The sequence below is a fragment of the Geotrypetes seraphini genome, chromosome 3 (assembly GCF_902459505.1).
Source record: "Geotrypetes seraphini chromosome 3, aGeoSer1.1, whole genome shotgun sequence".
In the NCBI taxonomy this organism is placed as follows: Eukaryota; Metazoa; Chordata; class Amphibia; order Gymnophiona; family Dermophiidae; genus Geotrypetes; species Geotrypetes seraphini.
This window is the reverse complement of record NC_047086.1, coordinates 223,506,379-223,786,615: the sequence shown is the minus strand read 5'-3', so window position 1 is coordinate 223,786,615 and position 280,237 is coordinate 223,506,379. Positions and strand designations below refer to the sequence as shown.

At 44.4% G+C, this 280,237-nt stretch overlaps 2 protein-coding genes across 3 annotated transcripts; both read left to right on the top strand.

Moving 5' to 3' along the window:
* The first annotated feature begins 52,289 nt into the window (after nt 1-52,289).
* Nucleotides 52,290-194,519, top strand: ACVR1B (activin A receptor type 1B). Of its 2 annotated transcripts, none has more exons than XM_033938064.1 (9): nt 52,290-52,627; nt 104,430-104,669; nt 121,754-122,002; nt 145,534-145,764; nt 146,549-146,716; nt 147,159-147,315; nt 148,867-148,991; nt 187,271-187,401; nt 191,587-194,519. In XM_033938064.1, exons 1-9 carry the CDS (start codon nt 52,297-52,299, stop codon nt 191,719-191,721), a joined length of 1,767 nt encoding a protein of 588 aa, XP_033793955.1. In that variant the 5' UTR covers nt 52,290-52,296; the 3' UTR covers nt 191,722-194,519. The 2 variants fall into 2 exon arrangements, with proteins under 2 accessions (XP_033793955.1, XP_033793956.1); XM_033938065.1 differs by lacking the exon at nt 52,290-52,627 and adding an exon at nt 52,965-52,984.
* Nucleotides 194,520-231,437: 36,918 nt separating this feature from the next.
* TAMALIN (trafficking regulator and scaffold protein tamalin) lies at nt 231,438-261,283 on the top strand. Its single transcript, XM_033939351.1, has 8 exons — nt 231,438-231,592; nt 244,109-244,158; nt 245,305-245,359; nt 252,000-252,102; nt 253,425-253,518; nt 255,917-255,983; nt 256,074-256,140; nt 258,340-261,283. Exons 1-8 carry the CDS (start codon nt 231,461-231,463, stop codon nt 258,753-258,755), a joined length of 984 nt encoding a protein of 327 aa, XP_033795242.1. The 5' UTR covers nt 231,438-231,460; the 3' UTR covers nt 258,756-261,283.
* Nucleotides 261,284-280,237: the final 18,954 nt, after the last annotated feature.

Here is a 280,237-nt window from a genome sequence, read left to right as displayed (position 1 = left end):
GATAGATGTAGTGCAAAAAGTGAAGGAGAAGAAAGAAACAGCAAATGCATAAGGAGGCCTTGGACAGAGTTAAAAGAGCCCAGAGGGAACAAGATGATCAAAAAATAAAATCGCCAGATAAAGGTAGGAAAAATGTTTTTTATTTTCAGTTTACTGATTGAAATATGTCAGTTTTGAAATTTTATATCTGTTGTTTTTATATTTTGGACTGTTCAGGAGAAATGCATTTCTTTCTATTTCTCTTGTGGTGTACTATGTGCGAAGTCTTGGCCTAGCACCCCCTGCTCTCCAGTGATGTATTTAGAGTACCAGTGAGGGAGTACCCCTCACATACCCTCCTCCTCAGCTCAACCCTAATAGGTTGGGCACCTGCTTCTGCCAGAGGAATCCCTCCCAAAGGACTGAGGGTAACTATCTCTCAATGCACACCGGACCCTCATACTCAAAGGGAATCCCTGAGGCTGCCCTAGGGCTTCTATGAAGCAACCATCCACATAACACCATTCCTTACGCATCCACACACAAACTGGGCAAAGTAACCACAGCAACCATTGGGCCCCATCACACCAGTCTCTCTCTCCCACCCCCTTCCTTCATTGCAGCATCTCTTGTATCTCTTCAACCCTGGGTCCAGCACGGCTATTCTTCCCTTCCCCACATTTCCTGGCTCCAGTGTCTTTCCCCTTTTTTCCCCCTTCCAGGTTCCAATGTCCCATTTGCGTGGGCCCATTGAGCACGTTCAGTACCGGCTTGACGTGAATAACCCCCCTTTCCCTGAAGCAGCCAGAAAGCGTAACGCTCTGGCCATCATTGGTTGGTGCGGGTATTCAGAAGCCCATATGCACCGCAAAGATAAGTTCATTTAAACACCTTTATTTGAACAGTTTAACAGTAACTGCCTTGCAAATATTTAACCACTTGCTAACAGTTCGTTGGGTGAACACCTTGATGTGCTAGTGACCTTAATACGATTAGCATTAACAGCATGAATAGTTAAAGTTATTTGGGTTTCCCAACATTTGTTTTCATCATTAATTGTGAACACGAGTCACGGAGGTTTTTGTGCCTCTCGAGTTAGAGAAGGGTTCCTCCATAACGGGCTTCTGAGGCTTTTCCACCTTTGGCTATACATTGTTTGCTGTCTATTATTCTTCTATCTCTGTAGTTAGCAACTTATATTTTTGAGAGAACCCCATTATATACCTTTCTACAATCAGAATATTGACAATTTAAACCTACTCTTTTCAGCTACAGTGGCAAAGTAACACTCAGAATTTAGGAAGTTGGTTGGTTGGGCTGAGAACTTTTCAGCAACCCCTGATTTTATTATTAGTTTTCTTTGGATGATCTCCTATGTCCTTTTTATTCTACCCCCTGTGGGATTTTTCTTTTCTTTTTGTGATCTAAGAAAGATGTTAAGTTTCCTTGTATAATTTTACTCCCATTTACTGTTTCTGTATTTATAAGGTAACTAGTTTTGTAGGCCTTTACATTAACAGGTGTTAGCAGCCCTTCTTCCTTACATTTTTCTCCCCCCTGTCCAGCAACACCCCCCCCTTCTCTGCTCCCACTGTCTAGCAGTAGGCCTTTTCCCTTACTTTTCCCTCCCCCCTGTCTAGCAGCACCCCTTCACTGCTCCCCCTGTTCAGCAGTAGCCCATCTCCATTGGTTTTACCTCCCCCCTGTCCAGCAGCACCTCTTCCCTGCCTCCCTTGTCCAGCAGTAGCCATTATCCCTTCCTTTTACCTTCCCCCCTGTCCAGCACCACCATTTGTTCAAAATTCCAGCAGTCTCTCCCTATCAACGGGCCCTCTCCTCCTCTTCCCGTTGCCTGGGTGCCTGCAGCGGCACCTTATGTGGAGCTATCTCCAACGCTCACACTCTCTCCCTGTCCTCCTGCTCCAGGGTGCTTGATTTCCCCTGATTTCTAGTCCTTCGCTTCCTGTTTGTTTCTGTGGGCAGCGGGGTTTTTTTTTTTTGGTGTAGGCCGGCATTGCTTATTTTTTTTTCGTTGAGGCCGGCTTCCAACCCACTAAAACCGCCGCGTGTACCGCGCGCCGCAAACAGCCGCATGTGCCGCAAATAGAATAGGGCTACAAAAGCACACATCATGATGGCAGGGATCATGGCTCCTAAGTGCGCATGCGCGCATGGAGGGGCATAATCGAAAGGGACGTCTAAGTCTGTTTACGTCCATTTCGCAAGTCGTCCAAAGTCAAAAAGAGCCTAAGTCCCATTTTCGAAAGAGACGTCCAACGTCTTTTGACTTTCGAAAATCGTCCAATTATACGTCCTGAAGATCTGATCGTCCAATCGCTAAAACGTCGATCTTTAAAGCACATTTTCGTCCAACTGTCCATCCAAGTCCAAAACGTCTAGAACAAGCCCTGTTGGACGTGGGAGGGGCCTGCAAAGTGATGGACAGAACACCCAGACAGGGCACCTAAATAGTGGGGTACCTTACAGGGCACTGCTGTGAACTTCACAAACAGGGTGCCATGGCTTCTCCTCACTACAGCTCCCTTATAGTGACGGTGAGCCCCCCAAACCACCTCCAGAATCCCCTAGACCCACTTATCTACCACCCCAATAGCCCTTATGGCTGCAGGAACCACTTATATGCCAGTAAAAAAGGGTTTTGGGGGTGTATAGGGCAGTGCACATGTTTAAGTATCAATGCAGTGATTACAGGGGCTTATGGGCATGGGTCCTCCTCTTTATGGGTCCCTAACCCACCCCCAAGACGACTTAAGCTGCCTCTGTGCTGGACAACTAGGCTTTCCTATGCCAGGCGACCAAGTGATGATGGTCTGGAGGCTGAATTTTAAAGTTGTTATTAAAATTTTTATGGGGGGGGGGGGGTCGGTGACCACTGGGGTAGTGTGTGGGGGTCTGTTTTATGTTTAATGAGTTTAGGTGGGTTTTTGTGACTTAGACCATGTTTCAAATAGTCTAAGTCACAACGTCCAAGTTCCGTCGATCGTGGGCTTTATCAATTTTGGTTATACATGCTGTACGACTAAGTCTAAGCCGGCCCACGTCCCGCCCAACTCCCGCCCTCGACACGTCTCCCGAAACGCCCCGTTTAGCTTTGGACGTTGAGCGGCACTATGAGGGCCTAAGTCGTTTAGAAATACGTCCAAATCCCGGTTTGATTATCGGCGCTTGGACGTTTTTGAGAAATGTTCGTCCAAGTGCCGACTTAAGCCGGTTTTTGGAAGTTTTTCTCTTTCGATTATGAGCCCCATAGGGTTTTATTATAGAGGATATATAAGGTTCCTCTGGTCTTTTTTATTTTTCTTAGGAAACACTTCTGTTTTTCTGGCACAAGTGTTTTTGACTTGTGATGTATGATGTAAAATGATAAATAAAAAATACCCAAGATTGGTTTATGTTATGATTACTTTTTCATACTGTATACTTAAGTTGATATTATCAGAGATGCATGTTTTCTTTAGATTCTTATTGTAATCCGCACTAAGCCTTATGGTAAGTTGTGGAATAAAAGTTCCAAATATTGTATCGTACTTTTCAGCATGATAGATACTGATGCCTCTTATGGATTTCACTAGCAATAGGATGAAGGAGACAGATCAGCAATATAACTTTGTGCCCTAAACTAGCTTCCTTAAATTGGAAAGCCATGAGTCCTTTTTCTGCAGTGTTATAAAACAACTTGGTCCTGGAGTATGCTTTGCCAGTCAGGTTTTCAGAATATCCACAATTAATATACATGAGACTGATTTGCATGCGCCACCTCCATTATATGCAAATCTCTTTCATGCATATCCATTGTGGATATCCTGAAAACCTTAAGGGCAAGTGGGTACTCCAGGACCGACTTAGGAAACAGTCATAAAATAGCCAGATGGCACCAAGGTATCTTAATCTGGGGAAGATGTTGCTATAGCAACCATGCAAGCCTGCTCATAACGTAGTCCTACTGGACCAGCCATCTTTTGCCAGCAAGTCAGTCAGTATGTTTTCCTTCACTAAGGGTGCCTTTTTCCCGTGGCCTTTTGGTCAAGACTGTGGAGTTCTTTGAATGTTCTCATTTTATTCTTTTGCAAAGCTCACAGTAATGAATTTTTTGCAGTGTAATCATCTGTGGATTTGAAGTTATTAGCTACCCACCAAGGCAATAATGCAACAACACTTCTGAATACATAATCAGAATCTAACAATTTGTATTTCACGATGTTAACTCTTATAAACAAGCAACAAAAGGCAGCCAACTCACACCATTATGCTGACACAGCTCCACAGGAATACTGCTTCTGAATAATCATTCAAACATTTGAATCATGTTGCACAATTGCAGATCCTGCCAAATGTTGACTCCCTCCCTCCCTCCACCCCCACACTAACTGCTCCTATCAGTACATAACGGGATGTGCTGTTTATTGCCAGTCCTTAGACAACTGTATGACTGAGAGCACCGGGTGAGGAATGACACCTGTAAGGCTTTACCTCAAGCAGGATTTCTCCATCCTGTGTTTAGAGTTGTTTCAGTAGTTTAAATTTGACACACACACATGCATATGATATAAACACATACAGACACACATATATGCATGAACGGAGGGAGTGAAAACAATTCCATGCATTCCCCACCACCCTCTTTACCTGCTACCAATCATCGTTGCCTGATGGGCTGTTTCCGTGATTCAGATGTATATTTCATGTTTTGTTGTTGTAGAGGGTCACAGAAAAAATAGTTAATGTCTTATTAAAGAAATGATAATTTTCTATGAGGTAAAACTCTTTATAGATAATAAATCTTTCCTTTTGGCTAAGTCTTAATAATAATATTGTCATTTATAGCTAAAGAGACATATGATCAAGAAACTGTTTTAGTTTACTTTTGTGATTATGATAAACATACCGAGGGCCTCAAAATAGTACCTGGCGGGCCGCATGTGGCCCCCGGGCTGTGAGTTTGAGACCACTGACCTATATGAAGGTCACATCAGAGATTCTGATGTGAAAATTAATAATTACTAAACCGTATAGCTTTCTTATACCTTCATATAGGTCAGTGGTCTCAAACTCACGGCCCGGGGGCCACATGCGGCCCGCCAGGTACTATTTTGAGGCCCTCGGTATGTTTATTATAATCACAAAAGTAAACTAAAACAGTTTCTTGATCATATGTCTCTTTAGCTATAAATGACAATATTATTATTAAGACTTAGCCAAAAGGAAAGATTTATAAACTATAAAGAGTTTTACCTCATAGAAAATTATCATTTCTTTAATAAGACATTAACTATTTTTTCTGAGACCCTCTAAGTACCTACAAATCCAAAATGTGGCCCTGCACAGGGTTTGAGTTTGAGACCACTGATATAGGTGGTTTAGGGCTTTTATTATGTATTAAGTTTTTCCCATATTAGTTTTGAGTGCTTCTTTGCAGGGTTTAGTGTTACTTTGCAAAGTGTCTAACGCCATTTGAAAGCAGGTGGCCTTTGTCACCCAAGATAAAAAGCTCGTGACTTGTGGTCCTTCCTTACATTCTGCAGAGCCACCACACAAGCAGATTGTCTGCTTTTATCAAAGTATTTGGCAGTGGAAGGAGTCTTTGCTGATCCTAAGGTGATAATCACGATTTGAATATTTTTTATGTGGTGAGTTGTAATGGGGCTAGCTCCACTGTTGGGGAATATGGAACTTGTCAGTGGTGTAGCGAGGGAGGTTAGAAACATAGAAACATAGAAAAAGACTTCCGGTGACGTCACAGACCAAGATGGAGGGTTAGAGACATTGCTCTGACTCTCCACTCCGTAGCAGCGTACCTTTCCCGTGGGGAGAGCTGAAATTTGCGAGTGAGCGAGTCGCAGGGAGAGCGTGCAGCCTAGCGCGTTTCCAGGATGCCGTCAAAAAAAAGAACTGAGACCGGCAGAGCGTCGGAGCGCGGAGGAGAGCAGGGAGGCCTCAGACACGTGCGGGGGACCTCCGGCATGTCCGCGCGCGAGTCGGGAGACAGCGCGTCGGAAGATGACTCGGAGCGCGGTGCCTCCCCGCGGCTACGGCGTGCTGGAACGGCGGCGGCGGTTACAAGAGCCGATCTGCAAATGTGGGCCACAGAGATCAAAGAGGAGGTGGCAGCAGTTAAAGGAAAAATAAAAGAGGCAGTGAAAGAGATCCGGCAGGATTTTGCTGACTTGCTGGGCAGAGTGGAAGACACTGAAAAGAGATTGGGGGAGCAGGAGGAGACGGTACAAGGACTCACTACCCAGGTGAAAACAGTCCAAAAGGATCTGCTGGATTGCTGTGCTCAAGTGGAGGATCTGGAGAATAGGTCCCGACGGAACAATGTCCGGATCCGGGGAGTTCCAGAAACAGCGGAGTATGGTGATGCTGCGGCTGTGGTGCAGGAGCTTAGCCGGTTTCTGCTGGCCGAGGATGGGGTATCTGACACTGCTCCTGGGGGCCTGAGAGTGGATAGGGCGCACCGCACACTGGGTCCGAAGTCTGGAGATTACCCGAGAGATATTATAGCCTGCATCCACCACTTCCCAGATAAGAATCGTCTGGTGAAGAAAGCTAGAGACATGGGTGTTATATCCTGGAAGAACTTGAAAGTGGAGATATTCCAGGATCTCTCGGCCATCACTTTGCAGAAGAGGAGAGAGTTTCGACCGTTGCTGGAGGTGCTGAAGCAGAACAACTTACGCTATCGCTGGCTGTTCCCATTCGGCCTGCTGGTTACTTTTAATGGGGTGCATAAGCGTGCGACGACGGTGGCGGAGCTGCAAGCGATACTTCTGAAGGAGGGCCTGGTGCAGATGGGAGATTCCGTTTTGAGCAAATTATCGGCGCAGAAGTTGGAGCGGTATCAGTGGAAAGCGGTGCCCCAGAGACGGAGAGGACGACAGAGCTCTCGACTTGAGGGGGAGGCAACCGAGCTGGGCGCAGCTGCGGCCCCAGACACCTGAGTGGACGGCTGAGGGTGTTCGTGTTCACCCGCTGCAGGGTTCTGGACCTTGGTGCTGATCCAGTGCTGACTTTGGGAGTGTGCCTGAGAGTATATGGTTAAGGGGATGGGGAGCGATTGCAGGGGGGCTAGGGTGTGGGAGAGGTTTGGATGTGAGGACGGGAGGTACATTAAAGGTGGCATGGGGGGGTGGTGAAGTCACTTGAAGTCTTGGAAGGAGTGGGGAGAGAGGGAGTGTGGGTCTGGTGGGGAGGGGGGTGGGGAAGATTGGGGAGGAGGGGAGAGGATGGGGGGGGTGGGGGGAATGGGGGGAGGGGAGATTGGGCCACGGAGGGGGATGGTAGGGGGAGGGGTGTTGGGTGTGTTGCTGTTAGTTGAGGATGGGGGGGGATAAGGTTCTTAGATTGGGAAGTTTGAATGTTAAGGGGCTTAACATGCCACGTAAACGGCAACTGTTGTTGAAAGAAGTTAAGCGCCTATGTTTTGATATTTGTTTTGTTCAAGAAACTCATTTTGTAAAAGCTGGAGAAAAACTTGTACAGTTCCGGGAATATCCAGTGAGGGTTTGGGCATCTAATAGGGTGGAGCGGAAAAAAGCGGGGGTGGGGATTCTGTTCTCCCACAAGTTGAAGGTGGTCCCAGAAGGGGAATGGAGAGATGAGGGAGGGAGATGGCTTATCTGGACTGGTAGGGTTGATGGCATTCGGGTAACGCTGGTTAATTTGTATGCACCTAACTCTCAACAGGGCCACTTTTTTGACCTTCTCCTGCCCAAAATTTTAGCGGTCAAGGTGGGGCACTTGGTGGTGGGGGGAGATTTTAATTTGGTTCTTAATCAGGAATGGGATTCCACGGGCAAGGGGAGTGACAGACTTAAGAGTGATAGAAAAGTTCTGAAGAGATTTCTGGAAGTCCTTAATGTGGAGGATGGGTGGCGGGTGCAACATTGGATGGGTAGGGACTACACTTTCTATTCTCCTGTACATGAGGTGTACACTCGCATTGATTTGATATGTGTGGATAAAGGGTGGGGGGGTAAGGTGTTAGACACCAAGATTGATACCATTGGCTGGTCTGACCATGCCCCGCTATGGATGGATCTGAACTGGGGAGGACCTCGGGGGGGAGATACGTACTGGAGATTAAATGATACCCTGTTGGGTGATCCGAAAATTGTGCAGAAGTTAGAAACGGGGATCTATGATTTTCTAGAGTTTAATAATGTGGATCAGTTCTCCCCCGTGACAATCTGGGAAAGTTTGAAAGGGGTGTTAAGGGGGGAATTGATCTCTATAGCTGCCTATAAGAAGAAGTCTCGGCAGAAGGAGGAATTGCAGCTCCGGGAAACACTCCGCACTTTGGTGGATCAACACAAGAGGGGTCAGGGGGGCCCGCAGCTGAGGCTTCGGCTTCAGGAAACCCGAATGGCCCTTGGGAAGTTAGAAGATGAGGTGATTAAATTTAATCTTGAGAAGTTGAGGCTTAAATATTTTGAATCGGGAAACCGGGCTAGTAAACTTTTGGCTCATAGGGTCAAAGTGCAACAATCTAGGAGTAATATTTTGGCTATTAAGGAGAGGGATGGCACGGTTATTACTGAGGAGGTAGGCATACAAAGGCGGTTTCGGGAGTTCTATCAGGAACTTTATACTCCAGAGCTGGAGGGTTCCGTGGAGGAGAGCCAAGCCTATTTAAGAGATTTGGGACTGCCCACTCTATCTGGGTCGGATGCGCTGGGGCTGGAAGGTGATATTACGGTGGATGAGGTATTGCGTGTTATTAGACAATTGAAGCCGGGAAAGTCTCCGGGCCTGGACGGGTTTACAGGGCTGTTTTACAAAAAACTATCTCCCTTGGTTGCGCCTTTACTAACTAGATTATTTAATTCCCTGAAAGAGGGAGAGCGCTTGCCTTTCTATATGCGTTTGGCAGGGATCACGATACTGCCTAAACCAGGGAAAGATGCGTCTTTGTGTGGCAGCTATCGCCCTATCTCTCTGTTAGGCATTGATACCAAAATCTTGGCCCGTATTTTGGCTGATAGGATGGCAACCTATATGCCGGACTTGATTCACCCGGACCAGGTGGGGTTCATTGGGGGGCGCCAGGCGGCTGATGGTATTCGGCGGGTGCTGAACTTGGTGTGGGCGGCTCGTAGATCAAGAACGTCTTGGGTGGCGGTGGCGGTGGATGCCGAAAAGGCGTTCGACCGGGTGGATTGGACGTTTATGGAGGCTGTCCTACGCCAGATGGGATTCGGGTCACGCTTTATTTCTTGGATTCTTACGCTTTATCACACCCCGATGGCTTGCGTCAAAGTTAATGGGGTCTATTCCAAGCCCTTCGAGTTACATCGAGGGACGAGACAAGGGTGCCCACTCTCTCCCCTGCTGTTTGCTCTGGTGATCGAGCCTTTGGCTCAAAGCATACGTCTGTCCCGGCATGTGAAGGGGGTGCAGGTGCAGGGGGTTGAGCATAAACTGTCCCTTTTTGCGGATGATATTTTGGCCATAGTGGAGGGGTCGGAGAGTTCACTTCTGGCTCTACGAGACCTGATGCGGGATTATGGGCGGATCTCCGGCTTCAAGGCTAATATGTCTAAGACGGAGATCTTGAACATTTCGGTACCCGAGGTGGAGGCCCTGGAACTGCAACATAGGGTCCCCTTCCGCTGGGTGAAAGGCCCCATTAAATATCTGGGGATTTTGCTGGGGGTGGATTGGGATACCCTGTTCCGCCTTAATTATCTTCCTCTGGGAGCGGCAATGTGACAAGACCTTGATAGATGGGACCCTCTGTGCCTTTCTTGGATGGGTAGAATGGAGGTGATACGTATGATGGTCCTGCCCAGATTTCTCTATCTATTTCAAGTTCTTCCTGTTGAAGTCCCTAAAGCCTATTTTATTCGTTGGCATAGGTCACTTTTACAATTTATCTGGAGGGGTAGACGTCCCCGGGTTGCGAGATATGCAATGTTCAAATTTAAGGAGGAGGGAGGCATGGGGATACCCAATTTGGAATTGTACTACCGGGCGGCACAGCTTAGGGCGGTTGTAGATTGGCATGCGATTCCGGCCAAATTGTGGGTTCAGGTGGAACAGGGTCTCATGGGGGGCCCTAGGGGCATAACGACGCTGTCTTATTTACCGTGGGTGGGCTTAAGGGAGAAGGAAATTGTTAATCTTTCTAATCCTTTTATAAGATGGACGCTGCGGGTCTGGATGGGGGCTAGTAGGAAACTGGTGGGTAGGGTGCGGGGATTACATTTTTTGCCTATTAGGTATGCGGAGGACTTCACTCCGGGTAGGGAGGGGGGAGTCTTTTGCAGGTGGGAGCGAGGCGGGTTGAGGCGTTTTGGCCAGCTGTTGGAAGGGGAGAGCATTCGTGGGTTTCCTGAGGTGCAAGCTTCTTTCCACCTGGAGCAGCGTGATTTATTCCCCTATCTTCAGGTGAAGGATTATATTATGCGATTCAAGATGGGGGACCTCCCCGATTATAAGCGCTCGAGGTTTGAGCTCCTGTTGGGGGACCCAGTGCGTCGGGGCTGCATTTCGCATCTATACCGCATATTGCATGCAGACCCTGGTCAACAGACATCTTATATGCGGGCTTGGGAGGAGGATTTGGGGCTCACCTATACGACAGAGGAATGGGAACAAATAGCACTGCGAATACACCACGTGGCGGTGGCTCCACAACTGGTAGAAAATGCTCTTAAGCTTCTTGTGCGCTGGTATGTTACTCCTGTGATGCTTGCAAAGATGGGCACCTCATGTACAGGGGAATGCTGGAGAGGGTGTGGTCTGAGGGGTACGTTCTTCCATATGTGGTGGGAGTGCCCTCACATCTTGGAGTACTGGACTCAGGTGTTCCATTATGTGGGGCGCCTCTTGCAATGTAATTTGCCATATAGAGCGGAAACAGCTCTGTTGGGGGTACTCCCAGGGGAAGTGGAGGAAACGCAGGACAAGATGGCACGTCTGGCTTTTACAGCGGCTAGGCTAATACTAGCCTCTCTTTGGAAAAGCCCCACGCTACCCACGGTGGAGATGATGAGAGTGAAACTGGGCTGGGTATGTGAGAAATTTCGCCTTTCAGCTCTACTTACCCGCCAGAGGCGACAGTTCAAGGATCTGTGGGGTAGGTTCCTGGAGGTGGAGGGTAATTCTGAGATTCCTGCAAGGGAGGCTTAGATTGCTTACTCCCGTATGGGGATCTCCTTTATTTCCTGGGCTTTTGTCCCGCTCCTTCTCCTTTATGGAGCGTATTGAGTAGTGGGGGGGGATCTTGATGCTTCCTGGGGAGGGGTCAATTAGCTGGCTCTTTGGGGGGGGCTGGAGGGGGGGTCTTGGAAGGGGGGGGATGGGGGTTTGGTTGTGGGGGGGAGGGGTGTTTCATATTGTACACACTGTATACCTGCTTATTGTTTTTCTTTTATGGTTATGCCACACTGTGGTACTTGTTGTAATAGTGGATACAGTGATTAAATAAAGAATTACAAAAAAAAAGAAACATAGAAAAAAGCAGCAGAAAAGGGCTATAGCCCACCAAGTCTGCCCATTCCAAGTATCCCCCCCCTGAATTTACTCCCTTAAAGATCCCACATGAGTATCCCATTTTTTCTTAAAATCCGTCACGCTGCTGGCCGTTATCACCTGGAGTGGGAGTCTGTTCCAATGATCCACCACTCTTTCGGTGAAGAAGTACTTCCTGGAGTCGCCATGAAACTTCCCTCCCCTGATTTTCAGCGGGTGCCCTCTGGTGGTTGAGGGTCCTATGAGCCAGAAGATATCATCTTCTAACTCAATGCGTCCCGTGATGTACTTATACGTTTCAATCATATCTCCCCGTTCTCTTCTTTCATCAAGTGAGCACAGCCGCAATTTCTTTAGTCTTTCTTCATACGTGAGATCCTTGAGCCCCATGACCATCCTGGTGGCCGTTCGCTGAACCGACTCGATCCTCAGTAAGTCCTTTCGGTAGTGTGGTCTCCAAAACTGAACACAGTACTCCAAGTGGGGTCTCACCATGGCTCTGTACAACGGCATCATGACTTCAGGTCTCCTGCTGACGAAACTTCTGCGGATACACCCCATCATTTGTCTTGCCCTGGAGGAAGCCTTCTCCACTTGATTGGCAACCTTCATAGAAACATAGAAACATAGAATATGACGGCAGAAAAGGGCCCACGGCCCAACAAGTCTGCCCACTCAAATAACCCTCCCCTCTAAGTTCCTCTTTGAAGTGAGCCCACGTGTTGATCCCATTTGATCTTAAAATCAGTCACGTTACTGGCCTCAACTACCTGAAGTGGAAGATTATTCCAACGGTCGACCACTCTTTTGGTGAAGAAGTACTTCCTAGTGTCACCATGGAATCTCCCGCCTCTGATTTTCAGCGGATGCCCCCTTGTCTCCGTAGGGCCTGTAAGGAAGAAGATATCTTCTTCCACCTCAATGCGGCCAGTAACGTATTTGAATGTCTCTATCATGTCACCCCTCTCTCTGCGTTCCTCGAGAGAGTAAAGGTGCAACTTACCTAGTCGTTCTTCATAAGGGACATCCTTGAGCCCTGAGACCATCTTGATGGCCAATCGTTGAACCGATTCCATTCTTAGCACATCCTTCCGATAGTGTGGCCTCCAAAACTGTACACAGTACTCCAGATGTGGTCTCACCATGGACCTGTACAGCGGCATCACCACCTTGGGCCTTCGGCTGACAAAGCTTCTCCGGATGCAACCTAGCATTTGTCTAACTTTAGATGAGGCTTTCTCCACCTGATTGGCTGCCTTCATATCATCACTAATGATTACTCCCAGGTCTCGTTCTGCCACAGTTCTGGTCAAGGTCTCACCATTCAGAGTGTAGGTTCTGCACGGGTTTCTGCCACCAAAGTGCATTATCTTACACTTTTTGGCATTGAAATTCAGCTGCCAAAGAGTAGACCAGTGTTCCAGAACAAGTATGTCCTGTGTCATAGCGTCAGGCATGGTATCTCCGCTCACTATGTTGTACAATTTAGCATCATCGGCAAATAATGCAATTTTTCCCCGAAGTCCCTGAGGCAGATCTTGTATGAAGATATTAAATAGGATTGGGCCCAGGACCGAGCCCTGCGGTACTCCACTGTGCACTTCCGACTTTTCAGAGGGGGTACCATTTACCACCACCCTCTGATGTCTACCACTGAGCCAATCTTTAAGCCATGCAGTTAATATTCCTCCTAGCCCCAATGAACTCATTTTGTTCAAAAGTCTACGGTGTGGGACGCTGTCAAAAGCCTTGCTGAAGTCCAGATACAATACATCCAGGGACTCTCCTTTATCCAGTTCTTTTGTTACCCCGTCAAAGAAGCAGATCAAGTTGGATTGGCAGGATCTCCCCTTAGTAAATCCATGCTGGTGTGGATCCCTCAGTCTCTCGTCATCCATAAACGTGTCTAATTTGTGTTTAATCAATGTTTCCATAAGCTTGCACACTATTGACGTGAGACTTACCGGTCTGTAATTTGCAGTGTCTAACCTGCATCCCTTTTTGTGGAGCGGAATGACGTTAGCTGTTTTCCAGTCTTTTTTTTTTTTTTTTAATTATTTATTTATCAAATTTTTACATATTATAAATCAAGTATCCACTTGTACAGAAAGTTGAAGAAAAGCAGGAAAATAATACTCAAAAGTAAAATACATGGTAATCAAGTAAAATAAAATAAAATTTTTAGCTTAAATTCAGCTCAAGTCCTCAAAATTAGATCCAAGAAGGATAAGGCGGACTTAGTAACAAATACTAACAACTATCAATTCAAATATTAGGAAAACAAGATCCCTTGGCTGAGGAAGGATATCATTATTCAAATGCACTTCACTTTGATTTTGATTTTCCTTCATCCAGCCGAGTTCCTACCAAAAAGGCTGTCAACTGGAATGGTTCAAAGAATACATATTTCTTCATATGGTATTGTATTACACATTTACAAGGGTGTCGAAGAAAAAAAGTCCCACCAAGAGATATAACTCCTGGTTTCAACAAAAGAAACTCTCGTCTTCTTCTCTGGGTTTCCTGTGCCAAGTCTGGAAACATTAATATTTTTTGTCCAAGAAATTCTTTCATTTTGTTTCTAAAGAACAATCTAAGCAACCAGTTTTTATCTGGGGCAAGAGCCACAGTAAGAAGCAATGTTGCCGGAGATGCAAGCTCTCTATCCGAAAGTTCCAAAATTGCTGAAACATTAATTGGTTGATTATTCTCCTGTTGTTTAGATGGTGATTTAATAGGTTTCGTTGGTAGGTAATATACTTGAGTAAGTGGTGGTAATGTATCCTCTGGAATACCCAAAATCTCCAACATATAATGTTTCAACATATCCCTAGGCGTCACCGAGGGTATCTTAGGAAAGTTAATCAGTCGGAGATTATTATTACGCGAAAAATTCTCCAAAGTTTCCAATTTTCTACGCATATTTGTATTATCTTTTATTATTACTTCATTAAGCTGTTTTGATGCTTTTAATTCCTGTTGTATATTCTCAATAGAATTATTAGATTCACCAATTTCAACTTTTATATTTTTTATCTCAGTTTCTTGAAGAGTAATTTTATTTTCCAGCTGCAAAAGCTGGGGCTTGACAGACTTGGCTAGGTCAGCCACCAAATCCCAAATTGAATCCAGTGTTACTTCTCTGGGTTTTTCAATAACATATGAAGAATTAAAAGTTTGAATAGTCTCACCAGTTTTCAGCTGTTCCTGGTAATCCTTCTGCTGGCCTGAAGTAGTCCCTGATGTTTCCAATTCCTCATTATTCTTTGGACTCACCTGAAAACTCAGGGAGTCCATTTCCACGCTCCCCTCACTGTTCTCCCTGGCCTCCGAGGGTAGATGCCTGCCTTCTACCGGCAGCTCCTCCTCTCGTGGGGAGCTGGTAACCTGAGGAGGTGGGGGAGGTGCCCTAGCGTCGGGGCTCAGCGTAGTCTCCAGCCCCAAGGAGATCGCCTCATTCCCGCCCCTCTGAGGCGTCTCCAGCGGGGGCACCGACGCTGCCGGGACATCCTGCATCCGACGCAGGAGTTCTTCTATGTTGCCAAACGAGGGGACCGCCGAGCGCCGCGAGGCTCCAGCGGCGCTGCGGCCTCTCCTCTTCGGCATTCTAAGTAAGTAACTCTTTCCTTTCTGAAAAGTTTTCAGAAAATCTCCGGCGTGCTGCTCAGCGTCCGGGACCGTCGGCCATCTTGGATCGCAATACCGCTCCAGCTGTTTTCCAGTCTTGTGGAACTTTTCCCGTGCCCAGGGAAAGATTGAAGAGCGCGGCTAATGGTTCTGCCAGGACATCTCTCAATTCCCTAAGCACTCTGGGGTGCAAATTATCTGGTCCCATGGCTTTATACACTTTGAGCCTTGACAATTCTTGGTAAATGCTGCTGGTGGAAAATTCAAAATTCCTGAACAGGTCTTCTGAGCTCTCTCTTGTTTGCAGCTGTGGGCCGGATCCTGGTGCCTCACAGGTAAATACTGAGCAGAAGTATTTGTTCAGCAGGTCGGCTTTATCGGGGTCCGATTCTGCAAAGTTGCCGTCAGGTTTCCTTAGGCGCACTATCCCGTCTGTATTCCTCTTTCTATCACTAACATACCTGAAGAAGGATTTATCCCCTTTTTTAATATTCCTAGCTAAATCTTCTTCCATCCTGAGTTTGGCGTATCTGACCGCCGTTTTGACAGTTCTAGATTTTTCTAGATAAGCTTCTTTATCTTCTGGTCGATGTGATAGTTTGTGGGATACAAATGCTCTTTTCTTCTGTTTTATGAGTTCTGAGATCTCTGCAGAGAACCATTGGAGTTTGTTATTTCTCCGCCGTTTACTCACAGACCTTATAAAAAGGTTGGTTGCTTCCTGTAGGGTAGATTTCAAAGCTGACCACATGACCTCCACATCATCTGTTGTGTCTTGGGTTTGCAGCGCCTCATAAACAAAATTTCCCATGCTCTCGAAGTCAGTGCCCTTAAAGTTAAGGACCTTCGTTGACGTGTTCGACCTCGTGGATCCCTTCCTGAGGTGAAACCACACCATTTTGTGGTCGCTGGAGGCCAACGCCTCGCCTACCGAAACCTCTGCGATGCTATCTCCATTGGTGAGTATCAGGTCGAGAATCGCCTGATCCCTGGTGGGCTCCAGAACCTCTGTTTGAGTCTTGCCCCCCATATAGATGTCAGCAGCTTTCTGCTGCTGCTGGTTGTGGCTGAAACCTTGTTCCAGTTTACATCTGGCATGTTGAAATCTCCTAACAGTACAGTGTCTCCACGCAGAGTGAAGGTTTCAATGTCTTCAATTAATTCTTTGTCTATGTCGTCCTGGTGTCTAGGAGGCCTGTATACAATGCCCAGATATAGGCATTTGCCACTTCCCCTGGCAAGGTTCACCCAGAGGGACTCCCCTGTATACCTGACACCTGTGATTCTGGTAACTTTGATTTCTTCCTTGATATATAGTGCCACTCCTCCTCCGTTCTTACCTTCTCTGTCTCTGCGGAGTAAGCTATAACCTGGTATAGCCATATCCCATCCATGGGAATCTATGAACCAAGTTTCAGATATTGCCACCACATCTAGGTTAGCACTCCTTATTTCCATCTCCAATTCCAATATTTTATTTCCTAAACTGCGGGCATTGATGTACATAGCCTTCCATACTTCATGTATGCCCGGTCTGTGCGAAGATTTTCCCGCTTGACTCAGTATTCCCTTTAATTCCCTGTTTGAGTCAGTTCGTCCCTTCTGAGTAGGTGTGTCCCCTGCGGTAGTGACTGCGGAGTAAGTACTTACCTCAGACTCAGTAATGGAGTATTTACTTACCATATCAGGATGGTTACTTACCTTACCAGGATGAGAAAGGGTTCCCTCCCCCAACTCACCTAGTTTAAAGCCCTTTGGAGTAGGTGAGCCAATCGTCTACCGAAGACATTCTTCCCTCTTCTGGTTAGGTGGAGCCCATCCGAACCCTGTAGTCCCTGTAGTGCCTCTCCGTGGTCTACAGGGTTCGGATGGGCTCGGATGTCCTCGCTAATGATCACCCCTAGATCGCGTTCCGCCGTGGTCCTGATCAAGGTCTCACCATTTTTTATTTTTTTTATTTTTTTTTTTATTTATTTGTTTATAAAATTTTACAATATTTCCAAGCATATACATCTTGAGATCAAACAACATATTAAACTAAAAATCCAAAATTAATATGTACTATAAGGAAATACTAACCTAGTTGATCTCACACTAGTCCTCAATATTATTGGATCCACAATTAAGAGTAGAACATATATAATTCATAATATTTAAATAAGAAAATCCTTATCTAACTTAAGTGCAGAGAACTAACTTTCCATGGACGTTGTTATTCCTTTTTCAAGACGTTTCATTGAGAGAAAACTAATCAATTGAGATGGCTCTGTAAATATATACTTCAATGACGAATATCTAACTATACATTTACATGGATATCTCAAAAAGAAAATACCCCCTATTTGCATCACTCCAGGCTTTAAAATTAAAAATTCTTTCCTTCTTTTTTGAGTCTCTCTAGAGACATCAGGGAAAATCTGAATATGCTGCCCCAGGAAGTCTTTGGACCTATTTTTAAAGAAAAGTTTTAATATCCAATCTTTGTCTGGAGCCAGAGCAACAGACAACAATAAAGTAGCTGGAACAGCCAAATCTCTGTCTGACTGTTCCAGCATTGCCGAAATGTCCAATGACTTCTCCCGGGGTTCCTCAATCTTTCCTTCTTCTTTAAGATGGGGCTTGGCAGGTAGGTAATACACTCTTGTAAGAGGAGGTAAGGAGTTTTCAGGAATTTCCAAAATTTCCATAAAATATCTTTTCACCATTTCTCTAGGAGAAGTTGACAGGATCTTTGGAAAATTTATAAATCTCAAATTATTTATTCGACCATTATTCTCCTGCACTTCCAACTTCCTCCTGAGTAGTATATTATCTTTAACCAACATATCTTGATTCTGTTTCAATAACATTAGCTCCTTATTTGTATTTTGTGTCTCTGTTTTAAATTGTGACATGTCCTGCTTTATAACTTTTATTTCTTCCTTTTGTTCTTTTAATTCTTTATCCAAACTTTTTATTTGAGGATTTAAGGAATTTCCCAAATTCACTACCAAGTCCCATAATGCTTCGAGTGTGACTGTAGGAGGTTTTGTAGGTGAAAAAGGTTGTAATGGTGTAGTATCTAAATGTTCTGAAATTAGCTTTACCTCAGTGACGTCTTGTGTTCCCCCAACCTCTGTTGTCCCAGTCGCAAGTCCTTGCAGAGAGATCATCCCACTCTGCGTTGTCATATTCAGCGAGCCCTCCATACTAGCCTCTGTGGACAAAGAAAAAACCACCTCCTCAGGTGGGTTCTGGTCCCGTGGGGAGCTAGCAGCTTGCGGTGTAGGTTGGAGGGGTGGCGTCCTAACGTCGGGGCTAAGAGTGATATCATGCTCAGGGGAACCCACCGCACTACTCTCCGGCGGTATCCCCAATGAGCTAGCACCCGACTCTTCTTGTTCCCGTTGTAGGCGTCGGAGAAAATCATTGATAGTGACCACTGGGGTTAAGGGTCGCCGGGAGGCTCCTCCGGTGTTCCTTCCTTGTCTTTTAGGCATTTTTAAGAAGAAACAAACTTCAACGACGTCTTCACTAATATAGACATGGAATAAACATCTTAGATCCAACAATAGGGAGCAGAATCCGAGCCGGGTCTAAATGTCCCAAATAAAGTTGCCCACTACCGTCTCCTGGACTCCACGCGGCCGCGCGGCTGCGGCCGCAACCGCAGCTGCGGCTACCTTTAACGCTGTTGGAGACGGACCCAATGACGTCAGGGGTCCGTCTCTGTGAATGCCTGACTGCGCCGCTGAACAGGAATGGAAGCCGCCGCTGTTGATGGAATCCAGGACCAGCAACGGATCACCCCACAGCTCTCCTCCAGTCCGGTAACTGCTCCGGTCTCACCATTTAGTACATAAGTTCTACGCGGGTTTCTTTTGCCCAGGTGCATTACCTTGCATTTTTTAGCATTGAAGCCTAGCTGCCAAGTATTTGACCATTGTTCCAGTAGCAGTAGGTCGTGTGTCATATTATCAGGTAATAAGCATCTGCCTACTATGTTGCAAAGTTTGGCGGCGTCGGCGAACAGTGATACCCTTCCTCTAAGTCCAGGGCGATGGCACTCTGAATTGATGTGCCGTGCCCCCCCCAAACTCCACACTGCTTGTTCGCTGGTGCAAGCAACAGCTTCCACCTGCTGCTCATGCCGGTCTCAGCTCCCTTCTAATATCACGTCCTGGTCCTGCAACCGTGAAGTGACATCAGCAGGGAGCCGAGGCCAGCACAAGCAGCAAGTGGAAGATGCTACTTGCACCAGCAAATGTTTAAGGAGGTTCACATGGGGGCGGAGAGGAGAGAGGTGTCGGCACCCCCTCCCATGAAGACAGTGCTGAGGGTGGTCCACCCCACCCCCAGAATCTCAACATAAATCCTGCTCCAGTTCTGTATCACAAACTCCAGTGATATAATAAGAGGGTTATTACATCAGTGGAGTTTGTGATACAGAACTGGAGCAGGATTTTTTTGAGATTCTGTCCAATGCTGTAGCGAATTCAGACTTCACTCTCATACAGAAGAATTTGTTGAATGATGGTATTAATTATAATGGTGCTTTTACTGGGAAACTGAAACTGGTTAGAGGAGATAGGGTTTCTTAATATAGAGAAACATAGAGTATGATGGCAGAAAAGGGCCGACGGCCCAACAAGTCTGTCCACTCAAGAACCCTCCCTCCTTCGAGAATCGATCTTTTAAGCATTCCTCTGGAGCGACCCCACCTGTCTGTCCCATCGTCCCTTGAAGTCGAGCGTGGTACTGGCCTCGACTACCTGACATGGAAGACCATTCCATCAATCAATTACCCTTTTGGTGAAGAAATACTTCCTGGTGTCCCCATGAAATCTTCCTGAGTTTTAGCGGATGCCCTCTTGTCACCTTGGGACCCCTAAGACAAAGATTTCTTCCTCCACATCAATGCGGCCCGTGATGTATTTGAATGTTTCTATCATGTCCCCCCTTTCTCTGCGCTCTTCGAGAGAATATAAGCGCAGCCTGCTCAAACGTTCTTCATATGGGAGATTTTTTAGTCCTGAGACCATCCTAGTGGCTATTTGCTGAATCGACTCCATTCTAAACTAAACTAAACCTTAAGTTTATATAACGCATCCTCTCCACGGAAGTGGAGCTCAGCACAGTTTACAAGAACTTAAAATATAAGAAGAGAAAGGAAAAGGTTTACATGAGCTTATATATAGAATGGAAGAGTAAGGGGGAAAATAGAATTACATGTTAGAGAAGAGCCAAGTTTTCAGTTGCTTGCAGAATAGTTGGAGAGAGCCCAGGTTCTGCAACGGGATAGTAAGGTCGTTCCAGAGACCTGTGATTTTGAAGAGAAGAGATTTTGTCAGTTTACCTGTAGAGAGGGGAAGGATAGTTTATATCTTTGGGCAGGTCTGGAGGAGTCAGGACTCGATGAGTTAAAGGATAGTGGGATTAGGGGAGGAAGGATGCCGTGAATGATCTTAAAAGCCAGGCAGGAGCATTTGAAATGGATTCTGGAAATCATTGGGAGCCAGTGAAGATTGGACAGGAGTGGGGAAACATGGTCAGATTTGCGTTTTGCAAAGATCAAGAGGAAGAACTAGGCTGAAAATGAGAATAAGCGTTGCTTCTGGGATATCCGGCTTTGACTCTCTGCCTGGTAGGATTGCTGTGATTTAGGTTTATTTTGTTTAGTTATTGTGGTTTTTTACTTGTTTTTATGTTGGTGTTCTGTATATTCTCATTTTCAGCCTAGTTCTTCCTCTTGACAAAGATACCATCGAAATACAGCCTGTGTCGAGGAAGGGTGAGAAGATTGGTTGCCTTTCCGGTTCTTATTCTGTGCTTGGAAAATATTGTGGATTATTTATTGAGCCTGTTTTTGCACCTTATTGAGATATTTGATTTTGCACTATATCGAGATACTGTTGTTCGTTCGAGGTGCATTTGCACCTGCACTTCAGCACTTTATCCTGTTTTGGATTTGGATTTAATTTGGATTTGGATTTGCTTCCCCTGACTCTTGGATGGCCTGGGTGTTCACCCATTGCCTTGGCTCTACTGTTTTTAAGCTAAGTGACTTTTTGAATATCTATCTTATGAACAGCTGTCTTGGTATTTGCACTTATTTATGACTTTTAGCTTATTGTTTGTCTAGTTTTTCTATATGTATGGGCTCTGATGAAACTTTGATGATATGAATGATCAATAAAATGTTTAAATTATTTATAAATTAGATTATTGTATTGCAGTATATCAATTTTGTATTTGATTATAATGAGAATGTTTTTCCTATAGAGGATTCTTTATTTTGATCATATTTGTTATTGTTGAATCCTGTTTTGTTTTTGAAAATGTTTTCTCTTAGTTTTGTTTTGATTAAAATTTAGTTGTCAAGTACTAGACCATTGTTCTAGTAAAAGTAGGTCCTGCTCCATAGTGCCAGGCATGGTTGTGCTATCAGGTTCTGCTGCTCTGCCCACAATGTTGCATAGTTTAGCGTCATCGGTGAATAATGTAATTTTACCTCGAAGTCCCTGAGGTTGGTCCCTTACAAAGATATTGAATAGTATCAGGCCCAAAACCGAGCCCTGTGGTACTCCACTGGTCACTTCCGACGTTTTTGAGGGAATACCATTTACCATTACCCTTTGAAGTCTACCGCTAAGCTAGTCTTCTACCCATGCAGTCAGTGTTTCTCCTAGGACCATCGCGTTCATCTTGTTCAATAATCTACGGTGTGGGACACTATCAAAAGCCTTACTGAAGTCCAAGTACACGATGTCCAGGGACTCTCCCCCATCCAGTTTTTTTGTTACCCAGTCAAAGAAGTTTATCAGATTGGATTGATAAGACATTCCCTTCGTAAAGCCATGCTGGTGGGGATCCCTTAGTCCTTCGTCATCCAGAATCGTGTCCAATCTGTTTTTGATCAACGTTTTCATAAGTTTCCATACTATTGATGTGAGACTCACTAGCCTGTAATTTTCGGCCTCTGACCTGCATCCCTTTTTGTGGAGCGGAATAACGTTGGCAGTTTTCCAGTCCAAGGGAACTTTTCCCTTGGTTAGGGAAAGATTAAAAAGCTCAGCCAATGGTTCTGCCAGAACATCTCTCAATTCCCGAAGTACTCTGGGGTTTAGATTATCCAGGCCCATGGCTTTGTTCACCTTTAGCTTTGATAGTTCGTGGTAGACATTGCCCGCAGTAAATGCAAAGTCCCGGAATATCCTCCGAGCACCTTTTTGTCTGTGGCTGAGGTCCGGTCCTGGCGCTTCGCAGGTGAAGACTGAGCAGAAGTAGCTATTGAGTAGTTCTGCTTTGTCCGCGTCCGAGCCAATGAAGTTGCCATCAGGTTTCTTTCAGCGCACAATACCACTTGAGTTCTTCCTGTCGCTAACGTACTTAAAAAAGGATTTATCCCCCTTTTTAACCTGTCTTGCTAAATTTTCTTCCATCCAGAGTTTGGCCTCCCTGACTGCCGTTTTAACATTTCTAGATTTCGCCAGATAGGTTTCTTTAGCTTCCGGCTGTTGCGATTGTTTGTAGGTTCAAATGCTTTTTTCTTTTGCTTTACTAGTTCTGAGATCTCCGCTGAGAACCACTTCGGTCTATTTTTTCTGTGCCGTTTGCTCACAGTTTTTATGTATATGTTGGTTGCTTCTTGCAGGGTTGATTTCAGAGCCGACCATAGTACCTCCACACTGTCCGTCGTGCTCTGGTTTTGCAGTGCTTTGTAGACATAGTCCCCTATACACTGAAAGTTAGTCCCTTTAAAATTTAGGACCTTAGTTGATGTATTTGACCTAGTGATTCCTTTCTTCAGGTGGAACCACACCATATTGTGGTTGCTGGAGGCCAAAGCTTCTCCTAGTGACACCTCTGTGACACTGTCCCCGTTGTTGAGCAGCAGGTCCAGGATTGCCTGATCCCTGGTGGGTTCTAGTACCATCTGTTTGAGGCGTGGTCCTCGTATGGAGGATAGTAGCCTCTTGCTGTCACTGGTTGTAGCTGAAAGTTTATTCCAGTCCACATCGGGCATATTGAAGTCTCCCAACAGCACTGTTTCTTCTCGCAGTGTGATGGTCTCAGTGTCTTCAATTAGTTCTTGGTCCGCATCGTCCTTTTGTCTTGATGGTCTGTACACAACACCAAGATACAGGCATTTGTTATTGCCCCTGGCAAGGTTCACCCAGAGGGATTCTCCCGTATACTTGATTCCTGTGATTTTAGTAACTTTGATGTCTTCTCTAATGTATAGAGCTATTCCTCCCCCTGATTTGCCCTCTCTGTCGTGATGGAGTAAGTTATATCCTGGTATGACCCTATCCCATCCGTGGGACTCCAAGAACCATGTTTCTGATATCGCCACCACATCAAGGTCAGCGTTTCTCATTTCTGTTTCCAGTTCCAGAATTTTATTGCCCAAGCTACGGGCATTAGCATACATGGCTGTCCATTCTTTCTGCTTGTATGGAGTGTTTTCTGCCCGAGATAGTTTGTCTCCTTCAATCTTGCCTTTGTCGCTCTTAGTATTGCCTCTGCCCCCTTCATTATTCACGCAATTTCTTACCCCAGACTCCAGGGTGGAGTCTCTGTCTCTTCCTCTGTCTCCTTCTTTGTTGGCGCGATTACTTACCTCAGATTCCAGATTAATTGTATAGAAGGCATTGGTGTCGTGTATTACTAATTAAAAGGTGGGGCAAAAGAGATATGATGTACAGAAATGTCATTTTGGTTTACCTCCCCATATAGGTAGCTTGCCACACTGTTGCCACCACAAATATTTCTATCTAGAGCAGTGGCGTAATAAGGGAGAGGGCGGAGGTGGTCCACCCCGGGCACTGTCTTGATACCCTCCTTTCCACCCCACCCCACCCCCGCTCCTTCCCTGCCCTCCCACTGCTGCCTGTGTGCACGGCTTCCCTTCACCCGTACCTCTGCAACATTTCTGGTGCAAGCAGCAACCCCCAGCCTGCTGTCACGCCAGCAAATGTTCTTCCTCTGATGTCACTTCCTGGACCTGTGCCCAGGAAGTGACATCAGAGGAAGAGCTGATGCTGGCACAACAGCAGCTTGGGGGCTGCTGCTCATGCCAGGAACATTACAGAGGTATGAGGGAAGGAAAGTGGCACGTGCGCAATAGGAGGAGCGGGGAAGGAGTGTGTGGAGATGGGTGGGTAGATTTTGGAGGGGCGCCTCTCACCTTTGCTATACCACTGATCTAGAGACACCACTGCCCCATTAAGCCTTACAATCTAAGTTTGTTCCTGAGGCATTGGAAGGTTAAGTGGCTTGCCCAAGATCATAGGAAGGAGCAGAAGGCTTTGATCTGGGCTTCTCTGGTTGTCAGCTCAGGGATCCAATCACTAAGCTACTCCTCCACTTCAGTCAAGTACAAGTAGATATTTAGGGGGAAGTTATCAATGTGCAGGAAAGATCAAGCTTTTACGGCACCTTGATTTACCATGGAAGTTGACAACCTATGGCATCTCTGTACCACAGGTTGCAGTCTCCTATAGCAAAGGACTAATGCTGCCTGAGAGCCACCTTGCACACAGCAGTAGCCCACTGGCCCAGGTACATTGGGGCCACCAAACTGCAGCCACATCTTAAAGGGGTCATAGTGCTGCTCCACCAGCCTCCCAGCAACATTTCTACCATCCCCTGATCACATCCCCCACCGGGTAGCACCTGCATAATTCCCCCATCATAATCTGAGCCCTGATCAGAAACCCACCTGCAATCACAAACCCTTCTCATTCACACACCTTCAATCACAACCCCCCCCAAAGGACCCTTCCCCCCATCACCCCCAAGGGTTTACCAGCCCACGGGCAAAAGCAATCCTCACTTGCGCGGTCTAATCTAATCTAAGGCTTGGCTTTATATACCGAGTCATCATTCTAAGAAAGCTCTACTCGGTTTACAATAATTTACTTAACAGATAAAAACCATAAAAAATAGAGGCTGAATTTCAGAAAAATTAATTTTCAAAATGGTAGGCCTAGCAGGAACTTTGTGGTACTACTGCTAGAGGTCATGTTTCCTTGAGAGCTCCTGCCCCCTCCTCTCCAACCACATTAAATTGTGAATTAGGTTGCATCGAGTGATAATTTTGTTTACCCAGTCCTGCTGTTGTAGTAAACTCATTCATGATGACTTCAAAATTAATGGACTTTGCAGAGATGGTGCACTCAGTGCCCTGGTTTCCCAACCCAGGCATTGCCACCTATGTTTATCATATGGCTCCAGAAAAAGGAGGAAAGATTGAGACATCTGGGTTTTAGTTCCATTGCTTTCAAGGATAGTAAAACCAAGATGTCTCAGTCTGTCCTACTTACTTCCATTGCTTTCAATGAAAGTAAAACCTGGATGTCTCAAACCGCCCTCCTTTTTCTGGAGCTATATGGTAACCCTACCGCCACCTGACTCAGAAGCTGAGTTCTAAATGGAAGTAAGAGGAGGATCCTGGGACTGTTTAAGTAACTTCCATCAGGAGCTTAAAACCATGCACTTGGAAATTGTGGAAGAGATTGAGTCCATCCATCTAGATCTGCATGAACTGGGTAAGCAAGTGGAGGATGTAAAGACTAAGGCCCTGATTCTGCAAAGTGCGTCCCGATTGTAGGCAGCTGTAGGCGTCCTACAGCTATCTAATCAGTCAATCGGGAGGCAGGTTTTCTTAAAAAATGCTCCCCAAGCAGGCCGCCTATATTAAAGGTACCTCTGGGAGCCTAGGGAGGCCCACAAGCCCGTCTAAGCTATCCTCCATTTTGTTCCTTTGGTTAGGGGGAACTTTCTGGCTTTGGAGAGTTTTACAGCAGAGTTTCTCAACTTCTTCAAGGCAAGTACCCCTAAGCCTAGCAAATATCAACCGAGTACCCCCGCTCAAGCTCCACCCCTGACTCCACCCCATAATAATAGTACTACACTTCCCCCTCCCCATTCACGGTTCCTGCACTCGCGGTTTCATATAATCACGATTTTTTTCTGGGGAGGGGGAAAATAATAAAACCCAGTCTTCATGTAAAAAAATCCATCTTTTTTTCCTCCCTGCCACCTTCCCGGCCTTACCTGGTGGTCTAGAGGGCTTTCGGGGCAGGAGCGATCTTCCTACGTTCCTGCCCCATGCAGATCGCCATGAGGGAATGGATGCTGGGAGTTCCCGTAGTCTCTCGAGACTACGTCGGGAACTCCCTACAACCATTTCCTGATGGCGATCTGCACGGGGCAGGAGCGTAGGAAGATCGCTCCTGCCCCAAAAGCCCTCTAGACCACAGTTCTTCAACCGCCGGTCCGTGGACCGGTGCTGGTCCGCAAAAAAATCTTGCCAGTCCGCGAAGGATTCAGACCCCGCCGCAGCAAAAGGTGCCGGCGTCAACTGACGTGCAACTTCCTGTTGCCGTCGCTATGCCGGCACTCCTGCCTGCCACCACCGACTTCTCCGCACCCCCAGAAAAGCAGCGGCAGGTCTGTGTGCTTTTAACTTCGGCACACAGCTGCTCCTGGACAAGGGAGGGGAAGAGGCTACTGCTGGCAGGGGAGAAGGGAAAGGGAAGAGAGTTACTGTTGGATAAGGGGAGGAAGAAAGGGAGAAGATACTGCTGGACAGGGGAGGAGGAACATTGGAAGGAAACAGCTGGCAGGGAAATTAGAGGAGGGGAAGGAGTCAGGATAGAATGTAGAGATCAGATGAGGGAAAGGGGAGAGACAGAGGAATGACAAGGTAGAGAGAGATTGATGCTGGGAAGGGGGGTCAGATGAAAAATAAGGAAAGAGGGACAAAGATGCTAGATCTGGTGTAGGAGAGAGGGGCATAGAAAGAACGCAGATACCATATGGGAGGGGGAGGAGTAGAGGGCAGACAGTGGATGGAAGAGGCAGATGCTGGATTGAAGAGAGTGAAAAGACGATGAAAGCAGAAACCAGAGACGACAAAAGGTAGAAAAAAATAATTTTATTTCTATCTTGTGATTAGAATATATCAGATTTAAAATATGTATCCTGCTAGAGCTGATGTTAGACATAACTGGGGAGTGCAAAGCCCAGGCAGTGCGTCTTTAGCTTCCAGCTGGCTTAGGGCTCTCTCTGACCAGGAGGCAGTTGCCCTAGTTGCACTCCCCCTAACACCATTCCTGCCATATGTGACTGCGGTATTCTGTTAGCATGATATTTGTGTAGCATTCTGTAATAATTTGGCTTATTCAGTTTTCTTGATAGTAGAGGGGATATATGTGAAGGGGAGGGGAGACGGGGGTTTTGTTGATCTTTGCCCTGTATTATTTATATTTATAAAATGACAATTGTACAGAATATTGTTTCTCTTTATACTTTAATAAAATATGTTCAATATAAAATCATAACTATTTGAGGCTTGTGTGGATGGGATCAGATGGTTAACGGGACCGAGCTCGCGGAGACGGGGCGGCAATGGGGTTTTTAAAAATTTCAGTCTTATTAGTTTGCCGGTCCACGAAATAATTATTTTATTTCCGCCGGTCCATAGGTGTAAAAAGGTTGAAGAACACTGCTCTAGACCACCAGGTAAGGCCGGGAAGGCGGCAGGGAGGTGGGGGTGGGTCAGAGCCGGATAATCATGGTTTTTCGGCATTCGCGGTCTGGCTCTGCCCTTATCCCCCGCGAATGACGAGGGAGAAGTGTAATTGTAATGCAATTTCTTCCATCCATTTTTTATATATACACAATATAATCTTATTAATACATAATGGTAACCACAAAATTTAAAAAACAAAAAGCACACTGTACGTAGAGAAAATGTTAATTATCATTTATATTCAGTTTTTTTCAAAGAGGTCAACACAGATGACTTTAGAGTATGCAATGTCACCTCACTAACAACTATAGAAAAATAGACAAATATAATGCAAAATATAGAGAGCAAATATAAATTTTCAAAACTGACACATTTTGATCACTAAATTGAAAATAAAATAATTTTCCTACCTTTGTTGTCTAGTGATTTCATGAGTCTGGTTGCACTTCCTTCTGACTGTGCATCCAATATTTCTTCCTTTCTGCCTCCTGCATGCTTCCTCTCTTCAAGACCTCATTTCAATCCCCAACCAGCATCTCTCTCTGTCACTCTGAGTCCAACTTTTCTTTCTCTCTCTGCCCCATTGGCAACAAGTCTCCCTCTCTCTCTCTCTCTCACTGTCCATCTGTCTTGAGAGATCCAGGCATTTCTCCTACCCCTTCTCTACTACCACATTCAACATTTCTCCCTCTCTCATCTCCCAGATCATGTGCAGCATTTATCACCACTGGCCACCAGCCTCATGCCCATTTCTCCTTCTATCACCTCTCTCCAACACCATGCCACATCTCTCCCTCCATCATTATGTCCAACATACCTCCCCCTTGCATCCCCTTCAATCTGTCCCTCTGGTCCCTCTCCATCAACATATCCAACATTTCTCCCTCTCATCCTATTCCCCATGCATCTCTACCTCACTCCTCTCTCTCTCTTCATGCCCAATCTTCCTTTCTTCCTTTCTCCATGTGCACCATCTCTCACTCATACTCATGCCCAACAATTCTCCCTTTCTATTCCCTCCGCCATGTCCCAAATTAGTGCCCCTTTCTCTCTCCATTCTGTGTTCCATGTTCATGCCCCCTTTTCTTTCTGTGTAGTTTGTGCCCATTCCCCCCCCCCCCCACTGCCTTCCAGCCTTTGTCCCATAATTAAGTTTCACTACCGGGGATCCCTGCCTCCCCCAAAGCCGACCCTCCACAGAAGCTACCAGGGCTCCCTCTCCAACTGCCTGCCTCTCTGTCTGCCGGCCCGCTGCACTACCCCCCCTCCCACTGCCTTAAGCCATCCCTGTTACATTGGCAGAGCCAGACTCACTCCATCCTCTCCCAGCAGCAACTCCATGCAGGGTCAGCACATGCAGCCATTTTCATGGAACGTCAGAGAAGGGGTGGGAACGCAGCAGAGGGAATGTGCTACGGAGGCCAACGGCAGCCTGCTAGGATTGCTACAGCTGACCAGCGATCCTCTGCAGGCTGCTTTGAAGGTGAGATCGAGAAGCTGGAGGACACTAGAAAGAAGGGGGAAAACATGCAGGCCTTTGGGGACAAGCCCTGGTGTAAAAGTACACAGAGAGAGATAAAAGGAGGGAGGGAAGGAGGGGTCAAAAGAGATGTGCATATGTTTGACTGAGGGTGGGGGAGGGGGAAGAAATAATGGTTCTAAAAACAAGAGAGGGAGATAGATGGTGGACAATGGAATTAAATTAAGGAACAGAAAGGGAGAGAAGTTGGACACAAGGGATGGAATGGAGGGGGGTAGAGATACTGGATAGGAAGGTAGTTGGGAAGAGAAAGGGAGAGATGGATGAAAGGGTAGTTGAGAAAAGGAGAGATGGTGGATCTGGGAATGGTGGGGGTCTATCGCTGCAGCTGCGGGAATGGAGATGAAAAAAAGGAAAGATGCCAGACCTCCGGAGGAAGGAAGAGAAATGGAAGGGGAGGACAAAGATGGAAGATAGATGGTTAACATGGAGAAAGAAGGAAATGACAAATGGGCAGGAGACCCTGGCAAGTGAGTTATCAGAAGACAACCAGAGCCTGGGACAAATATAATTTGAATAATGACCAGACAACAAAAGGTAGAAAAAATAATTTTACTTTCTGTTTTGTGATTACAGTATGTCAGATTTAAAATGTGTATCCTGCCAGAGCTGGTGTTAGACAGCAAGCATGAACTAGGACCTAAAAGAGAGAGGAAAAAATCATTTTTATTTATTTTGTTTGCAGCATGATATGAAAATATAATTCTGCTTGGAGTTAAAATATGTAACATGATATTATTTTATGATTTAAAGTACAGTATATTAATTTGATGGACTTAAAATAAAAATGATTTTAACTTGGATTCTGAAAGACTGAATAATCTGTTCAGAAAAGTGTTAAATACACCTATTCAGGGATGACAAAAACATGGCCAGGGTGGATACCAGTGCTAAACAGAACTCTACTACACCATAATAGAAGGTGTATCAGTGGAACAGGATATAGGCCAGTATCTTTTCACACCAAATTCAACTATGCCTACTCAGCCATTTTAAGCCACTCAGACACAGATAAGAAACTCTTCACACCACATTCAACAATACTCTGTATTGGGACACCATTTTAAGCCACTCAAACACAAATTCAATCAGATGACATCATCTACCTAGCAAAAGAGGGAATTGAAGGACTGGACTGCTCTATGATTGGATGTGATGCCAGCCTTGGGGATGGGACTATTGCTTGGGACTCTTGTATCATGGGACCAGTTTTCAATCCAGCCACATCTATAAAGCCAGACTCAGGCTCCGCCTTCTCGCTCTTTTCTTTGGATCACAGCACTGGACGAGGCTGGACTCTTTCTCATCGACCATGTGTTTAGATCTCCAACTAGGCCATGTGATTTCTTCTCCATTATAAGGACTTTTCTACCAGCAATTGTGAGTAAATTAATAATTCTGCTTTACCAAAATCTTGTCTTGTGTGGTACTATTTTCCCTGCTTAATGATCCTGTCTGTTATTTGTTCTAGTGGCCTGTTTATATCATTAATTCTGCTCTAAAAGAAATAAATTTTCAGTTTGCTTATAAATGTTCTGAGTCTTAGGGCTCCTTTTACAAAGCTGCACTAGTGAGGTTAACGCACGTGACTTTTCGTCACGCGCTAACCCCCGCGCTGACCAAAAACTACCACCTGCTCAAGAAGAAGCGGTAGCTGCTAGCGTGTCCGGCAGTTTAGTGCACGCTATTACGCGTGTTAAACCGCTAGCACGTCTTTGTAAAAGGAGCCCTTAGTTCTTGAATAAATATTCACATATATTATACTTAATATATATTACAGAGCTAAGTTAGAAACAGGCAGAGCTATATTCTTTCCCCATATTAATATTTCTTTATAAATTATATTCCTCTTTGAGAGTGATATAGTTTATTGGTGGAGTTTCATCCTAATAAATCTCTCCATTTAATAATAATCTTATAACATGTTTATATCACAGAGCCCTCCAATACTTTACCCAACCTCCAAAATATCCAGCGTTCCCCTCCGTAGAATTACAAATTGTTAAACATACTCTCATATATTTCAAATGTAACAAAATGTGGCCTCAGGTACACCTCCTCCACCCTTAGTAGTGTTCAATATCGGTGGGAATACCGGTGTTTTCATTCCTCATTGGCTCACATTCTTTTTTGCAGCAACAAGAACGAGCACGCTTTGGGCCCAATACTATTCAATATCTTTGTAAGGGACCTGCATCATGGACTTTGAGGTAAAATTACATTATTCACTGATGACGCCAAACTATGCAACATTGTGGGCAGCGCAGCAAACCTGATAGTGCAATCATGCCCGGCACTATGGAGCAGGACCAGTACTTGGCAACTAAATTTTAATGCCAAAAAATGTAAGGTAATGCACCTTGGTAGCAGAAATCCATGCAGAACATACATCCTGAATGGTGAAATCCTAACCAGAACTGTAGCAGAACAGGACTTGGGAGTAATCATCCTGGAAGATATGAAAGCTACGAATCAGGTGGAGAAAGCTACAGCAAAAGCTAGACAAATGCTGGGCTGCATCAGAAGGAGCTTTATCAGTCGAAAGCCTGAAGTTATACTGCCATTGTACAGATCAATGGTGAGACTTCACCTGGAGTACTGTGTTCAGTTTTGGAGGCCACATTATCAAAAGGATGTGAAGAGAATGGAGTCGATTCAGTGAATGGCCACTAGGATGGTCTCAGGACTAAAAAATCTCCCATATGAAGAACGTTTGAGCAGGCTGCGCTTATATTCTCTTGAAGAGCGCAGAGAAAGGGGGAACATGATAGAAACATTCAAATACATCACGGGCCGCATTGATGTGGAGGAAGAAATCTTTTGTCTACGGGTCCCACGGCGACAAGAGGGCATCCGCTAAAACTCAGGGAGGGAAGATTTCATGGGGACACCAGGAAGTATTTCTTCACCAAAAGGGTAATGATAGATGGAATGGTCTTCCACATCAGGTAATCGAGGCCAGTACCCTGCTCGACTTCAAGGGATGATGGGACAGACATGTAGGTTCGCTCCAGAGGAATGCTTAAAAGATCGATTCTCGAAGGAGGGAGGGTTCTTGAGTGGGCAGACTTGTTGGCAGCTTGAGTGGGCAGCTCATCGGCCCTTTTCTGCCATCATACTCTATGTTTCAAGCTCAACACTGAGCTGCTTTTTGACCGGCTCCTGCAAATTCTCGCAATTCGCAGAGTCTGACAGGGGGGTAGTGAGGGAAGGGGGCTGGGTGTAGGGCTGGAAAGGGGGCTGGCTGTAGTGCCTGACAGGGAAGGGGGCTGAGTACAGAGCCTGGCCTAGAGAAGCTGGGTGCAGGGTGTAGGGAGTTAGGAAAGCAGGGAGGACAGATGCTCAGGGGGTTAGGAAGATAGATACAGCACATACTGGGAGAGGGTTGGGAAGGACAAATGCATGGGTGGAGGTGGGGTTAGGAAAGGAGGAAAAGAGAGATGCTGCACAGGTGCAGTAGTGGGAAGGGAGAGAAAGAAATCCTGCCAGTAGGGAAGGGAAAGGAATGGAGAATTGTTGGACATAGGTATGTGGCATGAGAGGGAAAGAGAGATGATGTATATGGGGAAAGGAAGGAAGAATTGTTGGACATGATAGTGGTGGAGAGAAGGAAGGGAGAAATGTTACACTGGGAGGGAGGAGAGATGACCCAAAGAAGGGAGAGATGTCAGACCACTGGAATGGGAAGGAGAGAGAGAGAGATGCCAGCCCACAGAATTGAAGGGAAGGAGGGGAGAGATGCCAGACGTCAGAAAGAAGAGGAGAGAGATGTTAGATCTCGGGAAGAGGGAGGGACTGAGAAAGAGATATCAGACCATGGGAGAGGAAAGAGATTCCAGGCTATGGGAAGGAGAGGAGAAAGATGCCAGACTATATGAGGGGGGAAGGGGGAAGACGGAGATGTCTGACTATAGGAGAGGGATGAGATGGTGCATAGGGATGGAGGGAAAGGGGAGACAGAGGGAGGAGATGGTGCAGAACAATGGGTGCGGCAGAGATAAGAAGAAATGCTTCTTATGAATAGATTGGAGTAGGTAAAAAGAGGGAGGAGAAGGTACACACGGATAGATGGGAAGGGAAGGCATGGAAAAGTAGATTTTGAGAAGAAAGCAGAAAAATGGAAGAAAGTTAAATGTTAAAAGTTAAATTCTAAAGATGGATATATGGCAGAAAGTGAAAGAAAGAAAAACAGCAAATGGATAAGGTGGCCCTGGATACACAGTTAAGAGCACAGACAGAAGGAAGTGCAGCCAGAGGCTGGGAAAAGAAGGTTTGAAAACCAAAATCACCAGGTAGGGGAAATGATTTTATTTTCAATTTAGTGATTTAATTGTGTCAGTTTTCAGAAATTACATCTGCTGCCTATATTTTGTACTGTTAAGGAAGAGGGTTGTATTGCATGTAGAGTCTTGAATCTTAGGGTTTCGTTAATATATAATAGTACTTTTAGTTTGTGGCCCTGTATTTGCAGAGGGGTTATCTGTATTCTGGTAGGAATGAATGTTGAAAAGCATACATACTTTACAGTGTGCTTTGCGTAATTTAATTTTGTGGTTAACCATTATATATTGTTAATAAGATTATATTGTGTGTGTATATATGAAAAATGAATGGAAAAAATGGTATTACAATTAATACTATTATGGGACGGGTCTGGGGCAGAGCTTGCGGGCCCTCCCCCAAACAAAAAAAAAAGCGTTCCGCTGCCTATGTGCAGCGCTAAAGTCATAGAAGATAGCCCCTGCTCGAAAGAGCTTACAGTCTAAATACTTGCCTTACCATTTTTGCCAAGTTGTGTCATGCTGTGTCAGCCATGCTTCTTAATACTATGTTTACCATGCTATGTTCTGCTATACTATGCTTGCCATACTGTCTCACCATACCATGTTTATCACGTTATGTTTTACTTTGATTGTTAACTATGTTTGCCATCTCCATCAGACAATATTTGCCAGGCTATCTTCTACCACATTGAAAATGTGGTGCAGGGGTTATAGCTGCAGCCTCAGCACCCTGGGGTTGTGGGTTCAGGCCCACGCTACTCCTTGTGACCCTGGGCAGATCGCTTGGTCCCCCATTGCCCCAGATTGTGAGCCCACTGGGACAGACAGGGGAAAAATGCTTAAATGCCTGAACAAATTTATGTAAACCGTTCCGAACTCCTCTGGGAGAATGGTATAGAAAACGGAATAAATAAATAAATACGTTTCATGGCTCCACATAATTCTCTTCTTGGTTGGGCTGAGAACTTTTCAGCGGCCCCCTCATACGGTGCTTAAATTTTGCAGCCCTGTTGTCAGCCCTCTGAGAACAGAACAATACCTACTCTATCTGAATGTAACTTGCCTGCAGCTACAACAAAATGAGGTATGAGCTATGAGCTAAATGCATAATTCCTTCTCTTCACACAACGAGATGTACATAGAGTATCCAGGAATTTCCCCCCCTCATAGTCTGGGATAACAGGCTTGAGGTTGAAAACTCACAATGGCTGACTATGTAGAAGAAAGACATTCAAACTGAAGAGATGTCAAGCACTGGAGTTCAGCTCCAATGATGATTTTCATCAGCATAAATACAAACCCAGCTTACAGAACAAAGCCTTCCTTCTCTGCCTGGAGCCCTAACATCTGCCAGGGAACAAGTTGAAGCAGCTCCCCTGCAGTCTGGTTTCTGTTAGAACAACCTTGCAGGCAGCCCTCACCTCCTCTTTTTAGCTCTGAATGTGTTTTGGCTCCCCAGTTATGTTCATTCAGTATGCTCATTTTGGGTGCACTACAGATTTATGGGGGGAAATGGGTGACGGGTCAAAAGCTTGGAAGGACAAAGGCGCGCCGACAACCGAGCGTGGACAACTGAGCACAGGGCTTGATTGCGCCGAAGAAAACCCGTATTTTAAAGGGCTCTGACGGGAGGTGTGGGGGGAAACCCCCCACTCTACTTAATAGGGATCGCGCTGCCTCACGCTGCCATGTTGGGGGGGGGGGTGTAACCCCCCACATTAAACTGAAAACTTAACTTTTTCCCTAAAAAACAGGGAAAAAGTTAAGTTTCCAATATAATGAGGGGGGTTACAACTCCCCAAACCCCCCACAACGCCAGCGCGGTCTCTATTAAATAAAGTGGAGGGGGGGTTCCCCATCAACACCCCCCGTCGGAGCCCTTTAAAATACGGTTTTTCTTTGGCGCGATGAAATCCAAACATTCTGGACTCTTCATTATTTTTTCAGTGGAGAATTCAGTTCTATAGATTAAGTGGCTTTCTTCATATTTAAATATGTTTATTCATTTGGAAAATCTAAATGTGGCATTCATGTTTTATTACTTTATATTATAGGAGTCTGGGCAAACTTTGAGGTATACCCTGCAGCAGGGTGTCCTTCATCTTCAGATTCACACCCTCTCACAATTTCAAGGTGAAGGACACCATGCTGCAGTGTATACCTCAAAGTTTTCCTGACTGCCAAGTAAAATGTCTAATCCATGGTATACAGCTGAACTACATCATCTAATAAAACAACTTCGAGGTCTTGAAAGAAAATGGCACCATACTAAATCCCAAATAAATCTTCAAAATTTTAAAGAAAAGGCAGCCATATATAAAACTAAAACCAATCAGGCAAAAAATAAATTTTACTCAGAAAAAATTCATAAAGCAAGAAACTCTGCTACCTTATTCAACATTTTAAAATCTATTACATCACATAATACAAGAAATATTACACCCCAGATATCTTCTTTGAAAGCACAAGACATTGCCGATGCATTTAACCAGAAAATCAATAACATCCGAATTATATTTCTTCCCAACACAGTTAAAAGTCCTTCAAGCAAACATCATAGTGAGCACCTTCCAACAGCTAAATGCTCAAATTTCAGACTTCTTAACGATATCAAAGCACTTTTTTCTCAAATAAATTTAAATAACTCTGGCTCCGAAATCTTTCCTCCATTTTATATAAAAAAAAATTTCCATCTCCTCGGCCCCTTCATTCACTCGATCGTCTCAAAAAGCCTGCATACTGCATCAGTTCCTGCTCTTTGGAAAACCTCTATTATCATTCCACTACTTAAAGACCATAAAATCAGTAAAAATGACCCTTCAAACTACCGTCCAATTGCAAATATCCCCTTCTTAGCTAAACTGACTGAAAAATTGATATTTAACCAGGTATCCGACTTCATTGAATCAACCAATGTCATGCACCCCAATCAAACAGGTTTTCGCAAATATCATAATACGGAACATTCGCTGATCGGCTTAACGAATAATATCCATTATTTCCTGGACCATCATAAATCTGTTGCTCTTTTTTCCTTAGATATTTCTGCTGCATTTGATCTCCTTCTTAATCGTCTTGAATCGATTGGCATTTGTGACCAAGTCCTTAATTGGTTCACATCCTATCTCACTAATCGCATCTCTCTCGTTAAGTTTAATAATGAGTACTCCAATGCATACTCTACGTCTTTTGGGATTCCTCAAAGATCTATTTTATCACCTCTCTTGTTTAACATTTTTCTTTCGCCACTATTGAATCTCTGCCAGTCTGTTGGCTTTACTTCTTTTTCTTATGCAGATGACATTCAATTAATTCACCCTCTTAACCCTGAAAATCACGAAGACATTACGTCACTAAATAAAAAACTTGAATTAGTTCAAAACTGGCTCAACTCAAACAAATTAGCGTTAAACATAAATAAAACAAAGGCAATGATTTTCACCTGGAAAAATGATATCGGTCTGAAGTCGTCATTCATCCTTAATAATACCCCAATAGAAATCGTTCCCAAATTAAAAATTTTTATAATCGATGATAAATTAGTATTCCAAGACCATATCAATAACATAGTTAAAACATGCTTTTATAAACTACGCTTAATACGATCTATTGCCAAATTTCTTGAGCCCAAATCGCGCAACATTTTGATTCATTCACTAGTAATAGCTAAAATGGATTATTGTAATTCTTTACTACTTAACATTACTCAAAAAGAAAAACGACGTCTGTAAATTATCCAAAATACTGCTATTAAACTGATCTATAACGCTAGAAAATATGATCATGTTACACCATTATTTCTTGACGCTCACTGGCTCCCTATTAGCTATCGCATATTGTTTAAGATTATGTTGCTTATATTTAAAACTTTGGCTTACAACGAACCCCAGTTTATATCAAGAATGCTAATTCCCCACAGCTCTGCGCGTACACTCAGATCATCTTTTCAAAATCTATTAGTTGTTCCTTCTCTAAAAATAATAGGTACACGAAGATCAGACATGTTTTCTGTAATCGGTCCCCAATGGTGGAACTCTCTGCCTCAACACATCAAAAACGAAAAAGATATCCCTTCTTTTAAAAAATCCTTGAAAACACACCTTTTTAAAGATGCTTTTAACATTTAAACCTTTTTCGACTTTTATGATATTTTTTTAAACTACCCTGTTTCCTTTTGTTTTTTCCCTTATTTGTCTTTCTCGATATAACAGATGTATCTTTTTACCCTCCTCCCCTTCCAACTAATGTTTGTCCTGTCTCAATCTCAATGTTCATGTATTTTGTATTTTTTAATTCTATCCTATTTTATAATTATGTACATCGCTTTGTAAACAGATTCAGCGATTCATCAAATATTTAATAAACCTTGAAACCTTGTTACTGTCTCAGAAAAGACTGCTGAAAATCTGTGTTAAAAATATATTGTACGTGGGGTTGATATTCAAAGCAATTTAACCAGGCAGGAGAGGCTCCTGGCTGGTTAAATCGCTTGTGTGGCAGTAGCATAGCCACACCTGTTCATTTGAGCAGGCCCACAATTATGTTGGGTGAGCCTTCTCAAACTACCGTTGCCGCCACAACACATACTTTAACCTGCATCTTGCCTCCTCTCCTTCTGCCCCTGGATCTGGCATTTGCTGCCACCTTCTCCTGCCTGTAGCCCGGCAACTCCCCCTTCAGGTGTACTTCAGTTCCTTAGCAACAGCAGCAACAACACGCATCCACTACTTGTATTGGGCCCATAGGCTTCCCTCTGCCAAGTCCCACCAGATATAAAACAGTGACATCACAGAAGGTGGGGTGCAGCAGAGGAGTCTGCAGAGTTGACATAGGTGACAGATGCACGTCGCTGCCCCCACCTGCAAGGGTGATGACGTAGACCAGGAAGAGGGAGGTTTAGAGAGAAGGGGAAGTTGATGGGCAAGCAGGGCAAATGTTGGATCCAGATGTGGGAGAGAGGGGAGAATTCAGGGTAAGGAAAATAGTCTCTTAATTCAAAGGTTGATGACTTACAGGGCCCAAGATACTGTCCATGGCTGCTAACTGCAATGCCCCAAATGCAGGTTGCACAAACTCTGTTTGGGTAACCAGATCTGGCCCCAGCCAGATCCAAGAACAGAGCTCACAAGTAGAGAGCTACGCGGGGACAAAGATTCTTCCCTGTCCCCTCACTGTCCCTGCATTTTCAACCCTGCCCAAAGATTTTCAAGATGGCTGCTGAGACTTCATAGGGCAGCCTTGGGAAGGGTGTCCTGGGTCCCCATTGCTGCGGTATTATGAAAGTGGTTCCCATTCCTGCAGATCTAACATAGAATGTTCTACCGCTACTGCGGTAATACCAGCCAAAATGGTTCACTATTTCCCATTACCTGTAAGGCAGGGGTGTCAAACTCAAATACACAGTGGGCCAAAATTAAAAACTTGGACAAAGTCATGGGTCAAACAAAACAAGTGCCATGGTTCGGCAAAAGAAACTAAAAGAGTGTAAACATTAAAAAGTGGCCAAAGAAGCATCGTGGGCACATAATAAACTAAAACCCAACAAAAAATATAATATAAATAGTGAAAAATAAATAACAACAAAACCTTGTGTGTGGAAAGGTTTAAAAATGTATAAATAAAAAGTCTGCTACAAAGCATGAAAAAGTATAGCTGTCCTGCACTAACAAACTTCGCAGTGTGGCAATAGACTATAGAAAACATAAAAACCATCAGCTAATATTTTATGGGAACTTAAGATAACTTAAAATAGCTATGTGCATGTTAAAAATAAAAAGGAAGAATGAAATAATGTCATGGTGGCACTTATCTAGTAGAGACAATCTGTAGCGCTCTGACCTGAGCAAACCGAAAGTAAAGTGAGTGGGAAGGAAGGAAGGAAGGAAAGGAGAAGAGAGAGATGCCAGAGCATAGGGAAAGGGATGGGGCAGGTGGCCCAGTGGATTTGTGTGCGTAGGGGCCCTTGACTAATTAATCTTGCCCTGGCTGGTGGAGGAGCATCCATGTACCGTATGCTGCAGCGCACACTAGGGAGGGGTGGGAGCCTTGAGCTTGGGAACCACTGTGATCCAGGAAATAGGTAGAAAGTCCCTGCCGGAGCCTGAATTTAATGAAGGTACAAAGCGCAGTTGCATGGAGTCTGTGGAGCCCACGATAGCCTAGTCGGAGATTTTACAGTGTCCATTTATCTCCCCTACACAAGGCGTTTCCCCCAAATTTGTAAATCTCATGTGGAGAGCATTTTTAATGGGGCCAGGATGTGCGGCGCAGGCAGAATATGCTGCTGTTCCTCCAGGGAGCGTCGTTGCTTCTTGTGATTTCTCCACAGATAAACAAGTTGGCCCACAATTCCAGCAACCACTCGGAGCCTAACTGTCAGGATTGGAGATCAAGCTCCATGCCTCTTTGATCTCAGGGCTCGGAGACAATCCTGGAGGAATCCGATTCTCTATTTGAGTCTAGCAGCCAAGATGCCTCTCTGGCACTCGACCATGGGGATGATCCTTTAGTCCGTCAGCTATTCAAGTCAGTCTCTGTCCACCATTTTATAGTGGATGAGATTAAAGAACTGAAGCTACAGGCACAGCCTTCCACTTCCCAGTGCATGGTCATGCAATTCCCAGTGCATGCAAACAATTCAGATCATTCTTACATCAAATGTGTCTATCTAAAAACCCTGATGAAGCCGCACGATAGCGGCGAAACGGGTCCCGTCGGATAAGATAAGATACACAGAGATATAACGGCATAAAAAACCCTGCCGTTTCTTTATCTTTTTGAACTTAAAAAGATAAGTGCCATTTTTGGCTTATATTTTGTTCCATTCGGCTGACTATTATATCAGTCTTTTGAATGATATTATAATCTATAGTTTACAACTGCTATTTGCATAAGCTAGAAAAAACAATAGCGAGCTAACTGCACTGGTCACTTTAAAGCTTGTTTAATTGTTAGTCATCAACATAGAAACTGTACATGAGCCAGTTAAAGCACTAGCCAAATCTAAAAAATATTGAATGTGAGCTAGTGATTATTCACTATACTAGTCCTTTGAACGACATCGTTATCAGTATAGTTAAGAAATATTGAATGTGAACGAGCTTACTGCACTAGTCACTTTAAAGCTTGTCCAATTGTATAGTCATCAATATAGTAAATGTATATGAGCCAGTTAAAGTACTAGTTACTTTCACGTTGAAATCTTTGCACAGTTTATAGCACATTAGATGGTTAGTTATTGCACTAAAGCACTAGTCACTTTAAATATGAGCCAGCTAAAACATCAGCCACTTTAAAGTCAATACTTTTAACATAAGTTAGCTAAAGCATTAGTCACTTTAAAGTTAAAAATTGAGCTAGTCACTTTATGCACAGTTTTTTTAAAATTTAACTTTTTTTTATAAAAATTAAGATGTAGGGTGGTTCAGCTTCAATAATTATGTTGATGTATTAAGTCAAATCATCACATAATATCAGTGAAGGTTTTTATGATCAATGAAAGATATCCACGCCACTATTCCATGTTGGATGATATTATTATGATCCTAGGAGTGGCAATTCTGAGATCTTTTCCTTCATTTTGATAATTATGATCTAATGATCAGACTAACATCATTTATATTATTGCTCTTTTGATTAACTTTTTTGTGGATCTTATTATTAATAGTTAATCTTTTCTCTTTTTGTATTACTTATTAAACAGGGCAGCCTAGATCGACTGCAGCTAATGCAGAATACAGTGGCCAAACTTATCTTTGGAAAGAGAAAGTACGATCATGTGTCCCTGTTGTTGAGAAAGCTTCATTGGCTCCCAGTTTGTTATAGGATACAGTTTAAGTGTGCATATGTCGTTTTTAAATTCCTTTATGGAATATTTGATCCTTCATTCCCTCTATGCTGGAATGCTATTAGATTCTGTCATTCAAGGATTACAACAATTTATAAATTTAATGTTCCGGGAAACTTAGCAAAACTTTTCATTTAAATTGGTGGAAATTTGGAATAAATTGCCAGACTCTTTAAGACTGTTAGATCAGTTACAGCAATTTCAGAAAGATCTAAAAACTTGGTTGTTTACGCAATAGTTATTCAGACCAGTTCCTCCAACTATTTAAATATCTATCTAATCCTAACTAATAATACTCTTTCCATTCAATCTACTAGATGTTATCTTATTTTTTAATTAATTGTAAACCGAATCAAGCTCCTTTGGGAAATGATTTGGTATATAAATTGAAGACTAGATTAGATTAGATAATGAATTTGATGGGCTTCTGCCAAACACTCAAAAGTGAAGCACTTCTTAATTCGAAGAGAAGAACCAAGAAGCTTAGGGTTGGACACGTTGGTTCAGCCCTGGTCTAGCTAAGGGCTTCTTTATGCCTTCCTACCTTGGCCCATGGTGGGCTGGGTTCTCCACAGGATTGTGACTCATCCAGGACTCGTGATATTAGTAGCCCCGGACTGGCCTTGTTGACCTTAGATCTAGTACATCTTCAGCAGGACAGGAGCCTCAAGCTCCCTCTTCATCACAAGCTCCACAGTCAAGGGCCAGTCCCCATAGAGAATCCAGAGCACTTTAGTCTTACGGCATGGCTCTTGAGTGCATGACTCTAGTTCAGATTGCAACAGTGTTTGCTGTCCTTCCAAGCGGCATTATGGAATAAGGATTTGAATCACCTAATTATGTCGGCTGATTCTTATTAACAATTTCGACATGCTTTAAAAACGCATCTCTTCACAGAATCTTTTGGAAATTAGGTATGTTTCATTATTCATTTCCATCTTTTGTATTTACAATCTATTGTGAACCACATAGAACTTAGTGGTAATTGCAGTATAGAAGTGAGTTTTTATATTATGTTCAGTGTCTATAAAACTATGTGCCACATCACAGTGATGTGCCCCAAAGAGATTCTGGGTGTGACATGAGAGATTCCAGAATTTTACTTTATTTTTAAAAAATTCCCTTCATAAATATACACTAGAATAGATTACATGTGCATTGCGTACACAAGAGTCTGTCAATGTTACGAGCATCTGCGTGTGTAAAGATACAACCGCCCAGACAAGCATCATTTTTTGACATGATTGATCCTTGAAAACTTATGGCAAATAATTTTAGTTTCATTTTTTATGCAGTACTTATCCTAACTTGAGCAACAAAGCAATTAAGGCTTCGCTACTGTTTGGATCGTCTTATCTTTACAAACTTAGATTTTCAGCTCTGACAGAAATCAAATCGAAAAAAAAGAGAATGACTGCAGATAGTGGATGACGATATGTGTGCCTGTTTGTTGACTATCGAGCCATGTTTTGAGTTAATTTGTACTTAAAAGCAAGCACATCCATCGCATTGATTAACAAGTCTATTCTATCTATTTTAGTTTTACCATTACAATTATCCATACATAGCTTAAAGAACTTTAAATAAATAACTCTCAGATTTAATATTTTGTTGGTTTTGCAATTTTATAATTTCAATTATAATGTGCTGCGAAAAACATTTGTTCCATTTAGTATGCCAGAGCTTAAAAAAAGTTTGAGACACACTAACCTGGTTAATAAGGGCTACTTAGACGTGGTGATCACCACTCTCCTCTGGGCTAAAAAGCCTTCTACTATGGCGGTATATGGCAAAGCTTGGAAGGTGTGAAAAAGACCAGGTGGAATCACTGTGGGCTCCCATTCCAATTATCCTTGCCTTTCTGCAAACAGGTCTAGAAAAATGACTTGCAGCAGCTTCCCTCAAGGTGAAAGTGGCAGGCCTTTCATGCTTCTTGGTGCAAAGTGGTAAAGTTTCATTGACAGCTCAACCAGATGTAATTAGATTCCTAAGAGGTGTGCTCTGATTGATGCCTCCGCTAAGGCATCCTTTTCCGTCATGGAATCAACACCATTCTACAGGGTCTCACTAAATCCCATATGAACCACTCAAAGATGAATCCCTTTTGGACCTCATGGTCAAGACAGTGTTCCTTGTGGCGATCGTCTCGGCAAGGCATATATCTGAATTGCAAGCTCTCTCTTGTAGAGAGCCCTTTCTCAGGATTACAAAGGTGGGTGTAGCTCTCCATTCTGCTCCTTCTTTTCTTCTGAAAGTTGCATTAGATTTTCACGTCAACCAGGAGGTTCATCTGCCTGTTTTTCAACCCAAAGGGATAGGACAAGCAGGATAGGATATTGCAGAAACTGGATGTGCGAAGAGGTTGACTTCATAGCTTGGAAAAGACCAATGACTTTCATCTTTCCAACCGTATGTTTGTGATAACCAGCCACTCCAGGCACAGTAGACCAGTGTCCAAGGCCTCTATAGCCAGATGGATTTGCAAGGCCATTCCGTCGACATACATCACCTGTGGCAAGCAGCTGTTGGTTTCTCTCAAGATGCACTCGACCAAGAGTATTGCATTTTCATGGGCAGAGTCTCAGGCAGTTCCTCCCACAGAGATATATAAAGCAGCTACTACTTGGTCTACTCTTCATACCTTTACAAGGTTTTACAGAGTGGACGTGGTGGCTCAAGAGGATGCTGCATTTGGGTCTTCGGTCTTGCAGGCAGGCTCTTCTGTCCCATCCTAGACATCAGCTATTGCTTTGGTATGTCACCTAACATAAGGACTCCTGAGTAGATGTAACAGGATGAAAGATTAGGTTTTCATCTGGATAATCTTTTTTTCTGTTAATTTTCTCCAGAGTCCATACAGCCCACCCTCAGTATATACTATTTTGCCTGCTTTCTGCTTCAGATATTTTTAGATTCCAGGCCTGCAGTTCTTTTCCTGTCAGTCAGATGACTAAGCTTAAAAAAAGAAATCCTGTATATGTAAGAGAATAGCTCAGCCTCTGGCCTCTTTGATGTCAGTGCTTGTTACATACAGCAGGTTTGTTCACTATTGCTGCTATGTTTTAAATTCCTGTTGATAATTGTTCTTCTTTTTCTACGTTGCAGAGCAACATCTCTTTCTTTGTGTTCCAGTGGAGATCAATTGCTTTGGAAAAAACTGAAGGGGCCACTACACTCCACTGGCAAAATGGGAGGTGCTGAAAGTTGTGAGTGACACACTTCTGCAAAACCCGGTTCACGGGAGTGGATTAAATACCTAATGTATGGACTTCTGAGAAAATTAACAGAAAAAAGATTAACCAAGTAAGAACCTAATCTTTAACTACCCCTTATCTGCTGAAGACAAATATTGACAAGAATTCTAATAAATAAAGGTTTATTTGGAAAGATGATAATTAGTCTGAATACTGAATAATAAAAAAGATTCATAAGCAATTTCTTATACATATAAATGCAGAACCCCACAAACAAATATATATTCTCTAATTCCCAAAGCAATAATCACTGGTTCCTGGCACTTACTGGTGAAATCTGAGGTGAAGCTCTGCATTCTAGATCAGAGCCAGAGGACTCTGCTTTATACATACTAATAGGTGTTCATGTCTCTACTTGATAGGTTTAAGGAAAGGTGTTTTCAGTCACGTACCACCATGGAAAGTCTTAACTCTCTGTGAATCCTTAACTCACTGTTTCTCTTCTTTCTACAAAAGCATAAACTTATTCCCAACACTCTTGGGCTGCAAGGATCATAAAATTTAGAGCCAGCCAAGAAGTCTCCTGGTGGAGACACCCCTTAACTACAGTGTTTCCCCGAAAATAAGACAGTGTCATATTAATTTTGGGTCCAAAAAACGCACTAGGGCTTATTTTTGGGGGATGTCTTATTTTTGTCATGTATAATAATCATCTCTCCCTTCTTCTCCTCCACCCTATTTCTTCCTCTTTCCTTTCTCCCCCACCCCCATGTGCAGCATCTTTCATCCCCTCTCACCCATCCCCTTGTGCAGCCTCTTTCTATCCCTCCCTCCCATCCCCCTGTGCAGAAGAACCCCACCGACCCTTCCACCGTGAGACTGACATACATTTGCTCTGAGGCCTCCTAAAACAGCAGGAATGGGGGTTGCTGAATTTATGAGTCCAATTTTTTTCAGCAAATCAAGCAGCACTAGTGTCAGGGATGGAGTCGGGGACATTCGGGGTGGGGGGGAGGGCTTCGGTGGTTGATCTTAACTAGGGCTTATTTTTGGGGTAGGGCTTATATTAGGAGCATCTTTAAAGATTATGCTTGTGCTTATTTTCAAGATAGGTTTTATTTTCGTGGAAACAGGGTAGTTTACCTAGTGGTTCTTAAGAGGGGTGCTGAAAAGTTGAGAATGACATGGGGACTAATTTTTCCCCGTCCCTGAAGGAACTCCATTTCCCTGTGAGTTTTGTTGCTGTCCTTGTCCCTGCCCCATTCCTGTAAGCTCTGCTTGTCGCTTTAAAAGATTTCTGGATAGAACTCTTGCATTTCGGGCAGGCAGATTGAATGACTGGTTGGGTAATATTACTATGCGTGCTCCATCTTATTTTACTTTTAGAAAATTAATAAAAACACAGTTGTTTGATCAATTTGTAACCTGATTCACTGTTTTTAATATTTTATCCTTTTATCTTGTATGTATTTCTGATGATTTGTATTGTATTTTTTTCACTGATTGCCCAGTACTTCTCATTGTAAACCGCCTCGAACTATTATGGCTTTGGCGGTATACAAGAATAAATTATTATTATTACCTTAACCACACAAGCCTCAAACACTTATGATTTTAATGTGTTTGAGGCTTGTGCAAATGAGGACAGAGCTTGCAGGATTGGGGCAGGGACAGAAAAAGAACTCGCTGGGACGGGATGGGAAAATGAGTTCCTGTGGAGACGGGGAAAAATTTGTCCCCGTGTCATTCTCTACTGAAAAGTTCTCAGCCCAACTAAGAAGAGGATGTGCTTCAATCAATGATTTGAAACAATGTCAAAAACATAGAATTTTGTTTCTGCAAATTGGCGCTTAACGAAATAAGATAACACTCTTTTCAGCTATAGTGGCATAATATCAATCAGAAATTAGGAAATTGTTGGTTGGTTGGGCTGAGAACTTTTCAGCACCCCCTCATATTAAGAGAGGCCCTTAAACAGATATATATATGTGTAGGACGTCCAAAGTTAAGATTGCAACCCACAATTCAAGATTAGTTTCTTTCACTTAAACAAAATGGCAGTGCACATGGTAAAATTATGACAACCCTCCAAACATGCATGAATGCACCCCATCTTTGGAACCTTAGAAAATAACTGCATACTTGAGAAATAACTCTCCAACAGATTACCATAATTAGTATTGAGTTAGCACAGAAAGCAGGAAACTTGTAAAAATATCTCTCTCCTTAGATAATATACTCTATTTATAACAACCAACTATAATTTTATTAGTATAAGATAAACTTTTCCCCCAAATACTATAGCCTGAGCGGACACCCAGTACTGTTGTAAGTTACATACTTCATATAAACACCATACACCACAACTCTGTCCACTCTCTTATGCAAACAAGCAAAGAGAAGATCTTGGCTTATGACAGTAATAAAACAAAAAAGAAAAGAGAGATGTCCTTCCACCAAACAATATTTATTCTTTAAAATGTGTACTGTCCCTAGTACACATTTTAAATAATATTGTTTGGTGGACAAACATCTCTCTTGCCACTCTCTTAAGCAGCCAATGGTTTCTCTGCTGCCCTCTGCTGAGTCTGCTTGGTACAGCTGCTGCTGGAATGTAGCACACACAAGACAGATATCTTCAACAGAAAAACACAATGCTGCAATTCTTCAGAAAGTGTCTGCTTTGGAGCCTGGAACCTTCAGAGACTGCACCACTTGAAATAGGTTTTCTCAGAGTATTTCCTCCAGTAAGGATCCTGGTCACCGAATGGTGCTTGGGTTTTCTAGCCCTATATCCACCACCATCACTGAGAGCCAGATTCTCAAAAGTCACCGTGTAGGCGTGTATTTAACGATGGCGCTAAACCATAGTTAAATGCATGGATTCTACCGCCCAATTATTAAAACGGCTCACCGTGGTCTTTTCCATGCTTTCTAGCAGCCTCTCATTGTACTATGCAAATGTAGTACAATGAGGTCATTAATATTAAAACTGTAGTCTAACAAGGTGATTAATATTAAAATGACCTCTCCAGGCAATTCTCAAAAAGGAACGCTCCTCCATTTACGAGGAATCAGGGCTGATATTTACCAGCAAGTTCTGAGCTGTCGTAGCCTTACTTTCCTATCAGTGCCTGAGCACTGATTAGCTCAGACACTAACGAAAATCAAGCAGCTCAGATCCGCCACCAGCCCCAATTCTTCATAAAAGTAGCCTATAAAAAGCCTGGTGGACTAGTGCCCCTCTGTCATTGCCCCCTCCCCCACCCAATGCAAAAGATCAGCAGGAGGGATGCCCACTCCCTTCTGCCGTAGGCTTTTTTTTTAAATGGGTGCAGCTGTTGTTTGTGCACAGCACACACACAAGCATTGCATCTCTGAAAAAAGCACCCCTCATGACAGCAAGCTTCCCCCCTTCTGACAGCCCCACACCACACAAGCCTGGTGGTTTAGTGGACCGTCTCCTTGGTGCTCACCGACAGCAAGCTTCCCCCTCTCCCGACAGCCTCCCACAACCCCATCACACAAGCCTGTGGTCTAATGGACTGTCCCCCCCAACTCCCCATACTTTTTTTAGAAGACTGGCAGAAGGGATGCTCACTCCTTCTTGCTAGCAGGCCCGTCTCTTCAAAACGGCAGGCTTTCCTCTTCCCAGTCCATCCTGGGATTTACCAGAGAGGGACTTAAGGCCCTGATTGGCCTAGGTGCCTAAGTCTCTTCCTATGGGAGGGGCCTTAGGAACCTGGGCCAATTAGGTCCTTAGGCCGCTCTCTCTCAGTGCATCCCAATAGTATCAGTAAAAAGCCTTCAATATTGATACAGGTGGTGGGGCATTTTCGATAAGACATCTAATTCTAATTTGGACATTTTGGGGGAAAAAATATCCAAAAATCCAGTAGAGAAAATGTCCATTCTCAAAAGGGCTAGACATCTTTCTTTTATTGTTGAGAATGACCTACGTAGACGTTTTGGTCCGTTAGTACAACTATCTTTTTTGGCCATTCTCAAATATAAAAACGTCCACATGAAAAATGCACAAAAGCAAGTTTTTCAGACATACCCAGCTACCTTGTCTGAAAGGCCATCAGCTGATCGTGGCAGGGAAATCCCCATCATATGAACCGGTTTCAGTGCAGTCCTGCTGGCTCAGCAGATTGTGGATTCCCGTGCCAGGATCAGCTGAATCAGCAGGAAGAAAATAAAATTGTTTCTCTCTCCCTCACAACCACCAATCCCTTACACCCCTCCCCTGACATCCCCCCCAACATCTCCAGATTCCCTGACATCCCCCATCTCCAGACTTCTGGACAGCCTCCCTGACATCCCCAGACTCCCCTCTCCCCAACAACCCCTGACACCCCATATCTTCCACTGACAAATCAGGAGGGAAACCCACTCCCTCCTGTCTATAGGGATATGTGCTCAGAATGACGGGCCATCCCCCTCCCAATGCATCTTGGGATGCAGTGGGAGGGGCCTAAGGCCCTGATTGGCTCAAAATGACTTTTAGGCACTGGTTGGTATAGTTGTCAATCAACTGCTAGTCACTAATTCTTAGTGGTGCTTAGACACGCTTAAGCGTCGCTAGGAATCCCTATGGTAGTCATTGGTATATTCCAGAGAAACAGGAGATACTAAACTTCCCAAAAGCTTGGAAAGTAGAAATCAAACAGCGAAGTAGACTCTGGTGCTTAATGTCCTTTATTATGTACCAAGACTCGACATGATTGTGTTTCGGCCCCAAATGGGCCTGCCTCAGGAGTCTATATAGTAGAATGATGGAAGGTCTACGATTTTACCAAGTTCATCAGAAATCAATCTTACAAAACCTAAAAAATGGCTCTGAGTGCTGGCATGGCAATCCTAAACAGAAAGCTTGGCTGCCCACAATCAATTTCCTCCAAAACTGCAAGGACATTGAGCACCAGAGTCTACTTCGCTGTTTGATTTCTACTAGTCACCGGTATATTAGCATAATAAGGAGGGATAGAGGATATCCTTCAAGTGAGCCATGGAAGTTTGGCTAAAAAGTTAATGTAAGCCTTTTTAGGTGAAATCGGGATTCCGATTGGGTGATTTATGGTGGCACGAAGATGTATTCACTGATATTGGAGCAAGTCTAAGCAGTACTGAAAATAAATGTCGCAATTTTTGCTGAGAGGAGGAACAATTTAATTACAGGAGATAAGTGCACTCTTTAATCTTCTCTTGTCAGTTTTTGGAATTAATATTTGATGAATATACTCTAATTAATAATAATAAATGTATTTTTGTATAAGGCCATCCCAAAAGTATGATGATTGAAAATAGTGCTTATTCTTGATTGAGAAATGAGCACGAACACAAAGTTTCTGACCACTACACCATAAAATTGAAAATTATGTGATAATAGTGGAAAGTATAAAAATAAATATAAACAGGATGAAGTTTAAAGTTTTTGAAAAAGTGTCCTGGCAATGTGCTATTATGCTACATTTATCTGGGACTATATTATTTATTTTAATCCACTTTATTTAATGACTGGTATATTAGGCCAGGATTTACCTGGCCTTATTTATTGATGCCTAGCTACAACGTCTTGCAATGCCTAAGTAAACCATGCCTATTCTTCACCTCTAACCGTGCCTACTTTTCAGGTAATCGTCATTAGGCATCATGCGGTATTCTGTGTGAAACCTAAATTGATTATTAAAATATTTTTTTTTTAATTAATTTTTAATGGCGTGGTCAATTACCACACCATTAAAACCAATTAAAAAACAATTTTGCTCTGCAGGGAATTAAATTAGGCATCCATGATTAGGGTGCTCTTTATTGAATTAGGCCCTTAGTGACCACCGCCGGCTCAATTGTGCCTTGATATTCACCGCTCACGCCTATCTGGGTACCAGCTCTGAAAGCACAGTTACTTACCGTAACAGGTGTTATCCAGGGACAGCAGGCAGATATTCTCTACATGTGGGTGACATCACCGATGGAGCCCCCTAGCCGACGTTTTCGCAAGCAGACTTGCTTGAAGACCTTCAGGCTTGCGATTGGCCCGCGCCTGCCCCTCCTAGGGCATGCGTCTCCTCAGCGTATCCTCAGTTCAGATAGCAAACAAAGAAGCCAACCACGGGGAGGTGGATGGGTTGCGAGAATATCTGCCTGCTGTCCGTGGATAACACCTGTTACGGTAAGTAACTGTGCTTTATCCCAGGACAAGCAGGTAGCATATTCTCTACATGTGGGTGACCTCCAAGCTAACTATAACGGGATGGAGGGAGAGTTGGCAATTCAGGAGAACAGATTTTGCAAAACAGACTGGCCAAAGTGGCCATCACGCCTGGAGAAAGCATCCAGACAGTAATGCGAGGTGAACGTATGAACCGAGGACCAAGTGGCAGCTTTACAGATTTCCTCGATGGGAGTCGAGCGGAGGAAAGCAATAGACACCGCCATCGCTCTGACCTTGTGGCCCGTGACTCGACCCGGCAGGGAGAGACCAGCCTGAGTGTAACAGAAAGAGATACAAGCGGCCAACCAGTTAGAAATGGTCTGCTTAGAGACAGAGCAACCCAAGCGATTAGGATCGAAAGAGAGGAACAGCTGGGGAGCCAAACGGTGAGGAGCGGTGCGCTTCAAGTAGAAGGCCAGCGCACGCTTACAATCAAGAGAATGCAGAGCCACCTCACCAGGGTGAGAATGGGGCTTTGGAAAAAACACAGGAAGAACAATGGATTGGTTGATGTGAAAATCAGAAACAATCTTGGGCAAGCACTTAGGATGGTACGGAGGACCACCTTATCATGATGGAAGACAGTGAAAGGGGGGTCTGCTACCAAGGCTTGAAGCTCACTGACCCGATGGGCAGATGTGAGAGCAATAAGAAACACAACCTTCCAAGTAAGATACTTCAAGTGAGCCTGCGTTAGCGGCTTGAACGGGGATTTCATCAATTGAGCAAGGACCACATTATGGTCCCAAATCACCGTAGGAGGTTTGAAGGGAGGATGAATGTGGAAAAGTCCTTTCATGAAGCGGGAAACCACAGGATGAACAGAGATAGGCTTCCCGTCAATCAGCTGATGAAAAGCAGCAATGGCACTAAGGTGGACTCGAACAGAAGAGGACTGGAGTCCAGCGCCAGACAAGTGTAACAGATAATCCAGGACAGCAGACAAGGAGGCAGAAACCAACCAAACAAGCCGCGGTGCAAGAGGGCAACGAGATTGCGCGAAGCAAGGGAGCAGTGCTTCTGGCTCCACAGAAAACATTGAACTGAGGACACGCTGAGGAGACGCATGCCCTAGGCAGGGCGGGAGGGGCATGTGCGCAGGCACGGGCCAATCGCAAGCCTGAAGGTCTTCGAGCAAGTCTGCTTGCGAAAACGTCAGCTAGGGGACTCCGTCGGTGACGTCACCCACATGTAGAGAATATGCTGCCTGCTTGTCCTGGGATAATATCCAGGTACTGTAGTCTTTTTGCTGTCTTAAGTTCAACAGAGTTATCTGGTAGGCATTGAATATCAGCAGTGCCCAGTAATCCAGTGTCATAATGGACTCCTCCGCTTTTCTGCAGCATTACCTCTTATGTGCCACAAAGAATCTGGGGGATCACCTAGTAACTAGTTAGTGGGAAATAATTAGGTAGAAGTCAAAGTGCAGAAGCACTAGCGTTCCAAGCCTCTCTTCAAATAAACCCCGCCTCCTCAGACCAATAAACATAGAAATCCATTGGCTGAGCCGCGAAAGATTGACAGAGCTCGTCCCTTAACGATCTTTTCCATTGGCTAATGAGTACGACATGATCGTCCAGACAGTCTAGGGACTTTTATGGGCGGGGCGGCAAGGAGGGTTGCTGCTGTGGTGGTTGAGCCCTGCACGCTCCGTCAGTGGGCAGGTTGGGGAGCGAGGCTTGAGGGACACCTTCGCTCCTGCGTTGTGGTGGAACGTGAGGGGTGCATACGTGCTCGCTCCCGCGTCAGCGGTGGGACTGGAGGGAAGGGGGTAGTGGCAGGGAACGTGCTCACTCCCGCGGTACGTGCGTCTGGCTGGCTGGCTGGCTCGACGGTTGTTGCCATGGCGGAGATTCGGGCCTCCCTCTCCGGCTTTCTCCTGCTCTCTCTACTGATGTTGCCGAGTACCGGGCAACAGCCGAGCCGAGGTGAGTAAGCGGCGACGAAGTGTGAGGGCGTCGTTAGAGGCTATGGCAGTGAAAGGGTGAGGAAGCCCAGCGCTGTCCCGTCCGACTGCCTCCAATATGGCGAGTGCCGGAGTCGGAGAGAAGGGTGGGGGGTAACCGAGAGCGAAAGTGGCGGCCAGTTGGGGCTGTGGGGGGCGCCCTAGCGCAGCTGACTGGGTTTCTGGCAGTTGTTTCCCTCTCGGCTCTGACCTCTCGCACGGGCACGAGGTCACCTGTGCTGGGAGCTGCGCCGGTCGCACGCTCCGGCCGTCTTGTTTACATCGCTCCCCAGCCATATGCGAGATTTCTACGTTAGCAATTGACATTCCAGCTACTTTGGTGAGGCTGTTCATAATTTTTCATTCTTTTTTTTTTTTTTTCTCAATAAATTTTATTGCATTTAAAAAAAGTTAATAACAAAAGTACATAAAATATAAACAAAGCAATATTTAACAATTAGAAACCTATAATAATAAGTCAAGCTGATACATAATTTTTCATTCTTTTTTTTTCTCTCAATAGATTTTATTGCATTTTTAAAAAGTTAATAACAAAAGTACATAAAATATAAACAAAGCAATATTTAACAGTTAGAAACCTATAATAATAAGTCAAGCTGATACATAATTTTTCATTCTTTTTTTTTTTCTCAATAAATTTTATTGCATTTAAAAAAAGTTAATAACAAAAGTACATAAAATATAAACAAAGCAATATTTAACAGTTAGAAACCTATAATAATAAGTCAAGCTGATACATAATTTTTCATTCTTTTTTTTTCTCTCAATAGATTTTATTGCATTTTAAAAAAGTTAATAACAAAAGTACATAAAATATAAACAAAGCAATATTTAACAATTAGAAATCTATAATAATAAGTCAAGCTGATACATATTTTTTAATTCTAATGTCGCCGTTGTTTTGTATGTATATGTGTGTGTGTGTGGGCGCGCGCGTCTCCCTGAGTTCACTTTTTTGACATTAAGAGCTGTAGTCTTTGTTTGCATGTGATGTTTTGATGAGAATCGGAGTAGTACCGAGTATCCAGGGGGTAAAGAAAGCTTTCACAAATCATAGAGACAGACTAAAACAGGGAGAGAGTTTGTAATGACTGGCTTTAGCTTTAACTGCCTATTATAAAACATCCTTTGCTAAAGGTGTGCAAAAATAATTAAGTGGTCTGTTATCGTTATTTGTAATGACACATTTAAATTTAATAACATTTCATGAAGCATTGGGGCAGCCTGTTAAAACTATAAAGATAAAGGGTAAGATGTTGTCTGGCGTGGCATCATGAAGCAGGTCCTAGCCTGGGCTGTTCCTTAATTGTGAACACTTATGTTGCTATTTGTAAAGTGCTGCATTGAACACCCTGGATTTATGGTACTCTTTATTAAATGGTTGTTATGATGGAGAGTACTGGAAGCTGTCTTGGTCCTTGAGAAAACAGGCATGTTTTTAGTCTGCATGCAATCTATTTTATTAGTCTAGGATAGGGGTAGGCAATTCCGGTCCTCGAGAGCCACAGACAAGGCCAGGTTATCAGGATATCCACAATGAATATGTATGAGATGGATTTGCATGCACTGCTTCCTTGAGATATCCTGAAAACCTGACCTTGTCTGTGGCTCTCGAGGACCGGAATTGCCTATCCCTGGCTAGGGTGAGAATAATTTAATCTGTGTTGTATGACCATTATTGGAGGGCTCTAACTTAATTCAGAGACTGAAATCGTTTTGCCCTTCTAGTAATTTGATTTGCATTTCATGACAGGTACTAGACACCAAAAAAATGACTGTAGTTTATATGAATATTATCTCTGCTCTGTGGCTGTTGGGTTGTTACAAATAAGTTGTATGGCACATATTTTACGCACTAGTGCCAAATACATTTTTTAATTTTGTTGTTTTTTCTTATACACCATTGTGCTTCCAACTCATTTGGAATCAGCCTTCTTTGGGAGTGTTATCATGTTCGTTCATTTGTAGCTATCCGTGCACTTTCTTCTATTCCATATTATTGCCCCTCCTCCCCCAACCATTGCAGCAAAGGTCCTAAAGGCCACAGAATAAGACACAAGAATATGGACTTTATTATTATTTATTGATTTGATATACCACCTTTACCAATTAAGAACCTAAGCAGTGAACATAATTACTAAAAACAAACCTCAGAAAGGAAAGGAGCGACAATATCAAAAGAAAAGTTCAGAGATAACACTCATACAATCATTTAATCTTTAAAAAGTCACTAAAAACAAACAATTAATATTTCAGTCTGCCTCTCCAGGGGATCCATCCCTGCCTTCAACCAGGTTTATTCAGTTGGGGGAAAAGTATTTAATAGTTTTGAAATGGGGAAAAGATTGTTACGTTCTGATGACATCAGCTAGAGCATTTCAAAGAGTTGGGGGTCAAGAAATAGAATGCTGAATAGCTAGTAGATTCTAAGGCCCATGTGCACAAAAATTGTTGTTAAAATCCTTTGGGTCAATGGGCCGATAAATTGTCCAATTTGAAAACAGCGATCGATGTTCAAATGACTTTGCATGCAAATGAGTTTCTTGCAGGTTTACTGTAATCCCATTCAATCATTTGTTGGAAAAGTGTCTTTGACGCATGCAAAGAGTTGGCAGGGGAAGCCCCGAAGCAGACTCCTGCCGCTCAGCTGTTTGGGGCAGCAAAACATATCTTTTTTTTTTTTTTTTAATGGGCACAATATCTGTCCTCATTTAAAAAAATAAAAAGGCAGTCTGCTCCCACCCCCAACAATGACACCTGAAAAGAAAAGATAGGGAGGAAGGATGCCTACTTCTTCCCTTGGAAACCTGGACCACCCCCACACTCTCCCTTCCCCGAGAATATCGTCAGCAGGAGGGATGCCGACTCTCTTGCATTGGCCATCTGAGCCCCCCCCCCTGTGTTCAGACATCAGTAAGAGGGATGCCCACTCCCTCCTGCCTCGGCCAGTTGGACCTACCCATGCCCCTGACCCATCCCCATTCCCATAACTTATACAGAAGACAGCAAGAAGGATCCCAGTCCCTCCTGCTGGCAGGCTCACCTCTTCAAAATGTGGGCATCCCTCCTGTTTACAATCTTTGTAGGTGAGGGGTTTGAGAGGGGGCTCCAGGTGCCCATGGTGTTTATAGTGGGGGGGGGGGCGTTCCGAGTAGCTGCACTCTTCAAAGCATGAGGGGATTTCCAGGTGGCTGCGGACTTCGTAGGGGGTCAGGAGCATGGGAGAGTCCGGGTGGCCGAGGCAGGAAGGAGTGGGCATCCTTCCTGCCGACAATTTTCATAGGGGAAGGGGTGTCGGGTTTCCATGGCAGGAAGGAGTGGGCATCCCTCCAGCCAATCTTCTCAGGGGGGGAGGGGGGGTCTGTGGCTGAGGCAAGAAGGGTGCTCATAATATGTGCCTTTAACACACGCTTATATGGCAGACCTGTCAGTAATTTGGGGTCATTAGAAGTTGGTGCTAGATTATGTGCCTTCCTAAGCAATGTTAGGGTATCGGTCAGAGTGCTCGTTTTAATATTAATGACCTTGTTTTAGTACTAATGAGCTCATTTGCATATCCAAGTCAGAAGCTGTAACAAATGCATAGAAAAGCCCGCGCTGAGCCATTGTGTGCATCAGTCGGTAAATTACTTCAACACTAAACCAGTTCAAACTGGTTGAGCAATGATCTTTAAATGCACTGCAGATCTAGTATCCCATCTCTCCCTCCCACCTGCAAGACTAGCACCCATATCCCCTCCCTTCTCCTCTTCACACCTGCAGGTCTAACATCCTATTTCCCTCTCCTTCCCCCCCCCCCGGCAGGTCTAGCATCCATGTCCCCTCTCATCTTCTTTCCTCCCTCCCCCCTGTAGGTCTGTCATCCATGTCTCCTCCCCCCTTGCAGTCTAGCAACTTCTACATTCCATTGATCCCTCAAACACCAATGACATTCAAGAAATTAATACCAAACTCGACAAAATCAGTTCATGGCTCCGAACCAATAGATCATCTCTCAATATAGCCAAATCTCAAGGAATACAATTTCCTGTTAAAAACAATGAAACTCTAAAAGGACCAATATGTATTGAATCCTGTCCCATCCAAATTGAACCCAAAATCAAATTACTAGGAATTATCCTAGACAAAGATCTCACCGGTCATGACCAAATCAGTTCATTGACTCAAAAATGCTTTTACAAACTTCGACTAATTAGCTGCATAACTTCTGTTCTTGAACCCTCCTCTTTTCAAACCTTAATCCAGTCCCTGATTCTTGCATATTGATTATTGCAACTCATTATTGTATTTATCGCTCCATAGGACACACCTGACCATAAGACGCACCCTAGATTTAGAGGAGGAAAACATGAAAAAAAACCAAACATTCTGAACCAAATTCTCCCTGCTAGATTTTGCCCCTCTGGTGGTCTAGTAATAGGCAGGGACAGGGCACCGGGCGGACAGGGACTGGGTAGGCTGGCCTAGTGACAGGGAACCAGGCCTAATGGCCTAGAGGCAGGCAGGTAGGGTCCCTCCCTCCCAAACTCCCCCGTACCTTATTTTAGTTCCACCGACAGTCCAGTGGTCCTGCCCTTCTCTCCGGCTGATTCCCGAATTAGCTGCAGCAGTGTCAGAGCGGCAGAAAAGGCAGGAGCATGCTTTTCGTGTGCCTGCCTTGTCCCGCGTCACTACGTGAATGGCTGCCGTCAGTTCTTGCGTGAGAACTGACAGCAGCCATTCATGGAGCGATGCAGGACAAGGCAGGTTCGTGAATGGTGTGAGCCTGCTTTTTGCGCCACTCTGACGCTGCTGCAGCTAGTTCGGGAGTCAGCCGGAGGGAAGGACAGGACCGCCATAGGAATTAAATAAGGGGGGGGGGGGTTGGATTGGGTATTCACTCCATAAGATACATCCTTATTTCCACCCACTTTTTTGGGGGGGAAATTGTGTCTTATGGAGCCCAAAATAAGGTATATCATGGTATAACTCAAGGAAATCTGTCGATTACAACTGATCTAAAACAAACTTATGACCACTCCGCTACTCTGTAAAGCTCATTGGTTACCAGTTCCCCACCAAACAACATATAAAATCTCCTCGCCTTCACAACTAAACTCACTCACTCCCCAGCTTTCTTAGACAAATATCTCATCCCTTATGCATCCTCTCGGGCTCTGAGATCTGCTGATCAGAATCTGCTGACTGTTCCCCAATCAAAGAGCTTTTCTATACCCGAAACACCATCTTTTTCGCTACTGCCCCTGTTCTATGGAATGCTCTGCCATCATACCTCTGCCTTGAAAACTCCCTCGACAAATTCAAAATCAAACTTAAAACCTTTCTATTTCAGGACACTTACCAAAATACAAGCTAAGATCCTTTCCCCAATTACTGTACATCTAATGATGAATGAGAACCGCTTTTAAGAAGCAATTTCCCTTCCCTCCTTATACTTCCCTCTCCCCTTTTACCTCCCTTTAATTTTTTTTTTTTTTAACTCGATTTAATTTTAAATCTTTCCCTTCCCCAGTCCCTCCTGTATCAATTTTGTCTGTCTTGTGCACATATTGCTCCATTTTACTTTTATTTTAACTTAAATTTTAATGTTGTAAACCGACCAGTTACTTGTCGATGATCAGTATATCAAATTGTGAATAAACTTGCAAACTTGGATCCATGTTCCCTCCTCACTTCCCCCCCTTGCAGTCCAGCATCCATGTTCCCTCCTCCCTTCCCCCTTGCATTCCAGCATCCATGTTCCCTCCTTCCCCCCCCCCCCAAATTGTGTTCCCTCCTCCCTTCTCCCCTTGTAGTCAGTATCCATATTCCCTCCTTCCCCCATCCTCAAAATTGTGGGATAACATTCATGTCCTCATCCTCTCCCCTTCCCTTGCGCGGATCTAGCCTCTCTCTAACTGACCTCCCACCTGTGAGATCAGACATACCTATGGGCCTCCCAGTGCTGCAGCGGTGGCAGCCAGCCTGCAGCCGGCCCTACCAGGGCCTTCCCTCATCTATCTACAGGAAGTGATGCAGCAGAGGGAAGGCCTTGGTGGGGCCAGCCGTGAGCAGCCCATTCACAGTGCTGCCTTGGCCGGCTGGCTGCTACCACTGCTATTTATTTGGGAGGCCCACAGGTATGTCTGATCTTATTGGTTGGGAGGGTCAGTTGGAGGGAGGGGGAGAGGCTAGACCCGCGCAGGGGAGAAGAAGGGGGAGGGGACAGGGTCAGAGCGGAATGTTTGTTCAGAATTCTGCACAGCATATGCAGAAATCTACATGGATGGGAAATTCTGTGCTTATTCTGCACTGCACAGTTATGCCGAATTTCACCAGGCGTAACCATTCTATCAAAATTACCAAGTCCATAATAGAGGTCCCTTCTTAATAGCCAGTGTAATAAACTTGGCAAGCATGCATCACACAGTCAAATATCCATTCAGAAAACTTTGTGATTATGTTATGTGTTAAATACACTTCTGCGTTTGATCACTGTAAGCTGTATAATTCCATGCTTATACAGCTTACCTAGGAATTTCTTCCCTTGTAGTCTGAGGTAACAGGCAGGTTGGTGTGTATTTTTTTCCTACTAAGTGAATTAATCACATTCCAATAAAAGGAAGAATGAGAGATTGCCTTTGTGTTAGGTTCAGATCCTTCCCCTTAATTGAGAAGTTGTCTAAGAACATAACTCCAGCCAGCTTTTCCTGAAAAGTTGGACGTTATTCCATTTTGTCTTCTGCAAGACTTTTACTATCCATGTTGATATTCTTATTCCATAAGTAGTTAAAATCTCACAGTGGTTGGCTGTGTAGAAGAAAGGTGTTCAAACTGAAGAGATGTCGAGCACTGGAGTTCAGTTGCAGTGATGATTCTCATCAGCATAAATACAAACCCAGATTACAGAACAAAGCTTTCCTTCTCTGTCTGGAGCCCTAACATCTGCCAGAGAACAAGTTGAAGCAGCTCCCCTGCAGTCTGGTTTCTGTTAGAACAACCTTGCAGGCAGCCCTCACCTCCTCTTTTTAGCTTTGAATGTGGTTTCCCCCCTGGCTATGTTCAATATGCTTATTTGGGGTACATTACAGATTTTTGGAAAAATGTGACTTATTGGAGGGGGGTTGTGCTATATGTTAAAGAGGGAATTAAATAAAATCAAATAAACATTCTGCATGATATAGATAGCAGTGTGGAATCCATATAGATATAAATTCCATGTGTGAACGGAAGCAATATAAAGGTAGAGTTATAATTCCGTCCCCTGGGACAGAATGAGCAGACAGATGAAGAAACGTTTTCAGAGATTAGAAAAGCTGGCAAATTGGGCAACAGCATAATAATGGGTGATTTTCAATTACCCCCAACATTGACTGGATAAATGTCACATTAGGGAGTGCTAAAGAGGTACAATTCCTAGACGTCATAAATGACTTTCTTAGATCAACTGGTCAAGGAACCGACAAGAGAGGGAGCTATTTTAGATTTGGTCCTTATTGGAATGCAAAGCATAGTATAGGAGTTTACCCAGGACAAGCAGGCAGCCTATTCTCGCATATGGGTGACATCATCCACGGAGCCCGGATACGGACAGCCTCGCAAGCAGACTTGCTTGTAGAAACGTATAAGTTTCGAGTCAACCGCACCGCGCATGCGCGAGTGCCTTCCCGCCCATCACAGTGCGAGTGTTCTCAGTTTTCCATGGAGCCTAGAAGTCCGTCTTTGACACTGTGCCAAACTTTTCTAATTCATACCTTCTCTCACTGCAGTTTGTGTTACTTTTCGTCGCAAATCGCTGTGTTATTTCTTCTCTTTCAGTTAAAAAAAAAAAGACTTTATTTTTTCTTCGTTTGACTGACGGGGTAGGCTGCTTGGCCGCAGCCTGCGGGCTTCGACTTCGTTGCAGCCATTTTTCTTCCTATGTCCCGGCCAGCAACGGGCTTCAAGAAGTGTAGCCAGTACCAGTGTGCGATTTCACTCACAGACCCACACCGTTGGTGCCTCAAGTGCCTCGGACCTGACCATAATCCTAAGTCGTACGAGCGCTGTGCTACTCTTCAACCTCGGGCCCTTAAGCGTCGTCGGATTTTAGTGGAGAAACTGTTCGGGATGGACTCTTCAGTCACACCTTCGACCTAGAGCATGATCTCGGTCCCATCTACCAACGAGGGTCCTCCTGCTTCCACGACTCCAACCTTGAGCCTCATCAGACCTTCCTCGTTTGGGATGTCTCTGACCTCGAGTAAACCTGCTGTCTCTTCCCCTGAGCTTCCCTCAGGTCAGATACCTAAGCAGAAGGTTCTGGCGGTGGTCCTCAAGATTTTCAAGTCGAAGCATATCTCCACTGCCACTTTGGAGCCTCTAGCCGCAGCAAGTGGTCCGGTTTCAGATGCGGATCCGAATTTGCCGGCTTCCCTCCAGACCATGTTAGAGCAGCAGTTTGTCCAGTTACTGACCAAATTTGGGCCAATGCTGTCTTCTCTAATCCAGCTTGGGCAATCAGCAATCCCCCGCAATGTCGAGCCTCTGCCTCGAGCTGAACCTTTACACTCTATGCAAGGAGCAGAGTCTTTGCGAGTGTCTGGTCTGGCATCTATGCACTCTATGCAAGGAGCAGAGTCTTTGCAAGTGTCTGGTCTGGCCTCTATGCAAGGAGTAGATTCTTTGCGAGTGCCTCAACAGGAATCCTCACATTCCATACAAGGAGCAGAGTCTTTGGGAGTGCTTCGAGATTCCTCCATCAAACCTCTTGAGTTTCCATCTACAGCTTCTAGCCCTAAACATTCACCTGTAGCATTGCCTACTTCCATTTCTAGGGTGAAGTCTCCTCAATCCTCGAGACCTGCTTCTACACACCACTCTCGTCATCGATCGAGGCCTTCATCGATGCATCCATCCAGGCATAGGTCTTCTTCCAAAGAACAACCTTTTTTGTCTAGGCCTCATTCCAGACCTTCCAGCTCTTCCAGACCACCGACTCCTCAATCAAGGTCTCTGCGTCCAGACTTCGAGGACTCAGCTGCTTCCGTTGCCTCATCCAAGTCTCCTTATTCCTTTGATGGTCATTTCTCCAGAGAGGCTTCGCTTCCGACCCAGGCTGCCTCGGGGTCATCGAGTCCCTTTCGAGGCAAGGCTTTGGCGGATCAGCTGTCTTTCTTTGCTTTTCTTTGACAGATGGCTGATTACCTGGAACTTCAATTAGATGCTGGTTCTAAGTACTCTAAGGAGTACCTCGAGATCATGCATCTCCTTCAAACTCCTGCAGAGTCACTTAAGCTTCCTCTTCACAAGCTTTTGTCTCAGACTTTCACATGCTGCCTGGAGACTCCTTATACCATTCCTGCTGTTCCAAGCAAATTGGACTCCAGGTATAAAACTCTACATTGCAAAGGACTTGAGAATTCACAATTGTCTCACCAATCCCTTCTTTTGGAGTCCTCCTTAAAGAGATCCCATCCTTCCAGAGTATATGCTACTGTTCCTCCTGGAAGGGAGGGGAAAACTATGAACAAGCTTGGACGTCGTCTTTATCAGAATGCTATGATGTCCTCCAAAGTCCTTAATTATAATTTTAACTTAGTTACTTATCTCAAGTTCCTCATTGACCTACTTCCAAAGTTTCTCAATTTCCTGGATACACAGAAGCACTTTGAATGCCAGGAAGTTATTCCTACTCTGTCACAAATAAGATTGCATTTTCTATAATCCTCTTATGATGCCTTTGAGTTGTCAGTCAGGGCCACGGCTTTCTCTGTAGCAATGCGCCGCTTGGCCTGGTTTTGTACCATTGACATGGACCTTAATCTTCAGGACCGCCTGGCTAACATCCCTTGTGCAGGTAATGACCTCTTTGATGAATCCATAGAGGTAGCCACCAAGAAATTGTTTGAACATGAAAAATCTTTTGCTTCCATTGTCAGACCAAAGCCTAAGCCAGCTCCTGTGAAACCTTCATGCCCTCCTCCAATTTTCCAGAGGCGTTATACTCAGAGGGCGGCTCCTTACAATCGACCACCTCCTAAGAAACAGTAGCAACAGAAGCAACAGAAACCTCAGCCTTCTGCTGCACCTAAGGCTGCGCAGCCTTTTTGTCTGTTTAAAACAGAGCATAACCTCCATCGTTCTGTCTCTGTCCTCTCTTCCCCCCATAGGAGGTCGTCTCCATCATTTTTATCACCGATGGGAGACAATTACATCCGACCTCTGGGTGCTGTCAATCATCAGGGAAGGATACTCTCTTCATTTCTCTCAGGTTCCACCAGAGCTTCCTCCAAGAGAGTATCCTTCCTGTCCATCCCAGACCGCCCTTCTTCTTCAGGAAGCTCAAGCTCTGCTTCGTCTCTGTGCCATCGAACCAGTTCCTTTGGAACAGCAGAACAGGGGTTTTTACTCCCGTTACTTCCTAGTTCCAAAGAAGATGGGTGATCTGCGACCCATTCTGGATCTTAGGGCTCTCAACAAATTTTTTGTCAAAGAAAAATTTCACATGTTGTCCCTGGCGTCCCTTTACCCTCTTCTAGATCAGAACAACTGGTTTCTGGATCTCAAGGAGGCTTATACTCATACTCCCATTCATCCGGCCTCCCGTCAATATCTCAGATTTCGGGTGGGGAATTTGCATTACCAATACAGAGTGCTATCCTTTGGCCTGGCTTCATCTTTCAGAGTATTCACCAAGTGCCTGGTGGGGATAGCAGCAACTCTAAGGAACCATGGTCTTCAGGTGTCCCCCTACCTAGACGACTGGCTCATCAAGGATTCCACATCTCAGGGGGTTATTGTAGCGACCTAACGGACTACGTGGTTCCTACAAAGTTTGGGATTCGAAATCAACTTTCCCAAATCCCAACTTAAGTTCATCGGAGCTGTTCTGGACACTATCCAACTAAGAGCATTCCTTCCGCAACAACGTCTGGAGGTTCTTCTTCAACTCTGTCATGCAGTGTCTTCCCGCTCTTCAAGACACATGATGGTACTCCTAGGTCACATGGCCTCCACAGTACACATGACTCATTTTGCCAGACTTTACCTCAGAATTCCTCAGTGGACCCTGGCATCTCAGTGGATGCAGGCTTGCGACCCACTCTCGACACATTACAGTCACTCCTGCGTTGAGACAGTCTCTGCTGGTGGATGCTTTCTTCCAGTCTCTCCAGAGGCTTGCTGTTTCAAATGCCCCCCCCCCCCCATCAGAAGCTCCTCACAACAGATTACTCGACCTATGCTTGGGGGGCTCATTTTGATGGTTTCCGTACTCAAGACCAGTGGACCAGTACGGATCATCAGTGTCGCATCAATCTGTTGGAACTCAGAGCGATCTTCAATGCTTTCAAAGCTTTTCAACATCTTCTTCATGACCAGGTAGTCCTCATTCAGATGGACAACCAAGTCGCCATGTACTATGTTAACAAACAGGGGGGATGGGATCTCCCTCGCTTTGTCAAGAAGCTCTGAAGGTTTGGGACTGGGTAATTCTCCACAACACCTTCCTCAAAGCTGTCTACATCCAAGGGGCGAAAAACTGTTTGGCGGACAAATTGAGCCATCTTCTGCAATCTCACGAATGGACACTCAATTCCTCGCCTCTTCATCATATTTTTTCACAGTGTGTAATACCTCAGATAGATCTCTTTGCAGCGCCCCACAACCACAAATTTCCCCAGTTCTGCTCCAGGATATATTCTCCTCATCGCCTCGAGGCAGATGCTTTCCTATTGGAATGGACAAATCTTTTTCTATATGCATTCCCTCCATTCCCTCTCATTCTCAAGACTCTTGTCAAGTTGAAGTACGATCAACCCACCATGATTCTGATAGCTTCTTGGTGGCTGAGACAACCTTGGTACTCCCTTCTACTTCAACTCAGCAGCAGGGAGCCATACCTTCTACCGATTTTTCCGTCTCTGCTTACACAGAGTCAAGGATCTCTGTTTCATCCCAACCTGCAGTCTCTACACCTGACAGCTTGGTACCTCTCAACATAACTCCTCTTCAGTTTTCTCAACCTGTAAGAGAATTTTTAGAGGCTTCTAGAAAGCCTGCCACTAGACAATGCTACCACCAAAAATGGACTAGATTTTCTACGTGGTGCATTTCTCATGATAAGGAGCCTCAAGATTCCTCCTTATCTTCTGTTCTAGATTATCTTTTGCACTTATCCACCTCTGGCCTCAAGTCTACATCGATCCGAGTCCATCTCAGTGCAATTGCTGCTTTCTATCAGCCTATTGAAGGGAAACCCCTCTCTGCTTATTCGGTGGTTTCCAGATTCATGAAAGATCTTTTCAATGTCAAACCTCCTCTCAAACCGGGATCTCAATGTTGTTCTTGCTCAATTGATGAAGCCTCCATTTGAACCAATGTCTCATTTAAAGTATCTCACTTGGAAAGTGGTGTTTCTCATTGCCCTCACATCTGCTCGAAGAGTCAGCGAGCTGCAAGCATTAGTTGCTGATCCACCTTTCACAGTTTTCCATCATGACAAGGTGGTCCTCTATAATCCTAAATTCTTACCTAAAGTGGTTTCAGAATTTTATCTCAATCTATTGTACTTCCAGTGTTTTTTCCATGGCCTCATTCTCATCCTGGAGAATCAGCTTTTCATACTCTGGACTGTAAATATTCTTTGGCCTTCTATTTACACCGCACCAAACCACACAGAACTGCTACTCAACTTTTTGTCTCCTTCGATCCAAACAAGTTGGGACATCCAATCTCTAAGCGTACCATCTCCAACTGGATGGCTGCTTGTATCTCTTTCTGCTATGCCCAGGCTGGACTACAACTACAGAGTCGAGTCACAGCCCACAAAGTCAGAGCAATGACAGCTTCAGTGGCTTTCCTCAGATCCACACCTATTGAGGAAATCTGCAAAGCTGCTACCTGGTCCTCGGTTCATACTTTCACTTCTCACTATTGTCTGGATCTTTTCTCCAGACGGGATGACCATTTTGGCCAGACAGTATTACAAAATTTATTCTCCTAAGTTGCCAACACTCCCACCATCCCATTCTGGTTAGCTTGGAGGTCACCCATATGCGAGAATAGGCTGCCTGCTTGTCCTGGGATAAAGCACTTACCGTAACAGTTGTTATCCAGGGACAGCAGGCAGCTATTCTCACAACCCACCCACCTCCCCTGTTTGGCTTCTCTGCTAGCTATCTGAACTGAGGAGACTCGCCCTGCGCTGGGCAGGAAGGCACTCGAGCATGCACGGTGCGGATGACTCGACTCGTTTCTACAAGCAAGTCTGCTTGCGAGGCTGTCTGCATCCGGGCTCCGTGGATGGACATCACCCATATGTGAGAGTAACTGCCTGCTATCCCTGGATAACAACTGTTACGGTAAATAATTGTACTTAACTGTGGTGGGTCTGCTGGGAAACGGTGATTATAACGTGATCAAATTTGAGCTGATACATGAAGTGACATCGCAAAAGAAATCTACTGTAGAGGTATTTAATTTTACACTGGTAAACTTGACAGTGCCTCAGGAGGTATTCAGACCCATTGATGTCTTATAGTTTCTTGCTTCATTTATATGTTTGAATAATTTTATCTTGGAGTTCTTTTGACAGCCCTGTGTCCAGCAGACTGTTGCTTCAATGGAAGATGCTTGATGATCATCCAGGAATATTTTTATCAGCTCAGCTATTGTGACTGCACATTGGCACCTCTTAACTTAATTGGATTTGGATTTTAGATTTAATTACTTGCTTTTTCTAGACTACTTAAAAACAGGTATATAAAAGAAATTCCCTGTCCAAGTGGACTTAGGGCTGGATTCTCTAATATTGCCATTAAAATCCGAAGGGTCGCTTTAGTGGCCATAAAAATAAAAATTTAAAAAAGACAAGCCATTCTCAAAGAACTGCGCATGCAAATGAGGTTTGTGGAGGGTCACCAAATTTACATGACATCAATCACTGGTGTTAGCGATCGGCACTTGTGCAGAATAGTGCTTGGAAAGAGGCATTGGTAGATAGCATGAGTGGATAGCAGGAGCGGAGAACTACCATCAAACGCTATGTCATTGTATCAGTCATAGTGCTATTGGATGGAGGGGAAGAGAGGGGCGGTGTAATAATACTCCTGCTCAAGACACATGCTTTTGATAAAATCTCAGTCTCAAAATTTTAAATATGCTTTATGCGAGTGGTTAAATTTTAAATTTTCTCAAGGTATATTCACAGAGGAATTAGTGAATATTATTTTGACACCGATCCCAAAAGTTGAAAATAATAATTCACAGAGGTTTCTAACTATAGGCCAGTAGCCTCAATACTGATTTTTGCAGATTATGGAAGGTTGGGTAGCGGAACACTTACAATGCTATCTGGATAAATTTTGTTTGCTTCATAATGCACATTCCTTAGCAACAGCAGCAGATGAATCAAGAGACCAATGGGATAACACACATCTACCAACAGGTGGAGATAGAGAAACTGATTAACAGGTGGTCCTATTGGCTGGCACGCCTCCTGCATCTTCAGTATGCTCTATCTCCCAGTAGGTGATGGTTGCTATTCACCTAGCTCAGGGGTAGGGAACTCCGGTCCTCGAGAGCTGTATTCCAGTTATGTTTTCAGGATTTCCCCAATGAATATGCATTGAAAGCAGTGCATGCAAATAGATCTCATGCATATTCATTGGGAAAATCCTGAAAACCCAACTGGAATACAGCTCTCGAGGACTGGAGTTACCTACTAGAGAATGACACGGTGAAAAAATTGGTCCCCGTCACCGCCCCGTCCCCGTCTCACCATCTTCTGCACCGCCCTGTCACCGCCATTCCCTTCACCGCCCCGTCACCGCCACTGCCACCCCATTCACCGCCCCGTCACCGCCACTGCAAGCCCATTCACCGCCCCGTCACCGTCACCGCTGCATACATAAAAGCCTCAAACGGGTACGATTTTATATACTTTTCTTTATTTACGTATAAAGGAAACATTCTTTAAAACTTTAAAATTTAGTTAAATATTAGTTAATAACTATACAAAAACAAACACGACATGTACTTTAAATGCTTACAATGTTAGCCTACATGGTAAGTAGACGCGGCCGCTGTACCTAATCGCGGCAAAGATCTCCCTGCCGTGATTAGCATAGTGACCGCGGCTACGGCTGCAAGTCTCCCCTCCCCCCAGCGATCACGGCAGGAGGGCACCCAACCCCTCCTGTAGACCCCCCCCAACGGCCCTCCCGACAATCGCAGCAGAAGGGTACCCAACCCCTCCTGCCGGTCCTCCCAATGGCCTCCCCTAAGATCGCCGGCAGGAGGGTACCCAACCCCTCCTGCTGGACCCCCCCCAACGAACCCTCCCACCCCGGAACCCCCTTAGTCTTACTTTCCAAGTTGGACCGGACGGCTCCTCACACGTATGGCCAGCAGGCTTGCCTCCATCCAAATGAGGCGGGCCCGCCCCTACCCTGCCCAACCCACAGGATCCTAGGGCCTGATTGGTCTAGGCACCTAAAGCCACTCCCGCTATAGGAGGGGCCTTAGGTGCTTGGGCCAATCAGGCCCTAGGATCCTGTGGGTAGGGGAGGGGAGGGGCGGGCCCGCCTCATTTGGACGGAGGCAAGCCTGCTGGCCATACGTGTGAGGAGCCGTCCGGTCCAACTTGGAAAGTAAGACTAAGGGTGGTGTTTCGGGATGGCGGGGTTTGTTGGGGGAGGGTCCGGCAGGAGGGGTTGGGCACCCTCCTATTGGCGATATAGGGGGCCGTTGGGGGGGCCGGCAGGAGGGGTTGGATATCCTCCTGCTGCGATCGTCGGGGGGGCTGTTGGGGTAGGCAGGAGGGGATGGGTACCCTCCTGCCGCGATCGTTGGGGAGGGCTGGTTCTGTCGGCATGAAGGGCTGAGCACCTTCCTGCCGACGATCGTCGGGGGGGGGGGGGGGCGGATTCTATTGGCAGGAAGGGTTGATCTGACAAATGAGGAGCACGGTGAAACACAGGTAAATAGCGGTTCCTAGAAGGGGGTACATTGGCCTGCGGGGACAAATCTTTTCACCGTTTTTGCGGGCGGTGAAAACTTTTGTCCCCGTGTCTGCGGCGATTTGGTTTTGGAGTCTTCATAACCCGCAGCCAAACCGCAGCTCCCTGCGGGGATCGCTCCCCGTGTCATTCTCTATTACCTACCCCTGACCTAGCTCCTGGATTCTGGCTGTGATTGGGCAATTATTTTCTCCTGTTGAGGTTTCTCTTCAGTGAGACAGCAATTCTATTTCTTTTGTTAAGGTTTCTCTTCAGTGAGACAGGGGTGTCCATCTGAACGGTGCTGGCTTTAGGGGTTACACCTGGGCCCCCCCAGGTCCCTGCCTCACCCTCCCTTCAATGATAGGGGGTCTGACTGGGTCTCGATTTTTCTTTTTTCCTTTACTGTAAAAATAAAGAGACCACAGTAACTATTAGACATTTTTGCCCTCATAGTGCTGAGCAACTGGCATCTGCCGGCACTATTAACAAAGTTGTGAGTATATGTTTTATTTTAACTTTTCTGGTTTCTGAGCTACGGTTTTGGTGTGAGTCTACAGAAGGAATATGTTTTTTTTATCAGACGCTGTATTTTGTAGAGTTGTGGAAATGGTTTAGCGACTGACAAATAAATTTACTTCCTTAGCAACAGCAGCAGATGAATCCAGAGACCAGTGGGATAGCACACATCTACCAGCAGGTGGAGATAGAGCATACTGAAGATACAAGAGGCATACCAGCCAATTGGACCACCTGTTAATTAGTTTTTCTATTTCCCAGTAGGTGATGGTCGCTATTCAACTAGCTCCTGAATTTTGGCTGTGACTGGAAACTTATTTTCTCCTGTTGAGGTTTTTTCTTCACTGAGATGTCGGTTCTATTTCTCCTGTTGAGGTTTTCTCTTCAGTGAGACAGGGGTGTTCGGCTGAACAGTGCCAGCTTTAGGGGTAACACCTGGCCCCCCCCCCCAGGTCTCTGCCTCACCCTCCCTCCAATGATAGAGGGTCTGGCTTAGTCCCTATTTTTCTTCTTTCCCTTGATTAAAAAAAAAAAAAAAAAAGGGACGCCACAGTTTCTAACTTGCATTTCTGTCCTCATAGTGCTGAGCAACTGGCTTTCCTTAGCATAGCAGCAGATGAATCCAGAGACAAGTGGGATAGCTCACATCGACCAGCAGGTGGAGATAGAGAAACTGATTAACAGGTGGTCTTATAGACTGGTATTCCTCCTGTCCATTCAGTTTGCTCTATCTCCCAGCAGGGGTTTGGAGCTATCACTCTAGCTCCTGGATTCTGGCTGTGCAGGAATAAATTTCTGCGATTTTTATATTCTTCTGTTGAGACTAGTTCTTTTCAGTTAAGAAAAGGGTGTCTGGCTGAGCGGTGCCAGCTTTGGGAGCTACACCTGGGCCCCCCAGGTCCCTTCTCCACCCTCCCCTCCATTGGATTGAGGGGTTTCATTTGGCTCTGTGTTCTTTCTTCTTTCCAGTTTAAAAAAAAACAAAAAACAAAACAGGGTCAGAGCCTTTCTGTGCTGTGCTGTGCCTCCGGGTCAGCGTTCAGCCTGTAACTGCCAGCTATAACCTTTCTTCAGTTGGATGTGTGCTTGTGTTAGGTGAGTTGGATTTTGAGTTTGGTTAGACACGTGCGATTTGGGCCGTTTCGAGGGGTTAGATCGGGCGTTCTGCGTCGGTGGTTTTTTGGCGGGATTCTCCGTTTCAAAAAAAAATTCCACATGGCTGCTGAATTGGTAAAGCGGTGTTCGCGCTGTGGGAAGCGCAGGACACCGTCGGGTCTGTGCTCTGCGGGATGTGCAGACGCGCAGGCTGAGGATTCCTTATCGCAGCTGGGTGAAGGGGAGTTCTCCAGCGCTGAGGAGGCGTGCTCGAGCTCCTCTTCCCGCGCGGTCGTTGCGCTTCCTGGATGTGCGCTGGATTGTGCTGCATTATTTTGGGGTGACTAACGACTTTCGTCGGTCGGATCACCTGTTCGTGTTGTTCGCGGGCAAAAACAAGGGTATGGCTGCGTCTAAGGCTTCCATTGCTCGTTGGGTCAAGGAAACGATTGCTTCGGCTTATTTGCTAGTGGGGAAGCAGTTACCGGAGCAACTTCGTGCTCATTCGACTTGAGCGTTGGCTACGTCTTGGGCGGAGTCCGGAGGTCTTTCTTTGGAGGAGATTTGCCGTGCGGCTACTTGGTCTTCTGGGAATACCTTTTCTAAACATTACCGATTGGATGTGGCGGCCCGTGCAGAGGCTAGTTTTGATGCTTCGGTTATTGCGGAGGCGGCGTTAGCTTCCCACCCGGTTTGAGTTTTGCTTTGCTACATCCCACTTGTCTCTGGATTCATCTGCTGCTATGCTAAGGAAGGAAAAATTATGTTCTTACCTGTTAATTTTCTTTCCTTTAGAAGCAGCAGATGAATCCAGAGCCCCACCCTTTCTGTGAACGATCTGTCTGTGTTTTGTGTGGCGTTGTTCAGTTGGGTTATGGTTGGTAGTTCTGTTCTTTAGTTTACTTGTTGAAGTTCAATACTGGAAAGAAGTTTTTTGATTGCTCATTCTTATATCTCTGGATGCTTGGGCAAGGAGCATAACTGAATGGACAGGAGGAATACCAGTCTATAAGACCACCTGTTAATCAGTTTTTCTATCTCCACCTGCTGGTCGATGTGAGCTATCCCACTTGTCTCTGGATTCATCTGCTGCTTCTAAAGGAAAGAAAATTAACAGGTAAGAACATAATTTTTCCTTTACCGGCATCTACCGGCACTTACAAGCCCTGACAACAGTTTGTGAGTATGCAACTTTTGGTTTGCGGGTGCTTCAGTCGCGGTTGTGTGTTTGTTAGGGACCTTTTGGAGTCCTGTATGGTGATAATTTTATTTAGCCTGCTGTGACTTTTAGAGCAATAGAGGTTGTGAAGCCGTGTTTGAGTGCTGGTAACCTCCAACCTCTTTTTGGCATGGGAATTAACAGTTGCTCGGGGCCCTCCGGGTTTGAGATTGGGCAAGCAGTTGGAGTGGCTAGGCTTTTGCCTCGCACTGGAGGCGCACGCTTTTTACATGGCACTGTTGGCGGCAATTCTGAGTTAGTGATGGAATGGCGTCGGAGGAGCTAGGCCTTTCCTGCTCGCAGAAGGCACGCACGCGTGTTGTATTGTACGGGCGGTAGCTTCGTGGCCGTCGCGGCTTTCACATTGACTTTGGAGGATCTTGAGTTTTCCGCTTATAGAAGTCACGTGCGAGCGTGTTCTCGTCTACTAGCAATACATCTCCACAGCGGTCATAGTTTTTTCCCCAGAGATGGATTTACTTTTTTTCTGCTATGGCTACTGTGTGCTCGGAGACAACACTGTTGCCAAGATTGGGGCAGGGTTTGCTGATATCGCTTCAGGTGGTTTAGCTACATTCGTGTCTCCACAGTTTAAGTGTGGTGGGAACCCTTATATTCTGTCTTGGGGCGTTTGTTGAAGGGAGATTTCTTCTGTACTCTGCTGCCCAGGCTTGTTTCTGGTCTGGGGCAGCGGAAGGCAAATCACCACAGAGGGTACTCAGTGGCAGGAGAGTACTCTGTTTTCAGTGCTGGTATCTCCTCCTCTATCCCAGGGTTCCTGTAAGGTGGGGATATATAGCTTACTGGTAAGGATATATATAGATTGGCCTGTTTTGTTCTTATTAGTGCATCTCTGCAGCGTTGCATTCGGCTGGTTGCGCTTGAGAATTGAGTGGAGGATTTCCTGCCGGCTGAGCAAGATAACTTGGCAGACCTTCTACTCTTCCTGCGGGTAGGTTCGTCTTTTTTCTATTTCTGGGGCGGCAGGGCCTCCAGGTTTCAGAACATATCGAGGCTGTTGAGCAGAATTCTGAGACCACCATCTTCTCACAGCGCTGGTTAGATGCCCTCTTTTTTTATGCCTCTGCAGCGCTGCCGGTGTCTGGTATTGCTATAGAAATAATTGCTGCCCAAATGCTACAGTCTCTAGGGGCATAGTGGCTCTTCTCTTTTTCATGAGGGCACATCTGTCTTTATATAAGTCTAGGGTGCCTGGACATTCAGGTTCTGAACTTATCAAGCCAGATTCTCGGGTGACCAAGGATTGCAAACCTTATGTGGCTGTTGGCATCATCCTGGGCGTTTTATTTAGGAGTGCAAGTCTTGTCTTCTAGCCGTCAATGTGCAGCTCGTTTTCCATGGGGTGGTGAATTCAGCTCCCAGATTCTGCCTAGTGCACCTTACCTTTACGGGCAGTAGGTTCTTGGGGAAGTTTGCATGCAGTTAATATTGGATTTTGGGTTTCCGGATAACAGAGATTCCCGCACCTTAATCCTAGGAGTTCCTTTAGTGTTCTCACCATCACGGTTCTGTTTTCAGATTTTAACATGTTTCTTTCATGAATTACAACTATACTCCAGTCCGTTCCCCAACATTCTGTGTTTCACTCTGAAGGGGGTCTGGGGGTCTTGATCTCATCAGCGCTTTAGGCTTTCTCATAGAGACGGGGACACAATGATGTCAAGTCAAGAGCCTTTTGACATTATTCAAGGTGATTGCAACTTTGAATCTTCTTCTCCCATTTCTGATTCTTTCTTGGGGTCCCCGTGTATTCAGCTTCCAAAAGGTTGCGTCGCTGCGAGACCCTCTATGTGTTACTGGAACTCGAGGTAATTGTTTCAGTTCTTTCAAACTCTGGGAAGTTATTCCAGTCACTTTTTAGTTCCCCACAACAGGGCATTAGTCAGACGGGGGCTTGATTTCTTATGTGTCACTTAGTTTCTCAGACTTGGATTTTTACAAGCACAGATTGTGAGTTTATTTGCATCTTCCTCAGGGCACTGCATCAGCAGTACCTCGCTCAGCTATCCTCGAGCAGCAATATCAGTTTTGACTGATGCCAATTGGCCTAGCCATGGTTCCACGAGAATTTTAGAACATGAGGGTTGTGGTGGCGGTAATTTCTTGCAAAGAAGGTATTCAAGTACATTCTTTCTTGGTTGACTGGTTCATTTGCACTTCTTCCAGCCAGGTTAATTTCTCAAACCCAAATGGATGATTTCTTTCCTTCATTCTTTGGCTGTGCATCTTCACATTTACAAAGAACTCTCTTGTCCTGTGCCTATTATTGGAATTTCTGGCGATGCTCCTCGTCACGAAGATCTGGAATGTTTTTCTTCCCAGGGTCCAGGGTGACAGCTTAGTCTCAGGTTCGCCACCTTCTTTGAGTCATCAAGCACGAGAGTATGGGATTCTGTACAGGTTCTTTGATCCATGGTGGTGATTTCACTGCGACCTTCGCCTCATTTTCATGTGAGAGCACTGCCGCAGTCGCTTGTGTTCCGGTGGTTTTCGGTATCTCAACGCTTCATTAGTAGTATCCAGTAGGCTCCTCCAGCATCGCTGCATAATTTGGTGGCTCAGCGAGATCAATCTGTTCAAACTCTTGCACACGCTACTCCAGGGGTGCCCAACACGTCGATCGCGATTGACCAGTAGCTCAGGAAGGCAACGCGAGTCGATCGCGGAGCCCATTCCGGGCTCCGTGATAGACTCGTGTTGCCGTCCTGATCTACCTGGCCGATCAGCCTTCCTCTCCAGTGTTCTCTCTAGGGCCTTTTAGCTGGGCGGTCCGCCCAGCTGTCATCTGCTGCTGCCGCTGTTGCTGAACATTTAAAAAAAACAAAAAAAAACGGCTTGGAGATTTCAGCCCGTAGCGAACTTATGCTCCGTGGCTCTAACATGTGCGTGCTGGCTTCCCTTCTCTTCCCTCTGAAACCGGAAGTTATGTCCGGGGGGGGGGGGGGGGGGAAAGGGAAGCCAGCACGCACATGTTGAGAGCCCTGAAGCAAGCGTTCGCTACAGGTTAGTGAAGCATTTGCTCTTCTTGCTGCCGGGTCCTGCCTACTTTCTGTTTCCGCGAAGGCAGGACCCGGCAGCATTTCCCCCAACAGCTCGATCACGATGCTGGTCGGCCGAAGCAGGGAGAGGTTGGGGCGGCGTCGGCTTTCGGGCCTGTTATTGGTGGCAGTTTGGGTCCTGGTCCCTGATGGCAGTGGCTTGGGGGAGGGCAGGGAGAAAGAAAGAAAAAGGGCAGGCAGGGAGACAGAAGGAAAGAAGAGAAACAGAAAAAAAAAGAAAGGGAGGCAGAGAGAAAGAAAGGGCAGGGAGAGAGGAAGGAAAAGTTGGGGGAGGGAACGAGGTCTGGAGGAGAGGAAGCATACAGGTTAAAAGAAGGGAAGAAAGATTGGATGCACAGTCAGAAGAAGAAAGTGTAACCAGAGACTTATGAAATCACCAGACAAGGTAGGAAAAATGATTTTATTTTAAATTTAGTGATCAAAATGTGTCTGAATTTATATCTGCTGTCTATATTTTACACTAAGGTCCCCTTTTACTAAACCGCAATAGAGTTTTTTAGCGCAGGGAGCCTATGAGCGTCGAGAGCAGCGCAGCTCCCTGCGATCTAAAAACTGCTATCGTGGTTTAGTAAAAAGGGAGGGGGGTATATTTGTCTATTTTTGTATGGTTGTTACTGAGGTGATAGTGCATAGAGTCATCTGCTTTGACCTCTTTGAAAAACCCTGGAATAGGAATGATAATTAACATTTTCTATGCGTACAGTGTGCGTTGTGTTTTTTTTAAATTTTATTGTTGGTAGATCATTTTGACTTGGTCATTTTAAAAGTAGCTCGTAAGCCCAAAAAGTGTGGGCACCCCTGCGCTACTCTATCTCATTGTTTCCAAGAATACCGTCTGTTGGGTTGGAGAGCTTAGTGCCTTCAATCTTCTGCGCAGCGACTCTAGTCTCAGGAGGAGACTCGGTGATCGCTCATTCTTCTGGAGTTGTGGAAGATCAGGCTAGCGCTTCTGACGTTTCAGGCCATGCTTCAGGGATGGCCGATGAAGGTCTTTTAGGACAGTGTCACTGCAGTGGCATTTCTCAATAGCCAGGGAGGTACGCAAAGTCCTTGGTTGTCGAGCAAGGCTACAGTCCTGCATCGGTAAACGGTTCCTTTTCTTCTATCGGTGGCTCACTTTTCGGAATGGGAGAGGTATTTAGACAGGCTTATTCAGCAAAACTCTTATACATCACGGAAATTCGGAACTGTCAGCTCAACTCTTCCAGCTAATTGTGTAGAGGTGCGATCTCCTAGACTTAGTCCTCCTGGCCTGGTTTCAAAATGCAAGTTTCCTCCATTCTTCATCAGATGCAGGGAGTAGGAGTCGGAGGGAGTTGATGCATTCGCTCTTTACTGGCCTCGGGGTCCTCTTCTTTAAGTGTTTCCCCTTAGCCGATAGTTGTGTGTGTGACAGGTGTGTGTGTGTGACATCTCATGGCTCGCTTTCACAACATGGTCATTCTGGTTGTTCCTGTTTTGTTACGCGGTATGCAGATCTCAGGAGTTAGGGATTCCCGGTACCTCGGGATTTCATCACCCAGGGGTCGATCAACATAAAACTTTATTCCACTTTGGTATTTAGGCCTAGCTCTTGAAAAGTCATAGCTGAACCAGAAGACTTATTCCGAATGGGTTATGTCTACTCTTCTCCAGACAACTCAGACTTCTACATCTGCGACTTGCGCTAGCATCTGGAGGGTTTTAGATTCTGGGCTAGTTCTCAGTATATTTTGCTCTTTCAGACTTCTCTGTCCTGTATTCTTGCCTTCGCCAAGAAGGGGTGGCTAAGGGTTTAACGTATGCTTCACTTCTGCTTCAAGTGGCAACCATTGCTTGTTACAGGGGCCAAATGTCTCATTTTTTTCACTTGATTCTCGGTCTGTTGTAGTTTGCTTCCTGAATAGACTACAGCATCTTTGTCCATCTGTTAAGAAATCTTGTTCGGACTCGAGTCTTAAGAGAGTTTTTGAAAGTTTACAAAGGGCTCCGTTTGAACCTTTCTCTAATGAGGCTCTTAAGTATGTCGGGTTGAAGACGGGGTTTTTTGGGGACCTACCTTTAGTTTGGCAGTTTTCTGAGTTGCAGGCCTTGTCCTGCAGGGATTCCTTTTTGGTGAATTTCAAATTCTATGCTGTCAGTTTGGACAGTACCACAGTTTCTTCCTAAGGTGGTGTCATCCTTTCTTCTTGCCACTTTCACTTTTCCTTCCTGCTTTCTGAGAGGAGGAATTGGGGGGGTCAAGCTTTTCTTCACTGCGGTTCTTAAAAGTGTGTAGACTTCTTCTACGCTATCTGTAGGTTTCTAGAGCCTACCTCTTTATATTATTCAAGGGCCGTGACAAAGGTATGACAGTGTCCAAAACCTCCAGCGCTTGAGGGGTTATGGCGGACATTCTTTCCACTTCATGACAGGGAAGCAGTTGGTGGAAGACTTTCATCACCATTCTGCCAGAGCGTTAGCTACTTCTTGGACTCAGTACCAAGGTTTTTTCCTTGGAGGAGGTTTGTCATATGGCTACTTGGTCTTCCAACTTTGCTTTATGCATTTCTGGTTAGATGTGGTGACGCGTTCAGAGACTGTTTTTAGTACTTCGGTTGTTGCAGAGGCGGCGTTTGCTTCCCACCCAGATTGAGGATTGCTTTGCTACATCCCACTGGTCTCTGGATTCATCTGCTGCTGTTACTAAGGAAGGAAAAATTATGTTCTTACCTGTTAATTTTCTTTCCTTTAGACGCAACAGATGAATCCAGAGCCCCACCCTTTCTGGATGTTTCTGTTTCGAAATTTCAGACGTTTTCTTAAGGTTGATGGTTGTGTTCTGTATTATTATCTTTGAAATTTGTTCTGGGAAAGACGTTTTTTACATGCTATGCCTATTACTGGTTCCGGATGCTTGGGCAAGGAGCAATACTGAAGATACAAGAGGCATGCCAGCCAATTGGACCACCTGTTAATCAGGTTCTCTATCTCAACCTGCTGGTAGATGTGTGCTATCCCACTGGTCTCTGGATTCATCTGCTGCGTCTAAAGGAAAGAAAATTAACAGGTAAGAACATAATTTTTCCATTTGTATGAAGTTTGTTCAGTAAATGGCTTTGAGTGTATGGATAGAGCTCCATTGATGGAACTGGTGCCTTACTGCATGTTGTAGGTGCGCGCTTGTTTTCATACTCTGGCAGCAGCTCCATAGCGGTAGTGGGATTTCTCCCTGAGGCGGATTCTTCTGGCAGTTCCCGTGGCTGGTTGGAGGTGAATATTTGGACGGCTCTGGATGTGCTTTTCACATAGCCGGTTCCTGACCAAGCGCAAGAGGTGTGCGCTTATTTTCCTAAGTTGAGGAGAACAAAGCAGCATTCATTTATTTCTCTCCAATGTTCTTTTTTTAAATTAATTAATTTATGTATTCAATTTTCTATACCGTTCTCCCAGGGGAACTCAGAACGGTTTACATGCATTTATTCAGGTACTCAAGCAGTTTTCCCTCCCTGTCCCGGCAGGCTCACAATCTATCTAACATACCTGTGGCAATGGGGGGATTAAGTGATTTGCCCAGGATCACAAGGAGCAGCATGGGTTTGAACCCACAACCTCGGGGTGCTGAGGCTGTAGCTTTAACTACTCCGCCACACTCTCCCCATTTTAAGTATTTTATGCCATGACAGTAGGAAAAATATTTTAATGGTTGGCTCCGGGTAGGTTTTTAATGCACTTTTGATAGAGCCGGCTCATTTCGGCATGAAACAGAAACGACCTTGGGTCTCCAATGCTAGCGGGAGCACCGCAGCGTTCATGGAGTTTATTTAGCAGCTGACTTGGGTCACTGTATCCTGTGGCTTCCCTGTTTTGGGGGTTCTATGCATCGGGAGTGTTTCAACAGCTTTTGCCACTGTTTTGACGATATACCTTGTGTGTGTGTTTCCCCACTCTCTCTACTTGAAAAGACTTAACTACTTTAATCGGGACTGTACTATTACACTTCACGGTGCTTAAGAAAGAGATTCTGCCCTGTGCTTAGCCACCCAATCTCGGATTTTTGCTGTTATGGGTCGGCAGAAGGCAAATTGCTGCACAGTGATGTCAATGGCATTAGAGTACTCTGTGTTTCATATGAGTATCTTCTTGTTTCTCTCGGGGTCCCTGAAGGGTGAGTCTATGGAGGTTTACTTATTCTTTGTGCCTCTGTGCAGCGCTGTGTGTGTCTGGTAGCACTAAAGCACTATGTGTGTCTGGTAGCACTATAGAATTGATTCCTGAACGTAGTACAAATAAATTACGAATCGAGGGAGTCTCTAGGGTCATAATAGCACTTCACATCTTTCTGTGGGCAGAACTATCTTTTCTATTTCTAGGGTGCTAGAGACTGCAAGTTTCAAAGCTTCTCACACAGATTTCTCAGGTCGCCATCATCTCATGGCACCTGCTAGACAGTCCCTTACTGTGGCAGGAAGAGCTATGTGGCTCTTTCTAACCAGGGACAAGTTACCTTTCCTTAGCACAGCAACAGATGAATCCAGAGACTAGTGGGATAGCTCACATCGACCAGCAGGTGGAGATAGAGAAACTGATTAACAGATGGTCTTATAGACTGGCATTCCTCCTGTCCATTCAGTTTGCTCTATCTCCCAGCAGGGGTTCGTAGCTATCAATCTAGCTCCTGGATTCTGGCTGTGCAGGAATAATTTCTGGGACTTTTCTATTCTTCTGTTAAGACTAGTTCTTTTCAGTAAGAAAGGGGTGTCTGGCTGAGCGGTGCCGGCTTTGGGAGCTACACCTGGGCCCCCCCCAGGTCCCTTCTCCACCCTCCCCTCCAGTAGATTGAGGGGTTTCATTTGGCTCTGTGTTATTTCTTCTTTCCAGTTTAAAAAAAAAAAAAGGTCAGAGCCTCCCTGTGCTGTGCCTTTGGGTCAGCTTACAGACGGAAACTGCCAGCTATAACCTTTCTGCCTCTGTGCTGAGTGTTGGTGTTAGGTGAGTTGGATTGCCGGTTTGTGTGTGACACGTGCGGTTTGGCCCGTTTCGGGTGTTAGGTTTTGTTGGACTGCGTCGGGAGTTTTTTGGCGGGCTTCTCCGGTTTAAAAAAAAAAAAAAAAAGGTGGCTGAATCTGTGAAGCGGTGTTCGCGCTGTGGGAAGCGCAGAACACCGTCAGGTCTGTGCTCTGCCGGCTGTGCAGACGCGCCGGCCGAAGATTCTTTACTGCAGCCGTGTGAAGGGGAGCCAAATGCTATGTGGCTGTTGGAATCATCCCTGAAGCTCTCTTTAGGGATGTGAGCTTTGTCTAATAACAATTAGGTTGCACATTGTTTCCCATGGGGCGGTCAATGCAACTTCTAGATTACGTCTTCACTTTAAAGGCAGTAAGTTTTTGGCTAACATTGCATGGAGTTAGTACTGTTTTCAGAATTCCAACATACTCCATCTTACATCACAAAGCTGGATTTTTTGTGGGAAAGTTCCTTTCTTCTTCCAGAATTTACAACTCTCGTCTAGCCATTCCCTGACTGTGCTCTTCATTCCGAAAGGGTCTTCACTTCCTCTGGTAACTCTTTATGCTTTCTCATGAGGGGGGAGTCACTATGATGTCATGTCAGGGGGCTTTGGGCATTTTTCAGATTCTTTCTTGGAGTCACCATGTATTGAGCTTCCAAAGGTTACGTTCATGTGAGACCCTTTTTAAGTGTTACTGGTACTCGGGGCAGTAGTTTTAGTTCTTCCGGAACTAAGGGAAGTTATTCCATTTACTTCATAGTACCTAAGATGGGGGAATTGGTCAGACGGGGCCTGAATCTCATTCTGGTAAATTAGTTTCTCAGAGTTAGACATTTCCAGAGAAAAACTGAGAATATTTACAATTTCCCTATGGACACCAAATTAGCATTAACTTTGCTTGGCTTTCATCGAGCTGTACTATCAGTTTTGGCAGATGCCATTTGGCCTAGCCACGGCTCCACGAACATTTTAGAAAATGAGGGCAGTAGTGGCGTTTTGGCGCAAACAGGAAATTCAGGTACTTTCTTTCTTAGACGACTGTTTGATTCGGATGTCTTCCAGCCAGGTCAATTTGTCAAACACAAACGGGTGATTTATTTTATTTGAACTTCTTTTCTTCAATTCTTTGGATGTGAATCTTCAAATTTCCAAAGAGCTCTTTTCTCCTGTACTAATTATTGGAATATCGGGGGCTGTTGTTCACGTAGGAGAGGAATGTGTTTCTTCCCAGAGATTGGGGCAACAGGTTACAGTCTCAGGTTTGCCTTCTTCAGTCACCAAGAACAAGAGTATGGGATTCTGAACAGGTTCTAGGATGTATGGTGGTGACTCCACTGATAACTTCGACTCACTTTCACGTGAGAACGCTACAGCAGTTGCTTTTATTTCAGTGGTTCCCGGTATCTCAAGGCTCCAATTGTAATATCTAGTAGGCTTCTCAAGCTTCGCTCAATATCATTTGGTGGCTCAGCAAGATTAATTTTTTCAAAGGCATGCCTCGGTCTTTGCTGGACTGGCTCATAGTCACCAAACATCCCAGGCTGTCGGGTTGGGGGGCTCAGTGCCTTCATTCCTCAGCGCAAGGAGTCTGGTATTAAGAGGAGACTCAATACTCGTTCATTCTTCTGGACCGAAGCATGGTCAGGCTACCGTTTCAGGAGTTTCAGACCATTCTTCTGGAATGACAATAAAGGTATTTTAGGACAGTGTTATGACGGTGGTATTTCTCTACAGCCAGGAAAGTACGTGATGTACTCAGTTGGCGAGTAAAGTAATGGTTCTACTTCAATGGGTGGAATCTCATCTTCCTCTTGTGTCAGCACATCATTTTACAGGACAAGAAAAGGGTTTAAATAGACTTTCTCACCACAAAATCTTAGCAGGGACCGTCTATTTTATGTTAAAATGTACAGCACGCCTTTCAGCGCTTTAGAAATAATAAATAGTAGTAGTAAAATCTTCAACATCCAGGAAATTGGGAACTATTTGCTTAGGCGTTCCAGCTTGTTGTGTAAAGGTGAGATCTCCTAGAACTAGACCTCATGGCCTCGTCTTGAAATTCAAAGCTTCCTAGCTTCTTCAGCAGACACAGGGAGTGGCAGTCGGAGGGGGTAGCAGCATTGCTTTTTTCTCACCTCTGGTTTCTCTTTTTTAAGTGTTTTCCCATGGCTGATGATTGGATGGATTTGCCATCTCAAGCTCGCTTTCTGGGCACAGTAATCAGAGAATCTCTGGATTGGCTGCGCCATCCTTGCTATGCGGATCTTATGAGTGTTTCGACGGCCCGAACTAGTGTGATTCCCGGTATCTCCGGATTTATTCACCTAGGGTCCGATCAACATGGATATTCGTCCTACTTTGGTATTATGACCTAGCTTTTGAAAAGTCGTAGTTGACGTGTAAGGGTTATGCGAATCAGGTTACTTTCTCTTCTCCAGGTGATACAGACGTTTTCACCTTTGGCTTATGCTACCATTTGGAGGCTTTTCCTTTCTTGGGTACTTTTCAACATTGGCACCCTTCCAGACTTCTATGTTTTATATTTTTCTTTTTTGGCATAAGCGTATTGCCAAGGGCTTAGTGTTCAGTCTCCTTCAGCTTCAAGTGGCAATCTTAGCTTGATACAAGGGCTAGGTATCTCGCTCTTCACTTACTTCTCAGCTCCATGTAGTTCAGTTCCTAAAAGGAGTACTGTATATTTGTACACCTCTTAAGAAGCCCTGTCCGGAGTACAATCTTAAGGTGCTTCTTTCAACCTTGTCTTTTGAGACTCTAAGGGCTCCTTTTACTAAGCTGCGCTAGCGGTTTTGCCATGTGCGCTAGACACTAATGCCTCCATTGAGCTGGCGTTAAATTTTCCGCATAGCATGGGGGGCAGCGCGCGCTAAAAATGCTACCGAAGCTTAGTAAAAGAAGCCCTAAAATGCTGTGATGTTGAATACGGTGTTTCTTGTGGCCATGGCTTCAGCTCGGTGGTTTTCTGAGTTGCAGACCTTGTACGGCGGGGATTCTTATTTCTGATTTACAAATTCTGGGGTGTCATGGATAGTACCACAATTTCCTTCTAAGGTGGTGTCATGCTTTCTTTTATACCTCTCTCACTTTTCCTTCCTTCTTCATGGGAGACCGCTCTCATTTTTCCTTCCTTCTTCCTGGGAGGAGGAACGGAGAAGCAAACTTTTCTTCACTGCGTTTCTTAAAAGTGCGTAGCAATCTGTAGGTTTCTAATGACTTTTAGTCATTTAGATCATCTCTTTGTATTCTTCAAGGGACACGACAAACATATGGCAGTGTCCAAAGCCTCCATCGCTTGAAAGGTCCAGGAGGACATTCTTTACGCTTACTTGATGGCAAGGAAGCAGTTGGCAGAAGAACTTCATGACCAGCTAGAGCGATGGCTAGTTCTTGGACTCAGTCCAGAGGTTTTTTCCTTGGAGGAGTTTTGTCATGCGGCTACTTGATCTTCCAAGAATACTTTTATCTCAGCATTACCGGATGGATGTGGTGGCGCATGCGGAGGCTGCGTTTAGTGCTTCGGTTGTTGTGGAGGCGGCGTTTGCTTCCCACCCAGATTGAGGATTGCTTTATGCAGATGACATTACTCTACTGCTGCATGTATAGATAGTATAGATATGATTTATGGGAGGTAATCCAACGATCAAGTAAAGATTAATAGGGAGAAAGCAAAGTTTCTTCTGTTGGCCCCAAAGTATCATCCTTGGATAAATAAGAAATTCTTAGTTGAGAATAATCTATACCAGTTTGAATCTTTTGCAAAATTATTGGTGGTTCACTTGGATAATCAACTTACAATGGATCCACAGGTTAATTATGTGGTTAAGAGCTTGTTTTCAGTATTGAGAAAACTGAGGCAAATAAGAAAGTATACTGAAACTTCAAAATTAGCATTGGCAGTACAAGCATTGATTTTATCCAAGTTAAATTATTGTAACACAGTATATGTTGTCTGTAATAAGGTACTGATTAGAAAAATGCAAATTATTCAAAATACTGCAGCAAACCTTATTTTTTCTGCTAGTAAATATGATCATGTTATTCAGTTGTTAAGATCTTTACATTGGCTACTAATAGAAGCCAGAATTAGATTTAAAGTGAGTATTTAAGATTTATCATGGTTGGGCGCCTTCCTATTTGATTCAATTAATAGTCTCATCTTTTAAGAAACCATCTTTTAATTGCAGGAATTGTCTAATGTTAAATTATCCCTTGGTTAAAGGAGTGAAATATAAGAAAATGTTTACTTCTACTTTCCAGTATCAATCGGTTGTTATATGGAATAGCATTGCATTGGAAGTGAGACAAGACTATGAACTATCTCAAATTTAGGAAGATAGTTAAGGCGATATTTTTTTGAAGAATATTTAAACTGATTTGAATTTAGGAAATATAAGGTAGAAATATATTAATTTTTAAATGATTTTTATGAAATTCCTGGATATCCTGGTCATTCAGTATATTAAATTTGTATTCCGCATAGAGCTGAGAATTTTAATGGTGCAATATAAGTATTATATTGTGCATATGCAAAGTGATGCACATTGAGAAGAATAACCCAAATCATAGTTACCAGATGTTGGGTCCACCTTTGGGGGGGGAGGTGAGCACCCAAGAAAAAGATCTGGATGCTATTATAGACCATTGGTCTTCAATGCAAGGCCCTCAAGTCAATGGCAGCTGGACAGCCCCACACATTTATCTGGAGTCCTCCTCCCCCAGCAAGATCCAATGCATACTCATTCTCCTTCCCAGCATTACTGCTCTTTGGACTGCCGACACTATGAGTGACACTATGCTGCCTTTGGTGATCCGGAAACTTTTTCTCTGCTACTGCTTCCAGGTCGCCAAAGGCATCGTGTTTACTTCATTCATGCTGTAGGCAGCCCAAAGAATAAGAGGAGTGCAGCTGGGAATGAGAACAGTGAGCAAGCACCAGCTTCCACTTTGGGGGGGGGGTTTGTACTGGGAGGATAAGAGATGCTGGACTTCAGCGATGAGAAAGAAAGATGCCAGACCTCTGGGGGAAGAATAGGGATTTCAGACCACCGGGGGGGGGGGGGGGAGAGAAGGAAGAGAGGTGCTAGATAGAGAATGACACGGTGGTTGATAGCAGCTAACCTGCCGAAATGGTGACAAAAAAAAGGTCACCGCAAGAACGTGGACAAGGCCATTCACTACCCCGTGGAGTGGTGAATGGTCTTGTCTCCGCAGTTAAAGGAGTGAGCACGAGTGATGAACGAGTGTGCAGTCCGGCAGCCCCCTCCCGCCGGCCGTGCATCTCCCTCCCTCCCTTTCCCTTACCTTCTCTTTATGGCAGTTTCTATAAGGCTATGCATTGTATTGCAGCCAGAGCCTTGAAGTTGTGTCACGTGTGACTGCTGGAAAAGTCTTCTCTGACGCAACTTCCTATTTCCGGTTGCATCGGAGGAGACTTTTCCAGCAGCCAGAGCAATGCGACTTCAAGGCTCCGGCTGCAATACAAGGCATAGCCTTATAGAAATCGCCACAAAGAGAAGGTAAGGGGAAGAGAGGGAGGGAGCTGCACGGCTAACCAGCGGGAGGGAGCTGCTGGACCGCGCAAAGGGTGCTGGGGGTGGGGGAATGGAGAGGAGAAGACGCTGAAGCAGCCTGAAGGGAACTGGGGAAGAAAGAGAGGGGAGAAGACACTGGGAAATGGGGAAGAGAGAGTAGGGAGAAGATGCTGGGAAATGGGGAAGAGAGAGTGGGGAGAAGACGCTGAAGGGAAATGGGGAAGAGAGAGTGGAGAGAAGACGCTGAAGGGAAATGGGGAAGAGAGAGTGGAGAGAAGACGCTGAAAGGAAATGGAGATGACATAGTGGGGAGAAGACGCTGAAGGGAATGGGGAAGAGAGAATGGGGAGAAGATGCAGGAAGGGAAGAAGACGAGAGATGCCAGACTATGGGGGAGCGGAGGGAAGAAGATGGGTGCCAGACCAATTGGGGGGTGGGGGGGGGTGAAGGGAGAGACACAGTAACAGAGCAAATGGAAGGCGCAGGGAGAAGACAGACAGTGGATGGAAGGAGTTGAATGAGAAGATGAGGGAAGCTGAAACCAGACAACAAAGATAGAAAAAAAATTTCTATTTATTTATTTAGCTTTAGGATAAAGTAGTATATTAATTGTTTATAAAAATTTATAAACAAAGTCCTGCCAGCTGAACATCTCTTTCTCTAGTTCAGCAGCCAGAACTTTGATTTATAAGGATGGAATAAGCTAAATATTGCAGTACTGAGGCTTGTATGGATGCTGCGGGGATGTGGGCAGGGACAGTGGTCACGGGGACAGGGACAAATTTTTTTCCCCGTGGCAGACAAGGAGATGAAAGGGAAGAGATACCAGACCACAGAAAAGGGGGGTGGGAAGGAGAAAGATATCGGACCACTGAGGAAGGGGAGAAGGATAGAGATGCCAGATCAGGGAAGGAGGAGGGAGATATTCCAGACTAGGGGAAGGGGGAAAGAAAACACAGAGAAATGCCCGACCACAAAGGGGGGAAGAGGAAAGTGAAGGAGAGGAGAGAGATGCCAGACTCTGGGAAGGAGAGGAGAAAGATCTCAGATCATAGGAGGGGGAAGGGGAAAGGGGAAGACAGATGTCAGACCATGGAAGAGGGAAAGAGGGAGGAGATGGTACACATGGGTGGCATGGAAGGGGAGAGAGGGAGAGATGGTGCACAGGGGTGGGAGGAGAATAAAAAAGAGATGGAAGAAATGCTATTGATGGATGGCAATAGGGGAGAAGAAAGAGGGAAGACATGGCACATGTGGATGGAGGGAACAGACAGAGTGCACATGGATTGATAGTAAGGGAAAGGAAGATATGGAAAAGTAAATAGATTTAAGAAGAAAGCATAAAAATGGAAGAAAATATGTCAGTTCTGAGAATTTACATCTGCTGTCTATATTTTGTACTGTTATGGAAGAAATGCATTCCTTTCTATTTTTCTGGTATTGTACTGCATAATTTGACATCTTTTGTGTATATTAGAATTTTTAGTTTATAGGCCTTTATTTGCATCTAGGGTTTATCTGTGTGACCAAGGCTAGGTGTTCTGGTAGGAATGAATGTCATGAAGTGTTATTGGTGTCATGGCCCCCAAGTAGGAAAACATTTGTTAACTCTCCTTCAGTCCTTTTGGATCCAAAACACCACTTGCTTAAAAATTAGCGAAGACTACTGTTATAGACAGTAGGCTAAAACCATCCACCCAATGTGTGGCAGCTGCCAAAAAAGTAATAAGTTGCTAGGAATTAGAAATGGGATGGTAAACAAGACTAAGAATGTTATAATACTTCTGTATTGCTTCATGATGTGACCTCACCTTGAGTATGACATTCAATTCTGGTCGCCTTATCTCAAAAAAGATAGAACTAGAAAAGATTCAAAGAAGAGTGACCAAGATGAAAAGGGGATAGAACTCCTCTTATATGAGGAAAGACTAAAGAGGTTAGGGTTCTTCAACTTGGAAAAGAGATGGCTGAGGGGATATATGATTGAAGTCTACAACAGTGTTTTTCAACCTTTTTACACCTGTGGACCGGTAGAAATAAAATAATTATTTTGTGGACCGGCAAACTACTAGGACTAAAATTTAAAAACCCCATTTTCGCCCCATCTCCTCAAGCTCAGTCACCTCTGTAACTATAGAAAAATAGACAAATATAGTGCAAAATATAAACAGCAGATATAAATTCTCAAAACTGACACATTTTGATCACTAAATTGAAAATAAAATCATTTTTCCTACCTTTGCTGTCTGGTGATTTCATGAGTCTCTGTTTGCGTTTTCTTCTGTCTGTGTATCCTTTCTTTCATTTCTTTTTTTCTGCACTCAGGCCCAAGAATTGTCCCTTTCTATTCCCTCCCTCTTTCCTTCCCATGTCTTTAGTGCCCCCAGTGCCTCCTTCCCATGTCTTTAGTGCCCCCAATGCCTCCTTCCCATGTCCTTAGTGCCCCTTCCTGTCTTTAGTGCCCCCAGTGCCTCCTTCCCATGTCCTTAGTGCCCCTTCCTGTCTTTAGTGCCCTAGTGCCTCCTTCCCATGTCTTTAGTGCCCCCAGTGCCTCCTTCCCATGTCTCTCTCACTGCCTTCCACACTTTGTCCCACCCCCAAAGCCAGCCTACCTGCCTGTCTACCTCTCTCCCTCCCTCCCTGGCCAAAGCCAGCCTGCTTGCCTGCCTACCACCTTCCCTCCCTGCCCTGCAAAAAAAAAAAAAAGCCTCCCTCCTTCCTTTCCCCTGCTCTTACCGCTCTGCCGCTGCTGCTAAAGCCGACAGGAAGTCTTCTTTCAGACGTCAATTCTTATGTCGGAGAGGATGTTCTGAGCCAGCCAGGCAGCGATTGGCTGACCCAGAACGTCCTCTCCGATGTCAGAATTGACGTCAGAAAGAAGACTTCCTGTCGACTTTAGCAGTAGCTGCAGGGCGGTAAGAGAAGGGGACCCAGGGACAGGAAATGATCGCCTGTCCCGTTGTCCCCGAGCACAGCTTCGTGATGCTGTCCCGAAGCTGTGTGTGGGGACAACAGGACAGGATGTCTGAAAACAGACCTATGGTCATTTTAATCTTGCCGGCCCTGTGCGGACCGGCAGAAATTTCCTGTGGACTGGCACCGGTCCGCGGATCGGCGGTTGAAGAACAGTGGTCTACAAAATCCTGATTGGTGTAGAACGGGAAGTGTTTTGAATTTTTTACTTCATCTAAAATTACATAGACTAGGGTGTACTCAATGACATTACAGGGAAATATGTTTAAAACTAATAGGAGGAAATATTTTCATTACTCAGAATAGTTAAACTCTGGAGTGCATTGCCAGAGGATGTGGTAAGAGCATTTAATGTAGCTGGTTTTTGTTTTTGCATATTTTCTAAAGAAAATACACAGGTTTATATCTGAAATTGAAAGACTAAACTAAACCTTAAGTTTGTATACTGCATCATCTCAACAGAAGTGGAGCTCGACACGGTTTACAGGAATTAATATAGAAAGGAACTCCAATGGAAAGAAGAAGGGCTTAGTAAAAAAAGAAAGAAAGAGGGACTTAGTATAATAGAGAGGGAGGGAGTAGTTACATTTTAGAGAAAAGCCAAGTTTTCAAATGTTTTCGGAAGTGGAGGGAGGTCGAACTCTGAAGAGGGGCAGTAAAGCTGTTCCACAGTTCGGTGATCCTGAAGAGGAGGGATGTCCCAAGTTTTCCTGTATGGGATATGCCTTTTAAAGAGGGGAAGGATAGTTTGAATTTTTGAGTGGATCTGGTGGAGTTAGGATTTGGGGAGAGCCAAGATAGTGGTCTGAGACCACTAGAGAGAGGACCAAAATGGACAGCAAAAGAGAAGAAGAATAATGGAGAAAATCTTCTCTAATAAAGGAAGAAAGTACAAAAAAAAGGAAGATTAGCTGGTATTTATATTATAAAGCGAGGATTATATTAACAAAACATGAGCTAATCTAAAGGAGAAGAAATAGCCATTGGAATTGGAATGTAACAATTCTAAAAAAAAACAACCCAAAACAACCATAGGTTGCAAGGAAGTTGTAGGAAATAAGTAGCACCCATGACTTCTGTGCAGTTCTGGTCACTGTATCTCAAAAAAAAAAAATAGTGGAATTAGAAAAATTTCAAAGAAGGGCAACCAGAATGGTTAAGGGGATAAAACTCATTGGAGGGAAGGTTTAAGAGGTTAGGGGATCTTCAGTTTTTAGAAGAATTGGCTGAGGAGAATTATATGATTGAGGTCTACAAAAACTGAGTGAAGCAGAACAGGTAAACGTGAATCGATTGTTTACGCTTTATAAAAAGAAAAGCATTTCTCGCTGACTTTACAGGCGAACTAAGTGATATGAACCTTGAACTACAAGGTAAAAACAAATGCATTGGTGAGATGAAGAGTACAGATTCATCCTACAAGAGCAAATTTGAACTAATGATGACTGACCTTGCAAACAACACTTTTGATCATTTTCCTAATATGCAGGACCACCTGGAACAATATCCAAATTTTGTTTTTCAGAACAAGAAGTATGTGACAGAAATCTGTTCTGTTATCCTGGAATTTGAAAATAGATTCTGTAGATGTGGACATTAAAGAAACTGCAGCTGCTATCAGTAAAAATTACTCATTGGACAAGCCATCTCTTGAAAACAAAATAACCCTTAAAAATGACATTTTTCTTAAGACCCGTGGTGAGCAAGAATCGTTTTGGAAGCTAGTGCCTAGAGATAAATTTCCCAACTTGAGAAGATGCAGTACATTCCTGTTTCGGTTCAACTTATTTGTGTGAATCTGCGTTTTCCCATCTGAAAATGACAGAGTACACAACGTTCCAACATAATAGATGAACATCTCCAGGATTCCTTGAGACTGGCCCTCACGCAATATTCACCCAGCTTCAAAAAGCTGGTGGATGAAATGCAGGCTGAGATGTCTCACTAATGAGCAAGAGCGAAATATTAAAGATTGTTCAAGATCAGCCTGGATCAATACTCAACCTAAATTTAACACAAATTACTCAAAAGTTAAAGTTAAGACAGTTAAAGTTATTACTCAATAAAACTTTAAAAAAATATATACTTTTCGTTTCCCTTTGCAGTTCTTACAGGATCTTCATCTCTCTGTTTTGTTTTTGCTTAACAGCTGATCACATCCAAGTAAATGACAGAAGGTTAATTAAAAATGGGGGGGGGGGGAAATCCTCCAACTTTATTGGGTTAAAATGTATTTTTTTTTTATAAATCTTTATTCATTTTCAAATATTACAAGAAGTGTATAATAATCAATCAGAAAGATTTTTAACTAATCACTTGATTGGGTTAAAATTTAATTTGAAACTTAGGGCTCTTTTTACAAAGGTGCGTTAGGGTCTTAACGCGCGGAATAGTGCACGCTAGCTGCTACCGCCTCCTTTTAAGCAGGCGGTAATTTTTTGGCTAGCATGTGCTAAAAATGCTAGTGCACCTTTGTAAAAAGAGCCCTTAATTTTCATGGAGATAGATAACAGCACTTTTGGCCGGAAAAAGTAAATCACGACCTGTTCGAGTTGGACATGCGTGCTGTAGAGTATGCCCAATTCTCTCTGTCTTGGTCCTCTGCCAAGCACCACAAGAAGAGTCCAACAGGACAAGATCTCACAAACACTGAACAACAGAGAAAGCAGTGGAAACAGACAATGAGCAATCCACAAGAGCCAGTGATATGAGTCAAAGCCTTGTTTATTTTAATCTAGGACGTACAGTAACATGGACCTGATACAATACTGTGTTTCGGCGAACATAAGCGCCTGCATCAGGGATCACTAAATTGGAATTTATAAAGCAACAGAGTACAAGGTTCAAGCGTCTTTCACAGTTGCTTGGATGCTGAGGAAGAATCAGGACTAAGACCTGCATAAATTGTAGGCGGAAGACACCCCTGAGACCCCAAAATAGATATACTTCTAAGAGAGACATTGTGCTTATGAATTCAAGCTTCTGGACATTCATATTTCTCTTTGTCAGCAAGAGACAGTCTGTGAGAGATTCACCTTTGCTCTAGTAACTGGCAGAGATCTGCTGACTGTGGCATCATTGGATAAACTCAAGCAACAGTACAGGATAAAATGTCCTACCAAAGAATTGTCAGAACTATTGACAGAACTACAATCAAGCTCAGGACAGAGGGGGCTTGCTCTCAATAATTATTGCCTTAGTATTAAGAATGCAGTGTCAGGGAAATAGAAAGGTCAGTTTTGACACTAGGTGATGTCATGCTTCAATATGGCTCCATGATAAGGGTATAGACCATATAGTCAATAGAAATGATGCATGTGACAAACCAATGGAAAGTGAGTATGTAATCTGTAACTAGGTGCTACCCTAGGCTACTGAACAAAGGTATATAAGTAGCATGCCGGCTGGCATAGCTCGGAGAGGTGGGGGGGGGGGGGGGGGGAAGAGAGAGAGTAATAGATCCGTGAAAGAAGCTTTGTGTGTATGTTATCCTTTTTTAGCCCAATGTGCTGTACTCTATTGTTTCATGTAAGTTTTCTTTTGCTTATTGCTAATAAACCTAAATTATAACAGTAATTGGATTATTGCGAGGCCAGTTCTGTTTATGATAAGATCTGCAGCCAATCTTATCAACGCATGAACCTTGTACTCTGTTGGATTGGATTTATGCATCAACAAAAAAGCCAGTTTTGCTTTGTGAATTCCAATTTACAGTGACCCCTGATGCAGGCGCTTATGTTCGCCAAAACACAGTACTGTATGTCCTGGATTAATACTGTACGTCCTGGATTAAAATAAACACGGCTTTGCCTCGTACCACTGGCTCTTGTGAATTGCTCATTGTCCTTTCCCACTGCTCTCTCTGTTGGTCCTCTGCCAGACATCTCAGCAGGTGTCTAGACACAGCATTACAATTGAAACCAGTTTTTGCTAAATATATATCTGTGTGTTTGTATGTGTGTGCACATAATATGTATGTAGATGTATAATAGTTTGTAGTATTTTAAAGTGCTGTGATGCAGTATATCAAGTAATAAACTCCTACTGGTACTATGCTATAGGATTTGGGCTAGAGAGCCCTTGGGGTAAACCAACATGTTTGAGCAAGGATGTTGTATGTTCAAATTGCTTCTTTTTTTTTTTTTTGCATTGCAACAGATGCAACAAAGTGTTCTTTGTCAAACTACTCTTGGAAATTGTTCCCCATATCGGCTCCTACTCTTCGATTTCCTATAAATTGTGTGTGTGAGAGAGGTTGTGTTTTTGGTTTGGGTTTTTTTGTTGTTGGTTTTTATTTTATTTTTTTGGGGGGGAGGGTCTGTTTAAATATTCCCTCTGTAACAAGCATGTGCATGCATATAATACTGGCAGCTTTTATGGCACCCTTTTATTGTTTTGTCTTTGCCAAAAGCTTTTGTTTTTTGTTTTTTAATTTAATATTTATTGAATTTTTCAATATATTCAAGCATATAACTTGTACAGAAAGGAAATTTAGCAAGAAATTAATACAAATGAAAACATATATCAAAGAATATCAAATATGAGCATAAATTTCTACTCAAGTCCTCAAAGAGATCCAAGAAGGGAAATAGGCGAATCAAAGAAATTATTTAAACCAGGTAATAACTAGTCGGATGAGATTAAGGCACCCTTTCTTGAACTAAGCTTTTGTTTTTTATCAAGCAAGATCGAGTCACACACACAAGCAAATACGTAGCAAACAGCTATCCTAAAATTCAGAATTTCCATGTAGAGTTCTGAGCACATGCAAACTTTTCTGCACACAGAAGTCCATTTTAGTTCTTCTGTTTTGTGTTTTCCAATATATTAAAAGGACGGAATACAAATATCTTGATTTTTGAGGGGGGGGGGTTATTTATTTATTTTATACTACTGGCATTTAACAACATTTCCATTTCATCCTTCTAGACCAGTGGTCTCAAACTCGTGGCCCAGGGGCCACATGCGGCCCGCCAGGTACTATTTTGAGGCCCTCGGTATGTTTATCATAATCACAAAAGTAAAATAAAACAGTTTCTTGATCATATGTCTCTTTAGCTATAAATTAGAATATTATTATTAAGACTTAGCCAAAAGGAAAGATTTAGAAATTATAAAGAGTTTTACCTCATGCAAAATTGTCATTCCTTTAATAAGACATTAACTATTTTTTTCTGAGGCCCTTCAAGTACCGGCAAATCCAAAATGTGACCCTGCAAAGGGTTTCAGTTTGAGACCACTGTTCTAGACCAATCCAGAGGTGTGTGACTTGGTCTCTTGAACTAGGGCTCATATGAGACCTTCTCAGTGTTCTCCCTAGCGCCTTTCAGCCGGGCGCCCCGCCCGGCTAGATTAGGTGAGCACCCGGCTGTCATCTTGGCTGCAAATTCGCCTCCGCCTGACTTTTTTTTTAAGTGCCAGAAAAAGGGTTTTCAGCTTTACTTTTTTAAACAATTTTCCTACTGCTGGTCGATTTTTACAGTCGCAGTTGGAACCAGGGGCTGCAGGCTCATTATGACCCAGTGCACAAACAGGAAGAACCCGACGTCGCGTTTACTTTTGTTCTGCAGCTTATCGCACAAGACGCTCCTGCACAAAGCGAAACCAATCGGAAAGAGGAGAGGCGGAAGCTCGCAGCTGCGTGCTTCAGTAACTGCTGCTGGCTAACGGAGGGAGAAGGTACCTAAGAGAAATGAAGTAGGTCCGAGAAATAGATTCGCTACAGGCTAAGGCGGGAGATAGGGCAGGGAGGAAAGCTTACAACTTGGTGTTCTTGCTTGCTTCGGGTCTTCCTCGCTGCCGGGTCCTGCCTACTTTCTGTTTCCATGAAGGCAGGACCCAGCAGCGAGGAAGGCCCGAAGCAAGGAAGAGCTCCAAGTTGTAAGCTTACCTCCATCGCTGACCTATCTCCTGCCTTAGCCTGTAGCGAATCTGCCGACCGAGGCGGGGGGGGGGGGAGAAGTGATGGGGGGAGAGAAATGCTGTTACTGCTGCACCCAATTAGGGGGAAGAGAAATGCTGCTGCTGCTGCACCCAATTGGGGGGGGAGGAATATCAGGGAAAGGAGAGGAGAGGAAAGAGATGCCAAAACCATAGGAGGGAGGGAAAAGAAAGGAGATACCAGACTATGGGGGGGGGGAGAAGGAGACAGATGCCAGACCAGGGGAAAGGAAGGAGGGAGAGAAAGGAAGGAGTGGAGATGCAAGATAATGGAGGGGGTAGGGGAGAGGAGTGAGATGCCAGGGCATGGGGGAGGGGAGGGAAGGGAAACTAAGGAGACAAATGCCAGACCAGAGGGAAAGGAAAGAAAGGTGCCAGAGCAAGGAAGCAGAGGGAGACATAGGAGAGGAGAGAGATTCCAGGGCATGAGGGGAGGGATGGGAAGAGTAATGCTGCCGCAACAACCAATTGGCGAGGGAGGGAGAGGAAGAGAAGTGCTGCTGCTACTGCACACAATTGGGGAGAGAGAGGGGAGAAGGAAGACCAGGGAAGGGAGAGGAGAGGAAAGAGATGCCAAGACCATAGGAGGGAGGGAAAGGAAAGGAGCTACCAGACCATGGAGGGGGGAGAGATGTCAGGGCATATGGGAGGAGGGGGAGGAGACAGATGCCAGACCAGGTGAAAGGAAGGAGAAGAGATGCCAGATAATGGAGTGGAAGGGGGAGATGGAAGGAGAGGAGAGAGATGCCAGGGCATGGGGGGAGAGAAGGGGATAGAGGTGCCAGAGCATAGGGGAAGTGGTGGAGACAAAAAAATGGAGAGGGGGTGAAGCTGAAATGGAGAGAAAGGGCACAGAAGTACAAAGGCACAAAGTACAAAGGTCACAGAGTACAAAGGAGAGAAAGGGCAAAGGATATACAGTTTATTGGGACATAGAAAGAGGGAAGATGCCATATGGAACAGAGAGAGGGCGGACACTGGATGGAAAGGGCAGAGAGGGTAGACAGTGGATGCAAGGGGGAGAGAGAGAGAGGGCAGAGGCTGGGTGGAAGGGGCAAGAGAGAGGACAGATGTTGCATGGAAGGGAGTGAGGACAAACGCTGAATAGAAAGAAGAGAGTGAATAGAAGATGATTAAAGCAGAAACAACAAAAGGTGGAAAAAAAAATTTGTTGTTGCTTTATGTAGAATCAAGTAGTATTGTAACTGTATTGATTAAAGTTTATCAATAGAAAATGGAAATAAGGCAGTTTTTTGGGGACTAAACCCCTTTCCTCAGGTCAGGACAGGATACCATAACAGCAGTATACTGTACTGTCTTGAAGAAAGATTTGGCCTCTGAAAGCTAATTACTACTAATTGAAAAATGGATTAGTCCAATAAAATGGTATTTTCTTATTTCTCTCTTCCCTGTTTTATTTATATTTGTTAATTTGTAAAGTGGTGATTGTTATGTAGCAGTTTTTTCAAATTTACATCTACTGTCTTTATATTTTGCACAGTATTAGGGTACGTGTCACTGTTTCTGTGGTGTTGCATTGTATGCAGAGTCTAGTTTATTGGCGTTTTAGTTTAACTTTTGTCTACATATTTCTATTTTTAGTTTGTGATTATTCCATATTAGGCGAGTGTGTATCTCTGTCCTGTGTGTATGAAAAGGACATGGCTTTCTGTTAGCAATGACTGTACAGGATCAATTGACTGTGCAGGATCTGGCTTGTTTAGTTTTACAATGCATGTGTTGGTGTTCTAGTGCTCACTGCAGTGTTTAAGATGTTGCCTTTTCCTAGGTGCACCCTTGTTGTGTAACTCATGGATTATTACTAAAAATAACTTTTTTTTATATAGAGGAGGGGGTTATTAAAAAATGATCAGCACTGGCTGTCATATATACTAGGTACGCCACTGGATTTAATGACCCTATGCTAACTTTACTGTTGATGTAGGTGTTGTCCGTCCCCCCACACACACTATAATGAATTAAATTAAAGCTGTATTAACATCAAACAGCTTTCAAATGACATTATAAGCAAATAAAAATAAAATATTTTTAATACATTGCTAATTATTACCTGCATTTTTACCTAAACTGTTTTGCCTAGCTCTCACTTTGATTTTTATCTGCTACTTTTTTATTTTGATGTAGTGCGATCACACAGGTCTCCTTCAAATTATGTGGAAGAGGTTTGGAAGTGGGGATCGCATCTATTTCATATCCTCAGTGAGACCTCAGGAAGGAATATAGTGATAAAAATATTATTAGAGGTGCTGTAGAGATGTTTCTTGTATGACTGGATGAGCTATATTTATCTTTTTTTTTTAGTTGTTTAAATTCATGCAGAAATAAATGGCTAGTTTGAACCTAATGATTTCATTAACGCATTTCCCTTTTTTAAACCTCTATACCAACGGTCTCAAACACGTGGCTGCGGGCCACATGCGGCCCCCAAGGGACTATTTTGCGGCCCGCGATCTGTCCTTGCCTAAAGCAGGGGTCCCCAATCTGCTTCCCTTCCCCACTGCCCTCCCCCAAGCCACCGCAATCGGGGAACAGGTCAGCGCCCGAGGTCTTAGCTCTCCCTACATATCTTCCCCAGCTCGGAGCCGACCAATTCTCGCCACCCGACGTTCAATTCTAATGTTGGGGAGGAAGTTCTGGGCCAGCCAATTGCTGCCTGGCTGGCCCAGAAGTTCCTCCCCGACGTTAGAATTGACGTTGGGTGGCGTGAATTGGTTGGCCTGCGCTGGGGAAGATATGCAGGGAGAGTTAAGACCTCGGCACTGGCCTGTTCCCCGATTGTGGCGGCGGCAGCTTGTTCCCCAATTGTGGCGGCGGCCTGTTCCCCGATTGTGGTGGCGGCAGCTTGTTCCCCGATTGCGGTGGTGGCGGCCTGTTCCCCGATTGTGGTGGCGGCAGCTTGTTCCCCGATTGCGGCGGCGGCGGCCTGTTCCCCAATGGTGGTGGCTTGGGGGAGAGCAAGGAGAAGTAAATAAAGAAAGGGAGGGGGGACAGAGAGACAGAAAGAAAGAAGGGAAACAGGACACAGACAGAAAAGGGCATGTAGAGAAAAAGGGCGGGCATGGAGAAAGAAAAAAAGAAAGAAAGGGGGCACGGAGAGAGAGAGAGACAGACATAGAAAGAATGGGGGCATGGATAGAGAGAGAAAGAAAGAAGGGGGCAGGGTGAAAGAAATAAAAAGTTGGGGGAGGGAATGAGACAGATGCCAGACCAGGGGAAAGGAAGGAAGGAGGGATGGAGAGAAAGGAAAGAAAGAGATGCAGACCATGGAAATAGGGACAGAAGAAGAGAGAGATAGAAGGGAAGGTAAGACATGGAAACATAGATTTTGAAAAGAAAGCAGAAAAATTGAATATTAAGTTAATGCCAAAGATGGATGCAAGGCAGAAAGTGAAGACAGAGAGAAAAACAGTCAAAGGACAAGAAGACCCTGGAAACATAGTTAAATGGACAGAAAAATAAAGTCGATGCACAAAAGGGAGAAAGAAAGTCCAACGTAGTCTGCAGTAAACAACAGCAACCAGAAAACAACGAACAGACTGCAGATAATGTACAAGATGCAGGCGTTGTTTATTAGTAAATGCAGTAACATATACAATCTTATAGCCAACCAAGGGACCCGACACAGTCCGTGTTTCAGATAACACGCCTTCCTCAGGGGTCCATGATGGTTAAGGTATAAAGCAAATTGCATAAAAGATAACAAACACACGCCAATCACGATCAAATGGCATTGTGTAAGACTTGCTTGACCCCATTTGATCGTGATTGGCGTGTGTTTGTTATCTTTTATGCAGTTTGCTTTATACCTTAACCATCATGGACCCCTGAGGAAGGAGTGTTATCCGAAACACGGACCGTGTCGGGTTCCTTGGTTGGCTATAAGGTTGTATATGTTACTGCATTTACTAATAAACAATGCCTACATCTTGTACATTATCTGCAGTCTGTTCGTTGTTTTCAGAAAAATAAAGTCACCAGACAACAAAGGTAGGGAAAATGATTTTATTTTCAATATAGTGATTGAAATGTGTCAGTTTTGAGAAAGGAAAGATATTAAACTTTAAATGTGAGGGCTGCAGAAAAAATAGGGTACTTGGAGGGCCGCAGAAAAATAATTAATGACAATTTTGCATAAGGTAAAACTCTTTATAGTTTATAAATCTTTCCTTTAACTGTTAAAGGGCACTCGGAGCAATTGAAAGGAGACAGGTTTAGAACAAACACTAGGAAGTTCTTTTTCACCCAGAGGGTGGTGGATACATGGAATGTGCTTCCAGAGGCTGTGGTAGACAGGAGCACTGTACAGAGCTTCAAAGAAGGTTTGGATAGGTTCCTAGAGGACAAAGGGATTGAGGGGTATAGATAGGTGTAGAGATGGGTTGTAGGGATAGGAGTAGAGGTAAGTTACAGGAACAGGAGTAGAGATAGGTTATAGAGCTAGTCAGGGACCACTGCTCAGGCAATGTGCAGAAGATAGTCAGGGACCACTGCTCAGGCAATGTGCCGCTGCGCGAGCGGACCGCTGGGCGAGATGGACCTCTGGTCTGCCTCAGCGGAGGCAACTTCTTATGTTCTTATAAAGAGTTTTACCTCATGCAAAGTTGTAATTTCTTTAATAAGACATTAACTATTTTTTCTGTGGCCCTCCAAGTACCTACAAATCCAAAATGTGGCCCCACTAAGGGTTTGAGTTTGAGACCACTGCTCTATACCATTTGAAAGAGGGCGAATATCTAATTATTCACTTCTAGAATTGGATACTTCTTAAATTTAGTAAAAATATTCTGGCACAAGTGTCAAACCTTAAAAAAAGGAAGCAATAGTGAACATTGGAAAATAATAATTAATAAAAATAGTACACATTTAGGGCTCCTTTTACAAAGGTGCGCTAGTGTTTTTATCGCACACACCGGATTAGCGTATGCTATCTGAAAAACTACCGCCTGCTTAAGAGGCGGTAGAAGCTACATGCGCGGCAATTTAGTGCACGCTATTCCGCGCATTAAGGTGCTAACGCATCTTTGTGAAAGGAGCCCTTAATTTTCCCCACCATCAAATTTCCCTGTCTCGCCCACCCCACCCAGCTACTTTTTCATGCCACCCGGCTGGAAAAAATGGTTTGGTTTTAGTGTGCGCTTAGCGCGCGGAGGAATTGAGCATTGAGTTGGTGCTAGTTTTCCCACATAGCGCAGGGGTTTGCGCGAGCTAAAAATGCTAGCGCACCTTAGTAAAAGAGGGGGTTAATTTTCCCCACTACCAAATTTCCCCATCTCGCCCCACCCGGCTACTTTTTCATGCCACCCAGCTGGAAAAAATTTCTGGGGAGAACACTGCCTTCTGTTACATACTTACCAGATTCAGTATGCTAGGTGTTCAGTCCCAACCTGCATTCCGAGAGTTGCAGAAAGCCACACACTTTTCTGAGCACATGCTCCTCCCCCTTACAGACAGAGTTAGATTCTGTTATAATTTCTGCAAGCAATCCATGCAGACGTTTTTGAATGGCTCTGCTTCTTTTTCTTTATTTTTCAGTGGCTTCGCTTTTTCTTTTTTTTTTTTTTTTTTGTGGCTTCAGTTCCTTGAGACCAATTTCCAGTGGTTCCCTGGTTGGAAGAAAGGACACAGTCCCATGAAGCTAGAATGCTGCTTCACTGAGAAACTTCAGTTGATCTGTGAAGCCAGCCTGCTATGTGCCACCTTCTTAGTCTTGGGGTCCATTTCTCTGGGAATTCGCTTGCCTTCTGACCTTGTCATGGGTTTTAAGTGCAGGCTTTATGTAATCACACCCAAGTCCTGCTCTTCTTTCATGCACAAAAGTTCTTCACCCCTGAACTGTACCATACCCTCAGGTTTTTGCAGCCCAAATGCATGACCTTGCAATTCTTAGCATTAAAATTTTGCTGCCAAATTTCAGACGATTCTTCAAGCTTCACCAGGTCATTCTTCATGTTATTTACACCATTCTAGGTGTCTATTCTTTTGCAGATTTTGGTATCATCCTCAAAGAGACAAATCTTACCCGACAGCCCTGCAGCAATATCGTTTATAAAAATGTTAAAAAGAACAGGCCCAAGAACAGAACCTTGAGGCACACCACTGGTAACATTTCTTTCCTCGGAGCTATCTCCATTGACCACTACGTACTGTCATCTTCCTCTTAACTAGTCCCTGACCCAGCCCATCATTTTGGGGCCCATCCCCTCTGAAAATCGATCGGGGTCTACCACTCCACCATCCCTATTTTCATTTGATTTCTTTGTCCCACTCCCGGATCTTCTGCCTTGAACACAGAGCAGAAATTCTTATTTTATTTATTTATATACACTTCCCCCTCCATATTCACGGGGGTTAGGGGCAGAGCCGGCCCGCGAAAATGGAAAAAAACATGAATAATATTTGGGCCGGTTCTGCCCTTATCCCCCCTTAGTTTTTATATCTTTACCCAGTAGTTTAGTTGGGAATCTCATATACATGGAACACAGACCCTATTACTACGTTGTTTTCTGCATCACTCTCTACATGTGATACATTGGACATCTCGAACCCCATTTTTCAGGCTTTTTTTAGCCCTGTAAGCTCCCCCCCCTTAAGCCTTACCTGGTGGTATAGCGGGTTTTCAGGCAGGAGCAATCTTCCCATGCTCCTGCCCCAAGCAGATCGCTCACAAGAAATGGCTGCCTTGATTCCCAACTAAACTACTAGGTAAAGATATAAACACTAAGTTCCCGAAGGGTAGAACTGAACAGGAAGTGATGTAATTTTGGGAGCAGAGGAGGAGTTTTACTCTTTGATTGCAACCAGCAAGTGGGGGTTCTCTGATGAAGCCACTGGCGAAATGCGTCAGGACCCACTGGAGTGAAACAACTTCCTTACTCCTTTATTTAAGTTAAGTCAAGTTAAGATTTTGGTACACGATAATTTATGAGCTTTATTTTTTGAAGTTTGTTCTATACCACAATGAACACTTAAGATTATCACCTTTCTTCCAAATGAAGATGGTACAATGATAGATGATTGAAAACACTTACAGGGGAGTATTCCCCGATTTGTGATTTTCTTACCGCTATACGGTTCTGAGCACCGCTTTGGTTACAAAGGTTGAAATAGGTATCACAATTCCTATTTTTTGTTTTGCTGATCATGTATTTGAGAGCCATTTTTAAAGGATTACAAATTTATTTGGTTTTTTAATAAAGATTCCTATCCTTGTACATTCCCATCTGCAGTTTCTTTCTTGTTATCAGGGTACAATTCTCAATTCTTCTTTAACTTTTCATCCAGATGTGGTACATTTCTTGAAAGGGGCAATCATCTCAGACCACCTAGTTTGTCCTTGTCTGGTCCCTTATTGAGCCTTGAAGGATCTAACCCTAAGGTGGCTTTCCTACTTGCTATTGCTTCAGCATATAGGGTTTTTGAGTTACAAGCATTACCTTGGCAGAGATCCATTTCTTCGTTTTACAGAATTGGGTGTCACAATTCATACAATTCTTTCTTTTCTTGCTAAAGTGGTGTCTGCATATCTTCTCAACAGGAATTGACGTTCGCCAAGTGTTGCTTCAATATTTACAGGCTACTAATGACTTCTGTCATTCTGACCACCTCTTTGTTCTCTTTTCATGTCCAAATCTTTGTAATGCAGCTTCTAAAGCAACTCCACTTCCCCCTCCCTATTCGCGGTTTTGACGTTCGTGGTTTCGATTATTCGCGGGTTTTTTCCCCAGGCCCCTGAGAATTGCTCATTGGCATCGAAAAAAACAGCCCCGGGACTTGGATCAGGGTGATCGGAGTCAGCGGGGGGCAATCGGAGCATGGGCCTTACCTTGTGGTCTAGCGGTGATGCGGGACAGGAGCGATCTTCCTACATTCCTGCCAGCGAGTTCCTGTTGTAGTCTCGTGAGACCACAGGAACTCAAGCATGGCTCTGCATGGGGCTGGAGTGAAGGAAGATCGCTCCTGCCCCGCGTCACCGCTAGACCACCAGGTAAGGTCCGTTGGTGGGTCAGAGCCGGCCAAAAGTTATTCATGGGCCGGTTCGGCCCCTAACCCCCGCGAATAGGGAGGGAGAAATATAGTGAAGCAAGCTATTTCTGATGCTTGCCTTCTTTCTGATACTTACCTTCTTTCTGGCAAACAGCTTCCACTTTGTGAGCCCATTCTACTCAGGCCATGGCAGCATCATGGGTGGAGTCCAGGACCTTTAGTAGAAATTTGTAGGGTGGCTACGTGGTTCTCTTTTCATACTTTTGACAGGCATTATAATTTGGATATCATGGCCAAAAAGACACTTTCTTTAGACGATCAGTTCTCTTGATGGGAGTTTCTGATTCCCACCCTGCTTGAGGATTGCTTTGTTACATCCCACAAGTTTCTGGATTCATCTTCTTCGCTTAAAGGAAAGAAAGTTATCAAGTAAGATCATTTTCCATTCATTATCTTACCTGATAACTTTATTTCTTTATTCGCAGCAGATGAATCCAGAATCCCTCCCTGTTTTTCAGCAAGTTCTGCTATCTACGGTTCTTTATTTCTTTGTTGAAGTTATTGTTGCAATTTTGTTGTTCATTGCTTCAATTGTAGAGTCAGCTTGCTTGCTCTATGAGGAAGGGGGAGTGTGATGTCTCAATACAGTACTTCTGCTTTGTTATGAGAAATACTAACTGACCAGGAATAATATTGTCCTATAACACAGAGTTCAATTCAGCACTCTCTATCTCCACCATAATCCATAAGTTTCCAGATTATCTGCTGCAATTAAAGCAGGGGTGTCAAACTCAGGTCCGCCCGCAGGGTAATTAGATTTGGCCCACCATTCCTTCCCTCTCTCCATCCCAGCTTCCCGGTCTCATCTTCAAAGCAGCCTGCAGAGGATCGTTGGTCGGCTGTAGCAAACCTAACAGGCTGCTGTCGACCTCCACAGCACGTTCCCTCTGCTGCGATCCCGTACGTCAGAGGAGGGATGGGACCACAGCAGAGGGAATGTGCTGCAGAGGCCAAGGCAGTCTGCTAGGTTCACTACAGCTGGCCGGCGATCCTCTGAAGGCTGCTTTGAAGATGAGACCAGGAAGCCGGGATGGAGGGAGGGAAGGAACGGCGAGCCAATTCTCAAAGGTGAGACCGGGAAGAAGGGGAAAACAATGCAGGCCTTCGGGGCAGTGGGGTGGGCCCTGGTGTAGAAGTACACGGAGGGAGGGAAGGAGGAGTCCGAAGAGACGTGCAAATGCCAGACTGAGGGTGGGGGGAAGGGGAAGAAATAATGGATCTAAAAACAGAGAAGAAGGAGAGAGATGGTGGACAATGGGATGGAGGGAGGGAAGGAATAGAAAGGGAGAGGAGTTGGACACAAAGGACGGTGGAGGGGATAGCGATACTGGATAGGAGGGTAGTTGGGAAGAGAAAGGAAGAGATGGTGGACCATGGGGTGGTAGGGAAGGAGAGAGAGTTGCTGGATGAAAGGGTAGTTGAGAAAAGGAGAGATGGTGGATCTGGGGATGGTGGGGGTCCGTTGCTGCAGCTGCCAGGATGCAGATGAAAAAAAGGAAAGTTGCCAGACCTCTGGGGGAGGGAAGGGAAACGGAAGGGGAGGGCACTAGAGGGATGGTTAGCACGGCAAAAGAAAAAAAAAATGACAAATGGGCAGGGGACTCTGGCAAGTGAATTATCAGAAGACAACCAGAGCCTGGGACAAACATGACTTGAATAATGATCAGACAACAAAAGGTAGAAAAAATAATTTTATTTTCTGTTTTGTGATTACAATATGTCAGATTTAAAATGTGTATCCTGCCAGAGCTGGTGTTAGACAGCAAGTGTGAACTAGGACCTAAAAGAGAGAGGAAAAGTCTTTTTAATTTATTTTGTTTATGTCAAAGCCGGCGTGGGGTTGGAGAGGTTATAACCCTTTACTTCTACTAAGACTAAGGGGTCTTTTTATTAAGCTGCGCATTAGCACACACTAAATCAGCGTATGTTAATAAAAGGACCCTTAAGTATCTTAATAAAAAATTTGGCCTGCGACTTAGCCTATGTTTTAGATTTCGGCCCCATATGTGATTGAGTTTGACACCCCTGAATTAAAGGAAGAAAACTTAGGTAAAAGAGAGCTTCTTTCCGCTGCTTTGCCAAAAGCATACTGAAACATGTCACTGGGAAAGATCCGTTTCTATACCTCCATCTTTTTGTAAGCAAGGATAACAACCCAGTAGTTCAGGATGATACAGCCAGACTAAAGGAAATGAACAGTATGGCTATACTTCACCTTGCTTTTGGTCCTCAAGAACCAGGGTTGCAAATCTTTGGACATAGAAGATAGCATATTCCTTTCTAGGAACTCTTGGCTGGAACATTATCAATTCCTGCCTTGTTTGTTTGCTTCCTGCTTTAGTTGTTATCTTTTATGAGTGCACAACTCTGGTAACCATTGAACTTGTGTCTTCACAGTTTTGACATGTGTCTGCTCAAGCTGTATCCATACGAACTTCACCTGTGAAACAGATGGTGCTTGCATGGTTTCCATCTCTAATCTCCAAGGGAAGGAGCACCACATCCGGACATGCATCCCTTCAAATGAATTGATTCCAGCTGGAAAACCCTTTTACTGCCTCAGTACAGAGGCTTTACGCAATACACATTGCTGTTACACAAATATGTGCAATAGCATCAGCATCATGGCACCAAGTGGTAAGTAGGTGCTTTCAATGTCATTCATCACAGAGAAGACCATGGAATTAAAGACAGCCCTTTGGTAGACGAGATTTTTAGATATGAATATTAATTAGTAGTGCTGGAAAAATTCTGGGCACAAAACATGCTACCCTGGGGAGAGGAGACATCTGCAGCCACTGTGACCTGGGGTTGGCTCTATTGCTGAGCCAACCTTAGAAGACCAGAGAAAGACGTAGAAGAAGCTGAGTGCTTTGGGTGAAGATTCAGAATACCTGAAAACAGGGAAAACACTTGAAAGGTGTATGCTGGATAGTGAGAGGAACACTGCTGCAAGTGGGATATAAAGAATGTACAGCGACATAGGAAAGGGTAGGAGAGTGTTCATATGCAGGGAGAGAAGCTGTAGAGGAAGCAGAGAGAATGAAAGAGCAAAGAAAAGTTTAGAAATAAAAAAGCAAGCAAGCATAAACATTAAAAATATATATTTCCTTAGCAAAGCAGCAGATGAATCCAGAGACCAGTGGGATAGCACACATCGACCAGCAGGTGGAGATAGAGAAACTGATTAACAGGTGGTCTTATAGGTTGGCATACCTCCTGTATATCTAGTATGCTCTATCTCCCAGCAGGGGTTGGTCGCTATCCATCTAGCTCCTGGATTCTGGCTGTGCCTACTGAAATTCTGAGGAATATTAATTTCTTCTGTTGAGATTTTTCTCTTCAGGTAGAAAGGGGTGACTGGCTGAGTGAGCGGTGCCAGCTTTGGGAGTTACACCTGGGCCCCCCAGGTCCCTGCTCCACCCTCCCCTCCAATGGATTGAGGGGTTTATTTTGGGCTTTTAATTTTCTTCTTTCCTGAGTTGCAAAAAAAAAAAAAAAAATAGAAAAAATAGAGCCTCACAGTGTGGAGCTGTGCTGTACTTTATTGTCAGCTTACAACTGCCAGCCGTAACTTCTCTCCTGTTGAGTCGGGTTGGAGTGTTGTGGTGAGTAGGCTGTTCTTTCTTGGGGTCTGCTGCTGCTTGAGCTTATTTCTGCCTGTATAGGGTGCGACGTTGTCTTGTTCGGGTTTTCTCCCACGTGGTGTTTTGCCTTTAAAAAAATAAAACAAAAGCGAATATCGCAAAACATGGCGGCTGAGGCAGTTAAGCGGTGTTCGCGCTGTGGGAAGCGCCGAACACCATCGGGGTTGTGTTCCGCCGGGTGTGCTGACGCTACAACCGAGGTTTTGAGTTTGCCAGCTAGCGAGTCGAGTTCCTCTTCACTCGCGGTTAGGCCTACCAAGCTGCAGTGCACGTCGGCGTCTGGGGGTATTTCGGCGGCTGTCGGTGCTTCTCGGTAGCTGGTGGAGGATGCGGTGTCTCTCCAGACAACGATGCAGGCCGGCCCGGCGGGATTTGTTCAGGGCACTTTTTCGCCGGAGTTTGTGATGTTGATGCACCGTGCCTTTTTATTGCAAAGCTCTCAGCCTGCACAATCCCTGGATTTCAACGTTTCTTTGCTCCCTTCTACCTTTACTCCTTCGTGGCAGTCTCAGGCGGCTAAACGTCGTAGACTTGCTACCATGGATGAGGGGGTCCCTGCCTCAGTCTCCCCCTTGTCTCCGACTCTGCCAGAGTCCTTGGAAGAGGGGGAGGTGACGGACTTGGAAATGGAGGAGGCGCTAGGCAGGGACATAGATGATCCTACCGCGCTCCGTCTGTTTCACAGGGAAGAACTTTCCTCGTTGATCTGTAAGGCGTTACAAGGGTTGAACATCTCATAGCTGGATTCGCTAACCCTCTTATGGCGGGAACGCGAAAGCCACCTAGAGTCTTTCCGGTTCATGAGGCCGTGCAAGAGCTTTTTGCAGTTCAATGGGACACGCCGGAGGCAGGTCTCCGGGTGACGAAAGCCATGCGGCAGTTGTACCCACTGGCTCAGAATGAGCTGGAGAAGTTTAAGCTCCCTAAGGTGGACGCGTTGGTGGTCGTGGTCACCAAGAAGACGACCTTGCCTGTTGAGGGAGGTATTGTTCTGAAGGATGTCCAGGATAGGAAGTTAGAATCTTCGCTTAAGATGTCCTTTGAAGTTGCAGCGGTTACCTTGAGGCGGCAGTGTGCAGTTCCTATGCAGCGCGGGCATGTCTTCAATGGTCTCAACAGATGGCAGATAGAATGATCGAGTCAGGATCTGCTGTTCCGTCCGAGTTGGCTGATGTGTGGGTTTAGCGTATTTGGCGGATGCCTTATATGATATTATTCGGGCTTCTGCAAAACAGATGTTGCTTTCAGTAGTTTCTCGCAGATCTTTGTGGCTCCGTAACTGGGCGGCGGATTCAGCATCCAAGCTTAGGCTCGTGAAGCTTCCTTTTAAAGGTCGGCTGTTATTTGGTGAGGATTTGGATAAGCTGGTCAAAGATTTTGGTGATACCAAAACGCAGTGGTTACTGGAAGATAGGCCTAAACCACCTTTGAAAACCTCCTCTACCCGACCTCGCTTCCGGGATGTTAAGCGATATAGACCGGGAAGACCATCATTTCAGCCGTCTTACGGTTCTTTCTACAATTCTAAACCTAGATTTCCGCAGAATTCCTTTCGTGCTGCAAAACCCCCGACTGTTCAGCCAGCCCGTGCTCCAGCAGTTCGCAATCAACAATGACGGGATCTCGGCTCCCTCCGACATGTCTTTGGGAGGATGGCTGTCTTCCTTTCTGGCAGAGTGGGACAAGGTAACGTCTGATCAGTGGGTATTGGACATTATTCGAGAAGGTTACAAATTAGAATTTTCCTATCTCGTCGCCGATTCTTTCTTGGTTTCCCCCTGCAATGGGGCAACCAAGAGAGACTCAGTACAGCTCACCCTTCAAGTGCTTCTGGATCTGGGGGCTGTGGTTCCAATTCCCCCAACAGAGGTGGGCCTCGGCAGATATTCCATTTATTTCGTGGTGCCCAGGAAGGGAGGGTCGGTCATACCAATGCTGGATCTCAAACGGGTCAACAAATTTCTCAAGGTCAGACATTTCCGTATGGAGACGGTGCGCTCAGTCATTGCAGCGGTTCAACCAGGAGAGTTCGTTACGTCCCTCGATCTCAAGGAGTCTTACTTGCATATTCCAATCTTGCCTCCGCATCAGAGATTTCTTCGGTTTGCGATCCTAGGCCAGCACTATCAGTTTCTGGCAATGCCTTTTGGTCTCGCCACGGCGCCACGCACCTTTTCGAAGGTGATGGTAGTTGTGGTGGCGTTTCTTCGCAAAGAGGGAATTTGGGTACATCCTTACTTGGACGACTGGTTGATCCGTGCATCTTCCAGGCAGGAGAGTGTGTCGGTGACCCAGAGGGTGATATCTCTTCTTTAGTCTTTGGGTTGGATCATCAACTTTCCAAAGAGTTCTCTTACCCCTTCCCAATCGTTGGAGCATCTGGTGGTGCGGTTCGACACTCGTCTGGGGAAGGTGTTTCTACCCAAGGACCGGGGAGACAAGTTGTAGTCGCAGATTCGCCTACTTCTCCGGTCGCCCAGACCAAGAGTTTGGGATTATGTGCAAGTTATAGGATCGATGGTGGCAGCTCTGGAGGTGGTGCTGTGGGCTCGCTTCCACATGAGACCGTTGCAGAAGTCTCTTCTGTCACGATGGTCCCCGGTGTCTCAGGATTACGAACGGCGTCTTCGATGGAATCCTCAAGCTTCCCTCAGCATGCATTGGTGGCTCAACGAGACCAATCCGTTCAAGGGCATACCGCTTGCGACACCGGACTGGGTCGTAGTTACGACGGATGCCAGTCTTCTGAGATGGGGGCTCAGTGCCTTCAATCCTCTGCGCAGGGAGTTTGGTCTCAGGAGGAGGCTCAGTGGTCGATCAATATGCTAGAGTTGAGGGCGATCAGGCTTGCGCTTCTAGCGTTTCAGTCCATGGTTCAGGACCAACCGACGAGAGTCTTCTCGGACAGTGTCACGGCGGTGGCGTACATAAACTGGCAGGGAGGTACCCGAAGTCCTCAATTAGCCAGCGAGGCACTGGTCCTGTTTCAATGGGTGGAAGTTCATGTTCCTCTTCTCTCGGTGGTGCACATTGCGGGTCAGGCAAATGTTCAGGCAGACTTCATCAGCAGAAATCTTCTAGATCCCAGAGAATGGGAACTCTCCGCTCAGGCGTTCGATCTGCTAGTTCAGAAGTGGGGTCTTCCGGAGATGGACCTCATGGCCTTGTCTCGCAATGCAAAACTTCCTCGGTTCTTCAGCAGATGCAGAGAGAGGGAGTCAGAGGGGATAGACGCATTGGCTCTTCCATGGCCTCCGGATTGTCTTCTTTATGTGTTTCCTCCTTGGCCGATGATAGGTCGGGTGTTGCATCGCATCTCTCTCTTTCCGGGCAGGGTGATCCTGATAGCTCCGGATTGGCCACATCGTCCTTGGTATGCGGACCTGATCTGGCTGTCGACGGGCGATCGGTTGACGTTTCCGGTGACTCCGGACTTACTCACTCAGGGTCCGATCAACTTGGAAAATCCGTCCCACTTTGATCTTACGGCCTGGCTCTTGAACGGTCGCGGCTGAGGCGTAAGGGTTTTTCATAACAGGTCATTTCCACTCTTCAAGCCAAAAACAGATCTACCTCTGCCTCATATGCTAGAGTCTGGCGGGTTTTCGAGTCTTGGTGTGTTACTCTGGGTCTTTCGCCCTTTAAGGCTTCTCTGTCTAATATTCTTTCCTTTTTGCAGGACGGCATCACCAAAGGGTTAGCCTATAATTCCCTTAAGGTTCAGGTGGCGGCCATTGCTTGTTACAGAGGCTGGGTATCTCATTTGCCCCTGGTGTCTCAACCTGATGTTGTTCGTTTCCTGAAAGGGGTGCAACATATTCGGCCACCTGTTAAGAGGATCTGTCCAAAGTGGAGCCTTAAGATTGTTCTTGGGGGGTTTCAGAAGGCCCCTTTCGAACCGTTATCTCATGCAACTCTAAAGGATGTCACGTTGAAAGCGATGTTTTTGGTTGCGATGGTGTCTGCCTGAAGGGTTTCAGAGTTGCAGGCCTTGTCATGCAGGGATCCTTTTTTGCGCATTTCGGATGCCGGAGTGTCTGTTCGGCTGGTTCCCTCGTTTCTTCCTAAGGTGGTGTCTTCCTTTCATGTGAACCAATCAGTGTTCCCTCTAAGCTGCGCTGGCTTGCGCTGGCGCACAAAATATTACATCCAGCGCACAAGTTTCACGTCACAGCGCACGGCGGGCAGGGCGGCGAGAGGAGAATCGGGCGAGTTGGCTCATAACTTGCTGGCGCCCGATATTTGTAGCGCACAGCGAAAAAAATTTTGCTCACAACACCCGCCCGCTTAGAGGGAGCACTGGAACCAATATCTCTTCCTTCCTGCTTTTCGGCGGGAGGATTGGGGGGAGCGCTTCTCTTCCTTGCGTTTCCTTGATGTGCGCAGAATTCTTCTTCATTATTTGCAGGTTACTAACGACTTTCGTCGTTCAGACCACCTCTTTGTGTTGTTTGCGGGATGCAATAGAGGTATGGCTGTGTCCAAGGCTTCCATCGCTCGTTGGGTCAAGGAGGCCATTGTTTCAGCTTACTTGATGGCCGGAAAGCGGTTGCTGGACCAGCTTCATGCACATTCCACCCGAGCGATGGCTACGTCTTGGGCCGAGCCCAGTGGTCTTTCCTTGAACGAGATTTGTCATGTGGCTACTTGGTCTTCTAAGAATACTTTTTCTAAGCATTACCGGCTGGATGTGGCCACCCCTGCGAATGCTGACTTTGGCGCTTCGGTTCTTGCGGAGGCGGCATTTGCTTCCCACCCAGTTTGAGGTGTGCTTTGCTACATCCCACTGGTCTCTGGATTCATCTGCTGCTGTGCTAAGGAAGGAAAAATTATGTTCTTACCTGTTAATTTTCTTTCCTTTAGTAGCAGCAGATGAATCCAGAGCCCCACCCTTTCTGCAGATGATCTGTCTGTTTGTTGGTTGCAAATTTCAGTTTTGTTATTGTTGGTAGTTGTATTCTGTATTTTACCCATTGCAATTGGTTGCTGGAAAGAAGTTTTTTTACACACTCAATATTTCCTATTTCCGGATGCTTGGGCAAGGAGCGATACTGGATATACAGGAGGTATGCCAACCTATAAGACCACCTGTTAATCATTTTCTCTATTTCCACCTGCTGGTCGATGTGTGCTATCCCACTGGTCTCTGGATTCATCTGCTGCTACTAAAGGAAAGAAAATTAACAGATAAGAACATAATTTTTCCATATATTTTAAGAATAGAAACTATTAAGATCAGAAAAATATAAGCATGGACAATATTTTTAAGAATGGAAGTTAAGATCAGAAAAATATGGACAATATATAGTAGAATCTCAGTTAACCGGTATTCAAATAACTAGCTCAAAAAAAGTCTCCCACCTTCCTCAGACAACGTCCAAAATGGTACTCCTGACCCAACATCCCCTCCCTCCAACCACAGAGGCATCAGCAGCAGCTACAAATCCCCTCCCTCCATTCCTGAGGACACACACACACACACACTCTCTCTCTCTCTCTCTCTCTCTCTCTCTCTCTCTCTCTCTCTCTCTCTCTCTCTCTCTCTCTCACTCTCACACACTCTCACTCTCTCTCACACACTCTCACTCTTTTGGACCTACAAGAGTCTCACACACACTCACTCTTTTGGACCTACAAGAGGGGATGGGGATGATAGAGTGAGCATCCTCCAATCCCCATGGGTGCCGGATAATTGAGATTCTACTGTATATTGTAAAGATTGTTTTAAGATACTGGGGTCTGCTAGGTAGTGCACATAAGATCTGTTCATGTCCATTTAAATTACACAGTTTGGTTGTATTCACATTGATACAAGGACTAGATATATCCTCTACAAAACTTAAGATTCCTGTTTCTTAGGTTGAAACAATTTTTATTGATGCAAACACAGCGAATACAACACCAGCACACCCCAAAGGTGCACAGTACAAATAATAATGCATCATATACAATAATAGAACAAGCATATACAATAAAAGAGTAACATCAACCAAACTCCCTCCCCTTCCTTCTCTACATAGGGCAAGTGAGATTAATGAGGGTGGAAAGGTACTCCAAAGCCCTGTACTCGTATGAACCCCAAAAATGTCACACCACCCCTTCCCACCACCTGAACCACTTATCTTATCTTTGACTAATTGCCAGAACCTTCAATACAACCCATTTCCCCTCATCAAACCTCCCCTCATCCCCCCAATGATACTCTCCACCCCACCCCACCAGTACTCACCATTACTCTCCCAACTAACTAACAAATTAGGACACCCATCTTAAAACCACACTGCAACCCTTAGGATGTAAGACTTGCACATAAGGCTCCTGTATATTCAAAAACAATATCTTTCGTTTCCTAGACCCTCTGGTATCTCGCGCCTCCCAAATGACCAACTGATGCAATTGGTTCCGCCAATGCCAATATGTCGGAGGGTCCGGAACCGTCCAGCACTGAAGAATACATTTTCTGGCCAGTAAACTCATCTTCCTACACAAAGCTCAATTCCCCCTAGGTAAATGGCCAAAAGCCTCTGGCAAATCCAAGACAAAGTGGCCCGGGGTACTGCATAAGACTCTCCCAATTAACCCTGTCATATAAGAGATTATACGTTTCCAGAAGCGCTGAATAATGGGGTAGAACCAAAAGACATGTCCCAAAGTATGACCCCTGTCCCACATTTATGACATAGTGGTGTAGGAAGACCTCCACTATAAAACATCTGTGTAAGAGTGTAACAAGCACATACGGTCATCCTATAATACGTTTCCCACAACCAAGCACACGGGGTCACCCCAGGCGTCGCCCTCAAAGTATGGGCTACATCTCAATGTCCCAGATTAATTAATAATACAACAGATGCAACTCCCGGTCTCTCTCTGAATAAGATATATACATATTATGTGACAACTCAATTCAAGTTAATATGAGTTTCTACCTGCTACCCCTTACCCACTTGTATTGCTGGTAACAGAGATGAAATTTATCCCCTTTGAAAATGCAGTCAGGCAAAGCAATAGGTGTATACATGCAGTAGAACATATAGAAGTAGTTTACACATAGTAGCTGTTGGAGATGTTATTGCAGATTATATATAGCTCTGTTGTTTTGAGCTTACAGGAACACTTTGTGAAGTACTTGGATTGCAATGTAATTTTCTGTAGGAATATTAGATTGATACATGTGGAATAGAGAATGACACGGGGGAAAAATTTATCCCTGTCGCGTCTCCATGGACTCTGTGTGATCCCATCTGCACAAGTCTTGAATAGCTATTTTTTATTAAAATCATTTTATTAAAGTATAAAAAGGAAAATGTGCTGTACAACTGTCATTTTATAAATCACAAATACAGAAAAAAGATCAACAAAACCCAACTCCCTTCACAATATCCCCTCCACTATCAGGAAAACTGAATACTACATTCATCCTAACAGAATACCTCGGTCACACACACAGGACACAAATAACAAATGCATAATAACTGATCAAAAGTGATAAACAAACCAAAATCACAAGAAGTCACACCTTCCATATAGTACAACACCAAAGAAATATAAAGATTAATTTTCTCCTTTACTTTGCAAAATATAAAGATCACACATGCCAGGGATGGTGTTAGGCCAAGGAGTGCAATTAGGGCAACTTCCCCCTGGCCAGAGAAAGCCCTAAGCCTGCTGGAAGCTGAAGATGGCATGGGCTAGTAGTGGGCTTTTGGGTCCCCTCCCAAATTTCTGCCCTGGGCCCTACTCATGTCTACACAGCACTGGCAGGATAAACATTTCAGTTCTCATATATTCTAATCACAAAATAGAAAATAAAATTATTTTGTTATCTGGTCATTTTATTTTTCAGACAATGTTGATCCTAGTCTTGAGTTTCTGTTTCCCTCTGTCATCTCTTAACTCACTCACCAGGGTCACTCACTTTGTGTCCCTGTCCCTTTTCTTCTTCTGTTTCTGATACCTCCCTGTGTCTCTCTGCTGTGTTCAGTATTTCATTCCCTATTCCCTCATTTGCTTAGTATGACATCTCCTTTTCTCATCTCTTCCCTCCAGCAGCCTCCTTTCCACAGGTGCAGCATCTCTCCCTCCAGCTCCCCCTCCTGCAGGTCCTGTAGCTCTCTACCTTCAACTCCGGTTCATGCCAGCGCGCTGACAATCCAGCTCCGACAATTCGGCGCAAGACAGAAGCGTGCGGGGGGAAAAAGTAATTTTTAAAGAGGTCCGACGGGGGGTTTGGGGTGGCAACCCCCCCACTTTATTGGTTAGTGTTCGCGCTGCTGTTGGAGGGGGGTTTGGGGGGTTGGAAACCTCCATTATAGCGAAAACAGAACTTTTTCTTATTTTTTTCGGGAAAAGTTCCGTTTTCTCTATAATGTGGGGGGATTCACCCCCCCACACCCCTCCGCAACGGCAGTGCAAACACTAACCAAACCCCCAGTCGTAGCTCTTTAAAATTACTATTTCCCCCGCGCGCTTCTGTCTTGCGCCGAATTGTTGGCGCCGAATTGTCGGCGCGCTGGCGTCTGGCATGCAGTTATCTCATCACCTTCAACTCCAGCCCTCCCCTCCATAGGTCAAGCACCTCTCACACCTTTACCTCCTGCTCCAGCCCCAACCTCAACCCCCTTCCTGGGCCAATTCCTCCATCTACTTTGCTTTACATTGCTCCCTCTCTTCATCGGGGCCAACTGCCCTATCTCCCCCATTCGCTCGTGGGTCCAGACTGCTTCTCTCCCTTCCTCTCCTGCCGCTGGCACACACCTTGCAGAGTGATCTGATCTCTATACAAGCTTGCTCAATGGTGCTCGCAGCCTTCCCTCTGCCGGGCTTCTCCTTATGATGCAACTTCCTGTCTTTGCGTAAAATGGAAGTTGTGTCATAAGGAGGAGCCCAGCAGAGGGAAGCCATGAGCACAGTTGTTAAGCAAGCCTGTGTAGAGATTGGATCGCTCTGTAAGGTGTGTGCCAGTGACAGGGAGGGAGGGGAGGTGGGCTGGAGCCGGGATCCACGAGCAAGGGGGGTAGGGGGTAGGGCCTGGAGCCACCGGACCTGTGAGGGGAGGCCTGGGGCTGCTGGACCCGCAATGGGGGGAGGGATGGTGGAATATGGGGGAGTTGTGGAGGGTGGGGTTCCCAGCAGGAGCAAAGCTGTTTACCGGCAGTGAGTAGATATAAATTCTACCCGTTCCTGCGGTTATCCCAGGACAAGCAGGCAGGTATTCTCACTAGTGGGTGATGTCATCCGACAGAGCCCCGATACGGACATCTTGCAAGCATGTCTTGCTTGAAGAAACTCAGAAGTTTCGAGATGCCCACACCGCGCATGCGCCAATGCCTTCCCGCCTGATGCTCCGGGCGTGTCTCCTCAGTTCTTTTTCTTCCGCGGAGCTGAGAAGTCTATCTTCAATTTGCGCCCATTGAATCTCTTTTTTTGCCTTCTTTTTTGCCGCGGGTTGAGTTCTTTTGGCTCTCCTGTGCATTTATTTCTTTCTTTGATTTCTTTTTCAAAAAAAAAAAAAAATTTTTCCTTCCGATACCGGGTCGGCCGCATGGCTGGGGCCCCGCGCCTTCGACCTTGCGGCGGAGCTTTTCCGGCCTATGTCCCGGCTGATCACTGGTTTTAAAAAGTGTAGCAAGTGCCAGCGCGCGATTTCGCTCACGGACCCTCATCGACGCTGCTTACAGTGTCTGGGACCGGATCACTTCCCGAAATCGTGCCGCCTTGCTCCACTCTGACGGCGAGAGCGTTTAAGCGTCGCTGTCTGCTGTGGGAGTCCATGTTCAAGATGGAAGCTTCATCGGATCCTGCAGCTTCGACATCGACAGGTGCTTCGACTCCTTCTGCGAAGCCCTCTGCCTCCCCGGCTGCTTCGGGCCTCCTGAAACCGGCGTCGTTCACACCGGTTTCGGCCCCGGCTTCGGCGCCGGTGCCTTCATCCGTCTCCTCGGAGCAGGTATCGACCCCGACAGTTCCTCCGGTGGTGCTCAAGGTGCCGAAGACTGGCAAGCAGAAGCACGTAGCACCCAAGGAGCGCGGAGACCGTGCGGAAGGGCCCCCTTTTGGTGTGGATCCCTCCATATCGGCTTCGTTGCGGTCCATCCTGGAGGCTCAGTTCGTGGAGCTCATGCAGACCATGGGGTCTCGGCTGATTGCCACCATCCAGGGTGACCTTCCAGCTTCGGCTTTGAGGGGCGGACCGCCCCCTCCTCCTCCTCCTCGCCGCACTACCTCGTTACTCGGCGAGGAGGAGCGGCGAGCAGTGTCCAGGTCCTCGAGGAGGTCCTCCGTTAACGCTGTACCTCCTTTGGAACCGATTTCTTCGAGGAGGGCCTCCCTTAGTGATATGCCTCCCTTGGAGCCCATCCCCTCGAGGAAAGCCTCGTTTAGTGACCTGCCTCCCTTGGAACCGATTACTCCGCCCCATGACTCAGTGTGGCGTCCACCTTCGGGGCCACCCAGTCCTGGGCATAGCAGGAAGCAGGACGAGTTCTTCCGAACCCCCTATCAAACCTGGGCGTCGTCGGGGGAGCCTCCGACTCTGCCCCCTCTGCGATCGACGGCATCGAGTCCAATCTGCTCCTTGGAGGCGTCTGAGCCAGTTTCTCACAGACGGGCTCGATCCTCTTCCAGGCATCGGGAGGGGCATCGATCCAGACATTCTTCGAAGCATTCCTCTCGACACTCGACCGTCTCGCCTCAGAAGAAATTGCCTCGGTTGGGGTATGCTGCTTCAACTAGGTCTCCTCCTCCGGGCCCGGAGTTCGAGGACCCCGAGGTTTTCTACTCGTCCTGTTGCTCACAGGCCTCTCTGGAGCCTGAAGCCTCTTCTTCTTCTAGTCCGTCTCGCAGACCGGCGACGGCAGACCAACTGTCCTTTTCATCGTTCCTCAGGCAGATGGCGGATGACATGGACATTACTCTCGATGCTGGGTCTCGATATTCCAAAGAGTACCTCGATACCATGCACTTGCCTCGTCCTCCGGCAGAGTCCTTGCGGCTTCCCCTGCACAAGCTCCTCGACCAGACCTTCATGCGATGCTTCGAGTCTCCTTACTCTATCCCTGCGGTCCCTGGCAAATTGGATGCGCGGTACCGCACGGTGCATCATAAAGGCTTCGAGGGTCCTCAGCTTTCTCACCAGTCCCTCCTGGTCGAATCCTCGCTCAAGCGGTCTCATCCTGGCCAGGTCTATGCTTCAGTGCCTCCGGGCCGCGAGGGCAGAACCATGGATAAGTTTGGTCGACGCATCTATCAGAATTCGATGATGGCGTCTCGAGTCCTGAATTACAATTTCCACTTTGCAGCCTACTTGGAATTTTTTCTATCTGTGCTTCGGAAGTTCACACCATACATCGAATCCCAGGCTAGGTTTGAGTTTGAGGAAGTGGTTGCTTCGCTGTCCCGACTTCGGCTTCAGTTAATGCAATCTGCCTATGATGCGTTCGAGCTCTCCGCCCGAACTGCGGCCTGCTCGGTGGCGATGCGCCGGTTGGCCTGGTTGCGGACCATTGATATGGACCCGAATCTTCAGGACCGCCTGGCAAACGTCCCGTGTGCTGGGGCGGATCTTTTTGACGAATCCATCGAGACTGTCACGAAGAAGTTGTCTGACCACGAAAAGTCCTTCCAATCTATCCTTCGGCCGAAGCCTAAGCCTCAGCAGTCTCGACCTTCTCGTCCGCCGTTGATTTATCAGAGGCGTTATCAGCCGGGGCAAACTCCTCCTGCGAGGCAACCGGCGAAGCGTCGGCCTCCCCAAAAGGGTCAGCCTAAGTCTCAATCGCCTGCTGTCCCTAAGACCACTCAGCCTTTTTGACTGTCTCGTCGAGGGCATAACCAACCTCGTTCTGCCTCCCCCTGTTTTTCCCATCGGAGGGCGCCTCCATCATTTTTATCATCGCTGGGAGGCCATAACAACCGACCTCTGGGTCCTTACTATCATCAAGGAAGGATACTCTCTTCATTTCCATCGGGTCCCTCCGGACCACCCTCCAAGAGAGTATCCTTCCAACTTGACTCAGACCGCCCTTCTTCTCCAGGAAGCTCAGGCTTTGCTCCGGCTTCGTGCCATGGAGCCGGTCCCGACGGACCAACTGAACCAGGGGTTTACTCCCGGTACTTCCTTGTTCCGAAGAAGACGGGCGACCTGCGACCCATTTTGGACCTCAGGGCCCTCAACAAATTCCTAGTCAAGGAGAGGTTTCGCATGCTGACATTTGCTTCTCTCTACCCTCTCCTCGAGCAGAACGACTGGTTATGCTCTCTGGATCTCAAGGAGGCCTACACTCACATTCCCATTCATCCGGCCTCCCGCAAGTTCCTCAGATTTCAGGTGGGACATCTACATCTGCAGTATCGAGTGCTTCCATTCGGCCTGTCCTCGTCTTGTCTCCCAGAGTCTTCACGAAGTGTCTGGTGGTGGTGGCCGCTGCACTCCGGAACAGGGGTATTCAGGTATTTCCATACCTCGACGACTGGCTCATCAAGGCCCCGTAAGCTCCAAGGGTCATTTCGGCGACCTTGACCACGATCTGCTTCCTGCAGAGCCTGGGCTTCGAGATCAATTTTCCCAAATCTCATCTGCAGCCTACCCAGTCCCTTCCCTTCATCGGGGCGGTACTGGACACCATCCTGCTTCGAGCATTCCTTCCTCCTCAGCGCATGGATGCTCTTCTTCGTCTCTGCCAGTCTGTATCTTCTCGCCAGTCCATCTCAGCGAGACACATGATGGTCCTCCTGGGCCACATGGCCTCTACAGTTCATGTGACGCCCTTTGCCAGGCTCCCTAGATCTAATAAATGTTGGCACTGTAATCTAGAAGCAGGGACTTTGATCATCTAATTTTTTATTGTCCTTGTATTAACGCCTTCTGGAAGTCAATTTGGTCTCAAATTAATTATTTTCTAGAAAATCCAGTTGCTATGTCATATGATACAATTTTGTTTGGAACAATGATGAGAGCAAAGAGTCAAATTTCAGCAAATAATAATAAATTACTAATGATTATGACAGGAATTGCCATTCAGAATATAACTAGAAATTGGAAAGATTATACAAGACTTAACTATACTTTTTGGTGGAATTCTATATGTTATATTTATAAAATGGAACGAATTCTTGCTATGCAAAAAGGAAATTATGACAAGTTTTAAAAAATTTGGGGGCAATTGATTGAATATTCGAATGATTAGACACTTTTTTTTTTATAGAAGAATAATATGATATGGGATTGGGAGGGTATAATGTGTGAGATTCAAATAAAATGTTGATATGTGTGGAAGGGAAGGGGGGAGGGGGGATAATATAAGATTTAATATTATATGAAGTATACAAGTGAATTGTATGAATATTGAATGATTATTGTATACTTGTTATGAGATATGAAAATGAATAAAGAATTGGAAAAAAAAAAAAAGAATTCCTCAGTGGACCCTAGCTTCTCAATGGACTCAAGTGTTAGACCCATTGACTCGACACATCATAGTCACTCCTGCTCTTCGGCAGTCTCTACTTTGGTGGATGACCTCTTCGAATCTATCCAGAGGTTTGCTGTTTCACACTCCTCCTCATCAGAAGGTTCTCACTACCGATTCCTCGACCTATGCCTGGGGGGCTCATCTGGATGGGCTTCGCACTCAGGGATTCTGGACCTGTGCGGACCGACTCCATCAAATCAATCTTCTGGAGCTCAGAGCCATCTTCAATGCTTTTCAAGCTTTTCAACATCTGCTTCACGACATGGTGGTCCTCATTCGCACCGACAATCAGGTCGCCATGTATTATGTCAACAAGCAAGGGGGCACGGGCTCGGCCTCCCTCTGCCAGGAAGCTCTCAGAGTCTGGGATTGGGCGTTTCGCCACAACACCTTCCTCAAAGCTGTCTACATTCAGGGGAGGGACAATGTCTTGGCGGACAAACTGAGTCGTCTTCTCCAGCCTCACGAATGGACACTCCACTCCAAGCCCCTTCATCAGATCTTTGCTCAGTGGGGAACGCCTCAGATAGACCTCTTTGCGGCTCCCCACAATTTCAAGCTGCCTCAGTTTTGCTCCAGGATCTACGCTCCTCATCGCCTCGAGGCAGATGCTTTTCTGCTGAATTGGGGGAATCGCTTTCTGTATGCATTTCCGCCATTCCCTCTCATTCAAAAGACTCTGGTCAAGCTGAAGTCCGACCATGCCACCATGATTCTGATAGCTCCTCGGTGGCCCAGGCAACCTTGGTTCTCCCTTCTACTTCAACTCAGCAGCAGGGAACCGTGCCTACTTCCAGTGTTTCCTTCACTGCTTACTCAGCATCAGGGGTCTCTGCTTCATCCCAACCTGCAGTCTCTCCACCTGACAGCTTGGTTCCTCTCAACGTAACTCCGCACCAGTTTTCCCAGGCGGTGAGGGATGTCTTGGAGGCTTCCAGGAAGCCTGCTACTTGTCAATGCTACTCCCAAAAATGGACTAGATTTTCTTCATGGTGTATTTCCAATTCTAAGGAGCCTCAGCGAGCCTCCCTATCCTCTGTTTTGGACTATCTTTTACATCTGTCTCAGTCTGGTCTCAAGTCGACATCTATACGAGTCCACCTGAGTGCTATTGCGGCTTTCCATCAGCCTCTACAAGGGAAACCTCTCTCTTCTCATCCTGTGGTTTCCAGATTTATGAAAGGACTTTTTCATGTCAATCCTCCTATCAAACCGCCTCCAGTGGTTTGGGATCTAAATGTTGTCCTTTCTCAGCTTATGAAACCTCCTTTTGAGCCTCTGAGCAAGGCTCCACTAAAGTTTCTCACTTGGAAAGTGGTTTTCTGGTGGCCCTCACATCTGCTCGCAGGGTCAGTGAGCTTCAGGCCTTGGTGGCGGACCCACCTTTCACAGTATTCCATAATGACAAGGTGGTCCTCCGTACTCACCCGAAATTCCTGCCTAAAGTGGTCTCTGAATTTCACCTCAACCAATCCATTGTGCTTCCAGTGTTCTTTCCAAAGCCTCATTCTCATCCTGGAGAATCAGCTCTTCACACTCTGGACTGTAAACGTGCTTTGGCTTTCTACTTGGATCGCACCAAACCACACAGAACTGCTCCTCAACTTTTCGTCTCCTTTGATCCAAACAAGTTGGGACGACCTGTATCGAAGCGCACCATCTCCAACTGGATGGCGGCTTGTATCTCTTTCTGCTATGCCCAGGCTGGATTACCCCTTCCCTGTAAGGTCACAGCCCATAAGGTCAGAGCAATGGCAGCCTCTGTAGCCTTCCTCAGATCGACACCGATTGAGGAGATTTGTAGGGCTGCCACTTGGTCCTCGGTTCATACGTTCACCTCTCATTATTGTCTGGATTCTTTCTCCAGACGGGATGGGCAGTTTGGCCAAACTGTGTTACAAAATTTGTTCTCCTAAGTTGCCAACTCTCCCTCCATCCCATTGAGGTTAGCTTGGAGGTCACCCACTAGTGAGAATACCTGCCTGCTTGTCCTGGGATAAAGCAATGTTACTTACCGTAACAATTGTTATCCAGGGACAGCAGGCAGCTATTCTCACGTCCCACCCACCTCCCCTGGGTTGGCTTCTCTGCTAGCTACCTGAACTGAGGAGACATGCCCGGAGCATCGGGCGGGAAGGCATTGGCGCATGCGCGGTGCGGGCATCTCGAAACTTCTGAGTTTCTTCAAGCAAGACATGCTTGCAAGATGTCCGTATCGGGGCTCTGTCGGATGACATCACCCACTAGTGAGAATAGCTGCCTGCTGTCCCTGGATAACAACTGTTACGGTAAGTAACATTGCTTTAGCAGCGGTAATGGGTCACCGTGTCATTCTCTAATGTGGAAATCATTTCTTGATGTCTGTAGTAAGGTGTGATTTGATTCCTCTATTTTGAAACCAGTTTTAAGAATTAGGGCAGTATTTTTAAGGTCTAGGAGGGAATGAAGTATGTGTGACCCATCTTGAATCATTTCATCTTCATCCATCTGAAAAGAATTTAAATGCATTCACAGTGTAGTCGTTCAATTCCATTTTAATGTTTGGGTTTTTTTTCTGCATTTTTCTTCTTTTCTAATCTTCCACAACATTGAACTGTTGAAGGCCCCATAAAGGACAAGGAGATTCCTTCTACTCTGGGCCCTGTGGTGATGGCAGCTGTAATTGCAGTACCTGTATTCCTAGTTTGTATGGTTTTGATTGCTGCACTTTTCCTGTTTCATCATCATCAGCGCATGTATCACAATCGACAAAGGCTGGATATGGAGGATCCCTCTTGTGAGATGTATATTTCCAAAGATAAAACACTCCAAGATCTGATCTATGACCTCTCAACATCAGGATCTGGCTCAGGTAGAAAGTATGCATGCATTATTTTACAAAGGCAGCAGTCAGAAAACTAATTATTGGCAGTTTTCAGATGGCTTTTAGTTTCTACTGATCATATTTTTTAACAAGAAAGACACTAATAAGATTCTGGTAGCCAACCACTTGACATTCACAATCCTGGTGTTTTTCTTGTTCTGAAATAAGAATGTTATAGATGAAATTTTAATCTGGTTTGGGCTGGCTAAGCTCTCTGTAGCTTTCTTTAATTTTCTATACGTACTATATGTTGGGGTGGGGGGGAGTAAAATGGATGAATGAATGTAAATATGGAATTAATATTCACCTTCTCATTTAAACCACACTTTGCATTGCAGCCACTGATATTCAACAATGCTTAAGCAGGCAATGCTGCTGAATGTCTGTTCTGATCACCAAAGCACTTTCCAGTGCCAGGTCAGTTATGCAGGCACTGTCCATGTTCAGTGACAGTGTCTGCATAGCTAAGCAGTCAGATAGAACCACATAAAAGGCCAGTACTATCTTTGCCTGCTTAGCTATGCGGGTGCTACTACTGAATATTAGTTGGCACCCACATAACTCTCAGGTCGTTGGCTGGCCCAGACATGACCCTGGCATTGAATATCCATGTTAGATTCGGTCCACAGCAGTCAGTAGTTTTATAACCGCTGACCTCCAAGGAATGAATATTGGGTAAAGTGTTCTGATTTCTAGGATTACCGATAACACCACTGAAGCCCCTCTCTTTTGTTGAGTCACTGGAGCAGATCTAACATTTTCTTTTGTGTTCATAGCTTCTGTGCATAATTAGTTTTTGCTAGTGTTATTAAAGCCTGAAAGAACAATGATATTTGACACTTCCATTTTCCCCATTCTAGATCGAGGGATCAGTTTTTGCATGTTAAAACAGGAGGGGGCCACACTTGAAAGGAGAGCTTAAAATCTACTCTGCAGACTTTGGCTTCCTTTCTTCCTATTTTTATATTGAAAAAGTAAACCATACTGTAAAACGACAAACAAATTGTAAAACTAGATGTGGCATATGCATGCCTGCACATGCCCCTAATGGATCCAAAGCTCATTTAGGCTCCCTGATGCTCAAAAACTTGCCATGCAAGTAAGACTGGTTGTAGCCAGTTTTACTTGAAAGTTAACACAGCCTACGATGCGCAAAAGGATTCTTGAGGGCTTTTACCAATTGCGGTAGCAGCCACTGAGAATCTTATGCAAATGCAGTACAAGGAGCTCATTAGTATTAAACATAGAAACATGACAGCAAATAAAGGCCAAATGGCCCATTCAGAGAGCACTTTGTGTATTGCACAACAAGGAATGTCCACCTCTTACCATGCATTAGGTCTGGAGCTGTCAGTGACTTCACTGATAGAAGTGGTTTGCTTTAATTTGAGCAGTTGCATGTGTGTGCCCCTTGCCTAACAGCCGTGTCTAAAACAAACATATATTTCAAAAAAGATGTCTGTATCTATGAGAAATTTGTTTTTTTCTGTTACATAGAGCATTCTGGACCCCAGTTCGTTTACAAAAGTTGGATAGCTCTAAGTCTAATAGATGTTGGCATTGTCATCTTGAAGCAGGGACTTTAGATCTTTTATTATTCTACTAGTCTTTAAGCCCGTTACATTAATGGGTGCTACAATCCCTCTCCCTAACTCTCTCTCCATGGCCCTCTTCTGTCTTCCCCCCAGCACACCCCTCCCCCCAAAGCAGCCCCCTTTCCCTCTGGCTCCCGGTATTGATCCCCTTCTTACCCTCCCCTCCATCCCGGCGTCTTCTGGCCTGCTCCTCTTCAAAGCAGCCTGCGATCGTGGTGGCCGGCTTTAGCGAACCTCGCAGGCTGCTCTCCAACTCGGTAGCACATTCCCTCTGATGCGATCCTGTGTGTCAGAGGGAGCGTGCTACTGAGGTTGGAGAGCGGCCTGCGAGGTTCTTTAAAGCCGGGCACGATCGCAGGCTGCTCTGAAGAGGATCGGCGGCGGCGAGTGAGGTGACACGGCGAGGACGCGGGCAGGCAGCGAGTGAGAGGCAGCGGTGAGTGAGGGCGTGCGGTGACGCGCCGAGGCAGGGAGAGAGCACAGTCGCGCGCCTTCAGCCTCCGCATGCGCCGTGAGGTTAGAATGTTGCCACAGAAGCACACCTCACGGCGCCACACCGCACTAATTTTCGAGAGCGCATGCGCGCTCTAGCATTTTATTATTATGGATTGTCCATTTATTTGGCTTTTTGGAAATCAATATGGGGCCAAATAAATTGTTTGTTAGAAAATCCGGTGGCATTATCCTATGATACTGTTATTTGGCATGTCAATGAGGGCTAAGAGCCAAATATCTTCAAAAAATAATAAGCTTTTACTTATTATGACAGAGGTTGCCATACAACAGATTACAAGTAATTGGAAGAATTGGAATAGATTGAACTATAGTTTCTGGTGGAATTCTTTATGTCATATAAAATGGAAAGAGTAATAGCTACACAGCAGGGGTATTTAAGAAAATTTCAGGATGTTTTGGGAGCCTTTAACAAATTATTGTAATGAATAGATTCCATTTTTCCCTTAATAGTACATGTCCAAGATGGGGGGGGTAGAATTTGATCTTTATATAATTGAAAGAAATGTTAGGAAATATTTTATTATGGGGGGCGTGGTTTGGATGCGCAGCCGAATGGAAGAGTAAATGAGCAGCTCCGTACGAACAGGATCTACAAACGGATAAATTAAGCTATAAATATTAAATTTAGCTTCCTCTATATGTAATATTGGTAGTGTAATATGGCTTCAAATAAACAACAAAAAGGAGAAATGTCGGGTTCAACTTCAAGCAACGCAAAGTGATCAAAACCAGAGCCGGTGACTCCCACGTTGGTACCGCTGCCAAAGGAAGATCGTAATGATATTTTTGCGGAACTTCGACAAATAAAAGAAATTGTTTCAAAAAATTCAAAAACCCTGCAAGAAGTCAAGGAGGAGGTAGCTAACCTTAACAAAAGGATGAAACTCATGGAGCTAAAGATGGATCAAATAGAAAAAAGAACGGAGATGAATGAAAATATAATACAGCAATGCAAAATTGACAAGAAAATAATCGAAAATCTAACGAGAGACTTGGAAGACTGTATTAATAGAGGTAAAAGGAATAATTTGAGGATTATTGGGATTCCTGAGGGAGTGGAAAAAAATGACTCAATTGCATTCTTAGAAAACTTCCTTCCTAAGATCCTGCCCCTTAAAACGAAATTTCCACTTGAATTTGAAAGGGCGCACAGAATCCCTGCAAGGAGGTCTAATCAACAACAGGGACCGCGTCCTTTAATTTTCAGACTTTTGAGACAGCAGGTGATGGAAATTATTATTATTTTTTATTTTTTTATTTGTTAATGTTTATAATTTCTTTACAAATGAGTGAGACTGCTTCCTATCTACCCGTGCAAGCTAAGTCTAAGTTTTTTCAAACATTTGAAACATTAAAGACACCATTGATTATAGAGTTTTGTTATCACAGTTAATTTCATCTCACAAGTCTTTTAAAGAATTATTTCTACCAACAAAGATGATGTGATGATAGAGCATTGAAACACTTACAGGGGTTTGTCCCCGGTCTGTGATTTCACCACCTTTTTCAAGGTTCTGTGCACCTCTATGGTTGAAAGTTTTTTCAAATATGAAGTTCTCCTTGTTTTTTAGTTGTTTAGTATATAATTTTTGCCATAACCTTTTATATTTTGGTTGTTTGAAAGAAAAAGATCATAAGTACATAAGTAGTCGCCTCCGCCGGGGCAGACCAGAGGTCCATCCAGCCCAGCGGTCCGCTCACGCGGCGGCCCATCAGGCATATTGCCTGGTCAGCGGTCCCTGACTAATTTTATTGCCTACCTCTACAGTTATCTCTAAACCTTCCACTGCTCTTATCTGTACCCCTCAATCCCTTTGTCTTCCAGGAACCTATCCAGGTCTTCCTTGAAACCCTGTACTGTGTTATTTCCTATCACGGCCTCCGGAAGGGTGTTCCATGTGTCCACCACCCTCTGTGTGAAAAAGTACTTCCTTGCGTTTGTTTTAAACCTGTCCCCCTTCAATTTCATCGAGTGACCCCTTGTTCTTGTGGTTTCTTTCAAATTGAAAAATCTGTCTTTGTCAACCTTTTCGATGCCCCTCAGGATCTTGAAGGTCTCTATCATATCTCCTCTGAGTCTCCGCTTTTCCAGGGAGAACAACCCCAGCTTCTTCAGTCTGTCAGTGTATGTAAGGTTTTCCATACCCTTAATCAGTTTAGTTGCTCTTCTCTGGACTCCCTCAAGCATTGCCATGTCCTTTTTGAGGTACGGTGACCAGTACTGTACACAGTATTCCAGATGCGGGCGCACCATAGCCCGGTACAGTGGCAGGATGACTTCCTTCGTTCTGGTCGAGATACCCTTCTTAATGATACCTAACATTTGGTTTGCTTTCCTCGAGGCTGTGGCGCATTGTGCCGACGCCTTCAATGTCGTGTCTACCATCACTCCCAAGTCTCTTTCCAGATTACTGACCCCTAGCATTGATCCCCCCATTTTGTAAGTGAACATCGGGTTCCTTCTCCCTATATGCATGACCTTGCATTTCCCAACATTGAAGCTCATTTGCCACTTTTTCGCCCATTCTTCCAATGTCGTAAGATCCCTTTGGAGATTCTCGCAGTCAACCGTGGTTTCAACCTTGCTGAATAGTTTGGTGTCATCTGCAAATTTGATGACCTCGCATTTTGTTCCCTCCTCCAGGTCGTCAATGAATATGTTAAACAGGAGCGGTCCCAGCACCGATCCTTGAGGAACCCCGCTCGTGACCCCTTGCCAGTCCGAGTAATGGCCCTTTACACCAACCCTCTGCTTCCTGTCTGCCAGCCAGTTTTTGATCCATCGGTGGACCTCCCCGTGCACCCCATGGTTCCATAGCTTCCTGAGCAACCGCTCATGTGGTACCTTATCGAAGGCTTTCTGGAAGTCTAGGTAAATTATGTCTATGGGTTCTCCTTTGTCCACCTGGTTGTTTACCCCCTCAAAGAAGTACAACAAGTTTGTGAGGCACGACCTACCCTTGCAGAACCCATGCTGGCTCGACCTTAGCTGTCCATTTTTTTCGATATGGTCACAGATGCTGTCCTTAATCAGTGCCTCCATCATCTTTCCCGGGACCGATGTGAGGCTTACCGGCCTATAGTTTCCCGGGTCGCCCCTCGAACCCTTCTTGAAGATGGGCGTGACATTAGCTATTTTCCAGTCCTCCGGGATCTCTCCAGTTTTTAGGGATAGGTTGCATATTTGCTGAAGTGTCTCTGCTATTTCGTTTCTTAATTCCTTGAGCACCCTTGGGTGAATGCTATCCGGACCTGGCGACTTGTCGCTCTTTAGCTTGTCTATCTGCCTGAGGACATCCTCCTGGCTCACCTCTAATTTGACCAGCTTGTTATCTTGATCTCCATTTTCTATTTCCTCTGGTTCCGGAATGTTGGATGTGTCCTCCCTCGTGAAGACCGACGTAAAGAAGTCATTTAACTTGTCAGCTATTTCTTTTTCCTCCCTCACTACTCCCTTTCTATCCCCATCATCCAAGGGCCCCACTTCCTCCCTCGCTGGTTGCTTCCCCTTTACGTACCTGAAGAATGATTTGAAATTTTTTGCCTCTCCCGCTAGTCTCTCTTCATATTCCCTCTTTGCTCTCCTAACCACTCGGTGGCACTCCTTCTGGCTTTCCTTGTGTTCCTTTTGGTTGGCCTGCGTTTGATCCTGTTTCCATTTTTTGAACGATGCTTTCTTGTTACTGATCGCCTTTTTTACAGCTGCCGTTATCCATGCTGGGTTCTTTATTCGATTTTTCTTGCACTCTTTTCTGAACCTGGGGACGTACAGGTTCTGTGCTTCGTGCACCGTACGCTTGAGCAGGGTCCAGGTGCTTTCTACGGACTCTACCTTCCTTGTGCTGCCGTTGAGTTTCTTCCCCACCATTTTCCTCATTGCATCATAATTCCCTTTTCTGAAGTTGAGCGCTGTTGTTGTGGTTCTTTTCACCCTGGATGATCCCAGTTCTAGTCTGCACTGGATCATGTTGTGATCGCTGTTTCCCAGTGGGTCTAATACCGCTACTTCCTTTGCAGGTCCCCCCAGTCCACTGAAGATTAGATCAAGAGTAGCTTCTCCTCGTGTAGGTTCCATGACCAGCTGTTCCAGGAAGCAGTCCCTCGTGGCTTCCAGGAATTTGGTCTCTCTCTCGCAACTTGAGTGCCCGATACTCCAGTCTATCCCAGGGTAGTTGAAGTCTCCCATCACCACCACACTTCCATTTTTGCATACCTGCCGCAGTTCCGTCTCCAGGTCCCGGTCGATTTCTTCCGATTGGCCAGGCGGACGATAGTATAGACCCAATTTGATGTCTGCTCCAGATCCTCCTGGTAGCTTAACCCATATTGATTCCAAGCCTTCCGACCTTACTGCTGTTTCCATTTTGGTTGAGGGTATGGAGTCTTTTATGTATAGCGCTATTCCTCCACCCTTCTTGTGTGTCCTGTCTCTCCTGTAAAGTTTGTACCCTGGTATGACCACATCCCATTTATTATCCTCAGCCCACCACGTTTCTGTGATTCCAATTATGTCCAGGGCTTTTTGACTGGCTATAATTTCCAGCTCTCCCATTTTGGCCCTGAGGCTCCTCGCATTTGTGTAGAGGCAATATAGGTCCTGATTTGTCGCCCGCCCTGCTATTTTCTTTCCATGGCTCGGCGCTCCCACCTGGCTTGCCTTTACTCGGTCATCCACCTCCCGTGGCGTGTCCGTTTTGCCCCCATCCAGTATCTCCTTTTTTGGATGGTCCTCTTGCTCCCATTGTTCTCTTTCAACCATGCCTGTTAGGCTCGTTTGTGCACTGGGCCCCTGCATTGCATCTGTGGGCCTTTTTTCTGAAGATTTCCACTCAGCCCTTTTGTTTAAAAGTTCCCTCCCAGTCCCTTTGTCCAAAAAGTCCCTCTCAGCCCCTTTGTCCAAGAGTTCCCACTCGGTCCCTTTGCCCAAAAGTGTCTCCTCAGTCCCTTTGTACAAAAAGTCCCTCTCAGCCCCTTTGTCCAAGAGTTCCCACTCGGTCCCTTTGCCCAAAAGTGTCCCCTCAGTCCCTTTATCCAAGAAGCCTCTCATAGTCCCTTTGCCCAAGAATTTTCTCTCAGTCCCTTTGTCCAAAAGATCCCACTCGGTCCCAAGCTCTCTTTTGCAATGTCCTTGTTCGGTATCATTTTTTGATACCAATGTCCGGTGTGTCGAGGCCAGATCGACTTCCGGCTTTCCCCTTCTCTTCAGTTTAAAGCTAGGTCTATGGCGTTTTAGAAACATATAGAAACATAGAAATAGACGGCAGATAAGGGCCAAGGCCCATCAAGTCTGCCCACCCCAGTGATCCTCACTATCTATCTTTGCGGATAGATCCCACATGTCTATCCCATCTGGCCTTAAAATCCGCCACACTGGTGGCCTCAATAACCCGAAGTGGAAGACTATTCCAGCGATCAACCACCCTTTCAGTGAAGAAGAACTTCCTAGTGTCACTGTGCAGTTTCCCGCCCTTGATTTTCCACGAATGCCCCCTTGTTGCCGCGGGACCCTTGAAGAAGAAGATGTCTTCTTCCACCTTGATGCGGCCCGTGAGATATTTGAATGTCTCGATCATGTCTCCCCTCTCTCGACGCTCCTCGAGTGAGTAGAGCTGCAAATTCCCCAACCGCTCCTCGTACGGGAGCTCCCTGAGTCCCGAGACCATCCTGGTGGCCATTCTCTGGACCGACTCCAGTCTCAGCACATCCTTGCGGTAATGCGGCCTCCAGAATTGCACACAGTACTCCAGGTGCGGTCTCACCATGGATCTATATAGTGGCATAATGACTTCAGGTTTACGGCTGATGAAACTCCTGCGTATGCAACCTATGATTTGCCTTGCTTTGGATGAAGCTTGCTCCACTTGGTTTGCCGACTTCATGTCTTCCCTGACAATCACTCCCAAGTCTCTTTCTGCTACAGTTCTTGTCAGGATCTCGCCATTTAGGGTGTAGATCTTGCATGGATTCTGGCTTCCCAGGTGCATGACTTTGCATTTTTTGGCATTGAAACTGAGTTGCCAGGACCTAGACCAGTGCTCCAGCAGAAGTAAGTCATGCACCATATCGTCTGTCATTGCTTTTTTGTCTGTTGTGCTTTTGCTCACTACATTGCACAGTTTGGCATCATCGGCAAACAATGTTATTTTACCTCGAAGCCCTTCTGTCAGGTCTCTTATATAGATGTTGAACAAGATCGGGCCTAGGACGGAGCCCTGTGGCACTCCACTTATCACCTCTGACATCTCGGAGGGAGTGCCATTCACCATCACCCTCTGAAGCCTACCTCCAAGCCAGTTCCCAACCCATTTTGTTAAAGTGTCGCCCAAACCTAAAGAACTCATCTTGTTCAGCAATCTGCGGTGTGGCACGCTATCAAATGCTTTGCTGAAATCCAGATAGACGATGTCCAGGGACTCACCAACATCCCTGGATGTTTCTTGCCAGCTGCCTCGTCCCAGCTGTGCTCAGGTGCAGTCCATCTCTCCTGTAGAGCTTGTTCTTCCCCAAGAAGGTCGTCCAGTTTCGAACAAAGTGGAATCCCTCCTCCTCGCACCATCTCCTCAGCCATCCGTTCATTTCTTGTAGTTCGCTCTGTCTTCTTGCGTCTGCTCTCGGTACTGGTAGGATCTCCGAGAAGGCTATCCTATTTGATCTCAGCTTCAGTTTCCGCCCCAGGATCCTGAACTGCTCAGTCAGTGTAGTCCGGTTGAAATTTTTCCTGCTGACGTCGTTGGTTCCAATGTGGATTACAACTGCCGTCTCCTCTGTCTCGGCTCCCTCCAGGATTCTATCAATTCTGCTGATGACGTCCGTTGTTCTTGCCCCCGGGAGACATGTCACTAGTCGGTCCTCCCTTCCTCCGGCAATGTGACTGTCCACTTCTCGCAGGATTGAGTCTCCTACTACAACAGCAGATTTCCCCTTCCTCAGATGTCTCTCTGGTCTCAGGTCCGTGTCCTCCGGGCTCTGCTGGATCTCCGCTGGTCCTTCCGCCAGGTCCTGCTGGGTACCATCATCTGCATTTTCAGACCCTACGCTAGGTCCCACTCCCATGGTGTTTGTTGGTTCCTGACCTCCAGCTGCCGGTTCCCGTCTGATACGCTGGTGGTCCTGTGCCTCTGCCATCTGCCAGGCCTCCTCTATGTACTTCTCGAGCTCTCTGACTTGTTCTGAGATGTGGCTCTCTCTGGTAGTCTCCTCCGTTTCCCCACACTGTTCCTCTATTGAGCAGAGTCCCTCCAGCTCCTGGACTCTAACCTGCAGCCTTCCGACAAACAAGATTCATGCCTTTTTTTTTTTTGGTTATTTTATTTTTCATATTTTTTTTCAATTGAAAATTAGATGATATCCCTATGTAATGATTTTGTTATGCATATGGAACTAATTTTAAATTAACTATTTCAAATGGTTTTCTTCAGAACAAAGTCTTTAGATTGTTCATGCTATATGCAAATATCTCTGATGTCTAGCAAGAAGAATGGATTTGACGTTTGAATTTGATAAATCAAAACAGTAATGATATTCTCCACCTGAAAGATAGCCTGGTTATTGTATAACCATTAGAGGGAAGTGTCCTGTCAGTGTTTAATACAGGATAAGAAACACCTCCTCTTGTGGTTACGTTGAGATATTCCTACAACTGGCGTTACACATAAAGTGTGTTTTATCCTTTCCTAATATGTTACCCCACCGCTGTCATTTAAGGATCAAAACATTGTATATGTTTTTTTCTGTGCGATCTCTTGAACTTAAATGGATGCTTCATATATCAAAGGGAATATGGGTGTCAGGTCCGTTGCAAATGACTTGATCAGATCGGAGCATTGAGAAGCAATTTTCGTTCAACTATCGGTGCCCGTGGGGATGTTAGTGATTTTGAGTTCAGGATATTAGCTCTGAACAACTGACATGATGCTTTAAGTATGGGAATAGATGTCTGACTACAGGATTCGAGGCATCGGATGGACTATGGAGAGAATGGCTACTTAGCTTAAGCAGCGAGTTTAAGAGGATCTCTGATAGTGTGGTTTCATCTACAGCAGGGCCTAGTATCTTAGAATACTAATACGTTGGGCCTGGAGTTCTAGTTCGTAAGGAATCGAGAAAGGAAGATGGAAAACTGAGTCTAATGCAATATATAATTACAGGTCTTCAGAAATTTAAGTAGATTGACTTGAATTTTTAGCCATATAGGGTAACTGCCTAGAGGAAAAATTTGATATCATCCTTTTAAAATGAATTTAAGGGAAAGGAAATTAGAATTCAAAATTTATCTGATTCTAAACAAGATTTATTTATTAAGTAGTTTATGAAGAGTCAGAAGTACCAAACTATTTTTTTTAGAATGCACGTACAAGTAATATGAACAAGTGAATGATTATAGTATTATTAATTTAAGATATGTTTTAAACTGTAATGTTAAAAATGGATATAAATTATAATTTTTAGTTTGATTATAGTGGTATAAGATTTATGGATTTCATAAGAATTTAAGATTTCTTTTTATTCCTGTGATTAATCTTAATTATAATATAACTCAGGAATTATTTAAGATCTATATTAAATATGTAATATAGGGTATATGATTTTAGATATTCATTTTCATAATAATATGTATTTTTATTATTATTTTATGTAAATGGAATTCTCCAGATTTTTCTAAAAGTATGAATTCAGTAGTTGAATTACTATTTTTACCAAAGATTCATAAATAGATTTGGATAGTTTAAGATAGTTTTATGAGATTATTTTATCCTGTTGGTGGTTTTTCATAACCTGAATCCATATGTGCGTTTCCAAGTTTTCATCATTATCCGGGGGGATGGGTAAGGGTGGATATAATGATTTGGGGTGGGAGGGTAGGAGAAGGGGTAGAGAAAGAAACAATTGAAAAGGGGAAATTTGTTTTTTTTAATTGTATAAACAGTGTAATGGTGTTTCCCTAGCAACAGCAGCAGATGAATCCAGAGACCAATGGGATAGCTCACATCTACCAGCAGGCGGAGATAGAGAAACTGATTAACAGGTGGTCCTACTGGCTGGCACTCCTCCTGTTTATCCAGTATTCTCTATCTCCCAGCAGGAAAAGGTCGCTATTCAACTAGCTCTTGAATTCTGGCTGTGACTGGAACTTTATTTTCTCCTGTTGAGGTTTCTCTTCAGTGAGACTGCCATTCTGTTTCTCCTGTTGAGATTTTCTCTTCAGTGAGACAGGGGTGTCCGGCTGAACGGTGCTGGCTTTAGGGGTTACACCTGGGCCCCCCCAGGTCCCTGCCTCACCCTCCCTCCATTGCTAGAGGGTCTGCCTGGGTCTCAATTTTTTTTCTTCTTTCCCTTCTCTGTGTAAAAAAAAAAAAAGACCACAGTTGCTACATTCTGCCATGCTTTTGCTGCAAACTGGCTTCAACCGGCCTTAACAACAAGCTTGTGAATATGTCTGGCTTTTACGGTTGTTTGAACTTCAGGTTCTGTTTGGGAGTCTTAGTACTGTGGGTTCGGTCATCGTACATTTAAGGTATGGATATTTTATTGAGGCTAAGTTTTATGACTAGAAATCCGTGGAGGGAGCCGGGACTTCCCGCCCTTTGCATGCACGCGCTTGGTTTCCTTGTTGGTTACAGCGCGGCAGTAGCGATGCGATTTCCTGCTCGTACTTGTTCTCATTGTTGGGTTTCAGTGCAGCAATAGTCCTGTTTATTCTGAGGTTCTCTTTCATCGGTGTTTGTCACGGCCATGTGCAGCTGATTGTGCAGATGCCGGTTTATAGCAGCACGCATGAGATGGGACATGTTTTTTCCGGCGTTCTTCTGGTTATTCCCCAAGTCTGATTTTCTTTCTATGCAAGCCGCGGCAGGGTAAATTTTGCGGGGCTCGAATCCGACTATGTTTCTAGGAGCGCTGATGCAGCGGCCACGTGTCAGCGAGAATCAGGCGTGCGCTTGGGTCTCCGGCGATGGCGGGAGAGATGCAGCGTTCCGGTAGTTTGTTTCCAGCTGACTTTGGTCAGGGTATACCGGGGCTTCTCTCCTTTCCGGTTCAGACAAGTTGTATGTGTTTTACCAGCTTTGGGACAAGCTTGGGCAGATTTATATGTCTATGTCTGTGTTCCTGCTGTACTCCCTTGAAGGAAGCTGCTTGTTTAATCGGACTCTGGGGTTAGCACTCAAGGGGTTTACCAGAGAGACTCTGACCTGTGCTAGGTCACCCAGTCTCGGTTTGTCTCTGGAATGGGGCGACATACGGCAACTCACGGCACAGTGAGATCAGCAGTAAGATAGTGCCCTGTATTTCACACAGGTATCTCATTGTCTCTCTTGGGGTCCCTGCAGATTGAGCCTTTGTCTGTTGGTAACTGTCCTTATTTGGGCCTCTGTGCTGAGTTGCATGTGTGAGTAGTGGCACAGGATATATATGCCTAAAGGTAGTACAAACAGTTTCCAAGTTCGGGCTGTCTCTATGGGCATAATGACACTGTGCATCTTCCTGCGGCCAGGACTCTCTTTCTCTATTTCTGAGGGGGCCTGGACTTCAGATTTCCATGCTTATCACGCTGGTTTCTCCTGTCACCATTTTCTCATGGCACATGCTAGACGGGCCCCCCGACCAGACAGGAAGGGCTGTACAGCTTCTTTTAACCAGGAGCCAGTTACCTATTCTATCAAACCCGCGGAGGATCACACGCTATGTGGCTGTTAGCCTCATCCCTGAAGCTCTCATTAGCGATGTGAGCTTTGTCTGATACCTGTAAGGATGCTGTTGTTTTCCACGGGGCGGTAGATGCAGCATCTTGATTGAGTCTAGTACGTATTCACTTTAAAGGACATACGTATTTCGCTCATGTTGCATGGGGTTAGTACTGTTTTCATGGTTCCAGTATATTCCTCTTTACATTGTGAAACTTGATTTTTCCTAGGAAAATCTTCTTGCAGATCCTACAGTCTCATCCTGCCATTCCCTGACCTTCTGCACTTCATTCTGAGGGGATCTTGACTTCTTCCAATGACTCTTCAGGCTTTCTCATGAGGGAGAAGACACTATAATGTCTGGTCAAGGGGCTGTGAAGATTTTTCAGGATGCTTGCATCTTTGCAACCTCATCAGGTTTCCAGTTCGTTCTTGGAGTCTCTATGTTTTGTGTTTCCCTTTTCAGTGTTGCTGGTCCTCAGGACAGTTCTTGTAGTTCTTCGGGAACTAAGGGACGTTGTTCCATTTACTGCATGGTGCCCGAGACGGGGGCATTGGGCAGGCTGGATCCCATTCTGCTGAATTAGTTTCTCGGGGTTACACATTTCTGAAGACAACCTGGGAGTATATTTACATTTTCTCTATGGACTCTGAATCGGCACTTGGTTTGCCTGTCTCTTCGGTTTTGGCACATGCCATTTCGCCTACCCAAGGCTTCACGAACGTTTAGGTGATGTGGGCGGTGGTACCGTTTTGGCGCTACCAGGCGATTCATCTAATTTCTTCTTGACTGCCTGCTTGATTCGGATGACTTCCAGTCGGGCCATTTGACTGACACGAAAAGGGTGGTATCTTCCTCAGTTCTTTACACGTGCATCTTTGAATTTGCACAGCGCTCTTTTCTCCTGTACTATTTATAGGTATATCGGGGTAATGTTTTTAATCATATAGGAGAGACATGTGTTTCTTTCCGGAGACTTGGGCATGGGGTCTCGGTCTCAGATTGGTATTCTTCTTCGCTTACCATGACCAAGAGTATGGGATTCTGTACAGTTTCTGGGATCCATATTGCTGACTCCACTGGGAACTTCGGCTTGCTTTCCCCTTCTTACGCTACAGCAGTCGCTTTTGTTCCGGTGGTTCCTGGTATCTCAGGGCTCCAATTATTTGGTATGTTCCTCCTGCATCGCTCTGTATGATTTGGTGGCTCAGCGCGATTTCTCTTTTCAAGGCATGCCTCGGTCTTTGCTGGACTAGCTCATGACCACCGACCATCCCGGGCTGTCGGATTGGGGGGCTCGGTGGCTTCCATCCTCAGCTCCAGGAGACTGGTCTTCAGAGGCGACTCAGTATTTGTTCATTCTTCTACTCTTGAGCAGGGTCAGGCTACCTTTCTGGAGCTTCAGATCATTCTTCCGGATTGCCGCTGAGGGTCCTTTTGGTCAGTATTAGGATGGGGGTATTTCTCTACAGCTTGGGCAGTAGGTGTTGTACTCAGTTGGCAGATGAAGTTGGTCTGCTTCAATGGGTAGACTCTCATCTTCGTCTTCTGTTGGCAGATCCTTTTATGGATCAGGATAAGAGTTTGGATAGACTTTCTCTCCGCGGAATCTGAGCATGGCCCATTTCTTGTATGTTAGTGTGTACGCTCTGGAAAGTGTGCATGTTAGTAATAGTGTAATCTTCTGCATCCTGGATATTGAGATTTGTGGCTCAGGCGTTCTAGCTCTTTTTATGGACGTGAGATCTCCTTGACCTAGACCTCATGGCCTCGTCTCTCAATTCTAAGCTTCCTAGCTTCTTCGGCGGGCCCAGAGAGTGGGAGTTAGAGGGGGTAGCTGCATGGCTCCTTTCTCGCCTCTGCCTTCTCTTTTTCAGTGTTTTCCGCTGGCTGATGATGGCTTGGATTTGCCATCTCGAGCTCGCTTTCCGGGCACAGTATTTGTAGAATCTCTGGATTGGTGGCGCCATCCTTACTATGCGGATTTGATGAGTCTTTCGACAGCCGGACTAAGAAGTTTCCTGGTATCTCCGGCTTTGCTCGCTTAGGGTCCGATCAACATGGATATTTGTACTACTTTAGTATTACGACCTAGTTTTTTGAAAAATCTTGGCTGACGTGTAAGGGTTATGCGAAGCAGGTTGTTTCTTCTCTTATCCAGGTGCTACGGACGTCTTCTCCTGTGGCTTCTGCTTCCTTTTAGAGGTTTTTCCTTTCTTGGGTGCTTCTTAACGTTTGAACTTTTTTGGCACAAGTGTATTGCCGAGGGCTTAGAGTTCAATTCCCTTCAGCTTCTAGTGCCATTCTTGGCTTGTTACAAGGGCTAGGTATATTGCTCTTCGCTTACTTCTCAGCTTCATGTAGTTCAGTTCCTAAACAGAGTGCAGTATATTCATGCACCTCTTAGAAAGCCCGGTTTGGAGTACAATCTTCATGTACTTCTTCTCAGTTTACCGAAGGCTTCATTTCATCCTTGTCTTTTGGGACTCTAAAGGGCTGTGCCGTTGAACATGGGGTTTCTTGTGGCCATGGCTTCAGCTCTGCAGTTTTCTATGTTGCAGGGGATTTCTTGTTCAACAGGGATTCCTATTTCTGATTTCCGAAATATGGGGTATCAGTTCGGATGGTACCAATATTTCTTTCTAGGGGGGTGTCATCCTTTCTTTTATGTCATGCTCGCTTTTCCTTCCTTCTTCCTGGGAGGAGAAATTGGGAGTAGTGCTTTTATTCACTGCATTTTTTGATACGTACGTAGCGTTCTCCGCGAGCTCGGTTTCTAACGACTTTTAGTTGTTTATATCTCCTTTTTGTATTCTTCAAGGGACGCCTCAAACGTATGGCGGCGTCCGAAGCCTCCATCGCTCAATGGGTCCAGTAGGACATTCTTTATGCTTGCTTGCTGGCAGGGAAGCGGGTGGCGAAAGAACTTCATGACCATTCCGCCGGAGCGATGGCTACTTTTTGGGCTCGGCCCAGAGGTCTTTTCCTTGGAGGAGATTTGTCTCGCGGCTAATTGGTCTTCCGAGAGTGCTTTCTCTCCGCATTTCTGCTTGGATGTGGGGGCACATGCGGTAGGGGCATTTTGTGCTTCGGTTGTTGCGGAGGCGGCGTTTGCTTCCCACCCAGATTGAGGATTGCTTTGCTACATCCCATTGGTCTCTGGATTCATCTGCTGCTGTTGCTAGGGAAGGAAAAATTATGTTCTTACCTGTTAATTTTCTTTCCCTTAGACGCAGCAGATGAATCCAGAGCCCCACCCTTTCTGGATATTGTCTCTTGGTTTTTTCTTTTGCAACTTTCGCAGTTTGTTATTATGGCAGGTTGTTTTCTGTATTATTGCATTTTGAGATTTGTTATGGGAAAGAAGTTTTTTACATGCTATGCCTATTGATGGTTACGGATGCTTGGGCAAGGAGCTATACTGGATAAACAGGAGGAGTACCAGCCAATAGGACCACCTGTTAATCAGTTTCTCTATCTCCGCCTGCTGGTAGATGTGAGCTATCCCATTGGTCTCTGGATTCATCTGCTGCGTCTAAGGGAAAGAAAATTAACAGGTAAGAACATAATTTTTCCTTAATCATATTACTTTACCTAATTTGAAATATTATTGTTGGATTATGTATTTGGAATTAGATGGAGATTAAAATTTTTTCATTAAATGTCAATGGTCTAAAGAAAATCCAACGTAGTCTGCAGTAAACAGCAGCAACCAGAAAACAACGAACAGACTGCAGATAATGTACAAGATGCAGGCGTTTATTAGTAAATGCAGTAACATATACAACCTTATAGCCAACCAAGGGACCCGAAACGGTCCGTGTTTCGGATAACACGCCTTCCTCAGGGGTCCATAGTGGTTAAGGTATAAAGCAAACTGCATAAAAGATAACAAACACACGCCAATCATGATCAAATGGGGTCAAGCAAGATTTTGGTATAGGTTAGGATTTATACGAATGATTCAGACATTGTATAGCTCCCCTGCTGCAAGATTGTATATTAATAATAATTTATCAGAGCGTTTTACTTTGCGGAGGGGGGTTAGGCAAGGCTGTCCATTATCTCCTTTGCTTTTTGATATTGTATTAGAACCCTTGTTATTAGCCATTCAACAAGCAAAGGAGATACAGGGTATTCCTCATACAGATTGGGAATACACAGTCTCTGCATATACAGATGATATACTGCTTTATTTGAGAAATCTAGAAATTACCATTCCATGTTTGCTAGAGTTGATAGAGAAATTTGGAAAATTTTCGGGGTATAAGAACATAAGAAACTGCCTCCGCTGAGTCAGACCAGAGGTCCATCGCGCCCAGCGGCCCGCTCCCACGGCGGCCCATCAGGCCCATTGCCTGAGCAGTGGACCTTGACTATTTTTATAACCTATCTCTACTCCTATCCCTATCCTTAATCCTTATCTGTACCCCTCAATTCCCTTGTTCTCTAGGGAACCTTCTTTGAAGCCATGTAACTTGTTCTGGCCTATCACAGCTTCTGGAAGTGCGTTCCACATATCCACCACCCTCTGGGTGAAAAAGTACTTCCTAGCGTTTGTTCTAAACCTGTCCCCTTTCAATTTCTCCGAGTGCCCCCTTGTACTTGTGCTTCCCCATAATCTGAAAAATCTGTCCCTGTCCACTTTTTCTATGCCCTTCAGGATCTTGAAGGTTTCTATCATGTCTCCTCTAAGTCTCCGCTTCTCAAGGGAGAATAGCCCCAGCTTTTTTAGCCTGTCAGTATATGAGAGGTTTTCCATACCCTTTATCAGTTTAGTTGCTCTTCTCTGGACTCCCTCGAGTACTGCCATGTCTTTCTTGAGGTGCGGTGACCAATACTGGACACAGTACTCCAGATGTGGGCGCACCATTGCGCGATAAAGTGGCAAGATGACTTCCTTCGTCTTGGCCGTGATGCCCTTCTTAATGATTCCAAGCATTTTGTTTGCTTTCCTTGAGGCTGTGGCGCATTGTGCCGATGCCTTCAGTGTTGTGTCCACTATTACTCCCAGGTCTCTTTCAAGGTTACTTACCCCCAGCAGTGATCCCCCCATTTTGTAGCTGAACATCGGGTTCTTTTTTCCTACATGCATGACCTTACACTTCCCTATGTTAAAGCTCATTTGTCACTTTTTGGCCCACTCTTCCAGTGTCGTCAGATCCTTTTGGAGATTTTCACAGTCTTCCGTTGTTTCAACCCTGCTGTATAGTTTGGTGTTGTCTGCAAATTTAATGACCTCACATTTTGTTCCCGCCTCCAGGTCATTTATAAATATACTAGTGTTTAAGCCCGTTACATTAACGGGTGCTAGAATATATGTCTGTCTGTCTGTCTTTCTTTCTGTGTCTCTCCCTGCCCCTGTCTCTTTCTTCCTTTCTTTCTGTCTCTCTCCCTGCCCCTGTCTCTTTCTTTCTTTCTGTCTCTTTCCTTCCCTCTGTCGGTCTTTTTTTCTGTCTGTCTCTCTCCATCTGGCCCCCTGTCTGTCTGTCTTTCTTTCTTTCTGTCTCTCTCCCTGCCCACTGTCTTTAGTTCTTGTGCGCTGTCTGGCTTTATCTCTCCATGGCCACCTGCCTGCCTTTCTTTGTCTTTCTCTATGGCCCCCTTCTATATCCTCCCCAAAGCAAATAAAGATTGCTCCCTGCCCCCAGCACACCCCTCTCCTCAAAGCAAAGCAAGTTCACTCCCTGGCCCCCTTTCGCTACTGAAAAGGAAACTTTAAAATAATCCATTTAAAATGATCAGATACTTGGAAACTGCAAAGAAAAGACTTAAGTAAAGTTCTGGATTTTTAAATCATAATAAAAGTCATAAAATTCTGCAGCTTCCCTGCTTTCTATCTTGAAAGTTGTTTAATGATAGAGAAATTGATAGAGAGAGAGATTTCTGCAGCTTCTCTGCTTTCTATCTCTCCCTTCCTCTCTCCACCTTTTCCCCTTCACACTTTCACTGAAATAACCTGAGTTACAGCTTCGGGAGTGGCATGCAGGCTACTTGCTAGGGGATCGGCCATTTTTGCTGCATCGGATCCGTTGATTTGGCCGGCCGACTTAGGCCTGTGAGCGTCATTGGCCTGGAGGAGCCGGTCGGGGCGGGACTTCCGTGCTGGTCGGCTGCGTGTGAGTTTAGGGGTATGGGTGATTAGTGAACATACCCGCACATCCCTGAACCTACCCAGAGACTCCCCGCACGGGAGGAATCGCCGCCATCACCACCCCCCTGAGCTGCCACTACTGCTGCATCCGTCGCCGGGCCCCGCTCCCCACGCTGCGCACCTAGGCCGTTGAGGAGGTGGCGGCGGCAACGGCAACAACAGTGGATTCCGGGAGCAGCGGCTGCCTTCCCCGCCTCCCTCACCGCCCGACTGCAGAGGCGAGATTGAGGAGCCGTCACCGACAGCCAGACTGTGAGTGCGCGGTCTGGCTAGCTCCTTTACCAAAGCCCTTCCAGCAGCAGCCCCTCTCGCATCCGTCCCCGCGTTGCAAGCCTCTCCGAAGGCCGGCTCCCACGAAAATGCTGCCCCTCTGTCCAAAGCTGCGGCCGGACGCAAGAGGAGCCGCCACCACGAAAACCCCCAGCAAGGGAGCCATTCAGAGTGCGGGGCCGTTGCAAACAGCTGGGTTCTTCGGCTTCCCCTATTATCTCCACCGCCGTAGTCTCTTTTTTAATCTGGGGTAACCGCCATGCAGAAAATGCCATTGCTGGAGAGCAGGGAGTGCCGCGTTTTAAAATTTCTCTGCCTCGCGTGTGGCCGTAGTAAGCACACTGTTGCCGGCCACGGACCTATGGATCATGGAAGCACGCAAATAGGAGTGCGCATGCGCGAGTTAGCCTTTTATTATATAGGATTGAAAAGGAGCGGTCCCAACACCGACCCCTGCGGCACCCCGCTCGTGACTCATTTCCAATCTGAAAAGTGACCCTTCACTCCAACCCTCTGTTTTCTGAAAGGTCACTATTCAGATTGGAAATGGGTCACGAGCGGGGTGCCGGAGGGGTCGGTGTTGGGACCGCTCCTTTTCAATATATTTATAAATGACCTGGAGGCGGGAACAAAATGCGAGATCATTAAATTTGCAGACGACACCAAACTATACAGCAGGGTTGAAACAACGGAAGACTGCGAAAATCTCCAAAAGGATCTGACGACACTGGAAGAGTGGGCCAAAAAGTGGCAAATGAGCTTTAACATAGGGAAGTGTAAGGTCATGCATGTAGGAAAAAAGAACCCGATGTTCAGCTACAAAATGGGGGGATCACTGCTGGGGGTAAGTAACCTTGAAAGAGACCTGGGAGTAATGGTGGACACAACACTGAAGGCATTGGCACAATGCGCCACAGCCTCAAGGAAAGCAAACAAAATGCTTGGAATCATTAAGATAAATTGGAGCAAGTCAGAAATTCTTCCACTTAATGTGCATTGTACTAAAGGCTTATTTGATTCATTCTCATTTGTATGGAAAGAAGATGGATTAAAATATTTAGGTATTAGGATTAAAAATACACTGGAAGACACAATGTAGGATAATGAAAAATTTTTTATTAAAAAAGTAACAGATGTGTGAGCAATAGAATCCTTTACATCTTTCTTGGTGGGGGAGAGTCCAAACTATTAAAATGATGATATTGCCTGTGGTATGTTATCAAATGAGTATGATACCAGTTTTTTTTTCAAGGGTCCTTTTATAAAAAGTTAAATGGTATTCTTACAAAATTTGTTTGGCTGGGTAAAATACTAGAATTGCTTTAGTATCTTTACAAAAACCAATTGCGGAGGGTGGGGTAAATTTTCCAAACTTTTATAGGTATCATCAAGCCTATATTTTACGCCAGGGTATGTATTAGGTATCCCAGAGCTCATGGAAAACATATTGATTGTATTTGGAATGGCGACTCATGTTTCCTTTTTTTTTAAATTCTTTATTCATTTTTGCATGTTACAACAAGTGTAGCAGTTAAACTCATATGAACTTAAAGATACACACTTGATTAACTCTCATATATCATTAAGTATAACATTTCATTACAAATTAATATTCTGTAATATTTTAAATATTATATAAGAAATCTAATATATAAATTATTCTTATTGAATAGAATAACTTCCCCTCCCCTCCCTCCCTACCCAATAATACATAGAAGTATCATTATTATGAAACTATTCAAATAATCATGTATTATGAAATAACAACAAGTAAAGCCCACCCATTTCCCCCCTAATCAAGTATCTTATCATGGGAAAAGTTAATCATTCATTACAAAAATATGTTAATGGTCCCCAGATTTTCTGAAATTTACTAAAATAACCTTTTTGTGTTGCTATTGTGAGTTCCATTTTGTATATATGACATACAGAATTCCACCAGAAATTGTAATTTAACCTGTCATACTTTTTCCAATTGTATGTTATTTGCTGTATTGCTACTCCAGTCAAAATAAATAAAAGTTTGTTGTTATTTGACGAAATTTGACTCCTTGCTCTCATAGTAGTTCCAAATAAAATAGTATCATATGTCAAGGCGACTCATATTTCCTATAAATTTATCTCATGTTCTCAGTGTCAAGATGCCTAGAAAATATAAAGAGAACAGAATATTGATGGATACATGGAAAACGTTGCGTTATGTTAGTAATTTAACTCCTAACCCAATACACAAATCAACAAATCAATCTTTATGGCTAAACTCCAATATTCAAATTGGCGGATTTAAAATTGTATGGAAGCATTGGATTATTGCAGGTATACGGATTTTAGGTGATGTTATTTTAAATGGTAAACTGCTTGATTTTTCACAGTTGCAACATAAATATGGTCTTAACGAATCACAAAGCTTTAAATGGTTGCAGCTGAAGCAGGCTATTCAGGAGGGGTTCCCTGAATGGAAAAACCTTAATCAATATAGTCTGGAAATCTTATGCTTTCAGGCAGATTTCTTGGGACACCAGGCCGCTCAGTGATATAAATTGTGCCCGCTCTAGACTCTGGGGATTGCTTTGGTACGTCGCTATTGTTTCAGGACCACTAGACACATTGTACTAGAAAAAAGGGTTATGTTCTTACCTTGGTAATCTTTCTTATAGATATGTCTAGTGTTCCTGAAGCTCTGCCCTGTGAATGGATTTTGCCTGCCTTAAGATCAGTCTGGATTTGAAGAATTCTCTGTCTCGGATCTGAGAGGAGAAAAAAAAAGAGAAATAATGCATTGGAAAATCCTCAAGACCATGCAGACTGGTTTAAGTCTCTGCTACAAGCTCTCTACATGAGTAGTGCTGGTTTCACAAGTTTTGAATGTTATTACTTTACATTAGTGATTTCTATTCCGCCAATGCCTTGTGGTTTAAGGCAGATTACATCAAAGTTATCAAGAATTACATTAAAAGTTTGCAGGAATAACATAAGCGATGTCATAATATTTACTTAAGAAGTACCAAAGAGTTGTCGAGATCTTAAGGTGATAAATGTTGGGTAAATTAGAAGCATTTTAGATTTTGTTGGGTAGTTAGAAGCACATTGGAGTGTATTAAGGATATAGAGAGGGTTGGAGGGGATTGGGTAGGGACTGGTCGTGCTAGATGGGTTTTATGTATTTTTTGAAGAGTATGGTTTTAATATCTTTCTTGAAGGTTTTTTAGTCTGTGGTTGATGATAACAGAATGGTGATTTGTTTGTCCAGTTTAGCTGCTTTGTAGGCTATTAGGTTGTCATATAGTTTTTTTCATTTGACATTTTTGGATGATGGGTGTATGAATAGTGAGTGGGTTCTCCTGTGCCTGGTTGAAGAGGATTGAGTTAGTCGGTTATTCCAGTAGTTTGGACTTTCTCCGTTAATAGCCTTGAAAAGTAGGCAGTAGAATTTGAAGTGTACTCTTGCTTGTATTGGAAGCCAGTGTGAGTCATGGTATGACTGTGATATGGTCATATTTTTTCAGTGAGTAGACGAGTCTCAGGGCTGTATTTTGTATTGTTTGTAATTGTTTTATCATGGTCGCTGGGCATGGGAGGTATAGTATGTTGAAGTAGTCTATTAGTCCAAGAATAAGAGATTGTACTAAAAGTAGGAATTGCTTCCTGTCGAAGAATTTTCGGACTTGTCTTAGATTTCTCATGGTCACGAACGATGCTTTTATTACGTTGTTGATTTGTGGTTGCATGGTACAGCCTCTGTCAATTATTACACCCAGAAGTTTTAGTGTGGGTTGAATTGGGTATGAGATCGAGCTTATTACTAGATTTGTTAAGGTTGGAGTTTTGTTGTTTCTAGGAGGATGAAGTTTGTTTTGTCAGGGTTAAGTTTTAATTTGTGCTCTGTCATCCATGTTGCTACTGTTATCCATGTTGCTACTATTATAATGTTGGCTACTATGTTACAGTGCAGAACAGAATTGTAGTGTCAGGGATTCCTCCCCGTTTCCCTCCTTCCAGTTATACTTTGATTGCTTTTGTACAAACGGAGGGGGCAGGAGGTGGAATTGAAAATATGATTAACAATTTTCTCTAAGCAACTTGCGAGTTGAGATACAGAACCCTATCGTTTCAGGACCACTAGACACATCTACAAGAAAAAAGATTACGTACATTTTGCATGGATTTTCTTCTAATCATTAATGTTGTTTTCATTTAGTTATATTGTTGTCAGACATTTCAAATATAATTATATTCCCATATAGATATTGAAATCGTAAAGCTATTTTAGCCCTAAATTTCAGATCTAAATTATTTTTCAGGATTGCCCCTCTTTGTTCAGAGAACTGTAGCAAGAACCATTGTCCTGCAAGAGATTATTGGCAAGGGGCGCTTTGGAGAGGTGTGGCGTGGCCGATGGCGAGGAGGTGATGTGGCAGTGAAGATATTCTCTTCGCGTGAGGAACGCTCTTGGTTTAGGGAAGCAGAGATTTATCAGACAGTCATGTTACGGCATGAAAATATTCTGGGATTCATTGCAGCAGATAATAAAGGTAAAAATGCCTACTTTGTGTTGCTTTGCTTATGGTAAGAATTTTGTTATCCTGTACAATCTTTTATTTAAGAATCAATTTGTGCTAAAGTTTTACAAAATTTGCCCTTTTCTTTGTGAAGCAGGGGTGTCTTTATCTTTACAACTGACTTTACTCATAAGTCAATTTTCAGTCCAGGGTTAAGTTCATTGACCTACTGTATGGTGAACTTATTACTCCCTCTGGGGGATTTGTACCACTGGGCACACCTTTCCTTCAGCACTGCTGCTAAGTGGAACCCTATTTGTCTGCTATACAACAGCTATAGCATTTGTCTGTGGCACTTGAGCAGGGAACATCTTTTGCCTAGGATTTAACAAAAACCATTTACTAGACAAGTAGATTTTCATATTTTCATGATAAGTATCATCTTTGGCTTCCTGTTGTAGCCCAACAGCAAATTAGAACTTCAGGCAGTGTCTGGAGGGAAGACAGTCACATTTTCAACCTTTGTTGGACCCTGAGAGACAGCAACTGGGTAGGAAGGAAAGAAGAGAGGCTTGCTGAGGTTGATAATACATAGAACGTGAGAGGGGTGGTATGTACTCAGCTGGGAAGAAACGCGCACACCATGTACAGTTACTGAGGGGAGGGAAATATGGAAAGAGTGTACCTGCTCAATGCACTTGTTCCCTGGCAAGGAGGTCTTGGAGGAATTTTTGATTCTCTGCCTTTACTCTTTGTATTCAAAAGTAGCTCTTTGATCATTGTCTGCTGTTAACCTCATGTGTGTCTTTTGCTGCAGATAATGGTACCTGGACTCAACTGTGGCTTGTCTCTGATTATCATGAGCATGGCTCACTTTTTGATTACCTCAATCGGTACACTGTAGCTATTGAGGGGATGATTAAACTAGCCTTATCTGCAGCCAGTGGGCTTGCACACCTGCATATGGAGATTGTTGGTACTCAAGGTAAGAAGGAACTATGAGGTTAACAATGATTTGAATACATTTTATGGTGGTCTTTAGATTTGTGGATTTTAAAAGCCACCTTCTTCCATCTTTACATCTTCAAGTGAAAATTGGCTAAGAGACTTCCATATATGGGATCATAAGACTGTCCTGATAATTTTTAGAACTGCTTTCATAGGATTTAATGTCTGGATAAAGCTGGCTTGTAACTATCACAATATTGTCAGGTTTCTGGAAGCTATAAATGAGCCTTGTGTTAATCTATGTAAATTAAGGGATGAGATGAAATGACTATATCAGTGATTAAATATATTGCCTAAATATTAGTATGCTTAATTCCATTCTAATACCTTTATCAATTTGTCATCATTCATACCTAACACTACTGGGAAAAAATCTCACAGCATAAAATCCCAAGCAATCAATTGATGGTCTCTTACAGGAAAACCTGGAATTGCACACAGAGATCTGAAATCTAAGAACATCCTAGTGAAGAAGAATGGCACGTGTGCTATTGCTGACCTTGGACTTGCTGTGCGTCATGATTCTGTCACAGACACTATTGATATTGCGCCAAATCAAAGGGTTGGAACTAAACGGTACGCAGGATACTTCTAGCAGGGAATCACAGTATGCAAATGAAATTCAAACTTTGGTCTAGTTTGCACCAAAAACCTATTCTGGCATGCCCCTGCCTCCTTTTCTGGCAGACTAACGGCCTCTTTTACAAAGCTGCGCTAGCGGCTCCGAAGACCATAGAGAATTAGAGGGCTTCGGGGCTGTTTCTGTGCGGCTTTGTAAAAGAGGCCATAAGTGCCAAATGGCAGTGCATCTCCAGCTTTGGGGGGTTTTGTGAATTTTACAGTTATACTAAGGAAGAGCTCAAAAAATGAAATACTTATTAGAGTTTTGATCACAGAGTAAAGACAAACAAAGAAAAATCAGAACCATGGTCCAACCCCTGTGGTGTACCCCAAGGATCGCCATTATCCCCAACACTCTTCAATCTTTACATTGCATCCCTCGACACCTGCCTAGACAAAATAGGCTTAACCTCCTATAGCTATGTAGACGACATCACCATTCTCCTTCCTTTTGATCAGCCAATGCCCACCATGACAGACACACTACACAGAACTCTAGAAACAGTGGCAACTTGGATGAAAGACCACAAACTAAAACTGAACCCAGACAAAACAAAATTCATACTTCTTGAAAAAAATAAACCCCCAACCATAACATACCTAGTAATAAACTCAATCACATACCCCATTCAACCCACTCTTAAACTTCTGGGAATGACGATAGACAGATGCAACCACAAATAAACAAAACAATACAGAAATCACGGTCATGAGAAACCTAAGACAAGTTTGAAAATTATTCGACAGAAAACAATTCCAGCTCATGGTCCAGTCCCTAGTCCTAGGTCTCCTTGACTACTGCAGCATCCTATATCTTCCCTGCAATGATGATAAAACAACTACAAACAGTACAAAACACAGCCCTGAGATTAATCTATCCACTAAGAAAACACGACCACATCACCGAGGCATACCTCGACTCACACTGGCTCCCAATTCAAGCAAGAATACTATTTAAATTCTACTGTCTATTCTTTAAATCCATAAATGGTGACAGCCCAGCCTACTTGAACAACCGCCTAATCCAAACTACCACCACAACCAGACACAGGAGAACCCAGACACCATTCACATACCCTCCAATCAGAGACATCAAATGGAAAAAACTGTATGATTGCCTTCTAGCCACACAGGCAGCAAACATAGACCACCAACTCTCCAATCTACTAATCGCGACCCCAGAATACAAAACTTTCAGAAAAGAAATAAAAACCCTGCTATTCAAGAAATCCATGAAGACTAACTAACACCATATGAAACATTTCAATCCTCTGAAGCAACCTGTTCTACTCTGTAACACCTCTGGGCATGTCCAGAAAACCTCTTCTGTAATCCACCTTGAACCGCAAGGTAATGGTGGAATACAAATCACTAATGTAATGAATTTATTACTATGGTACATTGGCAATAAGGGACAAAGACTTTCTCCCTACTGCCTGTAAGTATAGATCTTCAGAGTTACTTTCTAGGAAAGAAGCTCATTTTTTTTTTCTTTCTCCAATTCAGGTACATGGCTCCTGAAGTCTTAGATGAGACAATTAATATGAAGCACTTTGATTCCTTCAAGTGTGCAGACATCTATGCACTGGGACTGGTTTATTGGGAGATTGCTCGCCGTTGCAGTGCAGGAGGTGGGTTTATATTTACTACATCACCATCCCCCCAAAAAAATGTATTCCGTAGCATCCAGCTGTACCATTCTGTACAATTGGGTTGTATCCTTTTCCTACCAGCAGATGGCATCACCCATTTAAAGGCTGGCACGCTATGGAAAATTCTAGTATTTTCTCTACATCTAGCAGATGGTAGGCTATGTGGGTTGGCACACCTAGTCCCTGGCCTAGCTTCCAGCTGTGCAAGCTAAGACTGCACTGCCTGATAGAGCCTAATAGCCTTGCTCCCTGGTTTCCAGTTAACAGTCCTGGTAGAATTCAGAGCTCATCTCTGCAACCCCCAGTCATTGTCCATAAGCAATAAATTGGTGAGGGGCTTGTCTCAGTCTCCATGGAACCCTTGCTGCAGGAGAATGGGTCCTCATCCTCTCACACCTTTTTGCCCACCCTCCGGGCTCGCTGAAGCTTTAGATAATCCCTAGGAAGTCTTTAATTAAATCCAGCTGGACTTCCTGGTCTAATGTCATTCCTTTGTTAAGGAAATAAAGCTAGTTCAAGAAAAAAAATCAAAGCAAACAACTTGGGGAGGGGGGTAAAAGATAAAAGGGAACCCACACCTGAGAGCCAGGCGGGGGGCAACAGAAGCCTAGTGAATCCCAGGCTTCATTTGGCTTCTGGTTCATAGCACAGGCCCATGCACACTAGCCATGTAGTGGGACATACTAGCAGTGGCGTACCAAGGGGGGGGGGGTGCGGTCCGCCCCGGGTGCAGCCTTAGGGGGGGTGCACAGCCAGACAGGTCCGGAAAATCCCTGGGTTGTGATGGCACTGAGCAGCATCGGCGCCTCCCCCCCCCCCCCCGCGACGGCACTCAGCGGCATCGGCGCCCCGCGACAGCACTCAAGTTCTGCCTCCTTCTCCTGGCATCAGCAGAACTTCAGATTGGCAAAAGGTGCTCAGTCAAAAGCTTCCCCTGACTCAGCTTCCTGTTTCCGCCCAGGCAGTTCAGTCAGGGGAAGCTTTTGACTGAGCACCTGTTGCCGATCTGAAGTTCTGCTGATGCCGTGAGAAGGAGGCCGAACTTGAGTGCTGGGGGGCGCTGATGCCGCTGAGTGCCGTCGTGGGGGAGGGGAGGCGCCGATGCCGCTCAGTGCCATCGCAGCCCAGGAATTTTCCGGACCTGTCCGGCTGTGCACCCCCCCTAAGGCTGCACCTGGAGCGGACCTCCCCCCCCCCCTTGGTACACCACTGCTAGCATGTCGCGGGGCAGGGGGGCGCCGATGCCGCTGAGTGCCATCATGGAGGGGGGGGCGCCGATGCCTCTGAGTGCTGTGGGGGGGGGGGCCTTGCCGATCTTGTTGCCAAAATCGGAAAGGTGAGGGAGAAAGATGGGCCTGTGGTGGATGGAGAGATTGAGAGAAGGGGACAGATGATGGAAGTGGGGGAAAGAGAGAGAAGGGGCAGATGATGGAAGTGGGGAGAAGGGGCAGATGATGGAATTGGGGAGAAAGAAGAGGGCAGATGATGGAAGGAGGGGGGAAGAGAGAGAAGGGGCAGATGATGGAAGTGGAGAGAAGGGGGAGAAAGAAGAGGTCAGATGATGGAAGTGGGGGGAAAGAGAGAGGAGGGGCAGATGATGGAAGTGGAGAGAAGGGGGAGAGAGAAGAGGGCAGATGATAGAAGTGGGGAGAAGGGCCAGATGATGTAAGTGGGGAGAGAGAAGAGGGCAGATGATGGAAGTGGAGAGAAGGGAGAGAGAGAGAAGAGGGCAGAGGATGGAAGGAGGGGATAAATAAAAGAAGGGCACATGATGGGGGAAAAGGATTGAGTTATGGAAATACTGGAGGGGGTGAGGGAAAGAGGTGACGAGCTGTAGGTAGACAGTAAAAAAGGAAATTGATGAGAGGGTAATAAGAACGTAATTTAGATGGATACAGAAAATAAATTGAAAAGGAAAATGAGGGAAGAAAGGGATTGCAGAAGAGAGGTGTGGGAGAGGGGAGGAGAGAGATGCCAGATCAAAGGGGGTGAAAGGAGAGATGGAAGGGGGAGGCATACAGTTTCTAGAAGGGGCATAGAAGGAGAGAAGATGCCATATAGGGGCAAAGAGATGGCAGACAGTGGATGGATGGAAGAGAGTAACAAGAAGATGAGGAAAGCAGAAACCAGAGAAGACAAAGGTAGAACAAAAATTTTCTATTTATTTGTTGCTTTAGGACACATGTGTCAGTCACTGTTTCTATGGTGTTGCATTATATGCAGAGTCCAGCTTCTTGCTGGTTCAATTTAACCTTTGTCTATGTATTTCTATTTTATCCCCCCTTTTCCAAAACTGTGGAGCGTATTTTAGCGCCAGCCGTGGTGGTAGCAGCTCTGATGCTCAGAATTCTATGAGCGTCAGAGCTATTACCACCGTGGCTAAAATCCACACTACAGTTTTGTAAAAGAGGGAGGAGTTAGCTTGTGATGACATATTCCATACTAGGCGAAGGTATTTTCTGTGTTCTGTGTGTTCGAAAGACATGGTTTTCTGTTAGGATTGACGGTGTAGGATTGATCTGTACTAGTCTGGCTTGTTTAGTTTTACAATGGGTGTATTGATGTTGTACTGCTCACTCCATATGTAAGATGCTGCCTTTTCCTAGGTACTCATGTGTGACGTGTGGCTTGTTACTAAAAATCATGTTTTTTGTACAGATGGGGGGGAGTGCCCAAAAAATGATGGGCCCCGGGTGTCACATATGCTAGGTACGCCACTGCATACTAGGAGACTATATATTTTTCCCCAATTGACAGCTGAGGCTGCTCCTGCTTCAATGTCTGGACCCATGGTCCTGATGCCATTTGGGTCTGTTTTAGATCCTGCTGCAGTTTTGCTGCAGCAGAACCAATCCTAGCACCTACCTGAGAGATTTGCATATAATGGAAGTGACAGGCATGCAAATCTGCTCCATGCATATTCATTAGGGCTATCCCGAAAACCCGAGTGGCCTGGTGGTCTTCCAGGACAGGGTTGGGAACCACTGGTCTAAGGTTCTGGGTCTGTCTTCAGGCCTTGTAGTCGCCAAAGACCTTTACAAAAATTGCAACTCACAAACAGCAGTATATATAACTGGGAGGAAAAGGGTTCTCAGGAACCATAATACAGCACCTAATGACTTATAGTGCTTGTGATGACTGGTCCAATGTTCGTTCACTGATCCACAAAAAATCTCACATATTCAACAAACACACATGTATATGCTATATTTTTTTTTCCTCTTTATTCATTTTTAATCTCTCAACAAGTGTACAAATTAAACCATACCTATACATGAAAACATCACTTGTATATCTGAGAAGAATAACAACAAAAGGTATATATATAACCCTATACCCCACCCCCATCTCCATTGTTATATTACATGCAATAAATACCCCATCCCCCTCTTTATTATTTATGGTGTCCCTTCCAATAAAATAAAGTAAAGTAAATGGTGTCTAATCATCACAAAAAGATGTCATTGGCCCCCATATTTTAATAAATGTCTTATAACTGCCATTCTGTACAGCTAATGATCTTTCCATTTTGAACATATGACATAATGAGTTCCACCAAAAGTTGAAATTAAGCCTACTGCAATCCTTCCAATTATTGGTGATATGTTGAATAGCGATTCCGGTCATGATTAATAAAAGTTTATTGTTAACTGATGATATCTGACTCTTTTTTTTGTCATAGCTGTTCCAAATAGAATCGTATCATAGTGCTACATGATTTTCCAGTAAACAGTTTACTTGATCCCAGATAGACTTCCAAAAGGCTAAAATATAGGGACAATAAAATAAAAGATGATCTAAAGTCCCTATGTTAAGATTACAATGCCAGCATCTAGTTGACTTTGAACTATTCAACTTCTGTAACCTAACTGGGGTCCAAAATGCTCTATGCAATAAAAAAATCTATGTTTGTCTCATAGATGCAGACCTTGTACATCTTATCCTCCAAGACCAAATTTGTGGCCATTGAGAAGCTGAAATCTGATGCTTAATCTCAATACTCCAAATATCCCTAAGACCATTTTTAGGTATTTTTTTCCCCAAATCATTAATAGTTTTATAACACTGCGCATCCTGGTGACCCAGAAAATCTACCTGAAAGCATGAGAATTCCAAACTAAATTGAGTATTAAGACTTTGCCATTCAGGGAACCCAACCTGAATGGCCTGCTTCAATTGCAACCATCGAAAATATTGCGATTTATTAAGCCCAAATTTATGTTGCAAATGTGTAAAATCAAGCAGTTTACCATTAGAAATAACATCATCCAAGATACATATCCCTGCAATCATCCAGTGCTTCCAGATGACCCTAAAACCGCCAATTTGAATCTTGGAGTTTAGCCATATAGATTGATTTGTCAATTTATGAATTGGAACAGGTGATAAATTACTAACATATCTCAAGGTTTTCCATGTATCCATGAATATTCTGTTTTCTTTATACAATCTAGGCATTTTAGTACTAATTAAGAACATGACATAAACGCAGAGGAAACATGAGTTGCCATTCCAACCACAACCAATCTGGGCTATTATCATTGAGCTCTGGGAGGATCCAATACATACCCTGACGTAAAATATAGGCTTGATGATACCTATAAAAATTGGGAAAATTTATCCCACCCACCGCAATTGATTTTTGTAAAGATACTAAAGCGATTCTAGGAGTTTTACCCAGCCAAACAAATTTCATAAGAATACTCTTTAACTTTTTATAAAAGGACCCCTTAAAAAAAATTGGTAACATTCCCATTTGATAACAAACCACAGGCAAAATCATCATTTTAATAGTTTGGACTCTCCCCCACCAAGGCAAATATAAAGGATTTCATTGCTCACACATTTCTGTTATCTTCTGTAATAAAGATTTTTCATTTTCTTTCATTGTGTCTTCCAGCGTATTTTTTATCCAAATTCCTAAATATTTTAATCCATCTTCTTTCCATACAAAAGGAAATGAATCAAACAAACCTTTTGTACAATTCATATTGAGTGGAAGAACTTCTGATTTACTCCAGTTTATTTTATATCCTGAAAATTTTCCAAAGTTTTCAATCAATTCAAGTAAACATGGAATGATTGTTTATCCCAGGACAAGCAGGCAGCATATTCTTGACTGATGGGTGACGGCACCGACGGAGCCCCGGTACGGACAATTTTAGAGTGATTGCACTCTAAGAACTTAGAAAGTTCTAGTTAGGCCGCACCGTGCGTGCGCGAGTGCCTTCCCGCCCGACGAAGGCGCGCGGTCCCCAGTTTCTTAGTTTCCGCGGAGCTAAGAAGACGCGTGTTTCCAACGGCTGTTGGATACTCTTTTTTTTCGCCTTCCTGCTCGCGTATTTTTTCTCATGAAATTCTTCACGTTTTCTTTTTTATTTCTTTTCTTGATAAAAACTTTTTTTTTTTTAAAAAAGTCTATTTTTTTTTACTTTTTTCGGTCGGCCCCAGCGGGGCCTGTTGGCACCATTGAAGCCTCGGGCTTCGATTTTGCTACGGCCGTTTTTCCCTTCATGCCCCCTTCACCAGGTTATAAAAAGTGCCAGCAGTGTGCACGCCCTATTTCCTTATCCGACCCGCACAAGTGGTGCCTTCAGTGTTTGGGTCAGGACCATAGGGCAGAAACGTGCACCCGCTGTAGTTCTCTTCAAAAGAGAACTTTGAAGAATCGCCAAATTCAACAGCGGATTCTTTTCGGTGCCACTATGGAAGTTCCACCGGCATCGACTCCGGCAACTTCCTCCAAATCGACAGTCTCTGCACCTGACAGCTTGGTATCTCTCGGGCTGACTTCGGCTCACTCACTCCTTTCTCAGCCTGTCCGTTCTATTATTGATGCTTCCAGGAAACCGGCCACGCTTCAGTATTATCAACAGAAGTGGTCTCGATTTTCTTCCTGGTGCTTCTTACATCACCATAATCCCATGTCTAGCAGTGGGACTGGTGTTGGACTATCTTCTTTCCTTGTCTGACTCTGGTCTTAAATCTACTTCTTATCAGAGTTCATCTTAGTGCCATTACTGCCTTTCATGAGCCAGTTCATGGAAAACCCCTCTCGGCTCATCCTTTGGTTTCTGGGTTCATGAGGGGCCTTTTCAATGTGAAACCATCTCTCAAGCCCCCTCCTGTGATCTGGGATCTCAATGTGGTTCTTTCTACTTTAATGAAGCCTCCTTTTGAACCTTTGGCCACAGCACATTTCAAATTTCTTACTTGGAAAGTGGTCTTCCTGATAGCTCTCACTTCTGCCAGGAGGGTTAGTGAGTTGCATGCACTAGTGGCCGATCCACCTTTCACTGTTTTTCACCATGATAAGGTGGTTCTCCGTACACATCCAAAGTTTCTCCCTAAGGTTGTGTCTGACTTTCATCTTAATCAGTCCATTGTCCTACCTGTATTTTTCCCGAAGCCTCATTCTCATCCAGGTGAACAGGCTTTGCATACCTTGGACTGTAAACGTGCTTTGGCTTACTATCTTGAACGCACTAAACCTCACAGATCATCTCCTCAACTGTTTTTGTCCTTTGATCCTAACAAATTGGGTCATCCAGTATCTAAACGCACCCTATCCAATTGGCTTGCTGCTTGCGTTTCATTCTGTTATGTTCAGTTGGGCCTGACACTGGAAGGTTCTGTCACGGGCCACAAAGTAAGAGCTATGGCAGCGTCTGTAGCTTTCCTCCGCTCCACTTCCATTGAGGAAATCTGCAAGGATGCTACTTGGTCCTCAGTTCATACATTTACATCTCACTATTGTCTGGATGCATTCTCCAGACGGGATGGACACTTTGGCCAACCTTCCCTCCATAAAATACAGTATAAACAAATAACTGTGAACGGAAATAAGAGATACATACTTCACCGGAAAGAATTAGAATAGACATTAGGTCATGTGACTGTAGGGTTGACCATTTCTTGTTAAAAGAAATAAGAGCTGGATTTTGTTGGCAAAATAAAGTTCATATCTGTAGAGCAAACAAATCTGATTCCACCATCTGGCATAGGTAACTTGTAAGAGGTCCTTCCAAGATCCACAAATGGTTTTTAATGCAGCAATGAGGAAAGAATCAAACAATACAGCATCAAAATCATTTAAAGCAGAATTGAGAGAGGCACTTTTCTGGACAAAACACAATTGGTGACATAACAATGAGAGGAGGCTGGGCCTCCCACTTTGAGCTTAGCCCTCAAAATGAACATCTCCTTTGCTGTAGCCGGTGGAACATTTTGTTTTTTCCATCATCTTGGTCCCAGTTTCTGCTTTTGTCTACTACTAATTCTCTTTCCAGGTATCGGGAACCCCGGTTCCATCCCCGTGGGAGTCCTGTGAGCCTGGGGGATCCCCGCGGGAGTCCCGTAGACCTGGGGGATCCCTGTGGGAGTCCCGCGGGACCTGCAGGATACCCGTAATCCCCATTCCTATGCAGACCTCTATCTACCACACCTCCAGCCCTATTTGCTTTTTGTCGTCTGTGGTCCTGCTTCCAGCACATCATCTGTGAACATAGAACGGAAATATTTGTTAAACAATTCAGCCTTACCTTTATTAACTTCTACATTTTTCTCCCCTTCACCTCTGAGTCTCATAATGCCACTTTTGCACTTCTTCCTATCACTAATATATCTAAAAGAAAGTCCATATCTCCCTCTAACTCAAACTGCTTCAGTATCTATAATAAAGCATTGTAAATGATCAAATGTGGTTATAATTAATACAGTGTTCAAACATAACGTTCCTTCATCTTACCACGTCTGATGTTGGACCTATGTTCCAACATCCTAACTTAAAGCTTTGTGTTGACATACCAACATAAAGCATTTGGCAAGGATACCACTACATAAACCACATGATCTAAACTACATTTAGAAAAACAGTTAAGCTGATATTTTTTGTTGTCAACTGGATTATAAAATTATTTTCTCTGCAATATGATATCGCAAATGCTACAGGATAAACATGTCCTACTGGCAAAACAGGTGTATGTGATTTCATAGCGTCAACTCAAATTTAAGCAGGGATCAGAATTCCTTTTTAAGATTCTTCCCATGAGTAAAATCAACCCTTAATCTTTTATGGTGAAACAGAGGATTCAATTGCAGAGTCTCCCAATGGAAAACTACGTGACATAAATTTGTACAGAATCATCATCAGACCTCATAGTGTTACCTGATAACAAAATATCTCTATTATAATATTTTGTTCTTTTCTAAGCCTGTTTTAACACAAATTTAGTAACCCCTGTCTTACACACAACATTAAAAACTTACTTGTATATCGCAAATACCATTAAGTTCTATGCGGTTCACAGAGATTAGTAATATACATGAATAAACAATATCTAACTTCTGAAAGATTCCATAAAAAGATGCGTCTTTAAAGCACGTCAAAATCTCTGGCAATGCGTTCCAGAGCTTAACTATTCTCTGAGTGAAAAAATATTTCCTCCTATTGGTTTGTTTGTTTTTTTATAATTCTTTATTCATTTTCATATTTTACATGAAGTGTACAAAATATTGAGTTACAACTAATGAATACACAATATCACTTTTATATCTATTACATAATATTCTGAACAAATTTTTTTATCCCCTCTCCCACCCCCCACCCTTCAAGTACTTTCCAATCACCTTATACATATTGTATACCATATTATAACATGTTATGTAAAATTATTTTCACTACCCCCCCCTCCATGTGTGCCATAAAGAAGACAAGAAAAAGAAGAAAATTAAATCCTACTATTCATTCAGTACAATACTTTGTCAATGGCCCCCATATTTTTATAAATTTAGGATATGTCCCTCTTTGTATTGCTATTACTCTTTCCATTTTGAATATATGACAAATTGTATTCCACCAAAATGTATAATTAAGGTTACTATGATTATTCCAGTTATTGGTTATATGCTGAATGGCAACCCCTGTCATGACTAGTAAAAGCTTGTTATTTTCTGGTGAAATTTGACTTTTTTTCTCATCATCATTCCAAATAACACTGTATCATATGATATTGCTACATGATTTTCCATCAATTTATTAATTTGTTGCCAAATTGCATTCCAAAAATTTTTAATGTAGGGACAATGATACAGTAAATGATCCAACGTCCCAGGTTCCAGATTACAGTGCCAGCATTTATTGGACTTAGAACTATCTAATTTTTGCAAACGTGTAGGGGTCCAAAAAGCTCTATGTAATAAAAAGAACCAAGTTTGTCTCATAGATGCTGACACTGTACATCTCATTCTCCAAGACCAAATTAGTGGCCATTGAGATGCAGTAATTTGATGCTTAATCTCAATGCTCCAAATGTCTCTTAGACCATTTTTGGGTTTTTTATTCAAATATCCAGATATTAATTTATACCACAATGCGGCTTGATGCCCTAGGAAGTCTGCTTGGAAGCATAAGAACTCTAAACTATATTGATTATTCAATGTTTTCCATTCAGGGAACCCAACCTGAATGGCCTACTTCAATTGCAACCATTTAAAACTTTGTTTTTTACTAAGACCAAATCTATGTTGCAATTGTGAAAATTCCAGCAGTTTACCTTCCGAAATAACATCATTCAGAGATCTAATGCCTGCAATAATCTAGTCCTCGAAAAGGATTTGAGCTCCGCCAATTTTAATCTTGGAGTTTATCCATAAAGACTGATTAGTTGACTTGTTTATTGGGACAGGTGTTAATTTATTAATAAACCTCAACGTTTTCCAAGTATCCATTAATATCTTATTTTCTCTGTATCTTCTAGGCATGTTGATACTTGGAAGATGAACTAAATTTAGGGGAAACATAAGGCGCCATTCCAAATATAACCAATCCGGTGCATTATCTATCAGTTCTGGGAGGATCCAATACATACCCTGACGTAAAATATAGGCTTGATGGTACCTATAAAAATTTGGAAAATTTACCCCTCCCTCCTTAATTGATTTTTGCAAAGATACCAAAGCTATTCTATGCGTTTTACCAAGCCAAAGAAATTTCATTAAAATGCTATTAAGCTTTTTATAAAAGGACCCCTGAAAATAAATAGATATCATACTCATTTGGTAGCAAACTACAGGCAAGATCATCATTTTAATAGTTTGAACTCTCCCCCACCAAGAAAGATGTAACGGATTCCATTGCTCACATAACTCTGTAACTCTTTTCAATACAAATTTTTCATTTTCTTTTACTGTATCTTCAATTGTATTTTTAACTTGAATGCCAAGATATTTAAATCCTTCTTCTTTCCATATGAACGGAAAAGCGTCAAATAATCCTTTTACACAATGAACATTTAAAGGTATAAGTTCAGACTTACTCCAATTAATTTTATAACCTGAAAATTTGCCAAACATATCAATTAATTCCAATAGACAAGATAAGGTAGACTCTGGATTCCTCAAATAAAGTAAAATATCATCCGCATAAGCCAAAATTTTATATTCCATATCAGAATATGGAATACCCTGTATCCCCCTTGCTTGCTGTATTGCTAACAATAAGGGTTCTAATACAACATCAAATAACAAAGGAGATAAAGGACAACCTTGTCTAACTCCCCTCTGCAATTGAAAACCATCAGATATCATATTATTAATATTTAATCTTGCAATCGGGAAGCTATACAATGTTTTTACCATTTGTATAAATCCAGAACCTATACCAAACCATTCTAAAGCCTGATACATAAAATTCCATTCTACCCTATCAAACGCTTTTTCTGCATCCAAGGAAACTGTAAAAGTCGGTTCATCCATTTTTTTTGATAAATTTAACATATGAAACAATAATCTAGAGTTATTAGAGGAATGTCTTTTAGCAACGAAACCCGTCTGATGCGTGTCTATAATATGTGGGAGAGCTTTGGCTAATCTCAAAGCCAAAATTTTTGCCAAAAGTTTATTATCCACATTTATTAAAGATATAGGCCTGTAGTTTGAAACCAAAGTAGGATCTTTATTTGGTTTAGGCAAAACAATTACTATTGATTCAGCCATAGTACCTTTAATATCACCTTTTATAAGTTGTGTCTGATATAAATTTAGTAAATTTGGGGAAAGGACATTTTGAAATGTTTTATAAAATTCTACTATATAACCATCACCACCTGGAGCGGATCCAACTCTAAGAGATCTCAACGCTGTTTCTAATTCTTTTAATGATATAGGTTCATCTAAACTCCGTTTTACCGGTATATGATCAAGAACCTTAGGTCCAATAATTAAATCTAAAAAATTTTTACCATCTTTTTGCCTCTCCAAATAAGGCTCGGAAGAATACAGGTCCTTATAAAATTCTAGAAATTGCTTTAAAATTATATCCATTTGATTGGTTATTATACCATTATCATCTTTTATCCCATTAATGTTAGTTCTTCTTTTTTTTGCTTTAAGATAATTTGCCAATAATCTTCCCGCCTTATTAGAATTTCCATAATACATTGTCTGTTTGGAAAACAAGTCTCTTCTTATCATTTTTGAAGCTAATTCGTTATATTTACCTTTTGCTTTCAAAAGAGCTTGTAATACATCATGTTCCCATTTGCTTACCAATTTAGTTTCTAGTATTTTAATTTCTTTTTCTAACTCTATATACTGTTTTTTAATCTGTTTCCTAACAAAAGCCGAATATGATATAATATGACCTTTCATAGTCGCTTTAAAAGCGTCCCATACATTTTCAATAGATGTATCTTCCACTAAATTAATTTGAAAGAAATCACTACCGTATTTTCACGCATATAACGCGCGCGTTATACGCGTTTTTACCTACCGCACATACCCCTCGCGCGTTATATGCGTGAGCGCGGTATACGAAAGTTTTCAAACATAGTTCCCACCCCGCCCGACGCCCGATTCACCCCCCCCAGCAGGACCACTCGCACCCCCACCCCGAACGACCACTCGCACGCGCTCCCACCCGCATCCACGATCGGAGCAAGAGGGAGCCCAAGCCCTCTTGCCCGGCCGACTCCCCGACGTCCGATACATCCCCCCCCCCCGGCAGGACCACTCGCACCCCCACCCCGAAGGACCGCCGACTTCCCGACAATATCGGGCCAGAAGGGAGCCCAAACCCTCCTGGCCACGGCGACCCCCTAACCCCACCCCGCACTACATTACGGGCAGGAGGGATCCCAGGCCCTCCTGCCCTCGACGCAAACCCCCCTCCCCCCCAACGACCGTCCCCCCCCCCAAGAACCTCCGACCGCCCCCCCAGCCGACCCGCGACCCCCCTGGCCGACCCCCACGACCCCCCCACCCCCCTTCCCCGTACCTTTGGAAGTTGGCCGGACAGACGGGAGCCAAACCCGCCTGTCCGGCAGGCAGCCAACGAAGGAATGAGGCCGGATTGGCCCATCCGTCCTAAAGCTCCGCCTACTGGTGGGGCCTAAGGCGCGTGGGCCAATCAGAATAGGCCCTGGAGCCTTAGGTCCCACCTGGGGGCGCGGCCTGAGGCACATGGGCCCAACCCGACCATGTGCCTCAGGCCGCGCCCCCAGGTGGGACCTAAGGCTCCAGGGCCTATTCTGATTGGCCCACGCGCCTTAGGCCCCACCAGTAGGCGGAGCTTTAGGACGGATGGGCCAATCCGGCCTCATTCCTTCGTTGGCTGCCTGCCGGACAGGCGGGTTTGGCTCCCGTCTGTCCGGCCAACTACCAAAGGTACGGGGAAGGGGGGTGGGGGGGTCGTGGGGGTCGCCAGGGGGGTCGCGGGTCGGCTGGGGGAGCGGTCGGAGGTTCTTGGGGGGGGCGGTCGTTGGGGGGGAGGGGGGTTTGCGTCGAGGGCAGGAGGGCCTGGGATCCCTCCTGCCCGTAATGTAGTGCGGGGTGGGGTTAGGGGGTCGCCGTGGCCAGGAGGATTTGGGCTCCCTCCTGGCCCGATATTGTTGGGGAGTCGGCGGTCCTTCGGGGGGAGGGATGTATCGGACGTCGGGGGGGGGGGCATCAGGCTTTCAGGATGGGGACAGACCTTCAAGGGGGGACAGTGCACGGAAGTCAGGGGGGGGTGAACGGAGAGTCGGGACAGCGCAGGAGAGGCGGGGCAGTGCACGGAAGTCAGGGGGGGTGAACGGAGAGTCGGGACAGCGCACGGAAATTCAGGGCAGTGCACGGAAGTCAGGGGGGGGTGAACGGAGAGTCGGGACAGCGCACGGAGAGGCGGGGCAGTGCACGGAAGTCAGGGGGGTGAACGGAGAGTCGGGACAGCGCACGGAAATTCAGGGCAGTGCACGGAAGTCAGGGGGGGTGAACGGAGAGTCGGGACAGCGCACGGAGAGGCGGGGCAGTGCACGGAAGTCAGGGGGGGGGTGAACGGAGAGTCGGGACAGCGCACGGAGAGGCGGGGCAGTGCACGGAAGTCAGGGGGGTGAACGGAGAGTCGGGCAGCATGCGCGGTATAATCGTGAGCGCGTTATGCCAAAGTTTTTGTGCTTATCATCGTGATTTCTGCGCGCTATACACGTGTGCGCGTTTTATACGGGTGCGTGTTATTTGCGTGAAAATACGGTAATTTGTGTTTTAAAATTTTCCAAAAATTTTTCATTCACAAGCAATGCATTATCAAATCTCCAAAGAGGTCTTCTATTTTCTAATTGATCTAATTGTAAATCTATCCATACTCCCCCGCATGATCCGAAATGATAATGGGATCAATGGAAGCCTTAATCACTTGCTGCACCTTATGTGATGAAATAAAAATATAATCTATTCTTGAAAATGATTTATGAACCTGTGAACAAAATGAAAATTCCTGATCATATATCCTTCAAATCACATGATTGAACCAAATTATCTAAACCTAAAGATTTTATACTTTTACCTGGTTTTTTATCCATTAATGGATCCATTACAGCATTAAAATCTCCAGCCACCACTAAATTAGAAGTAGCCAGTGGTAACAACATACTCTGCAATTTTTTAAAGAATTCTGATTGATTCGAATTAGGGGCATATATATTGAACAACGTCAGGGCATTATTTCCCATACTTATATCAACATGTAGCCATCTTCCATGTGGGTCCGAATTTACTATCTTAAAATTGGCCATACATTTTTTATTTATAAGAACTGCTACTCCTGCTTTTTTACCCTCTGCTGGAGCAAAAAAACATTCTTTCACCCACCCACCCGTTAGTTTCTGTGATTCCTTTATATTAAGATGGGTCTCCTGCAGACAATAAACATCCACGTTTTGCTTCTTTAAAAATGATAATACCTTTTTCCTTTTGATTACATGATTCAGGCCATTGACATTAATAGAAAATATCTTAAAAGACATAATATATTTTATACTCCTTATCATAATCTTCCTCTTCCCTTCTTCCATAACTAAGATCTAAAAAACTTCTCCCCATGGCACACATTCTTACCTCCAAATTACCCAATCCCTTATTAATCTTTTCCTTAATCATCCTAGTAATATCTTTAATACCCACCTTCTTCCCACCCCTCCCCCCCCAATATAATGACTGCTTAAGGACACACATTGGACAGTAATCCCAACTTCCCCCCTCCCCCCCAGGCAACCAATATTTATTAATAACCCCTTTATCCTTTATTGAGACAAACTCACTACCTCTCCACAATATATCTAATTATATCTCTCTTCTAATCATAAAACCTTTTTTTCTTTTTTTTTCCATTTTAAAGTAATTAATTTCTCTATCTATTATTTAACCTTTAGTCACATAACCATATTTATTTCCTAACATTCCATTAATGCATTTTTATCATTTCACCAATCTCTAATTCATTCCCCCAACATTTTATTTCATTCAAGAAAATTCTATCATAGTCATATATTTAATAAAAAGTATCATTTTCCTATATCTTATATTATCTAATCCATCTTCTCCTATCCTCCTTTAAATATCCATCAGCAAATATCCATCTCTTCATATATTTCTGTTAAAAAAAAAATTCAATTTTATAAGTTTTTATCCCCTATTTGTATTTAAACATTTGTATTTCATTTTCAAAATAATTTTTTCCCCCTTTTTATATTTCCTCTTCTCCAAATTAAATCCAATCTTTTTAAAACATATTATCACAACATCAATCTTTACATTCCTTCAGCTACCAATAAATTCTTATGTATCTTTCTTTTATATTATTCATTTTCCTTTCCTTTACTTGCATTTAAATATCATATAACTTGTCCATTCTGCAATCTTTTCCTTATTGTCCTTTCATTCTTTACTTTCTCCTTTTCTGACTTATTAAATAAACTGAACTTTCATATTTATTTCTTATCTCCATCCATCCACTCTTAAAGACTTTTGACTGCCAATTGTCATTCATTTTTTTTTTTTTTATAATATCCTTTTAGTCTATCAGTCCTGCTTTCTTCTTCTTCACATCTATTTATTTTCCTATTCAGTCTTTACTTTTCCTTTTGTGTTAATTTGTCCAGTCCTTTAATCCTTCTTGTTCATTCTTTACTCCAACCATCCATCTTTCAGTCTCCTAAAAGTTCAGTCTAATAACTTCACTTTAATGTCTTTCCAGTCTATCCTTCTTTCTACTTTCTTCTTTACATTCTTTTATTTTCTTTTTCACTTGTCCATTTTTATTTCCTGTTCTTTGTTGCATATTCTTCTTTTTCCAACAAACAAAAGTCCCATAGTTCTTTATATTTAATTTTTTGTTCAATATCCACCAATCCAGTCTTAGTATTTATCCCTTCATTTCAACACCCATTGTGCTAAAATGACATAGGTTCTGATTTTGAAAGAAAGGTCTTTAGTTTTTCCGGGTCAACAAAATACAAAGATTTATCCCCACAAGATACCCTCATTTTTGCTGGGTAATATAACCCATACTTATATCCTTTTTCCTTTAATTGAGATCTCAGATCAAGGAATTTCTTCCTAATATTTGCTGTATTTTTAGCAAAGTCTGGTAAAAACCATATTTTGGATCCTTTATAGTTTAAGTTTTTATCTTTTTTGGCAGCATTTAAAATTTCTATTGCTTGCTGGTATCTTAACATCTTGAATATTAATGGTCTTGGTCTCCCTTGATTTTCCAGACTCTTTATTGGAATCCTGTGTGCCCGTTCTATTTCCAAAGGCTGTTTGAAATCCAACTGCAATAATCTAGGAATTAAATTTTCTAAAAACTGTATTGCATTTTTCCCTTCCAAATTTTCCTGTATTCCAAAAAGTTTTATATTCTTTCTTCTTCCACGGTTTTCGTAATCTTCCAGCTGACTTTTCAATTGAATTATTTCCAAACTGTCATTTTTGCATCTTTTTCCTTCACATTCTAAGCTCTCCATTTTAACTTCTAACTCTGTTTTTCTTTTATTAGCTACTTCCATTTGTCTGTGTATATTCAGGATTTCTTCCTTCAGTTCTGCCATATTACTCACAGTCTCTGTCAGCATTTGTTTGATTTGCCTCAGTTCCCCCATAACTTCAGCTTTGCTTAACTCCTCTGATACATCAGCAGGAAGCGGAACCTTACTCGGGGTAATTTGATCCTGCTTCTGCCTTTTCACAGCCCCTCCGGTTTCACTTTTACTCTGTCGGGTGCTCGCCATGCTCCCGCTGTCCTCTCCGATGTTTTCAGCCGAAAACAGTTTAAAAGGAAATCTTTATTTATTCAACGGTTGCCCAGGTAAGAGGAGCGCTGCGATCACACGACCATTTTGTGTGCGCGCTAAGCCACGCCCTCCTCCTATTGGTTTTAAAAGTATTTCCCTGTAACTTCGAGTGTCCCCTAGTCTTTGTAATTTTTGACAAAAAATCGATCTACTTGTACCTGTTTTACTCCACTCAGGATTTTGTAGACTTCAATCTTAGCTCTCCTCAGCCGTCTCTTTTCCAAACTGAAGAGCCCTAACCTCTTTAGTCTTTCCTCATACAAGATGATTTCCATCCCCTTTATCATCTTAGTCATCCTTCTTTGAACCTTTTCTAATGCCGCTATATCTTTCTTGAGATAAGGAGACCAGAATTGAACGCAATACTCTAGGTGAGTTCGCACCATGGAGCAATAAAGGGGCATTTTATATTGCTTGGTAGACTTGGTAGTCCTTATGAATGGGTTATATATCTCATTGCTACCAGCAGGTGGAGACTGAGAACAAACTTGTATATCAGTATAGCTTCCCCCTAGATATCCAGTCTATCTCACTCTCCATAGCAGGTGGTAAGGCTTTTTGGCTCCCCTCTTAGCACTGTTGGAACTTAGTTTGGACTCCTGGGTTCCCCTTTTGTGCCAGATAGAGCTTGGACGGGTTCTGTTTGGGGATCCGTCTAACCTTGGGGGTGTTAAACCTGGCGGGTCTCGTGCAAAGTCCTTTCTTCCATCTCCCCATCTTTTTGTAGAGGTGCCTCAGCAGGTGGCCTAACCCCCCTGGTTGGTCTGCCCTCCAGCTTTGAGAGCCATGGAATCTGTTCTGACTTAGAATATTAAAAAAAAAATCCTTAGGTGTGCCGGTCTGCAGTGCTCATTTCCCTGTAAAACTGCCTGTTTTTCTGTGTTTTTCTCAACTGATCAGCACTTTTTCTTTCACCTAGGGTATTTTCTGGCACAATGAGAACTGTAAAGGGAAAAAGTGCTCCAGACGCGAAGTACTCGCGGCCGGCCTGTGCAAGCGTTGTGCAGGCCGGAGCAGTGGGGCAGCCTCATTGGCAGCGGATGCTGGTGGGCAGGGCGCCCCGCTGATGGTGCCTAATGAGTCGGCTTCAGATCGCAGGGAAGCCTGGGCTTCCCCCGACGCCCACGTGGAGGGTTCCCTAGCCGCCAATGGTCAGAGAGAAAAGGATTCCCTTGCTGCCGGAACGGCTGGGGATTCCCTTTTCGCGTCGGTCGGTTCCTCAGCCTCAGCGTCAGGAAAGTCCTAGGCTTTTCAGAAAAGGCAGGCCGCAGGAGCTCTGATTTTGGCAAGTTTGGGTCCAATTTCGGCGGGAACCTCCTCTGTCGTCTCTGTTACCTCAGGTGACCTTATTCCTGTTCTGGAAATACAGGGGCAAGGTATGGCAGGGTCCCCTGCTGTGCAAGAGAGCCCCTTGGGGCCACCGGGGATCTTTTCCTCTGAATTTGTGTTGGCACTTTATAAAGCTTATGTGCTAGCAGCAGGAGGTTCCATGTCCACTCCGGGGTCTCGGGAGAGGGGTTGCCCTCGACATCTTCCCCAGTGTGGCCCCACACAGTGGCGGTTTTTCCCCCCTCTACTCCTCTCATCCAAACACCCGAGGGTCTCTTGGGATGAGGATTTTTGCACAGAAGAGCTGGATGTAATTGAGGAGGGTCTGGACCCATGGGGAGATTTCCAGGATCCTCTTGGGAGGGTTGGATTCCGCCAGCGAGGGATTCGAGCTCCCCCAGCTGGCGAAGATTCGTCCGTGGTGCACATTATTCAGCGGGAGGAGCTTCATGAACTAATTCCTCAGGTCTCCTCAGTTTTGCACTTTGAGGACACCGTGTCGGAGTCCCCGCGTATGGTGGACCCCTTGCTTAAGGGGATCCACTCTGCTTTTCGCTCTTTTCCTATGCATCAGGATATTCGGGATATTATGCTCACTCAGTGGCAAGTTCCAGAAGCTCTCTTTCGTTTTGTGCACTCTATGGCCCGCCTATATCCCATTCCAGAAGGGGATAGAGACACTCTGAAGTCACCTGTAGTGGACGCGGTGGTCTCGGCCATCTCTAAGAGGCATACCATGCCAGTTGAAGGCGGTTCGGCCTTGAAGGACCCGGAGGGGCGTAAGTTGGAGTCCCTTCTTAAACAGAGTTTTGATGTGACAGCTCTGGCGGTCCAGGCGACGATGTGTGGCAGGCTAGTGGCTCGGGTGTGTTTTCGCTGGGCTGAGCACATGCTTGACAGTAAATTTGAGGATTTGAAATTGCTCAAGAGCGAGGTGGCAAAGATTGAATTGGGTGCTTCTTATCTTTCAGATGCCATGTATGACCTCTTGCAAGCTTCTGCCTAGTCGTTAGCGTTTTATGTGGCTGGCTGCCTGCCGTACCTTGTGGCTTTACGCTTGGGTGGTGGATTCGGCGTCCAAAGCTAAATTAACAAAGTTTCCTTTTAAGGGATCTTTCTTGTTTGGTGAGGACCTGGACAGGTTGGTTCAGACTCTCACTGACTCTAAAGTTCCTCGTTTGCCTGAAGATAGGCCTCAGCCACTGGCTCAAGGTGGTGTTTCTCGTGGGTATAGGTGTGATTTCTGCCCTGGGTGCCGGGCTGCCTCTTTTCAATCGTATGGGCTCTCTAGAGGCAGGTTCTTCAAGCACATGCAGTCCTTTCCTGGGGCCCACTGGGGTGTGGGTAGCACCCCTGCTGGGTCTCCTGCCACCTGTCCTGCCCAATGACTCCTTGCCAGTGCCTATCTTGGTTCCGGTGGGCGCTAGGCTACAAGACTTATCTGAAATGGGCAGACATCACGTCCGATCAGTGGGTTCTGGAGGTAATTCGGGACGGCTATACTCTGGAGTTTGCCCCTTCCTTGCCAGACCGTTTTCTCGCTTCTCCCTCGCAGGTGGCGTGGAAGCAGTAGGCCTTTCGCCAGGCCCTTCAAAGATTATTGGATCTCGGCATGGTGGTTCCAGTTCTCCCACAGGAGTGGAGCACAGGTTGGTACTCGATTTACTTTGTGGTGCCAAAGAAGGAAGAGACCTTTCGACCCATCCTGGATTTGAAGGGGGTCTAAAGGGCTCTTCACGTGCCTTCCTTCTGCATGGAAACTCTGCGGTTGGTGATTCTGGCAGTTTAGCCTGGGGAGTTTCTGACATCTCTCGATCTGACCGAGACCTACTTACACATTCCTATTTGGGCCTCCCATCATCGCATTCTATTCCATCCCTACCTGGACAACTAGTTGATTTGAGCAAAGTCGCTCCATCAGAGCACCCGGGTCACGGTTCGGGTGGTGGAGTTTCTGCATTCACTGGGATGGGTCGGCAACCTTTCCAAGAGCCGGTTGTGTCTCTCTCAGTATCTGGAGTATCTAGGCGCGCTATTTGACACCTCCTTGGAGGCCCGGGTAAGCAAATTACAATCTCAGATTCGCCTGCTTATGGCATCCCGGTGGCCTCAGGTGCAGGATTTTCTCCAAGTATTGGGGTAAGTGGCGGCTTCCTTTGATGTAGTGAAGTGGTTACAAGCCCACATGCGTCCTCTTCAAGTATGCTCTTCTTCGAAGGTGGTCACCTCAGAGGCACAGTCTGGATCATCCTGTTTCTCTGCTGGGCTTGTCTCGGCGCAGTCTTCATTGGTGGCTCCAGACCTCCCATCTTGTGCAAGGGGTGAGTCTGGACCAGCCACAGTGGATGGTGCTGCTCATGGATGCCAGTCTTCTCAGTTGGGGAGCTCAGTGCCTAGGTCACTCAGCTCAGGGCACCTGGTCCACGGAGGAGGCTTCTTGGTCGATCAATGTCTTGGAGACCAGAGCCATCTGTCTTGTGCTGTTAGCCTTCAAGTCCTTTCTAATGGGCAAGTAAGGGTTCTGTCGGACAATGTCACAGCGGTGGCCTATGTCAGTCATCAGGAGGGCACCAGGAGCATTTTGGTGGCACAGGAGGCGGCTCTGCTCATGGTCGGGGTGGAGTCTTATCTTCAAGAACTATCAGCCTCCCACATAGCCGGAGTGGAGAATGTTCAAGTGGACTTCCTAAGTCGTCACATGCTAGATCCCGGAGAGTGGTGTCTCAGCCCAGTGGCTTTTCAGTTGATAGTGCAGTCTTGGGGTCAGCCCCTCATGGACCTGATGGCCACAAGTGTCACCGCCAAAACACCCTGCTTCATCAGTCGTCGCAAAGACAGGCTGAGGGCCTAGATGCTCTGGTTCAACCATGGCCAACGGAGGGGCTGTTGTATATGTTCCCTCTGTGGCCATTAACGGGCAGAGTTCTTCTCCGCATAATTTGACATCCGGGCCTGGTAGTTCTAGTGGCTCCGGATTGGCCCAGGCGACCGTGGTATGCGGATCTGGTGATGACGGATCCTCTGCCTCTCTTAGATGACCTAACTCAGGGTCCCATTCCAATGTTCAGTCCGGGTCCCTTCTGTCTTACGGTTTGGCTCTTGAAAGGAGTCGCCTAGGTAAGAAGGGGTATTCAGATAAGGTGATCTCAACCCTCTTGGGGTCCCAGAGGCTTTCTACCTCTTGGGCTTATGTGAGGGTTTGGGGTCTCTTTGAGGAGTGGTGTAATGCACATGCAGTGGTTTCTTTTTGCGCTTCCCTGCCTAACATCTTAGAGTTCTTTCAGGATGGCCTGGTTAGGGGACTGGCTTGGTCTTCTCTCTAGGTTCAGCTTGCGGCCTTGTCAGCCTTTCATGGGTTGTTGAAAGGTCAGCGTTTGACTGCCATTCTTGATGTGATTCGCTTTTTGCGGGCAGCCAAATTGCTTAGGCCTCCCGTCCGACCCTCTGTTCTTTCTTGGGATCTGAATCTGGTTCTGTCAGTTCTAGTGCGCCCACCTTTTGAACCGTTGGGTGACTGTTCTTTGAAGGATCTTACTCTTAAAGTGGTCTTCTTGGTGGTCATTACTTCAGCTAGATGTGTTTCTGAGCTGCAGGCTTTCTCTTGTAGGGCTCCCTTTTTGGAGCTTTCTAGGCCTTGGAGTTTTGTATGGCTCCTTTCTTGGAGTTTTCTAGGCCTGTTCCTTCCTTTCTGCTAAAGGTAGTTTCTCCTTTGCATGTCAATCAGGTTGTGGTCCTCCTGGTGTTGGGTAGCTGGGAGGACTCTTCCGAGCAGAGAGAGCTGCACAAGTTGGAAGTCAGTCGGGTCCTTCGATCTTATGTGCAGAGGATCCAAGAGATCAGGACATCAGATCGTCTTTGTCCTCCTAGCGGGTCATTGTCAGGGGGATGGCGCATCTAAGGCTACTATTGCGCGCTGGATTAAGGAGACTATTGCTTCCGCTTATCTTCTGAAGAAAAAGTCTGTTCCAGAATTTCTCAAGGCTCATTCCACTAGGGGTCAGGCAGCTTCTTGGGCTGAGTCTTCTCTAGTGCCTCCAGTGGATATTTGCAAGAGTGCAGTTTGGTCTTCTCTGCATTCCTTTGTACGACACATCCGTGTGGATATTCAAGCGTGTCAGGAACATGTTCTGGTGTCGGCCCTTCGGAGGTCCCACCCTTAATGGGTACTGATTTGGTACGTCCCATTCGTAAGGACTATACCAGTCTACCAAGCGATACAGAAGGAGAAATTGGGTTCTTACCTGCTAATTTTCTTTCTGTAAGCTTGTAGACTGGTATAGTCCCCCACCCTATCTGTCTTTGTGCAGTGATTGCGGGTTTTTGTTTTGCTCACGTGCAGATTTTGTTTTTTTCTGCGGGACCCCTGGATGAGGGAGGCAGAAAAGGAGTGGTAAAGGAGGAAAAGGAGGTAGCAGACAGATTAAACACATTCTTCTCAAAAGAGGACACGTCCAATGTGCCAGAACCGGAAAAAACCTTCAAGGGGGATCAAGAGGAAAAATTATTATCAATAGAGGTGAGCCTCGAGGATGTACTCAAACAGATAGATAGACTAAAAACTGACAAATCGCTGGGACCAGATGGAATCCACCCGAGAATACTGAAGGAGCTCAGAGACGAAATAGCAGAGTTACTACAGAAGATTTGCAACCTATCCTTGAAAACAGGGGTTGTCCCAGAGGACTTGAGGATAGCAAATGTTACACCTATCTTCAAAAAGGGATCCAGAGGTAACCCGGGGAACTACAGACCATTGAACTTGACCTCAGTTCCGGGGAAGATGGCCGAATCATTAATCAAAGACAGTATCAATGAGCATATAGAAAGAAATAATTTGATGAGAACCAGTCAGCATGGTTTCTGTAAAGGAAGATCCTGCCAAATGAACCTATTGCACTTGTTTGAGGGGATAAATGAACAATTGGACAAAGGTGACCCCATAGACAAGATATATCTGGACTTCCAAAAAGGTACCCCATGAGCGCTTACTAAGGAAACTGTGGAACCACGGGGTGGAAGGGGACGTGCACAGATGGATCTGTAATTGGCTGGCGGACAGGAAGCAGAGGGTAGGAGTAAAAGGACACTACTCTGACTGGGAAGCAGTCACGAGCGGTGTCCCGCAGGGGTCAGTGCTGGGACCACTACTGTTCAATATAGTCATTAATGACCTGGAAGTGGGGACGAAGTGCAAAGTTATAAAATTTGTGGACAACACAAAACTCTCCAGTAGGGTTAGAACTGTTGAAGAATGTAAAGAACTACAAAGGAACTTGAACAAACTGAGTGAATGGGCAAATAAATGGCAAATGTGCTTCAATGTAGAGAAATGCAAAGCCTTGCACATAGGAAAAGAAAACACGATGTTCAATTACAAGATAGGGGAGATGGTATTGGGGAAAAGCAACCTAGAAAGGGACTTGGGGGTTTTAATGGACCAATCAATGAAGTCAGGAGCACAATGCGCAGCGGCCTCAAAGAAGGCAAACAGAATGTTGGGCATTATCAAAAAAGGAATCACTACCAGAACCAAACAAGTTATCCTGCCGCTGTATCGGGCGATGGTACGCCCACATCTGGAATACTGCGTTCAATACTGGTCGCCGTACCTTAAGAAAGATATGGCGACACTCGAGAGGGTCCAGAGAAGAGCAACAAAAATGATAAAGGGCAAGGAATACCTTTCATATGCTGAGAGGCTGGAGAAACTGGGGCTCTTTTCCCTGGAAAAACGGAGACTTAGAGGGGACATGATAGAAACTTACAAGATCATAAAGGGTATAGAGAAGATAGACAGGGGCAGATTCTTCAGACTGGCGGGGGAAACAAAAACAAGAGGGCACTCAAGAAAATTGAAGGGAGACAGATTCAGAACAAATGCTAGGAAGTTCTTCTTCACTCAGAGGGTGGTGGAGCAGAGTACGATTTTGGGTTTCAAAAAGGGGTTGGACAAGTTCCTGAAGGAAAAGGGGATTGAGGGGTATAGTTAGAGGGTACTATATAGGATAAAATGTCTTAAGTAAAGGATCACTTACAGGTCACTGACCTGGGGTGCCGCCGTGGGGGCGGACTGCTGGGCACGATGGACCTATAGTCTGACTCGGCAGAGGCGATGCTTATGTTCTCATGTTATAGAATTTTTCTAGGGCCGGGGAGAAGTAAGAACAGCGGCTATGGCTCAGCTGGCGAGCTGTGGGGATATTTTCTATTCCAGAATTAAGTTCTACACATGTTCCAACTGTTGTTTATAGATGTTTGTTGTTTTTCCACTCCTGTTTGGAGTGTGTTTTACTATTTACAGTTAGTCTTTCCTAGGTTCTGCTTAGCTATTCGACAGACTGGATATCTAAGGGGAAGCTATACTGATATACAAGTTTGTTCTGTCTCCACCTGCTGGTAGCAGTGAGGTGTATAACCTATTTGTAAGGACTATACTAGTCTACAAGCTAACAGAAAATTAGCAGGTAAGAACCTAATTTCTCCTTATAACATTTTTAGTCTTGTTAACCATTCCTTTTTTAATAATTCCTAGCATCTTGTTTGCTTTTTTGGCTGACACCACATTTTGGTCAGAAGGTTTCATCATATTGTCTACGACGACACCCAGATCCTTTCTTGGGCGCTAAACCCCACTGAGAAAAATGACCATTTAACTCTAACTTCTGTTTTCAGTCCGATAACCAATCCTAATCCAGAATTGAACATTGCCTCCTTTCCCATGATTCTTTAATTTTGTCAGGAGCCTCTCATGAGGAACTTTATCAGAAGCTTTCTGAAAATCTAGATACACTACATCAACTGGAACTGGCTCACCTTTATCCACATGTTTATTTACACCTTCAAAGAAGTCAAGCAAAATGGTGAGGCACGATCTCCCTCGGCTGAACCCATGCTGACTCTGTCTCTTTAAATCTTGTCTAAGTGTTCCACAATTTTGTTTTTTATAATTGTTTTCACCATTTTGCCTAGCACTGAAGTTAGGCTTACCGGTCTGTAATTTCCCAGATCTCCCCTGGAACCCTTTTTAAAAATTAGCGTAACATTGGCCACCCTCCAGTTTTCAGGTACTACAGATGATTTTGGCGACAGATTACATATCACTAACTTCAGATCAGCAATTTCATGTTTGAGTTCTTTTAGTACCCTGGGATGTAAACCATCCAGTCCTGCCAATTTATCACTTTTTAACTTGTTGATTTGGCTTAGTACATCTTCCAGATTCACCGAGATTTCTTTCAGTTCCTCCACATCATCACTCTTGAAAACCATTTCCAGTTCAGATAAATCTCTTACATCTTCTTCCATAAAGACTGGTTTCAAATTACAGGCCTATTTCTTTAATTAATGTGGATGGAAAATTATTAGCTAAAATATTGGCAATGCGGTTGGCTAAGGCTCTCCCTTTTATCATTGATGTGCATCAAACTGGATTTGTTGCGAACAGACATTCATCTAATAATACCAGACTGGCTTTTCACACATTAAATTTAACTAAAGACATGAATGATCCAGCTTTTATGGTATCTTTAGATGCAGAGAAAGCCTTTGATAGAGAGGAATGGACATTCATGTATCAAGCATTGGATCGGTTTGGTATAGGTTCGGGATGAATGGTTAAAGAGGGAGTAGGAACCTTGATAAAGCCCTTTGAACTGCACAGGCGAAACATGTTGGTGATTGGTGATTCTACCCCCCTGAATAGCGTCATTTGCACAAGCTAAGTACTTTTAGCACATATTTATTTGAATAAGCTAAATTATTTCTAAATTATTTCTTTAAAATATTTAAAACATTATCCACACTGGATCCGATGACGAGTGGGAGCATAAAGCCCAGCACAATGAGATAGTTTGAGTGCGTGGTGGCCCGCTGAGGACCAGTAAAATTAATAAATATTACAGAATGAAGTATGGCAAAACTGTGAGATAACATCTTGCAGTTGCTTATATATCCTTTACATCTTTGTCATGTCCTTAGTATCAAGATACCTAGACTATATAAAGATAACAGAATTTTATTGGACACATGGAAAACTTTACGATTTGTCAGCAATCTAACAAATATTCCTATTAGTAAATCAACAAATCAAACCATATGGCTAAACCCCAAGATTCAAATTGGCGGATTTAAGATCATCTGGAAGCATTGGATGATTGCAGGAATAAGGACTTTAAATGATGTTATTTTAAATGGCAAACTGCTTGATTTTTCACAGTTGCAACATAAATATGGTCTTAATAAATCACAAAGTTTTAGGTGGTTGCAACTGAAGCAGGCCATTCAGGTAGGGTTCCCTGAATGGAAAAATCTGAATACGCAATATTGTCTGGAATTTCTATGCTTTCAGGCGGACTTTCTGGGACACTAGGCCGCACAGTGGTATAAAATTATAAGTGAATCTGTTAAAAAGAAACCTAAAAATAGACTCAGATATTTGGAGCATTGAGATTAGGCATCAAATTTCAGCATCTCAATGGCCACAAATTTGGTCTTGGAGGATGAGATGTACAGTGTCTGCATCTATGAGACAAACTTGTTTTTTTCTTCTGCAAAGAGCGTTTTGGACCCCAGTTAGACTATAAAAGTTAAATAGTTCAAAGTCTAATAGATACTGGCACTGTAATCTTGAAGTAGGGACTTTAGATCATCTTTTGTTTTATTGTCCCTTTATCTTAGCCTTTTGGAACTCAATTTGGGATCAAGCAAATTGTTTATTGGAAAAGCATGTGGCATTATCTTATGATACTGTACTATTTGGTATGTCAATGAGGAAAAAGAGCCAAATATCATCAAATAATAAAAAACTTTTATTGATAATGACAGGAGTCGCCATTCAGCATATCACAAGTACAGTGGTACCTTGGATTATCCCAGGACAAGCAGGCAGCATATTCTTAACGTATGGGTGACGTCACCGACGGAGCCCCGGTACGGACCTTTATAACTAGAAAGTTCTAGTTGGCCGCACCGCGCATGCGCGAGTGCCTTCCCGCCCGACGGAGGAGTGCGTGGTCTCCAGTTTCTTCGTTTCCGCGGAGCGAAGAAGACGCATGTGGTTTCAACGGCCGTTGAAAACTTCTTTTTTGCCTTCCCGCTCGCGTAATTTCTTATTTTTTCTCTTTTTCCCTTCGGGTTTCTTTATTCCCTTCTAATTTGTAAAAAAAAAAAAAAAAAACAACTTTGTTTTTTCCCTTTCTTTTTCAACCGGCCCCGGCGGGGCCTGTTGTCATCATACAAGCCTCCGTCTTTGATTTTGCGGAGGCCGTCTTTCCCTTCATGCCCCCCCAGCCGGGTTTTAAGAAGTGCCAGCGGTGTGCACGCCCGATCTCCCTTTTGGACCCACACAACTGGTGCCTGCAGTGCTTGGGTCCGGAACATCGGGCTGACACCTGCACCCGCTGTGCTACTCTCAAGAAACGCACACTTAAAAATCGACAAATCCAGCAGAATCTCCTCTTCGGCACCGGTTCTGCTATGGATCCGACCCCGGCGTCGACGGCACCGACTAAATCGGCACCGTCAACATCGACACCGCCTGATCCTTCTTCGGGGTCGATAGCGCCAGGTAAGCCGGCTAAGAAGCCTTCCACTTCCCTCGAGCGCCCTCCAGCCACAGCGGCGACACCGGTCCTTCCGGCGTCCCGCAAACCCCGTAAACGCTCCGCTCCGATCACGGTGAGTGCCTCTTCATCGGCCTCCTCATCGCCGGAGCGTAGAGCAGCACCGATGGTACCCAAGAAAACTAAAACGGTACCGGTGCCCCCATTGGAGGACCGTATCTCGGCTATCCTCCAGGACAAATTGCATGAACAGCTACAGCACCAACTTCAGGAACTGCTTCCGACCCTATTGGCACCGCTCCTTCCGGTACCGGTCCGGCCCGAGCCTCGCACCACTCCGCCGGTATCCACCCCCTCGGTACCGATGAACACTTCCATGCCGGTCTTATCGGCTCAACCTGCACTTCAGACTTGCGCTGCGGAGGACCCCTCCCGGCCCCAGGACCGACACCGGTCGTCTCGGGACCGGGATCGGCACCACTCCGCCCGGGACAGGGATCGACGCCGGTCTTCATCCCCCGGCACCGTATCCATGCGATCTGGAAAATCCCTTTCTAAAACCCGCCATACTGAGCCGGCCGTCAGGGACCCAGACTTATGGGAGCAATCCCCAATCGGTACCGAGGAGGATGCCTCTTCTACAGATGAGGAACCCTCCATGGCTGAATCCACCTCCAAGACCGAGCAATCCTCCTTCTCAAAATTCCTTCGGGAGATGTCTGCGGCTCTTTCCATACCACTTGAGTCCGACTCCAAGAAGTCCCAGGCCTTTTTAGAAGCCTTGGACTTCGACCAACCTCCCAAGGAGTTTCTCAAACTGCCCGTACATGATATCTTACGGGAAACTTTTTATAAAAATTTGGAGAATCCCCTTACAGTTCCAGGTGCCCCTAGGAAACTGGACAGTTTATACCGGGTCATCCCTATTCCGGGATTTGATAAACCCCAATTACCCCATGAGAGCCTCCTAGTAGAATCCACTCTCAAAAAATCTCATGGTTCCAGTGTTTATGCCTCCACCCCTCCTGGCAGAGAGGGAAAAACGATGGACAAATTTGGTAAACGCCTGTACCAGAATGCCATGCTGGCTAACAGAGCCAACAATTATACCTTTCATTTTTCATTTTATATGAAACACCTGGTACAACAACTTTCTGCTTTGCAAAAATATATCCCTGAGCGCAAGGTTCCATTATTTCAACAACAGATTTCCACCCTCCTTCAGCTCAGAAAATTCATGGTGCGCTCAATTTATGATTCCTTCGAGCTCACTTCCAGAGCCTCTGCACTGGCTGTAGCCATGCGTCGCCTCGCCTGGCTGAGAGTGTCTGATCTTGATGTGAACCACCAAGACCGCCTCGCCAACGCGCCCTGCCTTGGTGATGAACTTTTTGGGGAGTCTTTGGATACCACGACACAAAAACTTTCGGCTCATGAGACGAGATGGGACACCCTCATTAAGCCTAAAAAGAAGACTCCACCTGCAAGACCATACAGACCTCAGTCCTCTTACCAGCGTCGTTTTTCTGCTAGGCCACTTAATCCCCCTCAACAGCAATCTCGTTGGCCTCGCCAACAACAACAACAACACTCTCAGGCTCGCTCTCAATCTCACCAGGCGACCAAGCCTCTCCCTCAGACTAAGCCTCCTCAGCCCTTTTGACTCCTTTCTCCGGGGCATAGCCAGTCTACAACCGTCGATGCCTCTTCCTCAACCTATCGGAGGCCGCCTCACCATCTTTCTACCCCGTTGGGAGGCCATCACATCAGACCTGTGGGTTCTCAACATCATCCGTCACGGATACTCACTCAGGTTCCAGACTCTTCCTGTAGACCATCCTCCCGTAGAGTCTGCTTCTCATTCCTCCCAAACTCCTCTCCTCCTCAGGGAGGTCCAATCCCTCCTCCTTCTCAATGCCATCGAAGAAGTTCCACCAGACCAACAAGGTCAGGGATTTTACTCCCGCTACTTCCTGGTACCCAAGAAAACAGGGGATCTTCGTCCCATCCTCGACCTCAGGAACCTCAACAAGTGTTTGGTCAAGGAAAAATTCAGGATGCTCTCCCTTGCCACGCTTTATCCTCTTCTTTCTCAACACGACTGGCTATGTTCCCTGGACCTCAAAGAGGCCTACACTCACATTCCAATCCATCAGACTTCACGTCGTTACCTCCGATTTCAGATACAGAATCGCCACTATCAGTACAAGGTGCTACCCTTTGGTCTCGCATCATCACCCAGGGTGTTCACCAAGTGCCTGATTGTGGTAGCGGCCTGTCTCAGGTCCCACAACCTACAAGTGTTTCCCTACTTGGACGATTGGTTGGTGAAAGCAACTACGTCTCCGCTTGTACTGCAAGCCACTCACCACACCATCTCTTTCCTCCATCTCTTGGGATTCGAGATCAATTATCCCAAGTCACATCTGCTCCCCACGCAGTGCCTTCAGTTCATCGGAGCAGTTCTCGATACCGATCTGATGAGGGCGTTCCTTCCTGCCGACCGGCACCGGACTCTGCTTCGCCTCTGTCGACAGGTGCTCCTCCAACCATCCATCCCTGCTCGCCAGATGATGATTCTTCTGGGTCACATGGCTTCCACAGTCCATGTAGTTCCTCTGGCGCGACTCCACCTCAGGATACCTCAATGGACCCTCGCCAACCAATGGTCACAGACCACGGATCCTCTTTCTCATCCCATCTCTGTGACATCGTCTCTTCAGCAATCTCTTCAATGGTGGTTGAACTCTTCAAATCTTTCCAGGGGCCTCCTTTTTCATCCACCCCCTCATTCCATGATCATCACCACGGATGCCTCCCCCTATGCATGGGGGGCTCACATGGGAAGTCTCCGCACCCAGGGACTTTGGACCCCTCAGGAGCGTCAACATCACATAAATTTCCTGGAACTCAGAGCCATGTTTTATGCTCTCAAGGCTTTCCAGCACCTTCTCTACCCTCAGGTTCTTCTCCTGTGCACCGACAACCAGGTCGCCATGTACTACATCAACAAGCAGGGCGGCACCGGATCTCGTCTCCTTTGTCAGGAGGCCCTCCGAATCTGGACATGGGCCACAGCCCACAACCTTTACCTCAAAGCTGTCTATATCCAGGGCGAACAGAACTCCCTGGCCGACCATCTCAGCCGCATCCTTCAACCTCACGAGTGGACCCTGGACCCTCCCACTCTCCACTCCATCTTTGCGCGCTGGGGCACCCCGCAGGTGGACCTCTTTGCAGCTCCTCACAACCATCAGCTGCCCCAGTTCTGTTCCAGACTCTTCTCTCCGCATCGTCTGGCCCCGGATGCATTCCTGCTCAACTGGACGGATCAGTTCCTCTATGCCTTCCCTCCATTTCCTCTGATGTTGCGGACCCTGTTCAAACTCCGCAAAGACAGGGCCACCATGATTCTCATCGCCCCTCGGTGGCCCAGACAACACTGGTTCTCCCTCCTGCTTCAGCTCAGCTCCAGGGAGCCCATTCCTCTTCCTGTCTTTCCTACTCTGCTTACACAGCAGCATCAGTCTCTACTACATCCCAATCTGTCTTCCCTCCACCTGACAGCTTGGTTTCTCTCGGGCTGACTTCTCCGGAACACCTGTCTCAGCCTGTCCGTCGAATTTTGGATGCCTCCAGGAAACCCTCCACACTCCAATGTTACCATCAGAAGTGGACCCGGTTTTCCTCTTGGTGCCTCCTGCATCATCACAATCCCACCTCATTGGCGGTGGAGACCGTACTGGACTATTTGCTCTCTCTGTCCAATGCTGGCCTCAAGTCTACCTCAATCAGAGTCCACCTCAGTGCCATCACTGCTTTTCATGAGCCTATCCTCGGAAAACCTCTCACGGCTCATCCTTTGGTTTCCCGGTTCATGAAAGGCCTCTTCAATATCAAACCACCTCTACAGCCTCCTCCTGTCATCTGGGACCTCAATGTGGTTTTGTCAGCCCTCATGAAACCTCCCTTTGAGCCTCTTGCTACTACTTCGCTCAAATTTCTCACTTGGAAGGTGCTTTCCTCATTGCCATCACCTCTGCCAGGAGGGTCAGTGAGCTGCATGCACTGGTCGCCGATCCACCGTTCACTGTTTTTCACCATGACAAGGTGGTTCTGCGCACCCATCCGAAATTCCTCCCCAAGGTGGTTTCAGCCTTTCACCTCAATCAGTCCATCGTACTGCCTGTCTTCTTCCCAAAACCCCATTCTCATCCTGGAGAACAGGCGCTCCACACGCTGGATTGTAAGCGTGCCCTTGCTTACTACCTTGACCGTACCAGGGCTCATCGCTCCTCTCCTCAACTTTTTATATCCTTCGATCCCAACCGTCTAGGTCATCCTGTCTCTAAACGAACGCTGTCCAATTGGCTTGCGGCCTGTATTGCGTTCTGTTATGCTCGGGCCGGCCTGTCACTGGAAGGAGCTGTCTCGGCCCATAGAGTCAGAGCTATGGCTGCTTCTGTAGCTTTCCTCCGTTCCACACCTATTGAGGAAATCTGCAAGGCGGCTACTTGGTCTTCAGTTCACACATTCACTTCTCACTACTGTCTGGATGCCTTCTCCAGACGGGATGGACACTTTGGTCAATCTGTGTTAAAAAATTTATTTTCCTAATGGCCAACCATCCCTCCTCCCTCTCTGTTAGCTTAGAGGTCACCCATACGTTAAGAATATGCTGCCTGCTTGTCCTGGGATAAAGCACAGTTACTTACCGTAACAGGTGTTATCCAGGGACAGCAGGCAGATATTCTTACGACCCACCCACCTCCCCGGGTTGGCTTCTTAGCTGGCTTATCTTAACTGGAGACCACGCACTCCTCCGTCGGGCGGGAAGGCACTCGCGCATGCGCGGTGCGGCCAACTAGAACTTTCTAGTTATAAAGGTCCGTACCGGGGCTCCGTCGGTGACGTCACCCATACGTTAAGAATATCTGCCTGCTGTCCCTGGATAACACCTGTTACGGTAAGTAACTGTGCTTTACGAGCATACTCCGTTCCAGGAGCATGCTCGTAATTCAAAATGCTCGTTTATCAAAGCAAGTTTCCCCATAGGAAATAATGGAAACTCGCTTTGATAGGTTCCCACCCTCCACACCCCCAGGCCACCCCCACGAGAACCGGCTTTGCTCCCCACGAAGGCCCCCCCCCCCGTGAACCGGCACCCTCCCCCCCGCGATCCGGCACCCCCACCCCCGCCGCTATCGGGCACCCCCCGCCGCGACCTGAGGTCCCCCAACCCACCCGAACCCTCTTCTTACTTCAGTGTAGCCTCCGCACCGGCACCAGCATGTCCTGCCGGTGCCCGAAGATTTGCCTCCTGTGCTGGGCCTTGAGCATGTGCGCATGCTCAAGGCCTGAGAGTTCACGTAAAGAAGGTGAACTCTCAGGCCTTGAGCATGCGCACATGCTCAAGGCCCAGCACAGGAGGCAGATCTTCGGGCACCGGCAGGACATGCTGGTGCCGGTGCCAGTGCAGAGGTTACACTCAAGTAAGAAGAGGGTTCGGGTGGGTTGGGGGACCTCAGGTCGCAGCGGGGGGATGCCCCATGGCAGCGGGGGGTGCTGGGTCGCGGAGGGGGAGGGTGCCGGTTAGCGGGGGGGGGGGCGCTCGCAAATCGAGGCGTGCTCGGTTTCTGAGGCGCCGATTTTGCGAATGTTTTGCTTGTCTTGCAAAACACTCACAAACCGGTGCACTCGTAAACTCGTAGATTGTGAGCCTTCGGGACAGTAAGGGAATTTTTTAAGTACCTTCTTACTTCTCATTTATAATCTTAATGTATATTTTCTTCAAACCGCTTAGAACCTAACGGATGTAGCGGTATATAAGAAATAAATTACATTACATTACATTACATTACACTGTAATTGGAAAAACTAGAATAGACTCAATTATAATTTCTGGTGGAACTCATTATGTCACATATATAAAATGGAAAGAACAATAGCTATACAACAAGGGAACTATAAGAATTTTAATAAAATTTGGGACCCATTAACTTCTTATTGTAATGAGTAAATACCATTTTCTTTTTTTTTGTAATTTCTTTATTCATTTTTAAACTTACATCAAGTGTACAGTAAATATCAACCAAATATAATACAACATCACTTGAAAAATTTTCAATATCATACACCAAGAAGATTTAACCTCCACCCCCTCCCAAATTCATATACAACTAATATATACCACATAAAAATAATATCTTATGACAATCATCTATATATTCTTAATGGAAAAACAAGAAATCCCCCCCCAAATCCACATGTGTATTAAGATTGGGAAAAGTGTAACTTATTCATTACTATAATTTAATAAAGGTCCCCACACATCCTTAAATTTATTATAATGTCCTTTTTGAACAGCCAACGCTCTTTCCATTTTATACACATGACAAACTGAAGACCACCAAAAACAATAATTGAGTCTTCTACAGTCCTTCCAATTATGTGTTATTTGTTGGATGGCAACTCCTGTTAATATCAATAAAAGCTTGTTATTATTAGCAGATATTTGACATTTAGCTCTCATAGACATGCCAAATAAAATTTTCTATTGAAATATACACCGTCTAATGTAAGGAAAGGGGAGGCTTTAAATTTTATTATTCATATTGGGAAAATAATAGAGGGAATGATGGGAAGGAAGGGTGGTAATTTTATGTATTATAAGATAAAATAGAAAGAATGTCAAGTGATGTGTTTAACTATTGTTGTAAAGTTTGTACACTTGATGTAAGATTGAAACTGAATAAAGAACATTAAATAATGTTAGGAAGGGGGAGGGTTATATATTAGTATTCATATTGGAAAATAGTAGAGGGAATGATGGGAGGGGAGGGTGGTAATTTTATGTATTATAAGATAAAATAGTAAGATTGTCAAATGATATGTTTAATCTTATTGTTTTGATGTTTGTACACTTGATGCAAGATTGAAAATGAATAAAGATTTACAAAAAAAAAAAGACTGAAGCAAAGAATTCATTCAGTTTTTCCCTATGGCCTTATCCTCCCTGAGCGCCCCTTTTGTTCCTTGATTATCCAATGGTCCCACGGATTCCCTCACAGGTTTTCTGCTTTTGATGTACCTAAAAGAATTTCTCTTCATATTCTTTCTTAGCTTTCTTGATCAGTGCTTTGCATCTGACTTGCAATTGCTTGTGTGTCTTCTTATTTTCTTCATTCAGATCCTTTTCCGTTCTTTAAAGGATTTTTTTTGGCTCTAATAGCCTCTTTCACTTCGCCTTTTAACCATACCGGCTCTCGTTTCTCTTCTTTCAACCTTTGCTGTTATGTGGAATACATCTGGTCTGGGCTTCCATAAAGGTATTTTTAAATAACATCCATGCCTGGTTTACAGCTCTAACCTTTGCAACTGATCCTTTTAGCTTCTTTTAGGCCATTTTCCTCATTTTATCATAGTCGCCCTTTCGAAAATTAAATGCTTCTACAGAAGATTTCTTTTGTGACGTCACTCCCAGTATCAGTTCAGATTTGATCACGCTATGATCACTGTTTCCCAGCAGACCCGACACAGTTAACTCCTGTACTATGCCTTGCATTCTACTAAGGACCAAATCTAAAATAGCTCCCCCTCTTGTCAATTCATGGAACAATTGCTCCAAGAAGCAATCATGTATGACATCTAGGAATTTTACCTCCCTAGCATTCCCCAGTGTAGCATTTAACCAGTCAACGTTGGGGTACTTGAAATAAATTTTCAAAAGGGCAAGAACAATATTAATATTAATCAACAAATCACAACCTATACTTCCTTCTGAAGGGGTTCAAATCCCTGTCCAATGCAGATAAACATTGAAGAAAAAAAGACCTCGGTGTCTACAATGCATTGCTCAATTCAAGCAAAAGCCTGAAGTAGTCAAGCATACTGTAAACACCTTAATCATAGGCCAGAAAAAACTCCACACTGCTTTAAACATTCTGTCCACAAGACAAAAATTTGAACCCTTCTTCAGGAAAATTGGTCATACAAACATTCTCTCAACTCTACCAGTATGTCAAAATATCTCATAAAAAACAAATTGAAGTGGAGCACAATTCTTACACGCTGTAAAAGGCAGTCATGCACAGTTAATCATACCAAAAATTTGGAGCAATTCAAAAAAAGAGTCTCACAGTTCAAGTGCTGAAACAATAACCCAAACACCTCTGCACAAGGAAAGTTCAAAGATGGCCCTGCACTTAACTTTCTGGCGTGCTCCTCTTGATCCTAACAAATCTAAATCCCTCATCCCTTCACCATCGTCTCAACCATCGACTCAAGCTCTGCCTGACTCTTGGGTCCTGTGCATGGAACTGGGAGCATGCTACCCTGGAGGATCTGGATTTCAGCTGTCTATGTAAGAGCCTAAATTTGGCTCCAGAACCTCCCTCCCACATTTTCCTAAGTCGTTGATACCTACTTGTACCAAGACAGCTGGCTCCTCTCCAGCACTGTCTAAAATCCTATCTATGTGACGCATGAGGTCCGCCACCTTCACACCAGGCAGGCAAGTGACCAGGCGATCCTCACACCCCATCCACCCAGCTATCTGCATACCTAATGATCATATCACCAACTACAACAGCTGTTGTAACCCTTCCCTCCTGGGCAGAAGCCCCTGGAGACACAACCTTGGTGCAAGAGGATATTGCATCCCTTGGTGGGCAGATCCTAGCTACAGGATTATTTCCTACACCAGGGTGATGCTCTCCTTCTAGGAGACCTCTCCTCCAAGGCAGCATAGGGGTTACCAGACTGGAGGTGGGACTTCTCTACAACATCCCTGTAGATCTCCTCTATGTACTTCTGTCTCCTTCATCTCCTCCGAGTCTGCTACTCTAGCCTCAAGGGAACGTACTCATTCTCTGAGAGCTAGGAGCTTTTTGCAGCGAGTGCACACATGTAACTTCTTGCCAACCGGGAGAAAATCATACATGTGACACTCGGTGCAAAAGACTGGATAGCAACCTCTTGCTGCTGGACTGCTGTCTGCATCTTGTTATTGAGCTGATTAATTAATTAATTAACCTTATTAAGCTACTAGGAATATATTAGACTAGTATAGAGAGCTTTAGGATTTTATTATATGCTTTATTTAGTGTTTCTTTCTTAGGGTTATATTGTATGCTTATTTAGTGTTTTGATTCTTTGCAGGTAATGAAATATAAAGAGTTCTCCTGTTATCCTAATTAGAATAATTGACAATAAATTAAGACTATGAGATAGGGGAGGGTAGGAGGTAATGGAGACTATGCCAGACCCTGCTCTGCCTGCCATAAACTATCTCTAGCAGAAGGTTCAAGCTTACAAAACTGTAGAACTATAAAAGGCTACTATTATATGGAGACTAGCTAAGTAAAGTTTACTCTTTTAAGATCTAAACTGTCTATAGAAGGGAGCATACAATTGATCTTTTCTCCCCAAACCTATCAAAGCTCAGAGTAAAATAATGTATACTTACCCAAAGATATGTCTTCTACTTGTCTCCTTTCAGAAAAAGAGTGTCTTCTTTCTCTTCTCTGTGTATTTTATCAATGAAAGGTAAACAATATATCCATGCTTTTCTAAAAATTTGAAATATACAGATCTACAACCAATGGGGCAAATATTGCCCCCATTGCCACACCTGAAATTTGCAAGTAATATTGTCCATCATACAGACAAAAGTTTTCTTTCATTGCTTTGCATGACAAACTCATCGGAAAACTTTGTTGGAATCAAATGTGGTCTGATTCTTTTTCAAGAACCCAAATTTTTAAATTATGGCAGCGACCCTTATATTAATAATGTCACTGTTCAGTTTCTCTACCTATACCGGAGGAGTGTGTGGCACAGTGGATGGAGCTATGGCCTCAGCACCCTGGGGTTGTGGGTTCAAACCCCGCCGCTGCTCCTTGTGACCCTGGGCAAGTCACTTAATCCTCCATAGCCCCAGGTACGTTAGATAGATTGTGAGCCCGCTGGGACAGATAGGGAAAATGCTTGAGTACCTGATTGTAGAACCGCTTAGATAACCTTGATAGGCGGTAAATAAAAACTAATAAACTTGAAACTATACCTGCTGGTAGGAAGGAGAAACAACCTAGTCATAGAGGATGGTTTAGCAGGACTAAAGAAAAGGAAAACAGAAATGTCCCCAGTCCCAATAACATGAAAAGAACATGTTACTGTGTTTCATCGAAAATAAGACAGTGTCTTATATTCATTTGGGGCCCAAAAAAGGCACTAGGTCTTATTTTCGGGGTATGCACATGATCATCTTTCCCTCTCTCTGCTTCACCCCAATTCTTCCTCTTTCCTTTCTCTCCCCAACATGTGCAGCATCTTTCCTCCTCTCCCTCCCATCCCTCTATGCAGCAGAAGTTTGCCCAGCTTCTGTCCTTCCCTCCTTCCCATCCCTCGTGCAGCCTTGCCCAGCTTCTATCCTTCATCAGTAACACAGCAGAGTGAAATCCCCGACAGACAAGGCCAAGCAGCCTGTTTAGAGTGCTGCCAGCCCGACACTGTGTCGGTTGAAGGTAGGGCTCGCTCGTGGTCGGCGGTGTGGGAAGGATGGAGGGTCATCAGGGGTTCGGCTGCGCGGTGGGGGGGTGAGGGCGGGTTGAAGAGTTGTCAGTGAACCCCGGAACTAGGGCTTATTTTTGGGGTAGGGCTTATATTATTTTCGGGTTAGGTCTTATTTTCAGGGAAACACAGTAGCACTAATGAATTTTGACTTTCTTAGTCTTATGACTGACTTCTTTCTTTGATTTCCAAGGAGTCCATGAGGAATACCAGCTTCCTTATTATGACCTTGTGCCCTCTGACCCTTCCATCGAGGAGATGCGAAAAGTAGTTTGTGACCAGAAGCTGCGACCCAATATCCCCAACTGGTGGCAGAGCTATGAGGTATGTTATTGCATTGATTTAGGCTTTGTGTCTTTCTATAGAAAGCAATGTAGATTCTGCCCAGAACAACTATTTTGAAGCTTGCTTACTAAATTCAACCTCTGCTTTTGCTAGTATGTGTCAGTTAATATTCAGGCATGATGAATTACCTTCTGCTCCCTTTCTATTTGGCCTCTTTTATCATCCCCTATTAATCCACACTAGCGCTGCCCAATTCACGATTCGAATCGGTTTACTGATTCACTTCGGGTGAATCGATTTAAATTAAAAAAAAAAATTGGCTTCCCGATTCGGACCCTCTCCCTTCACCCTCTAAAGCAGGAGCTGCAGCGCTGCTCTTGCTGGCTGGCCGCTGCCGCACCTGTTTTAGAGGGCGAGTGGGAGGGTCAGTCGGGAAGTGCTGCTGTCCGGCTTCCCTCCTGGCCTCCCTGAAGGACTGCCCCCCCCTCCCCCCGGGAAGGCCTCCGTGCTCCCCCTGGCCTCCCCAAACCATTTACCTTATAACTTCAGCCTGCATCGGTTACAGCATCTTTGCAAAGTGCTTTGAGCTGTTTCCTCTGCTGCGGTTCCACCCCTCCTCTGACGTCAGAGGCAGGATCGCGGAGGAGGAAACAGCTTAAAGCACTTTGCAAAGACGCTGTAACCGCGATCTTCGGCTGCAGGCTGAAGCTATAAGGTAAACGGTTCAGGGAGGCCGGGGGGGGGGTACGCAGTGCTTTGGGGGTGGCATTCCTTCAGGGGGTGGGACAGGCCTTCAAAGGGGGGACAGGCCAGGGATGGTGGCATGGGCCTTCAGGGAGGACAGGCAGGCCTTCGGGGGGCAGTTCTTCAGGGAGTGGGACAGGCCTTGGGGGGTGCAGGCTTTTAAGGGAGGGTGCAGATCTTTAAGGGGGGGACAGGGCAGGGATGATGGCATAGGCCTTCAAGGGGGAGGACAGGCCTTCAAGGGGGAGGCAGGCCTTCAGGGATGGGGCTACAGACCTTCAGGGGAGGGGGGCCCTAGTGTAGAAGTACACGGAGGGAGGGAAGGGGGGTTCAAAGAGACGTGCATATGCCGGACTTTGGAGGGAAGAAATAATGGGTCTAAAAATAGAGGAGAAAGAGAGAGATGATGGACAATGGGATTTAGGGAGGGAAGGAACAGAAGGGAGAGAAGTTGGACACAAGGGATGGTGTGGAGGGGGGATAGAGATACTGGATAGGAGGGTAGTTGGGAAAAGAAAGGGAGAGATGGTGGACCCTGGGGTGGTGGGGAGGGAGGGAGAGATGCTGGGTGAAAGGGTAGTTAAGAAAAGGTGGATCTGTGGATGGAGACGAAAAAAAAAAAGAAAGATGTCAGACCTCTGAGGGAGGGAAGGAAAAGGAAGGGGAGGACAGAGATGGCAGATGGATGGTTAGCACGGAGATAGAAGAAAGAAGGAGACCCTGGCAAGCAAGTTATCAGAAGACAACCAGAGCCTGAGACCAACAAGATTTGAATAATGACCAGACAACAAAAGGTAGAAAAAATAATTTCATTTTCCATTTTGTGATTACAGTGTGTCAGATTTGAAATTTGTATCCTGCCAGAGCTGGTGTTAGACCACAAACGTGAGCTAGAAAAGTATTTTTTGTTTGTTTATTTTGTTTACACCACAGCGCCAGTGTGGTTAGTAGAAGGCAAAGGTGGTGAAGAGGCTATAAAATAAACCCACCAGGATGTTTGAAAAAAACACCCAATTGGGCAGGAAAATCGAATCAAAAAACCAATTCAGTAGGCTGAATCGAATCGAAATTTTTTTTCCTGAATGGGCAGCACTAATCCACACACTCTCTTTATTGTGTCTCAGCACAACAATTGCACCTTCTGTGCACCTGACTAGGCTTACTTCTACTCATCATTCTGCCTTCTTTACATTGGTGCCTTCACTATGGAATTCACTCCCATAAGAACTCGGTTCTAAGCTATCATAGTTAAAATTTTGAGTCCTCCTTAAGACCCATCTTTTTCTGCAGGTGTTTGGACTAGATAGTTGAGTTTGCTGTTATGTAATCATGTGAGGTGACTTGTAAATTTTTTTTTTCTTCAGTTTTTTTTTCAGTACTTTTCTATTTTTTATGTATTTCCTTTCCTACTGCAAATATTGTAAATTGCTCTGTTGTATACTTGAAGGGCGGTCTATAAGAAATTTAATAAACACAAATATTTAAAGCCTCCATATTGCTCCATGGTGTGACCTCACATCCAGTATTGCGTTCAATTCTTCTCGCTATATGTCAAAAAAGATATAGTAGAATTAGAAAAGGTTCAAAGAGCGGCCAAGATGTTAGAGGATGGAACTCCCCTCATATGAGAAAAGACTAAATAGGTTGGGGCTCTTTAACTTGGAAAAGAGATGGCTAAGGGGAGATATGATCTTTGAGAAATCCTAACTTGCGCAGAGTTACATATCAGTTTGTTTTTAGCTCTTAATCCACATGCTTCCATATCAGGACCTTTAGGGACCCCTGATGAAGACAGCATTGTATAAACACGAACTGTGTTGGGTCCATAGCTCCCAATGTTTTGGGTCCTAGATATTTTTATGTGGATTATTGTATTGTGATTTTAATAAAGCCTGCATCTTGAACATGCCTTCTCCACAAGTTTTTTCTTTCAATCAATTTTTTACTCCAAAAAAATTACAAAGACTAGGGGATTAGGGTTGTCCAGAAAAACCTGAAGATGGAAAAACTATTCAAATTGAAGTTTTCCCATGAATTTGATTGTGTTTGAGCAGAAAATAATTTTAAAAAGTTTTTTAAAGCCAATCTAGGGTCCCTTAAAGCTCCTGATTACATAAAGCTCCATTTTTCTTAAAATTTGCTGCTTTTACTTAATGGGTTGCTTAATGGAGCAAAAATGGTACTTTAGTACGTGTGGCAAATTATGTCCTGCCTGTCCTCAGAGAAATCAAAGTTACTCTCCTGTAGCAGGTGTTGCTACATACCCTTCCTCTTCTCCTAGGAGTTGTATTTGTTCAGCCGTTTTACTCTGCTACTTCTGATCCCACACACTCACAACTGGTGGGAAGGCACCTGCATATGTGCAGTACAGCACTGCCAAAGGCTTTAGAAAATGCTAGAACACTGGGTCAATCTGTGCCAAGCTCTGTCAAGTGATGTCACCCTTTTGTGGCAATGTGTGACCTGCTGTCCTTGGAGAAACAGAGTAACTTCACTTTATGAGTGTTTATAGTTTCATAGTTTTATTAAAATTTGATGAAACTATAATCATAAAATTCGAAGCATTGTACAGTACAATAAAAACTTAAAAAAGAGAGACTTAACACCATATAACGAATAAGACATAATGTAGACCTAACAAACTAGATGTTTAAATGATGTCACTGAATATATGTGCAAGCTACAACTGCCTCACTGCTTCTTTGTAAGTTTTATGCTTGGTTTTTTCTGACTTACTTATAGAAGCAAATTCCTGACTTGCATATAGAAGCAAATTCCTGGAGGAAAAGTCCATAGTCTGTTTTTAAGACATAGGGGAAGCCTCTGCTTGCCCTGGATCGGTAGCATGGAATGTTGCTACTCTTTGGGTTTTGGCCAGGTACTAGTGACTACTGGGCTTGATGAACCATTGGTCTGACCCAGTAAGGCTATTCTTATGTTAAGCTTTTATACAAAGAGCAACTGAATTTCACTTTCACGCCAACCCACCCCAAACCCTTTTCCTCCCTTCTATGCTTATACATTTTATACATAGATTCTGTAATGGCACACTACTTGTGCATAATGTGTGTGAAACCAGGGCAATTTTTTTAAAGGACATACAATTTCAACATGATGTTTACTGCTTAATTCTCTAAGTACCAGACTCTTTATCATTAGAGAGTTGGGGGGGGGGGGGGTTTGGCTTATTTTTCATGATTTTGCCTTTTTAATCCTGTCTGTTTTGGGTACATAGGGTTAACTTGTTTCCTTTTTTATCTCTTTTCTTCTCCCCTATCCCAGTCCAGCTTCTTTCTCTTCTTTAATGGGGGCATGAAAGCAGGAAACAGCCCCAAGACATAGTGGTTCTCTTCACATTGCAGCTTCCTTCTGGTTCAGGCTGGCTGAACCTTCCAACCATCTGTATATATTTGCTGAGTATTTTTCTTCCTTTCCACAAGCATTTGACATGTGTGTTGTCTTTTCTTGTTTCCTGAATAGGCATTAAGAGTGATGGGCAAGATGATGCGTGAATGCTGGTATGCCAACGGTGCAGCAAGGTTAACATCTCTTCGCATTAAGAAAACACTGTCACAGCTAAGCATACAAGAGGATGTGAAAATAGGAATGCAATAATCATGATATAATGAGTAAAGTTGATAAAAGCTGCCATGACAAGAATGGATCTGTACAATGAGGCCTACCTCATGTTTCTACCCAAACAACTGTGATCTGGACAGTGTGGCCTGAGCCTGAGCTGACCAGGAATGGATCAGCGCACTACGTATTCTTTCAGGTTTGGGTATGAAGCAGACTGAAACCATTTTTAGTGTTCTTCTAACAGCATGAATACTTGGGAATGATTTGCCTTGGGCTCTCTCAGCATTGGCTGAGTTTTTATTTCCTAATTGAAAGCCTTTGCTTATGAAACTCATCAGACATGGCTTGGGGTATAAGTCCATACTCTCTGTGCTACTGGTTCAGGATAAATCTTGGTTATGTGGCATGTTTGTTCAGGATAAAGTCCAGAACTAGTTCAAGGTAAAGGCAAATCAGGGCCTGAGGTGGTTGGATCTGGGTGACATTTTATCACCATGCTAACTAATCTGAGTTTTCCCAAGGACTGCTATTCTACACATCGAAACAGAAGCAAAGAACTTACCTACAAAGGAATTGGTATCCTCGCTCCATCTTGGTGAAAACATTCACTTTTGACTTGGAATTTAAAAATAAAGATCAGTATGCCATTTGTATGAACACACACATGGAAGTGTGTATGCCACACATACACCTTTGTGTATGCTTACAAGTGTCCACATTTCATGTGAGCTTGTGTACATGTGAAAATGTAGAATCTCCACTTTAGAAGTGTAAATGTTGGTGCGCTCATTGTTCTGTTCAGAGCGCTATCTAGCTAACCAGCTGCTAAGAAGGTGCTTTGCTGTCCAGCAGGGGGTTTGTTCCTTTCTGATTGGTTTTCCTTTTAAGCTTATCCATTTTATCTCCTCTCTTCAAGTTAAGTATATTTCTGGTTTTCATTTTTAAGCGTGCACATTCATAATGCAGAGCCTTTACCTCCAAGAACTGTTTGCCTAGTGAAGAGAGAATGTAAGACACCATGCTTGCACTGCCCAAGTGGAGGCTAAAGTGTGACAGATACTTTACCTGTCAGCTAATGGAGATAAACCTCAGTTAGGTAGCAGGTGTATGATGCAGGAGCACAAGAAGCTTTTACTTATGGGAAATGAGATTGATGGATGTTCCTCTTTTCTGACTTGTAGTCTGGAAACAGCCTTCTCTGTTTTTAAAGGGAAAGGAATGATGCATGAAATTAATTTTTCTAAATACAAGATTGAGAAGAGAGCTACTCTGGAAGAGTTCCAGCCTGAGCTGAAACTTCAGGCTGATGTATCTAACCTGAAACAGAGATGAGTTTTAAACTAAATATTGAACTCTGTTAATGGTAACAGACATTTTAGTTTACTGTGCATAGTACAATAACTCTAAAGCCATAACTTTCAACTGGAATGGTTTGATTATTTTTTTATGTTTTTGGGATGGTCTGAATTTTAACTTTTTTTAAGAAATATTTTGTCTTTGTAAGACAAAAACAATATATATATGTATAATTATTACCTCTCAGCCTATTGTTTGTAAAGAAATCACTACAAAACCAAATGCGCAATCTTTATTTACACAGGAACTCTTTATATTTGGATCATGCTCAAAAAGCGAGATTGGAGCTGTACTCATGGGTTACATATTTGAGGTTTTATAAAATTACATTTTCACTTTTTGGGTTCAGAACTTTTCTCCACGTTGCAGCTTGCGTCTATTCAGGGTTTTCATAATGTATACAAAATGAGGCGTTTTTCTGCATCGTGTATAGAGCTGGATTTAATTCTCCAATCATCTGGCCAGAGGTTGTGAAGTCTGAACAACCCACTGCACCTCGGTGTATGTTGAAAAGGTCGGATAGTTTTTTTCTTCCATTAATTGAATATATATTGGGTTGTATTTTGGGGAAGTATGGAGCTGGGGCTTTGTGAATGTAGAATTTTTTTCCCCCTCCTGATTCTTTAAGATTATTCTCCCAGTCAAGTACTGCACACCTGTATTGCAACATATCAAATACTTGGTGAGAATGTCAAGTCTCCTGTGGTGGTTTTTAAAGATAGAAAGGTATGCTGTAGATTGAATAGCATTGTATTTCTGGTTCATCAGTGGAACCTAAAGCTAAACTGAGTATAAATATGCCCTTTTAAGTGCATAGTCCCTGGCTAGTATGTAAATTATGCGTACATAATAATCTTTAGTATCATAACACAGAACATAGTTGTATTGATTGGTATGAGAAACAACTTCAGTGCTTAACTCTTCTAAGGATTTCCCCCATCATTGGGATAAAGATATTTTATGCTGTTGCAAACAGTCTCATCTGGCCCGCATCTTTAGATAAGGCACTAGTAATCCTTATGGCAGAAGTCCTGCTGGCCAGAGATCTTCAGGGGCACTGAGGGAGACATCCAGTGGTATCCTCAAAGACTGCTTTGTCTACTACTTTTCATGAGTAAATGTTCACCAAGTTTTAGGGTTTCTGCTGAACTGAGCGCTGAAGGGAAGCTGAGCTTAATGGCGAGAAGACATCTGGAAATGAAATATCCATATCAGCATATAAAATGAGTCTAAGCCACTAAGGAAGAAAAACTCTTCAGGCTGTTGTAATCTCTGGTTCCATAACAACTCATTCCTGGTACTTTTTGGTTGAGTTTACTTTTGCACATTTTGTTAGAAAGGACTGTAAAATAGCCACTTAGACACTTTACCTCTTCAGTATGCAAATGTAAATATGTTGTAATATAGAAAATCTTTTGTTTAATATAAGAACAAGGTTGTCCAATTTCTGCTGTATATTAAAAGTTGTTTTATTCACAGCGTTTGAATCATTTGTTCATATACTCTAAAGTGCCTGTTTATTATGGGAGAAAATGCACACCCTTGAAATGTTTGGCAATTTCCTGCTGCTTAGACTTTCAGTTCAGTGAACACCAGCCTTTTGCTGGCTGTGGTGTCTGTTAGTCTTCAGTCAGAACTTACTAGGGATGTTTTCCCTGTTTTAACTACTGTACATTCTTCCCCATCCTCAACCTCTTTCTGCCATTTGTTGTTCTTGGCCAGAGGTTATATAGGCTGTTTCTCTCCAGAAACTGTATGTGCACATTCCCAAGTCCAGCCACTAGGTGTCACTGTTACGTAATAATTGAGAGTCCCTTACCACAGAAAGCAAAATCTGGATCTGGTAAAGACCAAGCAACACACAAAACTGCCAGAGGGACAGATTCTGTATAGTGCCACCAAAGTTGCATGTGCCGATCAGTGCTGACAATTAACAAGTAATTGGTACTAATTAGAATTTACACATACAGCTTTCTAAGTATCTACTATAATAAAAGGCTAAGCACACATGCGCACTCTTACCTGCGTGATCCATAGGTCTGTGGCCAGCAGGAGTGCGCATGCGCGCTTCAACTCCACTCTCGCTCACTGTAAGGCAGTTTGTCGTCGCCGCCCCTCCCGGCGCACCCCTCCTCAGCGCACCCGAATCCCCGTTGACCCTCCCATCCGACCCTCCCACCGCGAGACGACCACAAACCTCCTGACTCCAGCAGCGTCTGCAGTACTCTAAACACACTGCTTCATGACCTTCTACTTCCCTGATTTCTTCTGCTGCATCCCTGATGACATCGAGACAGAGACGCGGCAGAGGAAATCACGAGCAGTAGAAGGCCACGAAGTAGCGTGTTTAGAGTGCTGCGGACGCTGTTGGAGTCGGAAGGTTTGTAGGTTGTCTAACGGTGGGAGGGCCAGTGGGGTCTGCTGCACGGTGGCGGTAGTGCCGGGGGGGAAATGGAAACATGCTGCTCAATGGTTCTACTGCACAGGGGGATGGGAGTGATAGAAAAATGCCGGATTCTACTGTAGGGGGGAATGGGGGGTAGAAATGGAAAGATGCTGCTCAAGGGGTTCTACTGCACAGGGGAATGGGAGGGAGGGAGGCAGGCTGGCTTTGGGGGGGTGAGGGTGGGACAGTCTGGAAGGCAGTGAGGGGGACATAGGAAGGAGCACTGGGGGCACTAAGGACATAGGAAGGGGAACTGAGGGCAATAAGAACAGGAAGCACCGAGGGCACTAAGGACACAGGAAAGAGGCACTGGGGGCACTAAGGACATGGGAAGGAGACACTGCGGGTACTAAGGACATGGGAAGGAGACACTGGGGGCACTAAAGACAGGACGGAGGCACTGGGGGCACTAAGGACATGAGACGGAGACACCGGGGGTACTAAGGACGTAGGAAGGGGTACTAAGGAGGCACTAAGGACATAGGAAAGGACACTAAGGACATAGGAGGCACTGAGGGCACTAAGGACATAGGAAGGAGGCACTGAGGGCATTAAGGACATAGGAAAGTGGCACTGGGGGCACTAAGGACATAGGAAGGAGGCACTGAGGGCACTAAGGACATAGGAAGGGGGCTACGGAGAGACAGACAGGCATGGCGCAACAGAGAAATACAGGCAGGCAGGGGGCCAGCAACAGAAAGAATGACAGACAGACAGCGTCCAAAGAGAGCAAGACAAAGAAAAAAAAAAAACCCAGACAGACAGTCAGACATCTACTCTAGCACTCATTAATGTAACGGGCTTAAACACTAGTATTCTATAATGTGGTGCGTGTAAATTCTATTGCTTAGCTCTCAGAAGGGAGCATTGCCAGGGGAGAAGCATGGGTGAGTCATGGGCATTCTTAAAAGTTAGGCACACTGTAATATGCCTGATCCTCACACAACTTAGGTGCAGATATTTAGGCCTGGTTTTCATTGGCATAAATAGTTGGGTCTAAATGTTAGTCATGTTGATGAGCACTATACCTAACTTCGGAGGTGTTTTTATAGACTTGCGCTTAGTGTCATATATAGAATATTTCCTTTAGTAAATGAACTGGCCTCCTTACATTTTTTTGAGGTCTCTGAATGTACAAGTTCATATTTTATAAGTACATATTCTGGGCATATTCTGATCATTCTTTAACATTTCGGCCTGATTACTAAGGAAAGTGGTTTACTGGTCAGCTCTTCTGTAAAATTGTGACTCCTAAGTTTCAACCTTTAGCCTTAATGCTTTTTCTTGTGCAACAGGGCTGGTAGTCTTGACATTGGCTTAAACCCCCATTAGTTGCAAGGGTTGTAGAGAGCCCACTGCTTGTTTTTATGCTCCACCTCCCATCATTGTGGGATGAGCTCCATCCCTTCAGTCTTATTCTCTACAAGTGAGGAGTAGGCAGCCTGTCTGTTCTGCTTGAGTTTTATCTTTATTTTTGAGGTTTTTTTATTATCTGGTCAGAGGCTTTCAGTGCTGCAGAGGATCTTGGTCACCCCGGGGCATCTCTGGCTACAAGAAGATACTCTCAGGGCTAAACTGTAGTAGAGAATGACATGGGGGAAAAAATTTTGTCCCTGTCCCCACGACCACCGTCCCTGTCCACTCTACCACTGTCCCCGCCTCGTCCCTGCAACTATTATCCCCGCAGCATCCATACAAGCCTCAGTACTGCAATATTTAGCTTATTCCTTCCTTATAAACCAAAGTTCTGGCTGTTAAACTAGAGAAAGAGATGTTCAGCGTAAATTTTTATTAGCACAACTAATATACTACATCCTAAAGCAAAAAAAATAAATAGAAAATTTTTTTTCTACCTTTGTTGTCTGGTTTCTGTTTTCCTCATCTTCTCATTCAATTCCTTCCATCCACTGTCTGTCTTCTCTCTGCGTCTTCCATTTTCTCTGTTACTGTGCTTCTCCCTTCACTCCCCCTCCCCCCAATTGGTCTGGCACCCATCTTCTTCCTTCCGCTCCCCCCATAGCTTGGCATCTCTGTCTTCTTCCCTTCCAGCGTCTTCTCCCCATTCTCTGTTCCCCATTTCCCTTCAGTGTCTGTTCCTCTCCACCCCCCTTCAGTGTGTGTTCCATTCCTTTCCACCACCACCCTTCCCTCTCACCACCCCCTTCAGCGTCAGTTCCTTTCTACCGCTCTTCTGCACCCCTCGCGCAGTCCGACATCTCCCTCCCTCTTACCTTCATGGCGCATTACAATGTAATTTTGCAAGCTGCCGGAGCCTGCAAGCTCAGTACCCGTTCCCACAAACCATCTGATCCCATCTGCACAAACCATCTCGCTTCTTTGTTCTTATTTTCCCCATTTCTAATATTTCTCCTATGTATCTGGCATTGCCTCCCCTCCCCACCCGTGTCCTCTGATACAGCCGGAAACAGGAAGTTGCATCAGAGGAGGAGATTCAACAACTGAAGCAGCTGTGCACAGCTTATTGAAAGCGTGCCGCTGGAAGAAGAATTAAAGTTGGCACCTAAGGTGAGGTGGAGGGAGGGAGATGGCAGGACATGGGATGCGGCGATTGGGTGGGGATGCTGGACCGTGCAATCTGTGCTTGCTTCACTGCGGAGACAAGACCATTCACCATTCCAAGAGGCGGTGAATGCCTTTTCCCTGTCCCCACAGCAACCACTATTTTTTCTCTCCGCGTTTCGGCAGGTTACCCGCAGCTAGCTGTGGGTAACAACCACCATGTCATTTTCTAGTCTGTAACCCACACCTAGAGTACTGTGTGCAATTCTGGAGGCCGCATTATTGTAAGGATGTGCTGAGACTGGAATCAGTCCAGAGAATGGTCACAGCTCTACTCACTCGAGGAACGTAGAGAGAGGGGAGATATGATCAAGACATTCAAGTATCTCATGGGCCGCATCGAGGTGGAAGAAGATATCTTCTTTTTCAAGGGTCCCGCGACAACAAGGGGGCATCCGTGGAAAATCAGGGGCGGGAAACTGCACGGTGACACTAGGAAGTTCTTCACTGAAAGGGTGGTTGATCGCTGGAATAGTCTTCCACTTCAGGTTATTGAGGCCAGCAGCGTGCCAGATTTTAAGGCCAAATGGGATAGACATGTGGGATCTATCCGCAAAGATAGATAGAGGGAGGGTCATTGGGGTGGGCAGACTTGATGGTCTGTGGCCCTTATCTACCGTCTATTTCTATGTTTCTATGCCTCACATGATTCCTGTATGGCCAGTCTGCATCAGTAATTCTCAGAGCTTGGGGTCTGTACCCTTGGGAGCAATCTTGCCCCAGGGTTGTCCACAGTGGGCTTGAGTGGCTTACCTCAGATTCTGTCTGCAGTGGACTTGAGTGCAGACAGCCTATTATCCAGGATCGGGGCTGTCTGCATTTCTCCCCAACAACATTGTGTGGCTGCAGTGGAGGTCTGAGGTCCAGTTCTATATCAGGGACTGGATGGTAGTCCATAGAAGTAAGCCATCTGTTGGACTCCAGGCTTGTCTGAGGCAGAAATCTCTCACCTGTGATCTGAGGTTTTTCTATGCAGCTCCAGCACAACAGTGAGTAAGGCTATTGCAGCCTATGGGGAAAATCGGGGGAGGGGTCCTTAAGTCATTTTGTTAAGGTTTCTGAGGTTAGGGATCAGGTCCCCCACCTCCCAAAACCCCTTCCCTGCATTTTTTTTGTTTGCATTTTTTTTTCTTTATGGGCCATATTAGGCACCGGAATCGCTATTGGAGTGGCTATCTTGGATTTCACAATTTGGCTGGGGAGCTCATTGCAAGGGGCATCTTTTGGAAGAGCAGTGGTCCCCATCTCAGAGGGTTGATCAACTTCTTGAAGCAGAGAGCAATAGGGTTAGCTCGACGAGTCCTGGGCAATGCCCTAGAAGGAAGGGCAGGCCAAGGCTTCTTAGACAACATGACTGCAGTAGCCTATGTAAAAAGATATGGATGCACTAGGAGTGCACAGCTGAGCTTGGAAGCTTGCCAGCTCTTTCAGTGGGTGGAAACTCATCTCTTAGCCATCGTGGCGGCTCACGTAGCTGGGGTGGAGAATGTGCAGGCGGACTTCCTGTCAGCAGACCTTGTATCCTGGGGAGTGGTCTTGCTTTCAGAGGGCCTTTGACTGCACAGGCGCTGGGGGCATCCAACAAATAAGCAGCTCATTTCTTAAGCTGAAACTACAAGCCCGGAAGTACTGGGCTGGACACTAGTCCAAGCCTAGCCTGCGGAGGAGCTCTTGTATGTGTTCCCCCTGTGGCAAGTGATAGGCAGAGTACTTTGGCAGGTCAGAATGCACACAGTTCGAGTGGACCTGGTAGCTCCAGATTGGCTGAGGCAGCTGTGGCATGCAGGCTTAGTATGGCTGCAGAGAGACGAGGCTCTTAGTTTCCTTGTCATCCAAATCTCTCTCAGGGTCCAATTACCCTGGAGGATCCAGAGCACTTTGGTCTTATGGCATTTCTCTTGAGCGCAAGATTCCGGAGTTTCTGCAAAGACACCGGCGAGAAGGAGAGGTACTGACTGCCTACAGGACCTGCCTCTCACAGTGAGAGGCACATTCTGTAGGCAGCCAGCCAGCACCTTTCCTCCTTGCCAGCACCTCTCCTCTTGCATACCCCCCCCCCCCCCCCCCCCACTGACAGCTCAGGGCCCCATCTGGAGGGTCTTCACATGTACGCAGATGTCAACATGACATCACACAAGCGCATTACACCATTGTTAACAACCCTGTGCCGCTGCATTTCCCGATGCCCTGCAGCTGCAGCATAGGGTTTAGTGTGCCATGGCTTCCAGAAATTTGTGAGACACTGCCTTAGGGCATAAAGGCTATTTACATGAAGTTATTGCCACATTCCTGAGGTCTAAGAAGCAGTCCATGTTAGTGGCCTATGTGAAAGCCTGAAAGTGTTTCAGGAATTGGTGCGGGCAACAATGCTCTGACCCAGTGAACGCACCACTCAGTGGTGCTAGATTTCCTGCAGGAAGGTCTGAAGAAGTGCTTGGAGGATGGCTCTTTCAAGTTACAGTACAGATAGGCAGACTTTCCTGCTTCAGAGCAAGGTCAGCAAGCATTCATTGGCATCCCATCCATATGTTTCCAGATTTTTGAAGGGAGCCTTAACATCTTCGCCCTCCAGTGCAACGGCCTTTTCCATCTTGGAACCTTAATCTGGTCCTGCAGGCACTTGCGAAGGCTCTGTATGAGCCTTTAGAGGAAGCATCCCTGATAGAGCTGATGACAGTTTTCTTAGTGGCTGTGATGTCAGCAAGAAGGGTGTCAGAGCTGCAGGCACTGTCTTGCTGGGAACCCTTTCTTCGCATCTCAGAGGCTAGCATCTCAATTCAAATAGTGCCTTCCTACCAAAGTTCCTGTCCAGTTTTCATGTAAACCAGGAGGTGCAACTCCTAGCCTTCACACCTATGGGAGTGAAGAAAGCAGTGTGTTAAAATTTTGTATGTGCAACAAATTTTGATTCGTTACCTGGAAGTGACCAATGAAGTACGACTGATCACCTCTTTGTGCTCTCGATCCTTCCACCCTTTCAACCACTGTTTCACTTCTTGCCTCCACTATGTTACCCAAGTCTGTTCACGAGGGTGTCTCATCATACAACTCTACTCTCAACTCTGCTCTGGACACCCTTGCTCCCCCTGTTCCCCACTCTGTCAGGCATACCAAACTTCAGCCTTGGCTCACTCCCAGTATCCATTATTTAGGTTCCTGTACCCGCTGTGCTGAGTGCCTTTGGCTCAATCTACAGCCTCCAGTCCTATCCATTCTTTGATAGCATTGGCTGCTTCTGTCTCTGAGGCGAAGTCTCCTCGATCTTCGAGATCTGCTTCCAGGCACAGTTCTCATCGATGATCGAGGCTTTCATCGAGGCATACTTCCAGGCATGATTCTTTTTCTAAAGAACGACCTTCAACTAAGCCTCATTCTCTTCCTCCTTCGACACCGACTCCTTGATCGAGGTCTCCAATGACAAACCTCGAGGATGCAGCGGTTTCGATTGCCTCGTCTAAGTCTCCATATTCTTTTGATACCTTTTTTCATGCCGAAGCTTAATCTTTGACCCAGGCTGCCTCGATGTCCTCGAGTCCTTCTCGAGACAAAGCTTTGGCGGATCAGCTCTTTCTCATCTTTTCTTCGTCAGATGGCTGTGGACTTGGATCTTCAATTAGATACTGGCTCAAAATACTCTAAGGAGTATCTCGAGGTCATGCATCTTCCTCATCCTTCGGCAGAGTCTCTTAAGCTTCCTCCTCATAAGCTTTTGAATCAGACTTTTGGTCGATGTCTGGAGACACTTTTTACCATACCAGCTGTTCCAGGAAAATTGGACTCTAGGTATAAAACTGTGCATCGCAAAGGGGTTGACAACTCACAGTTATCTCATCAATCCCTGCTTGTCGAGTCCTCTTTGAAGTGGTCCCATCCTTCCAAGGTTTATGCCACCGTTCCTCCGGGAAGGGAAGGAAAAACTATGGACAAATTCAGACGTCGCATCTATCAAAATGCCATGATGTCCTCTAAAGTCCTCAATTATAATTTTCATTTTATTACTTATTTTGAGTTCCTCATTTCTCTATTACCGAAGTTCTTGACTTATTTGGATACTCAAAAGCACTTTGAATTTCAAGAAGTCCTTGCTTCTTTATCTCAACTCAGATTGCATCTTCTCCAGTCATCTTATGATGCCTTCGAGTTGTCTGCCCGAGCAGCTGCTTGCTCTGTAGCTATGCTTTGCCTTGCTTGGCTTCGTACCATTGACATGGATCCTAATTTTCAAGACCTCATAGCTAATATTCCTTGTGAAGGAAATGACCTCTTCGATGAATCTATCGAAACAGCCACCAAGAAATTGTCTGATCATGAAAAATCCTTTGCTTCTATTGTCAGATCTAAGCCAAAGCCAGCTCCTGCCAAACCTACACGTCCTGCTCCTATTTATCAGCAGCGTTTTGCTCCGAGGACGGTTCCTTATAATCGCCCTCCTCTTAAGAAACAGCAACCTCAAAAGCAACCTCAGAATACTCCCTTCATTTCACTCAGGTTCCTCCAGACCTTCCGCCAAGAGAGTATCCTTCCAGTCCATCCCAGACCGCCCTTTTTCTTCAGGAAGTTCAAGCTCTGTTTCGTCTCCATGTTATCGAGCCAGTTCCTTTGGTACAACAGAACAAGGGGTTTTACTCCTGTTACTTCCTTGTACCGAAGAAGACAGGCGATCTGCGGCCCATTCTGGATCTCAGGGCCCTCAACCAATTTTTGGTCAAAGAAAAATTTTGCATGTTGTCCCTGGCATCCCTTTATCCCCTTCTCGAGCAGAACAACTGGTTATGCTCTCTGGCTCTCAAGGAGGCCTACACTCATATTCCCATTCATCCGGCCTCCCGTCTATACCTCAGATTTCAGATGGGGAATCTGCATTTCCAATACAGAGTGCTACCCTTCGGCCTGGCTTCATCTCCCAGGGTGTACACCAAATGTCTTGTAATGATAGCAGCAGCTCTGAGGAACCATGGTCTTCAGGTATTTCCCTACATCGACTGGCTCATCAAAGATTCAACATCTCAGGGGGTTATTGTAGCGACCCAACGGACTATCTGGTTCCTACAAAGTTTGGGATTCAAAATCAACTTCCCCAAATCCCACCTCCAGCCCTCTCAGAATCTACAGTTCATCGGAGCTGTTTTGGATACTGTTCAACTCAGAGCATTTCTTCCACAACAACGTCTGGAAGCTCTACTTCAACTCTGTCATGTAGTGTTTTCCCGATCTTCCATCTCAGCGAGACACATGATGGTACTTCTAGGTCACATGGCCTCCACAGTAACTCCTTTTGCCAAACTTCACCTCAGAATTCCTCAGTGAACCCTGGCATCTCAATGGACACAGGTTTGTGACCCACTTTCTCGACACATAACAGTCACTCCTTCCTTGAAGCAGTCTCTCCGTTGGTGGATGCTCTCTTTCAATCTCTCCAGAGGCTTACTTTTTCAAACGCCCCCTCATCAGAAGGTCCTCACAACAGATTCTTCGACCTACGCTTGGGGAGCTCATCTCGATGGTCTCCGTACTCAAGGCCCTTGGACCAGTACGGATCGTCGGTGTCATATCAATCTGTTGGAACTCAGAGCGATCCTCAAGGCTCTATATGCTTTTCAACATCTCCTTCACGACCAGGTAGTCCTCATTCGGACGGACGGACAACCAAGTCACCATGTATTATATCAACAAACAGGGAGGGACAGGATCTGCCTCCCTTTGTCAAGAAGCTCTGAAGGTTTGGGATTGGGCAATCCACCACAACACCTTCCTCAAAGCTGTCTACATCCAAGGGTCAACAAATTGCCTAGCGGACAACTTGAGTCGTCTTCTGCAACCTCATGAATGGACATTCCATTCCTCGCCTCTTCATCACATTTTTTCACAGTGGGGAACGCCTCAGATAGACCTCTTTGCAGCTTCCCACAACTACAAACTGCCTCAGTTCTTCTCCAGGATATACTCTCCTCATTGCCTCAAGGCAGATGCTCTTCTTCTGGAATGGACGAATCTCTTCCTCTATGCATTTCCTCCATTCCCTCTCATTCTCAAGACTCTGGTCAAGTTGAAAAACGATCATGCCACCATGATTCTGATTGCTCCTTGGTGGCAGAGACAACCTTGTTACTCCCTTCTACTTCAACTCAGCAGCAGGGAGCTATACCTTCTACCAGTTTTTCCTTCTCTGCTTACACAGAGTCAAGGATCTCTGCTTCATCCCAACCTGCAGTCTCTACACCTGACAGCTTGGTACCTCTCAACATAACCCTTCTTCAGTTTCCTCAATCTGTAAGAGACGTTTTAGAGGCTTATAGGAATCCTACCACTAGACAATGCTATCACCAAAAATGGACTAGATTTTCTACATGGTGTTTTTCTCATGATCAGGAGCCTCAGCATTCCTCCTTATCTTCTGTTTTGGATTACCTTTTGCATTTATCCAATTCTGGCCTCAAGTCTACATCGATCCGAGTCCATCTCAGTGCAATTGCGGCTTTCCATCAGCCTATTGAAGGGAAACCCCCCTCTGCTCATCCGGTGGTTTCCAGATTCATGAAAGGATTTTTCAAAGTCAAACCTCCTCTCAAACCACCTCCTGTGGTTTGGGACCTCAATGTTCTTTTTTTTTTTTTTGTCTTTCCAATAAATTTTTATTTAGTATTTTGAAAAGTACAGGGAGCAATTCAAATACATAAAAGTAATATAAAGCATTGTGTATAAAGAATCTACAAATATATAATTAACTGTAGAGGACGATAGTAGTAAGAAAAGCTCAAAGTAATGGAATTGTTTGTGGAGACTGTATGAGGAAAAGATGAGGGAGAACAGGAATAGAGATTAAAAGAGAAAGGAAGGAAAGAAGAAAAGTGAAGAAAAGGAAGGGGAGACAGGAGTGTCTACAGAGCAGAGCATACATATGAATCCAAGAATGACCAGGGTGATTTTTTCCTTTTCAAATTCATGGAGATTCGGAGTGTAATTTTATTCTCATATACATACAATTCAAATCTATGATACATACACAGAGAGTTCCACCAAAACGTATAGTCTAATAACGAAGATGATTTCCAATTTTTCAGAATGTGCATGAGAGCAGTCACAAACATGGTATCGATGAGTTTAGGAGGACAATTTGATTGCGCGAAACAGGGATGTTGAGATCGAAGGATTATAATGTCCATAGAAATCTCTTCTGAGCAATTAGTGATAGATTGTATGGTGTTCCAAACTTGGGTCCAAAAGGAGCGGACAAAAGTACAATGAAAAAACATATGATCAAGGGTTCCCTACTCTTTCAAACAGTTACAGCAAACAGAGTCTTGTTTTAAGTTGGCTTTCCACATGCGAAGTGGGGTCCATATTGCATTCCACATAACAAAGAACATTGACTGTGAAACTCTAGAAGATAAAAGTGGATGGTTTGTTGAAGACCAAAAGAGTTCCCAATCAATGTCAGAAAGCGGAGTGGTGAGTATAATATCCCAATATTTCATAGATTGAGGTGAAAAAGTGAAGGAATGATCTCTCAAAATATTATAGAAAAAAGATATAGCTTTTCCTTTTGATAGAGTCAATAAAGACCAATGGTGGATAGTATTTTTGGAAGTCATGAAGTCAAAACGTATATGCACAGAAGGCAGCACTTCAATGAGTGAGAGCCACTGTGAATAAACAGAAGAGGGTAGCAGGTATGTGGAGCAAAGTATATCAAAAGGAACTGACGCAGTAAGAGTAGACAATTGATGGGCAAACCATATACCTGCCCGCTGCCACCGTTTCCATGAAAGGGATTTGCCTTGATTTTGGATTTTGGGATTATTCCAAAGAGACAAAAGTGGACTAACACTAACTGAGATCTCAGCTATTTTATCTAAATGATGAAGAGCATGCTGCGTTGAACTCAACAGAGAATACCTTCTCAAATGTCTGGGTACTGATATCGTTAGTAAGCAGGAGATGTGTAAAGGCTTGCATAAAAAGCACTCCATTTCAAACCAAGTAGGAGGGTCTTGAGGAGATGAGTCTGTAACCCAGTAAGCTCCATATTTAGCTAGTGAAGCAATATAATAATGATAGAAGTCCGGAAAGTTAAGACCACCGTTAATCCTAGAGGCCTTCAGCTTGGCTAGAGCAATTCGAGGTTTTTTCTTGTTCCAAATAAATTCAGATAGCTTCCTATTTAGCCAATGGAAAAAAGACTTCCGGCATAGGAGAGGAAGCATAGAGAGAATGTAATTAATTTGAGGTGCTAGAATCATTTTGATGGATGCTATTCTACCCCACCAAGACAAAAAAAGTGGAGACCATCGAGATGTAGTGTTAAGAACTAAATTTTTGACTTTAGATATATTAAGATCCTGAGCAAGAACCGGATCCTTATGTATTAAAATCCCCAAGTATTTCACAGCTTCATGTGACCATGAGAATGGAAAATTAGCCAAATCTGATTGAAGAATGTTATCATTCAGAGGGAAGATTTCAGATTTCTCCCAATTGACAGAATATCCGGAGAGGGGGGAATATTGTTTGACAATATGTATAAGATGAGGAAGAGAGGATAGAGGGTTCCTAAGAAAGATTAAGACATCATCAGCATAGGCTGCTAATTCGATGTCTCGATCAGAGGAGGGAATACCGTTAATTAAGGGTCTTTGTCGAATAGCAGAAAGGAGAGGCTCCAACACTAAATTAAATAGCAGTGGTGAGAGAGGGCAGCCTTGTCTAGTGCCACTGTGAAGGGAAAATTTATTAGATAAAGAGTTGTTAACCAGAATGCGAGCAGTGGGACAGTGATATAATGTTTCTATCCATTTCGTGAAGAATGAGCCAAAATTATACCATTTCAGGACACAGAAAAGGAAAGGCCACTCTACTCGGTCAAAAGCTTTTTCAGCATCTATAGCTAGGCCTATTATAGGGTCTGACATTGTTTTAGCGTGAGCATTAATATGATGAAAGAGGCGCAGGTTATCTCCTATATATCTTTATTTAATAAACCCTGTTTGATCTTTATGTATAAGAGATGGAATCACTTTGGTAAGTCTTAATGCAAGTAATTTTGCCATTATTTTGTAGTCTAAATTAAGGAGAGAGATAGGGCGGAAGTTTTTAACCAAGGTGGCGTCCCTGTCAGGTTTAGGAATTACTACAATGGTGGCTTCAGTGAAATTAAATTGTTTATCTGGAGTGGAATGGAGGAAATCATAATATGTAAGGAGATGAGGAGCTAAGATGGTGCGGAATTGTTTAAAGAATTCGTTAGTAAAGCCATCTGGGCCGGGGGCTTTCCCAGCCGGTAGGGAAGATATGGCAGCTTCTATTTCTGATATGGTTATCGGAGAATCTAGTTCCAATTTAACAGAGTCTGATATGGTCGGATGAGTTAAGGAGGAAAGAAAGGAGTCTATATCAGATTCAGGAGCAGCAAATTCGTATTGGTATAATGAGGCATAAAAATTTTTGAATTGAGAGGAAATTAAAGATCTGGTTTTGACTAATTGACCTAATGGGTCTTGAATAGACGTGATATGAAGTCTTTTGGATTTAATTTTAAGGTATCTGGCCAAAGGGCGACCCATAAGATTATCTCCCATATAATGACCAGAATTGGAAATGAAGATATCACGCCTGGCTGTACATGAGAATAAAGTATTATATTCGTATTTAAGTTTTTGGATACTTTGGAGAATAGTTGGGTCATGTAGGTGATTAGACATATGTTGTAGTTCTAATGTTTTAATAGAGTTTTCTAATTCTTTTTCCTTTATCATGGATTGTTTTTTTTTCCAAGAGGCAATTTTTATCAATTCACCTCTAAGGGTTGCTTTGTATGCTTCCCATACAATGGAAGGACAAATTTCAGGATCTTTAGAGTTATTTTCAAAAAATTCCACTGTGAAAGAATTGATTTTTTCAACAGTTTCATCATCTAAGAGTAAGGCGTTGTTCAGCCGCCAAGAGGGAGATTCTTTGCGTGGAGCCGAGATAGAAATATATAAAGAGATGGCAGCATGATCCGTGAGAGAGATTGGATGTATAATAGCATTGGTAAGATCCTGAATGAGAGAACAGGATAGGAGAAAGAAATCAATTCTCAAGTAGGTGTTATGTGGTGGTGAAAAATGTGTGTATTCTCTACCTTTCGGGTGAAGTAATCGCCAAGGATCCACAAGGGAGAAGGCATCATTTAGAGCATGAAGAGCTGTGAAAAACTTGGATTTAGAGGGTTTGCAAGAAGAAGATCTATCAATATACAAGTCTTGGATTTGATTAAAGTCCCCTCCCAATATCAGAGAACAAGAACCAAATTCAATCAGCGCTAGCTGAATATCTTTTAAAAAATCCGGGTGATCTTTAACCGGGCCATATATATTGAGAAAAACAAAATCCACTGAGTGCAACGCAGCATGTACCAGACACCATCTTCCCTCCGTATCTGTTTTTAATGAATGAATAATAGGAGAGAGTTTATCATTAAGAAATATTGAAACACCATTTTTCTTTTGATGAGTTGCAGAGGAATATAAGTGAGTGGAAAATCCCTTTAGTTGGAATTTCGTGGCGGCAGCGGGTGGGAGGTGGGTTTCTTGCAAGAAAACTACATCTGGGTGTTTGTTGGACACATAATTAGCTATCTTTTTTCTTTTAATGGGATGGTTCAGACCATTCACATTAAATGAAAAAACATGTAAATCAATCATAATATATGATATGTAATGGTGAGACATAGAGTATATCTCCTCTGTCGAGAAAAAATAACTGATATATTTGTAAGGTCAGGTAGACACTCCTGTCTAAGAAGAAAAATAGAAAGAGCATGAAATTAAGAGAAAAGAAATCAGTAATGTCAGCATAATGTATGGTCAGAAAAGAAATAGACCATACTATCATGCATATTTTAAAATATTTTAAGGGTGCTCCTATGAGCACGGAAGAATAACACATGTGGAGCAACTAGCAAAATCCACACCTAATCAGTAATATAAAACATGAGATTAGTGTGCTTAATTTAGCAGATTATGCAATATAGGTATTTCATTACATAGCATGGTGAGATAAGAGCTTATTGGCACAATCTAAAATATCAAGTCTGGAATTAATTTGAGTAGACAGAGATCTCAAAGGAAACTGCACGGCTGATGTTAAGTATAATTAAACCACTGGATCCATCTCTGGGGTATCGCTGGCCACATTCGCAGGCATAGAGTCTATAAATAGTTGTGCGGCTACTCTGTCTGTGAATGTATGTGGTTTCCCATCTTTCCATATGCGTAGAGACGCCGGATACACAAGAGGAAAACGCACTCCCTGACAATGAAGCGTGGAACATAACGGCACCATCGCCTTGCGAAGGGTGGATACATGTAAGGAATAGTCATTAAATAATAGCAGTTTTTGACCTTCATATTCAAGTCGACCATATTTCCGAAAGGCTTGCATGATGAGCTCTTTGTCTTTCCAGTTTATATATCTAGCAATTACTGCTCGCGAGCGGTTGTTATCCTCCATACGTTGGCCCAAACGGTGTGCTCGCTTTCATAAAAATCCAGTCACTGGGGTCACCAGGCCAAGTTTTTTTGGGAGCCAAATCTGAAAAAAGTGGTAGAGATCTTGGTCAGCACGAAGTTCAGGTAGCCCCACAACTCGTAGATTATTGCGGCGTTGACGGTTCTCCTGATCATCCAAACGTATTGTCAGTGCTGCCACTTGATTCTGCAAAGCAATCACCTTTTCGCGAACTTTTAATGCTGCATCTTCATCTTCAGACACCCTCTGCTCCACTGCTGCAATACGACCAGCATGTGCTTCAAAACGATCATTAATACAGTCTACAGCCGACTGTAATTTAAGAAGTTTATCTTCCAGGGCCGCGGTGACCATTTTCGAAATTTCCTGAGCCCATTCACCCCAGTGTGTCGAGGTTAGAGCGGGAGTCGGTGACGTCGCCATTTTGAGCATGGAGCAGGATGATTTATGTTTAGGCGTTTTTGCCGATCTTACCGGCATTCCTGTCTGATGTGCACTTTTAAACGGTCCCACATATACACAGCCGTCGAGAAAGACCCACAGGTGAGGCAGAAACAGTTTGAATAAAATTTATTCTTTAGGCAGGCTAGAGAGCTTCAGGGACGCTCGTGACCTCAGGCCTCCAACTGCTGAGCAGCGCTGGAGAATGTTTCCTCTTTTTTTTTTTTTTTTCTTTTGTGTCGGTTTCGCCGATCTCGCCGACTTCGTTTTAAGGATTTGAGCTTCCAGGAGTTGGGAGGCGTTCAACTTCTTGAAGGCGAAAATTTCACACCACTAGCGCACCTACGACCTCGCCATGACCCGGAACATTTTCAGAGTGATGCAGGTAGACTTGTGCTTCAGCGTTTTCGCCGATCCTACCGGCATGCCAGGCACTATCCGGAGGCTCCACAAACACACTCCCGTCAGCGAAAACCCCAGAGGAAACTGAGATGATTTGGGCAGATTTGTGTGTTTTATCTGGGTAGGTGTGTGGAGACCGTGGGTTAGAAAGCTCAGAAACGTTCGTTTTTTCAAATCAGCTGCATCACATGACCGGGCCTCTTGTTGCTAAGCAGCGCAAGTGAATACGGGCCGCTTTTTTTTCCCAGTTTTTGTCAGTTTCAGAGGCTGTAAGACGATTCTGGCAGTGAAATATATCAGACGAATCAAAAGCTATAAAATATAAAAGCACGATTCTGCTTGTTTTTAGGTGCGGGTGTGAGGAGCTGTCACTACATACGTGTGTTCTCCGCGGCGATCAGGCCACGCCCCCGGGACCTCAATGTTCTTGCTCAACTGTTGAAGCCTCCATTTGAACCAATTGACAAGGCTCATCTCAAGTATCTTACTTGGAAAGTGGTGTTTCTCATTGCTCTCACTTCTGCTCAAAGAGTTAGTGAGCTACAAGCTTTAGTTGCCAATCCACCTTTCACTGTCTTCCATCATAACAAGGTGGTCCTCCATAATCCTAAATTCCTTCCTAAAGTGGTATTGGAATTTCATCTCAACCAATCCCATTGTTCTTCCAGTATATTTTCCAAAGCCTCATTCTCATCCTAGAGAAATAGCTCTTCATACTCTGGACTGTAAACGTGCTTTGGCCTTCTATTTGGAACGCACCAAACCACACAGAACTGTTCCTCAACTTTTTGTCTCCTTTGATCCGAATAAGTTGGGACATCCTATTTCTTAGCGTACCATCTCCAATTGGATGGCTGCTTGTATCTCATTCTGCTATGCCCAGGCTGGATTGCCCCTACACAGTAGAGTCACAGTCCATAAAGTTAGAGCAATGGCAGCTTCAGTAGCTTTCCTCAGGTCTACTCCTATTGAGGAAATTTGCAAGGCTGCTACTTAGTCCTCGGTTCATACATTCACGTCTCACTATTGTCTGGATACTTTCTCCAGACGGGATGGTCTGTTTGGCCAAACAGTATTACAAAATTTATTCTCCTAAATTGCCAACACTCCCACCATCCCATTCTGGTTAGCTTGGAGGTCACCCATATGTGAGAATACCTGCCTGCTTGTCCTGGGATAAAGCACAGTTACTTACCATCACAGGTGTTATCCAGGGACAGCAGGCAGCTATTCTCACAAACCATCCACCTCCCCTGGTTGGCTTTTCTGCTAGCTATCTGAACTGAGGAGATGCGCCCTATGCTGGGTGGGAAGGCACTCACGCATGCGCGGTGCCGGCGACTCGAAACTTCTAGTTTCTTCAAGCAAGTCTGCTTGTGAGACGTCAGCATCCGTGCTCCGTTGATGATGTCACCCATATGTGAGAATAGCTGCCTGCTGTCCCTGGATAACACCTGTTACGGTAAGTAACTAATAAATAGGAGAAGTTCGCACTTGAATTTCGTTTTTCCATCCGTTAAAGGTTGTAAACTTAAAAAATACCATCAACACCTTTTGTCATATCAGGTGGCATTATGGGGCAAGGATTTTTTGGAACATCTGATTATATCCTCCAATTCCTATGTGGAATTTAGGAAACATCTAAAAACATATTTGTTCTCTAAATATTTGGGCAATTAGTTTGCATACACATGGATATCATAATTTCAGCAATTTGTTTAGTTTCTTTTTAATCATCTAATCATTTAATTTTTATTCTATATCTTATTTTGTAATCATTTGTTAACCACAGAACTTTACAGTCCTGCGGTATATAAGCTGATTGTTTTGTTATCCTGTTTGTCTGTCTTGTCTGTTTAGATTGTAAGCTCTTTTGAGCAGGGACTGTCTTCTTTGTGACTCTGTACAGTACTGCGTATGTCTTGTAGTGCTATAGAAATTATTAATAGTAGTATATCATTAGTTAACTTCCTTCCACCAGATCTGAGAGATGCTTAGTATCTATCTATCTTTTCATCTATCTTAGTATCTATTTTTTCATTTAGTGCAATATATTCTAACTCTCCCATCTTGTTTCTTATGCTTCTGGCATTTGCATGCAGACATTTTAGGCAATGTTTGTCTTTATGATTTGCTCAGCAATTGACATGAATAATTTGCAATCTTTAAAATCAGTCTGCTCTGTATTTAAGGACACCTGATCTACTATTGACTCTATTGAAAACTAGATGCCCTATCTTCCCTATTTTGGTGTTATCTTTTAAAGATATCTTGTTGCAAACAATGTTCTTTTCAGTGAGTGTCGGCCTTTGCCCAGTTTCTAGTTGAAAAGTTGCTCTATCTCCTAGTTCCACCCTGGTAAGGTGGAGCCCATACTTGCAGAATAGGCTCCCCCTTCCCCAGAATGTTGCCCAGTTCCTATCAAATCTAAAATCCTCCTCCCTGCACCATCGCCTCATCCATGCTTTGAGACTCGAGCTCTGCCTATCTCTTGGGTCCTGTGTTTGGAACAGGTAGCACTTCTGAAAATGCTACCTTAGAGCTTCTGGATTTTAGCTTCCTACCTAAGAGTCTAAATTTGGCTTCCAGGACCTCCCTGCCATGTTTCCTTATGATACCCACCTGTACTAAGACAGCAGGCTTCTCTCCAGCACTGTCTGAAATCTGATCTAGGTGACGCATGAGGTCTGGCATCTTCGCAGCAGGCAGGCAAGCAATCATCACATCCACCAGTCATCCAGCTATCTACATGCCTAATAATCAAATCTCCCACTACATCAGCCATCCTAAACCTTTCCTACTGGACAGAAGCCCCTGGATTCACATCCTTGGTGTGAGAGGATATTGCAGCCCCTGGAGGGCAGGGCCTGGTTACAGTCTCACGTCTTGCCTCTCTATGGTGATGCTCTCCCTTCAGGAAACCTTTCTCCTCCATGGCAACACAAAGGTTGCCAGACTGGAGGTGGAACTTCTCTACTGTGTCCCTGTAGGTCTCCTCTATATACCTCTCTGCCTCAGCTCCTCCAAGCCTGATGTTCTAGCTTCCAGAGATCAAACCTGGTCCCTGAGTGCTAGGAACTCTTTGCATCAAGCACACGCATATGACCTCTTACCAAGTGGAAGATAATCAAATATGTAACAGAACAAAAGACTGGATATCCCCCCATGTCACTGCTGCCTGCATCTTAATATTAGTGATTTCTTTTGCTAAGAGAGTGGGAATATGTACACTAAAGTCCCCTAAGATTTCTAGTTATATGTTAGGCTATGGTAATATTTAGGTTTTAATTATAATGTTATTGATAGGTTCCCTTCTAAGGATTTACCTTCTAAGGATTTAGTAGACTGTCTTTCCAAGAGCTAATTACTTTCTAATAGAGGTGCCCTAATTACTTTTGTAGCCTTCTAATTGCACTTATCCTCCCTCTTTTCCTGTTTTGCTTGTTTTTAGGAGAGTGGTTAAAAAAATAATCCCCTTTTTTCTTTATAACTTTATACTGATTTCATGGGTAGAATTAGGGACTCCAAATCCCACGCTTTGGTTTGTAAGTTTAAAACCAGGACTGGCTTCTCTAGATTACTACCTCCCGATATTACTCCTCAATATGGATCTTACAATATTAGCAAAGATCTTGGCAAATCGTTTGTCACTGTCTTTGCCGCACTTAGTGGGACCAGAGCAGGCCAGTTTTGTTCAGGGCTGACAATCCATGATTAATGTTCGTAAGGTTTATTTCAAGTTTATTTAGGAATTTTATAAACCGCCCAATCGGTCTTCTAGGCGGTGAACATTACATTAAAAACATGTATGGGGTAACTATACATCCGTTTAAACAATAATCATTATTAAAAACATTTAAAAACAATACAAAACAAACAGGAACAAAAAAAGGGAAAGAAGGGTAGAACTACAATTTATCAAGTAAAAGAGAGAACAGATAGGGAAAGAACAATAAGGGAGGGAATAAAACTATGTAGCCCTAAAAAGGGCATTTAGGTCTCAAAGCATCAAGAAAAAGAAATGTTTTACTTATTATGGCTTACGTACAATATTGTCAACTTCCCACATTCATTGTCAGTTTGGATGCAGCACGTGCATTTGATCAGGTGGCTTGGAACTATCTTTAGAGTTTTAGAATATATTGGAATAGATGGATGGAATTTCCGAGCTCTGCAGACCCTTTATTTATCCCCAGTAGCCTGTATTATGGTCAATGAGCTCTGCACTGATTCTTTCCCTATTGCACGAGGGACACGACAGGGGTGTCCCCTGTCCCCGCTGCTGTTTGTGCTTTAGTTAGAACCATTTTTAAGAACAGCAATGGGTGACCAGGATATTGCTGGAGTTAAATTCTCTAAAGAGGTTGTCAAAGTGTTAGCCCTCGCTGACTATTTACTTTTCCTATTGGACAACCCGAGGGCTTCCATTGGACATCTCTTACAGGCCTTAGACCAGGGGTGTCCAAACTGCAGCCCGTGGGCCGCATGTGGCCCCGTGAAGTATTATGTGTGGCCCCGCTCACGCTCAAGGGTGATGCAGTGTTTTCCTTTTTCGCCCCCAGGTGTTTTTCAGTCTTGCTGGCTCCATCCTCCATCTTGCTGCAGCATTTGTTCAAAGCCACGAGCAGCGGATCCTATGTGCCTCATGCGGCTGACCTGGAAGTGTTCCCTCTGACATTGCGATGTCAGAGGGAATGCTTCCAGGTCAGCCACAGGAGGTGCGTGGGAGCCGCTGCCTGCGGCTTTGAGCGCATGCTGCAGGCACTTAAACATCATTGGAAGCATCAATAACTTTAAAAAATGGGCAGCGCCCTGTGCTGCCACCGCTCCATTCCCCAAGACCCTTCAGACTTTTGTTCCAAGAGCTGCTAAGCACCATCTGAAACTTCAGCCAGATCCTGGTGAGCCCAGAGTGACTGAACATCAACGCGGCCACTGAGGAGAAGCTGATGACTCTGCCGGGGGTGATCCGGGCCGTGGCGCGCTGAGTCTGCAGAGTGAAGAGCTCGAGCTCCCTGCTGGCGGCCCGGGGCAGCTGCAAGTGGCGCGCGCACCCCTTGAGCCCTTCCCCAGCATGCACAAGTGTCGACCCTTGCTGCGCATGGCCATGTGGAACCTACAGCGCTGCTCCATGTACAAGGCCTACAACCCAGTGCTCTGCATGACTTGGCTGGAGCAAGGGAAAGGGATCAGCAGTATTAAGCAAATGCTTCACTTTGGCCAGGAGGGGTAATTTGGGGGTGAATGCTGCACTGCTGATGGGTATGTGAGGGGGGATGAGAGAAATGCTGCTTCTGCACAGGGAATGGGGAAGAGAAATGCTACTGCTGCTGCACCCAATTGGGGAGAGAAAGGGAAAGATGGAGAAGGAAAAGGGAGAGGAATGAGAGATGCCAAGTCCATGGAAGGGGGAGGAAGAGATGCCAGGGCATGGGGGGGAAGAAAGGAGACAGATGCCAGGGGAAAGGAAGGAAGGAATGAGGGAGGGAGAGAGGGAGAGAAGGAAAGGAGAGGGGATACCAGATAATGGAGGGAGAGGGGAAGGGGGAGTTGGAAGGTAAGGAGAGATGCCAAGGCATGGGGAGGGAAGGGAAGGAGATAGATATGCCAGACCATAGGATGGAATGGTTAGGAAGGAAGGAAAGGAAAGAGATGCCAGAGCATAGGGGAGGGGGTGAAGTTGAAATAAATCATATACAAAGAGAAAGGACACAGGATAGACAGTTTATGGAAGGAGCCCTCTCTTCTCCAGACTCATAAAGATCCAAACTCTTCCCCTGTGCTAAAATAATCTTTAAAATCAATGGGCTTAGGAACTGGAAGTTACAGACACCAGCAGCGAGTAGCCCTTCAGGAGAAGGCAGAGAGGGCTGGAGGCAGCAGTGAAGGAGACAGAATGAAGGGAAAGATGGAATAATGCAGGGAGTGAAGGAAAGAGATGCAGAGGTGAGGGAGATAATAGAAAGGAATAATTGGGTGTCTGAGAGAGGGAAAGAGATGGTGCAATTGGGAAGATAAAGAAAGAGGAGAACTGTTGGGCAGAGAGAGGAGGGATGGAGACAGAGAGAGAATTATTGGACATGGTGGTGGAAGAGGAGTGAGGTAAAGATGCATGGGTGCAGAGGGAAGGTGGAGAACATGCTGGGCTGAGGAAGCCTCCTGGACTTTTTTTTGAGGGGGGGGGTCAGGGTATTAGAAGAAGTGTCAGATTGGGCCTGGTGGGAGAGCTTATGGGACCAGAAACAGAGGACAGAGAGAGAGAGATGGTAGGCAATGGTCTGAAGGGAGAGAAGTTGGACCTGGGAAAGGGAAGCAGGCAGGCAGGGGGAGAGATGGGATGGGGGCAGTTGGGAAGAAAAGGGAGCGAAGTTGGATCTGGGGATGGGAGGGAGAAATGTTAGGCCTGTGGATAGAAGGCAGAGAGATGCAGCATCTTTTTTTTTCTCTCCATTTTATTGTTCAGCATCAAGGGGGAGGAAAGAAGAAAAACAGAAAAGAGAGGGAGCAAAATGTTGGACCATGGAGATAGAGGAGGAGAGATGGAACCATGGAAGGGCAGGAGGAAGAGAGCTGGGATAAGATGATGCTAGGGGATGGAAAGAAAGGGACAGGGAGTTATAGCCTGACCAGTGGAGATAGGGAGGGGGATTCTGAAAGTGGTGAGCCATGTGGATGAGATCAAAATGGATGGCAAGATGAGTGAGAGAGCAGTGAGTACAGTGGTAGAAATGTAATGGGGAGTAGATAGAAGGGAATAGGAGGCTGGGAAAGGAGTGAGATGGAAAATGGGAGAGCTAGAGACTGAGAGAAGATGGAGAATTGAGAGATAGCTGAACATTTAAAAAGAAAAAGGGTGAGAAAGAAGACAAGATTTGAGTAGACAGAGGCAGAAAAGAAAAAGTTAAGACAGCTGAAAGGGAAAATCAATACGTTGGAGACAGGCATAAGAAGGAAATGGAACGAGAGGAGAGGAGAAAAATATGGACAGCAGACACTGGAAAGAGAATTAGTTGAAGATAGAGAAAAATCAGAAAGAGAAACTGGGACCAAGATGATGGAAAAACAAAACATCCAGACAAGGTAGAAAAAATTGTTTATTTTTAATTTATTAACTGGAATATGTTAGCTTTGGGATATGTGCATCACGATTATTTTTGTATTCAGTGGTTTAGTCATATACAGCTGATTTGGGGAAGGGACTGGAGCCCAAAATTAGTGGATGGGCACCAAAGTTTCTCCCTGCCTGAGTGCAATTTATAAATACTTGAGCTAGTGGGGATTCCCAAGCCCTGCCAACTGAAGACATCTTCCTCCAGTCTGGCAACTCAAAATCTCCAAGCTTTGCAGCCAATGGCAATATCCTCAAACTGCCCCTGCTTTCATGCATGCATGAAAGCCAAAGGGGAGGGGCAGAGAGGTGGGAAGGCAGCAGCTCTGCAATATTGCTGCCAGCTGCAGAACTTGGGAAGTTCTGCAGCTGTCAGTTGGTGAGGCTTGGGGATCCCTACTAGTTACAGCAGGGGAGATATTCATTTTGAGGGCGTCTAAGCTCAAAGTGGGAGGCCCAAAAAAGAAGTAATATTTACCCTGATTAAATGATCCTCCACGTGCGCTGCTGACAGCTGATTCAGCATCCCCGCACTGATGAGGCTCACCTCTGAAGAGGCTCACCATAGCTGTAATAGAAGTGAATGGGGAAAACCAGGAGCGCACATCCCTGCTCATCAGAGTGGGGATGCGGAAGCCTGTGGCTGCTCCCACTGTCAGAGGTGCACGTGGAGGATCACTCAGTCAAGGTAAGCATTACTGCTTTTTTGGATTCCTCTCCACAGTGTCCCTTTAATGAAGATTTATTATTAGATACGTACATCTTCTATATTAGTAATTTCAAATTTGGGACCTGCTGAACCTTTTTTTTTGGCTCATCAGCTAGTGTTAGTGTTTGTGCGGCCCCAGAAAAAAAATTTTCGGCCAATGCGGCCCAGGTTAAGCCAAAAGGTTGGACACCCCTGCCTTAGACGAATTTAAATTCTACTCTGAATTATCAGAAGTCTTTAGTGATGGCTTTACCGGTAGCTTTACAGGATTTCTGGGAGGGGGACTTTCCCTTTTCTTGGGCTCGCAACTCATTGAAATATTTGGGAGTCCCAGTTATATATACAGAATTTTACTACATTGTTTGCTGACATGTTGCAGCTCCTGAAAATTTGGGCTGATTTTCCCTTATCAGTAGTTGGGAGGGTGGCTTTATATAACATGGTAATATTCCTCAAATGGCTCTATCACTTTCAAATGCTGCCTTTATTGATTCCCTGCTCCCATGAACAACTCCTTATCAAAGCTTTACAAACTTACCTGTGGCGTGGGAAGAGAGCGAGACTTACATATGCTAGGGCCTGCTTGCTGAGGGGGGCTATGGGTTGTTAAATATTAGATGGTATGCTGTAGCATGTCAAATGAGACATATCAATGACTGGTTTCGAGGGACATCTACCTTTTCTGCTACGTCTCTTGAACTTTCTCCTCATTTTAGTTATATGCTTCATATCCCTTCTGCAGGTATTCACATATTTGGTTTTTTCGCCAGCACGTTCTGTCTGCCGCTGGGTATGCAAAAGCTTTAAATTGTCCTCAAGGGTTACACCGTATTTATCTATCCAGGGTAACAGTGATTTTTTTTTTTTACCAGGGATTCATTGTAACTCCTTTCAACTCTGGAAGGAGAAGGGATTGCAATACTTGTTTCAGGTGGTCAATGAGGAGGGTACTATATATTCATTTGAACAGTTTCAATGCCAATATTCCTTATTGCACACTGATGTTTATTCCTATCTTCAAATGAAGCATTATGTAGAATCTTTGCCTATCCGTCATTTGTTGGAGTCCTGTAGAGAGCAGATATCAGAAATGTTTAGCTTATCGGCGCAGACCCATATACCACTTTGTTTTCATACGATGGGTATTTTAGACTGTCAATCAGGAATTAACCTGGACATTCTAGCCAGAACTTGGACTGATGATTTATAGAGTCCAATTTCTGCACTACACTTACAACACTCTTTGAAGAGAGCTCTATGATTGACCCCTAGTATTACTCTGTGGGAACTCCAGCACAAGTTTTTGTTTCGCTTATACTACTAGAGCCTATCGTATGTCAATTACGGGTTCTTCCTGTTGTTTGAAATGAGCATAGGCTATAGGCATTGCAAAAAGTGACAGGTGGCCAATTTGAGGGTTAGTTAGGTCTCAAAATAATTTCTAACACCTAGCGTTATCTTGTGTAAATGAAAAAGGTTGGACAGCAGAGGGTGCCAGCTCACTGCAGACAAATGCTTTATTTTCTAGTTGGACTGATAGAAATAAAAAGCAACAACTAGGGATGAAATTCAGACTATAATAACATATTTATTTTGTTTTCTATCTTGTTCTTTCCAACAAACTCAGAACGAGTTACAGGTTAACATACAATAATATACAGTTATCATGTTATAATTTACCATAGCTACAGTACAAGTTTTTATCCTAATAACAGATACTAGGGATCTAACATGTTTTCCCCGAAAATAAGCCCTAGCATGATTTTTAAAGCTGCTCCTAATATAAGTCCTACCCCAAAAATAAGCCCTAGTTAAGAACAACCCCTGAAGCCCCTCCCAGATGTCCCTGACACTCTCCGACTCCTCTGCAGCATCTTTCTATCCCTCCCTCCCATCCCCCTGTGCAGCAGAACCCCACCATCCCTCCCACCGTGAGACTGACATACCTCCGCTCTGAGGCCTCAAAAAACAGCGGCGGCAGCAGTGTTCTGAACGGGCTGCTTCACGGCTTTCCCCGCTGGAGCCTTCCCTCTGCCGCATCACTGATGATGAGAGGGAGGGATAAAAAGATGCTGCACAAGGGGATGGGTGAGAGGGTCAGTGGGGTTCTGCTGCACAGGGAGATGGGAGGGAAGGATAGAAAGATACTGAACATGGGGGGGGGGGAGGAGGAGAAAGGAAAGAGGAAGAATTGGGGTGGAGGAGAGGAAGGGAGAGATGAGGAAGGGAGTGCGTTTTTTGTACCCAAAATTAATATGACACTGTCTTATTTTCAGGGAAACACGGTAATACCAATATACATAATATACAGTTTACAGGTTAAATTTGCCAGTTACAGTGCAAGATTTTCAGTACAAGTTTTTATCCTAATGTGACACATACCAAGGATCTAGTACCAATTATACATTTTTTGTAATCCATTGGTTGAGGGTAGGGGAGTTAGGTAAAGAGGTGTGTTTTTATTGCTTTCCTAAAGTTGAGGAGTCCTTCAAGGAATCTGATCTGTGGGGGCAATTGATTCTAGTGGCTTGTATGTGAAGTGGGAGTAGGAACGTCATTTGGCGGTACAGTAAGGTTCCAAACTGAAATTCTGCTTTCAGCTAAAATTATCAGGCATAAAGAGTTCCTCCTCCTGCATGTGACCTGATATGTTTCCTTTCTAACTCAATAGTTTTGATGAGGAAGGAGCTGAGTTGTGAAAGTATGTCATAGTGCCTTCTTTACTTCTTTGTCATAACCATGTGAAAATTTCTGAACCAATGTTTCCTCTATATGAATTTCTGTACAAAAAATGGATTATTAACATTGTGATGTAATAGCATGTTCTCCCTTCAAGTGCCTATTCTAGTTTAATAGGAACGTCGGTCTTGAAGCAGTGGGTTTATGTACCTTCAACCATGGGGGGAGGGGTGTAAAGAGCCTCATTTGCATTTTTCCGCTCCACCTCCCTTCTCCCTGGACTGTCCTGTACTCCTCAGCTATTCCCTCTAAACGTGAGGTGGTAGGAGCCTGTCTGTTCTGCTCATGTTCTTTCTTTTTTTGGGGTGGTGGTGGGGTTTCTTATCCCGTTGAGAGGCTTTTTGGTGCTGAGGCTCCTGGCCTCAGGACATTTCTGGCTGCAGGAGAACACTGACTTTCAGGTTAGAAGTCTATAGCCAAGGGGATGATTTTTGTAGTGCACCCACTTTGCCAGCCTGGAAGTGATTTGAGAGGGGGGAGCCTTCTGCTTAGATGCACAGAATACTATCCCCTTACGATATCACCATAAAAGTCTACAGGAATTATTACCGGACTATGATTATGCACGTCTCCGTAGGCAATGGTCTGCTACTTAGGCATGGTTACATCCAGTGATGCCCTCAAATGTTACATCCTTATGATGTCTCACCTACACCTATCAGTTCCACTCTGGGAAATCAGCTGCTGGTTATGCAATATTACATCTCGCCCAGCGTATGACCCTTTGCTTGGCATCAAAGTGTCTGAAATGTGGTAACTCTAATGCTATTCTTGGTCATGTTTTATCTATGCTGTCCAGTGCTTTTGGAAGAGGATCTTGTAACATATGCCTAGCCTGTGGAAGCACGCTGTTCACTAACACCCATGCTACTTTTTTCCCAATGTCCATTAACTGCCCCGGTGCCCAAGGGTATACAAGACTTTCTTAAGGTGTCTCTTCTCTTGGGAGTCAAGACTATATTGCTGCGTTCGTTAACCCCAGAGACTCCCACTTTGGCACATTGGAGGGCACTCCTTATACAGCATTTGCAAATGGAATGGTAGCGAATGCCCAATTTAGACTCTCCTGGAGGAAGATGGCTCCTTTTCACTTGGGAACCATTGTGGAACTCATTAACACCAACTACCCAAAGCAGATTACTCAATCTGTGACCAGTTTATATTGTCCTGTCTTTTTTTTTTTTTTTTAAAGCATGACCATTCTTTTGCATATCATGGATGGGGAGGAGGGTGGGAGAAAACATCAAAATGTGATTGCATTTGCTTATTTTCTTATACAATGCGGTTGTTGTCTATGATTGTATTATTTCCGTACCTGGTTATCTGCAGTGATTTCAATAAAATACATTTTTTTAAAAATAACCCAATAAGGATGTGAATTAAAAAATTAGGGGTTAAGATTTAAAATTAGCCTCAAACCTGTGGGGTTTTAGGTGTGATTTTAATAAGGCACAAGATAAGTTTTATGTACCAATTCAGGAGGACTGTTCCAGGCATATCCCGCAGCACTGTGGAAAGCACAGAAGTCAGGAACTGGTTGTGGAGGTAGGGGATACAGTGACGCAACAGAGGGAAGGTCCCAAAGCAGCCCATTCAAAGCGCTAAAATTGCTTCTGTTTTGGAGTGTAGGTATGTCAGGCTCATGGTGAGAGGGTTGGTGGGGTTCTGCTGTACAGAGGGATGGGAGGGAGGGACAGAAAGACGCTGCAGAGGGCAGGCCCAGCTCCAACAGGGAAGGACGCAAAGCAGCCCGTTCAGAGCACTGCTTTCGTCGCCGGCCCTCCACACCGAGGAGAGGAGCGTGGGAGCCCTGCTCCGCCCCCCTCCCGATCCAGCAGGAGAGCCCAACTTTAAAAACAGCCGCATCAGCGTGCCGACGAAGGCGCACAACAAAGGCGCGTGCGCCTTAGCTCGCGCCTTTGCGAAGCGTCTGCGCGAGGCGCCTGAGGGGAAGCTCCAGACTTTTCAATCAGGTAACCAAACCCTCAAGACTTACACCCTCAGTGACATTGGCCAATATCCACAATTGGGCCACCTCACCAGACCGGTGCTGACACAAACTGGTCACCTTCAGCGGAAAACCTGAACCTCCAATCCAGACAGACCTACGCATCTATCAACCCAGGCATTTCCAGACAAATACTGTTTTGTTTTTCTCCCTGTCACCCTCCCTCTCCCCAATCTCACCCACCTTCCCCCTAGAACCCTCCACATCTCTTCCTCTTAATCAAGATAATCCCCTCCTCTCCACCGGAGATCTGAGCCATGGCTCTACCAAACTCCCATCAATGCGCACTGTTGCTCCTACTCTATCTTGTCTGCATCAGAATTTGTACAGCCAACCCACTATACACATCTCCAATACCAATTCACTACACTTCACACCATGAGGCCAAGCCCAAGTTCCCACCATTCCCACCATACAACCACCCAGAGGTAGGTCCACTTCCTATCCCAACACCACCATCCCTCCACACTCCTTCCAAGCCCCGCACTACTAAACAACGGTCACTAAAACAACTAGCCTACTCCCACTACTTTCTAAACGAAGTCACCACCCACCAGAACCTACGAGGCTTCTACCTAAACATAAGATCGATGAAGAACAAATCCATCTTGATCAAGGATTGGCTGAACGAAACTAACCCGGACTTTTTCCTACTCACAGAAACCTGGCTACTGTCAGATAGCGACATCATCATCAAAGATTGTCTTCCCTCAGGCTTCAAGATTCTAACTCTAGCCAGAACCTGGGGAAGGGGAGGAGGACTAGCAATAATCTACAGAGATTACTTAAATTGCACCGTTCTTAACTCTGAATCCTCGCCCAACTTGGAGATATTATCAATATCGCTAACCTCAAAATCCCTAACAACCTCCCTGGCAACAATTCTGTTCTATGTCCCACCAAAAAAATGGAACCTAGCCAAGGAGGACTTCGCGGAATTTTTAACAACCAACTCACTAGCAAGCCCATACAACTTAATATGTGGTGATATCAATATTCACCTAGAGCAAACAGACCAACCAGAAATATCAGATTTCTGGTCACTCATCTCTCAACTAGGCTACTTCATACCACCCCCAACCAAAACCCATCAAAAAGGTCATCAGTTAGACCTGGTGACTTTCTCCTCTAAAGAACCAATCAACCCCAAACTCTACTGGAAAGAAGATAACTGGTCAGATTCCCTATGGTCTGACCACAGACTATGTAACTTCACTATTGACTGCCAGCAAAGACCCAACATAAACAATAAAACAAGAACTAATAAAACCCACACTTCCAGAGGGAAGATCGACCCACTAGAATTCTGGTCCCACTATGAGAACATCACTATTCAGAATGCAGAAACAGATCAATTCATGTCCTCATGGACTAAGGACAGCACTAACATTCTAAACAAAATCGCCCCCTTAAAAACCCGCAGAATTAGAAACACAAATCTAGAGGGATGGTTTGATTCTGAGCTACTACTGCTAAAGAGAGACCTAAGAAAGTCAGAAAGATTATGGTCTAAATCTGGTACTCAGGAGCACAGGGTTGTGTGGAGATCAAAAGTAAAAATCTACAAAAACCTCACCAAGGAAAAGCGAAAAAATTTCTACGCCCAAAAAATAGGAAACGTGACAAACAACAGTAGAAACCTTTTCAACCTGGTCAACGACCTCTACAACCTCGAGACACTCACTGACACCCGGGAGGAATCCACTTTAACAGCCAGCACCCTAGCAGACTTCTTCAATTCCAAAATACAAAAATTAAGATCATCTATAACGCCCCCTGCCAATCCCCACGAGTACTTTCCTATCCTCAATGACACAAACACATCCAACTGTGATCTAGGGTCCAGAACCGACCTAAGTTGGAACCATTTCACAGCCATAGACTGGCAATCCTTTAACAAATACTACAACAAATACAATAACTCCTACTGCAGACTGGATACGTGCCCCCCAAATGTCATGAAAACTGCCCCAATCCACTTCAAAGCCAACATGCTGACATGGGTCAACGCTCTACTATCCGCCGGAAACTTCCCAGCAGAGCAAAGCCCCATCTTGATAACTCCAATTATAAAAAACTCAAAAGAACCTCCCAACATCCCATCTAATTACAGACCTATCGCCAGCATCCCGCTAGTCACCAAAATAACCGAAGGGGCAGTAAATGCTGAACTCACCACATACCTGGACAAATTCGACATCTTACACGACAACCAATCAGGCTTTCGCTCTGGCCACAGCACCGAAACCATCATAGCCTCTCTACTCGACTATCTGCACTCACTCTTCAGCCAGGGTTCCAGCGCCCTAATCTTGCAACTTGACCTAAGCAGTGCTTTCGACCTAGTCGACCACACCACTCTCCTAAACTCCCTTGCGCACATCGGCATCTCCGGACAGGTTCTTAGCTGGTTCAACGGGTTTCTAAAAAACAGATCTTATAGAGTGATCAAGAACGACTCTTTCTCCCACAGTTGGGACAATTCTTGTGGTGTTCCCCAGGGCTCACCACTTTCCCCCATCCTATTCAACATATATCTCGTCTCCCTGGGAAACCTCCTGCACAGCTTCAAGCACAAATTCTTCATTTATGCAGACGATATCACAATAATCATCCCACTAACCAGTTTCACCCTAGAGCTGCTTAACTCTATATCACACTTACTCAGGCAGATAGAACTCTGGATGCTATCCTATAGATTAAAACTAAACCCTGACAAAACTAAATTCTTGCTGGCCTTCCCCAATGATAAAATCAAAGATACCTCAATTCAAGTGAATGGATCGGACTTCCCCCTAGAACAAACCCTAAAAATATTAGGAGTCACCCTAGACAAACACCTTTCCCTTGAGAAGCACACCGATCTTACCGTCAGGAAATGCTTCTCGGCGCTCTGGAAACTCCGCACCATAAAAAAATACTTTGATGACAACTCATTCCGACTGTTAGTACAATCCTCCATTCTCAGCATCCTCGATTATTGCAACATCATTTACCTAGGCTCCATGAAGAAAACCACCAGGAGACTAAAACTGATTCAGAACACGGCCGTCCGCCTTATATATGGCCTAAACAAATGGGAACATATCACCCCTTACTACCATAAACTGCACTGGCTACTACCATTTGAATCCAGAGTACTATTCAAGTTCGCATGCCTCAGCTACAAAACGGTGTTTGGTCTATCCCCAAGCTACCTCATCCCCCACTTTAAATTAGATCACAATAATAAGAACTCTCGCAGAATTCATCTATTTGCCTTCCCCTCCCTAAAACTATGTCAACTTAAACGATTCGTCGACAAAACCTTCTCCTTCCAGGCGGCCAAACTAAACTCGTGGCTTGCCCAAATTATACTTGATGCCCCCACTTACCTGGACTTCAGAAAAAAACTCAAAACTCACTTATTCCATAGACAGAATCCCTAACTCTCCCACTCGCTCCTTCTACTCCCTTCAATACACATGAACCTCCACCTTCCCCCCCTAATGTACCCTCCAAACCAACTAACTTCACTGACTGGTTTTTTTCCCTCCTATTGTACACTCTTGTATTTTCCTATTGTACTCCATTGGATATTCTGTCAACTTCATTGACCTGTACACCCCAAAAAATGTTAATTCTTGTCAACTTAAATGACATGTTCATTCCAAAAAATGTTAATTCCCAATGGTATCTTCTTTTGTAACATTATTAATTGCTGTGAACCGCCTAGAACTCTCTGGGTATGGCGGTATACAAAATAAAGTTATTATTATTATTATTGCTGTTGTTTTTGGAGGCCTTGGAGCTACCCAAGGGGATGGGTGAGAGGTAAGGAAATATGCTGCACAAGGGGAGAGAAAGGAGAGGAAGAATTAGTGTGGCGGAGAGGAATGGAGAGATGATTGTTGTATATAGAAAAAAATAAGACATACCCCGAAAATAAGTCCTAGTGTGTTTTTTGGAGCACAAATTAATATAAGACCCTGTCTTATTTTTGAGGAAATGTGGTACTTACTGACTCTACTGTTGGGATCAGTTCTGCTAGCCCAGCTAAAGTTTATCTATGTATCAGATGTTTCAGTTTATTAAAGCTTGGGCAGTGGATTAAGGGTTACATGCACAGAACACGGTTGCTGTGGGCCAATGTTTTTGGCCAATTCTGAAACAGTGCGCAAATGATTTGCGCAAAGGAGCGCTGTAGTCCTGTCCGATAAGTTACTGTGAGAGCGACTTGGACACATCCGCAGAGCCAGTTTGGTGAAGCCTGAACAGCTGAGCGGCAGGGGAAGTCCCAAAGCAGCCTCCTGGGGCTTTTTTTCCTTTTAATTGCACACTATCTGCCCCATTTATAAGAAATAAATTACATTACATTACATTACATTTATTAAAAAAAAAAATGTGAGCCGACCCCTGGAACCAAAATAAAGGCAGGAGGGATGCCCTCTCCCTCCTGTCACAGTGAAGCCCTCCCTCCATGCCAGCTGAACCACCCTACCCTTCAATAAAAATCAGCAGGAGGGATGCCCACTCCCTCCTGCCACTGCAGCCTACCCCTCCATTTACCAAAAATTGGCTGAAGGGATGCCTACTCCCTCCTGCCACCGGATTTCCCCCAGGCCCCCCACCTCTAAATTAGGATGACAGCAAGGGGGATGCCCAGTCCCACCACTCCAAAATGGTTGGCCTTCCCCTTCCTGGTGCATCCCGGGATACACAGGAAAGGCCCTGATTGACTCAGATGCCTAAGGCCAGGAGAGGGTCCTGTGCCCATAGAAAAGAAAAAAAAAGCCCAAGCAGACCTATCATTTTTTTTTTTGAGTCTGTATTACCAATCTGATTCTGGCATACAATGTTAGGCCATCAATTAGATGGCTTGTTTTAATATTAATGACCTCATTTGCATGCCAGAATCAGAATGTACAACCGCACAGAAAACTACGTGGTGAGCAATTTTGAGAATCAGGTTGTCAAATTCTGTTGGTGGCTAAACCAGTCAAATTTCTACCATTGGAGAGTTTTGTGCATCTAGCCTTAAGTTAACTGCTTAAAAGTATACAAACAATAATGGAATGTGTGTGGGCCTATGAATGTAAATGAGTAAAATTAACCACTGCACATTAAAAAAAAAAAGTTACTTATCTACACGTTTTAAAAAATGGAAACAAAAGTCTGGCAAGAAGTACCCTAAAACTGGGAAAATTTTGCTAGATCAGATGCACAGGGCCAGTGCAAGCATCTTAGGTGCCCTAAACCTTTTAAGCCCCCTGGCCTCTTAAGAATCATTTTCACCTCATGATCAGCTATTTAGCATAAACTGCCAAAACCTGTCTGGGTTTTCAGATGGATTTTGAAAACCCGGCTGTTTGTCTGGGTTTTGGAAGGACCCGGCTCTGCTGGAGCTTGGGGCTGTGTCTGAAAAGGCCTTCCAGTATGCCCTGATGTTGCATGTGTAAGGTGGGGGATGGTTATTCTGGCTATGGTGGTGAGCAGTGGGGAGTAAGGTCATGGATTGAAGACTCTATCAAAAAAGTAGGTTTTCAGTCTGCTTTTAAACAAGCCAAGGAAAGGGGTATGATGGATGAACTCAGGTACACTTCTCCCTCCGTATTTGTGGTTTCAGCATTCACGGTTTCGATTATTCATGGTTTTTAGCTTGCTGGCTCCTCCCCCAAAATTACATCAGCTTGCATAAAGAAATTGCTGATTCCAAGCATTTACAGAGAAAATCGCTGATTCCCAGCACTTTCTTCACCTTCAGGAACAAGCCAGGTCTCCCACCATGTTATTTGCGGTTTCACCATATTCACGGTGGTTTTTAATAGGAAACAGTGAATAACATATGAAAAAGTTATTTGCGGTTTTTCTGTATTTGCAGTTCTGTTAATCCCCTATCACAGCGAATACGGAGGGAGAAGTGTAGTTTAGTCCATGCATACAGGACAGTTAGATATAATGACCGAAGTCTGGAACTGACAGCTCTGCATTACCTTTTCTTTCTTTCTCTCCACATCCTCTTCCCCAGGGGTGCCCAACACGTCGATCGCGATCGACCAGTAGCTCAGGAAGGCAACCCGAGTCGATCGCGGAGTGTTGCCGTCCTGATCTACAGGGCCGATCAGCCTTCCTCTCCAGTGTTCTCTCTAGGGCTTTTTAACTGGGCGGTCCGCCCAGCTGTCATCTGCTGCTGCCGCCGCTGCTGAACATTAAAAAAAACAAAAAAAAACGGCTTGGAGATTTTAGCCCGTAGCGAACTTATGCTCCATGGCTCTAACGTGTGCGTGCCGGCTTCCCTTCTCTTCCCTCTGAAACCGAAAGTTATGTCCGGGGGGGGGGGGGGGGAGAGAAGGGAAACCGGCGCGCACATGTTGAGAGCCCTGAAGCAAGCGTTCGCTACGGGCTAAGGCGGGAGACAGGTTAGTGAAGCATTTGCTCTTCTTGCTGCCGGGTCCTGCCTACTTTCTGTTTCCGCGAAGGCAGGACCCGGCAGCATTTCCCCAATAGGCCCATCGCGATCTTGGGCCAATCAGCCTTCCTCTCCTCGACGGCAGAATTGATGTCGGGGAGAGGAATGCTGGTCGGCCGAAGCAGGGACAGCCTGGGGCGGCGTCGGCTTTCGGGCCTGTTATTGGTGGCGGTTTGGGTCCTGGTCCCCGATGGGAGTGGCTTGGGGAGGGCAGGGAGAAAGAAAGAAAGAAAAAGGGCAGGCAGGGAGACAGAAAGAAAGAAGAGAAACAGAAAAAAAGAAAGGGAGGCAGAGAGAAAGAAAGGGCAGAGAGAGAGGAAGGAAAAGTTGGGGGAGGGAACGAGGTCTGGAGGAGAGGAAGCATACAGGCTAAAAGAAGGGAAGAAAGATTGGATGCACAGTCAGAAGAAGAAAGTGCAACCAGAGACTCATGAAATCACCAGACAAGGTAGGAAAAATGATTTTATTTTAAATTTAGTGATCAAAATGTGTCTGAATTTATATCTGCTGTCTATATTTTACACTAAGGTCCCCTTTTACTAAACCGCAATAGAGTTTTTTAGCGCAGGGAGCCTATGAGCGTCGAGAGCAGCGCTGGGCATTCAGCGCAGCTCCCTGCACTCTAAGAACTGCTATCGTGGTTTAGTAAAAAGGGAGGGGGGTATATTTGTCTATTTTTGTATGGTTGTTACTGAGGTGATAGTGCATAGAGTCATCTGCTTTGACCTCTTTGAAAAACCCTGGAATAGGAATGATAATTAACATTTTCTATGTGTACAGTGTGCGTTGTGTTTTTTTAAAATTTTATTGTTGGTAGATCATTTTGACTTGGTCATTTTAAAAGTAGCTCGCAAGCCCAAAAAGTGTGGGCACCCCTGCTCTTCCCCATACCTCCAAATTGCAGCAGCACCACCAGCAAGGCTGACCCAACCCTTAGGCAAGACTGGGCAATTGCCTGGGGCAGCAGTTTTGGGTGATGATGATGGTGCTTAAGAACCATCTGACTAGGTCAGACACCCGCATAAACTAAAATTTTTCATTTACTACTTGAAAACTAACCACCTTCCTTAATGGCCTTAAAGCAGGGATCTCAAAGTCCCTCAAAGGCTACAATCCAGTCAGGTTTTCAGGATTTCCCCAATGAATAGGCATTGAAAGCAGTGCATGCACATAGATCTCATGCATATTCATTGCGGAAATCCTGAAAACCTGACTGGATTGCGGCCCTCAAGGAGGGACTTTGAGACCCCCTGCCTTAAAGTATTCTATTGTTTATTTGAGTTTATGTGGGTGAATAGTAAAACAATAGCTCTAGTCAGGGGTAGGGAACTCTGGTCCTCGAGAGCCGTATTCCAGTCGGGTTTTCAGGATTTCCCCCTGCTCTAGTTCTTTAGCACCATCATCATTACCTGCCACCGCTGCCCTCCTAGGCAACTGCTCAATTTTGTCTAAGGATTGTGTCAGCCCCTGCTGGTGAGGAGAGCCTGCTGCTACTGCCGGTTGGGAAAGTATAAGGAGGAGAAGGATGTGACGAGAAAGAAAAGGTGCTGCTGCTGCGGAAGGGAAGAGAGCGACAATGATGTCTGGGCATCTTGTTGGAACTGGGTAGAGAGTAGGAGAGACTGATGATAAGAGACGGGCTCGGCCCTAGACGATAGCTGAAAAGGTTGTTGGGGGGGGGGGGGGAGCATATGAGCCAGCTCTGAGTGTGCGTGAGCCTTCCTGATATTAAACAAACTCCTTAATTGCGTTCCCGCAGTTATAATTTTCGTTGGGTTTAGTGCCTCCAATCGTTTTGATTCCTATGGTGGGGGTGGGCTCATGGGGGGACAGGCTGCGTGTGGGGTGGGGGGAGGGAGGAGGAGGGATGGACTTTTCTACGGACACGCGCCAGGGGCCGGGTGGAGACTGAGCTTCGCCGGGGGCGGGGCTCACCTCTTCCTGCTCCGCCCCTTCGGCCAAATGCTATAAAGGAGGCACGCGCTGGACCCGCCCCGCACTCGCGCGCGAACAGAGCCGGAGCAGCACCGATGACGTTCCGCCGCCTGAGGAAGCTGCATCCCAAGGAGGAGCCCGCCGGGGGGAGCTGCCCCGCCTCCAAAGCGGCGGAAATGTACAGAGCGCTGGCCGCGTCCGGGGGCACCCTGCCGCGCGCTAGGAAGGTGAGAGCCCGGAGGGAGGGGTGGTGTTAGGGATCGGGATCTAATGCAGGCTGGCACGATGTAGCCACAGCCGGTGCCTCTTTGCATAAACCTCGGTGCAGTGCTGCAGCTAAAAGCACGTGTAGCTCCTCGATCGGTGAAAGGGAGCATCTCTGGGAATAAGCAGAGAAAAGGTTTCAGGATTGCTCTTGTTTGCCCTATGTTCGGTTTCATAGAATGCAGCACGGTAAGGCTAAAACGTAGCCTTGGCAAAGAATGCCTATTTGAACTTGGTACTCTCGCCTTTGTATGTAGTGCTAATTAAGCAGCGTTATGTGTTTTTGAAATAATAGGCCAAGGGGGGGGGGGGTCACGCCAAGGAGTGAGTTTGAAAGCCAGTGAGTGGGATTTTCTTGCGGTGTGAACTTGGGAAACATATGTAGGTTTTGGTAAATGTTGCCGAGGCCTCCGAGTAATAGTTTGGGGACCTCTTGCAACTACCCCCCCCTTTCTTTCTTCCCCGTGCTCCCCAGCATCTCTCCTTTATTACCTCCTGTTTTCCTGATATCTCCCTCCACCTCTGGATTAAACATATCTCCCCTCCGTGCCTTTGTTTCACCCCAACCTGCCTGGTATCTCCCCCCCCCCCTTCGCTCTTGCACCACTGCCTCTAAATATCTTTAAAAAATCTCTTTTCTAGATGTCATCAGCTATGTTCCCTAAGCTGAGCACACGAGCAGTCGCTCATACTGTTGTATATTCTAGGATAGGGGTGTCAGTCCCTCCTTGAGGGCCGCAATCCAGTCGGGTTTTCAGGATTTCCCCAAAGAATATGCATGAGATCTATTAGCATACAATAAAAGCAGTGCATGCAAATAGATATCGTGCATATTCCTTGGGGGAAATCCTGAAAACCCGACTGGATCGCGGCCCTTGAGGAGGGACTTTGACATCCCTGTTCTAGGAGCATTGCTCAGATTTTATATGGTCACTCACAAAAATATTTGTAAATCTGGAAAACTGTTGTTTTTTTTAAATTTGTTGCTCACACAAAAAATGGTTTTTTTTTAGAATTTGTAGCTTACATGAGAAAAAAAATTTGTATGTACCTGGCCAATCCTTAGAGGGGCAAAACAAAAGAAAGGCAAAGACAACCGGATTTTATTGAACATTCCTATGGGCAGTCCCAACCAGGTTCTGAGTTCCTTGACAAGTTTCTTTAGAAGTTTGTCTATCGGTACTTCTTTCAGTACATTTCCAAAGGTCTTTTTCAAGACTACCTGAAATAGAGATACCACTGTAATATCCTGTTACAGTTTAGTATGTTCCCTGAGGAAGGCAGTGTTCTGCCGAAACCAGGTTCCTAGTTGGGACTTCCCATAGGGACGTTCAGTAAAATCCCTTGCGTTGTATTGTGATATCGGCTTTGTCTTTCTTTTGTTTTGCTTTGCACTGTGCTGTGCAAAGGAAGACTCCTCTTTTTCTGTCGAGTTCAATCCTTAGAGGGAGCATTGTCAGCAGTGCTTCATATTATATCAGAAAAGGTCTAGCACTGTATGCAGTGTGTGTGAATTGCTGCCACTATAGCAACCTCTAGAGCAGGGATCTCAGTCCCTCCTTGAGGGCCGCAATCCAGTTGGATTTTCAGGATTTCCCCAATAAATATGCATTGAAAGCAGTGCATGCACATAGATCTCATTCATATTCATTGGGGAAATCCTGAAAACCCGACTGGATTGCGGCCCTCAAGGAGGGACTTTGAGACCCCTGCTCTAGAAGTAAAGGCAAATTTTAAGGGGGGGGAGGGCGCAAGTGGGGAGAGAAACATTGGACAAGGGAAAGGGGTAAACACCTGAATGAAGATGTGCACTCAGTGTGTGAAGGCAGCCTTGTTATCTCTGAAATAAGTAGTTGAGTACTAATACAGAATCAGCTAGGAGGGCTGACAGTTATGGGACAACTTTTAGCATACCAAAACTGATATATTTTGATGGTTGTCCTGAAGAGGGTCTAAAGGAGGTCTGGTTTTAAAGTGAGAACTCTTTGGCGTTCTCTGAACTACTTTCTCAATTGTCCTATTTGCCCAGATGGTACAGTCTTATGTTCGCGTGGGGGTTAAAATTTAACCACGTTACCTACAATAAATGATATATACGCATGGGGAGGTCCAGATGGGTTACTGCTGCACGCTCAGGAAGAGCAGTTCTTGTGTTCCAGAGCCTTCTGGGCTAATTCTTATTCTGTGATAAGTGTCTGCAAATGAGCCATTTTCTTTTTACAAGGTTGTTAGGGTTGTCAGAACACCGCTGTATAAAGAAATTACTATCTGCCCTTGGTGTTGCCTGATTTCTTTAGATTCCCTGTGACTATTCCCTCCTGTAAATGAATTCTGAAAAGGTGGTTCTAATTTGGTTTCCTCCCATCTCTTTGGGGGACTCGTAGTAGTGCACTGGCTTATCCTGCTCTGAGTTGAACCAGAAATCATATTGCTTGCTCCTTTTTACCTACTGTACTAAGCTCTAAAGGTAGTCAGACCCATCTGCTGGCAGGTTTCTCGCTTTTTTTCTTCATTTGGTTTTCTAACATATGACACTGTGCTATATGGCACTTTGTGAGCTAAAAGCCAAACTTCTCTTTATTATGACAGGGGTTGCCATACAGCTTATTTTAAGGAATTGGAAAAACTGGGATAGATTGAACTATACCTTTTGGTGGGAGTCTCTGTCACGTTTTTAAAATGGAACGTATTATGGCTATACAACGGGGATATTACAGAAAGTTTCTGAAGATTTGGGAGCCATTGACAAAATTTTGCAAAGAGTGATTGTTGATTTTGCCCTTTGGTCATGCACGTCCAGGGTGGGTTGGAAAATATTTTTTAATTCTTTAATTTGAGTGCAATTTTTGAATATGAGTTTGGGGGGTTGATATATCTGTTTGTCAGATTACAATTTGATTTATTTTAAGTGCTTTTATAATGTAATACAGTGGTTTCAAACTCAAACCCTTAGTGGGGCCACATTTTGGATTTGTAGGTACTTGGAGGGTCGCAGAAAAAATAGTTAATGTCTTATTAAAGAAATGACAACTTTGCATGAGGTAAAACTCTTTATAGTTTATAAATATTTCCTTTAACAGTTAAAGGAAAGATTTATAAACTGTAAAGAGTTTTACTTTATGCAAAAATTGTCATTAACTATTTTTTCTGCTGCCCTCCAAGTACCCTATTTTTTTCTGCAGCCCTCACATTTAAAGTTTAATATCTTTCCTTTCTCAAAACTGACATATTTCAATCACTATATTGAAAATAAAATCATTTTCCCTACCTTTGTTGGCTGGTGACTTTATTTTTCTGTGCATTTAACTGTTTCCAGGGTCTTCTTGTCCTTTAACTGGTTTTCTCTCCGTCTTCACTTTCTGCCTTGCATCCATCTTTGGCATTAACTTAATATTCAATTTTTCTGCTTTCTTTTCAAAATCTACGTTTCCATGTCTTCCCTTCCCTTCTATCTCTCTGTTCTTTTGTCCCTATTTCCATGGTCTGACATCTTTCTTTCCTTTCTCTCCCTCCCTTCCTTCCTTTCCCCTGGTCTGGCATCTGTCTCCTTCCCTCCCCCAACTTTTTATTTCTTTCACCCTGCCCCTTCTTTCTTTCTCTCTCTATCCATGCCCCCATTCTTTCTATATGTCTGTCTTTCTCTCTTTCCGTGCTCCCTTTCTTTCTTTTTTCTTTCTCCATGCCCTTTCTTTCTTTCTGTCTTTCTCTCTCCATCCCCCTTTCTGTCTGTGTCCCGTTTCCCTTCTTTCTTTCTGTCTCCCTGTCCCCCCTTTCTTTACTTCTCCCTGCCCTCCCCAAGCCACCACCATTGGGGAACAGGCCGCCACCGCCGCAATCGGAATAAGTGTCCTGCAGAGCTCTCTATTTCAACACTATACCTTCTTCGGGCCAGCCAGGCAGCAATTGGCTGGCCCGGAACTTCCTCCCCGACATTAGAATTGACGTCGAGTGGCGAGAATTGGTTGGCTCCGAGCTGGGGAAGATAAGCAGGAAGAGTTAAGACCTCGGCGCTGGCCTGTTCCCCGATTGTGGCGGCGGCAGCCTATTCCCCAATTGCGGCAGTGGCGGCCTGTTCCCCGATTGCGGTGGCTTGGGGGAGGGCAGTGGGAAGGGAAGCAGATTGGGGACCCCTGCTTTAGGTGAGGACAGATCGTGGGCCGCAAAATAGTCCCTGGGGGGGCCGCGTGTTTGAGACCGCTGGTGTAATATGATTGTATAATATGTTGCACTTATGTATGATTTAAAAATAAATAAAAATTTTTTTTAAAATTTGGTTTTCTAGCTCAGGACATGTACAGTACATTGATTTAACTTGCAAACCATGTCCTTTGCATAAGCCCTAGGCTGTTTTGCATGACGGGTTTAGAGTTTTTCAGGTTTGATGTATGGCAGCTCATTCCTGGCTCTCGATAGTCTTCTTTTGGAGGATCCAGCAGTTGGCAGTTGAAGGACCCGCAGGTGTACTTTATAATTACCTTCCTGGAAGCCTAATCTCTAACTGAAAAGCAGAACTGAACAATAGTATGAGTACCCCTCCCCCGTGTTACTCTGCCATATTGAAAGTCAGCATTTGCTTAAACCATTAATTGTTAGCAGAGACAGTTATCTGTGGGTTCACAAGGAACTTCCCATCCCCCTCCAGTTCCTCAGTAAGTTGTGAAGAAGGTATAGTGTTGAAATAGAGAGCTCTGCAGGACACTTATTATTCCAAATTTTTGAGCCATCAAAGGACCCCCAGGAAAGAGCCTGACACAAAAGGGCTCATAATTAACATCTGACTATCTAATTTTAAAGAAAATAGAGGGCAAGAGCGGGGTCAGAGCTGGGATGTTCCTGGGAGGAAATTGGACAGGGTGCCGGAGCTGAAAGTTCATAGCTGGTTTAGACTCAGTTTTTCTTGGGCAGTGGTCAATGTTTTGGGGACAGAGAGAGCTGAAGGACTTCTATTGTAAATAGAAACTAGCATGGATTGTTTTGATCACCAACTAGCTTAACACACATCAGCAAATGTAAAAGTACTGTCTAATGGAGAGTGTGTGGCACAGTGGTTAGAGCTACAGCCCTAGCACCCTGAGGTTGTGGGTTCAAATTCCATGCTGCTCCTTGTGACCCTGGGTAAGTCACTTAATCCCCCATTACTCCAGGTACATTAGATAGAATGTGAGCCCACAGGGATGGATTAGAAAAATACTTAAGTATCTGAATGTAAACCATTTAGGCCAGTGGTCTCAAACTCGCGGCCCGGGGACCACATGCGACCCGCCAGGCATTATTTTGAGGCCCTCGGTATGTTTATCATAATCACAAAAGGAAAATAAAACAGTTTCTTGATCATATGTCTCTAGCTATAAATGACAATATTATTATTAAGACTTGGCCAAAAGGAAAGATTTATAAACTATAAAGAGTTTTACCTCATGCAAAATTGTCATTTCTTTAATAAGACACTAACTATTTTTTTCTGAGGCCCTCCAAGTACCTACAAATCCAAAATGTGGCTCTACAAAGGGTTTGAGTTTGAGACCACTGATTTAGGCTATACGTGGTATATAAATATTAAAAATAAATAAATAGCTCCTTCTCATATAGGAACAAATTGATTATATGTCTGACTGATTCCTACACCTGTGCTGGAAAAACCTCAATATGTTCCTTCTAAGGGCTAGGTGGGGGCAGCCATCTCTTAACACACTTCACAGCGGATATATATGCCAGTCAGGACAGAACATCCATTAGAGATGGCCTTTGAAGTAGTGAATGTTGGGGAGGAGCTGTTCATAGCAGTTATTGTAGAGCCCCAGGAATTGAGATGATCTGGGTCCAAAAAGGCCCATCAGACATAGTAGCCCACAGGAGGCATACTGTCGGGGCCACAGGGCAGAGTGGAGCAGCACTAGTTAGCCTCTGGTGAGAGAACTTCACCTAGCTCCCAAAATGTATTCACGGTGGAGACAGGCTGCCAATAGGCGCGAATATGGAGAAACCGTGAATAACTTTTTTTATATGTTCACGGTTTTGGAAAGCGCCATCGTTTTTACTATTGAAACTGCGAATAACTATCTGTACCACTTGAACTCTTGTGCTTTGTAGCCATGGTAGGAGACCTGATCTGATCTGTTCCTGAAGGAGAGGCAAGTAGCGATTTCAGGGCAGGCAGGCAAGCAAGCAGCGATTTCATGCATGCTGGGAAGAAGCCTTTCTCTCTAGGGATGCTGGAAAGCAGCGTTTTTCTCTGCACATTGGTAAACATGGAAGCAGCGAATTTGTGGGAGAAAGCATAGAAGCAGTGATTTTCAGAGTTACAGTACAGTAATGGTAAGTGATAAACTTTTTTATTGGTACTGTACAGTAAAAGGAAAAAACTTTAGTGATGACATTTTTTTGGGGGGTGGAGTCAGCGGCCGAAAAATCGCAAATAAGCAAAACCGCAGGTACGGAAACTGTGAATACGGAGGGAGAAGTGTACAAGGGGAACAAGAGACCTAGCAATCTGGGTTCATATGACTGCATGTTCCTGCGTTTGTTATGGATGCCTGCAGCAACAGAGATGAAGGGGAAGATTCTCAAAACTTAAATGTGCCTTTAACGTGCTCGCTAAACCGGTTCCAGGTGGTTTAGCTTGCATGTATTTTAGCGGCGGATTATCAAAACGGCTTACTGTGGTGTTTTCTGAGTTTCCTTGCTGTCTCCAATTCTGCCATGCAAATGTAGTACAACGAGGTCATTAATATTAAAATAAGCACTCCGAGCAATTCTCTATCAATGCTGAATTATTTCCCAACCTCGTTGTGCCACATTTGCGGCCAAAATTTGCCAACAGGTCTGAGCTGTTGTAGCCTTACTTTCCGATTAGTGCCTGAGTGCTGATTGACTCAGGCACTGACAGGAAAGTCCAGCTGGAGGGACGACTACCCACTCCGACTCACAGGTCCGCCACTTACAAAATGATGGGCCTTCACCTTCCTGTTGCATCCCCTTAAGTACCTGGGCCAATCAGAACCTTAGACCCCTCCCTGGTGCATCCCAGGAATGGGCAGGCCCGCCATTTTGTAAGAGGCAGGCCTGCCATCTGGAATTGGTAGGTGACCCTCCGGCTAGACTTCATAAATAAGGTAGGGAGGGGCGGGGAGGTTGTCAGGGGGGACAATGTCAGGAGAAAGTGGTCATCCCTTCCCACTGCCAGGGATGGGTGCCTGGAGGTTGTGCGAGCATGGGAGAGAGTGGGCATCTCATGATGATATTCAGGTTTTTTTTTTTTTTTTTTTGGGGGGGGGGGTTTAATATGTGGGTGTATTCTGCACATGTCTTGATTGCTACCACCAGCAACTCATCTCAAGTAAATTTAGCGAGCCTACGTAAACATCTGCAAAGCTCATTTGCATGTGGGGTCTTTTGAGAATGACTGCCTTTTTGAAATTGTTACAATATCGACCTCGGTAGTAGCCTATCATATTTTACCATTAAGTTTTGAGAATCTTCCCCTAAGAGCTTGTTATATTTAAACCTTTCTATACTCTGTTCCTGTATATATGTACCCGCCATGGCTTGCAGTCAAAACACAATGCATAAAACAAGAAGTAAATGTCATCAGGAAAGCTTGCAACTATAAAGGACCCTTCTCTGCTGTCTTCTGTGCTGCTTTCCTAGCATTAGTGAATGTCCTGTCCCTACTTCCAGAGAGGTCTTTGTGTTGGAAATTCAGAGACTGAAAGGAGGCAGGAGGAGATGGCTGGAGAAAAGCACAAGTGGGTAGGCTACAGAAATAAGACATAGGATATAGGAAGTAGTTCTACCTGATTCAGGGAAAAAAGTTTAGATTCAATTTGGCCTGTTAAATCAACTTTTTTTTTTAAATTTCAATTTGCTTATCCTGTCAAATCAGATGTGGGTTTTTTTCAAAATGTCCTGGTGGTTTATTTTGTAGCCTTTCTACCCACCCCACCCCTCTTTGCCCTTTCCAATCCCACATCGGCACTGTGGTATAAACAAAAGAAAAAAGATTTTTCATCTCTTAGGTCCTAGCTCATGCTCGCTGTCTTAACACCAGCTCTGAAAAGATACACATTTTCAAATCTGACACATTGTAATCACAAAATAGAAAATAAAATAATTTTTTCTACCTTCCACTGCCATATTCAACATTTGTTTCTTTCCCACTGTCTACCATCTCTCTTGCCCTGCCGTGTGCCCTTGGTCAAACCTCTCTATTCCCCTCCCATGCAGCATCTTTCCCTTTCTTCCCTCCATTATCACATGAAACATTTTTCTCTCTCCCCATGCACCATCTTCCTCTGCCCTCCACCTTATGTCCAAAACTTCTCCCTCTCCTCCATGCATGTCTCCCCAAACCATGACACTTCCACCTTCATGCTTCACAGTTAGTAAGGGGTTCTTTTCCTGGAATGCTGTATTTGGTGTATGCCAAACATATTCTCTTTTCTTGTGTCCAAATAATTCAATTTAGACTCATCTGTTCAGTTCATAGAACACTATTCCAGAAGTCCTGGTGTTTGTCTACATTCTCTCTGGCAAACTTCAGTCTAGTCGTGATGTTTCTCTTAGTGAGCAAAGGTTTCCTCCTTGCACACCTCCCATGCAAGTTAAATTTGTGCAGTCTCTTTCTGATTGTAGAGGCATGCATTTTTCATAACAATAGTAGCAAGAGCCTGCTGTAGGTCCTGTGATGACATTTTAGGGTTTTTGGAGACTTCTTTTAGCATCTTGTGGTCTGCTCTGAGGGTCAACTTGCTTGGATGGCCAGACCTGGGCATGTTGGCAGTTGTTTGGAAAGTCCTCTACTTGTACACTGTTTTCCGGAGTGTGGAATGGCTAATGTCAAATTATTTTGAGATCTTTTTAAATCCCTTACCAGACTTATAAGCTGCTACAATCTTCTTTCTGAAGGCCTCAGCCAGCTCTTTTGATCTCACCATGGTGTTCACTCTCACTGCAGCAGTCATGAGCACACCAAACTAAATGCCTGAGGTTTAAGTAGGGCAAACCTCCTTCAAAATGCTGAGTAATGATGTTCTAAGCATGTGCACCTGATGTGATTTGAGCCACTATAAGTGGGAGGATATGTGGGGTTAGAATACACATTTTTGTGGATATCTTTTTTTCATGAGTAAATCGAGGAAAATTTTTGTTGTTTACCTGCAATTACATCACTTTCTTTTCCAGAGATATATATAAAAAAAGATTTGACATCGATATGTGAACATTTCTTTTTTTGTAAATTTTATTATTTTCCAGTGTGAACAGTGCAATACAAATGTATACATTTGAAAGATATCAACCATAAAAACACACCTTTGAACAACAAATTTTAAAAGATCATCATTATCCCCCCAACCCTTTACAAACCCGAAATATAGACATATTCCAATACATTGCTATGAAATACCCCCCTCCCTCCCCGGATGTGTATGGAACCAAACCTAACTTAACTTGAAAAGAGATATAATTGAAATAGATGCAACAAAAGCTGCTAATGGGCCCCACACTAATTTCAGTACCTTATTCTTCCTTAATTCTGCATTCAGCTTTTCACATTTATACATAGAGCATAAACTTGCCCACCAGAAAGGGAAGCTGTGACTGTCAGAACTCTTCCAATTTCTCGTTATCATTTGGATGGCTATCCCTGTCATTATCAATAAAAGCCGTTATCAAAAAACGATCTAATGGGGGCTTAACATGATGATCCAGAACACTGGTGTCCGCCTCATATTCGACCTGAAAAAATGGGACCACATCACCCCCTTCTACCACAAACTCCACTGGCTCCCACTAGAATCCAGAATCGTATTCAAATTCGCCTGTTTTTGCTACAAAACAATATTTGGTCTATCCCCAAGCTACATCACCCCTCACTTTACCCTAAACCACAACTATAAGACCTCCCGCAAAATCCAACTCTTCGCCTACCCCTCCCTAAAACTATGCCACTCAAAAAAATTCCTTGTCAAAACCTATGCCTTCCAAGCTGCCAAACTAAACCCTTGGCTGGCCCAAATGGTCCTCAAAGCCCACAACTACCTCGACTTAAGAAAAACACTTAAAACCCACCTATTCCGAGAGCAAGACCCTTAAAGCCCCTAATGCCCCTTCCTTCAATCCTCCTCCTCCCTCCTACCGAAACTTCTCCCCCCGTCTCCCTCCTCTCCCCCCTTCTTCCTCCTTGTAGTTCGTAATTCTATGATCAATTTGGAATGTAATCACTAGTAACTACTTTCTCCTTGCTATTCGCAACTCTATGATCAATTTGGTATTTACCCATTTGTAACTTCTTTCTCCTTACTGTTCGCAACTCTAAGATCAATTTGGCATGTAACCTCTTTGTAATTTGTTCTAACCAATGTGAACCGCCTAGAACTCTTCTGGGTATGGCGGTATACAAAAATAAAGTTGTTATTATTATTATTAACATGCAATAAGGTACCGCATATGATCATTTCATATGTCAGCGGAAATGTTGAGTCGAAGAATTTCATTGATCTGTCCCCATATCGATTCCCAGAATCTGAGTATCTTAAGAAAGAACTGAATATTTCATGAGGCGTCCTAATTTTTTCACATGACTGTATGTTAATTGCCACTGAGTGAGGAGCCTATGAAAGGCAAAAGGGCCTAGAGTACATAAGTTATAATGCAGCATTGAACAGTGGGCCTTAGGCACCGTTGAAGCAGAACTGAAGGGCTCCTGAAGCTCGTTTGCAAAATTGTTGCAGCTTTGCATTGCTGAGCTCGTGGGTGGAAAGAGCTGAAAACTTGTGTTGTGACAAAGCCTCATTTTTTAGCCGATATTTGTGATTTGCGTAAAATGCTTGACATTTTCTTAGACACAATCTGGTAACTGAATATTGCACGGGGGAGGTTTGGGGCCCACCCGCTCCCAACTCAGTGCGATTGTTGTAAATTCTAATTAATGGAAGTTAATTTTCTATCCTGCTCAATTTTGTTTTTTATTCTGAAGTATACAAGGAGAGGGATTGTTGGGGGGGGGGGCAGTGAAGGGGACATGGTAGACTTGATTAAAAATTAATTTGGGGTTGATACAAAAGAAGCCTTCTATCAGGCGCTTGCTGATGAAAGAGGCAGATTTGCCAAAAGAAACAAAACTGTGGAAATCCAATGTTCGACGCTTCTTTTATTATTCAGTTAATCCTTTAAAAACACAATGTCCACATTTGTCATGGGAGGATTTGCTCCATTCTCTGCACAATGTGTAAACTTGATCTCGGCATAAGGACACACATTAGACCAGTGTTCTTCAACCACCGGTCCATGGGCCAGTGCCGGTCCACAGAAATTTCCTGCCAGTCCACAGGGCCAGCACGTGCATCAGGCCCAAAACAGTGTTCTTCAACCGCCGGTCCACGGTGCGATCGATGCGGCGTTATCTTCGAGCCAGCTCCCTCTTCCTAACTGATTTCAGTGCACAAAGCCACAGACAGAGGCTCCTACGGGCATCCTGCGCCTGAACTGGAAGTCTTCTCTCTGACGTTGCAACGTCAGAGGGAAGGCTTCCAGATGAGGCACAGTACGTGCAAGGTGCGATTAGTACTATTATGGGGGCGGGGTCTGGGGTTGAGATTGGGTAGCAATGGGCGGGGTCTGGCCCACGACTTAGCCCAGTGTTCTTCAACCGCCAGTTCACAGAATAATTATTTTATTTCTGCCAATCCATAGGTGTAAAAAGGTTGAAAAACACTGCATTAGACCATCATTGGCAATGACATCAATGCAGTCTAGGGGGTGTTAAGATTTTCAGGTTAAGATTCTCCTACAGGTGTAGAGTCTGGAGGGCTTCCCTCGCCCTTCAAGGTCTTTCTACTCTTTCTTCTTTTGTCAGCTGCTGAGAAAATCTGTAGAGAAATCCAAGGCTACAAAGCCAGTACCAAAGTCTAAGAGCACCTTAGATTGCTTTCAGATTGAGGCATGTAAAGTGATTTCAGCAGTATAACATGACCAGTTCCCCAGAGACTTCTGAATTGCTCAAAGGCCCTTGATCTTATTCACACCTATGCATAAAGGGGTGTTTCTGCTTTTAGCCCACATGCAGGATAAATATGATCTGATGTGCGGCCTTTTCTCTAAGACAGACACCTGGCTGCAGGTGACCAAGGGCAGGTGACTCATCCCTGTGGAGGCTCTATGGCTTGGCGGAAGGATACTTGGAGAGAGGGGGGAGGTTTGACTGTACCTGTTTTGTGTTTTGGAAATTTAATATGAAGTGCTTTGAAAAACCAGAATGACTTGATCTGATCATCTGTAGACACAGATTGATTCAGATCAGTGGAAGTATATGTAGCTTCATGGTGCAGATTGAATGATGCTCTGAGTTCAGGCTGTCTGCCTTGATTCTGACGCTCTCAGTACATAGTTAACAGTGGGGATTGGTTGCAGAAATGTTTCAACTGGCAAATGAATTTGTGTGTTCACTAACCCTGTTGTGATATGCATTTTCTTTCCTCCAGGGATGTGGTATGAAGTGGATGACGCTTGACGAGTCTCCAGAGCAGCAGAGGTAAGTGGGTGCCCTTGTTCTAACAAATTCTCACTTGTCAGCAAATGGCCCTTGAAAAAGCTGTTTGTAGTGATGGGTTGAAAGGGCATTGGAGTGCGTTTTGAGGCTGCCTGAGGTTTCCCCTTTTCCTGCTCCTCTCTTTTTTTCAGATCTCCATTGTTTGTGCTGAAATAGTTCTTTTTGCCTTTTGGACTAGGTGGTATAGCCACATTCCCCCCTCCACATACATACAGTTCACTCTTGAGTGTCTTTCTTTTACCCTTGATGTTCATCCGTCACCCTGCAATTTCTGTGCTGTACTTCTCGGTGTGATGCCTGCACGGCAGCACCTGACCAGCTCAATCGCATAATGAAAGGTGTGACTGGAAAGGAGCCTCCCAAACCTATAATTAGTTCACAACCCCTGCCATTAAACATTCAACAGGGTCCCGGCTATTTCTTGTTTGACCTGAATGAATTCCTGCTGAGAGAGGCCTGTACTGCTTTTAATCCTCCTTGTTTCCTGTTCTTATATTGAAGTTTTGATGGTCATAGTCTTCCAAACACCTCTCCAGTCACTGACTCAGCACCTTATGACAGTGCTGAGCCTCGCTATTCTGCTTCCTGTGCTGATGGGTGTACCAGCATCAGCCATCTCTCCTCGCACCCTGCCAACAAAAATATGAAGAATCCATTGGCTGTTTGCTGCAAATGGAATTGTTGGTTTAATCAGACCAGCTATTTTGTGAAACATTCAATTCTGTTGAAAAGAGAGAAAACATTGAAACAGCTGCCTGGCCAAAGGGCACAGTCTGCTTTCATGCCTGCCTTTTGTCTGAGGGAAGTCACGCAGCATGTGCTGCTAACCTATGTTAACAGAAGTGTGCAGTGCTGACCTAATCGGAGATCCCTAGGCCTGAAGAGAGCTGCAGAGGGTCTTCAGCTGAAGTTTGATATACAAATTGACCTGGAAATTTTTTTGTCGTCTGTTACTCGGTCTTTGGCTCATTGTAAGAGTGTGCTTGTGATATCAGTCGGTCCCCCCTCTCTACAGCTTTGAACATATGGCAGTATGGGTACTGGGCTAGGCAGACTTTAAGTAAAGAAGGCTTTTTCTAATGGGGTGTGTTGTTGTTTGTTTTTTTTTTTTGTTCTTGAAATTTTCAGGCAAATAATTATGTTGGAGAAAGAAGCTGATGCAACTTTTGGCTTTGAGATCCAGGTGAGCCGGGGAAGGAAAACACCACTGCAAGGGAACACAAAGTGGTGCACTGAGTGTTGTACCACACAAAGCATTTGGCCAGTGCCCGTCCCACACATAGGAGTGCTCAATGGCAACAACTCTCTTTCATGCTATCTTTCCCAGCCCTGTCCTGTATCCCTACAAAAATCAGAGCATAATGATGTCATACTTCAAGAAAGTTTGAACAACTTTATTAATGTTTACCAAAACTACCTTGCAATAAGCCACTTCGTGCATTCATTCATGCCATGTGGTCTAAATCAGTGGTTCCCAACCCTGTCCTGGAGGAACACCAGGCCAATTGGGTTTTCAGGCTAGCCCTAATGAATATGCATGAAGCAAATTTGCATGCCTATCACTTCCATCATATGCAAATCTCTCTCATGCATATTCATTAGGGCTAGCCTGAAAACCCGATTGGCCTGGTGTTCCTCCAGGACAGGGTTGGGAATCACTGGTCTAAATGATTGTAAGTGAAATATCCAATATGCTCTTGTGCTAGTAAATAAGACATCTTGTCACCATTGTATGTTATGGGAATTTTCTCCAAAATACAACATTTCAAAATCAGAAAACACATTTTATATGTGAATTTGAACATTTTGGATTGGGTTTTTAGGTTGAAATTAGGGGTAAGCCAGGCACAGATAAACTGAAGCAATTAGCTGGTAAATTTGTACTAAGAGATACAAGAAGAGGGCTCCCAGCAGTCTGTGTACGCCAGTTGCATTGACTGCCTCTGTTTTAAGCAATGACTTCTCATATGTCAGAATGTCCAATATGCAATATGTTTTGGGTAAGGTCCTTCCTACAGTGAAAGCAGACCAGGGTAACTATAGTATAATATAGCATTACTAGGACTGTTGGGGAAGGTACCAGTCTGTTCAGCAAAAGAGGTTTAGTTAAATAGTTTTTGAAATACAGGGTTTGGGCTGAGCTGAACCAAGAATCTTAACGCTGACAAAAAGGAGACCAGACGAGTCAGTTCTGGATATTGGGCAGCCGGTGGCCACACAGTGACTAGCAGTTCTTGAGGAAAGTAATGCACTAGTCCAGGGGTAGGCAATTCCGGTCCTCGAGAGCCACAGGCAGGTCAGGTTTTCAGGATATCCACAATGAATATGCATGAGATGGATTTGCGTGCACTGCCTCCTTGAGATGCAAATCTATCTCTTGAATATTTCTTGCGGATATCCTGAATCTTGACCTGCCTGTGGCTATCGAGGACCGGAATTGCCTACCCCTGTGCTGTTAGTATAGAACATTGGTCTCAAACTCGCGGCCCGCCAGGTCCTATTTTGAGGCCCTCGGTATATTTATCATAATCACAAAAGTAAAATAAAACCGTTTTGATCATATGTCTCTTTACCTATAAATTGCAATATTATTATTAAGACTTAGCCAAAAGGAAAGATTTATAAACTATAAAGAGTTTTACCTCATGCAAAATTGTCATTTCTTTAATAAGAAGAAATTAACTATTCTTTCTGCGGCCCTCCAAGTACCTACAAATCCAAAATGTGGCCCTGCAAAGGGTTTGAGTTTGAGACCACTGGTATAGAATATAAAGACAAGACAAAGCCCATCTAGTCCACCTAATTTATTTCGTGGGGTAGCGACATAGGCCTTAATTTCCTGTCACTTCACAATGAGGGATACTGTACAGAAAAACAGTAGTTGATTAGTAAATATTACTATTAATAATTTCTTCAGCTGTACTGGATGTATACAGCAAGAAGCACTCAGTGGCACCCACATAGTACCTCCCACATCTACAAACGAGGTGCTTGGCAGCCCCAACACAAGCAAGCAACACAGCCCTCACACTCAAGCAAGAAAACCAAGAGAAGCTAGTCTATTATTCCCCATTGTAATTGAAAAACAAGAGGGATTTGGTGACCCACCCCACAAACACCACATATGCCTTCTCCTCCCTGCCCCCGGGTAAATTGCAGTGTCTTATCTCCCTCTTACCCCTTGCTAGCTGTTGTCTCCCATCCCTTCACTCACACTCCCCTGTCCCTTATCCTGCTGTCCACTTGGTCTCCTCTGTTCCCCTACCTTCTTGTCTCTGCTCTCTTCTCTTCCTATCCTGACGGCAACCCACATTCACATCTCTCGTCCCTTTTTATGCCTCTCGCCCTACCCACCACCTCTTCTTTTATCCCCATACTCTCCTCTTTCCATCCTGCTCTTACTACTAGCTATCATTCTTATAACACTGAAAAGTGTACTCAGCGCTGTACATTCAACATGCAACAGACAGTCCCTGCTTAGAAGAGCTTATAACCATTTGGACAGACAGGACATATTGGGGGGGAGTCATGGTTGTGAGTTTCTTGCAGAGAACGATAAGATGGATGTAGATAATTTTATGATGAGTGGAAGTTAGGAGTTGAAAGCAGCATCAAAAAAGTAGACTTTTAAACTTCTTGTAGAGAGGTCCTGGTGAGGGGCTGTTGGGAGGGGGGGGGGTCCTCCGAGGTGTGGCAGGTCTCTGTTCCATTCCCCTGTCTTTTTCCCCCCCTCTTTTGCTTGCTTATGTTCTTGCTGAATTCTGAGGTGAGTGGGGGCGGGGAGGGGGGGAGGAAGTAGTCCTACAAGGCTATGAGTCAAAGCCTCTGGAATAGATTTTAGGCTGCATAGGGATGATGGAGGTGGGGGAGAAGACTTTCGACTAGCAAAAATGAATATGGTCATCCTTACTTCCTGGTGGCTTCCCTGGACCTATTAATCTTCCCTTCCTTGTTTGAAGGCAAGGTCGGGGTTTGGTAGGAAGGATCGAATACATGTACTTTTCTGGATATTGAGGGGGGTTCTGGTGGGATGTTTGTTTCCCTTTGTTTTGGGGGTGATCCTTTCCTTATGGTCCCAGGTAAAAAAGGAGAGATCTGTTAGGGTAGGGTTGGGTTATAAAGTTAAAATGATTGACTCTGGAAATCCCAATCTTCATAAACAAAGTTGCACATTGTGTATATCCTCTGTTTTGACCTGTTCCTTTGGATGTAAAGATTGTCATCTTTGAGGGCTTTAGATTTGAGGGCTTTAGATTGGATTTGAATACTACTAGAGATGGTGCCTGATGTAAAAACTCGGGCAGTTTGTTCCATGTGTACGGCGCAGAAAGATAGAAGGGATGAAGTCTGGAGTAAGTGGTGGAGGAGAAGGGTTATGGATAAGAGGGACTTGCCCAATGAATGGAGTTTACAGATGGTAGCATAGGGGGAGAGAAGTATGAAGAGATATTGAGGGGCTGCGGAGTGAGTGCACTTGTAGGTCTGTAAGAGGAGTTTGAACTGTATTTGGAAATGGATGGGGAGCCAGTGAAGTGCCTTGAGGAGAGGGGTAATGTGAGTATGGCGGCTCTAATGAAATATAAGTTGGGCAGCAGAATTTTGCATGGCTTGAATGGCAGAGATGGATGACCTGAGAGAAGCAAGTTGCAGTAATCTAAGCGAGAGAAGAGTGTGGATAAAGGTTTTGGTAGAGTGCTCAGAAAGGAGAGGTCAAATTTTGGTAATAATATAGAGCAGGGGGTGTCAGTCCTTCCTCGAGGGCCGCAATCCAGTCGGGTTTTCAGGATTTTCCAAATGAATATGCATGAGATCTATTAGCATACAATGAAAGCTGTGCATGCAAATATATCTCATGCATATTCATTGGGGAAATCCTGAAAACCTGACTGGATTGCGGCCCTTGAGGAGGGACTTTGACACCCCTGATATAGAGGTAATATTACCCTGACATCATCTCGCCTCCCCTTTTGCCCCCATTCCTTATTTCTACTACTACTAATTACAGCCCTGAACACATGCGAGTTGACAGACAGAAAAGTATCTGCATATAATTCAAGTTTTGTACCTGGAAGAATCAAGAGTTAAATTCCTTGTCCAGGGTCACAAGGAGCTGCTTTTGAAATTGAACCCAGTTCCCCTGGTTCTCACCCCAATGCACGAACTCTTAGGCTACTCCTCTTTCACCCCTCACTGCTCTGCCCTCACCTCTTTGTGCTCTGCTGCCCTCACAATTTCACGCTCTCCTCTCCTGTTCCCTAAACGCGCCCCCCTTCTCTGCCTCCTACCTAACCAGGCCAAGAAAGTAATAAAAAGGGTGACAAAAATGGCTCTGAAAATGTAGAACATATACCATGACAGCATTAGCGTCCAAAACAAGGACCCTACCTAAAGGACAATGCCATAAATATTACTGAATCCCTGCAATTGATCCAGTACCTTAGTCTTAGGGGCATAAATCACCAATGTGTGCCTGGCCAACCAAGCATGTCGCACAGAATAGCCAGAAGAATTGGGAAAGGGATGTAATATGTCCTCTGTGTAGATGATACCATTACCACAAACCAAATGAGAGAATCCTCCTATGCTGTAAGGCAGACCCTTGCGGGACAATCACAGTCCAGTTAGAACTAGTACATAAACTCCAGCTAACAATCGGATCAGAGCAATATGACCAGATGTAAAACTAAGGGACTACCTTTCTTTTTGATGCTGAAATCCTCCAATTTTACAGGATCCCAGGCCCTTCTGGTTGTTCAATGAATTGAGTGGCTGACTTGTGTAAAACCTAACTCTTTTCCCATCAGTGTCACTAAGCAGTATGTCACTTGGTCTGCTCACTAGCTGAGTCAGTGGAGACCTTTAAATAGTTCCTTAGTCTGTCCTGTGGGTTTTATATTTTTGCTGTGCTGTAAGAGGTGGTTACATGGTTTGTGTTGAAAACAGACCAAAGGTCCAGTTTCCCTTCTGATTCCCCAGTGCTATTGCTTTAGTCACGGAAGAAGCTGCTAAGAACAGCCCATACTGGGTCAGACCAATGGTGCATCTAAGAGTTTCCTGTTTCCATCCGTGGCCAATCCAGGTCACAGTACCTGGCAAAAACCCAAATAGTAGCAACATTCCATGCTAACGATCCAGGGCAAACATTGGCATTTCCCTCATGTCTGTTTCAATAGAAAGCTGTGGACTTTTTCTCCAGGAACTTGTCCAAACCTTTCTTAAACCCAGCTCTAACCACTAACTGCATCCTCTGGCAAATGAGTTCCAGAGCTTAACTATTTATTGAGTAAAAACAAAATGTCATGTTTATTTTGATAAGTATTCCCATGCAATTTCATTGAGGGTCCCCTGGTTTTTGCACTTGAAAGGGTGAAAAATTGATTCACTTTGCTGTGACAAAGGTAATGTGTGTGGGTTCGGGCAAGCACTTTTTTTTTTTTTTTAACATCATTTTTATTAACGAGACCACAAGAGAAACAAGCATGGGTCCAGAATGACACAGTAAAATTGCAAACACTGGCAAGTAGTACAGAGGCAGAACAATCGGCAACAAAATTGCAAGATATTCCAAGAAAACACAAAACTGGCTAAGAGCAAAAACTGCCCGCCGCTCCTGGTAGCTTCATAAAGTTTTGAATAAGTTTCATGTTCTGTGTTGGTTGGTATGTGTGTTTCTTGTGTGGGATACTCCTGGGGTGGGCAAGCATCTCTTATCTGTACCCTTCTCTTCCACTGCCAACTCCAAACTCCATCCCTTCTTTCTTGCGGCACCGTATGCCTGGAACAGACTGCCTGAATCAATACGTCATGCTTCATCCCTGGCAGTGTTCAAATCCAAGCTAAAGGCCCACTTTTTTTTAAACTTAACTCTTAACTCCCACTCAGTGCTGTCAGATACCTAAACCCACTGTATCAATTCCTCTACCATAATCTCCCCAACGCTGAAATGTCCTGTCTAAATTAGATTGTAAGCTCTTCTGAGCAGGGACTGTCTATTGTATGTTAAAATGTACAACGCTGTATATGCCTTTCAGCGCTATAGAAATAATAAATAGTAGTAGTAGGGTTGGGTAGTTTTATGTCCTAGTCCACAGGTGTCAGTCGGTCCTCGAGGGCCAGAATCCAGTCGGTTTTCAGGATTTCCCCAATGAATCTGCATGAGATCTATTTGCATGCACTGCTTTCAATGCATATTCATTGGGGAAATCCAGAAAACCCGACTGGATTCCGGCCCTCGAGGAGGGACTTTGACACCCCTGTCCTAGTCCTTGGAAGCTTCTGGATACTATGGGGCGAACTAGATGGGACTTGTCAGCTATCTTTTATGGTTTCTATTTGACATGACTGGTCTTCTCTTGTTAGCATCATGAATGTTGATGGCACGTTACAAATAGAGAAAATAAGATTATGGGGACAAGCCGTTTAGACCTTCTTTCTAGCCTTTGGCTGTAAAGGGCTGAAGCTGTGAGGGCAGTATTCACAGCACCGGGGAGAGCGGAGATGAGAGAGGGAGGGAGTCGAGGCTCAATTACATTCCGATGTTGAACCACTAAAGGTTTGTGCAATTAAGTTACCAGACCTCTCCTGTTCTAACAATTATCCCACTATGAAAGAAATGCCCTTAGAAACAGAGACGTGTGCTTCATACTTTCCTCAGTGTTTCTCATGAAGCAAATACATAAGGGGGTCACAGTTAAGTAAAATTGAGCCTGTAGAGATGGAGCCAATTTTGGCTGGGCTGGAAGGTAAGCCAAGGCCATAAATGTCTCAGCAAAAGCTATTCTTACAGCTTCTTAAATATCTAAATTTAAGTTTTCTTTTCACAGACCTATGGGCTGCACCATCAGGACAAAAACACTGTGGAAATGTTCACCTTTGTGTGTAGAGTACATGAAGGGAGTCCTGCCCAGCTGGCTGGGCTAAAACCTGGTGAGTGATCCTCCTGTCACACAGTACAAAATGCAGAGCTGCTGTCCTAAGAAAAGAGGGTCATGAAATAGTTGAAAGTTTTGGTCTGTGGGTTTATGTCTGTAGAATTTGGGGGGTTTTGTGCCGCTCAACGCATTGTGCATTCAATTCACCAATGGTATGAATACGGCATAAATGGCCAAAGAATTTGAGGGGATGTGAATCTAATTGGAAAGCTGAAAAAATGTGGCTGCATCAGAAATGCAGCAAACCTGGGGAGAGGGAAATGAGGCAGAAAGAATGAAGCAGGTACAAAACGAATGCTAGGAAGTTCTTCTTTACCCAACGTGTGGTGGACACCTGGAATGCGCTTCCAGAGGGAGTAATAGGGCAGAGCACGGTATTGGGGTTCAAGAAAGGATTGGACAATTTCCTGCTGGAAAAGGGGATAGAGGGGTATAGATAAAGGATTACTGAACAGGTCCTGGACCTGTTGGGCCACCACATGAGCGGACTCCTGGGCACAATGGACCTCAGGTCTGACCCAGCAGAGGCATTGCTTATGTTCTTACAAGATCCACAGACAACAGTGAGCGGCTCAGTATAGGAACTGGTTTGGGAACAGTGGGTTTTCACATATAGCACGAGTGCCATCGAGTGTAGTGGGATCAGCTTTGGATTCCCATAAGTCTGTATTTTATTTATTACATAGTTTCTATATTGCTCTGTCTTTATTCTAGGGGCACTGTACATTCCTAATATGTACATAGTAAATTGAGTCCTGATCTTCAGCTGTGTTGGTCTTATCTTAAAAAAAAATATAATTTGGCAGAGATCTCTGAAGATCTTGATTTTAGTTCAGAAATATAGTTTAAACCTCAAAAGAATTGAGTGGGCAGCTGGCCCAGAAATGTGTTCTGTAAGTCCTGTAATTGGGCTAAACTGCCCCCTCCTCCCCCAGGCAGGGAATTTCACTAAAGTTGCCACTTCGCACCTAAATTTATAGAACAGAATTGTCAATTGGACTCATCACTGAAATCTGTCCTTAAAGGTACTTTTATCCTTTTCCAGTAGACTGGGTTTATGATTCCCCCCTCTTTATGCAGTGCAAAATGAATAATGAGAATATTTTTTTTTTCTGTTTGGGGAAAGAGCCTCTCTTGTCTTCTTCTCTCTGTACTTTTGAGTTAAGCTCAGTGACCTCGACTTCCTGTCCAGGAAATGACTGAGCAGGTTTCCTGAGTGAGCTGGAGGTGGGCCCAAAGCTCTCTGCAGCTTGTACCATTGTTCCTAGAGGGGGGAAGGCTAAGAACCTCTAACAGATCTTTCCTCTCTGTCTGTAGGATATACCATCACCAATGTCAATGGCATTAATGTCGAAGGTGTGAGACACCGAGAGATTGTGGAGATAATTAAGGCATCTGGAAATAACATCAGGTGAAAACCCTTCATTCTGCTGTGGGCATTAACAAGAATGAACTTAACACATAAGCAAATCATCATTTGTTTGGTTTTTGGTTTTCTGTTTGTTTAATCTTATCCTTCCAGCATGCCGGAACATAGCACAAAGGCCAGATACTTCTCGTGTGTCTGTCCAAATTAAAGATTTTAGCGAATCTCTATACTGCCATTGAAAACCCAGCCGAGTGCTCGGATGTATAGCAATAAAAGCATCACATGTGGTTTTAAGCTTTACAGCCATAGCATTGAGCCTCTTACAACACACAAAAATTGATGAATTCTGAAGTTATCTATGGAATGCCAAAGAGCTATAAATTCAGTCTTATGAGATAAGATGTTCCCTGAGCCTCAGAAGGAAAAGTTTCAAATAGGCAGTGTGTGTTGAAGGTCAGGTCTCAGTGCTGTATATAAGAACTTTTAAATAAATATCTCCAGTTCTAGGTGGTTCAGCAAAACACATGTAATATTATTGTTTTATCGTTTGTTATATTTGATATACTGCCTTATTTTTCGGGCAAGTCAAGGCAGTTTACAATTTAAGCATACAAAGAAAATAACTCCATTAAAAAAATAGGAGAGAGACAATCGTTCAAAATTAAGTCCACATTCCAAAAAGTAGTGTATTAAATCTAAAATCTTTCAGATTTCTCAAGAATAGTAGTTCAGGTACAGTCCTCATGCAGAACTTGCAATGCTAAAAAGCTTTTCATAAAGATGTGCTTTTAGCATTCAACGAAAATTGGAAAATGACTGTTCTAATCTTAAATGATGAGGGAGTGAGTTCCATAGCATAGGTGCTGTAGCGAAAAATTCTAAGTTCCTGGTTGTTTCCCGTTTTATTTTTGATAGATGGGGAATGACTAATCTGTTATCAGAGATCTCAATGTGCTCCTTGGAGTATATGGAATAATAATATGTAATATGCATCCAGATATGTGAGAACTCCTGTATGGTAATACCTTATAAATAGAACAACCAAAATAACAAAGTCAAAAAAGAGTAAAAAATACTGAATAATAGACAAAAAATAAAGTGCAAACGATCTTTTGTTAATGAAGGAACCTCCTAGCAGATGGGTGAGGGCTGGGGCATGTTTGTGCACTCAACCTAGTAGTGCAGGATCACAGTCCTACAACGATGTATAAAGATGGGAATTGGTATAAAACCAGGGCCATGCTACCACTATGCTTTGAGTATTGAAAGCAGTATAGATACTTCTTCATGCCAATTAACAATAAAATTGCAATCCAAGCATGTAAGAAACGGGGCTTGTGTATGCTGTCAAAAATGGACTAGCCTGTTTCATAGGACCCAGTATCCCAAAGCTTGCACAAATCCACTATTCCAGTGATAGTGGCCAGCTACAAAGCACAAGCTTTGAACTGGAAGATTCCAGTGTTCAGTTAGGGCCAATAAGCTGGATGTGCTCTTAACTGTTAACCATTAAAGTCTTTCACATATTCAAAAATAGTTTGTACTCGGTCAACTATTGACTTTAGACTTCTGTAAGTAGGCTGCAACTCATCTGCTTGTATGAAATACTTCATCTCTAAACAACATAAATTTTAAAAAGGGAAGGTAAAATACCAGAGTCCTATAGCACCCCAAATTTTATTGCCAAGTATCTGACTGTGGAATGTCTTGTCTGTCATAACAAATTATGAATGTTCCTTAAGAAGTGAAGTAAGCAGGCTGAAAAACATCCCCCAGTCCAAAAGATGGACAAGCATTCCAGAAAAATACTGATCTGAAGAGTTAAATGCAAAAGTATCAACAGTCCCGCCCATTTCCTGTCAAAGGTGTAAATATTAGCTATGAGCTGCAGTATTATTACTGTGCCGTGGCTATTTCTGAACCACATCTGATAAGTCTTAGTGACTGTTTTCATAAAATAAAAACAGAATCAGTGAGATGGGTTAAAATAGCCTGTGATTTAAATATGGCATTTTCATGTGTACAGACTTCTCTATGCATTAGAAGCACAGGGTGATGTTGGGGAGGGACTGCTGTTCTGTTTGGTACTTGAACCCCGTTCTGTAGTGGTGCACCTTTGGCGCATTCAGTTCCTTGGGCCAGGGTTCACCTGATGCTATATCATAACAGCCCTGCACTTTTTTGACTTAACTAGCTCCCCCCAGGTGGCAGCTGTTGTCATGGCTGCCTCTCTCCCGCAACCCCCTCCCCCCCTTCATTGTTACTCTTCGACCTTTTTTGGTCAGGAGATGCATGTACTGAGTGTGTGTAATTAGCTATTCCTTCCAATCATTGCTCATGTCAATTTGAAGCTTGAATACTTTGCTGTAACAGCTTTTATTGTGGAGCTGATTAAAGTCGACATCTCTAAACTTTTTTCCCCCCCTCTAATGACTGACAGGCTAGAGACCATGTATGGAACAGCTATCAGAAGAGCTGAACTGGAGGCCCGACTGCAGTACCTGAAGGTGAGAGGAAAGTCTGGCCTAATTCTTGATAAATAGGCTGGGTGGGGAGACCTTGATACAGATCTCTAATGACTTTTGGTTGCTTTGTAGCAAACCTTGTATGAGAAGTGGGGAGAATATCGATCTCTTATGGTCCAAGAGCAGAGACTAGTACATGGTAAGGAACCAGCTCTGTTGTTTTTACAAGGAGCACCTCCTAGCAGTCATTTTCTATAAAATGGTGAGGGTGGATGGTAGCTGCGTCTTCATTATGTCCTCCATCACTCCCTGAGAAACCAGCTACGCCTTTGACTGGAAAGCAGCAATGTAGCTCCCTTAGGGCTCCTTTTTTCAAAGGCGTGCTAGGGCCTTAACGCGCTGAATAGCGTGCGCTAAATTGCCGCGTGCGCTAGCTGTTACCATTTTGAGCAGGCGGTAGATTTTCAGCTAATCCGGTGCGTGCATTAAAAACGCTAGCGCACCTTTGTAAAAGGAGCCCTAAATCTAGACAGAAGGGTGTATTCATTTTGAAAGGACAAAAGAGTGCTAGTTTTTTTGCCACTAATTGGGAGGAATTGGGGGTTGGTTGGGATACTTGGAGGGGGGAATGGGGGTGATAAGGGATGTTCAGTGGTGTGCCTCAAGGTTTGGTTCTTGAGCCTGTTCTCTTTAACATTTTTGTAAGCAATATTGCTGAAGGGCTGTTGGGTAAGATTTGCCTTTTTGCAGATGATCCCAAAATCTGCAATAGAGTAGATACCCCTAATGATGTGAATTAGAGAATGACTTGGTGACAAAATTCATCACTGTTCCTGTCCTTGAGGATAACCACGGGAAACCATCCCCATGTCATTCTTTAAGGAGAGAGGGAAGAATCAGAGTATGAATGGACACAGCCACTGACCCTCAAGCCTTGCACTGAAGAATACTAGTGTAGATGGACTGAGGTAGAGATACACTAAAAAATGTCACGAGATTGTTTCTAGTGGTTATCAGCAGGGACGGGAACGGTGATGAATTTTATCACCATGTCATTTTCTAGTGTGAATAACAGGAGGAAGGATTAGCGAAGCTTAAAAAAATGGTCTGAAATTTGGCAGCTAAGATTTAATGCTAAGAAATGTAAGGGTATGCATTTGGGCTGCAAAAAATCTGAGGGAATGATGCAGTTTAGTGGGTGAAGAACTTTGTGCACGAAAGAGGAGCGGGACTTGGGTGTGATAAGTGTGTGATCTTAAGGTAACTAATCAGGTTGTAAAGGCGACGGCAAAAGCTAGACAGATGCTAGGGTGCATAGGGAGGGTGTCAGGTCAAAAGGGCGCCCAGACAAAGGCGCACCCAGACAATTGAGCGCAGTGCGCGCCACTGCGCCGCTCTAAATTACTGTTTTTAGTGCTCCGATGGGGGGTGTGGGGGGGGACCCCCCCAGTTTACTTAATAGACATCGCGCCACGTTGTGAGGGCGTTGTGGGGGGTTGTAAGTAACCCCCACATTTTACTGAAAACTTCACTTTTTCCCTGTTTTTAGGGAAAAAGTTCAGTTTACAGTAAAATGTGGAGGGTTACAACCCCCCAAACCCCCCATAACGCCGGCATGATGTCTTAAGTAAACTGGGGGGTTCCCCAACAAAACCCCCCGTCGGAGCACCTAAAAACTGTAATTTAGAGCGGTGCGGCGGCGCGCGCTTTTGTCTTTCGAGCCGTTGTCTATGAACCAATAGGGAGAGGTATGGCCAGCAGGAAAAGGAGGCATTGATGTCCCTGAATAAGAATCTGGTGAGAATTCATTTAGAATACTGTATACAATTCTGGAGACCACACCTTTAAAAAGATTTAAACAGGATGGAGTTGGTCCAGAGGAAGGCTACTAAAATGGTGTGTAGTCTTCGGCATAAGGTGTATGGGGACAGGCTTAAAGATCTCAATACGTATATTTTGCTGGAAAGGTAGGAAAAGGGGATATGATAGACATTTTATGTGGCATAAATGTGCATGAGGCAAGTCTTTCAGTTGAAAGGAAACTCCAGAGAGGGCATAGGATGAAGTTAATAGGTGATAGGCTCAGGGGGAATCTAAGGAAATACTTTTTTTATAGAAAGGGTGGTAGATGCGTAGAATAGTCTGGTAGAGGTGGTGGAAACACTGTATCTGAATTCAAGAAAGTGTTTGGACAGGCAAGTAGGATCTTGGGAAAAGGATATAGTGGATGGGCAATTTCACCTTTATCTACCATTGTGTTTCTATGTTGTGGAGTTTTTAAAATTTAATTTAAAAATTTTAATTTTGTCCAGTAAAATGTTGCTGGGTATACTTAAAAATTGTTCTGATGGTAATGTGTGTGCTTCCCCCCCCATCTCCCCCCTTCCACATTCCTCAGGGATAGTTGTGAAAGATCCTAGCATTTATGACACCCTGGAATCGGTGAGATCCTGTCTGTACGACACAAGACTCCTATCAGGCGCCCTTTCAGCAGGGAGTACGTACAGCAGTGCAAGCTGTATGAGTAGCACTCCTGAGGACAGCGATGACTCTCTGTACCAGACCTGCTATTTTGAATCTGTAGACTCTCTTGATGACAGAGGAAAGAGTAACACAAAAGCTCGGAAGTCCTCGCTGAGTCGAAGCACCAGTCTCAAGTGTACATTTGCTGGGGACCGTAGCTGGGACAAATCCCAGGACCAAAGCAACTTTATGATGCCTAGGAAATCCAAGCACAAAAGTTTTCGTCAGAAACTCTTAAAATTTATACCTGGACTGAACAGATCATTGGAAGAGGAGGAGAGTCACTTGTAAGCACAGCCTGGCAAATCTTTTTTTTTTTTTTTTTTTTTTTATTAAATTATATATATATATATTTATTTCTGTAAGAATGGAAGAGTTTAAAAAAGTTACTACTTTGTTACTTTATGGCCATGAAGGAGCTACTTGAATGTTTGAAGGGTCAGTGTTGGGGTGGGAATGTTAATGTCAATTATTTTCCCTTGAAACTTGAAGTTTATTTTAAGTCAGGGCCCTTAAACCACAAGCATATCTCTCTAACACCCACACCCGTCACCTGTCCTCAGCCACAGAGATGGCGACTCCAGTTTTCACTAGATGCAGCCCAACTTCTTATTTGGGCCTAAGTTATTTTGGTTTAACAGGGAAGAAGGTGTACCTAATTTTGTTTGCACTTTTTTTTTTTAATAGAAAGCACACTTATGTCCCTGAAAGCTGTACTTAAAAATATACTTCTGCATTCATTCTTCGTCTTTACGATTTAGTCTTTGCACTGTCGCTGTGGTGCTTTGCACATGACTCGAGGATCAGTGCAGCGGCTCCCCTGTGTGCTTGAGCTCCTAATGGTGAAAGTAGCAGCTTTCACAAAAGTTGAAAATGTTTCAAGCTCATAATCTAAATCATACTGACAAAAGGGCTCCTTTAAGGATTGGGTTTTTTTTTTTTCACATGGTAATTGAATTACTTTAAAATTTGCTGCTACAGCTGTTTTCAGCCTTGCAACTGATGCTTTGTTCACCATTGTGGTTGGAGGAGGGGGCAAGGAACAGCAAGCAGATGGAGCAATAGAAAACTGAAATGGAAATTCTTCATGCAACAGCCTGTTTCCCCCTCCCTTTCCTATTTCTAATCCAGATATTTGGAAATGTTGAAGTGCCTTGGCTTTTCCTTTCCAGTTTTGACTTGCACTCATACAATAGCGACAGGTGTTTCCATGGCCCTGTACAAACTACAGCCCGATTGCCATCACAGAGCACTTTGTGACCGAGTTGACAGCAAAAGCAAAATCACTTCTTTTTTTTTTTCTAGGTTTAGTATTAATGATAGAAAAGGACTGCTTTATCGTATATTCTAACTCCAGCAGCTTCTTTCCATGTTTTCAGATAGTGACTTGTCTTTGTAACCCTTCCGTGGCCCTACTCCTGTTTTTGTGGCCTTTCAGCTTGTGCCTTAAGTTCTTGAAACTGCTATAAGTTTAGGACCAGCAATGTTCAAATGTTACTCTGTTTTCTCTCAAAAGCTATTTTGGGTATCTCTTACAAAGAATTATCTGCCTCAAGAGTTATGCTTTGCACTTTTGTGGGTTACAGGGAAACCAGGTTGGTTCTTCTCCCCTAGTAACTTTGAACCATTTCTCTGGTTTTCTTCAGAATTGTGCTGCAGCGTTCTCCGGTCACATTGGCTTGCATATTTCATGTGACCTTGGTGTCCTGGCCTTCTGGAATCCCTTTTAATTAGGTTTTTGTTGATGATATTGGCTAGTTCAGTTAAATCTCAGGGAGGTAAGGGCAAGTGAAAGCTTCCCTGCTATTGGCTGCGACAGTGAGCACTGTGAAAGCTCTGCCCTGCTATTGGATGTAAGGAGGAACAGCGTGAAAGCATCAGCTGACTCCATTTTTAGCCTAGTTACCTGAAGACTCCTGTGAATAGTAATTGCCCAATAGATGTGACTGTGAAACTATGTGCAAGTTTCCAAAGAGGGAACATGCACATGAAAAGTGCGCTATCTTGGCTCCTGCTGCAGGGAATATTGTCCAGCAGCAGGCTTATAGTGCGTGGTGAGGATAAGGGAGGTGGATGTGTAACTGATCTTAATAAGAGAAGTTAAAAAGCCATCCTCCTCCCCTCTGGGAGGAAAAGATCGTGAGCATAGAATGAAAATACAGGAATAATTGTTGGAACATCTTTATAACATGCAGCAAGCTTTTTTTTTTTTCTTTGCAGGTCTGTGGCTTGGACTGAAAGTAAATATGTCTAGGGAGTAGGGCTGCTTTGTTTTTCGTTTTTCTTGTAGTTGAGCTCATAATACATGTTGGCATGTATTCTGTTGTGTGTACAGCATGAGCTCTTGCTTGCTCTCTTGGACAAGTTCTGGTTCCCTTTGCAATGAGCAAAAATGAGGGACAGGAGGATGGGGGGGATGATCACTTGGAGGCTGAAATATGAGAGAGGAAATAGTGTTATTAAAAGATGGTAAACTGAAGGGATTGCATATTTTTTAAAAAAAGGTATATTAAAATATATTAAACATCCACTAAACACTTTTCTTGAAAAACTGGGATGTACACACCTTAAAAAAAAAAAGTTGGCTCTAGGAAATGCAGGAAATTACTGGGGCTTCTCTTCCTTGTCCTATATTCCAGCTCTTGAGAACCTGCATTTCAGTTGTAGGTCCTTAAGCTGGAAACCAGCTCTGACAGCTGGCTAGAGCCAGCGTAAAGCATCCCTCAAATCCTGGGCCTCTGTAAGCAGCTTAATGTGCTCCTGTTGGATTTGTGAACCTGGAAAAAGCTGGCTACTGAAGTAAAAATTTTGTAAAAAGATGTTTTCTCTATGCTGTTAACTCTTAAAAAAAAAAGTCTTCTGTTCAATTTTTGAAAAATTATAATTAAATTAATATGAAGAGGAGGAAGCTCTACAGCAGTTAGTCATCTGCTACAGTACCAAAACTCATAGCTGCAGATGGGTGACAATGTTTAATTACTGTTTGGGGGGGGGGGGAGGGGTGCAACAGGATACTATTCTTGGACTAGAACAAATTAAGTAATCCACAAAAATAAAAAAGGAATAGTATGTGCTGAGGCATTTCGGTGGTAAGCATGACTTAAACAAGAGAAACCACAAGGCAGTGGAGTATGAAAAAGTTGTCCTGAAGTTAGTTGGAACTGAAACTGCAGCAGAAGAGGAAGTGGAAAAAAAGAGCAACCACAGTGGCGTCAGAAGCCCCCAGCACGTCACTGAGAGACAGAAGGTCTCCAGCGCTCATGCCATGGCTGCAGCTCAGTTTCAACTGCCAGGATCTCCCACGGAGTTAGGCATCTTCAGTCACTGAGCACTTTTTATATACTGTATATGGGAAGCATCTCAGATGGACCCTTTTTTTCTGAATTTTCTTTATCATTTCTGTGGTATTTACCCTTTTCAATACACAACAATGGCTTAAATGATAAGAAAAGAAAAGGGAAAAATTCTTATCTACACTGCTCTTAAAGTCCCTCTCAATCCCCCATTATAATGGTTCATAATCATTCGCGCGTGAGACTTCAGCGCGCCTACAGTTCGGTGCAAGACACCAGCGCGCCGCCTAAAAAATGTCTTTTAAAGAGCTCAGACGCGGAGTGCAAGTGGGGAATCCCCCCAGTTTACTTCATACTCTTCACTGCCGTTGGGCGGGGGGTTGAAACCCTCCATTATAGAGTAAACTTAACTTTTTCCTGATTTGGGGGGAAAAAGTTAAGTTTTCTCTAATGTGGGGGGTTGCATACCTCATACCCCCCCCCCTCCAACAGCAACGCGAACAGTCTGAAGTAAAGTGGGGGGGTTCCCCCTCATACCCCCCCCCGTCGGAGCTCTTTAAAAGTCACTTTTTATACAGCGCGCTGGTGTCTTGTGCCGAATTGTCAGCGCTGCAATGTCGGCGTGCTGAAGGCTTGCGCGCTTTTGTCCCGTCACCATTATAATTGAATCCTAAATTCCAAATAAGCCTTCACATCCTCCAGTATCAATTTTTAATAAGTCACATATTGATTGAAGGTCTCTACATAGCTGCTAAATGTCAAGTGTGAAACTTTTCTCCATTACATGTAGCATCCACGCCATAGCTCACGTCTTGAGTGCACAGTGCTTGTCATGGTTCCTCAGTTTTTCCTTGGAATAATCATGTCTCTCCCTTCATGTCCAAAAAGCTACAACTTCCACTTTTAACCAATGCAACTCATATAAAATACAAGAAATATGGTTCCTCAATCCACATCAGTTAACAGCTTAGCTGCCCTGTTTTGAACCATTTGCAAATGCTTTAATATCCTCTTAGCGGATAGAAGATAATAGACTTGTGATTATCCATTCATGCAGTTCCAGGTGTTGCTTTTTATGTCTCTCTTCCAAAATTAGTCACCTCATAGCATGTAGTCAAATGATGAGCTGAGCTAAGTCTTGGTTCTTCCTCTTCCTTTGTTCAATGGAAGGCATCCTTCTGTTGTGGGATGAACACAGATGATCTCTAATCAGAAAATAATGGGTATACATTGAAGGAATTAAGGCCAGTACTGGGCAGACTTGTACGGTCTGTGTCTCATGTATGGACATTCAGTTGTGGACAGGCTGGAGAGGGCTGGGATGGTTAAGATGGGCTGGAGTGAGCTTTGGTAGAGATTCCAGTAGATGGCACACTGCCAGGTAGGGCTCTGGGTTTCTAGCCCAGAAATATCTAAGAAAAAGGACCAATTAAATTAATTTATAGAGCATGTATGGTTGGGCAGACTAGGTGGACCATTCAGGTCTTTATCTGCCGTCATTTACTATGTTACTATGCTATGTTGCAGATAAACAGGAGTCCATACTTGTGCTGTTGATTCCCGCAAACTGCAGAAGGATATTCCTTTAAGAACTCCTCTCTGCAGTAGAGCACAGAGTCCAATTCAGTTATTCCTTCTACAAGCCAACTCAGAAAATGTGTTTTGCACTCTGTTTTTTCTTTGTTTTGGCAGCCTTTGCCAGATTTTTGAAGTTCGGAGGTCCCCTGTTTGGGCATACTCTGCCAGGGAAAGGATGCAGTCCCGTGTAGGAGGCCTCCCAGGACAATTGGAGTTCCTGTGGAACCAGCTTGCTTTGGGTCCCTTCAGGAGCTCGGGGTCTGTTTGTCCCCCTGGGAGCGGCTCACCTGCTGATTGAGTCAGAGGCAGGCGGTGTGGCCCCTGTGTAAGAACCCTAGGGGTATCAGGGAGCCAGCTGTGTAGTCTCTCCCCCTTGCTGTGTGAGGAATCCCAGGGGTGAAAGTTGGTGGCTGTGGTCCATTTGGCTGGCAGCCAGAAGATTTCCTTTGACAGTTGAGGATCTGAGCAATTTGAGGCAGAAATCTTTTCCCTGCAGTCTGGCTGATTAGACACACACATCTGAAGTCACATTGAGTACTCCCATTATTCCCTATGGGGATGCGACTCTCCTGGACAGTGGAGGTGAAGTGCAGCCTGTTTTTGGTGGATCCAAGTAGAGAATGATACAAAAAATTTTGTCTCAGTCCCTGCCCCATCCCCGAAAACTATCTTATCCCATCTGCACAAACATCCAATATTTATGATTTTATATTGAACTTATTTTATTAAACTATAAAAAGAAACAATATTCTGTACAATTGTCATTTTATAAACATAATACAGAGCAAGGATCAATAAAACCCCTGTCTCCATCCCCTTCATATATATCCCCGTCACTACTTAGAAAACTGAAAAAGCCAAATTATTACAGAATACTACACAGAAATATCATGCTAACAGAATACTGCATTCACACATGACAGGAATAGTGTTAGGAGAGAGTGCAACTAGGGCAACTGCCCCTGGTCAGAGAGCCCTAAGCCAGCTGGAAGCTAAAGAAGCACGGCCTGGGCTTTGCGGTCCCCCAGTTATATCTAACACCAGTTCTAGCAGGATACATATTTAAAATCTGAGAGATTCTAATCACAAAACTGGGAAAAACAAATTTCTACCTTTTGTCTCGTCATTTTATTCTTCAAATCATGTTGGTCTCAGGCGCTGTTCTCTCTTCTTTTGTCTTCTCTTAACTCACTTGCCAGAGTCTCCTGACCATTTGATATTCCTTCTTTCTCCATGCTCACTATACATCTTCTATCTGTGTATGTATTGTTCCCCATGTTCATCATCGCCCTTCTCTGTCTCCTGTATGTCCCTTTCTAGTATTTTCCCTGTGTCCATCTTCCTGCCTTCATTTCTTCATTCTATGATCCCCTCCCCTTGTGTACAGGGAGTGGGGAAAGAGAAAGATCCAAGGTACATCTCTCCCACTCTACTGCCAAATCCAACATTTCTCCTGCTCTCATTCCACAGATCATGTGCAGCATTTTTCACCATTGCCCACCAGCCCCATGCCCAACATTTCTCTTATCACCCCTTTCTCCCTTACTGCCCTTCAGGGCCATCCAGCTGTGCATGCCCCCTTCTGCCGAAGCTGACCCGGAAGGCTTCCCTCCAATGTCAGTGCTGATGTTGGAGGAAAGCCACCTGGGTCAGCCAGAGATCCCAGTTACCTCAATAGTCCTCCTTCCAGCTGGGCTGCTCTTCCTGCTTTCAACATCACTTATTTGTTTCCTGCAAGCTGGCCTTGAAAAGGGACTTGAGGTGTCATCCTTCAAAGTGCAGACAGTCTTATGCTGTCAGGCTCAGAATTGCCTTCAGTCTCTGGCTTCTCACGTGCATATCACTCAGTTTTTGAGGGGGGCTCTTAGTCTGAGACTCCCAAAATGCAAACCATTCTCATCTTGGAACCTCAATGTGATCTTGAGCCTAGTTCGTGCTTATGAGCCTCTTTTGGAGGCTACTCTGTTAGACCTTACAGTCAAGGCAGTGTTTTTGGTTACCATAGTTTCAGCAAGAAGGATCTTGGAATTGCAAGAGCTCTCCTGCAGAAAACCATTTCTCCGTTTCACAGAGTTGGGTGTTTTAGTTGCACATGGTCCTGAAGGTGGTTTCTGCCTTCCATGTTAATCAGGAACTTCGTTTACCTGCCTTTCAGCCTACAGGTTCTTCTAAACAGGATAAACTTTTGCGTAAGCTGACTGTGTGCAGGGCCCTGTTCATCTACTAGGTGAGGACTAATGACTCCAGGCTTTCTGTTCATCTTTTAGTACTGACCAGTCGAGGTGGGGCAGGCCAGCCTCCAAGGCAACCATTGCCAGATGGATCTGCATGGCAATCTCCTCTTCCTATGTCATGGGATAGGAGGTAATGTCCTATTATGGATTAAGAACCAGTTGAAAGAAAACAGTTGGTTTAAATGGTTAATATTCTCAAAGGAGAAGGGTAAATAGTGGGGTTCCTCAGGGTTCTGTGCTGGGACCACTGCTTTTTTAACATATTTATATCAATGATCTAGAGATGGTAATGACTAGCGAGATAATTAAATTTGCTGATGACACAAAGTTGTTAAATTGCAAGAGGATTGTGAAAAATTGCAAGAGGACTTGGGAGACTAGGTGTCAAAATGGCAGATGACGTTTAATGTGAGCAAGTGCAAAGTGATGCATTTGGGAAAGAGGAACCCGAACTATAGCTACATGATACAGGGTTCCATGTTAGAATCGCTGCCCAGGAAAAGGATCTTGGTGTCTATATCGAGGATAAATTAAAACCTTCAGCTCAATGTGCGGCAGCTAAGAAAACAAATAGAATGTTAGGAATTATCAGGAAAGGAATAAAAAACCAAAGATGAAAATGCTATAATGCTCTTGTATCGCTCTATGAGTATTGCTACAACTCAAATACTGTTTGTAGTTAATGGTTGCTAAATCTCATGAAAGATATACAGTTGACTCCACCTAAGTGCACGTCGGTTAAGCGCATGCTTTGGTTATCCGCAGCCTACCACCATGGTCCTGTGTTTTGTTGTTTTTTTTTTTACTTTAAAGTCAATGGACGTAAACTCTGGATAATTGCAATTCTGATAAGAACAGAGTCCACTTATGCACACTGATAAGAACATAAGAATTGCCGCTGCTGGGTCAGACCAGTGGTCCATCATGCCCAGCAGTCTGCTCTCGCGGTGGCCCTTAGGTCAAAGACCAGTGCCCTATTTGAGTATAGCCTTACCTGCATACGTTCTGGTTCAGCAGGAACTTATCTAACCTTTCTTGAATCCCTGGAGGGTGCTTTCCCTTATAACAGCCTCTGGAAGAGTGTTTCAGATTTCTACCACTCTCTGGGTGAAGAAGAACTTCCTTACATTTGTATGGAATCTATCCCCTTTTAACTTTAGAGAGTGCCCTCTCATTCTCTTCACCTTGGAGAGGGTGAACAATCTCTCTCTACTAAGTCAATTCCTTCAATATCTTGAATGTTTTGATCATGTCCCCTCTGTCTCCTCTTTTCAAAGGAGAAGCCCAGTTTCTCTAGCCTCTCATTGTATGGCAACTCCTCCAATCTCTTAACCATTTTTGTTGCTCTCCTTTGGATGGACCCTTTTGAGTAGTACTATGTCCTTTTTCATGTACGGCGACCAGTGCTGGATGCAGTATTCCAGGTGGGGACGCACCATGGCCCAGTACAGCGGCATGATAACCTCAGATTTGTTTGTGATCCCCTTCTTAATCATTCCTAGCATTCTTTTCGCAGATGGCTTCATTGACTTGTCTACAAGCACTCCCAAGTCTCTTTCCTGGGGGCTCTCTCAGAGTACAGCACCGGACATCCTGTATTAGTGCATATGATTTTTGTTACCGACATGCATCAACTTGCATTCATCCATGTTGAACCTCATTTGCCATTTCGCGGCCCATTCCTCGAGTGTGTTTGTCTCATTGTAGGTCTTCGCAATCTTTGTGTCCTCACTACTCTGAATAACTTTGTATCATCCGCAAATTTAATCACCTCACTCATCGTGCCAATTTCCAGGTTGTTTATAAATATGTTGAGCACAGGCCTGAGCACCGAACCCTGCGGCACCCTACTCGTGATGCTTTTCCAGTCCGAGTATTGTCCATTTACTCCCACTCTGTTTCCTATCCGCCAATCTGTTTTTAATCCACGTGAGTATATCACCTTCGATGCCATGTCTCGCAATTTTTTTGAAGTAGACGTTAATGCGGGGCCTTGTCGAACGCCTTCTGAAAATCTAGATATATGATGTTGACCGGGTCACCCTTGTCTATCTGCCTATTTACTCCCTCGAAGAAGTGCAGTAAGTTTGTCAAGCAAGATCTTCCTTTGCTGAAGCCATGCTGACTGGTCCTCATCAGATTATGTCCGTCAGGGTGATAAATGATGCGGTCCTTTATCAGTGCCTATACCATCTTTCCCAGTATTGAAGTCAGACTCGCTGGTCTTTAGTTTCCTGGATCTCCCCTCAAACCTTTCTTGAAGATCAGTGTAACATTCGCCACTTTCCAGTCTTCCGGAATCTTTCCTGATTCGATGTTATAGGTTCCACCTCTATTCGTTCACATTGCGTTCAATCCAGTTAAAAGCAATCACATTCTCTTGTGGATGAGCCAAGTGTTTCAGATCAGCAGTCTAGGCCTGGCCAGGTGTTCAAACTTTCAGAACTGCACCATGGCATCGCATGGAGAAAAGTCATTGTCTTTGGCTGAACGTGTCAATGTCTTAAAGACTTGACCAATAGGAGAATCAGGTCTCTATTGTAAAACATTACAGCGTTCATCCTAGCCAGATTTCTTGGATTAAAAAAAAAAGCAAGCCATATTGAAAGACTGGCAAAACAGCAATCTTACCAGAAATGGAAAATAATTGGGAAGACTGGAGACGTTGAACAGGCATTGCTTTGGTTTGCTGAAGCTAGAAGTCGTCAACTGCCAATCAGTGGGCCTCTGCTGATGAAGAAAAAGCACAGCTATCCAAAGAACTGGGCGTAGAAGGCTTCAAAGCAACAAACGGATGGCTAGAGAGGTGGAAAGTTTGTAACGGCATAAAATTTAAGAAGAAGCATGGGGAAAAACAAGACGCGGATGAGTTTGGTGCAGAAAGATGAGTCATGGAAGTGTTGCCATCAGTCATTGGTGGATACGAACCATGCAACGTTTTCAACGCCGATGAGACGGGCCTGTACTGGCGTGCCATCCCTGGTAGAACATTGGCTTTCAAATGCAGCAAAACTGTTGTCTTCAAGGTGCCAAAGGACTAAATGAATTGCCTAGGAGTTTCATTTTATCTTTACATCTTTTGAGAGTTTTTGTCCCTCCCCCTTTTGAGAGTTTTTGTCCCTCCCCTTCCTATTGTTTTTGACCTTAATTGTCTTTCTTTTTATTAATCAGATTGTATTTCTTTTCCTATTCTTTCCTTGTGTTTTATTATGTTTGCAAAGTTGTTTTGTAAGATTTAGTCTTTTTGTTAGTTACGTTTGTCTCCCCTAATTTTGTAATTTTATCAATTTGTTCATCGCTTAGAATTTGGAATAAGCAATTAATCAAATTTTATAATAAACTTGAAACTTAAACTTGAACGATTGACATTGCTGCTCAGTTGCAATATGGACGGTAGTGAAAAGCTCGAGCCACAGGTGATTGGTAATGTTATTTGTATATACACAATACCTTTTTTTTTAGATTCTTTTAGTTTCTCTTTCTTTTAAATATATTGTTAACCGGCCAGATATTAACTTGATGGTTGGTATATCAAAATTAATAAAACTTGGGAAGAATCGAAATCCTCGGTGCTTCAAAAACATTAAACTCCTGCCTGTTGAATATGAAAGCAACAAAAACACATGGATGATGGTGACACTGTGGATTGAATGGTTGCAGAAGCTTGACAATCTGACGTAAGACTAACCAACATCAAATTTGTGTTTCTGCCACCAAACACGACCTCTTTGATCCAACCAAAGGACCAGGGGATAATCGCCAACTTCAAACGTCATTACAGGTCGCTCGTCTTAAGATATGTGATGGGCAATGATCGATGCAAGCACGGAATCCAGCCCCCGAGCTGCTGAGCTCGCAAGAAAAATGATGGTGTTCGACTCTCTTCACATAGTATGGGAGGCGTGGAGTCAAGTCTCATCAACAATTTCAAATCGCTATTGACGGGCAAGCTTCATTCACGCATCTGATGAGACAAGTGAAGCTGACACTTCGTCCATTGAACTCCCAGTTGTACTCTCACCACGAGTTTAAGCTGTATGTCGCTGTTGACAACGATGTGCCCACATCATCTGACAGCACTAATTCAGATATCTGTACAGTCATAAAGGACACTGCAGACAACCAAGAGTAAGGATGGAGATAGTGCTGCAGTCATCATGACTAATGAAACACCTGCAGAGATTTGTTTCCTTCTCAGACACGTTGAAGTCCCTACACACTCTGCGTTATCTGGAGATAAATGGATGTCACGACTATGACCAGTTTTACAGAATCAGTAGTCAGATACATAGCCTGAATTGTGCAATCTGCTTGCAGAAAACAATGACTGATTATTTCAGCAGAATATTGTAACTTCCGGTTGCATCAGAGGAGAAGCTTCCGCCCACATACACACGCGATGCACATAGACACTGGCGGCTTTCAACAAGTACTCTAAAACCTTAAAATGCGCCGAAGGTAAGGGGTAGGGAGGGAGATGCACGGACCGTGTGAGGGGTGTCGAAGGGCAATGAGGTGGCGAGAGGGAAGGGTGGATGCTGTGGAGAAGGGGCAGTGAAGGGAATGATGGGGCGGTGAAGGGGAAGGTGGTCCAATGACGGGGACAGATTTTCCCTGTGTCATTCTCTAATTGGCAGTGTCCATCTCGGGACCTTGCTATTATACCCAAGATAAAGAACAGATGTGTTTCAGGTATTGGGCGGGTTTCACTTTCTATTTCCTCCTGGGAAGGTCCCATAGCTCCTGCTTGTTACCCTTAGCAGGTTGGGTCTAGGCTTCTCATGCGAGTGTTTGTTCTTCACTGTTTACTTGTTAAATGTTTATTGATCATTGTTCTATTTTCTAAGTTTCAAAGCAGAGCAGAATGTGTTTCTTGCCAGAGAAGTTCCCTGTGCCTCTCCTCTTTTCTTAGTTGCAGTGGAGTTGATTGCTTTGGTACAAGCTAAGGGGGGAGCTTTGCTCCACTGTAGAAGGGGAGGAGTTCTTAAAGGGATATCCTTATGCAGTTAGTGAGAAGTGGTAATCAACAGTTCAAGTATGGACTCCTGTGTATCCTAACAGAACACAGATTACCGAAGCAAGAACCTAATCTATCATCCTTTTATCGGGCTCCTTTAATTTGGAAATGATCTCCCTATTTTAGTAAGATCAGTAGGTCAATATACTGTTTTTAGAAACCTTTTAAAGACATTCTTGTTGCTTTTATCTTGAAATTATCTTCTACTTGTTCTATTTGAATATTTGGCATGGTGTTATGTTTAACTGGGTTTATTTCCAGTAATAGAAATATATTGTTATCTGCCAGAATGTAATATCCTGCTTCCCCTAAGTTGTGAAAAGGGATAAACCCATGGATGGATCACGTTTGTGGACCCCTTTGCCAATTAACACATAGGGCTCCCTCCTGTTCCCAGCTGCAACTGCCAAGAACATATGTTTTACTAGCCATCACACAAGGAATGCAATATATAAAGGGGAATGGGATTTGTATACCACTTTTTCTATGCACTTTACACAAAGTGGTTTTCATATTTTAGACAGGTGCTTATTTTGTACCTGAGCCAATGAAGTGTTAAGTGACTTGCTCAGAGTCACAAGGAGCAGCAGTGGGAATTGAACTCGTAACCTCAGGGAGCTGAGGCAGCTGTCTAACCACTAGGCCGCTCCACTATATATGCAACTGTTTTTAAATTTATACAAGTCTGTGTATTACATGAAGTTATTGTTACAGGGTATTCACATGAGCATTAATATAGGGTAAATGTTGGGGTTTCTGCAGTATTTATCATGTTTCAGAAAAACACAACCACTTGCTTGTACAAACAAGACAGACTGCTATGCAAAGCCCTCTCAGACATTTGAGCATAAGTGATAATCCCTTCCTGGGTAAACCCTGCCTAGCACAACTTCTGGGGGTGACTGTAGAACTGAGAACATCAACTAGCTTTGTTTTTGTGCCCTTTCCTATCCAATAGAATTGTTTTTTGTATTGTTTATCTTCTAAATTGGGCAGAACCTCTCAAAACTTCCCAGTTATTTTAAACTGAAAGATGCCCTAGTGCAGCATTAATATTTTGATATTCAAGTTCTTCAATATATACCATTATTTACTAAGGCCAGTACTGGGCTGACTTGCACAGTTTGTGTCACGCATACGGCCATTCAGTTGAGGATTGGGCTGGGATGGTTCAGATCAGGGATCTGAAAGTCCCTCCTCGAGGGCCGCAATCCAGTCGGGTTTTCAGGATTTCCCCAATGAATAGGCATTGAAAGCAGTGCATGCACATAGATCTCATGCATATTCAGTGGGGAAATCCTGAAAACCCGACTGGATTGCGGCCCTCGAGGAGGGACTTTGAGACCCTTGGTTTAGATGAACTGGCGTGAGCTTTGACGGAAACTCCAGTAGATGCACAATACTGGGCAGAGCTCTAGGTTTCTGGCCCAGAAATATCTTAAGAGAAAAAAACAATTAAGAGAGAACAATTTAAATTAAACCATTAAATTATAGAGTGTATGTTTGGGCAGACTGGATGGACCATTCAGGTCTTTACTATCTCCCTCTTTTACGAAGGCACGCTAGCCGTTTTAACACGTACTAAATGCTAATGAGTCTATAGAATATAATGGATGCGTTAGTGTTTATTGCACGCTAAATTGGCTAGGGCACCTTAATAAAAGGACCCCTATGTTACTATGTTTTTTTGTTTTTTAATATTCTTTATTCATTTTTAACACATTCAATAAGTGAAAACAGAATAAAATTAAACATTTACACTTTAGACATCACTTCAGTTTTACAAGATTCATACACATTAATACCCTCCCCCCACCCAACCTAGTCTTTATCATTAAAATAACTAAAATTTTTCCCATAGCTTCATGTATGCATGTTACTATCTTTTAATCCAGCAGCTATTAATCCTACAAGAAATGAAAGCAAGGGTGTGTCTGGTACATATAGTTTCTGCCTCTGCTGATAAAAATATTTTAGAGGGTCTTAAGGGTTGTTGTATTTTTTTTTAAGCCATGTAGTTATGTTCCTTAGCAGTAGGGAAGATGCCTGATACGTGGAAGTGTGTGAGCTTTAATCCTGCTGTATAAAAGTTCTCCCCTGCCAGACTGATCTTTGGAGCAAAGCAGATTAATGTTTGTGGTTAAGTTGATTTAAAGTTTAATTAAATCAAGTCTATCCAACGTAAAGTTTAATCAGATCAAGACTCGACATGGAACTGTGTTTCAATGGACACCTGTCTGCATCAGGAGTCGCAAATTCTTATATCGTGTAAAAATTAATCCCAATAAAAACAGGAAAATCAATTTGAAAATCTCACTGTGGGGCAATATTTATTTATTTTTGCTCTGTTGATTTAAAGCAATTTTACCAACAGCTACAGCAATTCCTATGAGATGTTTATGCCTTGGCTTGCAGCATGTCTTCAACCCAGACATAGGGATGGATTTACTAACCTGTCTGATCTGGACAGGTCTGACGAATTCACTAAAGTAAAATATACAGATGGGGCGATCGGAGGAACGCCCCCATCTGCCTGCATGGATCGCGCATGCGCAGACCATCAGAGCAGTGATTTATTTTTAACTTTGTACTTTTTCATTTTAGTAGTTTTCAGCCCGTGGTTTTAACCTGCGGGTTAAAACCATGGGCTCGCAGGGCGGGGACTGGCAATGCAGGGCAGCAGGACTTTGGGGGAGATTTTTAACTAGTAGATTCACGCCGACTCTCCTGCTCTATCAAGCCCTTATTTCTCCTTCCTCACCACAGAGTGACCACGCTCTGCTTCAGACCCTGCCCCATAATAATATTAATTGTAATGCCATTTCTTCCATTCATTCTTCATATACGCTAGAGCAGTGGTTCCCAACCCTGTCCTGGAGGAACACCAGGCCAATTGGGTTTTCAGGCTAGCCCTAATGAATATGCATGAAGCAAATTTGCATGCCTATCACTTCCATCATATGCAAATCTCTCTCATGCATATTCATTAGGGCTAGCCTGAAAACCCGATTGGCCTGGTGTTCCTCCAGGACAGGGTTGGGAATCACTGGACTAGAGAATGATGTGGGATAAAGTTTGTCTTCGCCCCCCACAAGCTCCGCTCCATCTCCAGCATCCATACAAGTTTCAAACAGCATGATTTTGTATATCATGTTTTTAGAAGATTGTTAAAGACCTAATTTTTCTCCTCATGACTGTTCCTTACCCTACCCCCATGTAGAATCAATGAGCCACTGCTGCACTTGATCTCAATCTTATTATAAGCCACAATGATTCCTTCTAGAAAGTTGTGGGATATAAGAAACTATGTGGTATGGTATTTGTCTTTTAATTAATGTAAAAAAGGGAATAACTGCCTGGACCCAACAGCAGCACTAACACTATAGCAAAAATATGTTCTTTAATTTCAAAGACAGAAACCCTAAGGCCCACTTTGTCCTCTGCTTGCCTGCCTTTCCCCTTCCCCTCAGCCACATTGGGTTTGGAGGGGGGGGGGGGGAAGCAGGCAACCAGAAGACAAAGTGGGCCTAGGTGGGGGGTTTTAATTTTAAAAAGAGGCATTTTAAAATTAAAGCTTGCCTGTTTCTTCCTCTCCCCTCAACCCAATGTGGCTGGAGGAAGGGGAAAAGCAGGCAAGCAAAAGGCGGTGGGTTGTTTATTTAAAATTTAAAAGAAAAGAAAACTTAGAACTTGTAGCAGAGTCAGGGGATAGCTGGCGAAGTTAAGTAGTGCATTAGGAATTGGTTATCGGATAGAAAACAGAGGGTAGGGTTAAATGATCATTTTTCTCAATGGAGGAGAGTAAACGGTGGAGTGCTGCAGGGATTTGTACAGGGACCAGTGCTATTTAACTTATTTATAATTGATTTGGAAATTGGAATGACTAGTGCGGTGATTAAATTTGCAGATGACACTAAACTGCTCAAAGCTGTTAAAACACACCGATTGTGAAAAATTGCAGGTAGCCCTTAGGAAATTGGAAGACTGGGTGTCCAAGTGGCAGATGAAATTTAATGTGGGCAAATGCAAAGTGATGTGTACATTGGGAAGAATAACCCAAATCACAGTTACTGGATAGTAAGGTCCACCTTGGGCGTTAGCGCCTAAGAAAGGTGTCATTGTAGACAATACGATGAAACCTTCAGCCCAATGTGTGGTGGCAGTGGCCAAAAAAAGCAAACAAAATGCTAGGAATTTTTTTTTTTTTAAAGGATGGTTAACAAGACTAAGCATGTTATTATGCCTCTCGCTCCATAGTGCAACCTTAGCTAGAGTATTGCGGTCAACTCTGGTCTCATTATCTCAAGAAAGATATAAAGGCTCTATAAAAGGTTCAAAGAAGAGCAACCAAGATGATAAAGGGAATGGAACTCTTCTCGCATGAGGAAAGAGTAAAAAAATTAGGGCTGTTCAGCTTGGAAAAGATGGCTGAGAGGAGATATGATTGAAGTCTACAAAATTCTGAGGGGTGTAGAATGGGTACAAGTGCATTGATTTTTCACTCTTGTCAAAAATTACAAAGACCAGGGGACACTCGAAGTTACAGGGAAATACTTTTAAAACCAATAGGAGGAAATATTTTTTCACTCAGGGAATAGTTAAGCAATTCTAGATGGCCCTTATAGCACAGTCCACAAAGAGAGTCCTAACAGGTTGCCTGAATGGAGAGGTGCCTGTCTTGGGGCTATTTATAACGGATAGGATAAGGACGATGGTAATGTAGGATTAACTGGAACCTCCACAGGTACAAATCACCCCACTTTAGAGTGTCAAATATAGGAAAGGAGGTTAAGGGTCTAAGAAACCCGTTTGATTAAACACATAAATGTGTGATATCATGACTTAATGGGTTAGAGTCTTAATCATTGACCCTTATCTCCACCTCCTCCGTAGTGTTTTACTTAACTCTTACTGTTACTAATTTATTCTATAGTCAACTTTTTATAAGACATTATAACAGTAAGTATTTTCACTTACGGTATCTTTAGTGTGCAGTCACTAGCCTGCCCCTGTCTTTATAAAACGCCAGTACAAATCTAGCAAAAATCAGGTTAAAATAAACCCCCATGTACATCTGCACTTTCTCGGGAGCCAGGTGTAAATGAACATGTATTTTTTTTCAACAATGTGCATGTGTCGGAACGCCACCCCCCCTCAAACCTTTATACCCAGTTGCGTAAAGTATATGTGGTCTGGTCATTTTGCATTCTTTTACCTGGAGGAGTTTTATGTGAACATGCTGCCATATTCGTGTGAAAATTTGTTACAGAATAATCCCCAAAAGTTACAGATTTTGGAAAAAATTTGTGAAGCCTTAATGTAAAGTTGTAACAGATTGCAACAATTTTTTATATTTTCTTTTTTTTAGATCTGCTGGCTTTTGAAATTCTCAGCAAACCAGTGGCTAACAATATTTTTGTCTGTCTACGTATTTGTAGAATATTGGATAATAATCATGGCTTTTCAGAGAATCACAGAGACAGGACCAGTGCAAGTTAGGAGGTCTCTTACATTTTCAAACTTCCTTCGCTCTCGCTCCTACACTGTCAATACAAATGGCACCAGGTCTGTTCCTTGGACACCATCTTGCGATGTCCCTCAGGGATCACCCCTATTATCTTTAACATCTACATGTCCTCCCTGAAGCTCCTCCAACTTTCCCCCCTTGAAACAATCTACACATACGCTTATGACATCCTTGTCCTCCTTGAAACAGACCAGAACCTCACCAACCTCTATGAGAACATTATATCTTGCATAATGAGACTCCACTCCTGATCCCTCTCAGTGCAGATGAAACTGAATGAATCAAAAACAAAATTACTCTGGCTCGCCCAAAGTTAGAACACCTGCCCACCCTCTTTGCACTACCCATAGGCGCTGCTCTACACCTTGAGTTCTCAAGCAAGGTCCTTGGCATCATTATTGACTCTTCTCTCTCCCTCAACGACCACCTCAACTCCTTGACAAAATCATGCTTTTTCAGCCTCAACATGCTGAGGAAAGTAAGATCCTACTTTCGCCAAAAACATTTCGTCGTCCTCGTCCAATCCATCATTCTCTCCAAACTTGACTACTGCAATGCCATTTACTTATGCCTAACAAAAAAAGTCTTCAAAGACTCCAGCTTATCCAGAATACTGTAGCCAAGTTGATTTTTGCAAACCGCAAATCTGACCATGTCTCCCCACTCCTGTCCAATCTTCACTGGCTCCCAGTGATTTCCAGAATCCATTTCAAATGCTCCTGCCTGGCTTTTAAGATCATTCATGGCATCCTTCCTCCCCTAATCCCACTATCCTTTAACTCCTTGAGTCCTAACTCCACCAGACCCGCCCAAAGATATAAACTATCCTTCCCCTCTCTACACGGTATTTCTATGCAAGTAAACTGGGAAAATCTCTTTTCTTCAAAATCACAGGTCTCTGGAACGACCTTACCATTCTGCTGCGGAACCTGGGCTCTCTCAAACTATTCCGCAAGCAACTGAAAACTTGGCTCTTCTCTAACATGTAATTCTATTTTCCCCCTTACTCTTCCATTCTATATATAAGCTCATGTAAACCTTTTCCTTTCTCTTCTTATATTTTAAGTTCTTGTAAACCGTGCTGAGCTCCACTTCTGTGGAGATGATGTGGTATATAAACTTAAGGTTTAGTTTAGTTAAGCTCTGGAACACATTGCCAGAGGTTGTGGTAAGAACAGACAGCGTAGCTGGTTTTAAAAAAAGGTTTGGACAATTTCCTGGAGAAAAAGGCCATAGTCTGTTATTGAGAAATACATGGATGAAGTCACTGCTTGCCCTGGATCAGTAGCATGGAATGTTGCTACTCTTTGGGTTTTGGCCTCCATTAGAATGGGCTACTAGGCTTGATGGATCATTGGTCTGACCCAGTAAGGCTATTCTTATGTCCCTGTCTGCCGCTGCTGCCCCAGACTAGTCCGGCACCCTGCCTCCACTAAACCCCATAAAATGTGTGTTGTGGCAGTGGCAATTTGGATGCTTGTAGAGGAGGGTGAGGAAGACAAGAAGACCAATTGGGTTCTCTCAAGAGGAGGAGAGGGGACAAGGCAAGGCTGGACAAGGCAAGGCCAGCCAAGCCCAGTGCCAACATTACTGGAGGTAAGAGGGCACAGCAGGGAACTGCAGTAAACAGCCGGTCTTATTTTTAACCGTAAGCACAATGCTATATGCTGCTCCTGTGGACAGTAAAAATTGTATCCTCATATCTGTGGTGATGTGCCCTAAAGGTTTCCCTTTGCCATAGATCTACCATCGTTTACTGTAGCTCCCCAGTCCTGGTGTCATTCTCTAATATACATGCAATATAATCTTATTAATAATAAATAATGATAACCACAAAACTAAACTGCACCTAGGGCTACATTCATTCAGGACACCGATGGTGTCCCAACCACTTTGCGACCTGATTGTTCCCTGACCCGATTCACTAACCTTGGTGCCAATCAACATCTGCTCCGTGCAAGCAAATGTAGGCAGGCAGCGATTCACTAAAATAAATGAACACTGACTGGACTGGCTAATCAAAAAAATAAGCGATTGCTGAGGACCAGTCGCTCAGGTCCTTTCTGACTGCCCTGCTCTCTGCCTCGACTCTCCTGCCCTTCCCTGCAGTGCGAGCCCGTGGTTTTAACCCACGGGTTTAAAGCGGGTTAAAACCACAGGTTCTTGAAATAAAAAAAGTAAAATTAAAACACTCAAAGCTCTGTACGCATGCACAGACCATCTACAGGCAAAGAAGATGGTCTGCGCATGCGTCAGGATCACTGTTCAGTGATCCATGCGGTTGGTTGGGGGCGTGATTACGATCGGCCCCGTTTGCATGAGGGCACTTCGTGAATCGGGGCCACGGCTCGGATTGGATCCATGGCCTTAGCGAATCAATCTAGCCCAACTCCGGTCCTCGAGAGCCGGAATCCAGTTGGGTTTTCAGGATTTCCCCCAATGAATATGCATTGCAAGTAGTGCGTGCAAATAGATCTCATTCATATTCATTGGGGAAATCCTGAAAACCCGACTGGATTGGAGCCCTCAAGCAGGGACTTTGAGATCCCTGGCTTAGAGGGAATACAGCTCCCCCTATACAAGCACCACTCATTTAAAAAAAAAAAAAAAAGTTTGGGGGGGGGGGGGAACACAGCAGAGACTAGACACTGTAATAACTTAAGAGATTTATATACAAAGAAAATCAAAACAATGCAACATGTTAAAACAGCAAAATATTTGCAGTACTGTAGTCTGGAAATATATGCAGGTACTTTAATATTTGGCTGTCAGTCAGCCTTAGCTCCCCCAAGCCAGTGTCTTCTTGTTGGCCATTTAAACAGTGATATTCTGCAGCTCTGTAACAGAAATCTTTGAGGTTTCTGGCAACCTTAAAGTAATGTGTCCATAATTTTGGTAGGTTGCCAAATAGCCACCAGGCTCCAGCTCAGCTAGACTTTTTAGTAAGCAGTTGAATTGCCAAAGATAAGGTAATATAGATAATGTGTTATCTTTATTATTTGTACCTAATAGAGCTGCAGGCTGAGAGCCAGGGAAGCCACTGCTGTTCCCTGAAATCTTGGACAAGTCACTTATCCCTCCATTGAATCAGGTACAAAACTTACATTCTAAGCTCTACAGGGTCAGGGAAATTTAGCTACACTGCCTGAGTGTAACTTGTGAGCTATTAATGAGAAAGGTATGATCTAAATCCAGTTCCAGACATACCATGAAATAATACAGATTGGAACACTATAAACGTCAATCAGAGCTTACAGAGCAATTCTACCACAACAAAATAGTAGCAACTTCCAGAAGTCACATAACGGGCACCAACTTAGATAAAAACACTTCACCACAAAATACTGCAGTGGGTGGTAGATCAATAAACCTATCAGAAATGAAAGCCAGATTTGGACAGATCGATCCTGCATAGTTAATGCTAAAAGAAAACCATGTCTTTCATATACACAGAAACAAAATTTATAACAAGGATGCATTTCCTCTAAAAAAAAAAAAAAAAATCAAACTACTGCAAGCAATCACTTTGTGAATGTGAAGTGTGCAGTTCCCAGAACTTCTGTAAATGAGCCGCTAAGGAGGTTTCATGGGGACCATTATCAACTCTCATGTCCCCTATGTTTTGAATAATAGAATTAAGTTGAAGTCAAGCACTTTTCTGAATATCCACAGCCTCTCAAATGCCTCAACTTGAAAGGCTGGTCAATGGTCAAAGCAGCTCAGCAAGAGATCTTCTTCAATAATGAAACACACCCTGTGCTCTATTCACCCAGATCAAGACTTCCCCTCTACCCAGACCTGAGTTTCACCATGATGACGTCTTCAGGAGGGGTAATGTGCTGTCTGGGCAAACAGTGAAATAAAAGTAAAATAACACTATACTTCATCAGTTTTTTTTGCCTCACACACACCTTGTTTAACACTAAATCTAATACCTATTCATTACAAACAAACATAACTTTTACATTGCTCACTCCTGAAAAATCAGACCATCAAAGCTCAAGCCATCCCCTCTCTCCATAAAAGAGCTATTGCATATGTACCAGAAACAATGGTGCAGCATGATGGTGTTAATGCTCTGGTGTGATCCCTCTAAAACACGTGCCTTGATACTAGCTATTCAT

Excerpts from the sequence above, each read along its gene's own strand:
- ACVR1B (XM_033938064.1), top strand. The coding sequence starts at position 52,297 with ATGGGCGGGGCGGCAAGGAGGGTTGCTGCTGTGGTGGTTGAGCCCTGC. Across the intron at positions 104,670-121,753 it reads CAGCATCATGGCACCAAGTG|GCCCCATAAAGGACAAGGAG; the intron begins GTAAGTAGGTGC and ends GAACTGTTGAAG. Across the intron at positions 146,717-147,158 it reads GGAGATTGTTGGTACTCAAG|GAAAACCTGGAATTGCACAC; the intron begins GTAAGAAGGAAC and ends GGTCTCTTACAG.
- TAMALIN (XM_033939351.1), top strand. The coding sequence starts at position 231,461 with ATGACGTTCCGCCGCCTGAGGAAGCTGCATCCCAAGGAGGAGCCCGCC. Across the intron at positions 231,593-244,108 it reads CCCTGCCGCGCGCTAGGAAG|GGATGTGGTATGAAGTGGAT; the intron begins GTGAGAGCCCGG and ends TCTTTCCTCCAG. Across the intron at positions 244,159-245,304 it reads GAGTCTCCAGAGCAGCAGAG|GCAAATAATTATGTTGGAGA; the intron begins GTAAGTGGGTGC and ends TGAAATTTTCAG.